General features: G+C 37.1%; 4 protein-coding genes, 1 long non-coding RNA gene, 1 other non-coding gene and 1 pseudogene across 11 annotated transcripts; 6 read left to right on the forward strand and 1 right to left on the reverse strand.

Moving 5' to 3' along the window:
- The first annotated feature begins 904 nt into the window (after positions 1 to 904).
- Positions 905 to 61390, forward strand: FAM81B (family with sequence similarity 81 member B). Its single transcript, XM_002815744.5, is given in 11 exon segments — positions 905 to 944; positions 947 to 1027; positions 2311 to 2414; positions 5293 to 5357; positions 22923 to 23166; positions 29246 to 29364; positions 39529 to 39658; positions 47758 to 47864; positions 57527 to 57662; positions 59206 to 59401; positions 61098 to 61390. Coding segments are annotated over 11 exon segments (1356 nt in total). The 3' UTR covers positions 61232 to 61390.
- On the forward strand, positions 17869 to 20229 carry LOC129059471 (uncharacterized). Its single transcript, XR_008525391.1, has 3 exons — positions 17869 to 17962; positions 18570 to 18661; positions 19718 to 20229. It is a non-coding gene; the product is annotated as an uncharacterized LOC129059471 (long non-coding RNA).
- On the forward strand, positions 49081 to 52213 carry LOC112133399 (RNA transcription, translation and transport factor protein-like; annotated as a pseudogene).
- Positions 61391 to 74832: 13442 nt separating the features above from the next.
- SKIC3 (SKI3 subunit of superkiller complex) lies at positions 74833 to 171101 on the reverse strand. The gene is made up of 43 exons (XM_024247087.3): positions 170999 to 171101; positions 166637 to 166708; positions 164620 to 164775; positions 163123 to 163213; positions 159227 to 159370; positions 157863 to 157954; positions 157354 to 157429; positions 156739 to 156879; positions 153110 to 153208; positions 152884 to 152992; positions 146155 to 146295; positions 145071 to 145172; positions 144086 to 144225; positions 141632 to 141718; positions 141443 to 141546; positions 140488 to 140614; positions 139677 to 139856; positions 139225 to 139349; positions 138077 to 138330; positions 136742 to 136844; positions 133176 to 133352; positions 132942 to 133086; positions 132698 to 132776; positions 132551 to 132612; positions 132380 to 132436; positions 130877 to 130945; positions 129596 to 129670; positions 128502 to 128643; positions 125603 to 125696; positions 122948 to 123025; positions 119857 to 119981; positions 118922 to 119045; positions 114405 to 114626; positions 113416 to 113488; positions 110964 to 111017; positions 110681 to 110792; positions 107257 to 107385; positions 101152 to 101273; positions 98909 to 99067; positions 94741 to 94893; positions 80721 to 80851; positions 78807 to 78930; positions 74833 to 75621 (listed from the first exon to the last, which is right to left on the reverse strand). The coding sequence occupies exons 4-43, from the start codon at positions 163210 to 163212 to the stop codon at positions 75547 to 75549; spliced, it is 4695 nt and encodes a 1564-aa protein (XP_024102855.1). The 5' UTR covers position 163213; positions 164620 to 164775; positions 166637 to 166708; positions 170999 to 171101; the 3' UTR covers positions 74833 to 75546.
- LOC112133572 (U6 spliceosomal RNA) lies at positions 137397 to 137503 on the forward strand. Its single transcript, XR_002915212.2, has one exon. It is a non-coding gene; the product is annotated as a U6 spliceosomal RNA (small nuclear RNA).
- Positions 171102 to 171144: 43 nt separating the features above from the next.
- On the forward strand, positions 171145 to 222757 carry ARSK (arylsulfatase family member K). Of its 6 annotated transcripts, none has more exons than XM_054555748.2 (9): positions 171338 to 171467; positions 172403 to 172713; positions 182008 to 182137; positions 183908 to 184067; positions 200112 to 200394; positions 203776 to 203947; positions 209104 to 209328; positions 218551 to 218775; positions 220934 to 222757. In XM_054555748.2, the coding sequence occupies exons 3-9, from the start codon at positions 182068 to 182070 to the stop codon at positions 221221 to 221223; spliced, it is 1425 nt and encodes a 474-aa protein (XP_054411723.1). In that variant the 5' UTR covers positions 171338 to 171467; positions 172403 to 172713; positions 182008 to 182067; the 3' UTR covers positions 221224 to 222757. The 6 variants fall into 6 exon arrangements, with proteins under 6 accessions (XP_002815791.3, XP_024103495.2, XP_009239184.3 ...); XM_054555747.2 differs by lacking the exon at positions 171338 to 171467 and adding an exon at positions 178023 to 178251 and having other exon boundaries at positions 172269 to 172713; XM_002815745.5 differs by lacking the exon at positions 172403 to 172713 and having other exon boundaries at positions 171145 to 171467.
- A 14944-nt stretch (positions 222758 to 237701) lies between these two features.
- On the forward strand, positions 237702 to 239795 carry GPR150 (G protein-coupled receptor 150). Its single transcript, XM_002815746.5, has one exon. The coding sequence runs from the start codon at positions 237928 to 237930 to the stop codon at positions 239230 to 239232; it is 1305 nt and encodes a 434-aa protein (XP_002815792.1). The 5' UTR covers positions 237702 to 237927; the 3' UTR covers positions 239233 to 239795.
- Positions 239796 to 261331: the final 21536 nt, after the last annotated feature.

Here is a 261331-nt window from a genome sequence, read left to right on the forward strand (position 1 = left end):
TCCAATCCACTCTCTCGGAATCTGGAGCCACATGCTTTTAGTCACTGCTGTGTGTCAGTCTCCCTTGGCACTAGATAAAATGATGATTAGGGTAGCAAAATGAGCCTTTTGGACTGCTTGCAAACCATGAACTACTGCATCTTTGAGTTTTAAGAGCTTAGCTTAGGACTAGGGGATATGCATGGAAGCCCAAATCATAGATGTCCTTTATCTGTGGGGTCAAAGTTTGTCACTCAGCATCCTGAACATTGTGTGCCTTTAAACAAGGCAAATCTGATACCATAATTTGGACAACAACTTAGCCAAAGCATCATTTCTGTATATGGAGGCCAAGTAGTACTAACAAACATGCAAATTCTAATTTTAAAACTCGGACAAACATTTTGCAGCGAAAACAATCCACCCCTTTTTGGCTAAATAACTGAACAAAATTTCCCCTACAAAGGCAAAGTTCAATATTTTCATTTCTCTAAAACTCTGACCCACGTCACTTTTCATCAGTGCTGCACTATCTGTGAAGTCCCCTTGTAACCTACAAGAGTTAGCTTCCTCCCTAACATACTTGGAGAAAGATTTGGGAATACCGCAGCATTTCATTTCCTCTTTGTCTAGCTTGATGATAACTCGTCTCTTTTCAAACTGTGAAGATGAAATCAGGAGAAGAGTGTGAAATATCAGTATAACAATGGCCACTTCCCACCCCATGAGACAAAGAAGTAAAGGGCTTAGTGATTTGTATGACAATGAGCACTACAGAAAACATTCAAAGCTTCTAAATCCCAGGGACTTCCTGACTTCAGTTGTGAGGGCCAGCCACACTGACATCATAGATCCTTCCTGCAGTCACAATGCTACTAAGTCACCCTTGGGAAGAGGCCCCAGAAATAGGAAGACCTTAGTTAGGATGCAATTACAATTGCTTGGTACGCTGGCTTCCTCAGAAAAAAGAAAAAATCACAGAGATTTTTTTTCAAAAATAACAAATCTACAAAAAATAAAGCTGGAAAATCAAGCATCATGAGTTCAGGTACCTATGGACTATTCGAGGTCTCTAAATTTCTCCTACTTCAGTATCTTTCTTATATTTCTTATTACATATAAACAAAATAATGAATCCCAATGAAGATCCTCAGAAGGCTTGGGCACAACAGAGTAATAAACAAATGTACAAGAAAAAAAAACAAACTACCCCATCAAAAAGTGGGCAAAGGATGTGAACAGACACTTCTCAAAAGAAGACATTTATGCAGCCAAAACATACGAAAAAAAGCTCATCATCACTTGTCATTACAGAAATGCAAATCAAAACTACAATGAGATACCATCTCATGCCAGTTAGAATAGTAACCATTAAAAAGTCAGGAAACAACAGATGCTGGGGAGGATGTGGAGAAATAGGAACGCTTTTACACTTTTGGTGGGAGTGTAAATTAGTTCAACCATGTGGAAGACAGGGAGGTGATTATCCCTCAAGGATCTAGAACTAGAAATACCATTTGACCCAGCAATCCCATTACTCGGTATATACCCAAAGGATTATAAATCATTCTACTATAAAGACACATGCACATGTATGTTTATTGCAGCACTGTTCACAATAGCAAAGACTTGGAACCAACCCAAATGCCCATCAATGATAGACCGGATAAAGAAAATGTGGCACATATACACCATGGAATACTATGCAGCCATAAAAAAAGGACGAGTTCATGTCTCTTTGCAGGGACGTGGATGAAGCTGGAAACCATCATTCTCAGCAAACTAACACAGGAACGGAAAACCAAACACCACATGTTCTCACTCACAAGTGGGAGTTGAACAATGAGCACACATGGACACTGGGAGGGGAACATCACACACTGTGGGGGTTGGGGGGCTAGGGGAGGGATAGTATTAGGAGAAATACCTAATGTAGATGACGGGCTGATGGGTGCAGCAAACCACCATGGCATGTGTATACCTACGTAACAAACCTGCACGTTCTGCACGTGTATCCCAGGACTTAAAGTATAATTAAAAAAAAAAATACACTCCTGATTATTTTAGAGCTGTCTGATCCTAACAAAGTTTCTAAAGGTCTTATAAAAGTATCTGTAAAGAAATGCCTTTCTAGCTAACTATAGATGTTATGGGGGGATGGGGGAGAATTGGGATAAGTGAGGAGAGGGGAAATGTAAAACAAATTGAAAGCCTCCCTTTAAGCTAAGCTATATGTACAGAAACTGCCCTCAATTAAAAAAAAAAATTAGCAGCACTGCAAAAATTCACTTGTCATAGTTCCTGACCTGATTCAGCATTCTGGTTACCTAGATACAAATGTAAACAAAAGTGCCTCTCCAACTGCGACTGCAGAGGAACAGCCAGTAGAACCTGATGGCACCCTTCCTGGCTCAGACAATAACCAAGAAAAGAAAGCAAGTACTTTTCAATATTCACATTAAAATTAGAATACTTTGCTCAGCTTCTTTAAGGCTTAGAGTGCTTAGAGAGTTTAAGAAGTCCTGGAAGAATAGTTCTCCCACATTTCCTGTTTGTTCTGTCTTGGCAAAATGGCTGCTGACAACACAAGCTGAAAAGAAAAATGACCTCAATTTATAATTTCATTAGACTGATTTTGAATATACGGGGCTAAAATTCTTTTAAGTTGATCATGATGTATGTTTTATGATGATTCAAAAGGAACCATGATAAACTCAAGGTGCAGACTTTATCTCTTAACATGAAAACCGGTATAGCTAAATAGAATGTTTCCTTTATTAGAACTTGTCATATCTTCTCTGTTAAAAAGAACATTTTTTAAAGCAGTGATTTCAGACTTTTTTTGTACTTAACACCTTGTAATTTACATAACAAGAGGCAGATGCAGTCACTTGTTATGTAAAGCATAGCACAATATCAAACACTGATTTTTGGTATGTATTATATAATAGGCTGTACCACATACTAGCTGTGGGACTTTGGCATGATTACTTAACCTCTCTGTTTCTTCTTCTGTAAAATGGGTGAATTAGGCTTATCATACAAAGTTATTACGGGTTTGAATGAGTCACTTAAGTAAGTGCTTAGCAAGTAGGAAGGGCTATAGTATGATTATCATCATCATCTACATGATCTTGGGCAAGTCCCGTACTTCTCTGATCCTGAAGCTCCTCACCTATAAAAAATAATCATCTCAATTTCTTTCCATAAGAAGGGTTTCAGCTACTTAAGGTAACTAATGTCATCCTTACACTAACGTGAAGGTAATGACATCCACTTTATAGGGCATCATGTCAAATAAAATTATGTCATATACAAGAACGTATTTCATAGCGCATAAAACCAAAAAGCTATAACATTTAAAGTATCATTATGAAATGGATAAAACTGATATATGTCAAAAAATTCCCACAGTGGCCATCAAGTTGTTTGTGAGATAATTTTTATATATAATAACATCCTAGCTTATAGGAATGAGGATAAAACAGAACTGACTCTTATGTTCAATTAGCAAAGATATAAAAATTTAATACTGTCTTAGATACCTAAAAATTACATTTAAAAAATTGCACCAAAAGCCAACATCAATGGCTTTTGTTCTAGGTAGCAAAATTACAAGCGAGAATTTTTATTCTGTATCTTTAACTTTTCTATACTTTTCCAAATATTCCTCCATTGTTGTGCTTAACATTTGTCACTTAAAAAGTGTGTGTTATAGGTGTGTTTTTAAGAAGATGCTACTTATGGTCTTTCAAATCAGACTTAAAAATTAATAAAATAAAAATAAAACATAGATCTAATTGTTATACTCCAGAAGGAGGAGGACAAGTTAGTGCCCTTGGACACTGTATTCATCGTACACTTTAATTCCACAAATATTTGGAGACCCCATTCAGCAATGGGGGGAGGGTACAAGCGCTCTCCTGGGGGTTCACAGGCTCCCTCGTGAGCAGCCTCGAGCCTGTTCTGCCTGCCCACCACCAACAGGGCTGGGTCAGGAGAGACTTTGTCAGGTGTTCTTTATTAGCATCCCTGATAATGGACTTCACATTTTTTTAAGTTTTTTTGAAGGGGGGAGTTATCTAATTAAGTTTCTTAAAACTTAAGAAGTAGTAATTCCTTGGGCATTTGAAAAAGGAATGCTTTCTGTATGTGAGTCTTAACATATTCTGCCCACCATTATAGTACACAGTAACATAAAGCAAGAAAAAATATCCTAGGAATATATTTTGTTAAAGTTTTTAACTGAGGTGGATTACCACTCATATTCTCCATATTGAATCCAGTTCAGCAATAGGCTATTAAAATTAGGATAAATCTGTCTTGTTTTTTTAAACTTAAAAGAACATTAGAATTTAAGGCATTTTCAGCTGGGCGCGGTGGCTCACACCTGTAATCCCAGCACTTTGGGAGGCCAAGGCAGGCGGATCACAAGGTCAGGAGATCGAGATCATCCTGGCTAACATGGTGAAACCCCATCTCTACTAAAAATACAAAAAAAATTTAGCCGGGCGTGATGGCAGGCGCCTGTCTTCCCAGCAATACATGAGGCTGAGGCAGGAGAATGGCGTGAACCCGGGAGGCGGAGCTTGCAGTGAGCGGAGATTGCACCACTGCACTCTAGCCTGGGCAACAGAGAGAGATTCCGTCTCAAAAAAAAAAAAAATTTAAGGCATTTTTGAGATATGAAAAACAGTGAGTACATTGGGTATCTTCTTCCCTGTCATAAAAATGCTGCAAATTATCAACTTTCATGAAAATAGAACTTTCTAGTAGTACCATTTTATTGAATTAGAAGTTGCCAGTTAAGTGTACATATGGCGAGCTATACTTAATGTTAGTAAATCATGTATATGACTGCTCTGGCTATAATAATCTGACATCCAGGTACTTGGATAGGCTAGTTTCCTAGTTCGGGGCTTTGTGTTTGAAAATTAGCTGTTTCTCCTTAGAAATCAGCATGTCAGGAATCATTCACTCTGTGAAGACTTCTTTAGTAACTCAGTCAATAATCATTAGATATTTCATTTTTAAATTATCTAAGAATAATCTATGGCTTTCACTTTTCCAAAAAGGTTTTCTTGACTGTGATACCAAATCTATGAAATACAGCCTCTCTAGTATCTCCACAGAACTTAATTTTGTTTTTAGTCATTAGCAATACAAAGGGGGCATGTGTAAGATGAACTGAGCTGATTATCTGGTCTATGGTATACATTTTGTTTAAAATTAAAACTTTTTAAAGATAAACTGCATAGAAGTAATCTGTAAAGAAGCAGATGATATATTCTGAATCTGTAACCTTTGTTTTAGGTAAGATTATCTCCAGCCAAAATGTCAACCAAGAATTATACAGATCTAGTTGAATATGTTGACAAGTAAGTGTGTAAATTACAACTAGTTTTAACTGTTAACTGCATTTATTGTGGCAAATCTCACACGCAAAAAAGAAAAAATCCTGTGTTTAATTATTCAGTCAGAGATGAATGTACCTGAATGAAACCTTTAAGTTCTCTGTGTTCAGAAGAGACTAAATCATGTCAGAAAGACAAACCTGATCCTGTTCCTTTCTGATTGACAGAACAAGCAGATTTAACTACCTTTTCTTTAAATGACCTCCATAGGTTCCTGTAGATTTATGTGAAAAGCAATACAACATATTGCATATTGGGACAATATCAGATAGAGCTAACTATTGACTTCAAAATAAACCAAGTAAACCTGTTAACATTTCATGATAAAAACTCAGGAAATTTTGAAATATATTTCACTAATCACTAGAAAATGTTGTTTCTGCTATTTACAGTGCCATACCTGGAGCCCCCCAGGAAAGGTGTACCACAGAGGGACAACTCCAGGCACTTGGAAATAGAGTAACACACTGTTAACACATGCACATTGTCCAAAATACCCAAGGATGCCAGTGATGAAGGTGGCATTGCAAAGGCAATGCATATTAATTTGAGTTGTTTTCTATTCCATATGTCAAAGCAGGATTTGGTCTAATGCTGTCATTCATGTTTTCAGGGCACTGGGGATTTAGTCTCAGTCCTTCTACTACTTTGCTGTGTAACACCAGTCAGTTCCATAATGTCTCTGGGCTTTAGATTTTTCATTTGAAAAACAAAGAGGTTGGACTAGAAACTACTGCAGCTTTAAAACAATTCTGATTTTAATCATCATGACCACAGAAGAAAAAAATGGCCAAATGAATGAAATGAGTTCATGTGAAGAGAAAAATCTAAATACACCTTGAACTTTGATTTTTTTAAAAATTATCTTTAACAATTAAGATGATAAGATTTCTTCACTAATTTTTACTGCTTTTTTTTCACAAGAATTCCCCTGTTCCTTGGCCAGTTAAATTTAATACATTCCAAATAGTTCAATCACAGTATTTTAGCCCCTTTTTTCATGTTCCCCATAACTTGTATTTGTTTATATGACTATGAGTCTATGATTTAGAAAAAAATAAAACCAAGCATGGGAAAAATATTTTTAAATGTTTAAAAAATGCAATATTTGGACAGATGACTTTTTTCTGAGTTAAGGACAATGAATATAGTATGCACAAAAATAATTATTATAAATAAACGTATTAGCTAACCTTATCTTCCAAGGAGAAAAGGGAAACTTGTCCCTACCTGACTCTCTACATGACAAATGGAAAATAAAAATCATTCTTCTGATCCGTCAAATTCTATTACAAACCTGTGTGGATTTCTTTAGCTCAAGCTGGTGATGTACATCCCAGGAGATGAGAAAATGAATTCCTGGAAAATGGTAACAAACTTAAGCAGCAGAAGATAAACTTTTTGGATTTGACTTTCAGATAAATTAAAATGAAGACAAAGAGGAAGAAATAGTCTATAATGCAAAGCAAAAGCATGATAAAGATTACTTGACTCCAACATTTATTTCTACCTTAATCTCTCCCTTACCCCTTCTCTTACTATCTAAACCATATTATCTGGAACTTTCTATTTATGATTTCACATTGTTAATTGTCTTTTGGTCTCTCTCTTCTCATCTCTCAGAACAGGCTGCAAACTCCCTAAAGGCAGGCACTCTATGGCCTTATGATTTTTGATACCCCTCCAGTAGCCTATCATGATGTACTGAATATACTTGATGAACTGTAGTTGACAGATTTAATGGAAAGTAATGGTAGAACAATTGAATTGTTAGAGCTCTGCTTAAATCAGCTGATTAACTGGAAAAGCAAAATAGCATTTGGGCATTTCAGTAATAAGTGCAGACATTTTGAATTGAGATATTCAATCCAATAAAATAAAAACAAAGAACAATGGTTTTTAAAATAACTTCACTGGCCAGGCACAGTGGCTTACACATCTATAATCCCAGCACTTTGGGAGGCAGAGGTGGGCAAATCACCTGACGTCAGGAGTTCAAGACCAGCCTAGCCAACACGGTGAAACCCCATCTCTACTAAATATACAAAAATTAGCCGGGCATGGTGGCATGCACCTGTAATCCCAGCTACTCGGGAGGCTGAGGCAGGAGAATCACTTGAACCCGGGAGGTGGAGGTTGCAGTGAATGGAGATTGTACCACTGCACTCCTGCCTGGGTCACAGAGTGAGACTCCATCTCTAGATAATAAACAAACAAATAAATAAATAAATAAACTTCAGCCTTTAACTCATAGTTTTCATTGGGTGACAACAAATGGATTGACATGCAAACAGAGTACTTAAGTAAAAGTCATTATCAACTCATTAAATGGCCTGAATTTATATTACAGGTTTTCAGAGGTTTGGCCTTAAAACTTATATGGGTATATTTACAGGTAATACTATGAGCAAAGAATAACAACTCAAAAAGTAAAAATCCAGTCCCTCAGGGAGCTATCTAATAATGCGTTTGGAGCCATTCTAGCAGGAAGGAGAGAAATGAATGATTAGATAGCTGGCCGGGGTAGGCCTCCTTAAGAATCTGACATTTGAGAAAAGACCAGGAAGTGCGGAATTTGGCCATGTGGACATCTAGGGGAAGAGCAAAGTTTCTAAGGCAGGAATATTCTTATGGTGTAGCAGGAACAGAAAGGGGGCAAGGATGGCTGGGGTGAAAAGGAGGGAAATACAAATTGGAACTATGATAGCATCTGGGATTCTATTTGAAAGTCTCTGGAAAGAATGAATCCTGAGTTTCTGCTGCCCGTGAGGCAAATTCCAACTTTCCTGAACAAAAAGGAGGCCAAGGAAATGAGGTTTTATACTGAGGAGTTTTCCAGGCTGGGCTATAGCCAATATATAACTCAGGAATTCTCTCAAGAGTACAGTTTGTGAAGATGAGGGTCTGGCTGACAGCCAAAGAATGATATTTAAAATCTGGATACATAAAACTTTCAGCAAGTCAAATGGGCAAAATAATAAATGATTAATGACTTCCCCTCATGAGTAGAATATGGAATTCAGGTTCTGAAAGTATTCATTTTCAAGGTTTTTCTTAGCACCATGGCAGACACTTTATTATTCCGTGATGCATTGCTTTTGTTACTACATGATGAAGACAGATATTTCACATTACAATGCATGAGAAAGGAAGACAGAACTCTGTTGGTTGAACTTTCTATGGATAGATCTTGTTAGGTTGGATGGTGCTGCTATCAGCCACAGGGCGGTCTTTCGGTCTTTCTCTTTCTTCTTTACATGCCTACCCACCCACCTGTGATGGGCAAGGCTCTGCTGAGAGTGGGTACAGTCACAGGGATTGGGCATTACCCATAGGGACCCCCAATTAGTAAGGAAAGGGGCTGCCCAAATGATGCTCAGTCCCTCCCGGGAGGCTGTCTGGATTCTTGTCACATTTAAGACCTTCTGCTCAAGTGTGAGAACTCCACTGAGGTCAGGCTGATGCTGATCTCAGATCTCTAGAGCACAGGGGGAGCCCCCTCCAACCTCTGGGCCTCTGAGAAGATCCTTGGGACTCCGAGGAGAGATGTGAGCCAGGCAGGAAAGGTGACTTGGTGAAAAATTACATGATGTTGGCAGCAAGTTACATATTAAGAAGCAGAGGGAAAGACATACCTTTCTCCTTTGAGAAAAGTGCAAATGTAACAGGAAGAGCCACTAACTGGCCTAAGCAAAGCTGCTGTGATGTAGGAGAAAGAGGAGAGGCTAACTAAAATGTTTCGCTGCTGAGTGACTCATAGCCTCCAAGCCTCAGTTTCCTCCTAAGTAGAGACAAATTTTACTCGTGCCACAGGGTAGTGGTGGGAATGCAATGAAAATGATACACTGACTATAAGCACTAAACAGAAATAAGATAGTGTTATAATAAATTCCTTACATTTCTCCTGGGCTAGGAGCTCCCTACCACAAACTGAGTGGCTTTAAACAATAGAAATGTATTACCTCACAATTCTGGAGGTTGGAGTCTGAAATCAAAGTGCCAGCAGGACTGGTTCCTTTTGAGGGCTCCAAGGGGAACCTGTTCCTTGTCTCCTGCCTAGCTTTTGGTGACTTTTGGGAGTCCCTGGCACTCCTTGGCTTGTAGATGTGTCACTCCAATCTCTGCCTCCATCTTTACATGGTGTCTCCCTGTGTTTCTGTCTTCATACAGCCACCTTCACATACATACATACATACAGCCATCTTCACATCTACACCAGCCATGCTGGATTAGGGGCCCACTCTACTCCAGTAGGACCTCACCTTAGCTAATTATATCTGCAAGACCCAATTTCCAAATAAGATCACATACTGAGGTATTAAGCTTTAAGACTTCACTATTTCTTTTGGGGGGACACAATTCAACCCATAACACCATTTAATAATTATAAATAATTGTAAGAACACATATATACAACATTGTACAAGACCTATTTACAAGACATTGCAAAATATTTCAGGTACACATCCTTTAACTTGATCTCGTCAGGCGGGTGGGAGGGTCAGGAGTCTCTCTCTCCACAGAACAGAGAGGGAGCCCTCTTCTGGGCAACCTCAGAGAGGTTGAAGATAGCTTGTGACAGAGATAGAACTTGAACCCAGGTCTTCTGACTCCAAGTACAGCGTTCTTCCCCCTGGAGACTCACATTAAACACTCCCCACCCCCACCCCCAAAGACCAAGGTAATATGGGAAGGTATCTCAAGAGGGCCACAAATGCTACAGGAACTCCCAACATCATCAAAACAATTTGCTACTGCAGTTTGCATATGCTTCACCTGTAAGTATGACCCAGACATCGACCCTGCCCTCACTGACACAGGGACTCTGTTTGGAACCTTTGTCAACCTTGATGCCTCCACATGAAGGAAAACCAATCGTACCAGGCACATCACTCATTTTGCAATCTTATTAAAAATTCTGCTGAACATGAGGTGTCTGCCTTACAGAGCGCATCACTTTTCACTGGAAAAGAATCACAACCAGTTCTTTCTCCAGACTCTTCTGGACCATGCCACTATATGGAGTTCTTTTTGGGCCCTTCCTGGTGCTCTGTGCTGGCCCAGCCCTGTTGGCCTGGTATACTTCCTCCTGCACTGGGCCCACCAGAACCCAAATTGCCTGCCTCACGTGACCCCAAGAGCATTCAGCCCTACCTAAACTCAGCAGTGGAAGTCTCTCCAGCTACAAACATCCACTTGCCAGGGTGGTTATAAACAAGCAACATAGAAACTACAGAAAATGTTTTATTCTATTTCATCACTCCCCACACACACTCATAGATTATTTTTGTGAGGCATCAAAATATTCTCTGAGATTTCACTTTAGGTTTTTTTTTTTTGTAGGACTCTCTGCACTCAGACTGTAACTAGTCATATATTAGATCTCATACAAATGTAGAAATCTTTCTTCGGTATGCCTTTTTGTGTTCTAGAAAAAGGTTTAAACTTTCAAGTTTGGTTCTCTGAGTATTACAGGTTGCCAAAATGGTTATCAGAATCTCCTCAGTAAATTTAGGGCTCTATTCACAAGAACAGAACAGGCAGGGAAGTGAGAGGCTCCATGTACCGGCCGATCTGCCAGCTACAGCACAGCTGGTGTAAGTCACACCGAATTACAGAAAAATAGAACTCAGAGTTTGTGGAAAATCTGTTCGGATTCAGTTGTCAGCTACATAATCAATGATCTATGTGAAGCCCAAATATCTCTCTGAAAAGGCCCCCTAGGAATTTTTCCTCCTGTGGTTGGTGACTCCATCTGCACTAGTCTGGAATATTCAGTTATTTCTTTCCTTTCATAGTTAAATTTAGATCTAGGTCCCACTGACATACATAACATACTAAGAAAGCAGTGAGGTTCTTAAATTTACATCTTACTACTAGGGAAAGCCCTCAGTTTTTATCCCTTAAGAATACCTAATGATTTGAATAATGGCCTCATCAGGAATCTCTCTTAGAAAATTGAGACATGCTCATGTGTTTGTTCTTCCATGGTTGATTTAGAAAGGTCAATTGGAAAACAATATTCTCTGTCCTGGTGGCAATGCAAATCGGGAAAAAATATAAGCTGTCTGTTGATCTTCAGGAACCATGTAAATAAAACCAAACAGAGCCATCATTTGGTGCTTCATTAAATCTTAAGAATTAGCAATAATAATAAGACTACAGTTAATAGTAAATCCCAGGCCTGAAAAGGAATTTCAAAAAGGAAAGCTCTCCACTTAAACATAAAATAAATTTTAAAAATAAACTTTAAAAATTTAGGAAAAGAAATAACTACAGTCCAGCATTTGCATCCCACTTAATGTCTCCACGGTTGCAGGCAAATAGCTTTGCATAGCAGTAGGTGATATCCTCCTAAAAGGCTTCCTTCGATGGGCCAAATAGCCACGGCATTGAAATCAGCCCTGACAGACAGGACCACAGACCTGCTGGCTTGGGTCTGCCCCCTCATTGCTCTTTCTGGATATAATCTTGACATTAGCCAACAGCACCTCACCCCCAAGACTGAGGCACTGGGACCCTCCTAACCCCAGACATGCAGGTGTATGGCATTGGTTTCACCACCCTCTCTACTGCATGCATCTCACTTATTATCTCAGAACTTACAACCACACAGCAAAATAGGCCTTGTTGGCCCTGTTTACAGATGAAGTAATTAGAACACTTGGTTGGTAAGTGGTGGAGCCTGTGTTCTACCCTCAGTCTACCTTGCTTTCCAACCTGCCAAGCTGCTTCTGGATGTCTACAGAACTTGAGAGCTCATATTCCATAGTCCACTACTTTAGCACTTCATTATATATCCTGCCTTATATTATTCACTGATTCACATGACCAGTCTTAAACAAATCAGTGGTGTTTAGTCTTTAGGATACATTAGAATCACCTATGCACTTGCTTAAAATGCATATTCTTACTCTCCCCGCCTACCCTAAAATTTTGACTCAGTAGGTTTGTGTTGGAGTGGAGTAATCTGTATTTTAACAACTTCCCTCCCTCACCCTCCCCTGTGATACCAATTCAAGTATAAGAAATACTGAATTAACCTAAGTTCCTTGAGGAACAGAGCCATTATATGTAAATATGTAGTATTACAGGTATGGACTAGAGTAAATGTGTGTATGGACTAGAGAAAATATTGTGTGTGAACTAGGGTAAATATTTAGTAAGTACTTAATGTATCTTTATTTGAAATGACATTTTTATTGGTAAGTGACTAGATACAGACACAATGCTTTCAGCTGCACATAATAGGAGCACTAACCAAGAATGGTTTAAATGTAGAAATACTGATTAGCTCCTATAACAAAAAAAAAAAACAGAGTTTGGTAAATTTAGTAGCTTCAGAACATCATTAAGCAGCCAGGTGGTTTTTTTTTATTCTTTCTCTCTGCCATTTCCTTTTTCCTCATGATCACAAGATGGCTTTGGTAGTTCCAAGCATCATGCACAGACAGGAAAACATTCAGCGAAGAAGAGGGAAGTTTCTTCTGTGTATCCCTTCTTGAAGGCAAAGACACTTTACCTAGAAGCCCCATAGCAGGTTTCTCTTTGCATCTCATGGGCCAGAATTGCTTCACATGCTCTTACCATAACTAATTGCATCTCAACCCAGAAGAATGGAACCCTTATGATTAGTTTGCCCCTCAGAAGGACATGGGGGACAGGAAGGATGAATCAAGTCAGGCAGAAGTTGGATGCAGCTGTTGGGAGGGTAACCAATGGTATCTGCCATACTTAGAACATCTAGGAGAAAACAATTTCTAAATTTGGGGGGAAGTGAAGCATAATTTATAAGTGTCTATACAAGACTGAAAACCGGGAGATCAAATACCTTTGCTGGCAAATCTGGAATATAGATTGTCTAGAGGCCACAAAGCAGCACTGGCTCAAAGAAAATAAAGAGCAAATCTGCAGTACACCACCAGGCTATGTGTCACCTTCAGCAGAGCCTGGCATCTTCTTCCCTTCTGCCTCTGACTCATACGTCCAATCCAGGGTAGCACTGACGACATGGTGGGGGTTTTAGGGGAATGGATTATATATATGGTAGGTACCATTTGGTGATTTTCCAAAGAACATTTTTGAACCAAATGAGTGGTAAATGCAATCTGACTCACAAAACCCCTTGGCAAAGTTTTCTTTGCACCTCAGATTTACAGGTGATAGAAAAGAATCTCTGAGTGTGACAGTGTGTGTGCACATGTTACAAAAACTACCATGTTAATGAAATATTCAATTTGAAAAAAAAAAAAAGAAAAGAAGAATCTCACCCAGGCTGAGACTATTTTCTATTGCTCAAGAGAGTAAACTATGTCTTGAGGCTCCAACAAGCTGTGACTTTATGGAGCCACTTTTTTTTTTGTCCAGTTTTCCAACAACTGAGACTTAAGGGAACAGTCCAGGTAGAGAAATTAGTCTGTCAATCAACAAATATTTATTGACTGCCTACTATGTGCCACACATTCTTCTCAATGTTGGGGGACTGTGCAGAACATGTTAGAAAAGTGCCTCACATAGGGAGCTCTCATTCTAGTGATGGAGGATAGACAATAAACAGAAATAAGTAAGTAAGATAATTTTAGGTAATGACAAATGCTTTCGAGAAGATAAAATGGGGTATTATGAGAGAAGGCCTATGTGGTTGAATGAGATAAATGGAGGGAAGAATGGGAGGAGATGAGGTTAGAAAGGGAGATAAGATTTTATTCTGAGAGAATGGATAAGCCATAGGAAGGTTTTAAGTAGTCAAGGGCTACCATTTACACTTTAGAAAGACCACTCTAGCTGCTGTATGGAGGATGTGCTATTTGTTAGGAGGAAAAGTGGAAAAGATAATGGTGGCCAGGATCAAGAAAGGAAGAAAGAACTTAAAAAACTGTGGGTTTGGAGCCTAAGAACACTTCTGGGTGTTATTTCTGCAGCTACTCTATTAGGTCACATGACTAGGATTAATGTCCCCTGCTTATTGTTGGAATGGTGAGAAAATGTGGGAGTTTATGTTAACATTTGATTTTGGAATCTGTGAGTTTCAAATCATGACCCTGAATCTCCAAGTTGTGTGGCCATTCCTTGTTCTGTCTGGTAAATTTCCTCAGTCTGGTCTTCCAAATCACTAATTCATTCTTTAGCTATTTTTCTGTTATATTTATCCTACCTTTTATTTTTTATTTCAATTATATTTTCCATACCTAATGGTTCTACTTACTTTTTACATTTTCTAGTTTTTTCTTATTTTACTAATATCTTCTGTTGTTTTCTCTCTTAATATGTTTATTAGCCTTTTAAAAATTTATTGTGTGCATTTTAATATTTCTCTTCTGTGGGAATCTGTAATCTAGTAGGTTTTTTATTTATAGGTTAATTACTTTTAAAAAGGCTGTGCTCCTCAAAAGTCCTCTTAATTTGGCCTTTGAACTCATTTCCCCTGGGCATTTCAGCCAGATCCTAGTCTCCAATGGAGCCTTGTCAGCTCCAGTGAGTCCAGGGGTGGGGTGTGGATGAGCCCCAGGTAACAGAAAACCACTGCCTATTCCACAGAATAACTTCTCCTGTCAGGTCTTCACCTTTTGCTCCCCAGGAAGAAGCAGGTTTAGGAGGACAGTTGCTTTCCCACGCTGTGGACATTTAGAAGTGAAACAAGGTGGCAGCAACTCCCCAAAGTCAATCGTCCCCCAAGTTTCTTGTTATTGTTACTGCTCCAACTCCTTACCAACACAGTCCCTCTGCCCTGCCTAATCTTTCTTTAGAGGACACCTAGAACAGTTTGACATTTCACAGGAGTCAGAACAACTGGTCCCAAGGAAATAGAGAAGAAGAGCAGAGTTACGTTGTTCCCTTTTCCTATTTTATCTTCCCACAGCCCTCCCAAGCTGTCTCTTGTCCCAGGCCAACGCAGCCATCTGATTCAGGTTGGGTTGCCCAGGGAACAGACTCTGAGATGGAGATTGGTGAATAGAAGGCTTATTACAGAGCACACTGGGATCAACACCTGTGGAAGGGAAGGGAAAGGAATGGAACTGAACAGAAGGAATAGTTGAACTATATGAAGTGAGTTGAGCCAACTAACTTCAATTAGTTATGTATGGATTTTATATATATTAGGTACCATGGCTGCAATAGTTGAGCCAAAGAAGACTTCAACCAACTTCGCAGGAAGCTCTGGAGCTAGGACAGCCCTTCAAAGTTGTCCGGAGTTAGACCAAGCATGCCAGGCCTTTATACCCACACACTGTCCAATCACTGAATGAAGCTGCCCTAGAAAGTGGGCATGACCTTTGCAAGGCAGTTCTCAGAGAAAGCTAACAGCTGAGGTCTGCCCGCTGGCAGCACTGCCAACAGTTGGAGGGTATAAGTGCTTCCTTCCTGAACGGGGAGCTGGGTGGCACATCATGGCATCCACAGCACCACCCACACATGCACCAGTTTAAAATAGCCCCCACCACCCCAGGGGTTTTTCACTTTCTTTAAGTCCTTCAGGATTTTGTAAGGGAGAGAGGATGGGAAGCCACATTAATTCAACATTTTTGTCAAAACCATAGTCAGCCCGAGATTTTTTTTAACCTCTGGATAACTGTCTAACTCATTTCCTTTCTTTCTGCACGTTGTCTCACATGAGCTGTCATATCCCTCTGGGGCTGATTTACTTTAGCTCCCATGTTCTCACTAACTCTCAATTCTGTATTGCTTGCTGAAAGCTTTATTTTCCCAGGAGGTGAAGCTGAATTAGTCCTCTGAAGACCCAGCCAGAGCTGAGCAGAGGTGTGCTGGCTCCGCAGAGACAACAGGACCCCTGGGCATGGGGGATGGCAATATTTCCCATGGGACCAAAGTCTGCTCTGTGAGTCCCACAGAATCCCCCATCATTTCTCAGGTCCTAGGCCCCCACCCCACCAGACAGTTGTAGTATGTGGGTTGGGGTAGGAGCCAAGGTGAGTAGTGGTGGTGCAACTCTTCCTTTTGAAAGCTACCTAAGTGATTCCAAAAATGCCTGTTCTCTTTTGCACATACACACACACACACACACACACACACATATACACACCTGCCAGCTCAGGCCTTCTCATTGTCTTCACCCAAGTCTTCAACCACCATTTACTTCTCTGATAACATCCAAATCTCTATTTTCAGACACATTTCAGACTGTTCAAGGGGCATCTCCTGATAGATGCCATATACAAAATCTCAAATTTGTTTTCTTCTCCCAAAACCTAACTGTTTTTTGTTTGAATTTTCAGTCTTGATGAAAAGTGGCATCATACATTAAGCTCAAATCCAAAACATCAGAATCTCTCCCTCCTTCAGGCTCATTTCCAATCTATCTCAAAGTTCTACAACTTCTAGGTTTATAATATCTGTAACATCTATCCTCTTTCTTTATGTCCAAGATCACCATCTGAGTCTCAGACCTTCCTCATTTTTTCATGTAGATTACTGTCCATGTTAGTTATCCATTGCTGTGTAGCAAAGTATCCCAAAACTCAGCGGCATAAAACAGCAAATATTTATCTCACAGTTTCTCAGGATCAGGAATGCTAGGATGGTTCACTTATATAGCTCTTGGTCGACACCCCAGACCCTTGCTGGCTGTTGTCAGGAGTTTTCAGTTCCTCACCATGTGGACCTCTCCATAGGGCTATTCAATATGGCAGTTGGCTTCCCCCCAAAATGAGAGAGAGAGAGAGAGGAGGGAAGCAGGGAGGAAGAGAGAGAAAGAGAAGAATCTGATTATCATAGGGTGAGGAGCAAACCACACATATTGAAAGGCACAACAAAACCAGCTTGCTTCTTCAAGATGCTGATCAGTGAAGGGAAGGAGTAATATATTAATGCCAAGAGAGGGTATCAGGATTTTTAAGTTTCTTTGCCTGTACATGAAATAGCCCTGGCCTTTGTCTTTTCCCATTTCTAATTTACTTTGTTTACTTTTCGTTGAACTTCTGACTCTTTTGCTCGTCTTTGCCTTTAATCTCTGATTTCTTTCATCTATTAGTAGGCAGCCGTCTCCTCAACATAGAATTATCAGGTATTACATTTATATGGATCCGGAAATCATCCAACTTGGTTTGTTAGCATAGTGGGTAAATTGAGGAGGAAGCACATTCCAGGGGTGATTTGGAGGCAGAGTTTGGAGGGGACCTCTTCTCTGCATGTAATGTAGTATGAACTTCAGTCTGCTTAGGCTTGAATACTGGTCCACCGTTGTTAGCTGGGTAAACTCGGACAAAAGTTATTCAATCTTTCTAAGCCTCAGTTTCATTATCGTTAAAAACAGGGTAATATTAATAGACCCTTCGTGGTGTTATCATGAAGATTCAATAGATGACTCATTTAAAGTGCTAGCCACAAGGTCTGGCTTGTATTAAATGCTCAAAAATACTAGCTATAACTATTTATAAAGTGCAGGAGTAGTGTATGGACATGGTGGTAATGCTTTTGACTGCTCAGTGACGTTTTCTTCCCTCTTTCTGATTCTCAGGTTCTAGAATTATGTTATCCCAAACAGTAGCCACTGGCCACATGTGCCTGTTGAGCACTTGAAATGTGGCTAGTCCAAATTGAGGAGTTGTGCTGTAAGTGTATAATACACACTGGACTTCAAAGACTTATTTTTAAAAAGAATGTAAAATATTCCACTAAAAAGTTCACATTGATTACATGTTACAATGACATTTTAGATATAATTGTTTAAATAAGTTACATTGTTAAAATTAATGTTATCAGTTTTTGTTTTGTTTTATTTTGTTTTTTGAGATGGAGTCTCGCTCTGTCGCCCAGGCTGGAGTGCAGTACTTCAATCTCGGCTCACTGCAACCTCCACCTTGCGGGTTCAAGTGATTCTTGTGCCTCTGCCTCCCGAGTGGCTGGGACTACAAGCGTGTGCCACCACATCTGGCTAACTTTTCTATTTTTAGTAGAGATGGGGTTTCACCATGTTGGCCAGGCTCAAGTGATCTGCCCACCTCAGCCTCCCAAAGTGCTGGGATTACAGGTGTGAGCCACCACATCTGGCCTGTCATCAGTTTTTTAAAAATTTTTCTTAATGTGGCTATTAGAAAGTTTAAAATTGTCTATAAGGTTTACATTATATTTCTTTTGAGCAGTTTTATAAAAATGAAATTACAGAGCTACTAAATTAAAAAGAAGTAATATATTTCTATATTTTATTTATCTGCATAGCATGAGCTCTTCTTCTTCCTTTATGAGCCAACCAGTTTCTGTTGACCTTCACTGGGCAGTTGAAGCCTTGCCGTCTGCACACACTGATCCTTGTAAGCAACCATCCATCACTAGGGTAATAAAATTATATCTGTGGCCAAACCTTAGCCAGCTTCTGGCATTGCCCAAAAAAAACTTAGCTACAGATTAATCCTCAGACAGCAAACAACCAACAGGGAAGAAACAAACTTCTTATTTTTTAAATTCCTTTGGCAGAGATACTTGATATCAAATTGGAGGTAAAAAGGAGGAAAACTGCATGAGGCAAATACCACCAGTAGTCAATCCAGTAGACACTTTCTCCTTCCTCTTTGCTAATAAAAGTCCCAATTTTGTTTAAGGCTACAATGTACCCAGTTCAAAAAACAAAACAAAATAAGGTATAAGAGGTGGCTATATGACATAGCTTCAGCCAATGAAATATAGACAAAAGTGTCATGGTGAGTCTTTTAGAAAGGCTGTTTCCATTTTAAAAAGCACGGGCAGGGACAAACTCAACAGATGCACACATTTTATTTTATTTTTTGCCTTCTGTCTTTTCTATCGGGAATGGGGACACAATACTTCAAGGTGGAACAACAACCTTGAGACCTGAGGGTAGAGGTCACACACTATGAGTGGGCCAGGAAGCCGGAAGGAGCTGGGCACCTGATGACTTCCTCAGTCAGCTGCTCTACCTCTCCACTTCCTGTTACTTGAGCCAAATAAACCCTGCTTGCTTAAGTCACTCTCTTTGGATTTCTGATAAACACAGCTAAACACAACCCCAGCTGAAACCTGCAGTCCAGAAAATGCTAATGTTCACAATCTGGCTCTAAAATCTGCTGTCCCGAGGACATTTTCACTTCCAAGAAAATTTGTCAGTATTGGCCTAAAGCAAATAGTTATTTTGGCTTATGCAATGGGAATAAGCATGAATTATTTGGCCTTGGCTTTTTATGATCCAGCATATATAATAGTCATTTTTAAAAGATATATACTATATATCTATACATCTACATAAGTATATAGATACAAATATATATTTCCATGAGGGCAGGGGCTTTATCTGTCTTATTCATCATTTTATTTCCAGGCCCTAACAAAGGCCAAATCTCCTTTTCCTTAAGGCTGACTTCTCTTTCCAGTGATATTCACAACATAATTTGCTACCGTTCAGAGGCGGCAACATGGAAAACATCCTAGGCTAAGTTACAGGTGACCTAGAGCTAATCCTGGCTCTACCAAATAAATAGTTCTGGGACTCTGAAACATTTCTTCAAATAAAAACTCATGCAGAAATTCAATGTACTAAGCAGGTAAGATTAAAGAGAGAAAACCCACAGCCCCTTCTACTGGGTCATAGGATAATAAGAAATCCCCAAGAAATTTAATAGCGTTAAAGACAAATTTAAAGTAAACCTCTCACTCAGTTATATAGATTTGAAGGAATGTTGTCATGTTCATGTATAAAAAATGTGACTTGGTATAGGGTCAGAAATCAGTACACATAAGGGCTTTGGAAATAACCTGTATTTGGGGACTATATAACCAAGTGTTTTAGCACATGGGCTTTGGATGACCTAGGACCAGTTAACTATTCCATTAATGGGTTTGATAATCCCAAAAAAACACAATCCTGAATGTCATAATACCAAGTGTAGAAATACCAAAAAGATCAAAATCCCCAAAATATAATTCTGGAAAAAATAATTTAAAAGACATTTCTCCACATTTATAAAAGGAGATTTATTTTAGAAGCATATAAAAACATGACAGAGCATTTCACAGGCCACTTTACATAATAAAATAGTCAACAGTAACATTTGTATTTTTACAAGCATAAACATACAGGTATACTAACAACAGTCATATGGATATAATGTTATAAGTGGATGAACCATATTCATAAAGAAATAAGTCAAAATTCAAAATGTATAAATGCATAACACTATGGATGGTAATTTTGTGCAACCAGCTTTATAACTGTAGTCATCTGAAACACCATGATGATAACCTAAGTCTTTTGATAAGATTGATCCAAAACTTCAATGAGTCACTACGGCATATGCAATTGCACAAAGAGCTGAGATCTTGAGAAATGTTATCTTTCACAAATGCAGTTGTACAAAAAAGGACATCTCTTCATTTATTGGGGAAGTTTCAACATTTTTACATAAACAATGCTTACACACAAAGTCAATGTTGTGATAATGCACTTTTGTGGAGTCAAATTGACAAAATATGAATAAAACAAATTAGAACTTTCTGAAAGTCATTATACAATTTATACTCCAGTATTGCAAATGATGTGAAGATGAAATACATAGTATAGCAAATTGTGAAAAGTAATAATAACAATTCTGACAATTTAAGATAGTGGGAAAAAACTAGAAAGAAAATTCAATATTTGAAAAAGTGTATTACAGGGCTACATTATGGGCAATTGCATGGAGGTAGTCCATTAGAGCTGGCCAAATTTCACAGTCATATTTTGAAGTCTTGCATGGCAATGAATTGCTGCTTTTTTTTTCTTTTAAGACATGGCTCTCATCAGAGAATATGTTCACATTTCATTCATTTTCCACATAGCACTGCTCTTTTTGAAATTCTTCTATGATTCGACATACACCAACATGAGCATTCCCTATTAAATATTTCCATCTTTGCGTAATTTTTCTATGCTGTTTTGGGTAGACAGAAATTCATTTCACATGCACTCATATGCAGAAGCAATACTGATAATCAAATAGTCACACTATTGTGTGTCTTCTTATCTTACTGTGTGCATAATTATATTTGAACCAGTTGGTAACTTTGCTGGCTTCTTCAGGCAAATGTGGCTTTAATTCATTAAAATTTCCTAAAATGTCATTAGCTGGGAGGAATGCCACTGCAAACAAATGAAATATTTTTAAACCATATGGGGTGGCCAATTCACTTGTCTGAATTTTTCACCATATGCATTGGGCTGAATGACAAAAACAAATTTTATTGATGACACCTTGAGATTCACTTTTAGAAGCCTTGACGGGACTTAATTCCAAATCTGTCATGGTTTGGGGATTCTACTAAAATCCATTTTCTTCTGCAAAGTCCATCAAATCTTCAAATAAATGTTTATAAAGTGCTTCACTTTTTCCAGTCATTAATATATAAAGAAGCAGGTAAGTTCAAGAATGTTTGGATCCAAGTGGGGCATGATGGCATACAGTTGATAAGAAAGATGGGGACAATTTTGAAAGTGTCATTCCTCAGCCAAAGTGAAGCATGCACTAGTTTGTCTATGTTAGATTTAGTGGCAAATATAGGAAGTCTATCTTCTTTGACAGTCGAATCCCTAACTAAGAATATTTCATCACTCAATGAGTTTCAGAACACTGGAGGAACCTCTATATCAGCAAGCATCTTTGGTTCAGAATGTTGCTCAGCTTGTGGAATTCTTTTTATTCTCTGATGAAGAGTGTTTTTTGAAGGCAAGCATGGCACTATGTGTGAAGGGGCAGAAGTCATACATGATTGAATCATTTGGCAGGGGACATTTGTTGTATTTTTCACCTGTGTTTTTACTTTTTCTATGATTTTCCAAACACTCAAAACATTGAGAATAGATCTTTCTCACGTTGTACACTCAGACTCACACACTAATCTCCTCTGGAAACACCCTCACAGATACACTGCTTCTCCAGTTTCTAGGTATCCCTTCATCCAGTCAAGGGATTTTAAACTTTAGGAATTTCAATGTTTGAGATTATGTCTTTTGGGATTATGATTGGTACCATTCATGAACTAATTTCCCTAACTATGAAATTAGAATAATTCTGTTAGACAATATGAAAATGTGCAATGTGAATCTCTAAGGGACAGACATCATATGCAAGGTTTTCTAAGTGTATTTGATCATAGAATTCTTTTGTAGTGGCCTATTCTCCTGACTCCTATTCCAGGACTCACACCTTGGAAAATTCTCTAACACAGTCACTTTTGCATCTTTATAGTTATAAAAACTTAATTTTTTCTACGTTAAAGTAGAATTTTCATAAGGAGTATATAAAGGCGTCAGTCTTGGAAGAAGTCTTCTAATATCTTCTTTCATGAATCCCTCTACCCACTCCTAACTACCACCAATTGGCTTGAAGCATGAAAAGTGCATCTGCTTCTTAGATGAGACCTTCACCAAATTCTAACCATGGCAGGTGCTTAAAATCCTATCAAACTTCTCAGAGGGCAAAAATAAAGGATCAGAAGTGAGGATTCTAATTCTGGTTCCTGGCTCCTCCAGCTCATTCTTGTAATGCCCTGGTGTTACCTTTTCCTTTTCCTTTTCCTGATCAGGAGTCATCCTTTCCTCCCCATCATTCCAAACACCCAAGGAGGTCAGCTGGAAGACAGACTGAACAACCAGGAGCGTACCATAGCTTTCCTTCTTGAACAAGCCTTCCGCATCAAGGAGGACATCTCTGCTTGCCTGCAGGGAACGCATGGCTTTCGAAAAGAGGAATCGCTAGCCAGGAAGTTACTGGAAAGCCACATCCAGACCATCACCAGCATCGTCAAAAAACTCAGCCAAAACATTGAGGTAGCTCTCTTTTTTGTTTTGTTTTTGTTTTGTATTTTGGCAGCATTGCTTGATAAAGATTATCAACCATCAGTGTCATTTTTCAAGTGCAGAAATATATCACTATTGCTTAAGTTTAGATAATTACATTTTAGTGGTCTAAGAGGGAAACAGTTCAATTTTTCAGCTGTTCATTTATGCCAAAAAAGTAGAAGGAACTTCTACTCAAAAAATATTTACTGTATATTTATTTTGTGACAACAAAGACATTATGTCAGACATTGTGCTAAGATGCTTATGTTAGCCTAAATCTCCAAGATTCTATTAATGTAATAATTTCAAATAGAGGTTTTCATAACGCACATCAGTAATGCTCCATTGTATAGCCATCGCAATCTGATGCCAGTAATTTCTCTGGCCCCATCTTCTACCCTTCTTTCCTTCACTCTGGCCACATTGGCCTCCCAGCGGTTCCTAGGACATTCCAAACACATTCTGGCCTTGGGGTCTTTGCACTCATAATTCACTCTGGCTGGATCATCTTCCCCTAGATATTCCTATGCAATGTTCTTCATTCCTTCAGGTCTCTGTTCAAATATAGCCTCATAACAGAGGATTTGCATGACATTTTATAAAATAGCACCTCTACCCACATGGTTTCAATCTCCCTTAAAGCCTACTTTATTTTTTTTTTTTTGTCACATAGCACTCATCGCAAACTACCATGGTCTATATTTGATTCCTGTTTGTTTTCTAAGATATAATCTCTATAAAGGCAGAGTTTGTTTTCTTCATGCTAAATCCCATATCCCATACCAGACAACAGTGGTGTTGTAGTCAGCACCCTAAATATTCCTTAAATTGATGAGTGAATAAATAAATTAATTTTAAGGCATTAGAGTAAAAATAGAGTTTCTCATCAAAAAAAGAAAATTCTTTGTCTAAATCAAGAGAAACATGCTTGTACAAGAGGTCTTTGAGAGTTGTTAGGGTGCAAATGTATGTGATGAATTTGGGTTAACAATTTTCATGCAAGGGCTGCAGATAGTGTACTTTATAGGAAACTGGCCCAAAACTTGTGGAGTTATCATGAGAATTGACAACAATGCAGTCTCACAATACTTGTCCTTTTCTACTATCAGAGAGAATACTGGATTTTATTAAAATTATGGGATTGAACCAGCAATTACTTCTTTATGAATTTGTACTTAAGGGCAAGGATATTGATTAATTTATTTTCCATCTGCAGGATTTAGCAGACCCCATAATGTATCTGAGGCAGTGTGAAAAGTTAAAACTCTCAGTAAACTTTTAAAAGGCACTTTATTGGTATTTAGCACATTTTGAATTGACCTCAGTGCCTCAAAGGTCAATGCCACTCTCAAAGTGATTGAAGGTATTTACATGCATAATGAAGTATCATGAAAGTGACAAGAGGCAAGCAGCCCCGTGCCTTTTGAAATGACTAGAAAATCAAGTAAGTACAGCATAGTGCTAAAATAAGATGCCAATTTAGGAGTCAAAACTTCTTGGTAATTGAAAAAGCCAACAACATTCTTAGAAACATTGAACTGTTTCTAAGAATATTCTATATTTTGATCTGGATTGTTATATGGTTGATTACATTACATTGAGTCAAAATCCACCCAGATGTACACTTTGACTTGTGCGTTCAATACATATTATACCCCAGTAAAATACTATTAGCAATAAGGAGAAAGTCTTTCTTTCAAATCTCTAGAAATCTTGTAAACAGTTTATTTTTGTATAATAATTGACTATCTTAGATTAGCTCTCTGAAAAAAGACAAATCCAAAACACTTTCCAAAAGACAAAGACAAAAACCTCAAAATGCCTACAATCCTATTAAGGGTTTGGCATATATAGGAAAATGAAAAGGACTGGATTGAGTTTGTGGAAAATTGAACTAGAAAATATTTTAAAGGCTGTAGATAACATAGTTAAAACATTATGAAGAAGAAAATATTCAGCTACCTTTGGTAAATAACTATAAGCACTTTATAGAGAAATGGATGCTATTCAAGTATTTTAAAAGAACCTAACCTCATTAACCAGGTCAGCCCATTTGCAAGTTGGCTAACAAGATCAATTCAAGTGTGAGCTAAAGCTTGACACAGGTCCTCAAATGAAATCAAAAAAAAATTATTTTAATCTACCACAATTGCATCAAAGTGCTTGTTTCTTTCTAAAAATCAAATGATTCCTTTTTTTAAGGAGGCAGTTGATTACAAGTTTTAGAATTAATTTATTTTTAACTCAAAGAAAATTTTATATATAGCATTGTTTTACTGTGGGTTTTCCCCTCAACTTACAAAAGCAATACTTGTTCATCATAATTATTTTGAAAGTTTAGGAAAAAAATGTTTAAACTTGGGGAAAAAATATCTCACAATTCTGCCACCAAATGGTGATCTCTACAAATACCCAGATGAATCTCCCTCTAGTCCTTCCAAGTATTCCATTTAGGAGGCTGAGACTATGTGTGTAAGCACGATTTTTATTCTAACATTCATCCTAAACTCTATCATGTCTCATTAAAATCTCTTTGCATGGTGCATACACCATGATTTGCTTAATTATTATCCTAATGTCAAAATATCACTTTGGGGGGCTGAGGCAGTAGGACCAATTGAGCCCAGGAGTTTGAGAACAGCCTGGGTAACATAGTGACACCCTGTCTCTACAAGGAAAAATAAATAATTAGCTGGGTAGGGTAGTGCACGCCTATAGACACAGCTCCTTGGGAGGCTGAGGTGGGAGGATTACCTGAGCCCAAGAGGTGAAGGCTGCAGTGAGCCATGATCATGCCACTGCACTCCAGCCTGGGCGACGGAGACCCTGTCTCAAAATAAAAATAATTTAAGATAGACATATCTTTGTGCATAAATATGTATCTGCATTTGGATTATTTCCATAGTATCTACTCTTAGAAGTGGAATTACTAAGGTATGAATACTGTGAAAGCTCTTGATACATGTTGCCAAATTGTTTTCCAGAAAGTTTATACTAATTTACACTTCCATTAGCATTGAGTGCTTTTTTTCCACTTTACCTATGCCAGAATTGAAATTTATCACTTTAATTTTTGCTAACTTCATAGAACAGAAATAAGATTTTTTTCCTTAGTGAAAGTGTTGAATCCACTTTTTTAAAGTGACTATTTAAAGTAACAATTTTGGTTGAGTGCCTGTGACTCACAACTGTGATCCCAGTGGTTTGGGGGGCTGACTTGGGAGGATTGCTTGAGGCCAAGAGTTTGAGACAGTGAGACTCTGTCTCTACAACAACAACAAAATTAATAATAATAAAGTGACAGCTTCATTTCTTCTGCTAAGGATTTATGTCTTTTGTTAATTTATCTTTTGAGTTTTAGTACATTTAAATTTTTGTTAATTTGACGAGCTCTTTTATTTTACATATTAGAAATAATAACTGGTAATACGGTAGTAAGTGTTTAACAATCAGCAATCAGTTCTTTTCTAGGGGAAAAGAAAGCCTGGTTTGTAGTATTTGCCTGTTTCTATGGTGTAAATACTCCTATGATTTCAAACAACCAGCAAGATGACACTACACAAAGATGAGAAGAGATGTATACAATCCACTTTCACATACAGCTCCAGGCTGCTTGCAGTACATCACTGAAACCCTTGGCAATAGTATATGTTACAAATGTTTTTTCAGTTTGCTTTTTCATTCTTAATTGTATTTACAATGTCTTTACAAGTTTTACACAAAGGTAAATATTCAAATATTTTGCTTTGTAATTTCTCTCATTATTGTAGTCTTCCCACCTTCATCTGTAGTTTCACTTTCTGTGATTTCAAAAGTTTCCAGAAATATTAAATGGAAGATCCCAGAACCAAGTAATTCATAAGTTTTCAATCGTGTGCTGTTCTGAGTAGCAGGATGAAACTTTGCACATCCTGTTTCATCCCACCCATGGTGTGAATCATCCCTTTGTCCAGCACATTCACACTGTCAATACTCTCTGCCCATTAGTCACTCAGTAGCCTGTTGGTTACCAGATCAACTGTTCAGATGAGGTATCACAGTGCTCGTGTTCAGGTAACCCTTATTTTACTTAATAATGCCCCAAAGCACAAAAGTAGTGATGCCGACAATTCCACTATGGCAAGGAGAAGCCGTAAAGAGCTTTCTTTAGGGAAAAGGTTGAAGTTCTCGACTTAATAAGGAAAAAAAAATTGTATGCTGAGTTTGCTAAAATCTATGGTAAGAACAAATCTTCTAGCCATGAAATTGTGACAAAGGAAAAATAAATTCATGCTAGTTTTGCTGTCACACTTCAAGCTACAAGAGTTACAGCCACAGTGTGTATGATATTATAGTACATTGTTATAATCGTTCTATTTTTAGATATTGTTAATCTCTTACTGATAAATAACGTTATCATAGGTATGTATGTATCGGGAGAAACAATATATATAGGGTTCAGTACTATATGAGGTTTTGGGCATCCACTGGGGGTCTTAGAACGTATCTCCCTTGGATAAGAGGAGACTACTGTACTTCTAAGACTAGAAAGTTCCTCATTCAAAGACGAAATAATCTCCTCTATTATCTGTGACTTTTATGGCTTAATTTTAAAAATATTTTAGATCTATTTTTTTCTGAAATCTATAATGATATATGGCATGAGGTAAGGATCTAAATTAATTATTTTCTGAGTAATTAGAGACCCCAACCCACTTGTGAAATTACTCCCCCGTTGATTTATGAGTTGCATATAGAGTATATTCCTTTCCTACACTCACCAAGGTCTTCATGACATTACAGGTAGCTATATACCTTTACTACACTGATTTACTTATCCTTATTTTAGAAAATATTTTAGTATATAGTAGAGTAAATTTCCTTTCATCACTATCTTTACCAAAACAGAAAACAAAATACCTGCATACATGCAAAAAGACAAAACCAAACTCTAGTTAGTGTTTTTGACACTTTTACATCTTCAATTAACATTTCATTTGCCCTTGGGTTGTCTCAATCCCAGTTAAAAAATGAGCAACAGTCTGTCTGTGGTCTTTGAAATTCCTGTAATTTATTTGCTATAAAAATTCTTCCTTTCCTAGTAAAACTCATAACCATAGTTTAAACATAATTTAGGACTTTGTCCAATATAATACTTAAACTGGAATGTCTCCCCAAGTAACAGATTTGTGTTTTTCAAAGGCCTACACAGAACTCTCACTTTTTTTCTTAGTAAATACCAATTTCTTTTATGTCTTCACTTTACATTGGAATTTATTTGAATGTCAAGTATAATACAATTTTTTTCTATGGACAAGCAGAATTTTTTTTATTTTTTAAATCAATACTTATAAATGGGTACAAAGTGTTAAAAACCATGGTTCTTGGGACCACTAGCCTGGTGGTACAAGAAAGTCAGTTCTATTTCCAGAACACCAAAACACAATAAAGACGTGACTAACAATGCTCATGGACAAAATCTGGACATAAATGAGCCAGAAATCTCTCGTATTCTCTAAAAAATCTAGATAAACTCTTTTTCATTGTGTATGAAACAGGTTGATTCAGATTTGCTTGCACTGTGTTAACTTCATTGTGGTTCTGGTTCAATCCATAAAAAATCTTGCCTGATGCCATATTGAAAAAAATCCTTTTCCAAACTTATGGCACCAATTGTGAAATACAATTTTGTGAAAAGCTTTTATGTCAGTGATGGCCAACGGCAACCCATGACCATATCAACACAATGTATGTTCTGTTTGGTCCATACATGGTTTATAAAAGATCTTGAATAATACGTCAATATTGTTAATTTGAGCAATTTCATATAAAATCTGGATTTCTAGCTTTCTTTCAAACACTATTGAGACATCTTTCCCACCTGGCAATAATCAGCTAGAATCAAACCACTGCTGCTTCCCTCAGATAAATTAGCAGAGATCACTTCTCTCTGAGATAGGACCCTCTCACTCATGTACACCATCAGCCTAGTTACAAAATGCATTCATTTAGGTAATCCCTGCTTTAAATGATGTTTCCTTATCATGTGTGATGGGAAATTAATGGGAAATTTGACTCAAAATTACAGATTTTAGAAGACCAAATAAGAGCTCGAGATCAGGCGGCCACAGGAACTAACTTTGCAGTACACGAGATAAACATCAAACACCTACAAGGAGTTGGAGATCTTCGAGGAAGAGTAGCCAGGTGAGAAGAAGCATATTGACTAATATTTAACAGTCAGTTCTTGGCCAGTGAACTCTCATTCCCAAACAAGCTCCATGCTGAGGAAAAAAGATATTGTCTACACATTAAGCTAAACTAATGAGATGGCAGTTGAGAAAGTGTGCCATAGAACTTTGAACTTTGAACGCCTCATCCTACCTGTGAGATTCAAAGTTTCTGTAAAGACCCCTTACACAGTTTGATTCCAATGGAAGTGACCAGAGTTCTGTCTTTACAGCCTCAACCGTCCAAATGCCAACATCCATACATAGACGCACCTTCATAACCATGTACGAAATCCCCATGTGTCAAATGCTAATGAGTAAAACATTTAAAATATACAAGAATTATAATAGTTTAATGGGATTTACTGCCAAATGGATAAAGTTTTGAATAACATCTTTTGTACAAGATTTCTAAATCAAAAGAATTGATGGTATGCAATTCAGCAAATATGTGTAGGTATCGAGAATGGCAGGACCACTCTGGTGGACACATCAAAGATGACTTGTGAATGGCTGACTGTGGACACCTTTCCATCTCTATATCTTCTGCCAGTACCTCATTCCTCTCTCCTGAAATACTCCCGTCTCCATCTGGTTAATCCTCTCGGAATTAGATAATTACTACCTAAGAATTAGATAATTACTACCTAAGACAAAGCTCTCTTAGGGTATTTACCCATTTAATTCAACAAAAATGTATTAAGCACTCATCTTATGCCAGGCCGTGTAATGTTAGAATTCAGCAACATGGTCTCCTTTCTATAGCTGTTTACAGTCTACCAGGAAAAACAAGCTGTATCAATAACCAATGCCGTGAATGCTGTACTAAAAGTCTGGGATGCTATGGAAGTGTCCAATTCAGACCCACACAGAAGAGAGGCTTCCCAGGGGAGGTGACACTTGAGCTGAGTTTTGAAGGATTTATAACAGTTAACTAGACAAGGAAAAGTGAGAAAGACAATTTACCTGGAAGAATAATATGTGCAAAAGAACTGAGGGATGGATCACTGTGACATATTCATGGGCCTACCTGGGAGAATGGCATTTTGGTTATGGTATTTTGGAGTAGGCATTTTGAGAAAGTTGGGACAGGAAGCCGGAGAAGCAGTCCAGACCTGGAGGATGAGGGGTCTTGTAGGCTAAGGTAAAGAGTTCGAACTTTATGTAGAAGGTTATAAATGACCATGGGGGGGATTTTAAGTAAGGGGGTAGCATATCATATTTTGTGACGTTCTAGTTGTAGTGAACTGGTAGAATACAAAAAAAGGTTGTGGAGATCAGAGGAAGGCTATTGTACCAATCCAGGTGAGAAGTGGCAGGTCCTAAACCAAGGCACTAGCCATGAAAGCCCAGAGGAGGGGACAGACAACACAGACATTAGAGAAATAGAATCTACAGGATTAGTGCATGAATAAACATGGAGGATGAATTAAGCAGGGGGAGGTCAAGGATAATGACCAAAGTTTCTGGGCTTGGAGACTGGTTGAATACTCATGTTATTCCACGGAGAAGAAAATATGAAACAAGGAGCAATTATAACAAGGAAGTGGAAAGAGAAACGGAGTAATAAAATGTTTGGCTTCTACCATGTTGTGTATGAGATGCCATCAGGATATTAACTGGAATGGGCATGGAGCTCAAAAGGGAGGAAGGGAGGAGGTGTCAGGGGTGCCCAAGTTTCTGGTTGGCCCACAACATAAACGACTTAGTGGCTTTGGGAAAGACTTTATAGTTCTGGAGTGTGGCTTCATTTCTGTTAAAAATAAAAGATGCTGTCTTGGAAATAATACATATGGTTGAAAAACTCTCATCCAAGAAAAAAATAACTGTCAGCCAGTCCAGAGAATAAACAGGTGAATTTATATTGTATATTAATATATAAATAAATAATATATAGAAATATTTATTTCATTAATATTTGATCAATACCAAAGAAGTTTTACAATATTTGGGTAAGTTATGAAACAAGATAACAAAACAAATATCAGCAAACCCGCAACCCTATTTAGATGTGCCAAGATTTTGCAAAGAAGATAAAACCAAACATGGTTTCTTTGTTTCTTTTTTGAGACAGAGTCTCGCTCTGTCACCCAGGCTGGAGTGCAGTGGCGCAATCTTGGCTCACTGCAACCTCTGTCTCCCAGGCTCAAACAATTATCATGCCTCAGCCTCCTGAGTGCCTGGGATTACAGGTGCATGCCACCATGACTGGCTAATTTCAAACATGTTTTAAATGAAATATAATTTGGTTCAATTTGGTAGTATGCTGATGACACTCCTACCAACTATTTCTTTCTGCAAACCACTTACAAACCAATTATTTTATTTTTGTAAACCCTGTTTTATTTACAAGACAAAATAGCAAATGGATCTCAAAGAAACTAAGAGATCAATGAAATTACATCAAGATATGCAATTCTTTTTGCTCTGCTTGCTTTTTGCCTACCTTCCCCTTCAATCAAAAGCAGTGATTTTAGGACAAGGTCTTATTTTTCCTTGAAATGTCTCCCTTTTATGGAAAATTTCTGAAATCTATTTGGCAATCTGAGACAGAATTTGGCTAAGGGCCATGAGACTTAAATTCACCCTCCCTCTCCTGTTTCTTTTCTGTGCCTTTGCCAGGCAAATGACTAATGGACAAGCTAAGGCAGATTGATTACTGTCTTTCCACATAGAGGGACCTCTATTCCAATGAGCATTTTGGCATAAGTAAATTAAGTTGATTGTTTTAACATAATTGCTAGCAAACATTTTACTGCTTCATAAATCAGTCTCAATATTTAATAACTAAAATGAGATTTGAATTTTACACCTTATTTTCCATGGCAATACACTGCAGTTTAAAAGTAAGTCCTCCCAATGAGATGAGGTTCCCAAAGTTGCCAGCCTGCTTTTGACACCCTGTCCTTTATTTAATAGACTAGAGGCTTGGGTAGGTCATCAGAGAGAGAGGTCATGTTGCCTCAGAGATTCAGGTGAAGTACAAAAAAGGAAAAGGCGAGCATGGGAAGTGCACCCCTAGGGATGGATATGACTTACAATCCGTAGCTGCAGTCAGAGGCCAACTCTCTAGCCCCATTTGGCTCTTTAGGATTCCAGAACAAACCTGCATGTGGGTAAAAAAAAAAAAAAAAAAAGATAAATTTTGTTGATTTGTGATTAAAAGCAAAATCACGTTCTTTAAAGAAACATAATAATGTGGATGTTATGACAGGCCTCGTCACAGAGGGCAGAATAAAAACCTTTTATTCCACTCCTCTTACTTGAGACAACTCAATGCCAGTGAAAAATAAAAGAAGGAAAACAAAAAACTCCATCTTTAATATAATATGGAAGTTGCTGTAACCACTAACCACAAACAGAGCACACTTACCAACTATTGTGACATTTGGACTGATACAGTCCTTCTCAGATTTAAACATAATGATTTCCCACTAGTCAACAGTCATAATTTTGAGAGACATTGGCAAAATGGAATCAAGCAGCATTACTTAGAGGCTCGGGTGGGTCATCGGAGAAATACAACATGTCCCCTTAGAGATTCAGGTCAGCAACACTGAACATCCGGGAGGTATAGCCAAAGATGCAACCATGTTCTTTATCATTTCTATCATCTAGGACCTCCCTCCTTGCCCACTTATACCTGAGAGAAACTGGCTGAAGTGCAACAGGCTGAGGAAGGAGAGAGATTTGATACTGCAAGCCTGAATAGAGGATACGATCTACCAGCCACCAAACACACTCACTGATCCTCTGCAGGTAGCAGAAACATTCAAAGACATAATAGTTATTGTTAGAATGCAGTCATGCATATGAATCACTTCCACTATCATCCCCAGATAGACAGAAGACAGATAGATAGATGATAAACAGACAGACAGATAATAGATACATAAAACATAAGCAAAAGGCTAGTGAATACACTTCACGAAGGAACTACCCAGAAAAGTATAGGAAGAGTTCAAGCCAAAAGTTCTCCCGGTTTCAAAGAAATTAAGAACAAAAGACAAAGAATTTAAAAAAAAAAAAAAAAAAGGATTACTTGTGAACAGTCACATGTAATTTGGCCCTTCCAAAAGCCCCACTGAATCTACAGTAAAAAGATTTTCTCTTTAAAATATAAACCCATAAGGACCGGGGATATCAGCATAGAAGTCTTGGAACCTAGAAAGCAGATGGAAACATGAAAACTGCCTTAGCAGAATGAAGGCCAATTTTCAAATTGTAGGATAAGCTGAGAACGACCTAACTTTATGCAACAGAATTCTCAAAAGGCTTCAGGCCCTTGCCACTAGGGAGAGGAACTGAGAGAGGCAGTAAGAGGAAGGATCAGAAATCACTGTAGTTTATTATTAGCTTATTAGTTATTATCAACTCTCAAATTACAGGCATCTTTTACTTTGATAAATAATAATTTTAAAAGTAAGGTATAAAAACGTTTCCCTCCAAAAGAGACTATCAGATAACAAAAGGAGATAGACAAACTGGAATTGCTCAGGGATAGATAGATGAAAGAAAAAGTCAAGATATTATGAAGATTAATCTACTTTAGAAGCTCCTAAAATAGAACAAATGCAACCGAAAATAATGAGTTATAAAAAGTAAAAACATGAGTAAACCACACCAAATGAAAAGAGATAGTTACTTTTCAATATAAAAATGATTGTAGAAAAATTGTCATATGACTGGCAAGGAAAACTCATCCAACATAGAACTAATAGAAGGCCCTAAAGAAGAAACAGAACGAATTCTTCAAAAAAAAATCATGCATATAAGAGAAGAAAGCATCCTTGAAATACAGATTTGAATCTATAGATTAAAAGGAAAAACTGTGACCATGGAAAAAATGATATAAGAACAATGAAACCAAGATATCCTGGTTGAAGTTGCTGAACAATAAGGATATAGACTGCAGCAAGCATCCAGGTAGACAAAGCAAGTCTCATAAAAAAGGAAAGAAATGTCATCACCTCAGACTTCTCCACCTCAACCAATGCTAGAAAATAATGGATTGATGTTTATCATGTTCTGAAAGAAAGAAAAAAAATGTTATCCCAACTAAGTTACCTTTCAATCACAAGAGAAGTCAGGCATTCTCAAGCACTCAAGAACTTGAGAATTCTAGTACTCCTGAGCCCTGCTTTTAAAATCTGGACGACAAAATCTGGCCAACCATGGAATAAATCAAAGTAAGGATCTTAGAAAAGAAATCATGGTTTGAAAGGATTATCAGTGAACATCTAATCTACATATAAAGTGAACATTAAATAACCATAGACATTCTAGTGACAGAACACAGTGCAAATGTCATAAAATTTAACATTTTAAAATTAACAAATTATTTTTTTAAATGTTGAAGGCAAAAGTATATAAACTTATTTATTTTCTCATTTTTTGGCATATGGTCAACAGATAATATCTAAAATTGGTATTGAGATGGTAGCTGTGACAAGTATAACAATCCCAATCTATGATAGCTTTCTATAGCTTCCTTTTTTAGAAGAGAAATCTCTCTCATAGTGAAGAAATACATATCTGAAACTTAACAATTTCTTCATTTTTCACAACATTTACCTTTTCTTAGGTTAAAGTAAAATTAAATGTATTATTTTAAAGTTGATGCATATAATATAATCCCAGTATTCTAAATTATGTTTCTTTCTTCCTATCTCTGTGTGTATATATATATGTACACATATATTTTAAGTATATATGTATAATGATGAACAGAATGATAATCAAATATTAATAATGTTACTTTTTAAAAGGGATTTGGAAAGATTTTAACTTTCCTCTTTGTTCTTTTAGGCATGATATGAAATTTTTTGTAATGGTCATGTACTATTTTAACAGAAACAATAAAATCATTCTAAAGGAGGAGGCGGCAGAGGAACTCCTTTTGGAATATAGAGTACAGCTTTGAAAAGCCATGAATCAATGCTGGACTTCAACATGTGGGATTAGGCTAGTGGGTGGTGGTTAGGGGAGGTGAAAATGAATAGGCGGCAACTCTCGAGATGAGTAAATAAATCATAGCTGCTAATCTTATGTGGGTACTCCCCCTGTGTCAGGCACTGGCTAAATGCTTTGCGTGCATCACCTCCTTCCATCCCTAAATAACCTACAAAGTAACACTATTCAGGACAGCCACTTACAGTTTTGAAGTTTGAGCACTCCAGGTGACATTATTCACATTGTCAACCATGTGTCTCTGGCACTCCTGGAGTCGTGTGGTAGACAAGTTGTGCAACTGTATGCAGTGACCATGGCATCATTTCCCCTTTTTTTCAGATAAGGAAAACTAAAATCTGTAGGCATTAAGAAGCTTGTCCCAGGCCAGGTGCGGTGGCTCACGCCTGTAATCTCAGCACTTTGGGAGGCTGAGGCGGGCGGATCAGGAGGTCAGGAGCTTGAGACCATCCTGGCTAACACGGTGAAACCCCGTCTCTACTAAAAATACAAAAAAATTAGCTAGGCGTGGTGGCGCATGCCTGTAGTCCTAGCTACTCGGGAGGCTGTGGCAGGAGAATGGCGTGAATCTGGGAGGCAGAGCTTGCGGTGAGCCGAGATTGTGCCACTGCACTCCAGCCTAGGCGATAGAGCAAGACTCCGTCTCAAAAAAAAAAAAAAAAAAAAAAAAGAAGAAGCTTGTCCCAGATCATAAACCTAGGAAGTAGCAGAAGCATGGTCTATCTGACACCAGAAACCACATTTTTAACCAGTAGCCTGCACTGCACAGACCCTGCTGTCCCTGAGGGTGGGAAACAAAAGGAGGATAGACCTGGACATTCTGTTTTGTGTTGGGACAAATTTTCAGTGTTTTTCATTCTCCCTTTTCTGCCTGTTCCTAAAAACTTTCAAAATAACCATTTCAATGTAATTTGTCTTGAAGAAGTTTACCCAATATCTTTGTCATTGCAATAATGTAGTATGGTGATGGTCAATTTAATTATTGCTTATAAAATGAACTTGATTGCAGTAACCATGGTATTGATGAGATTAATGCAGTGAAGCTTTATTATTTATATATAGCCTTATCAAAGCATAGCTAAGAAGCTTGCTTTAATAATTAAGAATTTAAAAATATTTGTTTAGATGGGATTCAGTTGTTTAAAGAGGTGAGATAAATTCAAAGGTAAATAGGCATTCTCTGTCAAATTTAAATCTCTAAAGAATTAGAGATTAGTTTTTTATTTGTGTATAACTTAAAAAAGACCTAATAGATTACTGTCTTTTTAATGCATTTGTTATTCTTTGGTATTTTTTAAGCATCGGACTGGAGTTAGTACCATCATCTCTTGATTCTTTCATAACTACACATTTTTATATTTCCTTTTGTGTTTTCTACTTTGCTCTCCTTGAAGGAACAAGCATTTTGTGGCCTTTACCTTGTGTAATTTTAGGGAGTAGCAGTATAAAATGTCCAAGACCACGTTTACTTGAAATTCTTCCTCTTTTCTGATTTGTCTTACCAGATATTTCCCTTCTTGCTTCATCCTCTAGGATTTGAAGAAAACCTTTGCCACTTATTTTATTAGCCTTATTAATGTCACCTTTCCTTCAACTCAAATATTTGAGAAATTTTATGTTACATATATGAATGAAGTTGAAAGCTACTGTTTGGAAACTAAGACTTGTATACAGTAGTTTTGTATATGAATGGTTGTTCTAGCTCAGATTTCAGGTTTCTCACAACAGTATTCTTTCTAAGAGGATATATACAAATTTATCATAATTTATGTAAGGAAATATTATGAAAATGAGACTTTTTTAGTTTGATGTATGTTTCCCAAACTAGAGATAAAACTAGTAAGATTTAGCATCGTTTATAACATTTGAATTTTTGCTACATGAGTACAACTAATTTTTATAATATTGGGTTTATATGAAAAATGGGGTGTCGGTCTTTTCACACGCCCAGCAGGTTAACAATGTGGGAAGCTGGCAGGGTCATTGATAGCAAGTAAGTACTTCCTGAAGGCTTTCCAATTCAAAATATTACAAGCCATTCTGCCTGCCAAATAAATTATATTCTGAAGATGCCTGTTTTGTAACCCTTGATGTGAATTTTTTGGTGTCTGAAATTTACAAAAGAATGAAATTGAAATTGTAAAACACTAAATGCTTTGGGTTTATTTTGAAGTAATCTGTTACTTTAAAATTAAAATGTCAGCATTAGGAAGTCATAAAACAAGATATTATGAAACCCAGTATTATAAATGTTATCTACATCTAAAGTATTCTAAAATAACTTATTGGCAGCTTTATTCTTTTTTTCCTTACAAGATTTAGAATCTTTTTGGTTATATGTCTATTTTTCAATTTTGTTATATTTTTAATTTAAGTGGCCAATGTGGTTATGAACAAGATTTGTATGATCAGCCTCTGTTCTTTCCTAAAACTTCAGATAAATAACATTTTAGCTATAATCTAAAAAAGTGTTTAAATAAAATGACAGATGTTAATTTAAAAGCAGCATATGCTAATTTACTTTTTCATATGATGATGGTGTAATGGAAGTTACATACGCTTTCTTTTGTCCTAACTCTGAAAAGTATATGTCAGAGTTCTGGAATATGTCTTTAGCCAAGAATTTTATTCACTTAAATTTGTTTACAACTTGTATAAAGCTAAAAAGAATGTGTGTAACTATAGTGAACAGCATAGTTTCGCTTATATTATGTGATGTTTGCCAAAAAAAAGAATAAAAGATGAATGAATTAAATCAAAAGAGGATAGAAGGGAGATGGCAGGAAGTGGTGGTAGCAGCAGCCACTCCTGAGTAGCCTTTGGGGGTCTTAATATGGACTCACATCAGGACATTCTAAGTAACCAACAATAGAGGTGCCATTCTAACAATGACAGTTTGTATATGCAAAGGTGTAAAACATCTTTTAATCAGGAATTTTGTGCGTACCATCCTACTGCCATTCTTGATCAGACTAATTCCTAATTTTTTCTCCCAGCAGCTTCTTCACCCCCACTACAGCCATCTTTAAGGGTGATACTAAAGGGATGCCTTTAGTATCTTTTTAAAGAAATGCTCAGGCAAAATTGCCATCTTAACTCACCTTTGCCTCAAATCTTTTGCACCAAAAACTTTAAGGAAAAAAGATTCATTCTGGGATCCTAAAAATGTTGACATCATAAAGCAAACAATATTTATATCACTTAGCATAATAATATGAAAATGTATTTCCTAATTAATATTATTTGATGACAGTCAAAACAGTTATTTTATAAAAGTGACAAATATCAAAATAATCCTTGATAACTCAGATATACAAAAGATAAAGTCCTTCAGTGCTCTTCAACTTATCCTTCATGCATATGTGAAAGTATACAGAAACTGACCATTAATACACTGCAACCTGCTCTCCCCCAAGAGAGTCACGGGTAATGGTTGTGGGGATGTGGTTCTGTGTGTTATCTTTCCTAACATACTGGGAAGATAATCTTCAGCTCACCTCACTAGCTCCTTCTCACCAGAATTCCTTCCCTAAATTATCACATGCAGCTTTATGGACCAAAGCTTCATTCATATGTTAGTGTGAATTGGTTTTGTCCTAATATGACAATGCCTGACTGAGACCATTCAAGGAACAGGAGTTTTGTTTGAGGCTAAAAGGGTGAGAAATTGGAGAAGATGGATTGGAAGATTTTGATTTGCTGAGACACCTTTTCTTGCCCACGAAGAATTGATAGGCTGGGGGCCAAGAAAAGAGGATAAAGAGAGGAAAGTGGATTTAGAACATGATATATAAGAGGAACAAATTTTAATTTTGCCTAACCATAGGCAGCAGCCTGTATTTCCAAAACATCAAAATTTGCTATAACTCCTAAGACTAAGTTAATATCAAGCTGAAAATGTAAAAATTCCCTCAATTTACCACAATATCCCCATCTAAACTATTTCAAGTTGGTGCTCTGGTTTGAGCCAATGCATTCAACCTGGTTTCTCTCTCATCAGAAAGAGAAGGGAAAAATGAAGAGAGATTCCTGAATACACTCCTATATCTACCAACACATTCTTCAAATGACTTTAGAACTTTGGCCATCAAATGAATGCACAGGTGTCTACTATAGTGTTAAAAATGTTATAAACGTATTGATCTCACACCAATTTCCATCTTGCCATTAGATGTGATTCAAGCATTGTGAAGCTTTCTGGAGACATTCACTTATTCAGGCAAGAGTACCGGCAAATTGAGAAAGCCATTCAAGAATTCGTGCCCGCCCTGGAAACTCTTTCCAAGAACTTGGACATGAAGGTAACTGAAAATAGATGGGACTCATATTACGTGTTACTGCCAGAAGTAAGATCATTATAGCTTATCAAAATGCCCAATCAGGTGGTAATTTTTTAAGAGTACTCTTTTCTTCCAAAGGGTGTAATTCTGACAGCTCACTCATATACGCCATGGAAACAGTCAATTCAATCAACAAATGTTTAATGAATGTCTGCTGTGTTCCAACACAGCCATCTACTCTAAGCATATACTGCTTGAGTCCACCATTGCTGTTATTTTTTTACTCTCTGGAAGTAGTAAAATTATTTTTACTCAAAGACTATGGAACCAAGGAATATAAACAAAAGAACTTCCCATGGAAGCTATTATTATTAAAAGTCCAACATAAATGTGAATTGTTCATGTTACATCCCACTTAAAGCCCTGCAATGGGTTGTATCTCTTACAAAATAACATGTAAATCCTTTGGTTGGTCTGGATTTTAAAGGCCATCTGTGCTTCTTGACTCACCCTTTACGCCCAGTAATACTGAGCTCCCTGTAGGTAGGTCCCCACTCACACCAAGATATTACACATCTTCCCCTAGTTTGTGCTCTTTTCTGCCTGAAGTGTCTCTTTTCCACCTTCCCAGTCAATGGTTTCACTAAAGTGGAGCCCAATGCAAAGTTTTCTGTGCTCCACTTTGTCACATATCTTATGCAAAAGAAGCACTTCTCTTCTCCTCTGAAGTCATTTGGGCAGAACAAAGTAGACATCCTCTGGAAATTGGGAATATGAAAGTTTGGCGTTTGATTATTTGTTGGTAGGCGCCAGTTAGTCCAGAGCGGATGTTACTGAGCACATAGTTTACTCCAGTCCCACCTGGCTCTCCTTATCTACTTCCTACTCACCCATCTTATTAGGCCCAATAATTTTTAAACTCTCTTTGTTTTTCAAGGTACTCAATCATATCAATAACATGGCAATTTTATCTCTGGTTTTCTGATTTAAGACTTCACTGCTTTTCTTAAAGTCTTGAGCAGAAATTCCAGAATACTGTTAAATAAAAGTATTCATAGAAGGCAACTTATCTGGTTCCTGATTATCCTGGAAAAGTCTTTGCTGTTTGCTGCTGGCTATTGGTTAGAAATATTTTTTAATCATGTTAAGGAAGTATCCAGTGATTCCTACTTAGTTTTTATCAGGATGGAATATCTACTTTAATCAAATGCCTTTTAGATATCAACAAATATCTAGAATCACCATATTGGTTGTTTTTTGGTTTGGGGATTTCTGTGTTGTTTGTTGGCTTCTTTGGCCTTCTAATGTGTTAATACATTTCCCAATACTGAAACAATCTTGCATTTCTATAATGAAAGCTATACAGTTATTGTATAATAATTCAATATTTAATTTGGCATCAGGATTCAAAAGTGACATTGGACTATAATTCCTCTCTCTCTGTTTAGTATATTTTTAAAGATAATGCATACACATAGCTCAAAAACAAAACTACGTAAGAAAATATAGCCAGAGAATTTTCATTCCCACCCCTTAACCATTCATCACATTTTTTTCATGATCCTCACAGGTAAGCATTTTTATTAGTCAATTGTGGATGCATTCAGTATGCCCTTATGCAGATATAAGCAAATGAAAATACATATTTTTATTCCCTTTATTGCACAAAAAATAGTGTGTATCTATATATATATAGTATATATAAATTGTGTATGTATAGACAGAGCTATGCCTCTTTTTAAAAAAAAAAAAACTAAACAAATACATCCTGAAGATCTTTCCATATTGATATACAGAGACCTTCCTTATCCTTTTTTACAACTGCATACCCTTCCTTTGTATGTAATAGTTCAGTTAACTGCTCTTGCATAGATGGACATTTGGGTTCTATTAAATATTTTGCTCTTTCAAACAATGCTGCAATGAATAACCTTGCACATATGTCATTTTGTATGCATATAGATATATCTGTGGAATAAATATCCAGAAGTGGGATTTCTGGATCAAAATAAAATAGAATGAATAAAAGCAGAGAGAATTAAGCAGAGAGAATACATGTGTGTTGTTTTGAAAGATCTTGCCAAATTGCTTTCTATATGGCTTTCACCTCGTTGCATACCCACCAACAATATGTAAAATGTCCTATGTCTCTATTGCCTCACCAATGCAGTGTTGTTCAACTTCTGAATTTTGCCATTCTTATAGGAAAAAGGCAGTATCTTTTTGTTTTAATTAGCCTTTTTTATTATGGATGGAGTTGAGCATCTTTTCACATATTTAAGGGGCATTTGTATTTCTTTTTTGGTGAATTATCTGTTTATGTCTTTTGCCTATTTCTCTATTGGGCTATTTTTCCTCTCTATCTCTAGGAGCTCTTTATATGGTAAGGAGATGAGCTGTTTTCTCTATGACACGAATTGCAAATGCATTTCCCCAGTTTGTCATAGGTCTTTGATTTTTGACATGCAGAAATAGTCCTCTGGTTGTAGTTGAATTTATCAGTTCTTTTGTGGCTGCTGGAATTTCAAATCAGTTAGAAAGAGCTTCCCTACACAAAGTCTTGAAAGAATTCCTCATATCTCTTCAGGCACTTTCATGGCTTTGTTGTTTACACTTAAATCCTTCGTCCATTTGTAGTTTTCCTAGTATGTGTCTTAACTACGGTTTTAATTATTGAATCTTTATAGTATTTTTATATCTGGTAGGGCTAGTTTCTTCCATTACTTTCTTTTTTCAGTTTCCTGGTATAATTAGTTGTTTTTGCTTATAATTTTAAAATCAGCCTGTCTTGTTTCAATAAATAAATCAAAAATAAACTCTTTTAATCTTTATTAAAATCATGTTAAATTTGTAAATAAATTTTAGAATTTACATAGTCATAATGTTAAGTGTTCTATCCAAGAATGTAGTGTGCTTCCCATTTGTCTGAGTTTGCTTTTAAGTTCTTGAGTATTTTCAAATTTTTCTCATGTAGATTTGGCATAATTTCTTCTTAAATGTATTTTGAGATTTTGAAATCTTTTTCTTTTTAGTTTATTGTAACAGGGGATTCGATATGCCTTCTAATTCATTGTTAGTTGTATATTTTGAAGACAATATTAATTTTATATTCCACAGTGTAGTCTCTTCTTGATTATAGTTTTAATTTCCCTTCCTCCCCAGGAACACAATCATATGCTCTGTAAATGGTAATAGTTTTAGCTCATGTTTTTTCATTTTCATAAACAAAATTTCTCTCTCTTTTCTAATTGCTTTGACTAATAACCCCAAACAATGTTAGATAGTATGTGGTAATAGTGGACATCCTGGTCTTCTTCCTAACTTTAACTGTCCTGTGTTTCCCTTATGATGGGGAAAGTAAGTTTCCCCATTAAGCATGTTTAGTAGCCAACTATTCCTATATTATTGAATTTTTTAGAAATCAAAAACGATTATTGAATTTTATCAAATACCTTTTCAGCATTTATGAAATGATGTGTTCTCTCCTGTTATACTAGTGTAATTATTTCCTATTATTAAACCATCCTTTCATATTCTAAAATAAATTACACTCATTATGATGTATTTTGTTGTGCTGCAGGATAATGTTTGCTGACATTTTACTTAAGAATTCTGCATTAGTGCTTTTAAGTGAGATTAACCTATTTTCTGTGCCATCGTTTTCAGATTTTGGAATCACCATTGAACTGACTTCATAAAAATAATTTGAAAGTTTTCTTATTTTTCTATGTTCTGAAACAGTTTAAAGAGTATTATAAGTATTCTTTAAGGATTGGATAGCTTTGCTTCTGACATATTATCTGAGCCTGATGATTTGATGGGGAAGGAAGCCCTTTGATAGCTTTCACTTTTTATATTTTATTTATTTTTTTGAGACAAGGTCTCTTTCTGTTGATTAGTCTGCTTAAACTTTCTATCTCTTCAGAGGTTAGCTTTTATAAATTACTTTTTCTTGGAAAAAATATCTATTTCCTTCAGATTTTGAATTTGCATAAAGTTATGCAAAATGCTTTTAGGGTGGTTTTAATTCTCTCTGCTTTTATTTATTCTATTTTATTATTTTGTATATTTGTGCCTTTCTTTTTTTTTCCCCCTTGATTAGGTTAGGTGTGCCTTAACAATTGTTTTACAATTAAAAAATCCTTTTATATATTTTTTATTTTCTGCGTCTATTGTCTTTTCCAACTCTCCAATTTCACATTTTATCTTTTTTTTTTCCTTGCCTGCAGGGTATTTTGTTGTTCATTTTGCAACTTTTTTAAACCACATGTATTTGTATTCTTTTTTGCTGACATAAGCATTTATGGCTGTGAACTTTTCCTGAGCGTTCATTCTTTTTCCTTATATCCCCCAGAGTTTAACATGTAGTATTCTCATTATTATTTCCTAGAAATTCTGCAATTGCATGTGGTATTTTCCCTTAAATAGTTAAAAGAGTGTATTAGTCTCTTTTCACACTGCTAATAGAGACATACCCAAGACCGGGTAATTTATTTTTTTAAAGAAAGAGGTTTAATGGACTCATAGTTCCACATGGCTGGGGAGGCCTCACAGTCATGGTGAAAGGTGAAGGAGTAGCAAAAGCATGTTTTACATGGTGGCAGGCAAGAGAAGTGCCAAGCAAAACGGGGAAAAGTCCCATATAAAACCATCAGATCTCATGAGAACTCACTCACTATCATGAGAATAGCAGCATGCAGGTAATTGCCTCCATGACTCAATTACCTCCCATGGGGTCCTTCCCATGACATGTAGGGATTATGGGAATTACAATTCAAGATGAGATTTGGATGGGGACACAACCAAACCATATCAAGGAAGTTTTTTCCCCACCCTCTGAGTTAAGGACTTTTTGTTTTGTTATGCTGGTATTCATTTTTAGTTTCATCTCATTGTAGGTAAAATTTTTAATATATGTTTTAGTTTTTGGAATATTTTGAGGGTTGTTTTTGGTGGCTGGATAGTCCATTTTCATACATGTTCTAAAAAAAAGTGTATTCTGTATTTTTAGGGCACAAAGTTCAATCAGTACTTATAGGGAATAACTTACTGGTTAAATCTTCTGATCCTTACTTATTTTTTAGTCTACTGCTGTCTTGGATTGAGAGGTGAATTAAAGTCTCCTCTGGTTATCAGACTTCCATTTCACCTATAATTTCAGTTTTGAGAATGTTTCTGCTATGTTATTTGGCTTACAGATATTTATAACTACTCTTTTTTCTTTCTTAATTTTAATACTTAAGTTTCCTCACTTCATGTGTAGAGTAGAACAAACTTTGCCTATTACCTTTTCAAAAAACCAGCCCTTGGATTACACATCAATCCCCATACCTTTTGTTTTTATTCATTTACTTTTAAAATCTTTGTTTTCAATTGCTGCCTTAACAAATTACCATAAACATAATACTTTAAAACAACACAAATGCATTATCTCATGCTTTCTGTAGGTCAAAATTTGGGAGGGGCTAGACTGGACCCTCAGGATTTCATAAGGCAGAAATTGAGGTGTCTGCAGAGTTGTGTTTCTTTGGGGAGGCTTTGGGAATGAATTCTGTTCAGGTTCATTCAAACTTTTGAATCCAGTTCCTTGCAGTTGTAGGCCTGAGGTCCTTGCAGGCTGTTAGCTGGGGGTTGCTCCTTGCTCCAGAGGCTGCCTACCTTCCTTCTTGTGTTTTCCATGTGGCCTTTCTCCAGCAACAGCAGGTCAAGTCCACCTCATGCTTGAAGTCATTCTGACTTCACCTTCTGCTGCATCTCTCTCACACCAGCTGGAAAAACTTCTCTGCTTTTAGGAGCCCCTGTGATTAAGTTAGGCCCAATTGGATAATTCAGAATAATCTCCCTCTTTTACTTTAATTACAGCTGCAATCCCTTTTGCTCTACAGCATAGCACCTTCACAGGTTTCAGACCGAGGGCATGGACATCTTTGCGAGCCCATTCTGCCTCCCACAATTTGTCAATTTCTTCATCCTGCTTTCCTTTGATTAGGAATTTTTTATTCCTTTTAAACTTTGTGAAATCAATGATTCACTTACATTGCCTTATTCTTTCTTGTATAATTATGAAAATATTTAATGCCACAAATTTACCTCTGATTATATATTTGGCTGTGTCCTTTTGATATGTAATGTTTCCATTATCTTCTCCTAAGTAAATTTGTAATTGCAGTGTTGATTTACTCTTCAGCACTTGTGTTAGTCCAGATCCTTTGAGAAGCAAATGCCATAAAGGAATTAGATGTGCAAGAAATTTATTGAGAGGAAAATTGATGAAAAATTGGGAGGGAGACTATGACACAGGTCTGGTTTCTGTGAAAAAGATGGAGAAAGAAGGCTTTAGGATTGCAGTGCCATTCTAAGATTATTTCAGTAAGTTCCTTTGTTCCTTCAACAAAAGTCACCCATCAAAGGACTTTTGGCTCAGACTTTTGGCTCAGACATTGGCTAGGAGCGGCTTGTAGAAAGCATGGTCTGGACACTCGTGACGGATTTTGAGCACAGTAGTCACAGCCCTTGGCCAATTATGCTTCTTGCAGTAGGACATCTGAGAGGCACATTTTCAAGTGAAACACTAAAATCAAGAGTGGGTTTTTTGTTGCTTTTTTTTTTTTTTTTCTCAAGTGACTGGGTTTTTGTTCCTTTATACTTCCTTATTAATTTCTAGTTTTAGCACAGTGTAGAGTTATGGCCTGTGCTTTTCCTGCTTTTTGGAATAATTTGAGATTTTCTTAATGTTGCATATGTGCTTAGTTGTTGCAGATGCTTAGTGGGCACTGGGAAAAAAATGAATGCTGTTTCCAAGTTACATGGTTTGGTATATAAATCTATGAAATACATTTATAGTTTTTACATTTTCCTATATCATTATTTGTATTTTACTTACTTGACCAGTAAAGAGTCAAGAAAAGTCATTTAAAATCATTAATATATTGTTTCTGTTTATCTTGAAAAGCTGTTGCTTTTTTGCTCAATATATAAATATTCACAGCTCTCTATTTTCACAATGAGTTTTACTCTTCATCTATAAAGATGACCATCTTTGTCCCATTTTTAAACGTGTTTTGCTTTAAGTGATATTTTACCTAACATTAATATTGCTCTGCTGCTTTATTTTCCTTTGCCTTTACCTATAATTGCTTATTATTATAATAAATTGCCTATTATTTTATTTCAAATATTTCCATCTTTAGCCTGTTTTAAGTGTATCTCTCTCCTGTAAATAGCCACTCAAGTGCTGTTGGTTGCCCACCCAACACTTACCTATTCAAATCCTTCCATTACTCCCCTCTTTCTTTCATAAGAACTCATTTTATTAAATGTCCACTCTCCTCCATATGACCGTCTTTATTAGGAGCTGAATTCTGTTTGACCAAAGCCAATCATGTAGTTTCATTCTGCTTAGAAGTGACTAGTTTAGGCATGATTATGGGTTGCAATTCTGCATCTATTTTTTAATCCAGTTCTTTTACATAAAGGAACTTTCTCAATGTTTCTGGCAATTTGAAAAGTGCTCTAATCTTAAATTCTAAAACTGGAATTTGTTTTTTTCCTATCCTTTAATGCCCTAAGTCATTTCACTTGGGATTCACTTGTGCTCATGTCAGAATACTGTCTGGAAATCTTGGGCCAGTCATGTGTGTTTTCCTCAGAGCCTGATTGTGCATTTAAACATTTATTCAATAAGTATTTGTTGAGCATTTACCATTGATCATCTAATGTGCACTGAGGATATGGTGGTAATAGCATACCATATCTTGTATTGTAACTGGAGACAATAGAGAAGTAGAAATATAATCAAATTAACAGACTAATAAACAAACTAATGGAAATAGCATGTTTTTGTTACATCATTAGATGGCCTATGATCAAAAAGAATGTTCTAGACAACAGAATGGAACACTTCCTATTATTTTTTCCTTGAAGATAGTTTAACTATAATACTCATTTGAACACAAGGCATTTTCAAGTGCAATCATGCTTTAGGTTCAAGTCTGTTTCCCAGCTCCTTAAACGAATAAAGTATATTAATCTGTTTCCCGGCTCCTTAAAGGAATAAAGTATATTAATGTGAATGCTGGTGGTTTTGTTCATATGCACAAACCCTCTTGTACTTTGACTAGGTGATGCAGCTCTTAGGAAAGATAGAAACTGCCAGTTCTGAGCAAACCTCTAATTTAAAGATGGTCCAGGGGGATTATCGCCGTGAAATGAACCTTTTGGAATTCAAGTAAGTGAATAGAAGATTTTTAATTCTGTTAAGTGCATTCCAAAGAGTTTTGCCTAATGAAAGCATTGGCATGAAATAAAAACCTATCCCAGGAATTTGAACCTGGCCAAGAAATAAAGCAGTGAACTAACACAGAGAGTATTCTACACTAAATAACTTATACAATATTTATAATAAAAGAAGAATTATGAAGATTAATCTTATCATTCACTTTGACTGCACAATATCTCAACTGAATTGACACAATCATTTTTACCCTTCCTGTAATTTTTACTTATTATCAATTGTATATTAAAATGTCTCAATGTAAAGCACTATGGAAAATAATTTCATTCCTCAAGATTATCAAATATTTTTAAAAACGATTTTGATACACAAGATTTTCCTTTAAGATTCTTCCTAACATCCTCTATTTACTCCTTTACATTATTATTATTATTATTTTATTATTATTATTTATTTTGAGACAGAGTCTCTCTCTGTCGCCCAGGCTAGAGTGCAGTGGTGCGATCTCTGCTCACTGCAAGCTCCGCCTCCTGGGTTCACGCCATTCTCCTGCCTCAGCCACCTGAGTAGCTGGGATTACAGGCATGTACCACGATGCCCAGCTAATTTTGTATTTTTAGTAGAGACGGGGTTTCTCCACGTTGAGGCTGGTCTCGAACTCCTGACCTCAGGTAATCCGTCCACCTCAGCCTCCCAAAGTGCTGGGATTACAGGCGTGAGCCACTGCCCCTGGCCTACATTATTTCTTTTTAAGACTGGTCTCTACCCCATCTTAAACTGAATTTTTTCCTCCATTCAATGGAGAAAGCAGTAAAAGAGACAGCTCCACAAATGTTCAAATTACTGGCTTCCTTATTATCAAATCTCCCTTTTTATTTTTAAATGATCATCATTTCCCAGGGTCATGGTGCAGGCAGAGGGAAATTCTAGTTACTTGGATACTATCATGCTGTCCCTTATGCTCTTATTCTTTTTCCTCTATGTCTCACACCATTTGGGTTTAATGCCTTGATCAAATCCAGTATCCTGATAATACTCTACTTTCTCCATTTTTTCCCGTCTCTACTGTATTTTATTAAATCTAAGTACCATTGAATATAACATGCACCGTTATAATTTTGTACCTATAAGACATGAAGCTAACAATTAAACCATAGCATATCATCATTTTAAGATATTTCTTGATTTTGAAGATGCTAAAATGCGAAATATGTGTGTCTTACAAGTTGATGTAAAACAACTGTCCTCACTAAAACTTGGAGAAGTAGTTGTCGAGTAAACAGAAAATACTCATGTTCTTCATACTCTAAGAAAGCATTTCTACTTTCTTAAATTCTAGCACAATGAGGGTGTTCAGTGAATAGCTGTGTGATACTAGATCTAATACCTTTAGCTTGGAATTAAGACAAAGAAAACTGTCCAAAGGAAAAGTAGAAAAATAATCTGTTTCTAGATATACAGATTAAGAATTGATTGTATAGGGAAGGGATGGGATTTATAAACTGAAATGGAAGGCTGACTTAAAGGGATGATGTATATTAACAAGTGGAAAAGAGAGGAAAAGGGAATGTTTGAGATCCAGGGCTAACTGCTGCATTACTGATGATGCTTATTTTTTCTGTCTTTGGTATTGTGGGAATTGGGCTTATAGAAAGTCATCTGAGTAGTTAAATCTGAATCTGGACACTTTTATAACAGTGTAAACTTGACTCTTTCTCACTTTAAATAATGAAGTCTTAACATTTCAGTAATATTACAGTAGGTGGCAGTGAATCTATAAACCATTCTTTTCCCCAGGCAAATAATTCTAATAATTCATTTAGTTACACAACTGACTTTTATATTTAAATTTTCTCCAATATTAAAAATTAAAAATATGCATTAATTGTAAAAAAAAAAAAAAAAAACCAACAACAGTGAAAAAAGAGGTCATCATCTCAGCCTTCTGTTGTAATCAGTATTAACACCAGGAACGTAGTCATCCTCAATTTCCTCCTTGTTAATATAAGTATATAACAGAGAAAGGATATGTATATGTTATACATATAGAGGAAGCATGGGTTTTAAAAATAATTACTATACATATTACTCAATTATTTGATTTTTCTAGTACATCCTGGATATCTCTCCAGATCAGTAAATATTCTAAATATTTTATAGCTGTACAATCTTTTAACTTATATATGTGCCATAATTAACTCAACCATTTATCTTATTGCTGAATGGATTATTTCTAGTTTAGGACTACCACAAAAAACAAAAAAAGTATTATGTGTATATCCTTAGATATCCTTAAATACTGGCTCTTTTATTTCTATAGGCAAGCTTGCTAGGTTAAAGAGTATATATATATATATATTTTTTTTAATTTTATAAATTTCTTTTTTAAAATGTTGTAGAGTTTTACACTTCCACCAGCAATGTATGAGAAGACCTTTCTCTACATTTTAACCAATGATGAATGTGTTCTCTTTTTAATACTGGCCAAAGGATGAAAAAAGCATCTGTTTTAATTTGCATTCCCTTTTACCATTTGAATTTTCTGTGAATTGCCCGTTATTATTTATCAAATTTTGTATTGGGATTTTTGTCATTTTCTTATCAATTTGTAGGATTCTTTCACATTAGAGATATTAACCATTTGACTGAGATATGTACTGAAAATGTATTTTGCTCAAAGAGAAAGTAAGACAGGGTTATTTTTTTTTTTTCAATCAGAGGACTTCTGTTTCAATCTAGTATATTGGATTTAGTTTTTAACAAGATTAACTTTGAACAAAAATAAGTAGTTCCACTACTTTAAAAAAAAGTAAATTGCTGCTAATATTAGGATTTTGAGGTACATATAAATTTAAAAATAAAGTAGATAAGGTATAGAATTTGCTTTTTTTTTAAAGAAAGAACTTTCTCTGAATAAAGAGATTAACTTTAAATAAAAGTGTTTTAATAACATTAAAGGTTAAGTTTAGTCAGGCACCGTGGCACACACCTGTAGTCCTAGCTACCCAGGAGGCTGAGGCAAGCAGTATCGCTTGAACCCAGGAGTTCGGGTTACAATGAGCTATCATTGCACCACTGCATGCCAGCCTGGATGACAGAGCACGACCTGGTCTCTAAAAAAGTCTTTTAACAAAGGTTAAGGTTAACCTTTGTTTGGCTTGAAGACCAGAAAATTAGACACTACAAGATTGAAGACAGCTAATTTAAGAAACATCCACAGCAGTGACTGGCACAAGTTCTTTGAAAAGTGTCTCAGAGATGTTGACTGTCCTTTCAAGATTCAAGATCAACAAGAAACTATTGACTGGCTTCTTGGTTTAGCTGTTAGGCTTGAATATGGAGATAATGCTGAAAAATACAAGGACTTAGTACCTGATTATGCAAAAACTGCTGACAATGCAACTAAAAATGCAGAACCATTGATCAATTTGGACATAAATAATCCTGATGTTAAGGCTGGTGTGAAGGCTAACCTGCTTCAGATTCAATGTCTTCACGACTACCTGGTAATGCCTAAGGCAATTCGAATTTTGGTTCAGGAGCACCTGACAGGGTGCAGTTGCTAAGGCAAATCAAACAGAGGGTTTGCCTGTTGCTTTAGACAAAATATTATTGGTTTTGATGCAGGAGATGCCGTTCTTAATGAAGCTGCTCAAATTCTGCAATTGCTGCATATAGAAGAGCTCAGAGAACTACAGACAAAAATTAATGAAGCCATAGTAGCTGTTCAGACAATTATTACTGATCCAAGGACAGACCACAGACTGGGAAAAGTTGGAAGATGAACACTTTAGGATTTCAGCTTCTCACCTATTTAGTACAACTGGGAACCATGTACACTTCTGGCATGTTTGGAAATCAAACATCACATTTTGTGGGGAGGAATCCCAGAAAAGTGACTATGTTCTAGTGCTTTTTTCTTTAATAAAGTTTAGGAAAGTAGGGAAAAAAAAGAGCAGAGCTGCTGCAGGCCAGGGCCACCTTCACTCAGGATACCTCTGTGGTTACCAGATGTCAATCATGGAAAATGTGGGAGAGAAGAGAAGAGCAATACTGAAAAAGTTTCCCCATGCCACACCTACTCGCAGGTGTCTTGGCAGGGAATCCAGGAGCAAATGCCTTCAAAACGCCAAGGTAATTCCATCTCCACCACCATCCTCATTAGTAAATTGAAACCCGAGACGATGGCTTTCATGTCACCTCACTTGCCAAGATACAGTTAAAACCTGTCAAGACAGGTTGTCAAAATGATACCAGTGGCTAAAACATACAAAGAGCCTCGGCTTCCATAGCCACCATTCCTGACGGCTGAGCACCAGAAACAGCTGCCGAGGAACCTCAAACTTTACACGCACATTTTTCAAAATTACAACTATGCATCTGGCCGGGCGCGATGGCTCACCCCTGTAATTCCAGCACTTTGGGAGGCCAAGGCAGGCAGATCACGAGGTCAAGAGATGGAGACCATCCTGGCCAACATAGTGAAACCCCGCCTCTACTAACAATACAAAAATTAGCCAGGCATGGTGGCAGGCACCTGTAGTCCCAGCTACTCGGGAGGCTGAGGCAGGAGAATCGCTTGAACCCAGGAGGTGGAGGTTGCAGTGAGCAGAGATTGTGCCACTGCCCTCCAGCCTGGCAACAGAGTGAGACTCTGTATCTAAATAAATAAATAAATAAATAAAAAACTGTCTACAAATTAAAAAAAAAAAGGTTAAATAGGCAATCTTCCCATTTAGAAACATTTACAAATTCAAGTTTAATGGTCAACTAAACTTATATTGAACTTAAAAGCTACAATGTTTTCTGACAGTTTTCTAGTGAATTGCTGGGATTTGGGCACTGATCACTAGATCCGTCAAAGACATGCATTGAACCCCTCCACTGTGCTGCCTCCTCAGAAGGATCATCCTCTGAGCTTCTGCTAAATAACGTCCTAAGCCTACTACTTAGTTCTTACACAGCAAGAGTCTTGGCCATCAGGAAATAAAGCTGTCTTTTAACAAGGGTTTGGCAGGGGCAGCACTTACCAGTCACTCCCTAGATAGCTCTTACTGCTGACACTTATTTAGTAGACAGTGATTTTATAAGAAAATAAAAAGTGTTTGGTCAATGAAGCAAATGCATAGACTCAAATAATATCATCCAACTTTGAAAACACTACCACAGTAGAAAGCTAATAATTACCCAGTACAGAGATATGTCACATTCAACTTTGTATCTTTAGCACCCAACACATTGAAACAGAAGTAGAAGCCAATGAATGAATGAATGATTTTTGAGCACCTATATTATGTAAACTGTGTTTTAGAATATCCAAACATAATCCCTGCCACTTAGTTGGGAAGAAAAAACATAAGTGAAAAGCTAAACACAGGAAAAGTAAAAGTTAAGACAATGTTAAATGAGATATATCAATAGGCAGAAATAATAAATATAGTAATTGTCATTTATGAATGCCTACCAACCACTAGCGCTGAAGATACTCAATGCACCCAGCTCTGCAGGGTGGATCTTATTTATCCCTATCTTAAAGATTAGGACATATAAAATCATGGAGATTAATTTGCCCAAAATCACACAGCTAGAAAGTGTCTGACTCTAAAGCTCAAATTGTTTTGATCAATTCATGATGTTTCCATCTCACAATTCTGTCTATTGAAAACTAATTCTACCACAGAAATTTTTAAAAGGGAAAGACCACATTGACTTGGGTGGCTGGGAAACAGGCTGTGAATGTATTGGGATTTGAACAATTTGGAATATCCAAGAAACAAAAGTCTTTCTATCAGAGTGGAGGCAGAATTGATTTTTAGTGTCACTAATTAGAAATCACATAACATTAAGAAGAAATTAGTTTGAGAGTTCTACCTGTAGGTGTAAAGTTAGTAGAAAAACAGTATTTCTTGGAACTAATTTTTGGTTTCTAATGTGAAACTTAGAGTCTTAGACTCAGTCTCCAAAGAAATAATAACATATGGTCTGTCTTAAGCTCTTTTTCAAATATGATTACAAAAATGAAAATATCTTCTGTTTATCAGCAAATGAAAGGCCACTAATTCTTTTTACATTCACACTTGGTCAAAGCCCTATCTAAGTTCTTGAGAGCCTGCTAGAAGTAATAGTTTCTAAGAATTCAAAATCTTGGAAAAGTTCATTCAATAGATTTTTTTTTAACACAAGACATTGGTTTTGGGACATAAGTGCACTGGCAAAACTGGCCTAGGATAGAGCTACATCCTCATTTCTGTATGTCATCCATGACCAAGGAAGGCAGACCCTAGCTGCCTTCACCACTAATCCCTCACTGCAGCTCTCTGCCTTGTGCTCTGCCTTGTCTGTAGATCTTCACTCAGCTTTCCTTCACTCTTTTGTAACTTTCTCCCTTATAATTGCTCTCGGTGTATACTTTAATTTGATTAAATCAGCATAAACACTTAAAAACATAAAAACAACCAATAGCCCTCATCATCCTAGTGAGGTCTCTAGCTATAATTTAAATGTCTGACTTTTGTGTTTTGAGGAAAAGGAAAGAAAAAGTTCTATCTCATCACCTATTTATATACATCTAATAGAAATGCTCTTACACCTATTGAAATAGAAGATTTGGGATCTAAAATGTGAATGTCATCTAAGATAGATTCATACTGCTGAAATTTTAACTATAAGTTCTGTAATATTATGGCAAATCACGTCCATTATGTCCGGGAAAAGCTTATGCAAAGAAAAAGAGTATACAAACCTTTATTTTACTTATTCTTTTCATCTCTCAAGGAGATTGCTGTTTCAAAAATGCTTTCAAATTTTAATAAACTACCAACAGAGTCCAACTTCTGAGTGTTACTAGGAAAATTAATCCCCAACTGCAAGCAAATCTTGTAATAAAAGGATAAGTAGTAATTCATTCTTTATGGCTTTAATTTCAGAATTTCAATTACTGATATGCCCTTCCAGAGATATTACATGGGCATACTTAATGTTTCCTTGGTTTTCAGAGGGATGTTAATATTGTATCAGTGATAAAAGAGTAAATGCTCTCATTTATTTGTTATACAGTAAATGTGAGCACTGAAGGCTGGATTCTCAATTGTAAAGCTATCTCTTGATTATCTGGGGATTTACTGGCCCCCTTAACTATGACTATTAATTAATACTTCCACCAGAGACAGGGAAAGGAAGATGAAAACCAAAGCAGATTAGATTTCTAAACAGCTTAACAAATCTATGAATTTTTATTTGTCAGCAATGCTAATAAAAGATAATGAGAAAGAATGACCCATTTGTTCATTTAGCCAACTATTTATTGAGCACTTACTATATTCCAGGCATTGTTCTCAGCCATGAACAATGCAAAATTCTTGCTTTCATGGAGCTTAAGTTTTAGTGGAGGAGAAGGAACATAAATTAGTGTATGTCAGATGGTGATGAGAATTTTGGAGAAAAATTAAGTAGGGTAAGAGAATAGGAAGTTTCAAATAAGGAGAAAGAGTTCTATTTTTTAAGGTGGTGTATGAATGTAAATCTGAATGAAATTAGGGCAGGAGCCAATGGATATTCTGAGGAAGAGTATTCCAGATAGAGAAAACAATTGGCTAAAATGAGGGAGTCTGCGTATCCAGTGGGTGGGCTTATTTGTCTGAGATCCAACAGCTGTTAACCAATAGCACAGGTGATTGGGAATCATGATTCCATTAAGAACACGAATAGAAACCAACTCCATCTTCTTCAGTGTTGAGGTACTCAACAGTCAATCAAGATATGCCTCATATCTACGTGAAAAATATCACTGTGTGTCAAAAATAATGAGAGAATTCAGAGGACAAAGATCAGAATTTAGCTATTAGACTGTAACTAATATAACTATTGGAAAATTAACTTACATTTCCCATTCCTTGGTTTCATCATCTAAGTCAGGTTTTCTCAATGTTGGCACTATTGGTATTTCAGCTGGATCATTCTTTGTTGTGAGTCTCTCCTATGCATTGTAAGATGTTTAGCAGCATCTCTAGTGTCTACCCACTAGATGCCAGTAACATCTCTCAGTTGTGACAACCAAAATTGTCTCCAGATGTTATCAAATGTCCCCCAGGGGCAAGCAGGTGGGGGGGGGGGGGTAACTGCCCCCAGTTGAAAGCTATTAGCCTAAAAATAATGATTTCACAGAAGTTGTATTTTCTAATAATTAGCCCAAACACTTTTTCCAAAGAGCAAGAGAGGCATGTACATGCAGTGTATGTCCAGCATGACTTAATCAATTAATTTCCAGTGATAAACATCACAAACTAAATTATATGCATATAATTTTGTCTGAAAACATCAGAGCAATTATTACTTTAACTGTCTGTACCACACATTGTAAGACAATCTGAATATTTTCAATAACAAACATTGTTCTTGCCAATCTAACAGTTTTACCTATTCTAAAGGGGAATTTGAAGCCAACATCTTATCATGAGCAAGTCACATGCAGAAAACACACACAGAAACCACTCACAAGTCCCCATCCCTCATCCTACCTCTTCCCAGTCCCATACCTCATTTAATTCTGATTGGATTCCCCTCTCTCCTCAAACCTTTGGCCACTCTACAGTGACTTCTCAACTGATGATATATGATTCCAACCCTTCTATCCACTTCCATTTTTAAAAATCTTTCATTCTCTGTTATTTAATACTTCTGTGGTGCATCATCTTGATAGGTCCCATAGATACTTTCCTGTACCTCTATTACTTCTGCTTTTGCCCCACATGAGTAATTCAGGGCCTCTTTAAACACCCCCTAAAAAAAAAATCCACTCACAGACTCATTGATAGCAATGGGGACTTTATGGAAGATTTTGCCTGAGACAAAGGCAACCTAAAGTCCCCCTTGGTGCATTCCCCAGGTTCTCTGGGGGCTTTTGCCCTCCACTCTCCTGCCTCTGACCTTTCTCTCCTCTGCTAGACAATGCAGGTCCTCTCTGCCCCTGCTCCTCTCTCAGCCACATACTGGCACTGAGCAGGAGTCAGCAAACTATCACCCTTAGCCACATTTACCCACAGCTAAGAATGGTTTCTATGCATTCTAATAATTAAAGAGTTCTATTTCATGACATGTGAATATTACGTAAAGTTTGATTAGGCTATAACCATACCCATTTCTTTACATATTATCTGTGGCTGCTTTCCCACTGCAATGGAGCATTGAGTGGTAGCAACAGAGACTATATGGCCCACAATGCCTAAAATATTTGCTATCTGGCCTTTGACAGACAACTCCTAGCATGAGTAATAATCCCCACCCCAAGGGAACTTATCAAAGTATTTCCTCCACACACAACCAACCAGTAAGCCCCAGGCCATGAGAGGAATTCTGCATGGATAACACTACATTTCAGTGTGGCTGTGGTTAGCTCCTAGCTGGCAGTGCTCCTCTCACTGTGTGTTTGTATTTTAGGGTATGTAGAGGGGGTGTTAACAGTAGCTGGGCTGAACTCAAGCTTAGGACAGGAACCCAGAGTGTACTTACCTTGCCTCTGGCACCTCCCACATCATCCCACAAATACTTGGCTAGGCACATTGAGTCTCATCACCTCAAAAAACTGCAGACTTTTTCAATACTAATTTTTTATGTTTAAATTCACTTATTAAAACGAAACAAAACATTTTTTCCCTTAGATTTCATTCACTTTCAAGTAATCTGTATGAAGAAGTTGAGAATAATAAAAAATGGACAGAAAACCAATTTCTCAAATATAGAAAAGATCACCTGGGCCATATAAATGAATGTCTGAAGGTCCTACAGGAGAAACTGGTGAGGAGTTCTGTTATTTTGTGAAGTAAACACCTGCATGGTCCTTGTTAGCAGTGAGTAAAGGTCTGGGAATTTGTACTTCAACATTTACGGTAATCTTCACTGATTCAGTAACTTTTTTTTTAAGCACCACAATAGGAGTCCAGAGGCCTGTCTTCTGGTCCTGTTTGCTACTCCCCAACTCTGCAAACCTGTGTTTCTCAGAGTGTGCTCTACCTGTACCAAAAGAATCTGAAGAGGTTTTTTTAAAAAAAAAATAGATTGCCACCCCAGACCCAGGGAGTCTGACTCTCTGGGGGCCTCCCCTGGGAATCAGTGGTTAAAGGCACACTCCCTGGGTGATGTGCAGACAAGTCATTTGACTTTTCTGGAGATCTGTTAGTAGATTAAAGGTTTTCAAAGTTCTTTTTTCAGATCAGACCATGTAAAGACAGCCCCAAGCTTTGGGGTGAGGCTACCAAGGTTTATGAGAAATATACTTATTTCAGGGGTCCCCTCTCCCACTGCAACCAGCACATCTTACCCAATGGGAAGGGCAGCACAGCGCCATCACTGTGGTCAATGGCTGCCAGTCCTGCAGGTGACTAAAGTAAGATGTTTTGAGAACTTAGGTAGAGAGACTTTAGGCAGAAGCAGCTCAGGAAATAATGTCCCCAGCTCCAACCTGAGTTTGTAAACAGCTGATGGAGTTACAAAGGAGTCCAAGAGTTGGAGACAAACATAAAGCTTTATCACTGGTAAGGCTATCGAAGTATGTGTGGTAAGATTGCAGCTGCCAAGTGGGGCTGCTAGCTCTTCACTCCTGAATTAGGCAGATTCCTTTACCAGTTATAGCAGCACTAGGTAACCGTGGGGTCATTGTGCAGGCAGAAACCTCCCACCATAAGGAACACAGAGACTGGAATCCACCAACTGTCATTCCTGAGGCAGATGGGGCCAAAGAGAGAACCAAAGGGGTCATACCTGCCATGCCCAGTTCCTGCTCCCAGATTCCCTGTGGAGAAGTGAGGAGAAAAGCGGCTGCCTCTGCAGTCCCTACCTTCGTTGCACATTAGAATCACCTGGAGAGTGCTTAAATCCTATCAGTTCTTGCGCTCCATCACAGATCAATTAAATCAGAATTCCTGGGGCTGGGGTATGGTCCAGGTGATGTTAATAAACGACTGGAATGGCGAGTCACTATTCTAGCTGAAGTCTGTCCACATGGAGGTATGAAATTTGAGGGAGTATGTCCAAGAAACTCAGGAAAAGCAGTATCCAAAATGTCTTTGAATATTAGACTTAAATGCCAAATTCTCAAGGCATTTGGGTCACGCTACAGCCCTTTTCTTTTATTCCATAACGTGTTGAATTCCAGAAACTACAAATGAACAGGGCCAAAGGGATTAACTCTTATACTTATGAACACAGTTTTAGATACAAAGGAACTTGGTTTGAATTTTCATCCTTAACATAGAAAAATGAATGTTAAAAATATTTTCTCTAAGCTGAAAGATAAATCCATGTACGTTTCTCAAGTTTTATCCCATAATCTCTTTTACAGGAAAAGTCTGAAAATAAAATGGAAGAAAAACTGCTGCAGCTTTCAAGCAAAGTGGAGAATTTCATTAACACACAGAAACAGGAAACACAACTAAGTAAAGTAAAGCATACGGAAAATAAATTGTCCAAAAGGATGGAACAAATGGAAAAGCAGATCTGGGGTGAATTAGAGACAATGCAGAATGAATATCAATCGGGTGAGCAGATACCTTTTATTAAGTAAAGAATATCTGTCCTTTCCTGTTCAATCCCTCAGTCTTCCACTTTGAGCTAATGGCCTGGGATCAGTCTTGTCATTAGTGACATCATTATGTATTTAATCCACTTTTCTAAATATCCTATAGAATATGAATATTATACTGGAAGGCATATAAATAAATTAACTTTCTTCACTTATACTTGGCAATGTCACAGGCCTGCCATTGGTGTGAGTTTTTTTTTTTTTTTTTTACTAAGATCAGGGAATTTTTACTAATTCATGGAATTGTCAGACTTGGAAAATCCTTGGACATACCCAAGACGTGATTTGTGGGTATGCTATGAATTTAAGAGCCTAAATCAAATGCCCTTCTCATTGAACTGCAAGTAATGAGCTTGGACAGATGTCAGACTGGAGATCTGGCCTTTAGAAGTGAGAAAGAGGAATGAATTAGCAGATTCCAGTATAATGACTGCTTTTCTTTTAAAGAGGCTAATGGCAGCAGTGTCAAGCTGAGCTAACATCAAAGAGGATTAATTTGAAAGGCTCATCTAATTTCTCAAAGGGAAGGACTTGGGATAGGTGCTGTGGAGCAGCCATCTGCCTTGAGTCATAATTCTGAGGGAATTACCAGGACTCAGAAGAGTTTCTTTACTAGAGAAAGTCCCAAGTAATTTTTTTTCTTTTGTCTTCTAGATCTCAGAAAAATTCATGTGTAAATTCTACCAAATTTGGTCCTGTATAGAGATACCTTGGAGGTGCCTTGGGAGGACATGAGGGTCTCAATCTGCCAGATGTTCCTGGCATATAAGTAGAATTTGCTGCCTGGAAATTCAACCCTCACAATATATCCCTCCCACTGTCATATCAAAATAATGAATTATCTGGCCAGGAATTATGTCCCAAACTTAACTGGCCCTTCCTTTAAAGGCCCTGCTTTCTGTTTAACTATCAGAGGTTTAATTTTACTTATTCCATTAGTAAAACTTCACGGTGAACTGAAAAGGAATTTACCATCTGCAAGTTCTTTCATTTTACTAATGAGGAGGAGTTCTAAAAAGGGGGAAATTCAAATTAATGGTTTGCTGCTTTATGCCTTTAATAAAAATGTGTTGAGAAACGACTCTGTGAAAGGCCCCAGTGAATAACAAATGGGTTGTGCCCTAAGGCCTTGAGGTTTGATAGGTCTGTGGTCAGGAGTGACTAGACATGCATAAGAGAGATACAAAGTGCCAGGACGGAGGAGGGCAGCAGGGGGCCACTGTTAGGTCCCTCAAATAGGCTACTTTCAGAGAAGTTTTAAAATCTCATCTGTGATCTTTACCTTCAATTTGGTAACAAGAGTGAAAAAAAATCACACAAGTCTCTTGTCAAAGCATTCAGAAAGAATAAAATACTTTGAATTTCTCTCTTGCAATATAGAATTATGCAATATATTTGGGGAGAGGAGGAGAAAAATAATTAAATTCCACAACGAAACCAGATAACCAGATATAAGTTGAAACACTATTGTGAATGGATCTTCATGACATACAAGAAATATATTATGTACAATTTTAGGCTGGTCTTAATAGAATTTAATGCGCTTGGAATTAAATGATAATCAATTATGGCAGGACTGCCGATTAGCAACTTTTTTTAAAAAAAGCTCTAATGCATTGTTTAAGTGTACCTATTCTTTTACCCTCTTACAGGATTTAAATCAATTCATGACTCTCTCAGCTCCCTCCAACAAATACAGAAAACAAAGATGGATTTAGAGAAATATAAAGTACAGAAAGATCTAAAGAAATTACAGCGCAAGATAGTGGAACTCCAGGAAGTATAAACCTTTTCAGTCATCTTCTTTTTCACCAGCCAATGGAGTGATTTGTTGGAAAAAGTTCTGAAGAAGAAAGTTACTATCTCTGGGATGTTTACTGCTTCTAATGTCTCCTTTTAAGGAGATGAATGTACCAGAAAAATAATAAAGCAAAGAAGCTTTGGATGTCTTGAATTTATTAATGAAAAAACTAAGAAATTGCTTTATATATCTGCCTTTATGTATATATATACCTACAAATAATGAAAGAGAAATCTACATAAGGTACATGAGTGAAGCAGGCCAGCTGTAATACATTAAAGAATGACAGGAGCTCTGGCAAATTGGAGAGCACTTACTCTGTCTAAAAACAATAGCTACTATGTAGTGACAGTCCATGACTAACATATATATATATATAAAATCCATTATTATCCAAAATTCCACTTTTCAAGAGAAATTCCTCTATTTTTAAGCTTTAGCAACTAGTTCAAAATAGTTCTCAAACTATGTGAGGTATGTCTGTGGAGCAGATATGGCCTAGTGGTCAGTTTGCAACTTCTAATCTCAATGTTTGTAGCAAGTCTAACTTATGCATATTTAAAATATATTTTCCTTGTACTCAATATGTACCAGAATTATAAGCAATTAAGAGCCAAACCATGCAAAATAAGAGAATACAACAGTTTCCATGAAAACATATCCAACATAATTTGACCTAGGTGCTAAATTCAGAAGTACTTCAAAAACGCTAGTTTTCTATACAATTAAAAATTGTCAGCCAGGTGCGGTGGCTCACACCTATAATCCTAGCACTTTGGGAGGCTGAGGTGGGTGGATCATCTGAGGTCAGAAGTTTGAGACCAGCCTGGCCAACATGGTGAAACCCCGTCTCTCCTAATAACACAAAAATTAGCCAGGTGTGGTGGCGTGTGCCTGTAATACCAGCTACTCAGGAGGCTGAGGCAGGAGAATCACTTGAACCCTGGAGGCAGAGGTTGCAGTGAGCCGAGATCACGCCATTTCACTCCAGCCTGGGCGACAAGAGCAAAACTCTGTCTCAAAAAAAAAAAAATTGTCTAACTTTTCTAGATATAAATATTAAATATACAGCCTAATATTGAGCAGTAAATTCATGAAAAATAAAAGTGAACTATTCAGGATATGCACTCTGCTGTAACAAGGACTAATTTCTAATCACAGAACTTTTGTAAGCTTGGCAATGGAAACTTCGCTTCCGACTTAGGCTCCTTCCTTGGCTTAGGGAAGAAAAGTGACACCTTCCTCCCCTAATACAGAACAAGTTTACCTTCTGAGTAAATTTTTGACTAATGCTCACTTCTGTAATTTTTTAACTGTATGAAATATCTCCTTTTATTGCTATTAATAACCCACATGCAGCATCATTGAGTCTATAATTGAAGGGATTTTCATAGCAGAATTTAAGAGTTTAAAATGCAGTATGTTCAGTGATTATATGGTATCCAATGAAAAAGTAAGAAATATTAAAATAATGCAATAGTAAGTGTCCTTCGTAACCAAGTATCATGCTAAGACAGAGGGCTAATATCCCAAGTAATCCCAAATAACTCTTACAAGTAAGTAAGAAAGTAATCAATTTTTTTTTCAAAATGGGCAAAGGATATGAACAGGCAAGCCACAGAAGAATATAATAATATGAAGGTATGAGAAGATGTCCAACTTTACTGTTAAATAAATAAAAATTAAAGAAACCCTCAGCTACTATTTTCAAGATTGGCAAAGATTAAAGTGATTGATAATACTGGGCTGGCAAGGGTGGAGAAAAAGTGCACTCTCGTACATTATTGGCGAGTCTATAAATTGGTACAATGATTTAGATGGCAATTTGAAAACATCTGTTAACGTTTTTAAATGTAAATATCTTTTGATCCTGCAATCCGTGGCTAGAAATTTATATTACAGGGAGAAAAAAACTCCCAAAGTGTGCAAAGATATATGAACAAGAATGCTCATTATAGCATCATTTCTTATAGTTAAAAAAAGAAAGGAAAAGAAACACCAAAACCAGAAAACATCCAAATATAAGGAATTGATTGACTAAATGGTATTAACCAGACCACTCCCCCTACCACCCAATGCTGGACAGCCCTTTAAAAAGAATACAGAAAGATGTCCAAGGTATACTGTTAGGTGAAAAAGACAAGTTTAAAAGCAATATGGATATGATCCACTTTTGTCATAAAATGTTTTAACTAAGTTAAACATAATATGCATATACTGCATGCCAAAAAAGGTAAGAATTTACGACAAACTTAGTGGATTCTATTTTTTAAAAAACTTCTGTTTTCTACATTAAGGATTTATGAAAGCTTTTATATTTTTATATAATATTTTTGTTTCTACTAAAAATATTTTATAAAAAACAATAACAAATATAATAGGCTGAAAGAGTAACTCTTTGTAATGAACTAAATAAATGATTGTAGGGAGGGTTAAATTAGGAATTAATACAGACTAAGAGTCAAGCCATCTCACTCCCTTTTTGCTATACAGACATAGCTACAAAAGCAGAGGATACACAGCAACTGAAAAAAATATATATTTTCTCCTTGTTCTAAATGTTCTAAACTAATGTTCTAAAATGTTCTAAATTAGATTGTAGTTCAAATAATAGTGTAAAATCAGGCCAAAATTTTCCCACAATAGATCTTTCATTGCTCTTGGCCAGGACAGTAACATGTGGGGCAGTAGATCAAAGGAACAAAGAATCCTCTATCACCACTCTTCTACTTGGGATGCCAAATTGAGGTGTTCACAGGTTTGCACAGACTCTAGACAGTCAAAGAACTATGCTCATTGAGCAGGTGGATCCAGGTTTCTCAGAGTCTAAAGCTTATGATGTTTCAGTTTGTTATTGATGTACTGTCCTGATGCCAGATGAGTTAGCACAGAAGTCTATAAGAATATTCCTGGAAGCCACTGCTAATCAGGACAGCTAGCAGTAACTCAACACAGAAGTGGCTGTGAACAACATGAATATATCCGTGTAATCCAAATGTATCCCCAACTCAACTTCTCTTTGTCCACAGCCACTCCAGCACCACCCGACATCAAGGGAAGTGGGAGTGAAAAGAGGCAGTGGTCTTAATCAGTGGCATTCATCAATTATGTTTAAAATGTCTTACTTCTGTAAATTTGACAATGATCTTGTAAATACATGGCTAGAGCTCATGCAAGCAGGAGCCCCTGAAGCTTAAGAGCCATTGTTTCACAGTGAATTCACCTCTGTTCAAGGAACCAGTGGAGCACTGGGCCTCCCTCCCCTTGCATTTATTTTGACAGAAATCCAAAAAGATAAATAAAACTATCCTTCTAAAGCAGCTCAATATACATGGCACTTTATTCCGTACCAAACAATATTACTTAAACCTTTGGGAAATGTCAGACTTCTCTTCCCACAAATATAGGATGATTGAGCACTGGAGAATCTGCAATCCAGATCCACACTACAGACTTGAGGCATATGTTAAAATATTCTCAGGTAGTTTTTACTTTAAGTATAAACACCATTTAAACAGTCTTGGATAGTTAAGGGTCCTGCTGCCCTTAAATTTCCTGTTGTTTCCTTCCTATTATCAACACCTACTCTTAGAAAACATAGGAGAAAAGCCCCTTGACATTAGTTTTGACAATGACTTTTTGGATATAACACCAAAAGCACAGGAAACAAAAGTAAACAAGTGACATTACATCAAATTAAAAAGTTTCTGCACAGCAAAGGAAACAATCAGCAAAATGAAAGAACCTAAGAAATGGGAGAAAATGTTTGCAAACCATATATCTGACGGGGAACTAGTATCCAAAAATATATAAGGAACTCAACAACTCAATAGCCAAAAACACAAATAACCTGATCAAAAAATGGGCAAAGGACCTGAATAGATGTTTTTCCAAGAAGATATACAAATAGCCAACAGATATATAAAAACTCAAATGATAACAGGTGTTGGTGAGGATGTAGAGAAAAGGGAACCCTCGTGCACTGTATGTGGGACTGTAAATTGGTACAGCCATTAGGGAAAACAATATGGAGGCTGTTCAAAAAAACTAAAAATAAAACTATCACATGATCCTGCAATCCCACTTCTGGAAAATAAAGTGAAGACAGCATGTCAAAGAGATATTTGCCCCCTATGTTCACTGCAGCATTATTCACAATAGCCAAGATGTGGAAACCACCTGACAGATGAGTGGATAAACTGTCATCTATGTATATACATATATATATATATACATATATATATATATATAAAATTCAAGTTTACAAAAGAAAGAAATCTTGCCATTTGTGACAACATGAGTGAACTTAGAGGGCATTATGCTAAGTGAAATAAGCTAGGTACAAAAAGCTAAATACTGTACAAACTCACTTACATGTGGAATCTGTTTAGAAATAAATGAAGAATAGAACAGTAGTTGCCAGAACTCATAGAAATAAACAGAGAATAGAACAGTAGTTGCCAGGGGCTGGGAGCCAAGGCAAATGGGAGATTTCAGTCAAAGGATACAAACTTTAAAGTTAAAATGAATAAATTCTGGAGATCTAATGTACAGCATGTGGATCATACTTAATAATGTACTGTCTATTGGAAATTTGCTGAGAGATCTTCAGTGTTCTTACACACACACAAAAATGGTAACTATGTGAGGTGATACGTTAATTAGCTTGATTGAGGTATCACAATGTATATTAAAACCCACATTGTACATCTCACATATGTAGAATAAAAAATTTTAAACTTGCTCTTTGGGGAAAAATCATATGAAATTATTCATACTGAGGACTTAATGGTCATGTTCAAAGTGTTTTACTTCTGCACTAAAAATTAAGGACAAATCCCTCCCCTTCTGCCACACAGGTAACTGCTTTCTCAGCCCCATTGTGAGGTATATATGCTCGCCATCTGGTAGTCAGGAGAGCAGCAAGGCCCAAGACCTTGGTCAAAGAAACAGCATTCCCAGAGTACTCTAGACACCAGCAGCCCTCCCGTCTTCTAATTTTCCAAACATAGACTCCCTTCCATTGGCTTCACCCATAGTAGCAGCAAGTAGCATCCCAAAACACCAAGAAGGAAAAATTTTATCTATAGTACACACACACTCACACACACACACACACAGTGCACATTGTTGCCTCACAAACACACATGCACAGTGTACATTGTTGCCTTACAAAAGGGATCTCCAAACTTTTTGTGAAGTATTACTATTTCTATCTTTCCAGCTTCCATACATCCATGGGCTAGCCACTGTGAATACAATATTGAACAACCTAAACACAAACCCTGCCCTCAGGGAATTTATAGTCTAGTGGAAAAGACCAACAATTAAAATTGCAAATACATGGGAAAGTAGAGTGTAATGGGAGAGCCAGAGAGAGGAAACACATTCCCTGTGTTTACCAGAAACACAGGGAATCAGGCAGAGGGGTCTTCCAGAAGAAGGAGTATCTAAATTGAGACCTCCAATGTATAAGCAGACATGAGTCAAGGGAAAGAGGCTTGATTGGTAGAGGTGAGGGCTCAGGCAGATTGATCAGCCTGAGCAAAGGCCTGGAGGCGAACAGAGAATGGGGATATATGCCAGAAATTGCAAGAAGCTCAATAAGTGTAGGTCAGAGCCTATGCTGGGGAGGTAAGTAGTGAGAGTGAAGGCTGGAGAAGTTAGGGAAAGTGGGGTGTCTAATCACAAAAGGCTTTGTAACTCATATTGAGAAACTTGGGCTTTATCTTAAGGATCCAGAGTAGCCTTTAAAAGATCTTACATAGGAGAGTGACAGATTTGCATTTTATAGAAAGATCCCTCTGGCTGGAGTGTAGAGAATACATTAGATGCAGTGTGGGAAGCAAATTCGGGTGGGAAAGGAGGGAAATAATACAGCAGAGAGGGGATAATGAGATGTTTTAAACTAATTGATTTTGAGGCATCTGTGGGACATCCAAATGGAGATGTCCAGTGGTTAGTGAGAGAGCTGGGCCTGGAGCATGAGAGAAAGATCTGAACTGGGGATTTAGCTTTGGAAGTCACCAGCAGAGAAATGGTTACTGGAATTACTGGGGAGGAAGGCATTGCCTTGGTTAGGTGGGATAGGGGTTGGAGACATGAAGACTACAGTGAGAATTAGAGACCAAGAACAACCTAACACTGAAGACACCTAACACTGAAGGAACAGCAGAAGAGTCCTGGGCGAGTATGGGGAGACATGCAGCAGTAAAGTAGGAGAGGGAGTGTAATCATTTGAAGGTTTCAGTGTTCCTTGGGAGTTCCTGCTGGCAGACGGTGTCAGTAATCAACTTGGAGTTCTACTAGTATTACTTCAAGACCCACCATTAGTTTTCCATTTATCAAAGAGGACCCCAACCTACAGTGTAAACTTGACAAGGTGTATTATGCAACACAGTGAAGAATAGTTACAAATGCTTTCTTGAGTCTCCTTCCATGCCATAAAATAAACATGCTGCATCTTCTCCAATGCAGAGAGGGTGGGGAGCCCTCCCTGAGAGAGGAAGGATGGTTGCCAGGAAAAACATTAGGCTGTTTTGGCCTCTACCTAATTAGGCATTTCCCTCTTCAGATTAGAGTTACACACACTTGTGTTAAGGGTTTAATATTATGTCAAATCGTTCCCTTGATATACAGTTATAAAAATGTGACTCCACAGACTAAATTTCCATAACTCTCTGTTCTTTTGTAGTTTTGCTACTTCCTTTCAGAAGATATTTACAAATACAAAGGTGATGTTTACAAATCAGAAATCATTGATGAACTCAGCACTACGTCATAAACCAGGTCTTCTTCAACAGTCTCAAAAGATGCACTGAGAAAACAGAAAAATAACCCAAACTTCTATGCTGAGAAGTCTTGAAGGGTCTTGTGGCCTAACAAGTCAGAGTTTAAACCCAGTGCCACCATTCATTAGCAGTGTGACTCTGGATATATTCCTTAATTTCAGAATCTCAATTTCCTTATCTTAAAATGGGGATAACAATACCTATCTTGTAGGCTACTGAGGCATTAGAAGAAACATTTATTGAGCTATCATCAGATATTAGAGACGGCTCAAACTTTCCATAGATTAATGCATTTAATCTACCAGATGCCTATCACTGAGGCACAGAGAGGTTAGATAACTTATGTAAGGTCATACTGCCAGTAAAAGAGCAAGGATTTGAACTCACAACAGCAGAGAACTTGTTCTTAAACATTATGCTACACTGTTTCTCTAAATATATGTAAACCATCTAATACTAGTGTCTGATACATAACAGGTACTGTACTTGATAAATGGTATTAATACAAGTAAACAGAGCTTTTTATCTTTATGGGAAAAGAAAGACAAGTTCCATGGTGCACTGCCATACAACTCTGATTCAGATTAGTATCTAAAAATACTTGAGCTTAAAAAAGGTTCTTTTACTATGTATGAGAAGAAATACCTTGGCTTGCAATAATTCTAGCAATGGACAAAAGCAGAGGGAAGTACAAAATATAGATTTCTCCTGGAACAAATTATAATGCAGAACTATTCCTCTATTTTAAAAGCATTTCTTTCAACTGTCTCTGGAGAAAGAGGCTAACAGCTGAAGCAACATTATGGACATTGACTGGAGGTGCACAAGATGCTGATGCTAATGTCCAGTGAAGGATGTTTCCTCCAAAAGTCCTGGCCATCAAAGCAAACCCAATAGCCATTACAGCCAGGTAAAAGCCATTAGTACACATCCAGTAGATCCTTCTACAAAAAAGTAATGCACTGTGTTCATAAGGCAAACATTCAGGGATAGACTTCAAATGGAGTGGGGCCTACATGGTACTGGACAAACCCCCTCCCCTACAACCCAAAATGACTCTTATACTAAAGAATCTACCTAGTCTCTAGGCCAAAATTCTATCACTTAGCACTTAACAGCTTCGAAGTATTCATAATACCAACATTAAATATTTAAAAAATGCGGGATGGATGGATGGATAGGTAGAGGAAGAAAGAAAAGAATGAATGAATGAACATATACACACCCATGAGCTTTTACCAACTATCTTCTCTGCAGGGATTAGTTGGTAAAGAAAAAAAAAGTAAGGTCCTTTGTACCTTAACATGGGATGGCCAAAAGAAAGTTGAACTCTGGGAAGACAGGTTAGAAAAAGCCAAAGAGAAAACCAAGGGCTGGCATTTGTGATGTTATCAAGGATTAAATGATTAAATGAAACAATAAGCTCACTTCAGCCAGCTTATATCAACTTCAAAATGTAGTAAGAGTGGAGTATTCTATTCTCTATCATTACATAGGCTTAAATCTGCAAAGTTAATCCTTGGGAGGAGGTTCCCTTCTTCCTAAGTTTCCTCCTAGAATTCAGATAGTACCAAAAGGTAAATGGCAGCATCTGAATACAGGTTCGTAGGATAACTGAGTCAGACTCAAAGATACACACCTCAACTTTTTTACATTTGTTTGAGTTGACAGCAATCATTAACAACATTTGACAACAGTATTGGAAACCATCTTTGGGGCCAGATTCTGCTTGCCTAAGAATACAGATAATTTTAGAAGAGATAATCACTGAGACTTCTTTATAAAAGTTTTTTGGTCTGTAAAATAAGGATAATAGCCACTATAAAAAAATAACATGAAAATTAAATGAGGCAATAAAGAGCTTGGCACATGGTGGGCATTCAATCTATCCCCAGTTGCTGAAGCCCTGGTGGGTCATGATTACTACTTCATAAGCACAAAAAGCTCCTCTCCTGAAGCAAAGGGTGGGCTGGTGCAGTATCAAGATCCTTTGCAATACTAGATCTTATTTGGGCTTTCTTAGAAGCTACTTGACACAAAAACTTTATGCTGCCTATATATTTCCCAATATTTACAAATTATTCACCACTGTTTATGTAAATCTGGGCCCAGTGAGTTGATTCTTTATTCTCAATCTATTTCTTAGAAAAACCTTCCAACCATACGCATAACACTTGTTCTGAGGCACTGGAAGGCTGGCCTCAGGCAATTCAGAAATATATTTATCTCCACCTAATAGAAGCTGCTTACAACAATATAAATTTGCCTTCTCAGCAATGCTTTTTCTCTCTGCCTAAACTCCTCCTTCTTTCCACATGAAAAACCTTCTGCTCCATGTGGCTTTTCTCCTGTGCCCAGAGACACTTGTGTCCCCAACACAAGAGAAATTAGCACTGCCAGGAATATGTATAGGCAAGAAAACACATAACTCACTCTGCAAAGACCAAACCTGTAGTTGTCTTTTATTCCATACCACTTAACTTCTTCATAGCACTTAACTTCTTCACAGGCTAATTTCCAAACTTCTGAAGCTAGGGTGTATATAAAGACTATTTGTACAGTATTCTCCCTTTCTTTATCTATTATATCGAACAAATTAAGGTTAGAACTTTTAAACCACTATTATGTAGATGTTTTCCAGAAACATTCTTGATTGCTTAATACTAAAGTATGTAGGATTTCTTCTCTGAAGATTAATGACCATATTTTATATGATCAAGGGGAAGGAAATGGCATTAAAAAGGCAGGGTCTTAGAAACTCAAGTTATTTGTCACCTGGGAGTCAGATAATAAAACAATGCAAATGTTGTATTTAATGTGGGTAGTCTTTCCACAAGCGGTGGCTCACGCTTGTAATCCCAGCACTTTGGGAGGCCGAGGCGGGCGGATCACGAGGTCAGGAGATCGAGACCACAGTGAAACCCCGCTTCTACTAAAAATACAAAAAATTAGCCAGGCGTGGTGGCGGGGCCTGTAGTCCCAGCTACTCGGAGAGGCTGTAGCAGGAGAATGGCGTGAACCCGGGAGGCGGAGCTTGCAGTGAGCAGAGATCACGACACTGCACTCCAGCCTGGGTGACAGTGAGACTCTGTCTCAATAAAAAAAAAAAAAAAAAAGAACCTGTTTGGCATGTAGCAGGCACATGTAATTACTTTCAGCCATTCATAGATGTTGGCTTCCATTAAAATAGTCTCTGAGCATAGAACAACTTTCCTTCTCATAGTCTTAGCACCAAGAACCAAGACTGTTTACGCATCTCTTTCTACAGTATAGGTTTCTTGGCAAAGGGGTCCTACCCTAAGAAGGGCTTCAAGCACAGGGGGTCCCACTGTTCAATGGAAACCAGTGTTGCTGCTTCACAGGTGCTGCACCAAGCAGTTTATTTCAGTATTTTGTTTCAGCTTACTTCTGACTTGGAAAACATTGGTGGTCTTAGAACAACAGAATGTTGCCATTAGAAACCTAGCTCAAGGCCTATTTTACAAATTCAAATAAAAACTAAAGGCCAAGACTTATCTAGTCTCATACCCATTCAATATTGACACTCAGCTTGAAACATACCACTTAAGTTTTGTGAGTATAATTTAATGTGGTTTACTTTAAAGAGAATTAGAGTGAAGTACTTAACAATGGTGTTGGTGTAACATGCTGTAAGTAGCACGTTGGGTGAAAGTAGTTCATACATTAGCTATTACACAAATGAACAACTACATTCCTTTTGCCACATCTTCACAAACTGGGAATTAGGGCATGAATATCTTTGTGGGCCATTATTCTGCTTACTATAAGAAACAGCTGCAAGATAAGCATTTTTTTCATACCCACCTTATCCCCCAAAAAATTAATGTAATTTAAATATGTTTTTATAATAAGCATTACATACAGGGAAAGTATATGGTGAAAAATGAAGCCCAAATAAACCTTTTTATACTGATTCGAACCCTCATGACATCACAATTATTTCAACAGTCCAGTGATATAATATGAAATCCAGCCCTTGTTCTGGTGGATACCCCAACTTCAATCATCATTCTATTGGCGCCATTTCCCTTCCCTAAAACAAACAGGTATTTTCAATTCTAAGTTTATAATTAATAAGAACAAATATTTCAAATGTTTCATATTAGCTCTTGTTAAAGAGATACCTTTATTTTCCTACTTCAAAACATTTTGACGTCTAAAGATAGTTTAGCATTTATAAAAATATTATGGTTGTATAGGGTGTTTATTTAGGCATACCAGGATTTAAAATATTGCTATTCAAAAAGTTTCTAATCCAAAAGAACGAAAAACCCACTATTGTAGCATAGGGACAGCTAGACACCATGAATAGTCTGGAGTTACAATAGATCTTATGTGACTAACTACTTTTTCTAAACCAAAAATGAGGCACATACTCTAAATGAGGGAGTTTTTGGACTTTCATTTCATCTGTATGGAAAAATTATTGTACCTGTATATAATACATAAATGTACCTTTTTAATATACAAAAATACAAACAAAACAAAAAAACCTCTCCTGGAAACTGAGGGTCAATTTATAACCAGCAGGTGAGTGCTATACCTTACAACAAGCAGCATGGCAGCCTGAGACATTTTCTAGCCATTAACAACTAAAGTGAGTGAAAGGAAGACCTGTAGAGAGACAAGGGTCAACCTTGTCAAAACAAAGTTTCTATATTTTTTAATGTGCCAAGACAAAAAGGGATCTGCAAGCAACATTCTCTCATACTCCAAAATAGGCTTCATTTTTGTGTTCCTATAAAGCTTTCCCAAAGCAGGTATCAAACTTTTTATGCAGCAACCAAATATGTATACCTTCATATTCATACGTTACAAACTAGTAAATATTTACCTAATGTTTTATACTGTTTTAAATAACCACATCTTTTAATTCCCTTAATGTATGAGTATTTCTATCTAATCCTATTCTGTAGAGAATTCTAAATTAAAGGAAGTTTAATAGCTCCTTTTCAACGTGAAAAGAGAGCACAGCATTTTAGATTGTTTTTTCCTGACCAGAAATTAAAAGGGACATTTCATGAAAAATGACAAGTGACCCCAAACAAACAGATTGTGTTTCAAAAGTTTACTTGGAAGCTGAAACATGTTTTTCCCATAGGAAATTATCAGATGCCAAACTAGTGTATAAACATCTAATTAATCAATAATAAAAATGGATAAAAATAGCAGAAAATTCACTACAATTCTCAAACAAAATATAACAAAAGAAATACTAATATGAATATTAAATACTGGTACTTCAGGAAATAATTTTAATCTAATTTCTCTAATTAAACTTATGTATAAAGCCAGGCATGGTGGCTCACACCTGTAATCCCAGCACTTTGGGAGGCCAAGGCAGGCGGATCACCTGAGGTCGGGAGTTCGAGACCAGCCTGATCAACATGGAGAAACCCTGTCTCTACTAAAAATACAAAAAAATTAGCTGGGTGTCATGGTGAATGGCTATAATCCTAGCTACTCAGGAGGCTGAGGCAGGAGAATCACTTGAACCCAGGAGGCGGAGATTGCGGTGAGCTGAGATTGCACCATTGCACTCCAGCCTGAGCAACAAGAGTGAAACTCCATCTAAAAAAAAACAAAAACAAAAAACTTTAAACTCCCAAAAGACATTCTGGCCACTGTTTTAGAGTTTCTGGAATCTGATAACACTGATTCATGAATTTCCTTTGCTTTAGGCATGTTGTTTAACACCATTCACCTTTATTAATTAGTATTAGATGACAATGTTAAGAACACAGCCTAGCTCTGGCACAAAGTAAGCTCCATAAAAATTATGTGAGCAGAAATGATCTGAGGCTCACAGTAACTGGGCAGCAATTTGAGAAGAAGGCAACGAAAGTTAAGGGAGAATGTGTGCACATAAATGCAAAAAAGAATGACCTGAGACAGTATCAACTCAGGTGTTGATACTCCAGTCTAGAAAAACCTGGGTTTGAGGTCCCTGGAAAGCAGAATTTGGCAAGAAAGTCAAAAGGTTACCCTTTGATTATGGTCCTGAAGCAAAGGGTAATCTTGTGAAGCAAGTGACACTCCAGAAAACAGATGGAGGGCAAGAAGTGAATACAAAGCATTTAGGTAGATGGAGCCAACCCATTCTGGAAGAAAAAGCTGAAGTGTTTTCCTGAGGAAATGGGGGCATGGAGATGAGGGCTATGCAGGCAGCTTTTTGAAGTGCATCTGTGGCTAAGTCTGTGGATCAGGTTGTTAAAATCACTGAATCAGTTTGACAGTTATGAAGATAAGGAAGAAGAGCAAAGAATGGCACGTGTTGAACCTTGCTGAAGAAAAAAAGGGAAGAATCATCATTGGAGTAACATAGTAGTTTGAAAATCTGAATAAACGTTAGGATTTCTTCGGCATACCTTTAAAATGCAGAGTCCTAGGCCTGTCCCCATCCTTAAAGATTCTGATTGCATAGACATGAATGATTATAATGTTCAGCCAGATTTGGGAAACACCAGATGAAAATTCAGTTCAATTATTAACCTCTGAAGTACAACTTAACTATAGGATATTATCAATTTATATTATCTTAAAACATAACATCCTGATGCTGCTGGTTTAGAAAAGCCACATACATAAATCACATAACCACATATTTTCTGTACAATAAATATGTGTCTGAAAATATTTTTAAAACCACAAATCCAAAGTGACAGTTTCTTCAAATATGTAAAGAGCTTAAAAAAATAGATAACTGTGCTTTCAAGTTTTAAAATTTGAAATTTAGAAATTATGTCTGATATTGACACTCTAAAGAAAACAAGACGCTGTATTTTTGTTTTATTTCAGAAAGTTCAAGTCTTTCCATCATAATTGAAGGAATTGCATGATCAATTAAATATTATCAGCATTATTCTCCATTAATGTTTTTAAATGCATTCACACACCTGAGTGTTTGGAATTATATAAACATATCCATTAGAGTCCAGACTCATCAACATTTATATTATGCTTTTTCAACAGAATCTGAGATGAATCACTAGATAAATAGGTTACAAGATTATTTGGATTTTATGATGAGTTGGTTTGCCGAACTTTAGAATTCATAGGAGGAATTAAATCTTTGAATTTGATTTTTAACAAAAGAAAATTGTGCATTGTGCTAATCTACTTTTGCATATTACATAGAAAATGGCTATTAAGGCTTTATTGTAAGGGATTACAGTAAAAGATATTCTATTGTGCACCATGCAAGATGCAGAAAATACTGGTTTACAAATAATGTTAAGCAACCAAGGCAATAATGGTTTTCCTTTCACTCTGGTTTTCCCAAATTAATTTTTTTTTTTTTCATATTAAAATCAGGTTTGGAGTTAACAGAAAATTGCATTCCTAACTTAAAAACTTCAACTTCTTTAGATTCCTTTAGAAAAGGAATAAATACAGTTTTAAAAAAATGTTGCTTTGGGTAGAAGTCTTGATTCATTGCTTCATTCTTACAGCTTTTTCTTTGCTTCCTTACTATAAAATAATCCAATGTTATTGTGAGGACAATCTCTGATTCAGTTCCAATGCTCTTGTATCTCCATGAGTTTTGGCATTGTTTACCAGCACCTATGGGAAATCACATACAGGAACATTAGTATTTTGTTTATTAACAATATCTGTATTTTGATTCATTGAAGCCAAGTAATCCAAGGGTGGCAGTCTTGAAAAGGCAACATCAAACTACACTAGGAAAAGTGACTCTGTGCAATCTTTCAGTCACTTTTGCAGATATAAATTGTTTAAACGAAGCTAACATCAGAGAGATGCACAATTCATTCAAATTAGTATAGATGCCAACATTCTGATTGCTGTTTTTTGTTTTTTTTTTTTTTGAGACAGAGTCTCGCTCTGTCACCCAGGCTGGAGTGCAGTCGTGCGATCTTGGCGGCTCACTGCAACCTCCACCTCCCGGGTTTGAGAGATTCTCCCACCTCAGCCTTCCAAGTAGCTGGGATTACAGGCGCCCACCACCACACCTGGCTATTTTTTGTATTTTTAGTAGAGATGGGGTTTCACCATGTTGGCCAGAGGCTGGTCTCAAACTTCTGACCTCAAGCGATCTGCTGGCCTTGGTCTCCCAAAGTGCTGAGATTACAGGCATGAGGCACTGTGCCCGGCCTGATTGCTATCATTATCAGCACTACATAAAATTAAAGGTTTTGTTTGTTGGCTTTGTTAATAATACTGTCACCCTAAACCCTTATTCAAAAAAACCACTTTATGCATAGAACTGTTCAAATGAAGTTGCTCCTCTTTGAAACCGCAGCTCAGGATCTAGGCTATAAGTTCTAGGCTTTATCAAGAATTTTTCCATGATTTTACCTATTTCACAAACTAGAAGATTCCATTTCAGCTGATCCTTCATACTAAAACATTTTTTGGTTGTTCATTGTCAAGCACTGTGAAGGGTCTGAGATTCTGTTCTATTCGGAAGCAAACAAGTTAGCCTGACAGAGTTCTATAGATACTGCCAGAAGGTACAGGATTTTTAGGTCACAGAGAAAAGTCTTCATTATTCAAGGTACGGCAAACAGCATGAGCATCAACATATTTGCCTCTGTTCTTCTTGTCCTCTCAGCCTGTGACGTGGATGGACTGATATAGTTTCCCACATATGCAGTCGGTTGCATTACAAGAAGGGACCCCTAAGCCTAGGATGCTTAATCTTTTATAACGGACAGGAATATCTACCCTTTGTTCTGGAGGGAGATACTATCTCTGTCTTCCAAGGATGTTCACTGTACGAATATCTTCGAAAAGATAGACTAGAACAAAGAGTAATCTGGCCTCCTGCTCACAGGATATTTAGAAATGCAAGAGATCCATGGTGAACTGTCTCCCAACATTCATATATGTTCTACCTTTTTGATTTGGAATATGTTGATTATAATGCCTTTCTCCAAGCATTGTTTTCTTTACTATTTCTTTCAGCTTTTATGTTTCACCAAAAGGCAAACAGTATTTCAAAATGCTGTAGGTACTGAAAAAGCTTTTCAGTGATTTTCATTGTGTTTTTAAAATTGTTGGCTAAAGCTATGAAAATTTTAACCCAATATATTTGTATATTCTCTACATTATTCAAAATAATTTTGGATACATATATATTTATATATTTAGATGCCAGAGCCATACCATGAGAAGTAGAGTAGAAACTGTCACATGTATTTTATAGTAAAGGCAAGAATAAGGCAAATAATTTTTTTAAAGATAACACGAACATTCCATTAGGATTCTGTTACCTCTAACTCCATCCTATTTGCCTATTTGCCTCCACTGCAATGGCTGCAAAAATACAACTAACACCTAGCAGACCAAGGATGCTGCCAAATATCCAACATTGCACAGGACAGTACCCACCCTCGACCCACACCCAAGAAAAAATTGTGCATTCCACAATCTCAGTACATTGAGTTGAGATCTCTGAAGATGAGAAACTTTGGGTTAAAAAGACTGTAAGGGGTATATCATATCCTGGTTTCAGGAAAAGAGAAATATAGGCAGGCAAAAACAGTATAATTATTGTGATGTTAATACAAGACCAGTGACAATTCATGCATGGACATTCTCTCCTTTGGTTTACCAGCTGGCCATTTTTACTTAGCCTTGCTTCTTGCTTAAATACAGTTAAAACCTTCAACTTCTTTAGAGTCCTTTCTTTAAAAAAGAAAAGGAATGAATAACTATAGTTTTAAACAAATGTCGCTTTGGGAAAAAGTCTTGATTCATCGCTTCATTCTTACGGATTTTTCTTTGTTTCCTTACTATAAAATAATCCAATGTTTATAAAAAACTGGACAAAATATTTTATCCATCAATTTATAAAGAAATAACAAAGGTAAATAAATAATATGAAAGAAAGTGTAGTTAAGTCGTTCCTTTCTGGCCAAAAAAGGGAAAGAAAACGTTGATTTTTGATACTGCTTTGGGTTGGGTTTAGATGGTCATATATTTGTATTGTTATAAACTTCACTAGGTAAGGACTTTAGATCAGCAGTTCGCAACTTTTTACAAACCTCAGTACATTTAATGGATGACTTTTAAACTTGTGATGTTCTCATTGGTTCAAAGATAAAGTCCTGCAATTAGACAGCTCCTTAAAATTCTACCCTTCTCTTTCACTAAAAAAGCTTATAGGAACGCATCAATAGAGAGATATATCAAAATATCCATGAATCTCTTATATTTTATTACTGAAAATAAAAAAGTAAAACCATTTGTCACCTATGGTTAGTATCTAATTACTTACAATATGCTTCACAACTATCACGACCCCAAGGTTGTTGGTACTCAAAAACTGTCAGATTTTGGAGAATTTCAGACTTTGGATTTTTAGATTAGGGATGCTCAACCTGTATAGTTTCCCCATATAAAGTCATCTTGTACATATACAGGTTAAATCAACATTAAACTTTTTTTAAACACAGGTTTTAACAGTTCTGTTATTTATGCCAAAGAGCCCCAGCTTTTGATGTTCTAATATTGAAAGGAGAATTTCATAACTAACCCATGGTAAGACACAAACTATATATTTAGCCTTCAAACCATGTGCATAAATATTTCTCATTTTCAACAGATGTAACAGTAGACATTGTAGTGTTTTATTAGCCAAAAAATTACACACTCAGTTTTTAAAAATTCAATCATAAAAGTGAAGTAACTTTGAACAATAACTCTAAAACCCTTAGATCAAAGATAAAACATTTCAAATAAAATCAATGCCTTAAACATTTTAAATAAAATCAATGCCTTACATCAATAAGCTCATAGTCATCTTTGGCATATAAGTGTCTCAGTAGGTACCAACGTGCAGTTGATGCAATAGATTTGGGATACCCAGGCTGATATACCACTCTTTCCAAAAGACGCCGTGTCTCTCTGGAAAAAAAAAATTTACATTTAGTCCAAAGCATGCAAATTACCATAAGATATTTCCTGTACTAATCTCACACACACATTATCTTTCTCATATTTTTGCAGATGTGGTGCCTGATTATGATTTTTTAATTCAGATAACAATAAAGGTAATAATGGTTAATATCTATTGAGTGTTTTTCACGCACTAGGTACTATGCTAAATGTTTATACATATGATTGTATTTAACGTTCACAACCTTATTAGGTAGGTAATTATTATTCCAACATGGCAGAGAAGTGAATTATTCCAAATTATTCTCATTCCAAAGAGAATAGGGAGACAGTCCCTATTTTATAATCTACTTTCAGTGCTCTACCTCCAATCTTTTTGAAAAGTAGGCAGAAACTAAATAAGTCACTAAATAATACAAGGGTGATAAAGAGTGGAACAAGAAATATTCAACGTCTACATTACAGGCTATGTATATCATATCAAGCTTTTAGCATGTTTTCAAGGATGTGTATGATAATGTAAACCCATGTAGTAACAGGCTGATTTACAGCTGTGTTCTAATTTTTTCTTTCCTAATTTACTAACATCTATGACTCCAAAACTTCTGTACTGCTAAAAACAACATAAACCATTAATATATTCAGAACTGCTAAACAGAAAGATCTTCTAAGTAGCAATTAGTTTGAAGCAGGAACTAAATAACTTGTCTTGAAGATGCTTTTGCAGAGGGATCACGTAGTAAGCACGTTGTTATTTTTCTTAGACTGCATATTTATTTGGGCTAGGTTTTGAAGGCGATAAAAATTATGGGAGGTGTTAACAAAGATTATTGGGGTAGGCGGTGAAGAGGAGATAGTACTCTCTAAGTTACCAACACTGAGCATGAGCAGAAGTAGTTCATTAGGAAGTTTAAATTATAGCCTAAAACATTTCTTAGTGAAATTAGTCACACATAAAAATGGCCCCAAATAAATAAATGTTAATAAATAGTGCTGGAGTTGCTAATCAGCCATATGGTCTTAATCTTCCACCATCCCTATCTTGTGATGTGTCTTTTGCTACATATTTATATGTACTAACCTCCATTTCTACCATACCTATCCTGTTCCAGTCATGTTTGCTCCTCAATCACTGCTTTACTTACAGATGCTTTGTATTACATGTAGTATATATTAGAACTAGATATTTTCAAAATATTAAAGTATTCTTGCCTGTATTTTTTACCCATGTGATCTTTAAGCAATTTTCTTCAAATTTAAGTACACTTCTTCCAACATAAACATTGCTATAGAATTTTTGTATTTTAATCAGAGCAGCTTTTGGATTTTCTAGATAGGAAAACACATCATTTATAAACAACATGTCTCTGCCTTTTCAATATTTATTACTTTTTTCATAGCTTATTACAATAGCAAGAACTGATAATGTAGCCTTGAATTGGGGTCTTGTGGTTTTGTTTGTTTCTAGAATCCACATCACACTGTTGGCGTCTCCTAACACAGTGAAGAACAAAAACTCCAAGACCTTCTTCACTGGAAATGCTATCATGCCAAACCCCTCATGCCCTATAAATATGTATCAGATTGCCTTTTTAAACAAATATAAGGCTTTGTTTCTCCCTTACTGGATTTCTGGAACCAGTTCTTCCAAAGTAGATACAGATATATAAATACCCTCCAAAGTTTGTTAAATTGGTCTGTTACAAACTTTAAAGTTTATAATCTTTCCTTGATTATTTCCTAGAAAGATTTAAAGTGAAGAAGCGTTTATAAGAAAAAGATGAGAAGATTCTTCATACCTTGCCCCCATTTTGCGTTTGAATTGTAACAAAGCTTGTAAAAGAACAGCCAGTGGACAAAAGCAAAGCTTCAGGGCCTCAGTTGTAGCCTCTTGAACCAAAGATGGCCAGTGGTCATTGGAAATGTTAGCCTATAAAAATATAAGACAAATATTAACTCAAAGATTTGGCATATTTATTTGAAAAGTAGGCAATTCAATTTTTTTTTTTTTTTTTTTTTTTGAGACAGAGTCTCGCTCTGTCACCCAGCCTGGAGTGCAGTGGCGCAATCTCGGCTCACTGCAAGCTCCGCCTCCTGGGTTCCCGCCATTCTCCTGCCTCAGCCTCCAGAGTAGCTGGGACTACAGGTCCCCACCACCACGCCCAGCTAATTTTTTTGTGTTTTTAGTAGAGACGGGGTTTCACCATGTTAGCCAGGATGGTCTCGATCTCCTGACCTCGTGATCCGCCCGCCTTGGCCTCCCAAAGTGCTGGGATTACAGGCATGAGCCACCGTGCCCGGCCAACAATTCAATTCTTATCGAGTACCTATTTGTGCAAGTCACCATATAAATAATACAAGGAGTATAATTACTATAAAAAGATTTAAGATCTGATCCCTGCTCTAAAGGAGCTACAAAATGGGGTAGACTGGGATAAAGGAGGTTTTCAAAGAGGAGATATTTAAAAAACACTAAAATATTTGTTTAAAGAAAATGCACTATTATACTACATAGGTGAATAAAATCTATCAGTCTTGTGTCTACCAAATATACAAAACTCAATTTAACATAATTGATTCTTTAACTGGTAGTGATAAATATAGAGTTCTACATTTCAAAAATTATCTAAGGAGAGAGGAAAGGCAGAAATAAAGTATTTTAATAAACTCCCAATATAAAAAAGTACAAAACAGATCAGAGATAAAGGAATTAAATCAAAGTAATCAGTACTAAAAACTTTTTAAAAATTTTACTTTATGGCTAAGATATTAATGTATCTATATATTACTTGGGTTACAAGCTTTATTCTCATATTAGGTATTGACTCAGAAATAACAAAGGTAAGTATTTCTGAAGAAACAGTAACAAACTAAAGTGATGAACACTTTACTGAATTAGGTAAAGAGAAAAAATGCATTAAAAAGTTTCATTTAAAAAATCTCAAATTTTGACGAAGATTTCATAACCACAAGTATCTAAAATATGTATTTTAATAAAGTCAATATAGTGAGTCAATATATATAGTCTATTTCAAATGCTAAATTATATAACAAAAATTAGAGCAATTATCTCTGAGTGCAGTGTAGGCAATAGCAATTTGTATAATCAAGTAAGAGGAAGCTATAATGAATGTGAAAATAGACAACAGTGGTTATGATGCATCTTCTATAAATAGTGGCTATTTTGGGTACATCTGACAAAGAAAGTAAGGCAAAGCACATTCTAATACAATTATTCTTAACATCTTATTAAAAACCAGTAACATAAAACTCTCACTGGATGCTTTTAATAATACACTCTCTAAATTCTATGAAATCATACAAAACACTCTGTAAAGTTAGCCCAAAGATGACTTTATAAGGAAAAAGTTACTATATATACCTGGCATATTAAACAAAGTGATCAGAATGCACTTCTATTTTCTTTTCCCACTACCTCTTCAACATTTATTTGAGAGATACTTTTTCTGTGTCCCTGGATGTAAATTACATTAGGCCCCATGAGTCTTATTCCATTTTTCTTACATTCATCCACAAATACAGTCTCAATTAGAATGTCCTCTTTTTTTTCAACACTTCAGTCTTTGTTGAAAAGTAATACTTGCACATACTTCACTGCCCCGCCCCAATTCCCCTCAGCTCCCCAGGCTAGAGTATGCTTACAGGCAGTAGCGTGTGGCTGGTTCCTTTTCCCTAGTACTCCCAACTCCTGTGGCTAATTGTAGCTTCAGGACCCTACTGAAATACTAGAAATTTGCATTTAACTGGTGCCATTGTAAGGTGGTGCCAAGCTCTCCAGGGTTGACAGATATCTAAAGCTCTTTTTCTCAACCTGGCTTTAGCAGAGACCCCAACTTCATGGGTAGTCTCTCATCTGCAGGCCCAGCAACATAAGCTGTGGGGCCTAGTGCAAAATAAAGTGTAGGGCCCTTTGTTTAAAAATTACCAGGAGTTTCAAGATAGCAACTACAGAACATTAAATCAAGTATGACGCCCTGGGTAACTGCAGAGGCTGCATGCCCATGAAGCCAGCCCTGCTCATCTGCAGTTCCATTAATCTAGCAAATGTATTCCATTCTTCTCACTCTCTCCACATCCTCTAGCAATGTAGAAACTTCAGATTCCTTTCTGCTGACATCCCATCATCCCTCTAGGTGGCCTTACTGAACAGGATCTAGGATAACTCCTACACCAACCCACTCTCACCACTGGCATTGCTCATTTCTGGATCTAACAAACTCTGAGAGTGTTGCTAATTCTGTCTGCAACAACCCTCCTTCTTTCCTTCATCCCTATAGCACAAGGAGATATTCCTGCCGACCCTTGGGATTAATCTACTGTTGACCATTCTCTCCCAGAAACATGGGATCACTTTCTAAAACGCTAGCAACTCTCCTCTTCTCTGTCCTAACACCTTAGACTGAGTGCCACAGTCTCTGAAACATGTTAGATACCTGTTTATATGCTTCTAGACACATGCTTCCAGGACCCCAGAGGACACAGATTGAAGCCTCCCTCTTTCTGGTAGGACCCCCTTCCTCAACTTTGTGTGTATCTGTCTGTAGAAACATGCCAGGGGGAAAATGGGTGAGGCAACAGCCCTCTCCAAAGAAATGTCTTCACAAATCCTTCTCTAACTCCACTCTTCTGATGCTTTTTTTTTTTTTTTTTTAAGGTTAACTTTAGATACAGAGGATACATGTGCAGGTTTGTTCCATGGGTATATTATACCCAGTTAGGGAGCATAATACCCAACAGGTAGTTTATCAACCCCTGTCCCACTCCTTCACCCCCAGTGGTCCACAGTGTCTGTTGTTCCCATGTTTATGTTCACGTGTGCTCAATGTTTAGCTCCCACTTACAAGTGAGAACATGCAGTATTTGATTTTCTGTCCCTGTGTTAATTCACTTAGAATTATGGCCTTCAGTTCCATCCATGTTGCTACAAGGGACATGATTTTGTTCCTTTTTTTAATGGCTGTATAGTATTTCCATGGTATGTATGTACCACATTTTCTTTATCTAATACACTATATGGCACCAAGGTTGATTCCATGTCTGCACTGTGAATAGTGCAGTGATAAACACATGAATGCTTGTGTCTTTATGGTATGATGATCTATTTTCCTTTGAGTATATACTCAGTAATATGATTGCTGGGTCAAACGGTAGCTTTAAGTTGAGAAATCTACAAACTGCTTTCCACAGTGGCTGAACTAATTTACATCCCCACCAACAGTATATAAGCATTTAATCATTCCCTTTTCTCTGCAGCTTCACCAGCACCTGTTATTTTTGTTGTTATTGTTTGTTTATTTGCTTGTGTGTTTGAGACAGGTCTCACTCTGTGGTCCAGGAGAGAGTGAGAGGGCAAGATCTCAGCTCACTGCAGTCTCAACCTCCCGAGCTCAGGTGATTCTCCCACTTCAGCCTCCCGAGTAGCTGGGACTACAGGTGCTTGCCACTACGCCTGGCTAATTTTTTTTATAGAGATGGGGTTTTGCCAAGTTGTTCAGGCTGGTCTTGAACTCCTGGGCTCAAGTGATCCACCTGTTTTGGCCTCCGAAAGTGCTGGGATTACAGGCATAAGCCACCACATCCAGCCTCTTATTTTCTGACTTTTTAATAATAGCGATTCTAACTGGTGCGAGATGGTGTTTCAGTGTGGTTTTTATTTGCATTTCTCTGATGATTAATAGGGATGAGCATTTTTTCATATGTTTGTTGGCCACTTATATGTCCTTCTTTTGAGAAGTGTTTGTTAATGTCCTTTAACTGTTTGTTAATGGGGTTATGTTTTTTGCTTGCTGATTTAAGTTGCTTATCGATTCTGGATATTAGACTTTTGTCAGATGCATAGTTTGTGAGTATTTTTTCCCCACACTGTAGATTGTCTGTTTACTCTGTACATAGTTTCTTTTGCTGTGCAGAAGCTCTTTAATTAGGTTCCACTTGTCAATTTTTGTTTTTCTTGCAATTGCTTTTGGAGGCTTAGCCAAAAAATTATTTGCCAAGGCTGATGTCAAAAAAGGATTTCCTAGGTTTTCTTTTAGAATTTTAACAGTTTGAAGTCTTGCATTTAAATCTTTAATCCATCTTGAGTTAGTTTGTATATATGCTGAAAGGTAAGGGTCTAATTTCATTCTTCTGCAAATGACTAGTCAGTTGACCCAATGCAATTTATTGAATAGGGGAGTCCTTTCTCCATTGCTTGTTTTTGTCAGCCTAGTCAAAGATCAGATGGTTGTAGGTGTACAGCTTTATTTCTGAGTTTTCTATTCTATTCCATTGGTCGATGTGTCTGTTTTTGTACTACTACCAATGAATTCCCTCAGTATTTGCTTGCCCTTCACTTATTTAGTTTAGTTTGGTGGGATATGAAATTCTTGGTCAGAATTTCTTTTCATTAAGGATGCTTCAAAACAAGAAAATAAAGAAAAGAAAAAAGAAAAAAGGATGCTGAAAATAGGCACCAAACTCTTCTGCTTCTAGCTCGTAACATTTCTGCGGAGAGGTCTGCTGCTAGCCTGATGGGATTCCTCTGTATATAATTTGACCCTTCTCTCTAGCTGCCTTTAAGACTTCTTTTGCATTGACCTTGGTAAATCTCATGCTATGTGCCCTGGGAATGATCATCTCGTACAGTACATGGTTGGGGTTTTCTGTATTTCTTGCATTTCTATGTCAACCTCTTTAGCAAACTTAGGAAAATTTTTGTGGACTAATATACGTTTTCCAAGTTGCTCATCCTCTCTCAGGAATGCCAGTGAGTTGTAGATTTGGTCTCTTTACATAATCCCATATTTCTCAGAGGTTTTGTTCATTTTAAAACATTCATTTTTCATTATTTTTGTCTGACTGAATTGATTAAAAGAACCGAGCTCTGAGATTCTTTCCTCAGCTTGATGTATTCTTCTTTTAACACTTCCAATTGTATTATGAAATTCTTGTAGTGAATTTTTCAGCTCTGGAAGTTTGGTTTGGTTCTTTCTTAAGATGACTATTCCACATTTCAGCTCTTGGATTATTTTACTGGATTCCTTGGATTGGGTTTCAACTTTCCCCCAAATCTTGATAAGCTTCCTTGCCATCCAGATTCTGAATTCTATGTCTGCCATTTCAGTCACTTCAGGTTGGTTAAGAACCATTGCTGGGGAACCAGTAGGCTACATTTGGAGGCACAGGGACACTCTGGCTGCTTGAATTGCCAGAGTTCTTGTGCTGATTCTTTCTCATCTGGGAGGGTTGGTGATATGGCTTGGATCTCTGTCCCAGCCCAAATCTCACGTTGAACTGTAATCCCCAATGTTGGAAGTGGGGCCTGGTGGGAGGTGATTGGATCATGGAGGCAGAGTTCTCATGAATGATTTAGCACTATTCCCCCTTGGTACTATACACTGAGTGAGTTCTCCAGAGATCTGGTTTTCAAAAGTGTGTGGTACTTCCCCCCTCTCTCTCTTGCTCCTGCTCTGACCATGTAAGACGTGCCTGCTTCCCCTTTGCCTTCCACCATGATTGTAAGTTTCCTGAGGTCTCCCAAGAAGCAGAAGCCGCTATGCTTACTGTACAGCCTGTGGAACCATGAGCCAATTAAAACCCTTCTCTTTATAAAGGACCCAATCTCAGGTATTTCTTTATAGCAGTGCAACAGACTAATACAGTTGGTGTTCTTTTAACTGTGGTACAAATTGAGTATAGTCAGTTGGCTTATTTCTGGATGCTTCTAAAGAGCCAGGACTCTGTACAGGATCTTTATGTGAAGGTGAATTCTTGCACTTGGTTTCATAGGTGTATATATTAGCAAGATAATTTTTGGTGTTGTAGTTTGGGCTGCAATCCAGTAGACAGTGCATAAGAGTAACGGTGGGTACCTAGGTTAACACTTAGCCACATGGCTCTTTTGTACTTCTTCACATTCACAGGCATGCTCTTCAGTGGTGATGGCGGGGACTGGATAGAAATGACCCCCTCACCAGCTCTGCTGCAGGGCCTTAGGGGAAGCCCCCTCTGATCATTCACTCCATGCCCACATTACTTTTGTTAGGTGATTTGGGATGCGGGGTCCCCTTGTGTAGGGGCTATGACAGGGAGATATGCCAAAACTTTTCTGGACTGGCCCTGCAAAGGGAGGCATGCCCCACTCTTGTCCTTGCCTAGGAACCCATGCGTCTCACCCCTCTTAGCTCTTGAGGGTAGCGGCTCCTCCCCAACTCAAGTGCCAGCCACAGACCTCAGCTCTGTACTCCTGAGTTGCATGCCGCAGCCCTGGGGGCACTGGAATGTCCCATGGCTCAAGGCTGAGTTCAGGTTATACTGGAGGAGTCTATATACTACAGCAATCTATCTTGATCTGATATCTCACTTTGGAATCTGATATCTAGTATCTTAGCCAACCTGTCAGTTTTATATCCAGATCACATATTATCACACATAATAAAACTTTCAGATAAAGACTTTTATAAATGTCTTATTTTAATATATCCATCCTCCCCATACTGCCAGCTGTTTACCATAGAAATATGATATACCTTTTATTCCTTTATAATTATTGGATGTCAAATGTTTTTTCAAGAACAAATTGGACTGATAGCACTTTAAGGTTTACAAAGGCATGTGTAAACATTCCTTCATTATTCAAACAATGCCACAAGAAGGTAAAATAGGTATTCTGATCTCCACTACTAAGGGCTTTAAACAGTTTAACTGGCTGAAGGTTTCACAGGTACTAAATGGCAGAACCAGAACATGTGCTCTTAGAGAAAATACTTCTGTGGTGTAGTACTGGTAAAGGTGGGGCGAGGGAGTCGGGGGGACAGGTATACATGGGTATTACTGAACTGCAAGCTAATTTCTTCATCTGTCAAATAGGGTTATTCTGGTTATTAAATAAGTTAATAAGAGTAAAGTACTTATAACAGTACCTAGCGCAGACTAAGTGCTATAGTTTGCTATTATTAAAACTATTATTAATTTGCTCTATTCCAGGTCAGATTTAATTTCCCAGCATTAATAAAAATCAATAAATAATATTGAAAAGTAACAAGTGATAAGTTATGCTAAAAGAGTGTCTACTTCTCCAGTTCACAAATTGAAGGGCATGTTATAGGTACTATGTGCGGCTTCTATGGCTCACCAGTTACCAAGGTCATAAAGACCTTTGTTATATATAAATATGGGGCAAATAAAACAAAATAGTGAACTACAATTAGTTGGCCACATTATTACTATTTATCCATTCACTCAAAACCATTTATAGAGAACCCCCTATGCGCAAGGCAGACTGACAGAGCAAGGAAGCAAAAATGAACAGAAATAGCCCCTGACGTAAGAATCTCTTAAATGTGCTCTACAGTAATGGCACCAAAGCCAAAAAAAAAAGTCCTAATTCTACATTTCATTGTCAAATGCCTAGTTAAAGTGAATAACTAATATTCTCATCGGTTACTATGGTAAAAACAAGAGTTACTTTAGGGCTGTCTAGGATAATTTCCTCTAACCATATAAAACCAAAAGAATAACAATTTAACTTTTAATTACAAAACAATAAGGATACGACAAAAAAATCCAAACACTATCAAAAGATATAAAATGAAAAATTCTCCTCTACCATCCTTTAAAACCCCCAGTCGGGCAGGGCACAGACAAACAAAAAGACAGCAGTAACCTCTGCAGACTTAAATGTCCCTGTCTGACAGCTTTGAGGAGAGCAGTGGTTCTCCCAGCACGCAGCTGGAGATCTGAGAACGGGCTGACTGCCTCCTCAAGTGGGTCCCTGACCCCTGACCCCCGAGCAGCCTAACTGGGAGGCACCCCCCAGCAGGGGCAGACTGACACCTCACACGGCCGGCCAGGTACTCCAACAGACCTGCAGCTGAGGGTCCTGTCTGTTAGAAGGAAAACTAGCAGAAAGGACATCCACACCAAAAACCCATCTGTACATCACCATCATCAAAGACCAAAAGTAGATAAAACCACAAAGATGGGGAAAAAACAGAGCAGAAAAACTGGAAACTCTAAAATGCAGAGCACCTCTCCTCCTCCAAAGGAACGCAGTTCCTCACCAGCAACGGAACAAAGCTGGACGGAGAATGACTTTGACGAGCTGAGAGAAGCAGGCTTCAGACGATCAAATTACTCCGAGCTACGGGAGGATATTCAAACCAAAGGCAAAGAAGTTGAAAACTTTGAAAAAAATTTAGAAGAATGTATAACTAGAATAACCAATACAGAGAAGTGCTTAAAGGAGCTGATGGAGCTGAAAACCAAGGCTCGAGAACTACGTGAAGAATGCAGAAGCCTCAGGAGCCGATGCGATCACATGGAAGAAAGGGTATCAGCCCTGGAAGATGAAATGAATGAAATGAAGCGAGAAGGGAAGTTTAAAGAAAAAAGAATAAAAAGAAATGAGCAAAGCCTCCAAGAAATGTGGGACTATGTGAAAAGACCAAATCTACATCTGATTGGTGTACCTGAAAGTGACAGGGAGAATGGAAACAAGTTGGAAAACACTCTGCAGGATATTATCCAGGAGAACTTCCCCAATCTAGCAAGACAGGCCAACATTCAGATTCAGGAAATACAGAGAACGCCACAGAGATACTCCTCGAGAAGAGCAACTCCAAGACACATAATTGTCAGATTCACCAAAGTTGAAATGAAGGAAAAAATGTTAAGGGCAGCCAGAGAGAAAGGTCGGGTTACCATCAAAGGGAAGCCCATCAGACTAACAGCGGATCTCTCGGCAGAAACCCTACAAGCCAGAAGAGAGTGGGGGCCAATATTCAACATTCTTAAAGAAAAGAATTTTCAACCCAGAATTTCATATCCAGCCAAACTAAGCTTCATAAGTGAAGGAGAAATAAAATACTTTACAGACAAGCAAATGCTAAGAGATTTTGTCACCACCAGGCCTGCCCTAAAAGAGCTCCTGAAGGAAGCGCTAAACATGGAAAGGCACAACCGGTACCAGCCACTGCAAAATCATACCGAATTGTAAAGACCATCGAGACTAGGAAGGGACTGCATCAACTAACGAGCAAAATAACCAGCTAACATCATAATGACAGGATCAGATTCACACATAACAATATTAACTTTAAATGTAAATGGACTAAATGCTCCAATTAAAAGACACAGACTGGCAAATTGGATAAAGACTCAAGACCCATCAGTGTGCTGTATTCAGGAAACCCACCTCACGTGCAGAGACACACATAGGCTCAAAATAAAAGGATGGAGGAAGATCTACCAAGCAAATGGAAAACAAAAAAAAAGCAGGGGTTGCAATCCTAGTCTCTGATAAAACAGACTTTAAACCAACAAAGATCAAAAGAGACAAAGAAGGCCATTACATTATGGTAAAGGGATTAATTCAACAAGAAGAGCTAACTATCCTAAATATATATGCACCCAATACAGGAGCACCCAGATTCATAAAGCAAGTCCTGAGTGACCTACAAAGTGACTTAGACTCCCAAACATTAATAATGGGAGACTTTAACACCCCACTGTCAACATTAGACAGATCAACGAGACAGAAAATCAACAAGGATACCCAGGAATTGAACTCAGCTCTGCACCAAGCAGACCTAATAGACATCTACAGAACTCTCCACCCCAAATCAACAGAATATACATTTTTTTCAGCACCACACCACACCTATTCCAAAATTGACCATATACTTGGAAGTAAAGCTCTCCTCAATAAATGTAAAAGAACAGAAATTATAACAAACTATCTCTCAGATCACAGTGCAATCAAGCTAGAACTCAGGATTAAGAATCTCACTCAAAACCGCTCAACTACGTGGAAACTGAACAACCTGCTCCTGAATGACTACTGGGTACATAACGAAATGAAGGCAGAAATAAAGATGTTCTTTGAAACCAACGAGAACCAAGACACAACATACCAGAATCTCTGGGATGCATTCAAAGCAGTGTGTAGAGGGAAATTTATAGCACTAAATGCCCACAAGAGAAAGCAGGAAAGATCCAAAATTGACACCCTAACATCACAATTAAAAGAACTAGAAAAGCAAGAGCAAACACATTCAAAAGCTAGCAGAAGGCAAGAAATAACTAAAATCAGAGCAGAACTGAAGGAAATAGAGACACAAAAAACCCTTCAAAAAATAAATGAATCCACGAGCTGGTTTTTTGAGAGGATCAACAAAATTGATAGACCACTAGCAAGATTAATAAAGAAAAAAAGAGAGAAGAATCAAATAGATGCAATAAAAAATGATAAAGGGGATATCACCACTGATCCCACAGAAATACAAACTACCATCAGAGAATATTACAAACACCTCTACGCAAATAAACTAGAAAATCTAGAAGAAATGGATAAATTCCTCAACACATACACCCTCCCAAGACTAAACCAGGAAGAAGTTGAATCTCTGAATAGACCAATAACAGGATCTGAAATTGTGGCAATAATCAATAGCTTACCAACCAAAAAAAGTCCAGGACCAGATGGGTTCACAGCCGAATTCTACCAGAGGTACAAGGAGGAACTGGTACCATTCCTTCTGAAACTATTCCAATCAATAGAAAAAGAGGGAATCCTCCCTAACTCATTTTATGAGGCCAGCATCATCCTGATACCAAAGCCTGGCAGAGACACAACAAAAAAAGAGAATTTTAGACCAATATCCTTGATGAACATTGATGCAAAAATCCTCAATAAAATACTGGCAAACAGAATCCAGCAGCACATCAAAAAGCTTATCCACCATGATCAAGTGGGCTTCATCCCTGGGATGCAAGGCTGGTTCAATATACGCAAATCAATAAATGTAATCCAGCATATAAACAGAACCAAAGTCAAAAACCACATGATTATCTCAATAGATGCAGAAAAGGCCTTTGACAAAATTCAACAACCCTTCATGCTAAAAACTCTCAATAAATTAGGTATTGATGGGACGTATCTCAAAATTATAAGAGCTATTTATGACAAACCCACAGCCAATATCATACTGAATGGGCAAAAACTGGAAGCATTCCCTTTGAAAACTGGCACAAGACAGGGATGCCCTCTCTCACCACTTCTATTCAACATAGTGTTGGAAGTTCTGGCCAGGGCAATTAGGCAAGAGAAGGAAATCAAGGGTATTCAATTAGGAAAAGAGGAAGTCAAATTGTCCCTGTTTGCAGATGACATGATAGTATATCTAGAAAACCCCATTGTCTCAGCCCAAAATCTCCTTAAGCTGATAAGCAACTTCAGCAAAGTCTCAGGATACAAAATCAATGTACAAAAATCACAAGCATTCTTATACATCAATAACAGACAAACAGAGAGCCAAATCATGAGTGAACTCCCATTCACAATTGCTTCAAAGAGAATAAAATACCTAGGAATCCAACTTACAAGGGATGTGAAGGACCTCTTCAAGGAGAACTACAAACCACTGCTCAAGGAAATAAAAGAGGATACAAACAAATGGAAGAACATTCCATGCTCATGGGTAGGAAGAATCAATATCATGAAAATGGCCATCCTTCCCAAGGTAATTTACAGATTCAATGCCATCCCCATCAAGTTACCAATGACTTTCTTCACAGAATTGGAAAAAACTACTTTAAAGTTCATATGGAACCAAAAAAGAGCCCGCATCGCCAAGTCAATCCTAAGCCAAAAGAACAAAGCTGGAGGCATCACGCTACCTGACTTCAAACTATACTACAAGGCTACAGTAACCAAAACAGCATGGTACTGGTACCAAAACAGAGATATAGATCAATGGAACAGAACAGAGCCCTCAGAAATAACGCCACATATCTACAACTATCTGATCTTTGACAAACCTGACAAAAACAAGAAATGGGGAAAGGATTCCCTATTTAATAAATGGTGCTGGGAAAACTGGCTAGCCATATGTAGAAAGCTGAAACTGGATCCCTTCCTTACACCTTATACAAAAATTAATTCAAGATGGATTAAAGACTTAAATGTTAGACCTAAAACCATAAAAACCCTAGAAGAAAACCTAGGCAATACCATTCAGGACACAGGCATGGGTAAGGACTTCATGTCTAAAACTCCAAAAGCAATGGCAACAAAAGCCAAAATTGACAAATGGGATCTAATTAAACTAAAGAGCTTCTGCACAGCAAAGGAAACTACCATCAGAGTGAACAGGCAACCTACAAAATGGGAGAAAATTTTCGCAACCTACTCATCTGACAAAGGGCTAATATCCAGAATCTACAATGAACTCCAACAAATTTACAAGAAAAAAACAAACAACCCCATCAAAAAGTGGGCAAAGGACATGAACAGACACTTCTCAAAAGAAGACATTTATGCAGCCAAAAAACACATGAACAAATGCTCACCATCACTGGCCATCAGAGAAATGCAAATCAAAACCACAATGAGATACCATCTCACACCAGTTAGAATGGCAATCATTAAAAAGTCAGGAAACAACAGGTGCTGGAGAGGATGTGGAGAAATAGGAACACTTTTACACTGTTGGTGGGACTGTAAACTAGTTCAACCCTTGTGGAAGTCAGTGTGGCGATTCCTCAGGGATCTAGAACTAGAAATTCCATTTGACCCAGCCATCCCATTACTGGGTATATACCCAAAGGACTATAAATCATGCTGCTATAAAGACACATGCACACGTATGTTTATTGCGGCATTATTCACAATAGCAAAGACTTGGAACCAACCCAAATGTCCAACAATGATAGACTGGATTAAGAAAATGTGGCACATATACACCATGGAATACTATGCAGCCATAAAAAATGATGAGTTCACGTCCTTTGTAGGGACATGGATGAAATTGGAAATCATCATTCTCAGTAAACTATCGCAAGAACAAAAAACCAAACACCGCATATTCTCACTCATAGGTGGGAATTGAACAATGAGAACACATGGACACAGGAAGGGGAACATCACACTTCGGGGACTGTTGTGGGGTGGGGGGAGGGGGGAGGGATAGCATTGGGAGATATACCTAATGCTAGATGACGAGTTGGTGGGTGCAGCGCACCAGCATGGCACATGTATACATATGTAACTTACCTGCACGTTGCGCACATGTACCATAGAGCCTAAAGTATAATAATAATAATAATAATAATAATAATAATAATAATAAAAAAAAACCCCAGTCCCCTTCTCCAAATAACTGCCATTATATTTCTTATATATGTTTCCATATAATTATATCTTTGTGCTTTTAAGCATATGTACAAACATACATGGTGTATTTAGAGATACACATCCTTAAAAATTCATACCACATATATGAACACTCCATTAGAATTATATCATACATCCTGTTCTGCAGTTTGCCCTCACTCCCACTTAAACATGTATCTTCACAAATTTTCCCTACCAGCATGTAAAACTTTCAGATTCATATACGTAAATTCATATCAGAAAATAGCTTGTTAGGTCATAAGTTACTAGAAATCCCTCTTAGAGAATGTTGAATTGAAATGAGAATGACCGAAATGTTCACTATGAATATTTTTGTCACAGTTGAGTAGCTAAATTTAATTCTAATACAATTTGTTTCACCAAGAAACAAAAATGTATATCCTAATATAATTCAACTTTTAAAACTGTAATATTTTTTCCCCAAACATCAACAATATTCTGCTGTAGTCTATAGATTTATGTTGCTCTATGTCCATCACAAACCCAAAACACAGTGTATCAAGAAGCCACACTAGAAGACAATGAAACAACAGGAATTCAATCAAATATTACTATGTAAAAAGCCTTCATGTCAAAGAAAGATAAAAAATCAATTTTTCATGACCATAATTATAACATGATCTTACCATACAGACTTTTAATGCAAGTAGTGCTAGTCTCAACAGACTTGAGAGCTTCCCACTCCAACTGCCCTGTTGGGATGCCACTTGTAGACTCTTTCTGTAACACATCTCTGCAGCTCTCATCATTCCTTGAGACTGATACACATGTGCCAGCCACTAAGAAACAAAAAAGGAGAAGGAGGCAAAGGATTTTAGTTTACTATGCAGTCTGTTACCCCCACTTCCAACAAATTCAATAAACTTTGTCATAGTAAAAATGTTTTTAGTTATTGGTAAGTTCTGTGCCCAAAAAACAATTACAGGTCAAAAAGGGGCTGTCATATTGCCAATTATTTTAACAACAGCTATTAGCAAACTGACTCCAGCAATATATAAAAACAATAATATATAATGATCAACTAGGGCTTATTCTAAGAATGCAAAGTTGGCTTAATATATAAAAATCAATGTAATCTACCACATTAACAGAATAAAGAAAAAGATTAATAGATGCCACTAAAAAAGTTTTAATAAAATTCAAGACCCATTATTTTTTAAGAAAAAACTCTCTTAGCATATTCAAAGTAGAATCTTCTTAATCTGATAAGGATATTTATAAAAACCTATAACAAACACCATACTTAGTACTGAAATAGTCAATGCTTTCTACCTGACGTAAGAAGAAGACAAGAATGTTTACTTTTCACCACTTTTAACATTGTATTAAAGGTTCCAGACACTACAATAAAGCAAAACAAACAAATAAACAAAAAACCTTAATATGTAAATATTGGGAAGAAAAAGGTAAAAGGGGCATAACTCTCCATATACAAAATCCAAAACCTTTCAAAGAATAAGTGAATTTAGCAAGGTGCTGGAAAGTCAACATATAAAAATCAACTGAATTTTTAAATGTTTGGAGATAATTTAAACACACACACACAATGGAACAACAACAACAAATACCAAATACCTAGAAATAAATTTAACACAAAAGTATAAAAGACCTCTAGGTTGAAAATTGCAAAACAATGCTGTGAGAAATTTCAAACTAAATTAAATAGAGGAATATACCACACTTGTGGACAGAAAATATTCAGTAGAGTATTACTTTGTCAATTGTCCCCAAATTAAACTGTAGATTCTAAACAATCTCAATTAAGATCCCAGCAGAGCTTTTTTGGGTGAGAATTAACAATTTACAGTAGACCCTCTCCTTAACTATGGTTTCAGTTACCTGTGGTACAACACAATAAAATACTCTGAGAGAAAGAGGGAGACCACATTCATATAACTTTTATTATAATATAGTGTTATAACTGTTTTATTATTAGTTATTGTTGTTAATCTCTTATTGTGCCTAATTTATAAATTAAACTTTATCATAGGTATGTATGTATGTATAGGAAAAAACATTGTGTGTGTGTGTGTGTGTGTGTATAGTTCATTACTATTTGTGGTTTCAGGCATCTACTAAGGGTGTTGGGACATCTCCCCTGCAGATAAGGTAGGACTACTGCATTTGGAAATGCAAAAGACCTAAGACAAACTTTGAAGGAGAACAAAAAGTTGGAGGTTTTAATGTTACCACATATTAAGACTAATTATAAAGCTATACTCAAGAATAAAAAACAAAAGATTAAACAAATAGACCAATGGAAAATAATGAGGCCTGAAGACCCATACATACACAGCTGATTTATGATAAAGGCATCACTGTAATTCAATGGGGACTGAATAGTCTTTTCAAAGATTGGTACTATGTTAATTATGGGTAAAAATAAACTTTAACTCCTGCAATATTCACAAAGATTAATCCAGGATAAATTATAGACCTAAACATGAAAAGTAAAACAATAAAATTTCTAAAACAAAATTTTAAAAAAACTTCATGAACCTAGAGTAAGGAAAAAGTTCTTAAATAAAATATCCCAATAAAGCATTAACCATAATCAGACTTCATTAGAATTAAGAACTATTCATCAAAAAATAACATTAATAAAGGCAGCCATAGGTGTAAGAAAATATTTTCAATATAAATGTCCAAAAATGTGCTCAGATTCAGGAAATATAATAAATTCCAATAATTCAGTAAGTAAAAAATGAAAAGTCCATTAAAAATTATGCAAAGCACTTTACACAGAGGATATCCAAAGGCTCAATAAGCATACGAAAAGTTGTTTGATGTCATTAGATATCAGGCAAACACCAGTTAAAATCACTACAACATATTATTACCTATATATTCACCAAAATCGGGGAAAAACACAAGAATCTAGCAATATCAGCACCTGGAATGCTCATGCACTGCTGGTGCAAGTGTAAACTGGTATAACCATTTTAGATAACTCTTCAGCAGGATCTACTAAAGTAACCATACATATAACCTATGTCCCACCAAAAAGCATGACCAAGAATGATCACAGCAGCATTATTCATGCTAGACAAAACCTGGAAACACCCAAATGCCCATCAACAGTAAAATGAATAAATATTATAGTATGTTCATAAAATGAAATAAAAAAATTATGGCTACATGAAACCACCAAATGAATCTCACAGACATCCTGTTGAGTGAAAGTAACCAGATACAAAAGAGTACTACTCCATTGATATGAAGTTCAAAAACAGGAAAAACTAAATAGAAGTCAGAATAGAGGTTTTCCTTGTTTTGGGGTGGGGGGAGTCAAGCAAGGAGATCAACTGACAGAGGCCTGGGGGAAGCAGTTGGGTTGCTAGAACTGTTCTGTATCTTGATATGGGAGGTGTTAAACAGGTATGTCATATATAGAGTAGTACTCTTAAGATTTTTACAGTTTATTCCTTGTGAATTATATCATAGTATAAAAGAAAACAAACACATACACACACACGTAGTCTCTTAAGACTTTACTTACTGATACGGTTTGGCTGTGTCCCCACCCAAATCTCATCTTGAATTCGCATGTATTATGGGAGGGATCTGGTATAAGGTAACTGAATCATGAGGGGAGGTCTTTCCTGTGCTGTTCTCATGATAGCAAATAAGTCTCATAAGATCTGATCATTTTAAAAAGGGGAGTTTCCCTGCACAAGCTCTTTCTCTTGTCTGCCGCCATGTGAGACATGCCTTTTTCCTTCCATCATGATTGTAAGGCCTCCCCAGCCACAGAGAACTGTAAGTCCATTAAACAACTTTCTTCTGTAAATTGCCCAGTCTCGGGTGTCTTTATCAGCAGTGTGAAAATAGACAAATACACTTATGATATAATTTATCCTTCAATTTTTCCCTTTTAGTTTGACAATGTATTTCTCCCTTTGATAATGAATATGAAATCAACAACATATAGTTGTTGATTAAGTATCTAAGGTCAACTAGACGTTCTGAGGTCAACTAGATGTTGATCTTAAATCCTAAATCTCATGCGGAAAACTTACTCTAAGAAAGGGGAAAAAAGAATTACAGTAAAAGGGAGGCTTAGTTTTCATAATCCAGTAATTTTATGCCAGATAATTTTTTCAAATTATCTAAAGCAGGGATATAAAAAAGCTGATATAATAAAAGATCAGAATAAAAAACAAATTATAGTAAGATAAGCTTCTATAAATCTATATCAAAAAGCCCTTTTGTTACTTTCTCTGGGGCACAGAGGAAATCTAACAAATCGTATAAAATAATTATGTGCTTCCTTGTATTTTAATATCAATAAGAACAAAGCACACTGTGATCATTGTGCATTTGTCACTGTGGATAACCAGAGCCACTTGAAAGAGCAGACATCTGTTGATTCAAGCATCAATCCTGAAAATAATTATTTCTAAAAGCACTAAATACAGGTTATCTGTAAAGCAGCTAGAGAGAAACTATACACCTCTCCTCTAAAAGCAGAGTTAAACACCATTATGATACCCTTATTATAAAATGTCTATAACATATCAACCCATATAAAAGACAGTATTTTCATCACTGTTTTAAAGTGAGAAAATTTAGAATCAATAACTTAAAAAGCTTTAAATCATCATTGTAGCAGATCTGAAACTAGTATTAAACTTCCTTAGTTCCTCTGACCACAATACCTTTTAGATTTTGAAACTGAGAGGTAACATGGTGAGAGTGACAGCGAGCCAAACAAAGATGGAGCATAGCCCTGACATTAACTAATATTATGAAGTGTTTTAATTGAGGACTCAAGTAAGAAAGGAGAAAACTTACCTGCCAAGCTGGAACAGAGGTTGAGTTGGACATGACTGTTTTTTGTAGTTCTTCAAGTACAGCATCTGGGAGTGGCTTTTGTGACTCCAGGAGTGGTTTACACTGAACTTGTCTCAAAAGTAAGATAACGGCTGGCTGATCAGGGTTACTTTTTAAATTCTAGAAATCAAATCCCAAAGAGGAATACATCAAATAGGTTCTTAAGTGTTAAAAGTAAAAGGCATATTCTCCAAGTTGTGAAAATAAAATTCTGAATGTTTATACCTTTTCTTATTAAAGAGAAAACAACTGCAAAAATTAAATAAACAAAACAATGAACAGCTTGTAAATACCAAACTTTACATTTAAATAACCTTTAAAATCAGTAATGCTATTATTGTAGTCTACATGTATTTCCCTTTGACTTAGTTTACTCTTAAGTGATATCCTGAAAAATTTAGGTTCTAAATGTAAGTAAATAGTTGAACTAAGAAAATATAAATATAAAATTAAGTGGGAAGGCTATCACTATTCCATACTGGAATAAACTATACTATGTAAGAAGAAAAGAGGCATACATTTTTTCCTTTCTTAACCTCTTAACAAAGGTATTCACTCTACATGTCTTTCTTCTAGGCACAGCCTTTTTGAGTATTGCGAGTAAGAAAAATGACCTATTTTCCCCATTTCCTTAAGCTACTATTTATATCTTAAAATACTTACCTACATACATACATAAATGTATTGTATATACTTATATTCTCTGTATGTGTATATATTATATATATGAAGAATTTCTGTAAACAAATCCTCCCAGTATTGTTTCAAATATTTCTTTCTTTATTGCTTGTCCCTCAGTAGCATACTTTTCTATTTTTTACTCATGAAATCTTAAATGTATTTCTAAAATTTATTTGATTGCTTTCTTCTAAGTAAGAGATTGCAACAACAAACTGACAAGGAAACGTTCATTAGGCATGACTTATTCTATCAGAGCACATAGCAACTGTCAATTTATGCTTAGTAAACACTTACTGTGTAATACCCTGTCCTGAACTTATCTCAGGTGGAACTCCTTAAATAAAAGCAAAAATGTATCACTCTGCTTTTCATAGAATTTAAGAACCAAAGAAATCTTCAAAAGTCCATTCTTCTTTCTCTGTAAAAGGTATACTGATCTTTCAAAAAAAAAATTACACAACCCCCATGGTAAGCAATTATGAAATATGATGTTTTCAGGAAAAGTCATGTTCAAAACTCTCTTTAACCATTACATTATTTCTAAGTGAGCTTTGGAAAATCATTCATTCATTCAGTAAATATTTGTTGAGCCCCTACTATGTTCTAGGCAAGGTAATACACATTTATTCACAGAGCCTGCAAGCATAGAGCCCTCCAATCCTGGCATGTAAAAACAGACTACTGAGTAGATTCCAGTCACCCACTCGACAATCTCCACAGTCATTCTATGTGATCCAGAACTTTGGAAAACTGAAAGGATACTGGAAAATATAGCATTAAGAAGGAACCAATCAGAAATCAAAGGAAAATACTGCCTCTCTAATGGCACCCAAATCAAAAAATTTTAAAAGACCTATAATAAGAGCTTGAGTCCTAGAATCAGACAAATGTTGAGTTCAAATCACAACCCTATCCATTCCTAACTGTAAGCTCCTGTCCACATTACTTATCCTCTTTAAGCCTTAGTTTTTCTCATCTGTAAAAATGAGGATAATAATAAATACCTATATCATAAGATTGTTGTGAAGTTCAAATACAAAATGCTAAATGCAGTGACTGGTTTGTGGCAAGTACAGTAATCAATAAATTTTAGTTGTTATCATCATAATTGTCATCACCACCACTACCTGCTCTTTAAACATCATGCATTCCTCTTTTTTTTTGAGACAGGATCTCGTTCTGTTGCCCAGGCTGGAGTGTAGTGGTGTGATCATGGCTCACTGCAACCTCAAATTCCTGGGCTCAAGCAATTCTCCTGCCTCAGCCTCTCGAGTAGCAGGAACTACAGGCATGCGTCACCAGGACCGGCTAATTTTTTAATTTTTTGTAGAGATAGCCTCCCGCTATGATGCCCAGGCTCGTCTCAAACTCCTGGCCTCAAGTGATCCTCCCATCTCAGTCTCCCAAAGTGCCAGGAATACAGGAGTGAGCCACCGCATCTAGCCTCACACATTCCATTTTTGAAGTTATTTTCCCAGTAAGATAAGAATCCATGAGTTTCAATGCACATTCCATAATAATACCTTTGTGCAGAGAGTTTCAGCTTCAGATATTCTTCCTGTGTCTATTAGACCAGTGACAGCTTGTGAGAGAGACCACTTTTCAAGAGACTGGTTGTAATTTTCAAAGAATTTTTTGTCTTTAACTGTAAACAAAAAATGTCAATGTTACTTTCATCTGCAATTTATAATGTGTTCTCAGAGAAATAACTGGTTGCTAAAAAATTACCATTAGACTTATCATCCATACACAGTTTTTCAAAGTTACATGTGCCACATGTACCATAGACTATCCTGACAAGAGGCAGGTTTCTGAAAAGTTTCATGGCAGGAGTATTTGTGGTTAAATAACTCAAAGCCTCATATAATTGTGACTTCTAAAGAAACAATAAAATAATTTGCTGAAAACATGTAAAGATTTACTGTGATATAATTGATGTAAAATAAGCTGCACATTTTCAAACTATACAATCTGATATTTGACATGTATATCAGTGAACTATCACCACAATCATGATAATGAACATATTCAGCATTATCAAAATTTTCCTCTTGTCCCTTTGTAACCACTTTTGTCCCCAACCTACTCCATCCTCCCTTAGCCTCCCCAGTCAGCTCCTCATGTGTTTTCTGTCACATAGACCAATTTGCATTTCCACACATTTCATGTAAGTGGAATCATATAGTATAAACTCTTTGGCATCTTTCACAGGTGCTAATACAGCAAATTACATTCATTTTCAAATGGTACATCAACCTTGCATTCCTGGGATAAACCATAATTGATCATAATGTATTATTATCATTTTTATGTATTGTTGGATTTGAATTGCTGAAGTTTTGTTATGAATTTCTCCATCTACCTTCACAAGCAATGTTGTTCTTTGCCTGGTTTGGGTATTAGGGTAATGCTGGCCTCATAGAAGATGTTAGAAGTGTTACTATCTTAGATTTTCTGAAAGAATTTGAGTAGAATGGGTATTATTTTTCCTTAAATATTTGGTAAAATTCACTAGTAAGTGAATTTAAGATAGCTATTCAAGATGGCTGATTAGATGCATTTGGTGCTCGCCTCGTCCATGGAAAGGAACCAAATAGCAAGTAGATAATCACACTTCAGATATATTATCCAAGAAAGCACACTGGACAGCAACAGAAAAGTGACAGGAAACACCAAAAGCAAGGAAGGAGAGGGCAGTGAGGTCGTCTGCTCAGCTGGGATCAGCTGGGAGCCTAGAAAGGCTCCTGAATGCAGGGAAAGGATAGGAAAGAGATCCCTAACAGTTTACATTCCTGCCATGGACTCCGATAATTCTAGCCATAAGATAACCTCGTGACCCTTGCAGGCCCTAAAACTAACATAGAGAGCACATAATAATGGCACTGGTCCAAAGTGGGAGCTCACGCTGAGTCCCACAAACCCCTGAGTCCTAAGCAGCTAGAGTGAGGCACTATTTTGAGAGCCCAGCCCTCTACCAGGCTGTGTCTTGCCATGCAGCCCAACAGCCCCTGTATCTCCACAGTCCTGGAGCCCCACTGATATCCCCTGCCCACAGCCACTGCTGCTGGAGCTGAGGTGAGAGCCACTGTCAACCACCATGAGCTGCCAGTAAGGAGCAGCCATGCATATTCAAGTGCCCTGAGAACAAATTCCACTGCCCTGCAGGTACCATTGCATTGGAATACAGCAGAGCTGAGGCATGACTGAAGCCTGCAACCCTATGGTGCTCACACTGAAAGCAACCCCACCCTACCCAGTAGCAGGGTCACAGTGCAGCAGCTGCTGCTCCCAACAAAGCATTTCCTGGCAGCCTGGCATCACTCTGCCCCTGCCTATCACAGCCAGGGCCCGCATGCACCACCAGGGAGCCTAAGGACAGTCTACCTGGCCTGGCTCCATTCCCCAGAGTACCCAAGCATACCCTCCTGGGGCCTGGGGATTGCCCAGCTCAGACCACCACCATTAGCATTTGAGCACTCCTCTGGGGTCTGAGGTTGGGCCCATCCAATCTGCCGCTAACACCGCAGCTGGCACTCACTTACATGTGCCACATTGTGGGCCTGGGGACTGGTGCGCTCAGTCCATTGCAGCCACCACCAATGCCAGTGTGGACTGCTTGGGTCCCAGAGGGTTGGTCCCACTGCCACTACCATCACCCACACCACGTGTGCTGCCCAGGGACTCAAGAACACACCCACCTACCCAGCCGGATTGTGATGGTTAATACTGAGTGTCAACTTGATTGGATTGAGGGATAGAAAGTATTAATCCTGGGTGTGTCTGTGTGGGTGTTGCCAAAAGAGAATAACATGTGAGTCAGTGGGCTGAGGAAGGCAGATCCACCCTTAATCTGGTGGGCATAATCTAATCAGCTTCCAGCAAATATAAAGCAAGCAGAAAAACATGAAAAAGAGAGACCGGCCTAGCCTCCCACCCTACATCTTTCTCCCATGCTGGATGCTTCCTGCCCTCAAACATCAGACTTCAAGTTCTTCAGTGTGGGGGCTGGGACAGGCTCTCCTTGCTCCTCAGCTTGCAAACAGCCTATTGTGGGACCTTGTGATCGTGTAAGTTAATACTTAATGAACTCCCCATATATTTATCTCCTATTAGTTCTGTCCCTCTAGGAGAACCCTAACATACCAATGCTGCCATTCCTGGAACCTGGGCAATCCATCTAACAGAGGCACAAGAATGGGCCTGCCTAAACCCACTAACACCAGTACATTGCTCTGGCACCCAAGGACAGGCAAGCTTAGCCAACTGCTGCCACCACTAGGACCCAAAGACTAGCCTATCTGGCATCCCAGGCCCCACCATAACTTCACCAAGCCTCCACTAACAAGTACATCCTAACAAACCAAAGAAATCACAAATATCACTGATGCTGTCTACAGCCAAAGAAATCAGAGACTACATTCAGAATCAAAGCCAAAGTGACCTACCCAAACACCACCATGGATACATCTTCAGGAAAAAGTGCTCCCCTACGAAAGAAAATTCCAAAATTGGAAGTGACTGTTAGACTAGATATGCATATATCAATGTAAGGACAAAGGAAACAAGAAAAAGCAAGGAAATATGACACTTCCAAAGGAACATAATAATTCTACAGCAACAGATCTCAATCAAAAAGAAATTTATGATATCCTAGGGGAAAAATTCAAAATACTGATAACAAAGCAGCTCAGTAAGATACAAGAGAATGCTAAAAACCAGTACAATGAAATTAGAAAAAGCAATTTAGCATACTAATGAAAAATTTACCAAAGAGATGGATGTCATAAGAAATAACCAAACAGAAATTCTAGAAATGAAGAATTCATTGAATGAAATACAAAATACATCTGAAAGCTTCAACAACAGACTAGATCAAGCAGAAGAGCCTCAGAACTTGAAGACAGATCTTTTCAAATAACCTAGTGAGACAAAAATGTAAAATAAGCAAAGCCTACATGACATATGGAACACCATAAAACACCCAAATATTTAAATTTTCAGTGTCCTAGAAGGCAAAAAGAAAACATAATTATTTTGTTTAAAAAAAATTTAACAAAATAATAGATGAAAATATCCCAATTCTAGCAAGAGATTTAGACATCTGAAAACATGAGAAGGCTTAGAGATGCACAAATATTTACAATTCCAAAAGATGTTCTCCATGGCACACTATAGTTAACCTATCAAAAGTCAAAGACAAAGAGAGAATACTAAAAACACAAAGAGAAAAGCATACTACTTATAAATGAACACCCATCAGACTAACAGCAGATTTGTCAGCAGAAACCTTATAGGCCAGTAGAGAATAAGATACTATATCCAAACTGCTGAAAAGAAAAAAAAAAACTGTCAGCCAAGGACACTATACCCAGCAAAGTTATTCTTCATAAATGAGGGGAAAATAAAGTTTTCCCAGACAAGTAAAAGTTGAATATCACCACTAGACCAGTCCCACAAGAAATGCTCAATGGAATCTAAACCTGAAAGAGAACAGACAACATTTACCATCATGAAAACACACAAAAGTAAAAACTCACTAGTAAAGCAAACATACAAAAGAGGAAGAGAAAGGACACAAATGGTACCACTACAGAAAACCACCAAAATACAATAACACACAATAAAGAGAGAAAGAAATAAAGAATATACCAAAAAAAAATCAACTAATTAAACAACAGAAATAAGGCATCACACATCAATGATAACCTTGAATGTAAATGAATTAAAGTTTCCATTGAAAATACATGGATTAGCTGAATGGATTAAAAAAAATTACCCAACATATGCTGCATACAAGAAACTAGTCTCACCTATTACAACACATATAGGCTGGATGTGGTGGCTCACACCTGTAATCCCAATACTTTAGGAGGCCAAAACAGGAGGACTGCTTGAGCCTAGGAGTTTGAGACCAGCCTGAGCAACATAGCAAGACCTCGTTTCTAAAATAAAAAAATTAGTTGGGCATAGTGACTTGTACCTATGACTTGGGAGGCTGAGGCAGGAGTATTACTTGAGCCCAGGAGTTTGAGGTCAGTCTGGGCAACACAGCAAGACCTCATCTCTTAAAAAAAAACAACTAACATAATGATAGCAACAATGTATTTGATTATGTGTGCTTACGTGTATGTGGATGTATACAGACTCGTATGCTTATGTGTAAGCAAAAGAGCAATGACATAAAGGACAATAATTAGGATTGTTTTACTATAAGGACTTGCACTATCCATAAAGCAGTATAGTGTTAGTTGAAAATGGAGTTGGATTAATTATAAATGTATATTGCAACCAGTAAAAAAGGGCAACCAGTAAAAAAAAAAAAAAAAAAAAAAGTAGAAAAGGAAATATAACTGACATGCTAACAAAGAAGAGAAAATAGCATCAAATAAAATGCACAATTAAAACTACAAAACACAGAAAAATAGTTGGACAAAAATAGAAACAAAGAACAAAGGCAACAAATAGAAAATGGTAAAATATATGATAGATACTAAACCAATTATATCAACAATCACTTCAAACACCTATAGTCTAAACATAACCAATGAAAGACAAGAGATTGTCAACATGGATAAAAAATAAAAATAGGTAGATTGTTCTTTCTTTTCATCTGAAGAGCATGGCTTCAAAATAACTATGTTATAGGTATTTCTGATTTACCACTTAATAAATTCATTTTATTAAAATATTTCAACCTTATATAATCTAATACCATTAAACAAAAGCCTACTTTTCTTAATTTGCCCTAGTAGTCAAAAGATAGGCAGTAATGATGCTTAACATTTACTAAAAAATGATTAATAACCTAAAATTAATTCAGTGAAAAGCTAATGTCCCAAGACAAAAGTAGGCTAATCTATTTATTAATTTAAATAGGTTAATCTATGTCACTTTTCAGTGAAGAAATTTATAGATTTACAAAACAATGTTAACTAAATCTGATTAGATTAACAGCTTATTCTGACCAAGATTCCCAGGAGGAATCATGGGACAATTTCAATGCTGGTTTCAGTAAAGGACTTTCCAGATCACCTCTATCCTAAAATGCTGGTAAAGTCTCAAAGTAAGTAAATGCTACAAAACAAAGATTTCAGCTAACAGAACCTATTGGGCTTTTAAGCTATCTGGAAGAGAAAATACATATGCTTATCCCACTTCTATAAAAATATTTTACTATGGATTTTTGATGAATATATATACATTATTTAATGTATTTAATGTATATATATATATTCTGAGACGGAGTCTCGCTCTGTTACCCAGGCTGGAGTGCAGTGGCACAATCTCGGCTCACTGCAAGCTCCGCCTCCGGGGTTCACGCCATTCTCCTGCCTCAGCCTCCAGAGTAGCTAGGACTACAGGTGCCCGCCACCACGCTCAGCTAATTTTTTGTATTTTTTAGTAGAGACAGGGTTTCACCATGTTAGCCAGGATGGTCTGGATCTCCTGACCTCGTGATCTACCCATCTCAGCCTCCCAAAGTACTGGGATTACAGGCGTGAGCCACCATGCCCGGCCTAATGAATATATTTTTTATAACAACATATGCTGAAGCTATTTGTATTCTGGATTTAACCATTCAAGAAATCTGAATTAAATCATGTATAAAGATGCTTTTTCAAACTTACTTGAAGCAGAAACAGCAGATAACAGTGCCAAGTATAAATCTATCCTCTTTGGCTGAGTGTTGTTCACTAAGGCCAGTTTATCATCAGCATGACAGGCTGCCATTAGCCCAGCCCAGATAGCAGGATCACCTGAAAACAGGAAATACACAGTGATAAGTCTTGTTAAAATCAACATGTTGCTTAAAAACTATCAAAAATGAGATTAAGAGTTTACAAGTTAAAAAAAAATTGTATCCAAAAATAAATTTCACTTTCTCAAAGGAAAATTAAATTGCACTTGTTTTCAGAGACACATTGCTACATTCATCTTTCCAGTTTTGCCAATTTTTCCAAACATATCAGAGGATGATAAACATCCTATTAAGCTGTTCATCCATGGCTGGTTAGCTCAGCTGCCTACAGTGCTGTATTACTGTGGAAAGGGCAATTAGATTCACTTTCACTGGACACCAAGGACAAGTCTCACTCATCTTCATGACTTAGTAGTTGTTGTTTTAAAGACTCAGTCCTAGGACAAGGAAGATAACACAATTTTTCAGTTCTTAAGAAAAGTTTAAGCCAAAGGAAAGGCTCAAGATTTTAATTATATTCTAATAGGCAAGCATGAAAGTCACTTCATCATTCCAAGTGAAGCATTTATATGACTATATATTCTTCATTCATTTGATCTTTCCTTCTTTCCTTCACCCTCGACAGCAGCTTCAGGGTAGGGAGAAGGAGAAAAGTCCAACAGCAGTGAGTTGGAAGGGAACTTTTTATGCATAGAAAAGATTATGCATAACGACTTCTCTTTTTAAGGAAGCTGTGAAAAAAGAAACGTGAAGGGAATATGGAATTTAGAAGTTTTTTTCTTTTCATTTGTTTGGTCATTTATTTTTAGAAATCTTATTTTGCCGTTTACTTCAACAAGTTAATATTTTAGTCCTGCTACTCTTAAAAAAACAAATGAATGCTTTTAAAATCTCACAAGGGGGTGCTAGTTAACAATATAGTCACTTAATCATACTTACTAGCTTTAGTTTTCTGTTTTTTCTTAGCTGACCACCCACCCAATATATGTTTCTTATCATATATCTGAAATATATATCTACTTCAGTTATAGGTGACCAGTATTACTGCTAAAAGTACAAAAATCAACAAAATTACAAGAATCATTAAAATCTTATGCAGATCAAATACTTTTACAAAAAGTTAAATACATACCTCCATATTATGAAACAATTTCTGCTCCAAATAATGACTACCTTATTTTAAGGAGCACAGACATCATCAAATTCCGGAATAAACAAATGGTGACTATTTCCTAGAATTTATGATGAAATCTGATAACTATCTAAAGAAAAGCACGTGACAGCCTTAGATCTGGGTTTCAGGTCTCGCCATGCCACTAATTAATGTGTGGTAGTTCTTCCTTTAGGATTCATTTTCCTATAAAACAAGACAACTAAACTAGATAATAGCTGAGATGCCATAGGGTCTTAAATTCTATGATTCCAACTGAAGTGGACTCAATCTCTGAATATTAACTTAATCCTAAGATTAAGGGGATAGCCACTTCAGGGATCTTACAGTATTGTATAGTTTGGATTTCTGATTGGAGAATGGACAATAGCTGGCAGCAATTTCTTCTATCACAACACAAAATAATTACTGTTTCCATGAACTCTTCCACAGATAACCAGCAACCCAAATTCCCTATAAAATAAAGTGACTCTAAGATAATATATAAACTACAAACCTAAAAATTTTAAACTATAGCTTGCTAAAGATACCTTTTAGTATCATAGAAGCACTAATCTAGCAGAAATTGGATTTTTTTCCATTCAATTCTAAATTCTTGGAATTATCTTTAAATTCCTGACAAGACTCCCTGGAATAGCATCTATCAAAACTGTGATTTGTTCATCTACAGATCTACAAGGACTAGGTGTACAGCCACCACACATAACTACAGTTATATTCATTTTCATTGGACTCTAAGGACAAGTCTCAAACAGGCACTCATCTTTGTCACTCAGTCACTGTTTTAGCATCTTATGTGATGTCTCTGCTTCCTTGAGTATGTATTTATCCAGATAATCTGGGAACATCAGAGATCATTAGAGAGGACCTAATCTGGGCAATCTCACCTTTCTAAAGTTTATGTCCTTACACAATCAAAGGATAATAGATCTTTTATCATTCTGGATCCACGATAAGAATTATTGAGAGTAAGTCTATCTAATATCTGATTGAGAACTCCAAAAATAAAAAACCTACCAATATATATATAACATAGACAAATCAAAATGTTTAGTCTCTTTGTTTCTATGTCGAAATGAAAGAAAAGATAAACAACAGAATATTGACTTTTTTACTTAGTTTACAAAATAATCCCTGAAATGTTAGATATTTTGCAGCTTAATGAGGGTCTTTACAATTTATTGTGAAGATAACATTGAATTTGTGCTTGGTGTAATTTTTTTCCCAACAGTGCTTAGCCAAAAGCAATAGCATTCTGATCTAACACATCTGAAGAGTTAAAAGGGAATACATTTAATACATTATTTCATATTTAAAATAATATTATATTATGCAAAAATATACCTTATAACCCTATACTGCTGGACATTCCAGTCTTCTATGGCATTTTTCCAGTAGTGGTGATGGAACATGCTTAAGTAACATTCCTCAGTACCTTTGTGATCAACAGCCTACATATGACACAGTTAGCTCAGGTGAGCCCATAACTGTGGCATTTCTAACAGTTACCACACAAGATACATCCCCATCCTTCAAGAAGCTAACTACACATAAAAATATCTAAATATGTATGTTAAATAATGTAGTAACTATAGGTAAAACTCTTTAAACTATATTGATGCAAAACAGAAATAAACTGTTTTCTTGAAAATATGTGTATAGTTCAGATTTTCAGTAACAGGTAATAAAGTATCATTAAGCAGACATTCCTTTAGGCCTCTTTCAATAATCGATGCTCTCTTAATAATCAGTAGCCAAAAGCAGATAATCAAATGATATGCAAAATCTTGAAATATTTTCTTAAAATCCCCTTTTGCCTTATTTCATGGAAATATAAACTTTGCTCCTATAAATCACAAATAAATGCATGATTGATAGAATCTAAATTCAAGAATATAAATGTACTGAATTATCACATGCACCTTGAAACTACGTGAATCTATAATGCATCAATTTAAAAAGTCATTTCTGATAGCATTATATATTGTATTAAACACTTACATAGTGCAAAATACTTTAATCACCCAAACTCCTGTTGTAGAAGATCTAAATTATGTACATTTTTGTCTGGTATAAACAATGCCAATAAAATATATACAGTGTGCAAGATTTTTCCCCCACTTACAAAATATGTATTTAGAAAAAAAAGCATTGGAATTAATGAAATAGATATTATATGCACCTGGAGAAAGGAGAGCTGCCTTCTGAATGGTCTTTAGTGCAATATTTTCTTCATCTTCTGCTGAACTGCTTCCCATAGCCAACTGATTTACTGCAGTGTACAGTAACGCCTTCTAAATAAGAGAAAAGATGTTAGCTAATTTTCCTTATAGCTCCCTCTCTTTCAAACTGACTAAAAGACTCTATTTGATATGACATAATCCCTAAGACTATGAAAACTTATTATTCCTTCATCAATATTATTTAATAAATTCAACATCTCCTTTGTACTAGGACAAACTAACCTTTCCGTGATTTGAGTCCAGAATATGAGCCACATTTCCTGCTACAACGCCTCCCTAGAACAGAAAATATTGATGATTTATACAAATGCAAAAACTTTCATGAAAAAGTAAAAATTAAGATTGATAAGACCTTTCCACTAAATCACTGGAAAGGTTCAGTTTTACCACATTCACAACTCCTAAACTTCTTAAAAGTATCAATTTATTGTTGCTGTTTGAAAAGACTAATAATCTTGTGAAAGGAAATCTTTTCTACTGTGACCAACTCTACTTTCAAAATATTCATTTGAAGGTTCAAAAGTTATATAATTTTACCAACCAAATGTATAAACTTTCTAACAATATAAAATATTATAAAGACTGAGAGAGATCACAAAGATAAACTAACATGACTTACTATATGAAAATACATAGTATTTTTAAAACTTACATACTCTAGTAAAATAAATAAAGTTCAAGGCACCATGAAGCTCATCATTGCTTCAATAATCAACTCAATACTAAAAATAAGAAAAATACACATAGCATCACAGTGTTTTCATTACGTCAATTTGAAATCTATAAATAATTGCAGCTACTTCAAATGGTTGTTGAGATTATAAAAATGCTGACAGCTGACACATAATAAAGCACTTTATTCAGGTAATTTTGGAGTCGAGTAACAATGGTCTTCCAGGTCCTTTGAGCCAACTCACTCACTAAAAATAACTAAAAATATGAAATAAAACCCTGCTGCTCAAACTGTGGCTTGTGCATCTGCAGCATCCACCCTCTCTAAGAGGTTGTTAGATGTGCAGAATATTGGGTCCCATCTCAAGCCTACAGAATTAAAATCTGCATTTTCACAAGATCACCAGGTGACTTCAGTTGCACATTAAAGTTTGAAAAGCACTGAGATAAAAGATTTTAAAAACATATTCTTGAAAGCACTGAAAGATTGACAAGATATTAAGGATTTACCAGGCCAAAATTGAAAGGGAAAACTGGAATTCAGAGAGACAAGTGAGCAGGGAAGCCGCTTCTGCCATTTGCAAACACTAACAATTTCTATTTCTTTTTTTTTTTTTTTTTTTTTTTTTATAGATGGAGTCTTGCTCTGTTGCCCAGGCTGGAGTGCGGTGGCACGATCTTGGCTCACTGCAACCTCCGCCTCCCGGGTTCAAGTGATTCTTCTGTCTCAGCCTCCCGAGTAGCTGGGACTACAGGCGTGCACCACCATACCCAGCTAATTTTTGTATTTTTAGTAGTTTCACCATGTTAGCCAGGCTGGTCATGAACTCCTGACCTCAGGTAATCCACCCTCCTTGGCCTTCCAAAGTGCTGGGATTACAGCCATGAGCCACCGTGCCTGGCCCAAATGCTAACAAATTTTAATTTTAATCCTGAAGGACGTATGGGCTAGTAGGACAAAAATTAAGGCCCAGGTTAACACAAGGAGGGGAGTATAGAGGAGACCTACATCAGAATAAGCTGAGACCCCAACAGGCCACACCCTAAGGTTCAAGGTGAATCAGAATTACTCCAGGTCTCAAGAACTAGCAACCCAAGCACAAAGTAGCCTGCTTTGTCCAAAAACCCCAAGTTCTAAACTTTGTATAACGTAGTCCCAGATTGATGGACCTCCCAAGCACACAGCAGAAGCAAGTACAAATTATTTCTGTAGAAAGGCACCTTAATTCTAGGCCTCAAATTATTCCTACAAATAATTTTCAAGTACATACAATTGGGTAAACAAAGAAACAAAGCCACCAAGAATGAAAATCAGTAGGAATAACGAACAAGACTCACAGACATCAAACAAGTCTGTGGGTCTTGCAGACTTCAGATATTGGAATTGTTAGTCTTGGTAAGTGTTCAAAACATTAGCTATTACCATTATGTTTACCAACTAGTGAAGTGAACTATGAGAGGATATATTAACCACAGCAGTTAATAGAAGAATAGACTCCTGAAAATATCTGGCTGTTACAAACTAAAATATAGTATATAATCCCTTATAGTATGTCAGTGACTTCATATTTATAATTACATTTTTGTATATTAGCAGTGTTCTTGTTCTTACCGCCTTAACTTTAAGATGATTTTAAATAAAATTATCTTTTGGGATTCAAAAATACATAACTAATGATCACTATATGGCAGTGTTACATTACTTTATCACATATCATTAACATAATCTGCATGTGTTCAAAGAGATCTTCCTACTTCTTTGTAGCTCCCACTTCTTTGTACTTCTTTGCAGCTCCCACAACATCTAGAACAGTGCAACCGTACATGGAGAAAACTCAGTCTAGTATTCGTTGAATGACTAATGGAAAATTTAGTTAATAACAGAACTTTCTTCATTGTATAAATTATCTTTCAGAAGAATAATGCCATAGTTTAAAATTATCATATTTACCATATCACAAGTTATTTTATCTTTTTGCTAGAATTTGAAACATTACTTTACCTTTGCATTTCGTTGAGCATACTGTGCAACAACTCGAGACAACAGAGACCAAAGAGCAGGGTCACCAGGGTTGCTAAAGGAATCAAAAGTAGCAGGCTTAGGGACAAGCTACTTTAACCACAAAATGTACAAGCAACCAACAATTTATTAAGTTTAAAACCTTTCAGACATCTAAAACGAGTTCATATTAATTGTGCATGTTTTGTTGAAAGTATTTTTAGAAAACATACTTTATATCACCTATATACACCAACAGTCTTTATGAAAATAAGAAAAAAATCAACAATGGATGATTATAAAGTCATGAGATAATTAAGAAAAGTTAAGGAAATTTAACACATTGTGTTCAAACACAAAGAGATTAAAAATTATAGGATAAGTAATACTGCATGGCAGGAAGATGACTACTAATAAAAATGACATAAGGAATAAGCTTTATATTAAAATAACTAAAAAAAAAAAAAGCAAAGATTGTTAATAAAAATGAACTCTGAAAGGAAAAGAGACTACAGACATGACACTTTACTGCTAAAAATAAAATATAATAATTAACCACTGCTGCTAATGACAGCTTTCTTTTTTTTAAAATTTTGAAGAAATTAATGAATCTTTAAACGGCTGAAAATTACTAAAACCATCAATCTAGACAGTACCAGACAACAGACTAAGAATATTACAAACTTGGGAATTAAGAACTTTAATAGCAAAACAAAGTTTGGGCCTTAACCTGACTAAGGGCCAAATTTATCAATTGAATTAAAAAAAAACAATCCTCATAGGTAAAATAATATGAATTAAAAAAACACAATCCTTATAGGTAAAATAATATATACAGTCAGTTACCTGATCCTGTGTAAAATTTCATAAAACCAGGGTTTGGTTTTCAAATGTATATTCTTACCTTATTTTATAGTATTAATAAAGTCCAAATGTCAAATGCAACCATATCAAGTATAATTAGGTTCCAAGTTCACAAATACAGAATTTACCTGTGAACAGCTTTAGATACTTGTTTTTGCACTGCTACGCTGCGGCCTTGGAGTGCATAAATCGCTGATATAAGAAGGCACCTCTGATAATTACTGTCTTTGTGTTTGATGTGCTTCAGTAACTCATTAAGTGCTGCTTTTGACAGTGTAGCATCCTGCATTGCCAACCCCAGAGCACATAAGGCTTGAAGGCTTTCTGTGGTTGGTTCCTTTAAGATAGAGCTGTAAATATATTTTAAAATTACCCATTAGTTATGACTAGTCTTTTTTTCTTTTTTTTTTTGAGACAGAGTCTCACTCTGTCGCCCAGGCTGGAGTGCAATGGCACCATCTCGGCTCACTGCAAGCTCCGCCTCCCAGGTTCACGCCATCCTCCTGCCTCACCCTCCTGAGTAGCTGGGACTACAGGCGCCCGCCATCATGCCTGGCTAATTTTTTGTATTTTTAGTAGAGACGAGGTTTCACAGTGTTAGCCAGGATGGTCTCGATCTCCTGATCTCGTGATCCGCCCATCTCGGCCTCCCAAAGTGCTGGGATTACAGGCATGAGCCACCGCGGCCGGCCTATGACTAGAGTAGTCTTTATCTGTAACTATTAAAACATTATTTAGTATAAAAAGCAATTTACGTAAAGAGTCACCAAACTAAACTCAACTTTAAGATTAATATAAAAGCAAATTTCTTGGTGGTTAGAGATAGCAATTTCCCTGACTGAAGCAGTTAAAAGCATCAATGACTTTTCACAGAGCAACAAAAGCCAAACTTATTTTCTGGTCATTACATCTAAGTGATATGGTTTGGACCTGTGTCTCCGCCCAAATTCCATGTTGAATTGTAATCCCCAGTGTTGGCGGTGGGTCTAGTGGGAGATGATTGGATCATGAGGCAGAGTTCTCATGAATGGTTTAGCACCACCTCCATTTGGTACTGTATAGTGAATTCTCACGTGATCTGGTTGTTTAAAAGTGTGCAGCACTTTTCTCTTCCTTCTGTTCTGGCCATGTAAAACATACCTGCTTCCCCTTCACTTCCTGTCATGATTGTAAGTTTCCTGAGGCCGCCCCAGAAGCAATGCTGCCATATTTCCTGTACAGCCTGCAGAACCTTGAGCCAATTTAACCTCTTTTCTCTGTAAATTACTCAGTCTCAGGTATTTCTTATAGCAGTGTGAGAACTAATACACTAAGTTTTAGAAACAAATATAAATTAGCTTCTTTGAGTTTCAGTTCCAGGTAAGTAATTAGCACAATTTTGCTAAAATGTTGAGTTCCAATAAAATCTTAGAAGGTATAAATAATAAAAAAATCTTCAATTAAAATATGATTTTTATCTTTCTGATAAAGATTTGTCCTATTTGCTCTATGGTATTGAAACCAGCATTTTACATAATAAGTACAAATTGTCTCTATATCCACTATACTCCAAACGAGTATTTTTATAATTTAAGGATAATTTACATTTTATAGGTAAACATCTAGCACTGTTTTTTCCTCTTTCAACTATAAAATCTGACTTAGCCTTATGGAGGAAAATTCATTAATGTTTAGGAATCCCAGTTAATTTAAATAAAGAAAATCTTAGCTCCCCACTAACAACCAAACTTATAAGAATTATTATGAATTTTATACTGTAATAAAAATAAAGGAATTTTTTAAAAACTTTTTTTTTTTTTTACTTAAGTGGTTTTATTTTATGTGCAAATAATGAACAGATGTTGTACCCATAAATTCTACTTTCCAAAAACAGGAGCTTTTTAAAAGAAAACCACATAATAACTTTTAAAAGGCACTGGGATTCCTCTGCTTCTAGATCATTGCTAGGCTAGAAAAATAAAGTTTGTTGTACCAGGAATCACAAGTTAGAACTGAGTATTTTCTAAAGTGGACATTCTAGAGTGTAGTGTCACTCCAGGCAAAGACTATTCGGTTTTCATCCCTAAATTCCTACCAGAAGGGTTAAACCAGGTCAAAACAGTCCAGCATAATTAGGCTTCATCAAACAATGTCATTATGCTCTTTTAAGATGCAAATAAACCAAAACAGGAAATACTAAAATCAAAATAATATCTGACACTGTCATACAAATCGTTAGTTCCTTGTTGTATCCCCCCTTCTATAACATTAATAAAGGGAATATTTTACTCAAATAACATTTTATTTTATACATCACTAACCATGAATTTTTGCCATTAGTTATCACACAAATGCTGCCTAGTGCCATTATCCAAATGGCATAACCATTTTATGTCCACAATTCACTTCTATAGTTATAAGTAGAATTTTCATGATTTACATAAGTACATCTATCGGTGAAGATTTAACACTGAGATGCAATCTAACATCCGTAATATCTGATGTTTTGTAGATGGCAGTGTAGGAAAGATATATTTTAATCACTTTTCATTTAAATGACCTTATATAAAAAATAAACTAATAATTTAGCAGGTCTAAGTTTTAAACAATGCTCACTGAAATATAACAAATATTTATAACATTATAAAATGTCACATATCTACCATTACGTCTTTGGACTATTTTTGGAAGGGGGAAATTAAAAGTTTTATACTTCATTTTGACAAACAGGTATCAAATCATGAATTTTCTGAGGCAGTGCTGAAGTAAACAGCTTACTTAAAGTATCTATAGTAACTCTTTTTACAATAAGAGTTAATACATATGTGTCCAGATATGGAAGTATGTCAGTCAGTGTCATGTCTAGCAAATAACCACATGGCTAATGGGTACAACTAACAAAGCCAAAAAGCAGATAGTAAAATATACATTTCAATATTGATAACAAAAAAAGAAATTCTACTTTGTGCCTTGCTCAAAGGAAAAAAAACTACCTACTTTAACACTTATTAATAAACAAAATCTAAATTATGACTGAAATGACTACATTCTAATATTAAGCAAACACATGCTGAATGCTCAATATCTGTATGTTGTCTTTTACCATGTTCTAAGGATTTTACACATGGTTACTTATTATCACAAAGTCTATAAAGTTGGTAACCAGATTTTTTTCCCATAATGAACTTAATCGTATTCCCCTTAAATCAGTGTCTAGTACACTGTTCAGTTCACAACATATGAATGCCAAACAACAGCAATATAGACTAAGTAACTGAACTTTTCATAGAAAGAAAATCAAACAAAAGAATGCCAACGGGTAGAGACAGAAGCAGTTGGTAGTGTCAAGTTTGGGTGAAGACAGGCAGAAAATCAAAAACAAAGAAAGAAACATAAAAAACAAAAAACCTAGGCTTGGATCCAACAACATAAAACATCGGGTTAAAGGTTTTCCTTCACATAGGAAAAGGGGAAAAAAAGAAAAAAAGGATTGTATATATATTTATTTTTTCCCACTTTCATTTCCTCTCTTAAGCAATAACCAAAGACTAATCTAATGACTCTAATATGGGGTTACTTTTGCCCTTGATAACTGCAGTAATCATGGTTATCTACGATTCTTGTCACCAAGCCATTTGCAAATTTAAGTTCTTGGAACATGTTATATATAACGATAGATACATGTTAAAATGATATAGCCATGTAAAGTGACAGAATTTTCTTTTAAATGGGTTGGTTTTTCCTAACCAGCAAAGAAGAAGAAAAAAATTGCTTATTTATTAGACAAGGAAATGATTGTAATGGCACAGGATAGGACAAAGGCATTACATCAAATAAACAAATGTAAAGTTTATCCTATAGAACTGGTTCTCAACAAGTACCATCTAACCATCTCCAGCCCCCCACCTTTGGAGATGGGGTAGTTACAGAGGCAATCTTTTTGTTGTCACAATGACTGAGGAGTGCTAATATTAGCACTTAGTGAGTGGGAGGCAAGGATATAAGCTTTTTGCAATGGGAGGATATCTCTGTACCATGAAGATTGGTACCACTCAAAAATGCCAATAGAACACTCACTGAGGCCACTGTTTAATAGCATACATTAATCACTACTGCTTGTGAAGGAATTCAGGTCACTTTTCAAAAAACTAATCTTCAAGAAGTTAAAAAGTATTATATAAGTAACCACAAATAACACAGGTCGTTATTTTATTAACCTACTCCAAAAACACAGAAATAGTTTTAAGTTTTGTTAAACATTTTTAAAAAGATTTACCTTTAAATGAACCTTTTAACAGGTTATCTTGAAAAGGAAAGAAGAAAATCTCTCTTTGGGATTCCAAGAAGCCAAAAGACAAGGCTTCATTACAACTATCTTCATTAAAATTTTAAGATACTAATTATCAGGTGATCAGTTTCTCTTTTAAAAAAACAAATAATATGCAACAGAGTAATGGACAGTTTTGAAGAATCCCATAGATCAAGGGATAAGAATTAAATCACAATCTGTAGCTCCACCTGTGACTATCAATTCAGAACTACATGGGCCCAATCCCTTTTGTTCACCCAAAAGTTCCTAAAACATGAAGAACTTACATTGCTCCAAATCTCAACCCAAATATCTAAGTATCTGGTCATGTTAAGTGTTGATGTCAACTATACATACCACTTAAATAGCAATGTCTTGGCTACATCCATTTTTCCTTGTTTATATTCAGTTATTGCCAGAGCTGTCAAGATGTGGGCTTTGTCTTGCTCCGATTCAACAATAGACAAGGCTCTCTCATAGGCTGTTACATAGAAGTGAAAACAAACAAAACAATATAAAAGCCATCCTTATTGATGAAGCATGGGATATTTCCTTTCCGAATCCTATTTTTCAGAAAGGTCTAAATACAATTATATCTTTGTATTCTCTTGTTCTCAAGCAGATAGAATAAAAATTTATAATAATCTAACTTGTTTTCACTGTTCCAAGGTGATTCTGAGGTATCATTAGGATTATTATGTGACAATCCCTAACTTCTACCTTCAGAATCTATATGGGGATCCAGGTCACTGTCTTTAAGAGCCAACTTGGGCCAGAAGCAGAGGCCTGCAGCCACTGAGATATCAACAAAATTCCCACATGCAGCCCAGCAACTCCATCAAGCAGTAGATACTTCAATGCTCTATACACATGTGGGCTAAGCCCATATACGTGAAAATGCATCATTTAACGTATTTGGAGAAATCAAAATCTATTACTAACAGTGGTTGAGGTCTTCATTTATCAGAAATTAACATCTAAGCAGTGTAGAGTAGTAAACATTTGTTTCAAATGCTAAGTCACATATTTGCCATAAGTGATCTTGGGCCCGTTTCCTCATCTGTATAATGAACACTCAGCTCTATACACTACTATAAAGACCATTCATCATAATAACATTCTAAATGAGGCAACAGATAAAACAGCGCCTACTATCGCTGCTGACTCCTCGTCAGATTTTAATAAACATTGCAACCCCCACCCCATCTCATTATTACATCTTTCTGTATGTATGCTCATCATGATTAAACTCAACTCTAAATGTGTCCTTAGCTTCAGAGCAATATACTTACCTTTGCTGCTCTCTTTATAAAGCCCCTTCATGAATAAAGCCAATGCAAAACCTATGATGTCTTCTAACTCTTCAAGGGGTGTTGACTTAAAAGCCTGGATAGCTTTATCATATTCACCAATGGAACTAAGAAGTAAAACACAACTTACTTTTAATATCAAAAGTAATTCTGGTGTGTATCATGAAAATACTGAGATATAATTACACTAAGTTAGGCCGGGCACGGTGGCTCACATCTGTAATCCCAGCACTCTGGGAGGCCCAGGCATGGGGTGAGGGGTGGGGGGAGGGGGTGGATCACAAGGTCAGGAGTTTGAGACCAGCCTGGCCAACATGGTGAAACCCCGTCTCTACTAAAAATACAAAAATTAGCCTGACGTGGTGGCACATGCCAATAATCCTAGCTGCTCAGGAGGCTAAGGCAGGAGAATTGCTTGAACCCAGGAGGCAGAGGTTGTAGTGAGCTGAGATTGTGCCACTGCACAATCTTGCCCCTGGGCAAGACAGAGCAAGACTGGTCTCAAAAAAAAAAAAATTTACACTAAGTTTCTTTTGATAATTTCATGTGTACTTCCTTTTTTATAGTGGTCTACTAAATTACAAAGTGTCTCTTTTTTTTTTAACAAGCTTTAATTAAAATCCCAAATTATAAAAATGATTTGAAGTTGAATTTAATACGGATCTCTAATTTTTTTAAGCTGAATACTTAATTAAATATCACCCTATGAGTATGGTTCTAGCATCTTTGCCAAGCTTAACAAGTCATAAAATGTCTAGTCAGAATCAAACCTATCTTTTGTGTAAACTGTTTATCTGCATATTTTTTTTTTCTTTTTTGGAGGGCACACAGATACACTAAAATTCCACAAACAAAATATTATTCTTTTTTGTGTTTAAGGGAGAGGAGGCCAGGCACAGTGGCTCATACCTGTAATCCCAGCACTTTGGGAGGCCAAGACAGGGGGATCCCTTGAGGTCAGGAGTTCAAGACCAGCCTGGCCAACATGATGAAACCCCGTCTCTAATAAAAAAATACAAAAATTACCCGGGCGTGGTGGCGGGTGCCTGTAATTCCAGCTACTGGAGAGGCTGAGGCAGGAGAATCACTTGAACCCGGGAGGCGGAGGTTGCAATGAGCCAAGATTGCATCACTGCACTCCAGCCTGGGCGACAACAGAGAAACTCCATCTTAAAAAAAAAAGAGGTGCAATACTTCTTAATAACAGAAAAATAACTTGTTTTTGCCTAAATATAAAACGAACTTGTATAAGCTCAACTGCCATCATCTGAAGAGAAACACTATATCTTTGAGATTCTTCTTTCTGGTATCCATCACTATAACCTGAATCTGTTTTTATTTTTAATGTGTTGTGGAAATCTTTTTATAAAATCTTTTTAATCTTGGAGGATATGAATGGGGGCTAAAAATATAGGCAACCTTCACTTCTAAATAAGTTCTATAAAGGTGAAAGGACTTATAAAATCAATACTCAAATTTTGATAAAGGAAAGAGGACTACCTTAGATTGTTTTTGAATACATACATATATATTAAAAGTATTTCTTTAAATGAACACTATCTTCTAAGATGTCCGTGTTTTTGTGGAGAAAATAATGGAACTACAGAAGGGAATGTGGGTGCTTCAACAAATCTATCTGAAATTTTTTTGGAAAAAGTAACCTGAAGGCCGGGCGCGGTGGCTCACGCCTGTAATTCCAGCACCTTGGGAGGCCAAGACGGGCGAATCACGAGGTCAGGAGTTCGAGACCAGCCTGGCCAACACGGTGAAACTCCGTCTCTACTAAAAATACAAAAAATTAGCTGGGCATGGTGGTGGGCACCTGTAATCCCAGCTACTCGAGAGGCTGAGGCAGGAGAATCTCTTGAGCCCCAGAGATGGAGGTTGCAGTAAGCCAAGATCCCAGCTTGGGCAATAGTGCGAGACTCCGTCTTTAAAAAAAAAAAAAAAAAAAAGAAAAGAAAAAGAAAAAGTAACCTGAAGCAAGCTGACAGAATTTTAAGATATAATTTGATTGGCGACTTTTCATTAAATTATTCCATTACTTACTGCATGTTTGCACATTTCATACATTTCATAATAAAAGTAAATTTAAAAAAACATAATCTGTTTTCAATGGAAGGTATATATTTTCTTCTAAAATACTTACATTAGTACTTAGATTATACAAAACATCAAAACTAAAAAGAACAGATACTTTATTCTATATAATATCTGTCCTCTGCTTCAACAAAATCTTGGATCTGACAGCTCTATCAAATTTTAAATATTTTTTTCAACTTTTAAATTTAACAGTTTAAAATAATTGAAAGGAGAGGCAGTCAGAACAGTGCAATTTTCCAATTTTGGATATAATTCAGGTACACAATTATAAAAGAAAATAACTGGCTACCTAAGGTCTGCCAGGTAGCACCTTAAAAGATGTAGCACTAATCCTAAGACATCAAAGTACAGTTCTAACAGTGTTTTTCAAACTGTACCATTCAACTTTAGGGCAGCTCTAGGATGCTGCCTTAACTTGAATCAAAAACCATCCTCCTACAATACTTCTATTCTCTGGTCCTAGTTCTACCCTCTAAAACAATTGGTTCTTAATCTTTCTTTCTTTTATTCTTTTTTAGAGTTAGAAGTCTCTGAAAAACTGAGGAAAGATATAGAGCTCCTTCCCCATCCCCAAAAGGTACCCATGCAACAATTTTTGTGTACTATTTCAAAGGGGTTACTGGACCCCTAATGTCCCTCCCCAGTTTAATAATATATAGCAAATCAGAATAAATCTAATTCCTCTTCCAATTAACGACGCTTCTACTATTAAAGACAGTCACTACCTCTCTTCCAAATGTTCTCATCTCCAGTCAACAAACCATGAGTTCTAACTCTGCTCCACATAAAGCACACTGGGGTTGGTTACCATTATAGGTACAGGAAACTGTTAATAGACCCTGTTTCTATGGAAATTATGTATCCTACATGTCCCAGTATTCTAGGAACTAGTCAGCATATCACCAGTCCCATAGCTTTCACCAGAAAAATACAATCAATTGACAAAATTAATAGAGAAAAAAATGCTTACCATAACAATCTGCCGTAATTTCTTATTGCAACATTGTAAGTATCTTGGTCTTCTGCAGTCTGTAACAACAAAATTGCCCTTAAAAAAAAAAAAAAGGTATTTTAATTTATCTCTGTGCAATAGCATTCTGTTACATTCCTCTTTAGCTGAATCCACAGATTTTTGTTCATTTAATTCTGCTAATTCTTTGGTGCTAGTTACAATAGCTTATTCATATTTTATTAAGTTGGTACCACAAAAGCATTTATATATACTTAGATTTTAGACTGTCAGGAAAATAACATCTAAATGACCTCTTAGTAAGTGAAATCATTTATGACATTTGAGTTCTAAATATTCCAAAAATCTAAATATGGGAAATGACTGTCACAGTTTAAAGTTTTGACATATTTGGAGTTTATAGAAAACACTCTTGAAACTATTTATATATTAGTAGTTTGAGTTAGGAAGCCAGGAAATTGAATGCTTTCATGTGCCCTTGCTTGTACATACAGGAAAATATTTAAAGAAAAGTAAGTTGAGGGAAAGGGACTAGTCACTAGAAGTCCCTCAAGGATTGGAATAAATAACCTGCTGACAACGTGTATTTCCTTCTCATGCTCAGTTCCCTATGGGCAGGCAGGGAAATGTCTTAACGACTATAAAGAGTTGGCTATTTAACAAGATTTTTGGTTTTTATTTTCTTTCCAATTTAAAGAGGACTGGCAAGGGAGAAATAGCCAAGAAAGATTTTTTATCTCCCTGATGTTGCATGAAAAACAAGAATTTGCTAGAGAAGCCTAAAGACAGTGTTATAGAGATGAAAAACTATACCCCTATTTTGATTTATGCCTAATTTGTGGTTTCAACCATGAAATAGTTGTTTAAAGCAGAAAACAGCAGTGATGATCAGTCAAGAAAGTGGTACATACACCCAAGTGACTGTGGAGATGCCATTTTAAGCCTAAGGTGTAACCAATGTTAGAATCACAATATCTGCAATAATAACGATATGTGCCAAAAAAAAAAAAATAGCAAACTCCCTAGCTGCCTAGTCTTCTCTGTTTAAAAATCTTGCTCACTATTGCAGTCTGTCATATTTATACAGTTTACTGGTAAGTTTGTTGGCTTTGAAAGAAGCAAAATAGTGGTTTTTCATATACACTTATTTTCATATACTTCTTTCCATACACACCTGGAAAAATAACTTCTTGATTACACAGGCTCCAGTACCATCTAGTGATTACTCCTTTGAACTACAGAGAGATCCACAAAAGCATATGGCAAAGCATTCAGGACACCTCAATTATTTTTTACCTGACAAGGCTTCTTGTAAATATTTATTTAGATTTAGGGCAATAATGTGCCTCAGAGATTAGGCAACCAGGTCTTTTTACTTTTCATCTAGTAGTTGGTCATGAGATCAATAGTTATTTTCTTATCACCTATCCATTAATTTACATAGAAATTTATGTAGATTTCATTTCCTACCACTCTCCAGCTGGTCATTCCATTGTAGCACACTGGCTTTCTTATTTTGTAAACATGCCAAATCCACTTCTCCACTTCTCCACTTCTCTTGCTGTTCCTTCTGCCTAGAATGGTCCTGCCTAGATGAACAAGTGGCTTGTGGCCTCAGTTCACTGAAGTCAGGCCTCAACTGCCTCCTTAGTAAACCTATCCATTCTTAAACTCACCTGAAATGTCACTTCCTGCCCTGCATTCTCTGGCCCTTTACCCTACTTTAATTTTCTTTCTTAGCAATTACTATCATCACAGATGTTTATGAGCTTATCATGTCTCTTCAGCCACAGAACACATGCTCCATGAGAACAGGGCCTTTGTCTTTTTTAATTTACTGCAAAATAGCCAGTGCCAAGAACACTGTTTGGCACACAGTAGTCAACAAATATTTATTAAATGAATAAATACATAGTAGATATTAAAGTCATTCAAACAAACACATCACAATGTTCTCATTTCTTGTTTCATTGAAACATGTTCAAATCTAATAAAGCTAGACAAGTTCTTAAAAGACAGACTTTTCTAAAAATCTGAGAAGATTTTTGTTTTGTTTCTTCTTTCTTTTCTATCGATTTCTCTCTCTCAATTTCTCTACCCCACCTCCTTAAGATGAGCAACAAAAACCAAAATATAGCTGAAAATTTGGGAACACATCTTTTCATCTTCTAAGATGTAATAATAGTATACAATGAAACATCAGGAAAGGAGTCAAAACAATTATTTAGTACCTTCTTCCTGAGAATGAAACTAACATTTGAAAAGATAACCGATAAACAATGATAACATTGCAATTGATGTAGAACTTTGTTCCTTAGTTCAGCTAAAACCGGGTCCTTGTCACACAACCAGGAAAAGTTAGGCACACAGACACACTGAAGGGTGAGGGGAATGGATTTATTGGGTGAAAAGGAAAAAAGAAAAAAAACCTCTCAGCAAAGCAAGAGGGGTTCCTGCTAAGAGGCCCCCGTCTCACAGATTGATTCCAGGCCACACACTCAAGAACTGAAGAGGCCAGGCTCCTCCCCACCTGCAAATGGCGTGAACTTCCCCTGGCTTCAACCCATTCTCCCAATGCACAGGCCAGTCAGAGATTCTCCAGGAACCCTTCCTCTCATCTTCCTCCTGCGTCTATCACAATTAAATGTAGTTTACCTTTGGTATGCATTTGCTGCTTCCTTTTTCAGTTGTAGATGTTCGTTTAAGTAACCCAACATTGTGAAAGCTGGAGCATAATTCTGAATTCTTTCTAGAAAATGAGAAATATCTTCATTTTACATATGCATACTGATGGTATTAACAAAATATTAGTTTTATTTTTTCAGTATTTTAAATATCAGATTACCTCTTGAGATCACTCACACTGTTAAGAATAGTGGCCTAATTTTATCTTGAATGTAATATGTCAGTAAAAACTTTATTAACTCTTCTAATTACTGAATAATGTTTAATAGTTACATTTGATTTTTAGTTGTATTTTAGAATTTAAACATTTTTATGCCCAAAGGCATAATAACTTGAAATTATAGTTCTTGTTAAAACCAGTCATGAGATTTATAAAGAAATTCAGTTCTTTGGCTAATTACTTAAGCCTTCCTGTGATTAAATTTAGCAGTAATTTCTCTTGGCGGTTCTGTTCCAACATGTATGTATTTAAAAAAAAAACCAAAGTCAGTATTGTACACTAGAAACAGAAGGAAAGTTTGGTACTTTTGGTGCAGTATTTTGAAATTTTAATGTCAACAAACATAATGTATCTGAAACCACCATTTCAAAATTATAACTGAGACAGTAACAAAAATCCAACCTAACTCCATCTTGCTTCTAACCTCCATGCTGTCCTCGTTCATTCCTGGGCGCAGGCTAAACTAACTTTGGGAGGAACTTGATTTATAGTTTATAGTTTGAAACAAAGATGACAACAGCCCTTTCCCAAAACAAACCCCCTTCTTGCCTAGCGACTAGACATGCCTTTGCAGGACTACCGAATTAGTCAAAAGATTAATTATCGTTTAGGAGTCATACAGCTGGAGGCTACAAGATTCTGACCCTCCCCAAATTGCTCCTGGGGATAACATCACTATTCAGAGCCTGCACTTGATGGATCAGCTGGCATCACCCAGATTGATAAACTGGCTCATCTGATCTTGTGGCCCCCACCCAGGAACTGACTCTGCACAAGAAGACAGCTTCAACTCCCTATGATTTCATCTCCGACCCAACTAATCAGCACTCCCGACTCACTACCTGCCCACCACCATCCACCAAATTATTCTTAAAAATGCTGATCCCCAAATGCTTGCTCGGGGAGACTGATTTCGGTAATAATAAAACTCTAGTCCTCCACACAGCCGGCTCTGTGTGAATTACTCTTTTTCTATTGCAGTTCCCCTGTCTTGATACATTGGCTCTGTCTAGGCAGCGGGCAAAGTGAACCCATTGGGTGATTACCTATCTACGAAGGTAAAATGTAGAAAAAGAAACATATCTGATCTAATGTACTTAAAAGTAGTAGTGGAAAGTAAGCCTTCAAATCCTTTAGATTATTTAACAAAGTACACTAACCATATCTTACGTGATTGTTAGGTTCTAAGATCGATCAACAACTAAGGTTAAAATCAAATAGTCAAAGTTATTCTTGAAAAATCCTTAAAGTCACAAAAGAAAGAGTCAACAAAATTGAGTCATAATAAGCATGAAGGCCAGGCACAGTGGCTCACGCCTATAATCCCAGCACTTTGGGAGGCCGAGGCAGGTGGATCACCAGGTCAGGAGATTGAGACCATCCTGGCTAATACGGTGAAACCTCACCTCTACTAAAAATAACAAAAAATTAGCCGGGCGTGGTGGCATGCACCTGTAATGCCTACCTGCTAATCGGAAGGCTAAGGCAAGAGAATGGCTTGAACCTGGGAGATGAAGTTGCAGTGAGCCAAGATGGCGCCACTGCACTCTAGCCTGGGTGACACAGAGAGACCCCGTCTCAAAAAATAAATAAATAAATACAAAATAAGCATGAGGAGATCCATGCCTTCACATGCCACACCCACCCTAAGGCAAACCCACCCTAAGTACTGACCTTTGTAAATTAATTGCCTAGTCTCTAGTGCCTCAGGCTAAATGCATGCAGAGTGCCACAATCCCCACAATATCTACAGTGAGGCATTTTCTCTCCCGTTTTTCACAATTTATCTGATTCTTTCTATTATTTGACTGCCAATATTTACTGTTTTCAGTATTCTTGCTTAAACTCCTTGCTTCTTTATTAGTACTTTGTCAAAAGTTAATGAAACTAACATTTCTTGAGCATCTAGGATATGCCAGGCACTCTGCATAACATTTTGTACAAATCATCTTGTTTAAACACTAAGCAATAAATACTTTCCTGTTGAGAATTTTGGTAGCATGCCCAAGGTTTCAGTCAAGGCTACTAAGTGGTGGAGCAGAGATTAAAACCCAATGGTAGTTTTATTTAAAAAGATGGAATTATTACAATAGATGGTTAATAAAATTTCACCACTCTGTCAATTTCCTAAACCTAACCGTATTTTTCCAATATCTTCAAGAAAAATTAGGTGTTAAGTGGGGAAGCTAAAGGCACTGGGTTTGGCATTTCATTTATATTATCTCATCTAGTTCTCACAACTCTACAATCCAGGTATTGTTATATCCACTATCCAGGGAGTAAACAGAAGTTAAGGGTGGTAAAAAACACTTGGCCTAAGACTGCAGAGAAAGTTAAAGGCAAAGCAAGAACAGCAGCAACTGTTCTAGTGTACAGTGTATAGTGGAGAGTGTATTAAAGCCTAATACACTCTCCACTATAACAATGAAATTACTTTTTTCTTGCATCATTAGGTAACAATTTTTATCTTTCTTCAAAAGCCTTTATTAAAGTTTACAAAATAAAGACTGCTTCGCTGTTGCAAAAAGAAGGCAAATTCATGTCTTAAAGAACGCCAATATTTAATTTGAAATGAATTAATTTTAAAAATTATTTAAATTATTTCAATAGTTACTCAAATATCTTGCTATTATATAACAGATACCTTACCTACATATTTATTCAAAATAACTTGTGCTGCTGGAATAGCATTCATCTGGAGGATGTTGTACTGGTACAGCTCTGTTTCTCTGTTGCTTTTATCTTGCAATGTTGTGCAGACCCAATACGCATAACCTAATGCTCCTTCGGTCTTTAAAAAAGCCAACGTTAAGCAGACATAGGATAATAAATATGTCAATAAAAATTATAATAAGAAGTAAAACAATGCACTTCAATACAATAAATATCACATCTCAGTGTTCTTTAAGTCAACTGTTAAAAGTACCTTTAAATGAAGGGTCACTATGATAAAACACAGCTAAGAACATATTGAAATTATTTGCTCCAATGCTAACTAGAAGAATCAAATGGGATAAAATGCAGAAAGCAGAGCCTTGCCTGATGGGCTGGCTTTCCCTTCCTCAGCACCATTGCCAAAGGTCAGACCAAAAAAAAAAAAAATGAATTCTAAAACATTTTCATAAATAATCTAGAAATGTCTACCATGCCTACTCCTTATCTCATGTCTATCTTTTTCCTAGAGTCTGTTTCTATTCTATTCATATATGACTGCTACTATATCTATTAAATCTCAACGTCATTTCTTCACCAGCTCTTGAAAGTTGTAGAAAAAAGAAAAATGGTAGTTCTTTAATTCAAGACAACTAATCTGTTTCTAAGAAAGAATAAAGAATAAAAACAACTGATGTCATTAATGTCTAATACCACTATCTATTCATTTTCTTTTTCATTTTCTTAGAGACAGAACCTTGCTCTGTTGCCCAGGCTGGAGTGCAATGGTGTGATCATAGCTCACTGTATCCTGAAACTCCAGGACTCAAACAATCCTCCTGCCTCAGCCTCCTGAGTAGCTAGGACTACAGGTATACACCATCATACCTGGCTAATTTTTAATTTTTTTTTTAAGAGACAGGGTCTTGCTATGTTGTCCAGGCTGGCCTCAAGCAATCCTCCTTGGCATCCCAAATCACTGGGATTACAGGCATAAGCCACTATGCCTAGCCCAATATCTATTCATTCCCTTAACAAGGATAACACTTTTCTCATTAATGAATCCTCGAGAAGAATGTTCAGATTCTTACATGCATATTTAGTTCTGTAGTGTGCCTGAAGAGATCCATGGTGTCATAACTTCCAACTGCCTCAGCAATAAGAGCCTATAAAAGGAAAAAAACAGACTCTTAATGTGTTTAAAAGACAGTAACAATAATAATACAAAATGAAACTGTCTAGAAGAACCAAAGGTTTACTAGCTGAGCTTAACAGCAAAGTTAACCTAAGTTTTTCACTTCTATTGTTATTATTTTAACTAAATCTTCCAGTTACCTGCTAAAATAAATTATTTTTAAAACCAAAAATACTTTTAAAATAAAAATTAAAAAGTGATTCTGATAATCATCTAAGATCTACTGAGCTAGAGCAGTACTACGCGAAGTGAAGTCCCTTGGACCAGCCTCATAATCATCACTTGGGAGCAGTTAGAATGCTCCCTGGGTTCAGTGGGTTCAATGGCTGACACAGAGGCTAGCATAGTAACGCCACTGCTCCCAGATGCTACCACAGTGAATAGGAACAGGAGTTTGCCTTTCTAGCTCTGCTTGCTTCACCAATTAACTAGAATTAGGCCCAAGAGTCTAAAATACAACAAAAGATCTCTAAACCCTGATTAATAATTTTCTGATAAGCAACTGACTGCTTACTAATTCATTATAATTTCTCAACCAGGCAAGAACTTCAAGGCCACTCAGTCTAATCCCCTTCTTTTTCAGGTGAGAAAATTAAATTCCAGAAAAGTGATATGTTAAGGTAAAAAAAAGAAAAAAAAATCAGTAGGTAACAGACTCAGACTAGTAACAAAGTATCCTGATTCCTATTTGGCAATACAAAAATCTGAATTTGGGGGAGGAAAGAATACTCATAAACAAGTGACAAACCAAATATGAAGATTTTACAGAAACATAATATTCAAAATGATCTTTGTAAATGTGCATTTTCTTTGTACATGTGAGTTAAACAATAGAGTTCTGGGTTTATTTTTTAGGCACGGTAATGTCAGACTGCTAAGTGTTCAAAGGCCCCCCAAGTCAGAGTTAAATCCTTACAAGCTACGTGGCCTTAGGAATGACATTAGGAGCTCTGAGTTTCTATTTCCACAACTATAAAGAGAGTATAACATCAAACATATCTCAAAGAATTGATGATTGATAGATTAACTGAAATAGTGTATACAAAGAGCTAAGCACAGTGACTGGCACAAAGTAAGCCCTCAAATGCTATACGTTACCATTATTATCACTGTTATGCATATTAGTCAGTTATTGATATCAACAAGCTTATTAGTAACTATATGTTAAATTTCTTACTTGTCCAATCCAGCACATTAAATAAGATGGATCAAGGGATTGGGCCATTTTGAAAGCTTCATGAGCTTGCTAGGAAAAAAAGGCAAAAAATATTACAGCAAGTCATTTTATAAACTTATTAAACCCCTTATGTTTAAAAAGCATAAAATAAGTCAAACCTCTCATCATAAATATGTATGAACATAAAATTTCACTGTTTAAGCATAATTAGCAATGCTTAAAAGCAGTGTTTTAACTACCCAGTTCTAGAACACTCCTGGGTGCAACAGATTTCTCCCCAGGTTAGGAGTTCTGAACCCTAGCAAAAAAGGGTTCTACCTTGTCGTCTGCAGAACTTTTAACCAACGAATCATCCATCCATTAGCTAGCCATAGGTTTGAAGGCAATGATTAAATAAGGCTATCTATTCCCCTTTCTTTTAGCTTAACTGGGAGGATAAGAACTCACAACCAATGAAGTCCTAACCAATGAAGTCCTAGACATGTATATACCTGCTACTAGAGAAGGAGTGATCAACAACATAATTCTGCATTAAGCAATCAGGAAACTTCAAAAATATCTAATTTGGACACATTAACTCGGATGCTTTTTTTTCTGCTACAAAAAATAACTTTTTGTTACACACTGCTTTATACTATTTTCTCAACAATCTATGTATGGCAGGAAACAGTCTTATTTTTCCTATTTTTAAACAGTAAGCTCATGGGCAATAACTATCCCATGCTACAATAAAACCACATCCATAGCTTATTAAGACATTGTTTTATTTAAATTTTTAAAAGTTCATGTATTTTAAAATCCAAATTAATATTTTCTTCAATCTATTTACAATTTTCTAAATCCAGTCTTTTTTGCAGTGACTTAATGTATCCTTGAGAATATTAAGAAAGCTTTTTGGGATGAGATTCAATATACCGGCTGAAACACAAAACAGTTCAGACGTGGTATTACCTATAGATTTATGGAAACTTTCCAAACCCGACCTATAAACATACTCCCAGTCACTTTAGTTCTAATTGCCTAATGTATAATTGCTCAAGTATGACAAATTACACTTGCTATTTAAAGAGATTAGTATCTACTAAAGCCAAAATGTAAAGCATCCAAGAAAGGTTAAATTTAAGCTGCTAGAGAGTACTAACTGTCTCCCTTGCGCTCATCCACTCCACCTCCAGCACTATCTACATAGGACTTCTCTTACATGTGTACAGATTTTAAAAAATGCCGAATTGATTCAGAATCGAACCGTTTTAATCTCTAAATGAAAAATCAACATAATCACAAAACCAGAAGTTTCTTGAAGGTCATAAAAAGGAAAATAAATCCTACACATTAATTATTCGACATAAATTGAATATCATCAATTAACTAGCATACTGGAGAGCATACTGGCTAGATAACGATGTGCAAAAACATTTCTCCACAAGAAGCTGAGCTATTGAGGAGATAATAATATAGAAAACATTCTTTATTTTAAATATGACAGACAGGCAACATATTTACCTCAATATTTTCATTTGTGAGGTATAACACTCCCAAGTTGGTCCATGCAACAGCATTCTAAAAAACATACATTTTTTTTCTTAAAATAGGCCCCTTGTCTACTTGAAAGTCTCAGAAAATTAGTAATACTAAATTTTGAAGTTCTTTTTCATAGACACATAGAATACTCACAATTTGTTCTGACTGGATTGATTTGATGAAACAGTGCTGAGCAAGGGCATAATTTCCAATACCTGAAAAATACAAAACTTAATGAAACTGAACTTTGTTTGAAATACACAATCTTCTAAAAATATTGAAGTGTTACTCAATTCTCACCACTGTAACATGCAACCACACCAAGAGCATTCCAGTATAAGTGATTATTACTGTCGAGTCTCACTGCTTTTTTCAGACACTGAAAAGAAGTTAAATTAGATTAATTTTTATTTCTTGGAATAGCAGCATGTATATCAAGATATATGTGGTTTTATGTGAAAACACTATTTACTTCATCCAAAACATCTTCAAGAAAAGCATTATATTTTTTAAAAAGTTTATAAAAAATTTATTTATACCATACATGTAAAGATTTCTCCAGCAACTCCTTAAGATCATTCATGTTGCTGCCTGTTTCTGCTAGATGTTGTGCTTGGCGATAATAATTAATTCCAAGGTCACACCATGTATTAGATGTAGACATCAGTTTTAATGCACGACCATAACACCTATGGGAATACAAAAGTGAAGGTTATGTTTTTGTTACAATGCCTTAATTCAATTCAAATGTTATTAACTGGCAATCCTTGCAAATTACCTTCCTCCAAGGTGGAGGAGCTCATTTTTCTTTAATACTTGTTTTCCTTCTTTCTGACCTAGAAGGACTCCTAAAACATGAACATTCACTTTAGATGGTGAGACAGCATACAGACAGGTACAAGCATCCCCAGCTAGCTTCCAGAGGCAGGACACATCAGCTCGATGCTGTAGAGCACTAAAAAAAGAAACAGTGTGATTCTTACAAATTATTTATAAAAAGCATGAAGTTTATCTCCCTGATTATTACTTAAAACAGAAAAACTGTACATTAAGCACTGCAAATGCTTTACTAGCCTCCTCCTAACTGAATTATATCATATCACCTCCCTAATAGGAAGGGAAGAAGAAAAGCAGAAAGGGAAGGAGGAAGGGATTACTTTAAGTGCCAGAAATTTTGTGGACACTTTTTTTTGTTACTCTTCACGATTTTTATTAGAAGTAGCAGCAATCACACAAATAAATAAATAAGTTTTCCAGGACCAATTTCCTTTTAATATTAAAATGTTAAAACTATGCTTTTTGTGTTTAAGCAATGACCAAGGCAGTAAAGTTCGTAACTCTCTTACAACTGACAATTGTAAACTCAGGTTTTTGCTTTTAGATCTTCTCTCATGCTGTGTAGTTTTGACTACATCCCCACAAAGTTCATGAGTTGGGAACTCAATCTCCAGGGCAACAATGTTGAGAAGTAGGACCTTTAAGAGGTGATGATGTCATGAGGGCTCTACCTCCCTAAATGGATTAATACTGTTATTGTAGGAATGGGTTAGTTGTCACAGGAGTCAGCTCCTAATAAAAGGGTAGGTTCAGTCCCATTTTTTTCTCTTGCATTCTGCCCTTCTGCCATAGGATGACCCTCACCAAGATGCCAGCACCATGCTCCTGGACTTATCAGCCTCCAGAACCAAGTCAAATAAACTTCTATTCTTTGTAAATTAACCAGTCCGTGGTATTGTTATGGCAGCAAAAAATCGATGAAGACACCTCAAATAAAATATACCAAATATATTTGGTAAGATCTGAAAGATTTTTGTAAATTTTATTTTTTAATTGGCATAACTATATATATTCATGAGGTACAGAGATTTTTTGATACATATAATGTATTGTGATCAGATCAGGGTAATTAGCATATTAATCATCTCAAACATTTATAATTTCTTTGTGTTAGGAATGTTCACTATCCTCCTTCTAGCTATTTGAAACTATATATTATTGTTAACTACAGTCATCCTACAGTGCTACAGAACACTAGAACTTATTCCTCCTATCTAGCTGTAATTTTGTGTCCTTTAACAAGTATTACCCATATATCCTTTCCCCCTACCCTTCCCAGCTTCTAGTATCCTCTGTTCTACTTTTTACTTCTATGAGATCAATTTTTTTTTAGCTTCCACATATGAGTAAGCACATATGGTGGTTAACTTTCTGTTCCTGGCTTATTTCACTTAACATAATGTCCCCCAGTTCTATCCAAATTGCCTTAAATGATAGCATTTCATTCTTTTTTATGGCTGAATAGTATTCCATTGTATATGAATACCACATTTTCTTTATCCATTCATCTGTTGTTGAATATCTAGGTTGATTCCGTATCTTGACTATTGTGAATGGTGCTGCAATAAACATGAGGGTACAGATGTCTCTTTGATATAATGATTTTCTTTCCTTTGGATAAGTTCCCAGTAGTGGGTCTGCTGGATCATATGGTAGTTCTATTTGCAGTTTTTTGAGAAAACTCCATACTGTTCTCCACAGTGGCTATACTAGTTTGCATTCCCATAAACCATATAAGAGTTTCCTCTTCTCCACATCCTTGCCAGCCTTTATTTTTTGTCTTTTGAATAACAGACATCCTAACTGGGTGACATGATACCTTACTGTGGTTTTGATTTGCATTTTCCTGATGATTGGTGATGCTGAACATTAATACCCTGAGACCAAAAAAACCCAAAAATCTAAACATAAAAATCTGAAGAACTACATTTACCGAAACAAGCGCAGACTGAATGAACAAGCTCAAAAAGCAAAGAGAAATATTAATTATGGTGACAGAGGGCAATTCCTTTTGGAATGAGAAAAACTTCAGCTATACATTTTTCTTCATTTTTCTCTTCTTGAGATCTTATAAATAAAACATGGCAATTTCATTTAAGCCAAGTCTCAATAATCAGCTATCACAAGCTGCTATGTTACTGGCAGATGGAAAAGCAGATGGAACATTTTTCATAGCCTTTTCTACTCATGGAGTCCAGCCAAAAATAATTTTCCAATGTCTTCCTAAGAAATAATATTAATTATTGTGGTCATGACTAAAAGCCCACTGAGAATCCAAAGGAAGGGCAATATGATTTGGAGTTCCTTTGCCTAAATATCTTAGCAAAATTTCTAAAATTGACAGCAAAAAATGAGAAGAGAGAAAAAAAGTGAAACAGGCGATTTTAACAGCCTAAATTCTTATTTTAAGTTCAATAAAAATAAAATATCTATAAATTGAAGTAACTTATATCACCCTTACACAATAATTGTGATAGCATTAACGCCTTGTAAGTCTGGAAGTAAATATAAATTTGGAGATTATAATTGTTTTATATGCCACCTTCTAATGGGTTATGTTACATGTTATCCGGAATAACATTTCCTAGGCTCAGAAAGGCAGTATTTATAGCTAAGGTACTGTCACCCAAAGGTTCACATTTACTCTGAAATAGCAGTTCAAATAAAGTATGCCCTTTACACAGTAACCTTCTCTTTAGAAAGAACTACATTATGTGAGGCTTGAAAAGTAGCAATAAAATTCAGTGAGATAAAAAAGGGTTAGGTTTTCATTTCATATTTGGTTCATATGAAAAGCAATTCTGGAACAACCAATAAATAGAAAACAGGAGAAACCAAGCAGGAAAAGAGGGGAAGTAGAAGATGTTTAAGAGTTACAAAAAATTCAAATGTACATCTAACTTGTGGACTTTCGGAAGTCATCTACCACAGATAACACTTTTTCTGACCTAACCAATGAATTCACAGTTCTATAAAATGACAAATCTACTCAAAATTTTCTGATTCCTTTCTTGTTATTAGACACATCACTTTTTTCCTTCACAGTTTCTCCTCAGGAGCAATCAGATTGTCATTTCCCCTTAACTTCAAGACCTACTAATAATCCTACAATTGGCTCTTACCACTGAATGTATAGCATATTGAGCACCTGAAGCCCTATTTCCCAATCGGTTCCAATTAAAGATACTCATTTCCAGGCCTACTGAAAGAGAACACTAACACATGGTGTCAGAGCTGCTGTTCCACTAGCAGACTGCTCCTTCCTTCCTATTCTTTCCTATGCATCTAGGATGCCAGCCACTACTAAGAGCAGAAGAAATTATATCTGTTTCCCCAAGTGCAAAATTAATACAACATGTATGTTATAGAATTAGCTTGTCTGTTATTCTTTATGTTTGACATTCTGAGTAATTGCTATATCTAGCAGAATACATAAAATGATCTTCTAAATTTGGCTTCATTTTAATGTTACAAAAATAAACAATAAATAATAAGAATAATACGAACCAAGTAAAATATTCCAGTGCTTTTTCTATGTAGTCTATGGCTTTTCCATCAAGATAATCAACTAGAGCTGCTTTTGCCATCATAAGATGGCATTCACCCAAACCTAAAATCAGGTAAGTTTGTCACTGTTATTAAAACATATAAAACAAACACTTAAAATGAACTTCAAATAAAGTTATTGGTGTTATTTTAAAGCACTTTCCAGAAAATAAAACTTAATGGTATGTTATAAAATTATCTTAAAGCATGATCCTACATTCACTCAATAAGAAATTCAAATGGAAGAATTCTGTTGGAGTAAACATGCACTAGAAGTTATAAAAAAGTTATCTACGGAACCCAAGAATTTCCTTGACTTTGGGCAAGTTACTTACCTGCTAAAACTTTGGCTACAAAAAATGCGGATATTATCTATATGTTACTCTCCATCATATTACTATTTATTAACTATTGTGAAACAAGATATGATCTTTTTATATTAAAATCTGTATAGCAAGCTATACTATAAGAATTCAATGAAATAGTGATTACCTAAAGTGCCTAGTAAAGATTTCTTAAATGTGAGTTCTCCTTCTCTTGAGGAAAGAGTTTTACAAAATTTTTTTAAAAAAGTTTCAAGCCCTGAGTTATATGTCATTTACAATATACTATTTATGTGCTCACTTCAGCAGCACATATACCAAAACTGGAATGATAAAAAGAAGATTAGCATGGCTACTGAGCAAGGATGACACAACAATTCATAAAGCGTTCCTTAAAAAAAACAAACAGAAAAAAAAACCAGTTTCTTTAAAAAGGAGAAAGAAGGAAATGGAGGAGAGTAAGCATATATAATGAGCTCCCAGCTTTTTTAATACAATCATTACAAATGTAGGTTATATATGGATGGTGGTATTTTATTTTATATTACCAAAAATGACTTAGATAACTACAAAACAATGCAAGTTGTCTCTGAAGTTTAAAAAAAATTTAATGAGCCTATATAACTTACAAAGTAATTAAAGGTATTAAGATATTCTGGAGACATGATGAATTAATTATCAAAATGTAAGAGTAGGGAAACATGTTTTAGGGATTGCTTTTTAGATCTAATAGTTATCATACTGTTTGTCTAAAAGTTAAATCTCTATCACATTACTGTTAACTTATGAAACAAGATTTGATATTTTTATATTCAAATTTATATAAGCTATACTGTAAGACGTTCATATGGATGCCTGCTGTTGACTAAAGAAGTCCGTTTCAAGTTATTCAATACATTTAGGCAGGAAATCTACTCAAGGATTTTATACTTCAGGATCATAAAAGTCAAAGGAGCTACTAAAAATAAATTACCTTTTAAAGCAGGCACATAATCTTCTGTCTTTTTAATGATCATCTGGTATTGAGCTACAGCCTCCTTATATTTGCCTAGGATTTGCTGTATTGCTGCAACCTTAAACACACTGTATGTGGATTCTGGGTTCAGCTCACTGGCTTTTGTGAAGGACTTCAAGGCTGTTGTGTAGCCTCCTCTGCTTAAGTATGCTTCTCCTAACGATTCCCAACAATTGAAGTCCTTTGGGTCTGCTCTTAATGCTGCCTGTAAACTAAAATTTAAAAAAACCGTAAGAGAACTAAAAGTATGGAACTATCTCCAAATCTGAAAGGAAAATATAAAATAAATAATTCAAGTAATCATATATATCTGTGGCTCCTTCTACTTACAAAAGTGCTATTTAAAAATCTGTTCCTTTTATGATTAATTTTTTAATACTAAGAAATGTTATTTTAATTTCATAACAAATAAGAATAAAATGCTTTTTTTGAAAAAGTGCTGAACAAAATTTCTTTTCCTTGATTATCTCAAAGAACTCGAGTTTTCTATCCTACCAGGACAGGTGTCCATCTCAGTTTGTCACATCAGCCCATAATCCCCCACCAGCAATCCTTTTACCAAACAGAAATCCCACAGTTAAAACATGGAAACAATAGGCATGCTTTAAATATCTGATCAAATTCCATTTCCGTGAAAATGCCTGTATCTAGATACTAACATAAACCAGAAACAATTTTATCTTGATTCAAATACATTTATTTACATTTAAGTACTGTTCAAATCAAATGACTCAAATTGATCATATATGAGCTGCTCCCAATGCCCTTTAAGCTGCCAAATGTCTCCCTTGCCAAAAACAATGTATGTCAGCAGAACAACAAAGATATGTACCTCAGCTTCTCATCACTAACATTTCTATTGAGAACTACTATACATATTTTTTAAGACTTCAATTCACTAATCTGGCTATCTCCTCAACAACAGGACACCATTTAAACCATCTCTGCAATTCCACTGCCCTGCAGACAATAAACACCAATCAATCATAAAGTAATTTTGTTATTTCTTCTCTCAAAATACAACCTGGTAAGAGACAATTAAAATGCTTAATTTAAGGAACCGTTATGCTTGTCTAACATAGTTTAAATACAATAAGGTGCCTTACTCAGCCACTGCTTGAGAATGCTGACCAGCTTTCAAATAGTATAGTCCTCGCCTAAGCCAGGCCCATTTTGCTGTTCCAGCACTTGCCTTTTGAGTTACTGTTGTTAGGATAGCTAAAGCAGTTTCCTAATAATAAGAAAAAACTAATATTAGATATATTGAACATTATAAAAAGAAAGAACGCTCATGTAAAGTACACAAATATATTTTCATTTCCCACTTCTGATTTTTTAAACTTACACTGGTATACATCAAACTACAGTTTCAACAACAAGTGGTTAGTAATTTAGTATTTGCCAATGGAAAAAAACTTCACTTACACAGGCAAAAATATTTATATTGCACCTATAGAAAAAAAACTAATGATAACTTTCAAGTATACATATATAAAAATATTTTCATTTATATACTCAGGATAAAAAAACAAAAAGCAAAAGTGGTTATTAGACATACCATATCTTCAAGCTCCACACTTAGGTCAACCGCTGCAGCTCCAGATTCAGCATCAGTGTCATCTAATTCAAAGGCTTTCCTATAACATCCACGAGCTCTGTTTTTATCTCCCACTACATCTCTATAATAATGACCTAAATAGCAGAAAACTGTGCCCATATATGTATCCAGTCTTGCAGCCTTTGAAATAAATATTGATAATACCAGAACATTAAAAGTTCATTTAATGAGTATCTTTACAAATACAGAAGATAAATACACAGATTAAAGAAAAAAGAAATAATTTCATTAAACATACAAAAATATGCCAAAAAATCCTTTGATGTAAGATTTAAAACAGACAGGAAAGCTGTCCCTCACTGCTTATAGAAAGTAAACGGAAATATAAAAATATTTTCTTTTTTGGTAACGGAAATGTGAAATTAGAGCTGTTACTGAATTAATCTGCTCTTACAAGTCAAGATAAGAATGTAGGACTTATAGATGTTAAACATCTAAAAAAACAGGAATTTAAACATCTAACTTGTATGCTCATAAAACTACAGTGAAAATTACCTAAAAAAGTGTTGTTTACAAGAGATAATTACGTCTCGTTTTCTACAACACATGCTTTTTAAAAAGTAACTTTCACATTTTATGTTTTAATTTTTTCCTTGAAAACCCATATAACACCATCACAAAACCTGACATATGAAAGATAAAGCACAAAAAACAGTTCAGTAAAGAGTAATTGTAACTAATGTATATGATTATTATTTATTATTTTATAATGCCATTTCAACTAGGAATTGAATTGTAGCACTTGCTTTACCTTCAGAAAGTGGGTAAGAGCCTTTGTTTTATCTTTTCTTGTCTCTTCACCCATGAACCAGTATGTTAATCCAAGTTGGTAATGATATTCTGCAACTTCAGTATCTTTCTCAAGAGCTCTCTGAAAACTAAGTCACCAAAGGGTAACAAAAAGAAATAGTAAAACAAATACACACACACCCACATGCAATATAGGAGACTCCTAGTTGGAACAATCAAAGTTTGAGTGATTCAGAGGTGCCAAATTAGAAACCAATCATCACTTTAGGATTTATATTATCATAAGGAAAAAAGTGATTTGTTTTTGAAGAAGAGGATCTTAAAAAAGCACAGTGGCCTTTTAGCACTACCATGTGCTAAGTGTTCAGACTATACTGAACATTACATCTGCTTAGTGAACATTATGATCAGCTAATTAGATTTTTTTTTTTTTATTTTTTGAGTCCGAGTCTTGCTCTGTCATCCAGGCTGGAGTACAGTGGAATGGTCCTGGCTCACTGCAACCTCCACCTCCCAGGTTCAAGCAATTCTCGTGCCTCAGCCTCCTGAGAAGCAGGGTCTACAGGCATGTGCCACCACACCCAGCTACTTTTTGTATTTTTAGTAGAGATGGGGTTTCGTCGTGTTGCCCAGGCTGGTCTTAAATTCCTGCGCTCAAGAGATCACCTGCCTTGGCCTCCCAAAGTGCTGAGATTACAGGTGTGAGCCACCACGCCCGGCCAAGATCAGCTAATTAGATTTGAAACCCATCATATAATTTTTTATAGCTAAATACATTTCTAAATGTATTTCTAAATACAGGCTAAATACATTTCTTTAAAATACTAAAACTTAAAGCCTGCAAAGATCAAATTCATGCAAAATCAAATCTTCATCAAGCCTACTCACTTTGAATTTTTCAGAAATATAAAGAACTAAGATGTAAATGGTTCTATGAGCAATCTATATATCCTTACCATTTTTCTGCTTGTAGATAGTCCTTTTTGGTGAAATGAATCAAAGCCTCAAGGGCATGAACTTCAGCTAGGTCAGGGTAAGAAGAGAGAAGGTCTTCCATAATCTATAAAGTAGACACCTGTCAATTCTATACCCAAATAAAAATGCTTTTAACTCAAAAAATGCTCAGTTTGAATAAAAAAGCCAACCTTTGTAGCTTCATCTAATGAACCTTTGTTCCGATAGGCCAAGCTTTTGAGAACCAAAAGTCCTGGGATATTATCTGCATCAGAAATCTAGAAAAAAATTGTAAAGAACTGCTATAAATCTCCTTCAACACAACCACAGCAATATTTGCTTTAATTAAAGAACGAACACAGAAAAGCAGGGTCCTAATAGAATAAAGAAATAGAGGTCCTGATTTCTATCACTAATAACACATCTTCACTCTTCATAACCTTTTTATTAGGGAAAATATCATATACATAAAAAAATTACAGAAACTAGTATAATAAACCCACATGTACCCATCATCCAGCTACAAAAGCACAAACTCACAAGCAATCATTTTTTTCATCTATACTTCCACTAATTTTACCACACTTCTGCTCAGATTATTTTGACACAAATCCCAGATATTGTAACTTTTTACCTGTAATACTTCAGCATCTATATCTCAAAGTTCATTTCTAAGTTGCATAACCACATTACCATTATCATACCTAAACAAAACCAACAAACATCCTTAACACTATCAAATTTCTCAGTCATCTCATATTTGAACAATTTTAAAAATCAAAATCTAAATAAGATACATACATTTGAACTGACTGATAATGCCTTGTCTCTTTTAATCAATAAGGTCTCCCTCCTTCTTTTTTTTTTTATTTCCTTACAATTTAACTGTTGAAAAATATGGCCTATTTGTCACAGTTTCTCAGAGTCTGGATTTTGCTAAACGTATTCTCAAGGTGTTTAACATGTTCCTTGGTTCCCTGTATTTTCTTTATATTAGTAGTTGGGTTCAGAGGTTTGAAGATTCCCAAGGATACTTCAGGTCTTCAGGTGTATTTGCACTTGGTTGTGTCTGACTGTCTTTTTTTTTTTTTTTTTTTTTTTTTTTTTGAGAGACAAGAGTCTTGCTTCGACGCCCAGGCTAGAGTGCAATGGTCTGATCTTGACTCACTGCAACCTCTGCTTTCTGGCTTCAAGTGATTCTCCTGCCTCAGCCTCCCAAGTAGCTGGGATTACAGGTGCGCACCACCAAGCCAGACTAATTTTTCTATTTTTAGTAGAGACAGGGTTTCACCATATTGGCCAGGCTGGTCTCAAACTCCTGACCTCAAGTGATCCACCTGCCTCGGCCTCCCAAAGTGTTGGGATTAGAGGCATGAGCCACTGTGCCCAGCCTGATTGCCTTTGTGTGATGTTAGTAGCCATTAACCCTTGATGCCTAGATCTATTAATTCATTGGGGATTGCAAAATGGTGATTTTCTGTCATTTTCTCTTATTAGACAGAATACTTCAACAAAGGCAAATTTCTCCTACCTTCATTATTTCATTATCCTGAGGAATGATTCAGATAGAAAAGGCAGGATAAATGCCTTCATTCTTCATAGTTGGGTTCTTAGCATCCCCCCAAACATTTGTTTTCTTGAGGATATTTGCTGAATTTTCTGAATCATCATGAACACATGGATTTAAAATATTTGATGTGTTTCAATATACCACATTAGTAATGCCCTCTTTAGCCAGTAAGAATCTCTTTATGCTAGCTCTTGAGCCCTTTTGTAGTCTGAGCCCGTTTATAGTTTCTTACTTTCTAGCATGACAAGGTGTTCTTGGTTCATCTTGTACATTTTCTATCTCAGACCTGGACTCTGCTAGTTCTCCAAAATAGCAGTCATTCGTTTTTTGTGAAAACATTATTTGAAAAACCTTTATAAAGCATTCACACAAAACACATTATTGGTGGGATGGCAAAAAGAAAACAAGAAAATATTAATTGTTGAAGGATGCTGACAATGGTTCTGATTTTAAAGAAATATTATGAAATACAAAGCCCTTTGAAATATATAAAACTGATTTAAAAACTCGATTTTAATTTTAGACCAGTAATAGTCTTTACCTGACAAAAATCTTTAGGGCATAATGCTATAATTCATAATTTACCAGTTATTGTTTTTTTCACTACAGAATTTCAAATTGCTTTAACTCAAAACACTAAGAAATCAGTTTCATTATGAAATATCAATCTTTCTTTGAATGAAACAAATAAACATTCTCTACCATGAAGCTAACAGTGTCCTTAACTATTCTTGTCAAATCTGCAGAACACTTCCTGAAGCAACAAATTTGGAATCTCAAATTAATAATAATCAAGTAGTAATAACCTAAGAGGGCAAAAGGAAGAAAGGAGAATGAGGTCTAGAACTAAAGAAATAGTCTTATATGATGAGTACTGTAAGTCCTTAATCAAAAAGCAAACAAATAACTTTAGAAGTTCCCAAATGTATGAATGACTCATAAAAGTGCAGATGTGAATTCATACCTCTAACACAAAATCCGTATAAGTAAATTTTGTGGTAGGCAGAGAATGGTTGTTGCCTGGTTGATTGGAAACAACTAACTAGAGTTGAAGAAAAAAACTTGACAAGACTACCTGATCAAGCGTACGAACTGCTTCCTCTGAAGAGTCATAATCTGAGAGTTTAATCAAAGCCTCTGCTTTCAAACGAAGACAAAGATTCCTCTGATAAAGACTGTTACCAGACGCACCAAGATTATCTATGATCTTCAGAGCTGACAAAATTAAGGGTATCCAAATGAAGACAGCCATATCACTTCTGTTTATTTTTTCTTTTTTAAGGATGACATATAATAAATTGCAGATACAATAAGCATAAATTTCCAAAACAATATACATGAAGAATAACTCAAAGCTAAATATAAATTCTTCCCTGACTTCCTTATGGAAAGACCTGAATTTAAAACAGAACATATCTGAATTTAAAACCTCTATCTTCACACAACATATAATAAAACTGAATATCCTAAAAAACGACAATGGCTATCTATATTTGCTAAACAATAAAGGTTAGCCCACAACCAAAGCACCTGTAACAAATATAAGAAATTAAGGATACTGGAAGGGGAAAGCAGCTGAATTAGAATGGACCAAGGTGAACTGTTTCTTAGTTACAGGGGGCAAGCTACCAGGTGGGTCAGAAACAGTGAACCACTTTCATGATTTCCTATCCCCACCCCTCACCCTGTCACATTCAAATAGGCTCCAAGATGCCTAAGGTTTCCCCTCTCTATATCAGAGAAATTAAGAACTCATGTGTCTTGGACACACCAGAAACTTCATTGTTACAAAGACAGGACCTCTACACCCAAGCCTAAACTGACTATGTCAATATTCCAAATGCAGGAAAATTTTGCTAAATATTCATTGTCAGTTTAAAAATAAACACACTAGTACACATGCATGCAGACTTTTATTTAACCTCATTGAAATTAAAATTAGCAATTTAAAATACAAAATATAGCATTTTGGTTTTTAAAATCACTATCTTTGTCCTTTAAGATAAAAACAAATAGGGTTGGTCACCCTTATGTGTCAACCCAAAAGGTATCAAAAATACCTTGACTGCATGAAAGAATAGCTTCTTTAGGTCTATGCATTTTGACCTGGGCTTCTGCCAGATGATACAATCCACTTGTGCAGACAGGGCTTTCCTTTAACCCTAAAAGGATAAAAAAAATCACAAAAAACAAGGTTTCTGTGACTACAAAGATGAACAGCACCAATGCCTACTCTCCAAATCAGACTCCTCCCCTCTTCATTTCTCGTATCTTATCAGTCACAAAGTCACACTGATTCTCTGCCTCAATTCATTCCCCACCATACATTTTTCTCCATCTCCACATCAGTTCAGACCTCCACCATCTTTATCCCAAATCACTACAAGTGCTTGCCATCCACCCCAATGCATTCTTTACACTGTAGCTAGAATATCTCTAAAAAAACAAATCAGATTATAAAATTCCCCCGATAAAAATCTTTTACTGATTCCCCACTGTTGTCAGGATACTGTGCAAACTCCTTACCAAGGTCTTGCTAGGCCCTTCTACAATCTCACTTCTTGTCCCCTCCTGTACATACACTTCATTCTCAAACCCTGGTGAACTACCTGCAGTTCTCTGAACAACAGTTTTCCTCTTAGCTAAGGCTATTTCACAGATTCATCTCTGCCTAAAATGTTCTTCCCATTCCCTTCAACCACCTACCTGGCTTGTATTTACCATTCAGATCTATAATTTGAATGTAGATTCTTCCAGAAACATCATACCTAGTAAGACTAAGTTAAAGCCTAAGTTCCTAATGCATATATATCTACATGTCTGCCTTCCTGCCTTCCTCCTTCCCTCCCTCTCCCTCCCGATTTGCTTTTCGCTTTGCTTTCTTTCTTTTTTCTTTCTTTCTATATAGATATCCCTATTTTACAAATGAAAACACTGACACACAGTAAGTTTAATTCTTCTGAGGTCTTGAAATTAGAGATAAGCAGAATCAGAGTTCAAACCTAAGCAGAGTTCAAGGTATGCAGGTACATTTTTTCCCTTCCATCTTAGATAGACATTCCTTAAAGAAAGGCTCAAAGATAAATGCCTACTGACTGAATAATAATGATACTTCATGTTACATGCCATACACCGTACATTTACCTTCTGTTAGGTTCCTAACAGCATCTTCATACTTTTTGTCTTGTAATGCTTTAATGCCTAAGCCAATGAGGCCTGGACCACTTTTTGAATCCATTTCCACTAATCTACAACAATACTGCTGCCCCTCATCAGTAAGATTTCCTGGAATTAAAAGAAAAGGTTATTAGTACACATATATCGAGTTTCTAAATGCCCAAACCCATATTCTTAAATCTCAAAATCTGCCTTTATATTCTTATGCATCCTTCACCACATGCTGACGCCAGAAATGCAAAACTTAAATAGACCAGCAAATGCAGAAAATATTAACATTTAATTTAAATAATTATGCTTTTTCATCTTCTTAAATACTGTAAGTAGAAACCACTTTAGGATTTCAGACAAGAAACCTGCTACTTGCCAGTAGACTAAGCCACATAGTCTACTGCTTGCCAGCTGTAACAATTTGGTTGTTAAATGAAGGGGCCCTTGTCACAGCAGAGAGTCTTCCTCAAGTTCTCTTCCTGGGCAACCATGCGCTGCTAGAGACATGGCAGTCAGATCCAGCGGACTCTTCCAGCATCCAAGGATCACAAGATAGGCGGGTTACTCATCAAGACACTGCACAAAGACTTAGTCACATTCCTCTGAAGTCTACAAATTTACCAGTACATTTCCACATTTTTCTAAAACTATCTTTTTCTATATAAGTGAATTGTGACACTTATGAAATAGTCATCGATGCCTACATTTACTTTATTTTCAAATTTATTTTGGTAAAATAGTTTAGAAAACATTATATATTTTGTAATATTTCCATTTTCTCCAATCTCAATCCCAGAAAAGCACAAAAACAAACAAAAATTTGTAATTTCTGTTTTAGAATAAATTGTGAATAGCATTCACAAGTTTAATAAATCATTTAATCACACAGGAGAATTCTTAAAAAGATAGACTACAACTTGAAGCAATAAATATGGGAAACAAAAAAAATTCCTGAAAAAAAAAGACCCGATGCTTTAATAACTATATAAAACATATAAGTCCAAACCACATGTAGAACCACTGTTTCAGTCACAGATGTCAAAGGTAAATTATTTGCATAATACCATGTAGCTCATATATTTCCAATTTTTGAAAACCATTTGCAAACCAATGTATAATCCATTAGTAATACATAGTAATATGTTAAATACTGATTTAGAAATCCAAGTTAGCACCAAAAATGAAAAGAATTCATAATGGCTAAAGAGTTAAAACTTCAGTATGTTTGGCAAAATATGAAAACAAATTGGAAGAAATACTACTTCGATTAGTAAGCCAGTGAAAAAGACACAAGCCTGCTACTATTATGCTTCCAGGCATGAACTTCCTTGTCAGTATGTTCTCACCATAGCTTCCATAAATATGAATTCCAAAAATAGATATGCCTAGTTCCATACACCCTATATCCTCCCAAGAAAACTAGCGGCTTTTTCCCTTTTGATCCAGTGGTATTGTCTAAACTAGACATTGTCTGCACTATCAGAATCACTTGGAAGACTTGTTAAAACACAGTCTGCTGAGCCCTATCCCTGAAGTTTATGGTTCAGTAGGTCTGTTTAAGACCTAAGAATTTGCATTTCTAAGAAATTACCAGGTAATGCTGATGCTACTGGTCCAGAGATCATACTTAAAGGCCACAGGTCTACAATATTTGCTAACACCATATACCACCTTTACTATTAGTCTTATAACATGTATATCCTGCCCTTATTGCCTCTGTGGCTAAATGGTAACCTCTGGAGAGTAGAGACCGGCATGGCATCTGATACATGGTAGGTGTTCATTAAATTTTGTGACGATCCTTTAAAAATACCATTATGAACTGATGTTCAAAAAGGCTTAGTCTGTTAACAGGTAACAGCTGAAAATTACTATAAAAAATTAAAAATCTTCACCATCCTAAAAAAAAAAACAGCTATCAAACTCTTATCTTTTATCTCTACCCATTGAGTCTAAACACTCTGCCTCCATAGAAACATAATTTATGACAGACTACCTTGACTACATAAACCGCCTGTATTACAGGAAATATACCTGGGATGAAAACAGGAAAGAAAAATCTGCATCTCTCCAATGAACATCCATATTTAGGGTAGCTTAAACAACACACAGGTAATCAAAGTGAGGGTTGGTACACGAAAATAGTTTCCAAAAGGCTGAGATGAACATAAATGACTTTTAAAACAAGGTAAACCTTCCTAACATATTTCCTTTGCTAAAGCCTGGGAGCATAACAATAAAAACAAAATAAGATTTGGGGAGACTATGTTCATGTTCGGCCCTGGGTAACAATTCTCTGCATATGACCAAGTGGCACTGAGAGGAATTTTCTATAGTGTTCCCAAAACTAGCAACAGTAATAACAACACTAATAATCCTTGCATAAAGAGACAAGGAATATTTCAGCTTCCACTTTCAATCCTTCTCTTCTTCATACTTATTCTTGTTGAGAATACTAGCTAAATAAATACCTTGGTGGAGGACAAAAACAGAGGAAATAGAATTCACTGCTTTTGAATTCTATTCATTGCAAATGAATAGAAAATCATTTACTTACCTGCTCTTTTTAACATTTAAAGGATTCTAAGGTTCCACATTTAACTTTAAAACAGTCAGACAGTATTATTTTTATTTCTCAAAAAAGCAAGCCAGATTTGGGGCTGATGAATGCTAAAATTCCAAGGGTAGAGGGTATTCTGAAGAGGTCCATGTTGGATGCTAAGTAATAACTATGAAATTCTGTTTCTTAAAGTTTACTACAAAAAGTCGGTTTTTAAAAAATCAATTTCTGACATCCCGAAAAAAGCTGATCAATACTATCTAATTTTTCTTTTAAATAAACTTAGCTTGAGAGGGGGAACAAAAAACATGTACAATTTGGTGGCATTCATATTTATTTTCACCTGGATTTTCTAATAGTTTTAAAGCACAAAATCTTAAACCAGCTCTTTTCTGCTTGAATTTGAAGAACCAAGCTTTTTTATCCTCCCCCATTTCAGCAACAAAGCAAAATAAGATAAATAAAAAAGTCATTTAGCATGAAAAAAAATTTCAACAGATGACAACTGTGAAAGCCATTCACTACTTGTTACATGAAGCTTAATAAACTGAGTCATTTTGAAAACGAATTTTCAATTCTCAACAGGCAAAGCAGGACAAAGGAGAATGAAATACATTTGTTCTCAGTGGAGGAGAACCCAGTGATTAACTGCTGTGAAGTAGCAAATTCTGTACATACTGAAGTACTTTGTGGGAGGGCGGCTCAGACTTCAGAGACCTTACAGATTCTCAGTTCTCAATACACTGAAAGTCGGGTTTAGAGGAGCAGTAAAAAGAAAAAAGCATAGATTCCTATTGTCCTACATTAACTATTGAACTTCCACCTCAAGAATACTACTTTAACTTGAAATGTACCTAAACCTAAATTGCTCAATTCCACAAATTCCTCTGCAACACACTTCAGAAGGGAAAGAACTCTTCCCTGGTTTTACCATATCTGTAAATATCCACATATACACTCTTTTTGCTGTGATATAGACCTTCTTTTCTTTCCATTCTACATAATACAAATCTAGAACCTTATTCAAAAATGATTTTTTCATTTAAACCAAGACACTTTCTAATCAATCAGTATAATCCCTTCACTATCTCTTTATCAGAGCACTTTGTCAACCACTGAATTTATATGCAAAACTCTGTAGACTATTTGTTGATCCTATTTTTTTCTATTATTTTGTAGGCTTTTTAGAATATAAGGACAAGTCTATATTATAGGTACATTTATGCTTATGAGAAAGCATTCTATCAGTCCTCAAAAAGAATTTGCAAAGTATTCACTGTGTCATTTGGCATGCGAACAAGGCAAGACTGAGGTAATGGTGCAAACCCTAAACAGATGAATAGGAAATAAAGAGAAAAGAATGAACACCAGCCATTAATTTTTCAATAACAACAGTAACAGCAGAATAGGGAAAAAGAATTGGTACCAGGGGCCATACAATAAAGAAAATCAGCCTACTTATCTTTGGAACACACTGAGTCTTATATTAAAATTGGAAGGATCTGGGTGATTTTGGAACTAAGCTTCCTATCAGGAAAAAAAAAAAAAAAATCACAAGACTTCATAAGTATGCTCCTTGTACTTGGTGTACCTCATCCTCCTCAGCCTCAGTGCAACACTCATAATGTTAACTAACTAACCTACTAACTCTTTCTTCTTACACCACTCCTGCCAGGCAGCTATTGCAGTTCTTCTGCCACCCCTCTAAAAGCTTACTATCCCTTCTGCGGGCTTCACTTTCTCATCCTACTACTCCCTAATGCACTTAGTCAAGTCCACTTTCCTTTGTATACCTGCTTTTTCCCATTCTTTCCCCATCACTGTAATCTAAGCTCTAATTCAATCACTTTCATTTAAAAAGATAGCCTTAATAAAAAGCCTCATAATCATAAACTCAGTTGGCTCAATCTGTCAAGACAGACCATAATAATCTCACTTCTAAAATGCTCTTTCCCTGTCGTCTGTGTTGCTTCTCGTCAGAGTCCACCTTCTTCTCTGACCTCATCCCTTCTCTTCCTCCACTTACTCCCTTTCTCTTTTTCATCTCTTTCCCTCCAAGCCAGCCAGCATTGCCCAAAGTACATTTCTCAGTATTTTTCCCTTTAGTTCTCCTCTGATGGCAACCATTCCACATCATTTTCACCTACATGCAAATGACTTCCAAACCATATGTCTGCCCTTAGTATTGATCTCTCATCGGCAAACCACTGATGGGCATTTCCCATTAACTGCCCCATTAACATCTCCTCTCAATAACCTACATTTCACACAAATCATCATGCCATATTGGGCCAACTTTTCAGGAGAGGTGAAAATTAAAATTGATTTTTGCCTCTCTTTCCCTCTAAGAAATCACTTTCATTTTTTCATTCATCTGTTCCTTTCTATCTTCAGTATCATACTCCTCGTTCATTCAAACCTAGTGTCACCTAGTCTACTGGAGCTGGTCCACCTTCTATACAATCTGTCCTGCACACCATGTTAGTTTAAGACTTTATACTCCACTCACTATACTTTTTATGTTCTCTTTCTTCTTATGGTAATAAAAAGTACTCTCCTAAGTCTATCTTTGACTCAGCTAAAGTAAGGCAAAGGGCATCTGCTTCTACCAAAACCAGAGCTGAAGGTAACAGCATTTTTTTTTTTTTTTTTTTAATTTTTTGAGAAGGAGTCTCGCTCTTTCGCCCAGGCCGGAGTGCAGTGGCGCTATCTCGGCTCACTGCAAGCTCCGCCTCCTGGGTTCACGCCATTCTCCTGCCTCAGCCTCCTGAGTAGCTGGGATTACAGGCGCCTGCCACCGCGCCCGGCTAATTTTTGTATTTTTAGTAGAGACGGGGTTTCACCGTGTTAGCCAAGATGGTCTCGATCTCCTGACCTCGTGATCCGCCCGCCTCGGCCTCCCAAAGTGCTGGGATTACAGGCGTGAGCCACCGCGCCCGGCCGGTAATAGCATTTTTTTATTCAGACACCAGGGGAAAAAAAAAAAAAAGTAAAAGAGGACTTTAAAGGAGAGTTAAAATGAGGAGAACTGAGATAGGTGCAATGGTCATTTTCTACCAAGGAATTTTCCCTTCACAGTTATCTTTAGCAGTAGTTTTCAACCCTTTTTTCACTATGACACATGTGAGGGTCATTCACATACAAAGCATTCTCATGTACATACTCATTTAGCAACAAAGTGAAAAAAACTAAATGGATTAGTAAAGCTCCACAATAATTGACAATCACTACCACACTGGTGTATGTACTAATATTTCTATTTCAGTGACTAACTTCTGTGAATTTGTTCACCTCAAGAGAATAAGGCATGAAATTCAGGTTATTTAAAAAAAAAAAAAAATCTATTCAGCACAGATACTGACCAAAAGGAAAGAGGCTAGTGGAAAAACCAATATAGCCAACCTCTTGTAAACTGGTGGAATACCAGCCCTGGACACAAGACATCCACAGCTACAGGTTAGCCAACTCCCAGCAAGCTAGTTGTCATCACTTCTCTCTTCCTCCCAAACAAAGTACATGAAGATACAAGAGCATGAAGTATACACAGAGACAAATTCTCCCACTTGAATATGCTCTATTTCATTAAAAAAGGAGACTCAGGAATTTAATTACTTTATAATATTATAGTATTCATAAGTGTTCTTATGACACTGTGACATAACATCAACACTGAGGCAGCTAAACTTTCCAAAAATCCTTTCTGTGATATTCATAGCTCTGTGTAATATAGCCTGACCTATTTAGCCAAAATATATCTTAGTTATTTCTTCCACTATAGCAAGCAAACCTATTTTACCATTCCTAAAAAATGCACCCAGCTCCACATCTCTGCTCATGCCAGCTGGAATACATTTCCCCTACTCCTGTTTATCTAGTTAAATTCAAGACCCCCTCCAATTCCCACCGTTAAAAAGATTTCACTGACTAACAATAAATCTGGCAACCCATAATTCTTCTGTATTACTGTACTTTCCTATATTTGTCTTTTCATGTACACAAAGACTACACATTATACTTATTTTTATGTCCAGAAACACAGAAACAACACCTTAAACATGGTAGACACTAAAACATTTTTTGATTAATAACATCACTCACATAATCACACACCTCTAGGACACACACTATAATAAGGAAGAAATTACCTGATTCAATTAAATGCAAACAAAGCACTTCTAATGGATACTGTACAGTAGGATAGATGTTTATCATTCCTTCACAGGCCTTCTTCAATCTAGCAGACTCATGAGGAAACTTGAAAATATAAAAGCAAAATACACAACATTCTAGTAGTAGTAAAATGTATTTATGAACACTTTCCTGATTAGAAATACATACCAGTCACATTAGAGATTTAAAAAATCAACTTACTTTGGATAAACTCTGAATGAAATGCCTATAAAGTACTTGGTGATCTTCACTAGGAATCTTATCTGATAATCCCAGTGCATTCTCAAAAGCAGTTAAAAGCTGAAACAAATAAAAAAGCTATCATCTGTATCATACTTAAATGACAAATGATTAAATGTATAAGACTCTCTTACACAAACTACACCTTCAATTAACTGCAAATGTATTCTACAGTCTGACCCTGACAACTTCAATGAGGAAAAAAATGTATATGTAAGTTTTGGAATGCATTCTAACTCCAACTGGCCAGCAAACTGCACTCAACTGGTAAGTAACAACTATACATTAACAACATTAATTTAACAAAACGCACTTCCAAGTGCCTGCTGTCTCCTACAAAGTAGTCAACCAGAGTGTAGTCTTATATGCTAGTATAGCTGCTACTGCTCACATATCATTTTTAAAACAATTCTGAAATCACTAGCACGTTCTTTGAAATATCTTCAATGATAGCAAATCTTCAACCTTTAAAAAACAGTTATAAAGTTGGGTGATACTTTTGGTAAAAGAAAAGCAGAGATATGACTGAACTGTTATGAAATCACTTCTCTTATGCAGTATTAGCTGACTCTGAAGAACATTCCATCACTTCTCTTATGCAGTATTAACTGGCTTTGAAGGCCAACAGGCCTTCTAAATATGTCTTGAATAAGAACAGCAATACTAGAATCCAAGGCAAGTGGTATAAAGCACTTCATACCACTCAGCTGGCTACACGTTCTGCATTTTAAAATGAATACTCATGACTTAATACCAAAAAGCCATAATGTAATTCAATATCTCAAATTTCTTTGGAAAGTATGGTATAAAGTCTATGTAAATAAGTAAAATTTTGCTGCCCTGATAAAGTTAACAATCTTACAAAGAAGGAACATAGCTCAAAACAGTCTAGCATAAAAGATTTTTAAAAACAGTAATAAAATTATTCCAAATGAAAAATCTGTAATACATTTTTTTTCTAAATACTCAGTATTCAAGGTAGGTAACAATAAATCCCCCCATCCTTTTATCTATTACTACCAGTTAGAAATCAATTCTTAAAATCATAAGTACAATTAATTCTCTGTCATGGAGGAGGGTAGGATAGACCATCCAAAAAGTTATTTTACTTATTTTGAAATGTGTGTGATATTCTGGTAACCTACACTATTTTAAGGAAAATAATAAAGTTATATTATGATATTATACAATTTAAGAGAAACTGCTAAGCTACCTAATTTTGTCACTGCTCAATTTTTTCCACAACTGAATCTATGCACAGATAAATCATGTTATCACACACAAAAAAGAAATCTTATTCTCACATTTTTATCCCCAGCTCTTAGGACCCTGCCTGCCACATAATAGTTAGTCAATAAATATTTTCTGAATAAACAAATTGATGAGTGAATAAATGAACACATATACAAAGAAATGAACTTCCTATCCTATATAGTCTATATTTGTTTATTTAAAAATTCTACTCAATTTAACAAATGTACATTAAGTAGCTATTTACTATAATAAGACATAAAGTTGACTTTTAAAGTTACAAATAAAAAAAGGAGAATGACAGATATATTTTCCAAATGTGGTTCAAAACCAATTATTTTTTAGTCTTCCAAAAATTCTTCTCAATTACTTTAAAATCTGCACCATAAAGACTTTTTTTCTAGGTGAAAAATACTAAATATAAATATACTAAATACTAAATTTACTCTAAATACTAAATATAAATACTCTAAACAGTGGAATTGCTAAACCTCAAAGTAATTCAGTACTCTTAGTTCAGAAGTGTAAAGAAACACACCTTTAAAGGTATAACTTTTTAGACACCATAAGCAGTTTTGTGAAAGCCAATTCAGTTTCTTTTTTACAGTGATTAAGTTACTGATGTATTGCAGATTCTTATGAACACAAGAGAATGAAATTCTGATACCATGAGTACCAATTCCACTCCATCCAGACTCTGTATGAGACTACAGGCCAATAATTCTGACTTTATCTAGAAGAGCCTCTGTGAATTTAAAATTGTACATTTACAAAATACCTTGTCTAACATACAATCCTTTTTTTTTTTGAGCATCCATTGAATCATCATTGAATGTCCTATTTCCAATGTAATTCATGGACTAATATCCAGAATCTATAAGGAACTTAAACAAATTAGCAAGAAAAAAAAAAAAATCCCATCAAAAAGTTGGCTAAGGACATGAATAGAAAATTCTCAAAAGAAGATATACAAATGGCTGACAAACATATGAAAAAATGCTCAACATCACTAATGATCAGGGAAATGCAAATCAAAACCACAATGCAATACCACCTTACTCCTGCAAGAATGACCATAATCAAAAAATAAAAAAAATAGATGTTGGTGTGGATGCGGTAAAAAGGAAACACTTCTACACTGCTGGTGGGAGTGTAAACTAGTACAACCATTATGGAAAACAGTGTGGAGACTCCTTAAAGAACTAAAAGTAGGCTGGGCTCAGTGGCTCACGCGTGTAATCCCAGCACTTTGGGGGGCTGAAATGGGCGGGTCACTTCAGGTCAGGAGTTTGAGATCACCCTGGCCAACATGGTGAAACCCCATCTGTACTAAAAATACAAAAATTAGCCAGGCATCATGGCACATGCCTGTAATCCCAGCTACTTGTGAGGCTGAGGCAGGAGAATTGCTTGAACCTAGGAGGCAGAGGTTGCAGTGAGCCGAGATTGCACCACTGCACTCCAGCCTGGGCAACAGAGTGACACTTTGCCTCAAAAAAAAAAAAAAAAAAAGAACTAAAAGTAGAACTCCCATTTGATCCAGCAATCCCTCTACTAGGTATCTACCCAGAGGAAAAGAAGTCATTATACAAAAAAGATACTTGCACATGTATGTTTATAGCGGCACAAGTCACAACTGCAAAAATACAGAACTAGCCCAAATGCCCATCAATCAATGAGTGGATAAAGAAATTGTGATATATATATAGATAGACACAGACACACACATACACACACAATGGAATACTACTCAGCTATAAAAAGGAATGAATTAATAGCATTCACAGCAACCTGGATGGAACTGGAGACTATTATTCTAAGTGAAGTAACTCAGGAATGATAAACCAAACATCGTATGTTCTCACTCATATGTGAACATATGATAGGAACATTGTATGTTCTCACTCTAAGCTATGAGGACACAAAGGCATAAGAATAATACAATGGACTTTGGGGACTTAGGGGAAGGTGAGGGATAAAAGACTATAAATTGGGTTCAGTGTACACTACTCGGGTGATGGGTGCACCAAAATCTCACAAATCACTACTGAAGAACTTACTCATGACCAAATACCAACTGTTCCTCAAAAACCTATGAAAATTAAAAATTAAAAAAAAAAACCCATAGAAAGAAATAAACCCAATAAAAAATGAGCAAAGATGTGAACACACACTTCACCAAAGAAAATATACAGGTGCAAATAAACACATGAAAAGATGCTCAACATTACTAGGGAAATGGAAATTAAAATGACAATGATCAATTATGTTTCCATTTTCTAAATTCAATTAAATGATCAATTTTCATGAACAAACTTGAGGAATAAATGAGTCAATACCAATTGCTGAGTTTCATTATTCTGGTCCTCTGTACTTTCAGCCAGGAACTGAGTCAATTTTCTCCATAGTTGATGAAGCTCTTGGTTGTCTGCACCTTCTTCCTGCCGTGTTTTTATCAACTTGTGCCATGTTCGAGCCACCTATTAAAGAAGGAGATTTTAAATTATTTTGTCCAAAATGTAAAAATGCCAATAAAAATGTAAAATCTGCAAATAAAAACATTTTTAATCTGTTAATATATGAAAATAGCAAAAGCATAGAACCCCATCTATTTTTATTTTATTTTATTTTTTTGAGATGGAGTTTCGCTCTTGTTGCCCAGGCTGGAGTGCAATGGCACAATCTCAGCTTACCACAACCTCTGCCTCCTGGGTTGAAGCGATTCTCCTGCCTCAGCCTCCTGAGTAGCTGGGATTACAGGATGTGCCACCATGCCCAGCTAATTTTGTATTTTTAGTAGAGACAAGGTTTCTCCATGTTGGTCTGGCTGGTCTCAAACTCCCGACCTCAGGTGATCTGCCCACCTCAGCCTCCCAAAGTGCTGGGATTACAGGTGTGAGTCACCGCGCCCAGCCCATCTATTATTAAAAGAAGTCAGAAAATCATTCACCAACCTCTAGGTGTTTCTTTTCTTGGTAATATAGATCCACAAGTTTCTTGCAGACATCACACCACTTCAGTTTGTCAACACTTAGAACAAAACAAAACACACACACACACAAAAGGATTTTGAATCTGATTAATAAAAATAACCAAGGACTTAAAACACTAAAATTTAAGTATTCCAATAATAATTTCAGGTACTATTTTAAATTAGAACATATCTTCTTTCATATTACAGTAAAATTTTCTAAAATGAGCTCCTCATAAAAAAGAAAAGGTTTAAGAAATATTATCTTCTATTATATTGACTGAAAATAATATCAAAGTTCCAAAATTAGTCAGTCCTCTTACTAGTAGTGTTTTGATTCTATTTCAATCACAAAAGATTCTGTGACAAATGTTTGAAAGAAAAAAGCTTCCCAATTCCCAGTAAATGTTGGAATACTTCTATATGATTTTTAATCAGTTTATTAAAATGCAAGTTTTGAAAGAAACTGGACTTTCCTCATACATTTCCTACCTTTCATAAAGATCCAGGAGCTTTTGGTAAACACCAGGCAAGTCATCCTTAGCATTTATGTGATTATATTTCTCATACAAGTTTGCTAACCCCTAAAAGAAGAAGTACTCATGATTATTCTTTTTCCTAAAACATTTGCTCTTCTCACATTCATTTATTTTGCTAAATAATATGATAATCTATAAAGATTATTTATGAAAAAGATTATAATTTACAAATGGAATGATCTGTCTGGGATTTGCCTCTAAATATAATAGCTGGGGGTCAGAGGGCACAGGTAAAGTGGATATTGTTGAGTATGGGTGACAGGAACAAAGAGGTATACCATTCCCTTTTCTTTTGAAAATTTATTTGAAGTGCTTCACAATAATAAACACTTTTAATGGCTATTCTACAATCTTACCATCTAAGATTACTATATGACACTATTTTTTTTAATTTCAGCATGTGTTTTAAAGTGTTTTATTGCGATATCATTGGCATATAAAAATTGTATGTTTTTAAGGTGTACAACTTGATGTTTTGATACATGTATTCACTGTGAAATGACCACCATAATCAAGCTAACTAGCATAACCATGCTACATAGTTACCATTGGTTCGGCGGGGCGGGGGCGGGAGATGAGAAGATATAATTTTAAGATCTATGTGACACTACTTTTATGATATGATCAAACAAAAAAAAAATCAAGTAGTCTGTGAAAATTGTCATTTTTGCTTTAAAGAAGGATCAGATATCCTAAACCACTCAGTCCACTATAAAAGCAGCAATTTCTCTAAGTGTGTTACCAGATATCCTCAAGTTCTTATTCACATGAACCTGAGACAAACAGGTTCACACTCTCCAGGGCCGACTACATCGTATTAATCAGTTTCAAAGGTGAGATTGACATACTAAACAAAGTTATTAAATGTGAAAAAGTTGGAGAATCTAAGTAAAAACATTAAGGCCACTAAGTAAGAAAAAAGAATTTAACTTGCACTCAAAGATAGAAACATTAACATTTTTATATTATTTTATTTTTAGGAAACATTAAAAAACATTTCTTTTTCCTCAGGTAAGCATAAAGAATAATATTGTGGTCTTTTATATGCACATATAACTAAGGTAGAGATTTATATTTGAGTGCTTACATTAGAAATAATCCATTAGGTAGGATGTTAAATAGTGTTAAACAACATTCTTTGCACCACTTTTTTTCTAAACTAACTTTTAGGTTTAGAAAACCAATAAATTTAAATTTTTTCTTACATGGGGCAAATGTAGGTTTAAATGCTTAGTTTAATGTTGAAACCTGTATTCTGAAAAATGCAAAAAAAATAAATCCATTCCCATAATACAGAAAAAAAAAATTTCTACATACCTGCCAAGCTAGTAATTGGTCTGGCTCTAATTCAGCAGCTTTTTTATAGGCACTCTGGGCCTGATCAGGTTGTTCTAGTTCAGCTGCAGCAACACCAATAAAAACCCAGGCATTATAGTTATTTTTCTCTTGTTTTAACACTGTCTGATTTAAAAAAAATTAAAAGAGCAGGTCAGTAAATTTTGGAAGCAAATGAACTAACAATAACAGAAAGTCTACTATGAGTCAGGAAATCTGAATCTACCACTAACAGGGCAAACTTCAGGATGCCATTTAACCTATCTGTGTTCAGTTTCCTCAGGGGAAGGAGCTGGACTGTATGAGTGACCACAATGGCTTTGAAATAACAGGTGGTTTTTTCAAAGCTGCCCAAGTGATACTGACACCTCCACCAAATGCCTCCCCATGCTCTTTGAGAATACTGGGTATAAAAAGAACAGTAACTACTCAATCATCCTGCCTGTCTCCATACTGCTACTGGTCAAACTCACAAAGCTGTTCTCCATTTCATTTCACTTAATCCAACTCTCATATTTTCCTTCACCATGATAGTTTCCCCATATTAGACACATGGATTTTTCTCGAGATTAAGACTAGGAAAGTAGATTCACCCCAGTGTGATTATACCAAATATATTCAAAATAAATAGTGGCAACGAATGTTTAAACAACACCTGCCAACTGGAATGAAAATTATATGTAGAGATAATTGCTTTCAGAAATAACAGCTACTTGCTAAGGTAAAATAAAATAGCTTGAAGCAGTTAGCAAGTATGTTCTAGGGAAAGAAAAACAAAACCAGTAGCTAAAATGAAATTAGCCTCTTAAGGTTTTACATTATTCTAGAGAAAATAAGAACATTTCCATGAGTTAAGCCAGTCATATTATTAGACTTGAGTGCATCCACATAACACTTCTAATAATCTGTCCCTAATATGCAGTACAAGCTTCATTCTATCTGTGAACACACTGATTACACAAATTGGGTCATTGTCACCTAAGTCAGAGTAAAGGGAGCACCAGGGGGAAAAGGTACTCAGGCCTCATAGCACTTGCTCCAAGATTTAAATTTTCCAAAAACCCAGCTGCTGAGAGGGCCTGCTGTAACCCTAAGACCAGTTTTCCCCAGTAGCTGCCATGACTCTAAGTCTAGTTTTACTTACCATTGTCACTCACCAATCAGAGCCTGCCAGCTCCCAAAAGCTTCTCTAGTACCAGTGAGCTTTCTTTCAAAATAATACATAACACTTTTCTTTCCAATAAAATGGCCAACCTTCTCTGTTCTTCAGACATACAAAAGACCACTTAGCCTGTGTGTGTATGCCCCAAATTGCAATTCTTGCTTCCCAAAATAAAATTCAATTTAAATATTCGTTTCTCTATTTATTTTGACTTCAACATAATAATGCTGCCTCCTAACAAACCACAACAATGATGTAACTACCAAAGTTAAGCTCTAAACACTGGGGCCTTATTAATGCTTATGTTCCCAACACCAGGTACAATGGCTGGCACTTAACTGCTGAACAAAATGTCATACTCAACCAGCAGTTAGTTAAGTACCGACTATCTGCCTGATGACCAGGTTTTCAGAATCTGAAATGGATGTTTAAGAAAATAATTATCAACAATGTGGTGAAAGCAGGTATGAGATTCTGAAAGAACATAGAGAAAAAAGTACCGAACTCTGCACAAACTGGAGAAGGCTTCCCTGAAGGGATACTCATACCATGTGATAAAGCACCACAGGCAGACAAGGTGATGAACAGACAAAACCACAGCAAATGCAACATTCCTTTACTCAAAAATTCATTTAGTCTCAACCAATATTCTGGGTTACTATACATTAGTAATCAGGCATTTATAACTGATTAGCTATCCATTTGCATTTTCTAATTCGGTCTCTCTAGTATAAATTATTAACTATTTGGTGGAATTCATATCTGAATTTTGCAGAAAGTCTACAGAAAGAAGACAGCTACGGTGGTCCTGTATATAATAATTGAAACGTGCATCAATTAGATAAACCTAGTGCTGAAGGAAACGGTCCTTCTTCCCTTCTTGTATTCCATCCATAACCTGTCCCCACTTGGAACATACTGCCCACCTTCTTCTATATCAAGATTAATACTATCGTGGCCTTGCATCCCTGCTGGGCTCCATCAGTCACCACCAGAAACCTAAACCTCACAAGGGTATCCTTTACCTGTTTACTCCTTAGACTCATCCTCATATTGCCATGTATTTCCCCGAGTCTTGCCCAATTCCCTCCCTACCACTCTCCTAAATTCTTCATTGTGCCCTCTGGAACTCCCAATCTGGGTCAGCCAAGTTCCTTCCATATTTTTAACCCTTCTTTTAACCACACCAAATTCTGCCTCAATGAAAACATGGCTAATTCCCCTGTACATCCTACAGATTGCAGTTGACTTCTTTTACAGCTCACATGCCACAGGCCTAGGAGGTGAGAAACGACTTCTCCTTGCTCACACTGTCACCTACAGTCCTCTACTGCTCCTTCCTCCTTCAGCAACCCCACTACCTTTGAAGCTCAGGCCATCCAACTATACTACTAAAAATAGCCTTCTTGTTGCTACAATCTACCAACTTCCTAACTCCCTTTTCCTTCAGTGAAAATTCTGTATCCTTCTTTTCCACCTCAGTGCCTGTATTCATTCTAACATTCATGTTGACATCCCGTTGAACACTCTGGCCTCTCAGTTATGTGACCTCCACACTACTCACCCATCCAAAATCTGAATTTCCAGCACAGTACTATTCTGCTCCTCTCCTACCATCCCACTTCAATTACTGTAGTGTTCCCATGGTAACAAATCTTTAACCTTTGATTTCTCTAATTTTTTCTATCCTAACCCCTTTTTCCATTGCCTATCAGCCCACTTCTCATTTCTCATTCCTCCTTATCCAGCTTACACTCCAGGGCTCACCACTGTCATCACTCCCTTGTCATTGCAACCTCTACTCCTTTGCATGTCTTTCCTCTCATCTTTCTCTCCATCCATGCTTGAACCCCATCATGCTCATCTTCAAACCTAAGAAGCTGAATACAAAGAGAGAAAACTACAGCGGAGTTCACTAATTTCACTTTAATAGCTAGAAACTTCAAATGGGCAATCACTAGGGCCTGCTAATCTTTCCAATCCTTACTAGCAAGTTTGTTTTCCCACCATGAAAAAAAAAAAAAAAGAAAGAAAGAAACCATTTCATACCTTCTGTTATCTCAAACCTCCTAACCAAGTCTTCTCCCAGTCTCATATTATACTTCACCAAGAAAATAGAAGCCATTAGAGAAGAAAGCTTTTCCCACCACCAAATCTACAAGCCCAACCCTGTATGGATGGGCACCTATCTTCTCTCCTGCTAAGATGGAAGAAGGATTAAAGGGCTCCCTCAAGCTCTGGAGCCCAGTGTGTCTCTCACCTACTGATGACTTCACTCCTACCACTACCCTCTGTCTCTCCCCCGAGTCCAATTTCTCCCTCTGAATGGAAACATTCCCATCAGCATAAAAATAAGCTTTATAATCTTGGTCCTCTCATCCACAAACCAAATAGAAATAGAACACTAATATGCCATTAAACAATGAAAACTTTAAGATACAGTAGCATTCCACGATACAACCATCAAAAGACATTTATGGGATATTCAGGTTTTAAGAACTTGGTTTTGGTAAGTTACCAATACAGAGAAAATTAAGTTTGGCAGAGGTAGTTTATCCTGCTAACTGGAGGTTAAAAGTCCAACCATTCTAATGGTTCTACTAAATGGCCTTACCATTTTTGTTGTTTGGACAGTAAATAATTCACATATTACAAATCAACAATGTTTATAAATGGGTAACATACTTTCATTGTGGAAGAAAAAAATACTGGTTACCTTACAGTGTTTCAAAGCTTCTTTGTATTCTTTGTTTCTGATTGCATCTCTAGCACTTTTTAGAGCAGTCTTCACTTCCTTGCTGGACATTCTGTCAAGGCAGAAAGCCTGAGTGAATCTACAGTAATACCTATCCAACCCTAAAGTTTCCAACAAACTTAGCCATCTGAAAAGGGAACCTGGAAAAAGAAAAGACTCCTTCTCTCTGGAACAGTCTTCCCTCTAGAATATACACAGTTTATTCCTTAACCTCTTCAAATCTGTACTCAAATGTTACTTCCTCAATGAAACCTTCCTTTGACATGCTATTTAACATTTTAATCTTGCCATCCCCCTACTCTCTACAACCCAGTATTTCCTGAACCTCTTCCATTGCTTTATTTTTCTTGAAAGCATTTGTCACATTTAATATACTATATATTCTGCTTATTTATCCTATTTATTTTCTGGGTCCCAACCCCACAAGAATGTAAGTTCCATGCAGGCAAGAATTTTTTTTTTCACTGCCGCATCCCCAGGACCTAGTATCTTAAATTATAGATGATCAATTAATAAGGTTGAAATTGAGTTATATTTATTTACATTCATTCTCTATATATTTTGGCTAAAATACAAATGATCTTGTTGATCAGGACTCAAAACACATACTAATCTCAATCCAACTCTCCCACTCTATACAAAGCAAGATCTAGTAGAATAAGCCCAAGTCACAGATAAAACACCAACACAAATAATTTCAGTGACTGTGATAAGAAAGTTTAAGAAAGCATTGTTTTAATGCTAGTTTCTGTGAAACATAAATCAAGATATTAACTTTCTTCACAATAAGGATTACTGTACCATTATTACCCGTACTTTCTCTAAAGAAAAACAATGTTTAAACTTGAATGGAAGCAATGGATAATGCAAAAGGGTTGTACACTAATTTCAGCCATAAAAAGATTTTTTAATTAGTAGAGAAAGTATTTCTTCATTTAATCTTAAGATATATTAATTTTAAATACATTAGCATATTTTAAGATTACACAACTTATTCTGGCTTACCTGTAAACAAGTGTAATTCAATCATAATTCAATGTTGAAAAAAAGAAACATTTGTATTTTCTGTCAGCTCCTCTAATCTCATAGAAAGGTAAAACAAAGCTGGGGTAAATATTAAGTATTTATAGGCTTCAGATGCTCAAGGGAGTAAAAGGTACCAAAAAGATGAATCACTGACATGGTACACTGACAGTCCTTTATATCCAAAGAAGAAGCTAACACAGAAGTATGAGACCAAAGAAGTTTGAGAAGTTAGATATATATTTTTTAATCTTTTTGACTTAAAAAATGTTAGGATTCAAAATAATAGAAAAATTAAGATACCATAAAATCAATTTATCTACAGCTAGAACCAGATTCCCTAAATAGGCAGATAAGTAACTTTTTTGCCTAGTTACAATAATTATATAATTTAAAGCACCATATTTCATATGTTCTTGCTTTAGAAACTACTACCTTATCTGAAATTATCTTGGTATATATTTATAGGTGAAAGCTTCAGAATGATTTTTTTGTAGTTTGCAAATCTTGATTGGAGTAGGTAACAAATTTCAATGCTGATTTCACAATTTTCTCAAGCCAGTTTCCTTTGGTTAAAAAAAACCCTGCAGACTAAAAAGAAGAAAATAACTTCAAGGATGATGACAACTGATCTAGATCAATAAAAAGAGACAAAAAGAGACACTCAAGTAAAAAAATTAAAAGATGTCCAAGTTGAAAAGGAACAAAAACAGTCTCAAATCAAAAACAAACAGAAGATCACAACCATTACATAAAGAGGAAGTTCACCATCTCTTCTATCACCCAACATTCATGAGGGTATGTATACAAACAAGGTAGAACCAACCACTACTAAACTACATGCAGCCCCCAAGCTATTTGCTGTGCATGATATTAAAAAATATATAAAGAATATAATCTAAATCAAGAGAAAGACTTAAGACATATAAGTCATTCAATAATCAAATGCTAAACTAAGGGTAATGAGTGGAAGTGCAATAGGAATTTTGAGAAGGAAAGGTGTGTGGTGTGATGTTATTAATGGCTTCTATTAATAGAAGATGACAAGACTTAACAATGGAGCGAAGAAGGAAAATTGCTCTACTCAGAGGCAAATGCATTAGCAAAGTGAGAGACGTGGGAATGAGTTGTGACAAGTATAGGAAACAGTGAGAAAGCCAGGCTGAATGGATCAGAAGGGACTTAATAGAGAAGAAAATTAGGTTAGGTATGTAAATAGAGCCTCAGATTACAGATCCTGAAAGTCAAACAGACAAGTGTGAAGTTAAATACAGCAGCAAATAGGAAGCCATTAGGAATTTTTAAGTAGGTTGTTTTTAAAGACCACTATATAGAAACAAACACCATTTTTCTCTTGGTAGTCAATTCTAATATTAAATATCCTTCAGTATCTGTATGTCTCCATATGTAATTACAATTATTCATGCTACAATGGAACCCTCTATTCTCTTCCAATTCCTTCTTCATTTGATGCAACATTTAACACAATACACTAGCACTGAGGTCCTCTCTCACTCATGCATACACACATATATGTACGTAAGTTTCAGAAGGTTAATTTTTAAAAAGACAAAATAATCTGCCCCTTTTCAACTCTAAAAACTACTACTTCCTCTTTTTTTTAATTTTAATTTTTATTTTTGAGGGGAAAGGGAAACGTCCATTCACCAATTTTCTAAACAAACCCTTATTGAGATCCAACCATCTACTAGGTACCACTTAAACCCATTTTCCTTCCAAGGGTAAAAACCTACTACCCAAAATGATTCCACGTAACCCCATACTCCTCTATTTTGGATATTTCCCTTGATTGTAAGGATTTCTAACATGTCAAAGAAACATCTAGCTCTCTTGCAAGAGAGGGAGATGTCTTTAATATTCTTCCACAATACAACTCCCTATTAATTCTTTCCGCCTTATACCTCTCCTCCCACTATTCTCCTCAATCTCAACTGACTTTTTTTAAATAAGAGTATTCATTTTGTATGTTTTCACTCAAGTTTTTCTACTACCAACCCAAAATATTTTTATCCAACATAAATCAAGCATAAAAAGTGGCAACAACTGCACTTAAAAAGAGTTAGAAAGTGACAGTCATGCCATAAAGGTAATGATATTCCTCAAAGACAACGTATATAGGTATGATATATATGTCCCCAGTTGAGGCTATGAAACCTTAAATAATATTCCCATATGTTCATACAAAGGTTCCACAAAGCTAAAAGAACAACAACAATAAATAGTAATGATAACGACAATAGAAGCTAATTACAGAAAGGAAAAAAAATGATACCTTTAAATCTAATAACAAAAGGTATTTTGTAATGACCCATAGTCTGACATTTAAAAAAAAAAACTATGCCATTAAATCTTTCTTCTGAAAGGAATGAGTAAAAACAATCATTAAGTAAAAATAGATTCCAATTTATTATTTAGCATTGTAGACACTTACCATTTACCAATTATTACCACCTCTACATTCTTCCCAAATTGAATTTCAGATTGTTCCTTACCCATTTTCCATCTAAATTAAACAAAAACAAGTATGAGACAGTCATATAAAAAGGATGACACCCACAACCCAAAACCTTCTAAACTTTTTAACGCATCAGATTCAATTTTCATAAGTCATAATTTAAAACATGAGAAATAATTATGTATAATTTTTAGTATTTTTATTCTTTCCCAGAGAGACATTATTCTTAATCTCCAAATTTCTGAATTGGTCTAAACTATATTCCTAGGGCCTCAGATGATAAAAGGAAACTTCTACAAGAGATCAGAAGGATTTTGAAAAACCATTTCAGAAACCCAAAATACACTGATGTCAATATAAAAAAATGGAGCCAGAGAAGAATATCTACTATTTCTGTGCCATTTTTGCTTTGAATCAAGGACACCTACAGACAACTAAGGGTACTTATTTACACCCAATTTGCAGCCTAATTATATTAGAATAGAACTTTTCTCTAAGGAACATAAGAAGTATAATATAATACAATTATATTAGTTTGTAATCTAATGAAAACAGAGAAATTTTTTAATGTTAATAATGCATTTAAATAGTCATTAAAAATAGTAACACAACTACACATCTACAGATTCTAAGGATATTTTGATAGCATCCCTGAAGTGGCTTCTGTCAAACAAAAAATAATCTAGAATGGTCCCTGGAGAGAATGGAGGTGGTTTTGAAAAACTGAATAAAGTGAAAAAAAACATGCTACTTCAGAACTAGGAAGTAAACAATGTTTAGGCAAGGCAGGTAGGGATGAACAAGGAATGACCCTAACCAAAACACTCATTAGTGATCTACCTAAATAGAAGTGTCAGTCCAACAGTGGAAAGTCTTACTGGTAAGAAAAGAAAGTATGGTAATCCAAACAATGTTTAGGAAAGTAAGATAATAGTTAAAAAAGAAAAAAAGGTACAAACATGACTATTTCACTGGCTTCTTTAGCCCTGCTAACACTTGGCTGCCCTCCTCACCCAATCTAGTTTTCCCACTCAGTCACTTCAACTCTGTTCTTACAAAGTACCCTAGATCCTGTCAGCCCATTTAATCTGTCATATCCACCCACCAAGGCTTATCCTAGTTGAGAGTGAGCTTAGGAAATCAAATGGATCTAGGATCAAAGCCATTAGGCCTTGGGTACATGACTTCATTACTCAAAGCCCATTTCCTCACTGGTAAAGTAAGAATTACATCACTTACCTGATACATACATAGATGGAGTACTTGGACATAATCTACACTAATAATGTCCTATCTACTGTTATTCTCTCAATCAACTTCGCTACTTGCCATTCCTAAAACAACTAGTGTGATAACTCAGTGTTAAAAATTTTCTCTACACATTCAAATCCCCAACCCTCCTGCAGCCTCCTTCTTCCTTGCTCTCTCAAGAAGTAAACTTCTTACCTATACAAATGGCCCCTGACTTACAAATGGTTGAACTTACAATTTTTTGACTTTACAATGGGCTTATCAGCGTATTAAATGCATTTTGACCTACAATATTTTCAAGTTAAAATGGGTTTATCGTGGTGTAACCCACCATAAGAAGCATCTGTATTCCTCAAGACAGCTATCATCAAACATGAGTATCCTCTTCATATTAGTTACTACACTACATGAATACTAGAGTACAGCCTACAACAGGGATCACTCCCTCCTCCAAACCTCCAAACTGAGCTACTCAACTGCAACTTAACAAATATTATTTTTATTATCCTATATAGATATAACCTGTCTCCCAATTCAATAAATTCTTAGATGTAAGTCTTATATTTTCAGAGCTTCTTATATACCCAACACTTACTGGATAATACATATTCAATAAATAGCTAATGATCTTCCAGCTTCTAAGGCTTACCAGTGTTAACAAAAAAAAAGGGTGACTGAGGGAAGTGTCTCAATCAGTAGAGGTTTATTGAGCCATACTTTGAGCACACGCCTGGGGAAAAACAAGCCACAGAAGCATCTGTGACCCCCACTTTCCAAAGAGGGCTTTGGGAACTCAGTATTCTAGAGGAGAGCATGCAGGAGTGAAAAATGGCGGGAGGGAAGGAGGCAGTGAGGCAAATGGTTACATTCTCTTGAGTACCTTTTCTGATAGCATAGAGTTATTGATTAGCAAAAATGTGGTATGTTCACAAAAGAGTAATCAAAACAATGAGGAAACCTGAAATTATGAGAACTAGCTGAAGAAACTGGGGACTAGGAAAAATAAATAAATGGTGGCAAGGGAGTTGGGGGAAGGACTGTTGAAAGGGAGACATTATCCATGTAAAAGTGAAGAAAAATGCACTAATGAATGGTTAAAAATAGAGGAAGATTAACTTCAACTTAAAATAGGAACTTTTAATGAGACCTATATAAATGTGGAATGAGGTACTCAATGGAAGTGTTTCCCATCACTGGAGATAAAAAAGCACAGGCTGGACAATCCACTCAGCAGGAATGTTTTAGAATAAACTGAATGTCAGATGGGAAGTAGGACTAGAAGCCTCTTAGATTCTTCCAGCGCAATGTCTCTAAGGCTCTAAAATATCTGTCTTGCTCCAAATCACTGCAGCACCTGCTCCTATTGACACTGCCAAGGGGAGAAAGAAGAAAAAGATGTATTCTTGTAAGCCTGTCATCAGAGTACATGTCCTGTGGAAACAAGGCTGTAGAGAGTAAGCACAGTTTATGGAATCAGACACAAAATTAAATATAAATTTTATGAATTTAAATGTCAGTTAATACTGACACTATGGTAGAAAATACGTTCTACATTCCAAATTAACTCAAAACAAATTTGTTTTGATGAGAGAGCCCACTTGTATTAGCTTCCATGCTGTATTATTATTTCATGTATGCTAGGTTTTGCTTCCCTGAAATCTAAACTCGTGTAAACTGAGACTATTGTTTAGGTTTTTTTTTTTTTTGAGACTGAGTTTTGCTCTTGTTGCCCAGGCTGGAGTGCAATGGTGCGATCTCGGCTCACTGCAACCTCCACCTCCTGGGTTCAAGTGATTCTCCTGCCTCAGCCTCCCTAGCAGCTGGGATTACAGACGCCCGCCACCACGTCCAGTATTTTGTGTATTTTTCGTAGAGGCGGGGTTTCACCATGTTGGCCAGGCTGGTCTCGAACTCCTGACCTTAGGTGATCCGCCCGCCTCGGCCTCCCAAAGTGTTGGGATTACAGGCGTGAGCCACCAGGCCCAACACTGTTTACGTTTTTGCATGCTCCCGCAGATCTTTATCATGCTGCTTGAGTAACAATTCTGCTACACTAACAGATAAACTCAGCAGACTGTCATGAAATTTTGTAATTAACTGCAGACAGAGCATTTAGTGAGTTACGGCACAGACTTCAATTTTCAGTCGTGCTCTGACTGGCTCCCTGTGTAAAGTCAGGCCAGTCATTTAACCTCTCTAAGCCTGTTTTCCTATCTGCAATATGGTGAAAGTGAGGATTATGGAAAATATTCCATATAAAAGTACCTAGCATGCAGCAGATGCTCAGTAAATTCTTAGTATAACGCTCAGCACCTAAGTGCCATGTGAGAAATAAATAAATCTGTTCCTTATTACAATTATCTTAGGCAAAAAAAAACCTGCCAGATATTAGTATTCAGTTGACTTAAGTAAGTAGTATAACTCCTCTTTTAACTGTCAGAATATTAAAACTACTAGTGTGATGTGCAAATTATATACCCGAAACTAGATACTGAAATTGGAATTTGGCTTTGGGACAGAAATCTGCTTCTTCCAGAACTCTCCAAAGGAATTAAACAGTCAGAAGAGATCGGTTTTTATTCTGCAGCAAAACAATGATATTCTGAACTTACGTCAACTAACTGAACATGTCGCACAGCCCATTTCCCCCTCCAGTTTCGCTTATCTCCTTTGCTCTCTGAAGGCAAGGAACAGCTATGCTTTCCCCTGCCTACAGCCTGAAACTCCTTACTAGGCCCCGCTCCTCGCCCCATGGGAGCACAGTAAATCCTGACTGCACGGGGTAAGAGAAGCAATAAGATGAGACAGGCTAGAGATTTCCCTGGGAAGGTATTCGGGGGGCTCTAAGGCATTCACGGCGCACCTGAGGCGGTCCAGCCAGAGGCCCCACAAGGAACCGCCCTATTCAACTTAAGTGACAGCCGCGCCGCCACCTCATCGCCGCCCAGTTCACGCTCTCGCCGAACACTCAGCCACGCTTGCGCGGCCCAAAATGAACAGCCCCGGCCCCGATCCTTTCTTTCCCTAAGTACCATTTCAATCGCCTTTAGGATCCCTTGTGCAAAAGCGACAGAGATCCGAACCCACCTGGGACAGATGCTCCTCTTCTACAAACGCCGAGGCTGCAATGAGAGCGCATGCGCCTTTCCCAGGACTCATTCACGTGACTGGAAGTGGCTGGGTTCTGATTTGCTCGGTATTTGATTAAAAGGTCTTAACGTGGGTAAAAGCGGGGATTTCTCTGTTACGCATGTGCGTTCTCTCCGCCTGATGGGAGTTGTAGTTCTGCGGGTGGAGCTCGGCGTTACTATCAAGCAACCAAACTGCAAGCTTTGGGAGTTGTTCGCTGTCCCTGCCCTGCTCTGCTAGGGAGAGAACGCCAGAGGAAGGCGGCTGGCCCGGCGGCAGGCTCTCAGAACCGCTCCCGGCGATGCTACTGTTGTGGGTGTTGGTGGTCGCAGCCTCGGCGCTGGCAGTACTGGCCGCCGGAGCAGGGGAGCAGAGGCGGGGAGCAGCCAAAGCGCTCAATGTGGCGCTGGTCGTGAGCGACTCCTTCGTAAGTACCGCGAGGCAGGGGAGGGGCGCCCCGCTAGGGACCGGCGACCTCCCTGCCGCCGCCTGTGCTGCAGGCTTTGGGGAGCAGAACCTGAGACATTTTCAAACAACTTTTACCCCGATGCAAAGAAAGAAATACATTTTATGTGAGGCCCCGTGTACTCACACGTACACCACATACCTATGCAAACATGTAAAACAATAGTGAAACACTGAAAACATCTTTGCAGATCTTTTTTTTTTAATACTGACCTCGATTCGCTAAATTATTTTACCACTACTAATGAACTTTCAGTCCATACCCCCGTTTGGTTTAATTGTGTGGTAAAATAACATTCTGCATCTCCATAAAAGCGTGTTAGCTTTCCAAAAGTCATTTTCCAGTTCACCTCAAGTTTGCAGGAATTCATGTTTGGGTGAGAAGTGAAGAAAGTTTATTTTTATTACCCAGGTCTGTGATAATCCTGTTAGTGCTGATTCAAATGGAATCGTTGGTATAACTTGATTCACTCCCCCGTATTCCAGAGAAATTGTGTGTATGTGTGTGTGTTGGTAATGTGGCTGAATCCCAAACTTAAACAGTTTTTGAAACTTTCCCAAGCCAAAGGTGCTACTGTCAACCTTACCCGATGCTTTTAGGATGATCCATGTTTTAAAAAGTGCTGCTTAGACAATCGTTTGGTTATTGATTGTATTATTAGTTTATTACTCGGTGTTACTGTGGTCACACAGATGTTGATGTTAAGCATATCTGGCACTAAAGAGTGTTTGTAATCATATGTTGTATTTCCTTTCTCGTAGATTCCTGATGATTAAAATTACATAGTCTGGATGTGCCCATGGGATTTTTTGAAAATATTACTTAAAGTTATCTTTGTGATTTAAACTTAGAGAATGGGCAGTACTGGAAATTGACTAGATGGCATTTTATTACAGAGTGCTCTTGTAATCAAAGGCCAATGAAGGAAGCAGGATTGTGCAGAGGAGAAGCTGAATTTTGTTGCTATCTTATGAATGACAGTTCTCAAACTAGTATGGTGCTTCAGAGCTGCTTTCCAGTTGGAGTGAGGAGAACAGACCTTTCTACCTGCATGTTGAATGGCCACTGGTTGTGGGCTGCTCCTAGAATGGGGCATGATGTTGGGCAAAGCAGCTGTCTTCAGCAGAGGCAATTGTTCATTCCTAAAGGGAATCCGGATGTGGATCACAACATCCCAGAAACTTCCAAAGATGACTGAGATACATAGGTTTGTTATTTTTTTTTAGTATAGTATGAATGCATAGATTTTTCTATATTTGTGCTTAAATTTTTTGCATTCACGGCCGGGCGCGGTGGCTCAGGTCTGTAATCCCAGCACTTTGGGAGGCCGAGGTGGGCGGATCACGAGGTCAACAGATCGAGACCATCCTAGCTAACACGGTGAAACCCCGTCTTTACTAAAAATACAAAAAAATTAGCCGGGCGTGGTTTTGGGCGCCTGTAGTCCCAGCTACTCGGGAGGCTGAAGCAGGAGAATGGCATGAACCTGGGAGACGGAGCTTGCAGTGACCTGAGATTGCACCACTGCACTCCAGCCTGGGCGACAGAGCGAGAGTCCGTCTCAAAAAAAAATAAAAATTAAAATTAAAAAATAATAAAAAGTAAAAAAAAAATTTTGCATTCACATACTTGTTAATATTCAAACTGTCCTATCTTTGGCCAGTGGAAGCCCCTTCAGGTGGTTCTGAGTCCTTTTGACCCATCCCCATTAGTATTTGACAGCTTGCTTTAACAGAGTTCCATGTCCACAATGCATATTTCCTGTCCCATCTTGTATTTAGAGACCACAATCTGAGTGTTAGGGCGTTCATTGCCTCTAGACCTTTCCAGTGGACAAATCTAGAAAGTATATATATTTTAGAACGAGAAAAATAAATTGTGAGATCATACTGATACTTTCTATTCAAATTTAAGATTACAAGTTTATTCTTTGATTTTTATACTTACATCTTTTTTGTTTTATGCCAAATATTTTGGTCTAAATACATTAATACAATTACTTATTTGCTTTATCCAAACATATAATATGTATATATCAATGTGTTTGAAAATAAGACTGTAGTATTACTAGAAATAATGCTAATCCTGAGTGCAGCTAACAGTTTCTTTGAAGTTTTTGTTTTAGGTATATTCAACTGTATAGTAAAAATATTGGTCTTTAAACTTAAAATAATTCCTCTCTCTATGATTATACCAGTTTGGTATGCTGTTAGATTCTTGACACTGTGATTTATCATTTCTAAAACTCTGCAGGCTAAGATAGAGCAGTTGAGCTGGAAAATAATTGAGGAAGAAAATAGCACATTGGTTTTACTTTCAGGATAGCAACATAAGAGCTTTGTAGACCAACTCCCAAGAAAGCAAGCAAACCAAATGAAAACTCTTTTTTAAACTATACATAAAAACCATTAAATATTTGAAACACTTTAAGTGTCTGGAAATTGTCCTAAGGGCATACACCAAATGAAGAAACATTTATTCAAGAAAATCTGTTAAAACTTGGTAAGAATCGCAAAAAGGGTCTGTGGCAGTGAACTATGGCTTTGACAGAGGTGTCACTCGGGTGGGTGTGGCCAAGAAGATAGGACTCCTCCCCCGCAGCTCCCAATCACCAGTTATGGTATCTCACCAGAAGGGACAGGCTGTGAGATTTCTCATCTTCTCCTAATCCAAGTTGGAGAGGTTAAATTCCTAATGAATGCAGCTGAGAAGTTGAGGGTTCCCTTACTTCAGTCAGCCCCCACTTACAGGACAGAGGCTTTATGCCAGGTGTGGAAAGTTGAGAATACTAGGGCCCTAATTGCCCTGGCCCTAGCTCTCTAGTAGGACAGAGGTTCCATACCAGGAGAGACAAGCTGAGAAGACCAAACAAGCTTCTGCAAAGCAAGCAGAATGGAGGAAATAATAAGGATTAGAGCAGAAATTAAAGAAATAGAGGATGGAAAAATAGTAGAGAAAATCAATGAGACCAAAAATTGGTTCTTAGACAAAATCAGCAAAATTGACAAACCTTAGCTATACTGAACAAGAAAAATGACAAAAGAGCTAGATTACTAAAATCATGAAAGATAATGGGTACATTATCTTAAGAAATAAAAGAATTACAAGGGAATACTTACATACAACAACTGTATGTCATCAAATTAGATAACTTAAATGAAATGGACAAATTGCTAGGAAGGCAGAAACTACTGAAACTGACTCAAGAAGAAATAGGCAATCTGAATAGACCTATAAGAAGTAAAGAGAGTAAACTGGTAATTTTAAAACTACCAGCAAAGGAAAGCACAGACCCAAACGGTTTCACTGATAAATTCTACCAAATACTTAAAGAATAATTAATACTAATTCTTCATCTACTCTTCCAAAAATTAGGAGAGAACACTTCCAAACTATAAGACCAGTTTGGCCGGGCGCGGTGGCTCACACCTGTAATCCCAGCAATTTGAGAGACCAAGGTGGGTGGATCACCTGAGATCAGGAGTTCAAGACCAGCCTGGCCAACATGGCGAAACCCCGTCTCTACTAAAAATACAAAAATTAGCCAGATGTGGTGGCAGGCACCTGTAATCCCAGCTACTCAGGAGGCTGAGGCAGGGAGAATTGCTTGAACCCAGAAGGCAGAGGTTGCAGTGAGCCGAGACGTGCCATTGCACTCCAGCGTGGACGAAAGAGCAAGACTCCATCTCAAAAAACAAAAACAAACAAAAAAACAAACAGTTCGTGCCTGATTCCAAAGCCAGGCATACATCACAAGGAAAGAAACCCACAGACTAGTATTTCTTAGGAATATAAGAGCAAAGATCCTCAACAAAATGGATTTGGCCCTCCATATTCACAGGTTCTGAATCCGCAGGTTCCACCAACCTCAGATAAAAATATATGGTATTTATGGGATGTGGAACTCACAGAACTTGACTTCTCCTATCCATGGGTTCCACAAGGCTGACTGTGAGACTTGAGCCTGCAAAGATTTGGTATCCTTGGGAGGTCCTGGAAACAATCCCCTGCAGATACCAAGGGACAAATGTACTAGGAAACCAAATTCATTGGTATGTAAGAAGGATTATTCACCATTACCAAGTGGAATTTATTCCCAAAATGTACAATGAGTTTAATATCTGAAAATCAATTAATGTAATACATCATGTTGACTGAATAAAGGACAAAACTCATGTGATCATCTCAATAGATACAGAAAAAGCATTTGAGAAGATTTAACAATCCTTATGCATTCAGCTGGCTAGAAATAAAAGGGAACTAAAAGGCATCTACAAAAAAGCCAGAACTTTACACTGAATGGTTAAAAGAAAAAAAAAAATCAGTTTTCTGACTAAGATCAGGAAGAAGACAAGGATGTGTGTTCTCACCACTGCTATACAGCATTGTACTGGCGGTTCTAGCCACAGAATTAGAAAAAAGATTAAATAAAAGGCATTCACATTGGAAAGGAAGAAGTAGAAGTATCTATACTTGCAGTAATCTTGCATGTAGGATTCTACGGCTCCACTACAAAACTATTGAACTAATAAATTAGTAAGGCTGTATACCAGATCAGTGTACAAAAATAAATAGTATTTTATATACTTAATTGATTAACACACTTACAGTCAAATTAAGAAAACATTTCCATTTAAAGTAACATCAGAATGGATGAAATACTTAAAATAAATCTAATCAAAGAAATGTAGTTCTTATACTCTGAAAACTACAAAACATTGTTGAAAGAAATAAAAGAACATTTAAATAAAAGAACACACATCCCCTTTTCATGGATCAGAAGATTGAATATTGTTAATATAGCAGTACTCACCAAATTGATCTACAGATTCAATTCAACGCCTGTCAAAATCCCTAGAACCTTTTTTTTTTTTGCAGAGATGGAAAAACCCATCGTAAAATTCATATGGAAATTCAAGGGACCCAGAATAGCCAAAAATAAATCTTGAAATAAAAAGAACAAAGTTGAAAGACTTACACCTCCCAATTTTAAAGCTTACATCTTAACTACACCAATCAATGTAGTATGTTATTGGCTTAAGGATAGGTGACATACAGATCAATGGAATAGAATCTAAAGTCCAGAAGTAAACTCTCATGTTTATAGTAAATTGATTTTTCAACAAGGGTGCCAAGACCATTTAATAGGGAAAGAATGATCTTTTAAACAAATGGTGCTGGAAAAAAAAATATGAATGAATTTGGACCCTGCCTTGCACCATACACACACAAAAAAAAACTTTAAGTAAATTGATTGATTAATCAAATGTAAAACTAAAACACTCTTACAAGAAAACATAGGTGTAAGTCTTTGTGATTTTGGATTAGGCAATTAAAAGATGGGCAAAAGATCTTTTTTTTTTTTTTTTTGAGATGGAGTCTCACTCTGTCACCCAGGCCGGAGTGCAGTGGCGCAATCTCGGCTTACTGCAACTTCCGCCTCCCAGGTTCAAGCCATTCTCCTGCCTCAGTCTCCCGAGTAGCTGGGACTAGAGGTGCCCGCCACCACACCCAGATAATTTTTTTATTTTTATTTTTAGTAGAGATGGGGTTTCACTGTATTAGCCAGGATGGTCTCGATCTCCTGACCTTGGGATATACTTGCCTAGGCCTCCCAAAGTGCTGGGATTACTGGCATGAGCCACCATGCCCGGCCAAAAGATCTTAATAGACGTTTCTTCACAGAAGATCTGCAGATGACCAATAAATACATGAAAAGATGCTCAACATAATTAATCATTCAAGAAATGTAAATCAAAACCACAGTGAGACACCAGTTATACCCACTGGGATGGTTATAATGAAAAAGACAATAACTAGAGTTGGCAACAATGTGGAGGAATTACAACCCATACACTGCTGGTAGGATCATGCAGCCATTGGAAATCAGTTTGGCAGTTTCTCGAATGGTTAACCATAGAGTTGCTGTATAATCCAGCAGTTTTACTCCTAGGTGTATATTCAAGGGAAATGAAAATATAAGTCTACACAAAAACTTGTACATGAATGTTCATAGCATTATAATGTTCATTATACATAATGGCCAAACAGTATAAACAACCCAAATGCCCATCAATTGATGAATGGATAAATAAAATTTGGTAATATTCAACAATAAAAAATATGGTACATGCTACAATGTGCCCGATGAAACTTAAAAAGATTATGCTAAATGAAAGAAGCTAGTCACAAAGGACCACATATTGTATGATTCCATTCATATGAAATGTCCAGGAAAAGCAAATATATGGAGCCGGAAAGTAGGTTAGTGGTTGCCTAGGCTTCAGGCAAATAGAGAGTAATGGCTAAAGAGTGCAGAATGTCTTTTGGGGACGATGAGAACATTCTAAAATCGACTATGGTAATGGTTGCACAGCTTTCTGAATACACTAAAAACCATTGAATTGTACACTTTAAATGGATGAGTTGTTTAGTGTGTTAATTATATCTTAATAAACCCATTTTTAAAAGAATAGAAAACAGGCCAGTCACAGTGGCTCAAACCTGTAATACCAGCACTTTGGGAAGCCACAGCGAGCAGATCACCTGAGGTCAGAAGTTCGAGAGCAACCTGGCCAACATGGTGAAACCCTGTCTCTACTAAGAATACAAAAATTAGCCAGGCATGGTGGTGGGCACCTGCCCAGCTACTCAGGAGGCTGAGTCAGGAGAATCGCTTGAACCTAGAATTCGGAGGTTGCAGTGAACCGAGATTGTGCCACTGGACTCCAGCCTTGGTGACAGGGTGAGTCTTTGTCTCAAAAAAAATAAATAAAAATTTAAAAATTAAATAAATAATAGAAAAGAAGCATCTCTGCCTGGGTCTTAAAGGACAGAGGCATCTTCTGCATCCCCACTCCTACTCCTACCTCTACTCCCTGCCACTGCACCTGTGTCAGTTTTGGTTTTGCTGAGGTTTCAGGAGTGGCGGGGGAGAGTAGGTACAGGAGTGTTTACTAGAGAGTCTAGTGAGAATCTCATTCAGTCTGATGGACAGATCTGGGAAGAACACTATAAGCAGTCTTGCCATGCTAACATGGCAAATTAAAGTTGCTGTTACATTCTTTCATTAGGATGATGAATTCAAATCTAAACTTCTCTGATTCTGCATGGCCCATAATGATAAGGAACCAAGTACAAGCCATGGTTCAGAAGGAGCAATCAAAATCACAAAATCGTATCTACCAAAAGGCTTACCCACCCCAAGGGGGAAAAATGTGTGGACCCATGAGAATTAACAAGAGCAGAATGCAGCAACTAAAGGCAGTTGGTATCATTTCTGTCACTTTTGCAGAAAGCCAATTAATGGGTCATTTTTATTTCTTAAATGGACTTGAGAAAATTGAAATGGGCTATTAGTAAGTTATAGAAGTTATACCAAAAGCCATTTTTCAAGATTTTCTCTCCCAACTAAATTTGACAGAACTGTGTTTTCACTTATAACTGGCTATCCATTGTAAACCACATTAACATACTATGGAAAACTTACTTTCTGTGTTTTTCATCAGCCAGCTGTGTTAAGATGCCTTTCAGTTCAGAATGAAATATTCTATAGACCGTCTCCCATTGATACCATTATCAGCAGTACTAGTAGTAGCCTAGTTTTTAAATGATTTGTTAGTATGTAAAAATTACATGAAGTCAAAAACCAAAACTTCTAGAAAATTTTTAAATATTTTCTCTAATAACATTTTGGTCTTCGTTTAGACTATTATTGATATTTCTGACATTGAGAATATGTATATCATAATTTAAATATTTCCTAGGAACCAAATTTTGCTATTGATATGCTTAATCCAGTTTATTAAGCTTTGCAAAAATACACTGTTGAATTTTGAGCATAAATTTGTCTTCTTTTTAAAATTCAACAAATCTCTGGATTAGAGATTCATTTCATTTCACTCACTAAATATTTGCATACCGCTCACTGCCTTATATATATCTCAGACAGCAATCTTAACATAGATCATCTTTCACTGATGGAATCGTTGGGAACTTTCCCACATGAGGGCAGTCGCCCCCTCCCTTTCTGGTTATCTCTGCCACTATATTTCAGAAAGTCCTGCTTTCTAGCCTGCTTTTGATACAGATAATGTCCCTGTACTAGTCATAGAGATGAGTCAAGAAATCACTAACATCGATTTTAATCTGACACATTAGTTATTGATATGCTGCAGTAGTCGTTTGCAGTGGTAGTTACACCAATTTGAACCTAGCCTGCAGGACTTGGAGTCCAAATCCCAATATTTGAATTATATAGCACCTTTAAGACAGTTCTACCTTGTGACCTTCTGCTCCATCCCCCAACCAGGTAAGCCTGGGTTGTCTAGATTCTAGGCAGTGGCCACAAATTGTTATCTCCCCATGTTCAAAAGATTGTAAGCATAAGACATATATACATTTGGAATTTGTGAGGATAAACTTCTGAGAATTTGAATTGAAGGGCTTAAATTCTCATGAGAGAGGGCTATACACTTTTTTTTTTTTTTTTTTTGAGATGGAGTCTCATTCTGTCACTCATGCTGGAGTGCAGTGGTACCATCTCAGCTCACTGCAACCTCTGCTTCCCGGATTCAAGTGATTCTCTTGCCTCAGCCTCCCGAGTAGCTGGGATCACAGGCACCTGCCACCACGCCTAGCTAATTTTTGTATTTTTAGTAGACACAAGGTTTCACCATGTTGGCCTGACTGGCTTTGAACTCCTGACCTCAGGTGATCTGCCTGCCTCGGCCTCCCAAAGAGCTGGGATTACAGGCATGAGCCACTGTGCCTGGCCACTATGCACTTTTGTCTTCGGCTTTCTAGCTCATCATTGAGGAAATCAGTAGGTATTTGCTTAGCATTCAATGATTACTTTTGCTAGAAGTGGTAATTTATTTTGACATAAGACATGCATAATTTTCCCCATCTTAAAAAAAGAACTGACTTTAATCCCACATTTTCTTCCAGCTAACACACCATTCTCTAACATCCATCCCATTTTTCTGTTTTGCTTTGCAAAATAACTTCTCAAAAGAGCTTTTCTTTTTTCCCCCTGCTGCCTCACTTTCCTGCCTCCCATTCCTTCCCCTTTCCAATTTAGCTGTTCATCTTTACCACCCATTGAAAGTGCTCTTGTCAAGGTCACCAGCTGTCTCCATACTACCAGTTCCAATGTGCATTTTCTGGCCTCATTTCAGGTGCATTCTCAACACAGCAGATGTTACCTCTTTCTTGGCACACTGTCTTCTCTCAGCTGTCATGGCACTCGGTCTCCTCACATCTTCCTCTCTTGGCCATTCTTTCTCAGTTTCCCATGCTGCTTTCCCCTCTTATTTGGGACTCCTTATAGCTTCCTCTAGACCCTTTTCTTTCCCCTCCTTCTTCTCTCTCCCTGAAAGGTTTTATTTAATCTCACAGTTTTCAAAACCATGAATATGTTAAATACTCCCAAGTTTTATTTCGCCAAGATAGACTTCTCTCAACTCCAGATTCCTATCTGTATCCAACAGCCTACTTCATATCTCTATTTGGGAATCTCAGCTATCTCAAAGGTTTAGATATATTCTATATTTTGGGTTGACTCATGTTCTAAACTGGAATTTATTTATAATTATGTTGAAAACATATAATAGGTAGAACTCCAGGACTGGAACATTCTTTTTTCTGTTCTTGCTCTTTACCAAGGTGAGTTCTTCAATTCCCAGTTCATCTCCAAAATGCATATCTCCAGCCCAAACATCTCCTAATCTTCAGACTCATTTATCAAGCTGCCTAATTTTTTTTGTAGAAACAGGGTCTCCCTGTGTTGCCCAGGCTGGTCTTGATCTCCTGAGCTCAAGCTATCCTCCCACCTCAGCCTCCCAAAGTGCTGGGATTATAGGCATGAGCCACCACACCCCACCCCAGCTGCCTAATTGATATCACCACTTCCATCTCACAGATATCTCAAACTTTGTTTGTCCCTTAAATTCTTTGAATAGCTGGATCCTGTTCATTCTTTAGGTCTCATACATCCCAGAGAAGTCTTCCCTGTCCACACCGTCTAACATAGGTCTCTCTTGTCCTTCTGTATCTCAGATTTTTTTCAAAGCACACATCATAATTTGTAATTATTCATGGTTGATTTGCCAGTATACTTTTTGCCTCTCCCACTAGACTGTAAGTTTCATGGGGCCTAGGACTCTGTTTTATTCACCATTGCATTCTCAGATTTTGCACAGTGCCTGGCACATAGTTAAGTATTCAATAAATACTTAGTCAGTTCATCATCCCCCAAAAGAATGTTCCAGGAAGTCCTTTATTTACCATAGTGAAATGAATCCAAGTGTAACACTGCATTGAATTCTAGCTATTTATGTACCAGATACTGGAAACACTCTCTATACTTGTTTTGTTTTTATCTTTGGAGGATTCTTAAAATCATATTGAAGTCTTCTGCTATTGTAAATTTTATGGTTGAAGAAAATAATTTTCTTCTTTGATAATGTAATCAATGCTAATTAAATTTCTTTGTTTCCAGGATGGAAGGTTAACATTTCATCCAGGAAGTCAGGTAGTGAAACTTCCTTTTATCAACTTTATGAAGGCACGTGGGACTTCCTTTCTGAATGCCTACACAAACTCTCCAATCTGTTGCCCATCACGCGCAGGTATGAACATCCTTAATATGAATGGGAGAAAGTGGCTACACACTGAAAATATATTCACAGTTTAAAAGATTATACCTAAAAGTAGAATAGTTAATAGTATTTGGCCTCAATAAAATTGTTTTACTATAAAAGATGTGTGTTTTAAGGTATATGTTGGCTATTGGGGTTGTTCAAATTGTATTTTTCAAGAGTAGGAATTTTTATCATTTAGAATGGTGTCTAGTTCATGTGTTACCATTTTATTTCCTTGTGACTGGGGACTAAGAATCTTTTGACCATCCAAGAAAATGAGGGAATACTCATATTTCCTAGAAAAGTTCTGTTTCCAGGGAAATTTTTCAGTAATGGTATAGGTAATTGGGAGGACTTCTATGAACATTAGAGTATACCATAAAGTATTACAACTTATATTCAGATTTATCTGAATTATTTCTTATTATTTCAGATTACATACTTTACCTCTTTCTTTCAGTCTCAATTCACTTTTATCCCAAGTCAGATTGTTCACTTTTATTATAATAATTTAACAAATAGGCATAGTTTTATTGGCAGAATGTCAGTGACATTAAGCCATGAATAATTAACAAATAGGAAAAAACTGCCATTTTTATAAATTCTATCTATTGTCTGATGGTTGTTTTCCTTTTCCCCTGTCTTCTGGTTTATGTTTGTTGCCTTGGAACCCATAAACGGCACTCAGTGATTTGGTTTGTCTGTAAATGAGATGATTTTCTCTGTGATTTGAGTTATAACTTCTTTCACCTATATTTTCAGCACTAACAACTATATTATCACCAGTGATTAAAATAAACTAAACTATATTGTAAATGATATTTCAATAATGAAGGACCAGGCATATTAGAAAATAGTTTTGTTAACTGTAAAGGAGAATGAGCAGTGGGCTACGGTGAGACAATGACCTGGATGCTAATCCTCATGCAAGTCACTCAGTCTTCTTATCTGCAAATTGCTGTGTGTACTGTGTACCTCACAGGGTTGTTCTGAGCATCACATTAAATAATGAATGAGAAAGTGGCCAATGAACCCTAGATGTCTCAAAATGTTAGATGTTTTTTCTGGAAGAAGTATATTTTGAAGAGTAAGCAAGGTTAAATAATTTGTCAAAGACCACTCTGTAACTGGTGTTATTGGGATTCAAACCCAGGTAATCCCCCATCCCACCTCTCAGAAAACATCTTGCTAGATGAAAACAGAAAGCTTATTCTAACTTTCTATTTATGTACACAGAAATGGGAAAAGGAAAAAAAGTGTTTATTGAATAAACAATCATAGTTGTAGAAAGTGAGAGATAAGGCATAACACACTTACATTTTTTTGTGGAAAGCCAGCAAAAGGACAGGGAATAAGGGAAGATCCTTAAGGATGTTGGGGAAATGAGATCTGTACTTCAATTGTCTGATTTAGAAAATTAACCAATAAATACTTAGGGATTGTTTTTATGATTGAAAGAGGCCTCTAGTCACACATGCTTTGTATTTAATTCCAGCTGTATTTACCTTAAGTAATTTAACCACTAAGCGTTAGTCAACTCATCTGTAAAATGGAAATAGTAACTCCCCACAGAGTATCACCCTGATAAAATGAGGTGACAATCAGAAATGTTTGGTAAAGCACCTAATCTGGGTACGTCTTATTGCAGAGCATGAGCTCTACACTAGTGGACTGCTCTCTCAGAGTAATTGTCCTAATAGTTAAATTGTTAACCTTTACCTTAATCCCAATTCCTTTTTTTTTTTTTTTTTTTCTCAGCAATGTGGAGTGGCCTCTTCACTCACTTAACAGAATCTTGGAATAATTTTAAGGGTCTAGATCCAAATTATCCAACATGGATGGATGTCATGGAGAGGCATGGTTACCGAACACAGAAATTTGGGAAACTGGACTATACTTCAGGACATCACTCCATTAGGTAAAAATAAAACAAAAATAATCTTCATGGACTGCCCTCTGCCATAGCATGTACATGTACTCTTTTTGACTTTAATTTTTTTATTTTTCCACAAAGGTGAAAGTAAATCTTTTAATCCCTTCATTGTGTTAATTAGGCTGAAATTTTAGCTTTCTTTCATCTTCCTAAAACATTAAAATGGCTAATATACTAGTCATTTTGTTTTTCTTAAATATTAAAGGTCTATAAATAATGTTTGTAAACTCGTTTAGCCCATGCTTTATTTTCACTGAATTTCCTTTAATGGCTACTGTATTATTAATTTTAAAATCTGTTTTTAAAACCATAGCCTTCTTGCTGCTTTCGTTGGTCAGTTCTCTCTAACTTGAGTCTATTATAACTTTTTTTTTCTTTCATTTTACCAAGTCCTGAAAAACCAGGCAGCCAAGCAAAGTAGTTAAGAGTAGAGGTCAAGAATCAGATTGCCTACTTTTGGATTATAGTTTCTGTTTACTACTAGCATTGTAGTAGTCTGATCTTGGACACATTGTCTAAATGTTCACACTGTACTTTAATTTCTTTGCTGTGAGGATTAAATGTATCAATAAGTTCAGAAAAGAGCTAACATAGGAGGCCTGAGACTGCTCTGCTTAGAAAGGCCTGCTTGGAAAGTTGGCCCCTGTCTGGCATCTGGGAACTTGGATTTCTGGAGTATTCCCACTATTCCTTAACTGATAAGAGTGGCCTATTGTGTGCCTGGAGCATTTGTGCATTGTGGTTTATGCCGAATACCAGCTTTCCTTCCAGGAGTCTGGAATTTTGGTATGTGCGAAGTAGAGGTTGCTTATATAATCAGCACCCCCGCCTAAAAAACTTGGGTACTGATTCTCTAATGAGCAGAAACAACACTTCACATGTGTTGTCGCAATTTGATGGTGGAAGAATTATGTCCTCTGCGACTCCAACTGGACACTTGTGCCTAGTTTCTTCTGGACTTTGCCCTAAGCACCTTTTCCCTTTGCTGATTTTGCTGTGTATCCTTTTATGTAATAAATTATAGCCATGAGTGCAGCTGTATTCTGGGTCCTGCAATTCCTCCTACTGAACTTCAGTGTGATCTTGGGATCCCCCAACACTTGTGAACCCCAGCACAAATACATATTAGGGATTAGAGTGCCTCTTTCTTACCTAGGCAAGTGCTAATTGAGCGTTATTGGTAATGGTTGTTGTGATGATGATGATGATACTAATGATGATAAGTAATAATAAGAAAAAATTAAGTTAACAAAAATAGTGATGAATGTAGTGAGTTGAATAATGTTCCCCCAAATTTCGTGACCACCTAGAAAGAACTTCAGAATGTGATCTTATTGGAAAATAGACCCTATTTGCAGATGTAATTAGTAAGGATCTCCAGATGAAATCATGACTGCTGTCTTTATTAAAAGAGGAACAAGGACATAGGCACACAGAGAAGAAAACAATGTTAAGACAGAGGCAGAGATAGTAGTGAGGCAGCTACAAGCCAAAGAATGAAAGATTGCCAGGAATCACCATAAGTTAGGAAGACGCAAGGAAAAATTCTGCCAGAGTCTTCAGAGGGAATGTGTCTCTGCTGACACCTTGATTTTAGACTTACAGCTTCCAGAACTGTGGGAGAACAGGTTCCTGTTGTTTTAAGCCACACAGTTTGTAATAATTTATTCTGACAATTCTAGGAGATGAATACAGTGAGTTTTGGGTAACAGATACTAAAATAATCTAAAATAATCTGAACATTAAAATTGCTTTCTTAGTTACTGTTTAATTTCTTCCCTTTTCTGTCCTCCAAAATCTAAAAGATGGCAGTACAGGAAATGCAGAAGTAATCCTGACATTCCTATTCTTTACTCTGTCTTCTAATGCATTGCCAAATGTAGTCAGTTCTACTTCTGAATTATAGTTCTCCAACTTACTCACTTCTCACTCTCTCCACCAAGCTACTGTCATCTCTTGCCTAAACTATTAAAATGGGCTTCTACCTGGACTCTTCTTACTCTATCTGACCCATTTTCTATAGGCAACCAGAATGATCTTTCTTAGATGTATGTCTGATTACATAACACACTTGCTTAAAATCTTTCCATGGTTTTTCTCTTCAGGTTAGTTAAAATCCCAAATCCACAGCATGATTTTTGAGACCCTACATGATCTAGCCCCTGTCTACCTCCAGTCTCATTTCATACCACTCTCTCCATCCCTCAGTATGCACCTGGTCTTTTAAAACTTTCCTGAATATGCTTTTTGCTACTTCTGGACTATTGCATGAGCTAGTTTCTCTGAGCAAAATCCTGTTCCCCTACTCTTCCCTGCTAATATCAGAAAGAAAGGGAGGGAGAGGAAGTACATGTAGGAGGAGGAGCACAGGCTTTGTGTCCATCAGAGCAGTCAGATGCCCAGCTTCCCTGCTCACCATCCTTGTAACCTTGGGCAAGTTACTTGATATTGAGTGTCAGTGTTCTGTAAGAATTCTTGGGCAAGTTACCTGGCATTAAGTGTCAGTGTTCTGTAAGTTATTTGTAAGAATTATGATGCCTACCTCATTGGATGACTGTGTTTTATATGAGTTAAAAGATAATATACAAGGATTAAGCGGAATAATATAAAATATTTAACAGTGCCTGGCACAGAGTAAGCATTTACTCAGTGGAAAGATTATTATTATGAAAATGGCTTAACCAGAATTGCAGTCTAACATTTATATAACCATCTTTTTTTTTTTTTTTTTTTTTGAGACACAGTCTTGCTCTGTCACCCAGGCTGGAGTGCAATAGCATGATCTCGGCTCGCTGCAACCTCCGCCTCCCAGGTTCCAGCGATTCTCCTGTCTCAGCCTCCTGAGTAGCTGGGATAATAGGCATGCGCCACTACGCCCAACTAATTTTTGTATTTTCAGTAGAGATTGGGTTTCACCATGTTGGTCAGGCTGTTCTCGAACTCCTGACCTCATGATCTGGACCGCCTTGGCCTCCCAAAGTGCTGGGATTATAGGCGTGAGCCACTGCACCTGGCCATAACCATCATTTTTCTAAAGTGTTGCATTGCTAGTTACTTTATGGAGTTTCACAAATTTCTCTTTAAAATCTTTCTCCTTTTTAGAATGTAAGCTTAATCTAAAGTAAGATACAACTGTTTATAATAAAAGAAATCTAAGATTGAATGCCATATATTCCTTGTAACTTTTATTCTTCTATGTGACACGGTTAAAATATGACCTGACTTATATTCCGCAGCAGGATAATTATCCATGCAGAGCAAAGACCTTATCTCTTCTTCTCTGCTTTATTCCCATTTGCCAGCATAGTACCAGTACATTGTAGGTTCACAATTAAATTTTTGATGAATGAAAAAGTTATTTTGAAGTACCTACAGTTTATTATTTGATAAACATTGATATTCTGTGTAACGCAGGATCATATCACTTGTTCATTATTAGTATTTTGTATATATCTACAACTAATAGAGGATATCCTGTTTTTAAGTTTTTAAAATTCTTTAAATATTATTTAGGAGTTCTTTCTTTGTCATGTGGAATTCTAAAATTAGTAGAGGAAAAAAACACTTAGATGTTGATGTTTGGGACGTCAAAGATGGTTTTCAGTGCAATACTTGCTTAAAGCATATTTTCATTTACTCACACTCTCATCAGAGCTTAGGAAATTGAAATAAGCCACCAGGAGTGTTTTTATGAGCGCTGTATGTACCCACACAGACATTTGGCTGACAAATAGGTCAAGGTTGCTGTTAATAGCATGTCTGAAGGTTATATGAATTATAGCACATTATTTTTCAGTGTAAACTTAAAAATGGGTCTCAGAACAAAACATGGTCTCTCAATATCAAATTTCATAAATAGGGGCATTCAGTCTTGTTGATAGATTGACTTTCAAAATCAAAATGCAAGTTATTATAATTCTTTATTACTGAAATTGGCCATTTTTGAACCTGCTTTTATTTTCAGCCAGAATTACAGGTTTCTTTATTATTATAATACTTCCATCTGTCTTTTTTAGGCATTCCTTCTTGTACCAGTTTAGGAACACTAATTTAATTAAGTGTCCCTTATTATGTATGACACACCACACCATACTAGGATCTCTATGGGCTGCACGGTTGTTTTATCTGGAGAGTTGTTAAAGAGATACTGGTAGTATTACTCATAAAAATGCCATTTACTGATGATAAGACCTTGAGCAAGTAATTTATCTGCTTAGAATCCCAGTTTAGTCAGATGAGCTTTCACTAGATGACTTTAAAAGTTCTTCTACTCTGAAATTCTATAACTCCAATGGAGTACAGTTAAGTGGTTTATAAATTTCTGATACTCATCTGTCCCTTCACATTATATGTATTGTGTTATAACAGGTTTAAGTTCAAATTTGCTGTCTTCTTATCAATTGAAAGAAAACATTTGGGCTGGGCGCGATGGCTCACGCCTGTAATCCCAGCACTTTGGGAGGCCAAGGCGGGCGGATCACGAGTTCAGGAGATCGAGACAATCTTGGCTAACACGGTGAAACCCCGTCTCTACTAAAAATACAAAAAATTAGCCAGGCGCGGTGGTGGGCGCCTGTAGTCCCAGCTACTCGGGAGGCTGAGGCAGGAGAATGGTGTGAGCCTGGGAGGCGGAGCTTACAGTGAGCCGAGATTGCACCACTGCACTCTGGCCTGGGTGAAACAACGAGACTCCGCCTCAAAAAAAAAAAAAAAAAAAAAAAGGAAACATTTGTATTTGCCTTCAGGTAAAATTTTGTTGCCTATGTATTCCTAAAGTTGTGGTTTTCAACTGAGGGCAGTCACCCCTCCCCCCCATACACCCCACCTTCACCCGTTGGCTGCCAAGAAGACATTTGACAATGTCTGGAGACATTTTTGGTTGGTAACACCGGTGTTATTTTGCTGGCCTCTGGTGGGTAGAGGCCAAGGTTGCTGCTAAACAGTCTATAATGCAGAAAACAGCCCCTTCCCTCACAAAGAATCATCAAGTCCAAAATGTCTTAAGTATAGAGATTGAGAAAACATGTCTAAAACTAGATATTTTATGCTCGTCAGCCTGGTCTTAGGAATGTCACACTTAAAATAATTGCCTACATTTTAAATATTGTTTATTCTTTCATATTCTAAGGGATCAAATCCACTTGACACTAGTACATCAATTTTTTTTTTTAGAATTAACAAAAAATGTATAGAATTGTGTATAGAAAGTGTATAGAATTAGGAGGTAATTGATTTTATACGGAAAATTTTAAAAACTTAATTTCTAACATCAGTATAATAAACAATTTAATATTAAGTAGAATTCCTTAAAGTACTAAGACTAGAAGATGACCCTTATTTAAGTTACAAAAGTAAAATCAGGTATTTGTAGTATCCACTAAGCTAATATTTTTCAGCCAGCTACTATGTGCCAGACATTATTTTTAGATGATGCAAATACAATAGCAATCACAACACAAAATTCTCCAGTGTCATGGAACTTACATTCTAATGCTATCAGAAGAGAAATTAAACAAGCTGCTGTGTTGTTTTTCCTAGCTTCTATCTTGTTGAAAATCTAAAATCAAATTCCCTATCATTTCATCTTACCATTGTAATTATGTATGTTGTCTGCTCATGTAGGTTAATATTTTTCTAAGCCAAGTCAAAATAAGCAATATTTTTAATTGTTGTATGTACATAGTAATACATATATAGACTTAGGGAGTACAGGAGATATTTTGATACAGACATATAATGCGTGATGAAAACATCAAGGTAAGTGGAGTATCCGTCCCCTTGAAGCATTTGTCCTTTGTGTTACAAACAATCCAATTATACTCTTAGTCATTTTAAAATGTACAATTAAATTATTGACTATAGTCACCCTGTTTTATTGTCAAATATTAGATTTTATCCTTTCCATTTTTTTGTACCCATTAATCATTCCCACTGCTCCCACCCCAACTATTCTGCCCAGCCTTTGATAAACCATAATTCTGCTTCGATTGTTTAATTTTCAGCTCCCACAAATAAATGAGAACATGTGAAGTTTGCCTTTCTGTGCCTGGCTTATTTCACTTAACATAATGACCTCCAGTTCCATCCATGTTGTTGCAAATGACTGGATCTCATTCTTTTTTATAGCTGAATAGTACTCCATTGTGTATAAGTACCACATTTTCTTTATCCATTTGTCTGTTGGTGGACACTTTGGTTGCTTCCAAATCTTGGCTTATTGTGACTAGTACCATAAGCAACATGGAAGTGCAGATATCTCTTTGATATAGAGATTTTCTTTCTTTTGGGTGTATACCTAGTGAGATTGCTGGATCATATGGCAACTCTATTTTTAGTATTTTGAGGAACCTCCAAACTGTTCATCATGGTGGTTGTACTAATTACCTTCCCACTAACAGTGGGAATGTAACAGGATATGGAGGATTTGCTCCATATCCTTGCCAGCATTTGTTATTGCCTGACTTTTGGATAAAAGCCATTTTAGCTGAGACGATATCTCATTATAGTTTTGATTTGCATTTCTCTAATGATCAATGTTGCTGAGCCTCTTTTCATATATCTGTTTGCCATTTGTATGTCTTCTTTTAAGAAATGTCTGTTCAGATCTTCTGCGCATTATTTAATCAGATTATTAGATTTTTTTCCTGTTAAGTTGTTTGAGCTCCTTATATATTCTGGTCATAAATATCTTGTCAGATGGATAGTTTTCAAATGTTTTCTCCCATCTGTGGGTTGTCTCTTCACTTTTTTTTTATTTTTTCCCTTGTTGTGCAGAAGCTTTTTAACTTAATGTGATCCCATTTGTCTATTTTTATTTTAGTTGTCTGTGTTTGCAGGGTATTACTCAAGAAATATTTGTCCAGTCCAGTGTCCTAGAGAGTTTCCCCAATGCTTTCTTTTAGCAGTTTCATAGTTTGAGGTCTCAGATTTAAGTCTTTAATCCATTTTGATTTGATTTTTAATGTGGTAAGAGAGATCTAGTTTCATTTTTCTGCATATGGATATTCAGTTTTCCCAGCACCATTTATTGAAGAGACTGTTCTTTCCCCAATGTGTGTTCTTGGCACATTTGTCAAAAATGAGTTCACTGTAGGTGTATGGAGTTGTTTCTGGGTTCTCTGTTATGTTCCATTGGTCTTACGTGTCTGTTTTTATGCCAGTACCATGCTATTTTGGTTACTAAAGCTCTGTAGTATAATTTGAAGGCAGGTAATATGATTCCTCCAATTTTGTTCTTTTTGCTCAGGATAGCTTGGACTATGCTGGGTTGTTGTTGTTTGTTTGTTTGTTTGTTTTTTCTTTTTTGCGGTTCCATATAAATTTTAGGATTTTTTTTCTATTTCTATGAAGAATGTTATTGGTATTTTGATATAGATTGCATTGAATCTGTAAATTGCTTTCAGTAGTATGGACATTTTATCAATATTGATTCTTCCAATCCATGAACATGGAATATCTTTTCAGTTTTTTGTGTCCTCTCAATTGCTTTCATCAGTGTTTTATAGTGTTCATTGTAGAGATCTTTTACTTCTTTAGTTAATTCCTAAGTATTTTTTTGTAGCTGTTACTTTCTTCATTTCTGAAGGATTACTTCATGGGATGGGATTACTTTCTTCATTTCTTTTTAAGATTGTTTGCTGTTGGCATATAGAAATGCTACTGATCTTTGTTGATTTTGTGTCCTGCAACTTTACTGAACTTATCATCTCTAATAGTTTTTTGGTGGAGTCTTTATGTTTTTCCAAATGAAAGTTTACATCATCTGCAAACAAGAATAATTTGACTCCTTCCTTTTCAATTTGGATGCCCTTTATTTCTTTCTCTTATCTTATTAGCTAGGACTTGCAGTACTATGTTGAATAACAGTGGTGACAGTGGGAATTCTTGTTATCTTCCAGATCTTAGAGGAAGGACTTTCAGTTTTTCCTTGTTCAGCATGATACTAGCTGTGGGTCTGTTGTATGTGTCTTTATGTTGAGGTATGTTCCTTCTATACCCAGTATTTTTTGTGGTGGGGGGGTGGGTAACCATAAAGGGATGTTGAATTTTATTAAAAGCTTTTTCAGCATCAGTTGAAATGATCATATGGTTTTTGTCCTTCATTCTGTTGATATGATGTCTCACATAAGTGTATATATTTTTTTTTTTTTTGAGATGGAGTCTTGCTCTGTCACTAGGCTGGAGTGCAATGGCAGGATCTCAGCTCACTGCAACCTCCACCTCCCAGGTTCAAACGATTCTCCTACCTTAGCCTCCTGAGTAGCTGGAACTACAGGTGCACGCCACTACACCTGGCTAATTTTTTGTATTTTAGTAGAGATGGGGTTTCACAATGTTGGCCAGGATGGTCTCGATCTGCTGACCTCATGATCTGCCCGCCTCGGCCTCCCAAATTGCTGGGATTACAGGCGTGAGCCATTGCGCCCAGCCAAGTCTATACTTTTCATGTCTTCTATTCTGAGACTTAAAAATTGAGATTTGCACTTAGTACTCTCAATATAGTGATCATTTTCATTAAGTTTTTTGGATTGGGACCGGGCGCGGTATCTCATGCCTGTAACCCCAGCACTTTGGGAGGCCAAGGTGGGCAGATCACTTGAGCTCAGGAGCTCGAGACCAGCCTGGCCAACATGGTGAAACCCTGTCTCTACTAGAAATACAAAAAACTACCCAGACTCTGGGTCTTCTCAGCTATATCACTTCTAATCCCAACTTTGACCTGCCAGACCCTTTTTGGCTCAAGTTCCATCTCCCTTGTGACTCTTTCTCTACCTCGTAGCTGCATCTTAAAAACCACCAGTTACTGGATTATTTTCTTTCTAAATTTAAATTCTGTAAATAGGGATGGTAGGCCTAACTTATATTTCATGCAAGACTCCATCATAAGTTAAGTGCTGGCCACGTTAAGTGCTAGTGCTTACGTTAGGTGCCCATACCTGGCCAGTCGACAGGCTAGAAAGGGAGTTAAATCCTACATAATGTGGCCAACTAGGTCACTCCTTCAGCAAGAGCTGTGGATATGGTGATGTGTCTGCTGCAATGACTGCTTAGTAAATTCTATTAACAACAGATAATCCGGGAATAACCCACCCGCTTTATTTTTTCAGATTTGATGGCATTTTGTCTGGGTTACATTTTCTGTATAATATTGAAAAACAAAGGTTTACAAAAATTGTAAATGTTATAGTCAAATTGATATGTTAATTACTTTAAAAGCATAAGAAAAATAATCTCCTTTTGGATATAAAATGGTGAATGTGATCTAAACCATTTTTAGATTCATAGCTGAAGTATTTTATTACAGTTTTTTCCATAAAGTAGCCTTTGGCATTTATTTTTAAAAGTACAATAGTAGGAGGGTTTTATGTCTGAGTGATTATGAGGTGGAAATACCAATTTGTTAGCTTAGCAAGTCTCATTAAGCACCTGCCTGGATCAATGTCTTGCATGTAGTACATATTCATTATTTCTTTAATTGAATCAAAAAGGCTGCCTTTGTTTAAGCTCAGACTACAATAAACATGTATACTCTCTCAAGGGCTATAGTCATCTAGGAATTCAAAGTTGTAAATAGTAGTGCTTCCACAATGATGAATTCACAAGCAGACCAGAAAATGGCTAGGTGAGATTTCACAAGATAAAATCCCTGAGTACTCACCTCCACACACACACATGCAAACAAAACTTTTCTTTGAAATATATTTACTATTATTATTATCCTATAACCAATATAATTTGTGATATAATTAATATTACTGTTTAATAGAGAAAAATCTGTGATTTTAATCATATTTACAAAGAAATCCATGAATAAGAAAAGATTAAGGGGCATTAGCTATAATAATTTTACCAAAAACTGAAATGGTTGGAATTAATAAAACTAATAAATGTAAAAGCATGCATATTTTGAGCGTTTAAATAATGTATATTTTAAAATGATGTTCCAACCTGAATTTGCCAGGGTAGATGTTATTCATTCAACTAAAACAGACTATTTTTGGGAGTGATCATATGTAAAGAAGATGGATGACAGCCTTGTAAATCCTCTTAAAAATTGTATGTGTGTTTCTCTCAAATTTGAGAGAAGAATTCTTTTTAAGAGATGAGGTCTCACTTTGTCACCTAGGCTGGAGTAAAGTGGCAGGATCATAGCTCACTGCAGCCTCAAACTCCTGACCATAAGTGATCCTCCCTGGTCAGCCTCCCAAGTAGCTAGGACCACAGGCACATACCACCATGCCCAGCTAAGGATTTTTTTTTTTTTTTTTTTTTTTTTAGTAGAGACAAGGTCTTACTATGTTGCCCTGGCTGGTCTCAAACTCCTGGGCTCAAACAATCCTCCTACCTCAGCCTCCCAAAGCCCTGGGATTACAGGTGTGAGCCCCCACACCAAGTCCAGAAAAGAGCATTTAATGGGAATGAATATAGATTCCTTTTTTTCTTACAGAATTTATTAGGTCGATACAGAAATTTGCAAGGGCGTTTTTCAGAATCATCGTTTTTCCAATTTTTTGACTGTGAGACTTACCAGAAACACATTAGCTGCTACAATCCCATCAATAACAATGAGAAAAATAGAGAGATCACAGACTTCTAAGTCTGAGATAGTTAATCATCTTCAGTAGACTCTTAGGAAGCTGAAAGTTTATGTTTAGGCTCCTACTTCATGTGGAAAGAAAACTGTCATATTCTCATCATCAATTTTAAGGTATATTTTTTCAGATATAATTGTTACTATGTAAACTAATCCTGTGCTACTTGTAAACTGATTGTATCCAATATTTTAGCAGTAGAATTTGGCACACTGCGACAGAAAACCCACAAAGTAATGGCAAATATACAAATTTATGTAATAATTAGTTGGTGATGTGTTAAGTAGTTTTGTTTTTCATTTGTATTAGTGAGGAGTTTTTTGTTGTTAAAAATAACGAATTTAACTGCTGATTGTTGGTTAGTATATTTGGCTATCATCTGTTTTCTGGAATTGAACCAAGGTAGAAAATTCTCCTACTTATAGGCTACTGTTGAAGCTCCATTTTGATTATCCTCCATTTTGATTGAATTTTGATTAAAATTTGAGGATTTTTGCAGGAAAAAAATTCTTAAACTGTGCGTCTCAAACTTTAATATACATACAAATGACTTGGGCATCTTCTTAGATGCCCTTTGTGATTCGATGAGTCTAGGATGGTGTATTAGTCTGTTCTCATGCTACAATTAAAGACATAATTTATAAAGATGTAATTTATAAAGAAAAAGAGGTTTAATGGACTCACAGTTCCACGTGACTTGGGAGGCCTCACAGTCATGGTGGAAGGTGAAAGGCACGTCTTACATGGCAGCAGGCAAAAGAGAATGAAAAATCAAGTGAAAGGGGAAACCTTTTAAAAACCATCAGATCTCGGGAGACTTATTCACTACCACAAGAATAGTATGGGGGAAACCGCCCCCATGTTTCAATTATGATGAGTCCCACCAGGTCCCTCCCACAACATGTGGGAATTATGGGATCTCCCAGGAGCTGCTGATGTTGCTGGTCCATGGACCACACTTGGAGTAGCAAGGATATAAAGAACTGGACCTCTGGTGGAAGTAGGAGAAGATTCACAAATTGTGAATATCTTTATCAGAAATGCGTGATGATTATTTGTATCCCTTTGAGAAGAAAAGCCCCTCTTATATTTCTATAAAGAGTTGAAGTAGACATTGGGCCACTTAAAAGGGGCATGATATAATGAAACACTGAAGCCTCTCTAAGTTTATAGAGGACAATCTTCTTCAAGATAGGTATGATCCATATCTGAGCTCCTACCTGAGGATAGATTAGAGTGGTCTCTTCCAATGCACACTGTGTGTAATGAGAGAATGAGAATGAAAAAGGTAAATAATATCTTACTGTTATTATGACAATAGTTTTGACCTCATGGGCTCACTGAGAGTGTCTTGGGAATCCTTAGGGATCCCTGTACTACACTTTGAGAGATGCTGGCGTAGAGGAAACTATACATTGTATAGCTGTGCCTATTGCAAGCAGCAGGGTAAATTTATATTGAGAACAGCCACTGAATCATAAAATATCTGAGCCACAGGTAGTTTTGGATCCTCCTCATTGATGCAAGCCCTTTTCAATTGTCCTGACTGAAACCATACTCTTGGTATTCTGGACAAAATACATAGAAATGGAATGGTAAAAAATTGGTTCAAAATACTCCCAGTGGTTAAGTAATTAGAAAGCTTATATTTGGAAGAAGTTATAGCAATTACTGGTGAGGGGGAAGAACACTTAGAAGGATGAGACAAAGAAGTAGCTCTGAGCATATGAGCAAAGGATATGATTTCCAGGTGCAATAGCTTAGCCTGATTAAGAGACCATCACTCTTGTAAGAAGGGGCTGGATACATTGATTAGTAGAGAGAATTATAATGTCAAAAGAGTTATCTTGTTATTGTAATTGTAATAGATTATGAAGTTGCATATTCATATTCTCATTCTATATTTTACTCGTTGGACTGGCTGACTGGAAGTTACCTTGGGCTGGAAAGAGGGACTTTCTGGACTAAGAATTGCAGCTCCTGTAGCAGCCTACTGTTTAGGCTGCATCTACTGCTCTTACTGTGCTTCACGATGGCCCAGGAAGGTTGGGCTGGCCCAGGAAGTAGTGAAAGTAGAATGGAGAGTCATTGATTATAATTATTAATCTTTTTTGAATACATTAAAAAGTGCTAAATGATTTTAAAGTACTGTAGTATATTCATCTACTGAATACATCACTTTATACTCATGTTCTTCCTCACTAAGTTGCAAAGAAATAAATTGTTATTTTACACTTTAAGCACAGTGAACATGGGTCAACTAATCAAAGAAGTGAAAAAGTTTGAGAAAGGTAAAAATACCTTTTACCTTTAACCATAATCTTGTCTCTGCTGCCTTAGCAGTGGTTGAAATCATTTGTTACAACTCTACTTCAGTACCAGCAGTTATGGGAAGCATGCTAAAGCCATACTTATGAAAAGACAAGAGAGGATACCACTAAGATAATAGAGAAATCACATATTATTTAGTTAGAGGACAATCGCATATAATTTAGTTAAAAGCCAAGTCTGAAATCTGGCCATAATGATTAGAGTAGGCCAAAATTAACTTTATTTGAGCCATTTTACACTTAAGGGGACCTCAGTTAAAAGAATCTCAGGAACACAGTTAAAAAAAAAATAGGGAGAAGGCATAAATTTATTACCAGAAAGGTTAAATGATGTCACACTTAATCACTGTTGTAGCAAAAGATGCAGCAAGCTGGGTTCAATATAGCCATCTTTCAAGGCTTGAAAATCTTTCCTTGAGATGGTCTAGACTCGCTCATGGTCTAGACTACATCGTGAAGTCCAGTGGTTAGGTCAGTTAGCACAATCAGGGCAATAGTCTAACCTGAGTTAATCCAAAGAGTGGCAACTAATTAGGTTGTATTAAAAGCCTGCTTGTTGTAATAGTTTCTCAGCCAAATTTTCTCATGTAATACTCTCAGATTTCATGTCTAAAACACCAAAAGCAATGGCAACAAAAGCCAAAATTGACAAATGGGATCTAATTAAACTCAAGAGCTTCTGCACAGCAAAAGAAACCACCATCAGAGTGAACAGGCAACCTACAAAATGGGAGAAAATTTTCGCAACCTACTCATCTGACAAAGGGCTAATATCCAGAATCTACAATGAACTCCAACAAATTTACAAGAAAAAAACAAACAACCCCATCAAAAAGTGGGCGAAGGACATGAACAGACACTTCTCAAAAGAAGACATTTATGCAGCCAAAAAACACATGAACAAATGCTCACCATCACTGGCCATCAGAGAAATGCAAATCAAAACCACAATGAGATACCATCTCACACCAGTTAGAATGGCAATCATTAAAAAGTCAGGAAACAACAGGTGCTGGAGAGGATGTGGAGAAATAGGAACACTTTTACACTGTTGGTGGGACTGTAAACTAGTTCAACCCTTGTGGAAGTCAGTGTGGCGATTCCTCAGGGATCTAGAACTAGAAATTCCATTCGACCCAGCCATCCCATTACTGGGTATATACCCAAAGGACTATAAATCATGCTGCTATAAAGACACATGCACACGTATGTTTATTGCGGCATTATTCACAATAGCAAAGACTTGGAACCAACCCAAATGTCCAACAATGATAGACTGGATTAAGAAAATGTGGCACATATACACCATGGAATACTATGCAGCCATAAAAGATGATGAGTTCACGTCCTTTGTAGGGACATGGATGAAATTGGAAATCATCATTCTCAGTAAACTATCGCAAGAACAAAAAACCAAACACCGCATATTCTCACTCATAGGTGGGAATTGAACAATGAGAACACATGGACACAGGAAGGGGAACATCACACTCTGGGGACTGTTGTGGGGTGGGGGGAGGGGGGAGGGATAGCATTGGGAGATATACCTAATGCTAGATGACGAGTTGGTGGGTGCAGCGCACCAGCATGGCACATGTATACATATGTAACTTACCTGCACATTGCGCACATGTACCATAAAACCTAAAGTATAATAATAATAATAATAATAATAATAAAAGAAAAAAAAAAAAAAAAAAAAAGAAGAACTAGTACTCAGATAAAAAAAAAAAAAAAAAAAGAAAAGAAAGTACTTTGGTTCCTAAACATACTATATAAATCTGTGTCCTATTCCTTCTCTCAAAATCTGAGTTCTACCACACATACTGCTGGTGTTATAAACCCCTAAAATTCCACCTCTGCAACAATACTAATAGTCACATATAGTAAGAGTTTAGCTATGATTTAAGCAAAAGATGAGACGCCAATGTCAGATTGTTTTGATGGTGTGATGAATACAAAACTTCCTATTTTAGGGTTTCCCATCTGTTAGAATTAATTAGAATCTGTTGGATAGATGTAATTCTGCTGAAATTATGGTTTTTATTATTTTTATCAAAATATATTGAATATCTACAAAGAAAAATGAATTTTTATTATAGCTATTTAAATTTATTTACCTGCATTCAGAAGGCAGGGCATAAAATTTTTCTATTTTAGCTTATGTATGGGTGGTTAGTCATTTTGTATGGATTGCAATTTCTCTTAAGTGGAGTATTATGTTTTAGTATAAAATATTTTTTATTTGTGAGTTGGTATCTGGATTTTTAAAACACTTTTCTCAATTGATAGATCACTTCAGAAATACCTATTTCAACAGAAACTTAAAAAGCAAGCCTCCTAGAAATGCCCAGGACTGCTTTCTAACCAATTATGTCAGCTACATATACTTAGAGCTTGATTGAGAAAAATCAAGCAGTCAGATAAAATAAAGATTTAGAGAAAGTGAATTAATCGTTTGAGAAAGTGAATTAATTCAATTATTTAATTTGTAAATCAGTAATAAAGAAAATATCTCTGGTTTATAATGGATATGAAATTTGTATCACTATTAGCTTAGATTGCTCAGATTAAACAACTGTTCTTTTATTAAAAGAACAGTTAAAATTGTTCTTTTAATAAAAAATGATAGAGCTGGAAACAATTTAAAACCTGAAACTTCAGCAACACATGAAGTATACATGGTAGGTAGATTTTTAAAACTATAAATATTTAGTGATAAAAGGAAATTATAGTAGCTTTGGTTAGGAGTAATATCTTCTAAGTGAAAAAAAGAAGAATGTTAGAAAATTCAGTAAATAAGGAGAAATACTAGAAATCTAAAACATTTTGTTTAAATATCTTGCTGTAAGAAAAGTTAACCATTCTACATAATCTTTCATAGTTTTAAAGAACGCGTAAGTGAATATTCAATTCTTGGCTTTTTTCTATTTTTTTAATTTGTAATGCTCAATAACTTTCTTTTTGAGATCTAATATAGTTATTCTGAACATTTACAAGACTGAGTCTAAAAATTGTTTTCCATGTTGTTTTCTTAGTGTATGCTTAGTATGTTTGTAAAACTTTTTAATATACCTGACAATATACGTGTCTTTTTGCTCCCTCAGTAATCGTGTGGAAGCGTGGACAAGAGATGTTGCTTTTTTACTCAGACAAGAAGGCAGGCCCATGGTTAATCTTATCCATAACAGGACTAAAGTCAGAGTGATGGAAAGGGATTGGCAGAATACACACAAAGCAGTAAATTGGTTAAGAAAGGAAGCAATTAATTACACTGAACCATTTGTTCTTTACTTGGGATTAAATTTACCACACCCTTACCCTTCACCATCTTCTGGAGAAAATTTTGGATCTTCAACATTTCACACATCTCTTTATTGGCTTGAAAAAGTAAGTAACTACATTGTGTGTGCTCAAAAGTAGATTTATATATGTGGCTTATTGGTATTTGCTCATTGTTTCTTTTATTATCGCTTTTAAAGAAAAATTTGAAAATTATATATTCAAACTTGACCAATAACTAGTATGATAAATACTTAACGGACAATTTTACAGAAATAAGTGTTAAAAGTCAGAAGCCTGCTTCTGGATTGAATTCATTTGCTAAGGATATGTCTATAAAAAGAGAAACTGAAAGGCATTCTCTTAGAAATATAGGCAGTTCTCACTTTGCACCATTCCAGATTGTAAAAATGACCATGCAAGCTGAAACCATATAAAACAACCTTAATAAATGGGAAAAATGACCATTTTCTGGCACCTTTAAAAACATTTATCAAAATATTTTGAATTATGTTACTTTTGGTTAAAAATTGAAAAAGAAAAAATAAACTAATATTTATGTAGTACACTATAATGAAAACACTAGAAACATTGAGAATTAAAGAGGGAATTTTTTTGGTTAAAAAAACTTACCAGTAGATTGAAGAGTGCTTGCTGTCTCATCATAAAACCTATGATACAGAGAAAGCATCTTTTCTAAGACTTGGCAAATTGTCATTATTTCTTTCTAAATTTGGATTACCTTCCAACACTTTAACTTTTGCACTTTCAATGTAATGATATATCTCCAAGTTCCTTTAATGTGAAAAATTTTGCCAATATCGCTTTCTATGGGACACCTTTGTCCTTTTCTTCACAACAGCCTTCCTCATTTATGCTGGTAAATGTGCCTTCACTAAGTTCCTCTGGCTACATTTCTAGTGTCTCTTGAATGACAGCAGTGTCAACATTCCCAGCTCAGCTATTTCTTCTATAACTTCATTTACATTTGATTTGAATTTCACTTCCAGCCTTGTCACTTTTCCTTTTTTTACCCATGTTCATCTTTGTTGACTTCCCTTCATTATCTCTTTTTATAAAGTGTCACATTAATTTATTACTAGGATACAAGTACATGCTTTGTTGTCTGTGCATGTACCAGATAACTAATCACTGACACATTTTAAAAGAAATAATGATTAGTCACTGAATGGCATACATATCTGTTGTATACTCAGTGATTTATACTAAAGAGCTAGCAGCATATCAGTGTGAAAGTTTGTACTTCTTGCAGTTATTCACAGTTAACATACCCTGGTAACTGAAATCTACCGGGGTAATTTTGTTAGGGGACTGGTATTATTTAACAACACTGTGATAACTGAAATTCATGCATATCAAACCCCATGATGCATGGTCTACCTGTATTTTGAAATGTGTAATATTAAATCAATTTTAAGTTACTTTAAAAACTAATCAGTTAATTCAACTAAAAAGCGTCTGCACAGCAAAAGAAATAATCAGCATAATGAACAACCCACAGAATGTGAGAAAATCTTCGCAATCTGTACATCTGACAAAAGACTAATATCCAGAACCTACAAGAAACTCAAACAGAGTAGCAAGAAAAAAAAAAAAAATCCCATCAAAAAGTGGGCTAAGGACATGAATAGGGCTCACGCCTGTAATCCCAGCACTTTGGAAAGCTGAGGCGGGTGGATCACCTGAGGTCAGGAGTTCGAGACCAGCCAGACCAACATGGTGAAACCCCGTCTCTACCAAAAATATGAAAATTAGCAGGTGTGGTGGTGTGTACCTGTAATCCCAGCTACTCAGGAGGTTAAGGCTGGAGAATCGCTTGAACCTGGAAGGTGGAGGTTACAGTGAGCCGAGATTGCGCCATTGCACCCCAGCCTGGGCGACAAGAGCAAAACTCTCCATCTCAAAGAAAAAAGAGGACATGAATAGACAGTTCTCAAAAGAAGATATACAAATGGCCAACAAATATATGAGAAAATGCTCAACATCACCAATGATCAGGGAAATGCAAATTAGAACCATAATGTGATACCACCTTACTCCTGCAAGAATGGCCATAATCAAAAAAAAATAAAAAAATAATAGATGTTGGCGGGGATGTGGTGAAAAGGGAACAATTTTACACTGCTGCTGGGAATGTAAACTAGTACAACCACAATGGAAAACAGTGTGGAGATTCCTTAGCTAAAAGTAGAACTACCTTCTGATCCAGCAATCCCACTACATGGTATCTACTCAGAGGAAAAGAAGTCATTATACGAAAAAGATACTTGCTCTCCCGTGTTTATAGCAGCACAATTCACAATTGCAAAAATATAAAACCGGCCCAAATGCCCATCACTTAACCAGTGGATAACGAAACTGTGGTATATATACCATGAAATACTACTCAGCCGTAAGAAAGGAATGAATCATTTGCAGCAACCTGGATGAAATTGGAGACCATTATTCTAAATGAAGTGACTCAGGAATAGAAAACCAAATATCATATGTTCTCTCTAATAAGTGGGAGCTAAGCTATGAGGACGCAGAGGCATAAAAATAATACAGTGGACTTTGGGGACTAGTTGGGGGAAGGTGGATAGGGGTGAGGGATAAAAGACTACAAATTGGGTACAGTATATACTGCTTGGGTGATGAGTGCACCAAAATCTCAGAAATCACCCTAAAGAACTTATTCATGCAACCACGCCTGTTCCCCAAAAACCTGTGGAAATTAAAAGTTAGTTTAAAAAAACTAATCAGAAACACTATTTAGTGCATCCTATTTTAAAGAAAATAATGTCAGTGTTTTAGATACTTTATATCTTCTTTAAAAGTTCTAAGTGGTTTCATCTTCAAAAATTTGTCTGGAGTTAGTACTAGCCAAATGACATGAGTTAAATGACTTTCAACCAAATACTAAGTAAATGTTTGAACTTTTTGAAAGTTACATGACTAAAATATATATGAATTAAAGATCTAGTTCTAATTGTTTTTTTTACCAACACTGTACGTAAGCATTTATATGTGTTAAAAAGTCATATTTGTTTTTGACAAGTGCTTGGCTATCTCACTAGATATTGTCATTTTTACTAGTGAATTATTGGAGAAAAGAAGTCCGTATTCTTAGGTTGTTGATTCTGAAGTTTTGGTCACACAACTATATATTAAAGTGCTTGGATACTTTTCTGGACTAGCATGTACTGTCTAGTATAGCTCATATTTTTCATTGGCCTGTATAATTTTAAAAAATTTACCACTATCTCATGATATATATACAGGTACTGATATATACCTTTTGTTGTTATGACAGTATTAACAATTTGTTCCTAATTTATGTATTGATTTGCTATTTTATTTACATATTTACACTGTTCTTTTCTACTATTCTAAGTAATTAAACATTGTTGATTTCACCATACATACTTATTGGAGGAAAGAAATAGCACTATTTTGCTAGCATAACTAAGTTTTTTCTCCCCTTTTTAGGTGTCTCATGATGCCATCAAAATCCCAAAGTGGTCACCTTTGTCAGAAATGCACCCTGTAGATTATTACTCTTCTTATACAAAAAACTGCACTGGAAGATTTACAAAAAAAGAAATGAAGAATATTAGAGCATTTTATTATGCTATGTGTGCTGAGACAGATGCCATGCTTGGTAGGTGGTATAATTAATAAGCAATTACATGAAGAAAAAGTATAATATTTTTCCAACAGTCTGTAATCATGCTGCTTGGTGACTTGCATGAACAGCCTCAGATATTTCTTACAACAGTTGCTTATAACTATAGGAATCTTGACACTTATTAAAACTTGATAACTTGCGTTATTGATAGAATGAAAAGCTCTTTATATCTTAATGATTCAGAAATTCTCAGATTCATAAATGCTCAGATTTATTCATACATAAAGAAAGGGTCACGGAAGGCTATCATCTACTTGAAACATTTTACTGTCCTTAAACAGGAATCAATATTCAGCCAAACACAGGTACACATGTGATGGGTAATTGTAAGGCAGCTTAGGTTTCTAGAGATGAGAAAATTTACTTGTAGAATCTTGTGACTCCCCCAAACTTATAATAACCATGAAACAAATTCATTCTCCGCAGGCCCTTTAGAGCATGGCTTAACTAAAGTTTCTCCATGTATATTCTGGTCCAGAATCATACTGAATTTTCTTCCCTCATTCAAGCTCAGGACCAGCTCAAAACTAAACCTGCCTTCATCACATGACTGTCAAGACGTTTTGCCTGCTCACTTATAGAGCTATGGAAGTTTCCAGTTCATGTGTGGAAAAACCCTGGTTTAAAAATCTGTTTTATAACAAAAGTTATTTTCATAAAGTAATGTCATTTATTTTGCTGCACTTAGGAATGAAGCATAATTGTACTAGTGAAGCGTAGGTAGCACCTCTTCTGTACAGAGTAAACTTTGGAAGTGACAAGTGAATGTTTTTTGTTAAAAAAAAAATTCATTAGGTAAAAATAGAAAAGTATACAGCAAGAAGCAAAAAGGCCATATGGACAAATTATTTATAATATAGCAAGTATAAAAATGTATTGGCCAGGTACGATGGCTCATGCCTATAATCCCAGCACTTTGGGAGGCCGAGGCAGGCGGATCACCTGAGGTCAGGAGTTCAAGACCAGCCTGGCCAACATGGCTAAACCCTGTCTCTACTAAAATACAAAAATTAGCCGGGTGTGGTGGCGCGCACATGTGATCCCAGCTACTTAGGGGACTGAGAAGAGAATCACTTGCACCTGGGAGGCAGAGGTTGCAGTGAGTGGAGATCATGCCACTGCACTCCAGCCTGGGTGACAGAGCAAGACTACGTCTCAAAAAAAAAAAATGTATTTAAGGACTCATAAGAACTTTCCAAGTACTCAATGCAAATAAGATCTTAAGTAATTTTCTTTAATCATGAGCACATCTGTCAAATTGTATTTCATTGATATTCTCTGATGTTAGAGAATATCCTCCCATTTGCACACTAGAAATTGCATTTGAAAGTTTATAGCCATTCATTCATCCGTATCTATTAAAATGAAAGAATGTTGCCGTAGGGAGTGTGGGAATACTACTCTTGAAGTTTCTTGGGAGAAGAAAAATATGTAGCAACTCGCTTATATCAAGTTACAAAGTTTATGGAATATATTGTATCTTAATTTTTTTTTTTTTGAGATAGAATCTAGCTCTGTCTCCAGGCTGGAGTGCAGTAGCGGGGGTCTCTGCTCACTGCACCCTCTGCCTCCCGGGTTCAAGCGATTCTCCTGCCTCAGCCTCCCGAGTAGCTGGGATTATAGGCATGCACCACCACGCCCAGCTAATTTTTGTATTTTTAGTAGAGAAGGGGTTTCACCATGTTGGTCAGGCTGGTCTCAATCTCCTGACCTCATGATCCACCCACCTCGGCCTCCCAAAGTGCTGGGATTACGGGCATGAGCCACCGTGACTGGCCTGTAAATTTTAAAATCTACACTGGTCTTGTCACCAAATAGTATTTAATACTGTTCATTGTGTTTGTTAACAAACATTAAGTACCTACTAGCTGTCAGGCACTATGTTGGGCACTGGGGGAGTATAGTATGTTGAATACTATTAAGAAATTACTCATTAATTAAAGACATTTGTGGCTCACACCTGTAATCCCAGCACTTTGGGAGGCCGAAGCAAGCGGATCACAAGGTCAAGGGATCAAGACGATCCTGGCCAACATGGTGAAACCCCGTCTCTACTAAAAATACAAAAATTAGCTGGGTGTGGCAGTGTGCGCCTGTAGTCCCGGCTACTCCGGAGGCTGAGGCAGGAGAATCACTTGAACCCAGGAGGCGGAGGTTGCAGTGAACCAAGATCATGCCACCGCACTCCAGCCTGGTGACAGAGCGAGAATCCATCTCAAAAACAAATAAAAAAAATTAAAGACATTCTAAGGTCTTTTCCCACCTCAGCGTCTTATGTTTTCTGTTTCGTCTGCCTGGAACACCCTTCCCTTTGCTTTCTACATGGCTGGGTTATTCTGTCTTTAGCTCTCAGCTCAGTTGTTACCTCCTCAGGAATGTCTTCCCCAACCACTCTAACTCAGTGTACCAGCTCCATCATTCTGCTTACTTTATACCTTGTCATGTTGTTTACATAGTAGTACTAATTCTTTTGTCTGTTTACCATCTGTCTCCCTTGAAGAACACAAGCTTCATAAGGGCTGAGACATTCTTTTATTTTTATTTTTATTTTAAGTTCCAGGGTACATGTGCAGGGTGTGCAGGTTTGTTACATAGGTAAACGTGTGCCATGGTGGTTTGCTGTACCTCTCAACCCATCACCTAGGTATTAAGCCCAGCATGCATTAGCTATTTTTCCTAATGCTCTCCCTTCCCCGACAGGCCCCAGTGTGTGTTGTTCCCTCCCTGTGTTCATGTGTTCTCATTGTTCAGCTCCCACTTATAAGTGAGAATATGCAGTGTTTGGTTTTCTGTTCCTCTGTTAGTTTGCTAAAGATAATGGCTTCTAGCTCCATCCATGTCGCTGCAAAGGACATGATCTCATTCCTTTTTATGGCTGGGTAGTATTGCATGGTGTATATGTACCATATTTTCTTTATCCAGTCTATCATTGATGGGCATTTGTGTTGATTCCATGTCTTTGCTATTGTGAATAGTGCTGCAGTGAACACACGTGTGCATGTATCTTTGTAACAGAATGATGTATATTCCCTTGGGTATATACCCAGTAATGGGATTGCTAGGTCAAACGGTGTTTCTGGTTCTAAATTTTTGAGGAATTGCCACACTGTCTTCCACAATGGCTGAACTAATTTGCATTCCCACCAACAGTATAAAAGTGTTCCTATTTCTCCACAACCTCTCCAACATCTGTAGTTTATTGACTTTTTAATAATTACCATTCTAACTGGCATGAGATGGTATCTCATTGTGGTTCTGGTTTGCATTTATCTAGTGATCAGTGATGTTGAGCTTTTTTTTAATATGTTGGCCACATAAATGTCTTTTGAGAAGTGTCCATTCATATCCTTTGCCCGCTTTTTAATGGGGTTGGTTGTGTTTTTCTTGTACATTTGGTTAAGTTCCTTTTAGATACTGGATATTAAACCTTTGTCAGATGGATAGATTGCAAAAATTTTCTCCCATTTTGTAGGTTGCTTGTTCATTCTGATGATAGTTTCTTTTGCTATGCAGAAGCACTTTCATTTAATTAGACCCCATTTGTCAATTTTTGCTTTTGTTGCAATTGCTTTCAGTGAATTTGTCATGAAATCTTTGCCTGTGCCTATGTCCTGAATGGTATTGCCTAGATTTTCTTCTAGGGTTTTTTATAGTTTTGAGTTTTACATGTAAGTCTTTAATCATTGTTATTCAAGATTGCATCCTAGGTGCTTAGCATCATATCTATAGTGCTTGGCATATAGTAAGCACTCGGTAAACATTTATTGAATTAGCATAAATGCTAAGAATTACAATATGTTGTTGTAACTACAGTAATATGCAAGTTGTAGGCATCCTGAAGAACAAAGTGATTTACTCTACCTAGAAGAGCAGGGAATGATGCTTTGCCAGAGAGATAATGCATGTTTGAGCTGGGTCATAAAGGAAGAACAGGAATTTGTCAAGTAGACTGTGGGAGAAAGGGCATTCACCATAGATGGCAGAGTATATGCAGAGGCAAGAAAGCGTAAACTAATATGGTGTGTGTTTAGGAGGTTCTGAGCAGGTTAGGATTGTTGAAAGGTAAAGGTCTAGCAGGTAGCCGAGGGTGCTGAGTGTGGAGGGTGGACAGGGGCCTTGCTTGTTATGCTAAAGAATTCGACAGTGGGCAGCCATGGAAAAGTTTCAAGCAGGGATGTGACACGATGGAGTGATTAGGTAATTTAGAAAGATAGACACCAGGATAGTACAAGCAGAGGAAAGAGGAGTAGGGGCAATACCGATTAGGAAGTAATTCCAGTTGTCTAGTTGAAAAATCAAGAGAGTCTCAATTCTGCGAATAACTCCATAGAGCAGTGAGTGTCAATCCTGATTACACCTCAGAATCTGTAGGTTTTTAAATTAATATAGACTCTTCTACCCAGATTCAGGAACTGCCAAAATAGGGATGACCCCTCTCTCTGACCTGTGCTTTCTTGTGATTCTCTTAATTACAGTAGGAGGAAGTTTGAGAACACTGAGACAGGAACTGGTCAGAGGAATTTTACTGTCCCATTATTCCCTATCCAAGAAGATGCTAAATCAAACTTGTGCACTATCTGTCCTGCTTCCAGCCATTCTTCAAAGGTGGGATTTCCATAATCCTCAGCCAACTTTATGAGCATGATCTGGTGATTGCTTAGAGATTTGAGAGAAAAAGTAGCAGAGAAGAGGAGTTCTGACTGCTCTTACCACTTTCTGTTGCACAGAAACTGTGGGTCAGAGGTGATACCAATCTTTTTATCATCTGAGACATGTAAAGTGCTCATATCCGACTGATCTTTCTTTTCTCATTCAAGGCACTAGGGGAAGATTTTTTCCCCTATTCCCTGATAGAAACCTAGAAAACAAGCCGGCATGAGCTCCAGATAAGCAGCTTTGAGCAAGAGTTCCCATGGGTATTATATTTTCTTCTTCCTCTAGTCAGCTGAAGAGCAAGCAGTAGACAGACCACTGTCAACTTTAGACTTAACTTGAGAACAGTAGGTAATATTCAGATGTTAAGAAGCATAGTAACAAACTCTTATAGGGTAGAGTGGTTATAAACTTAATATGATAGAATAAAACATGAACTGAAAGTTTTAATTGGTTTGTCGTGATTTCTATTGTAGGTGAAATTATTTTGGCCCTTCATCAATTAGATCTTCTTCAGAAAACTATTGTCATATACTCCTCAGACCATGGAGAGCTGGCCATGGAACATCGACAGTTTTATAAAATGAGCATGTACGAGGCTAGTGCGCATGTTCCACTTTTGATGATGGGACCAGGAATTAAAGCCGGCCTACAAGTGTCAAATGTGGTTTCTCTTGTGGATATTTACCCTACCATGCTTAGTAAGTAATGCAGTTCTGTAAATATTTATTTGTAATAATGCTGGAGAATGCAACTGAAGAGGTCAGTTAGTCAGTCTTTCAGTTAGTAGTCAGAGGTCCTGCTGACTTTTATAACCCTGAGCAACTCATTCAACTCTGAGTCAAATCTATACTCTCAAGAATGAAGAGATTGTTTTTCATGTCCCTGTGGCCTTCACTTACTATAGTCATTTTCCCTCAAAAGATTTGTAATCAGGATATGACTGTAAAGTAAGCCATGTAGGATATTCGGGTTCATAACCTTATAGATATGATTTGTACATCATTTGATTGTCTACCACCACCTCCTTAAAATGTAAGCATTTCCTTTCTGAATTATTCTATCCACTTTGAAACTAATATGAACATATTCCTCCTCAGACTCTTTAGATAGTTCTGTACTATTTGCTTTACTAGCTTCTTAATGTCTACAAGCATAGCCATATGTCTAGAAAAGCAACATATGGATAAGGGTAGTTAGCAGTTTTTGTTGAAGATACTAGAATAACGACATAATCAAATTCAAAGGAAATCACAGAACTAACTTCTAGTTTCTATCTAATTTAGCAAAGTACTTTAAATTCATTAGCATTTAAACACTAGTGTCTCTGTTCTAAGGTACCATCAATTGGAAGAAGTACCCTCAATTCATAAATTTTGGTGAAAGAAAAAAAATAGCACAAGATATGTTCTCTAATTTCAGAAATGTTAAAATGTGAAAGAAAGATGCATCTTAAAATCAAAGAAATCAGAGTTCTTTTTATCTGCTTCCTTCTGCCACAAAGTTCTTCCCTTAATTTAACTAAATTTATTTAGAGTTAATTTAAACCAGCGTCCTTTCCTTTTCTCTTTTATTTCATATCCCTTCTCATATAATTACACATACTTCTTTCCAGTTCCTTGAACTTTTTTTTTTTTTTTTTTTTTTGTGATGGAGTTTTGCTCTTTCACCCAGGCTGGAGTGCAGTGGCGTGATTTCGGCTCACTGCAACCTCTGCCTAACAGTTTCAAGTGATTCTCCTGCCTCAGCCTCCTGAGTAGCTGGGATTACAGGCGCCTGCCACCATGCCCAGCTAATTTTTGTGTTTTTAGTAGAGATGGGGTTTCACCATGTTGGCCAGGCTGGCCTCAAACTCCTGACCTTGTGATCTGCCCACCTCAGCCTCCCAAAGTGCTGGGATTACAGGCATGAGCCACTAAGCCTGGCCAGTTCTTTGAATTTTTAATCTCTTCTGTTTCTTAGTCATCATTTGCTGGTTTCCCTTTATCCCAAAGTAATGATCACACTCAGCCATATCTTGGCCACTTTCTCATTCCATTAGTTTCTAGCCGATCACTATTACTTTTCCTCATTTCTGTGTTTTTTTAAAGAAGTTTTTATAGAATTGTGTATATTTGGGTCTCTGTTATTAGCATATTTAGAGTTTTATGAATATATATGAACTTAGAGTTTTATGAATATATGCCTATATTCTTTACAATTTCCTTCCTTAATTTTTCTTCATGTAGAACTCTCCCTACCCTCCCCATTCCCAAAGAAAATCTTCCTTGGGTCATCTTTGCTTGACTTTTTAGCCTCATTCTGTTTTCTTGAGGTATAGTGACCACAACTGCAAAAAGGTATTGTAAAAGATTATGGAAAGCTGGGGTGATTCTTTCTCCGTTTTTCCCTCAGTATATTTCATAGTGCTAGTTGCCATTTTATCTATTTGACTCTAGCAGCTAAATAGTTAAATATCTTTAGGGAGTTGTCTACAGTGAGCCCTATTCAATTCTTAGACATTCTGTCATCATATATGTTAGTTAATTAAAATGCATGGTTTAAATCATTTTTCTTTAAACATTATTTTATATTTGCCCACAATGCAAATTTTGTACTCTACAATCTTGAGAAGATACCATTATTACTTCTTGCATTTTATACATCATAAAAGTTAAAGGTCATCTGCAGACTAGCAGATTTCATAATGTATTTAACAGGTCATATAAGAAAATACTAAATAAAATTTGTTAGAATGGGGAAATTCTCATGCATCTACCTATCACTGCCTAATTTATGTTACTTGCTAATAAGAATTTCTCTAGCTAAGAAAATACTGTCTCAGAAACCCCTCTAAATTCCGTCCCAACTCTTTTGTAAATGATGTAAATTCCCTGCAACTGTAGGTTTTTTCCTGCAATTTGTCAATTATTATAATTTTCTAAAACTATAGTTTTATATAGATTTTTATTTTTCATAAGATTCTTGGTAATAGACTCCTTCTAAGTCACATTTCCCTGCAGAATATGTTTTATTAACAGCATTTAGATCATGTGTTGATTAGACCTCCTCAATAAGAGTAAAGGAAATAAAGTCAAAAATAAATCTCTCCAATTCTAAACTGAAAAATTAACATCTTCATGGCTTAGCACAGTTTATAATGTGTTTCACATTAAATATTATTTTTATTATTAGAAGAGGGAAAGCTACATTTAAACGATTTTTTTAGTTGGGGAAGAGTGAGTGGAGGAGAATACCTATGGATGGTTCTTTATATAAACACTGAAACATTCTATTAACCAGATGTTAACCAGTGATAATGGTAGAAAGAGAACGATGCAACAAGAGCCTTATGCTGGAGCCAGGAGACAACATTGTAACACAATTATTTACTTAAATCAATCTTTTTATAAATGATAAAGGTTTAGTATTCATAGAGCTCTTATAAATCTGTAAGAAAAAGAGGAATACCTTATTAACAGATGGATCAAAAGAAATAAGCAATTCACAACAGAAAATATACACAAATGGCCAATATATTTTTAAAGAATCAAAGTCAGTGGTCATAAAAATATTAAAACAGAAAAATATTTTTCTTTCACATATAAAGTTTACAAAGGTTAAGAAGAATTAGAAAATCTTATATTAGAAATAGTCCTTGCTGGGCGCAGTGGCTCACGCCTGTAATCCCAACACTTTGGGAGGTGGAGGCGGGCGGATCACGAGGTCAGGAGATCGAGACCATCCTGGCTAACATGGTGAAACCCCGTCTCTACTAAAAATGCAAAAAATTAGCCGGCGTGGTAGCGGGCGCCTGTAGTCCCAGCTACTCGGGAGGCTGAGGCAAGAGAATGGCGTGAACCCAGGGGGCAGAGCTTGCAGTGAGCCAAGGTCGTGCCACTGCACTCCAGCCTGGGCAACAGAGCGAGGCTCCTTCTCAAAAAAAAAAAAAGAAATAGTCCTTCTCATATACTGCTACTGGGAATGTAAACCGATACAAATGTTTTGTAGGCAAATGTGGCATTACATTTAAAATTTCTTAGAAATGTGCATATGTTTTGACCTAGAAATCCTAATTTTAGGAAATAACCCTTAGATATACATGAATATTTATCTCCCTGGATATTTATTACCATATTAAGAATTAGAAACAATATGAATATCTAGTAGTAATGGATTGGATTAAAAATAGTCAATTCTAATGCAAATCAAAACCACAATGAGATATCATCTCACAACAGTCAAAATGGCAATTATTAAAAAGTCAAAAAGCAACAGATGTTGGTGAGGCTGCAGAGAAAGCGGAACACTTATACAGTGTTGGTGGGAGTGTAAATTAGTTCAGCCACTGTGGGAAGCAGTTTGGAGATTTCTCAAAGAACTTAAAACAGAGCTACCATTAGACCCAGCAATCCCATTACTGGGTATATACCAAAAAATACATAAATCATTCTACCAAAAAGACATGTACTTGCAGCACTATTCACAATACTAAAGGCATGGAATCAACCTAGGTGCCCATCAGTGGTGAACTGAATAAAGAAAATGTGGCACATATATACCATGGAATACTACAAAGCCATCAAAAATGAAATAATGGCCTTTGCAGCAACATGAATGGAGCTGGAGGCCATTATCCTAAGCAAATTAACACAATAACAGAAAACCAAATACCGGATGTTCTCACTTATAAGTGATAACTAAACATTGGTTACTCATGGACATAAAAATGCCAACAAGAAACACTGGGGACTACTAGAAGGGAGACAGAGGGAGGGAGGGAGGGAGGGAGGGGGCCAGAGGGCCAGAGGTTGAAAAACTGTTGGGCACTATGCCCAGTACCTGGGTGATGCAATCATTCCTATCCCAAACCTCAACATCAAGTAATACACCCAGGGAACAAACCTGCAGACGTACCCACTGAATCTAAAACGTTGAAATAAAAAAGTCAATTAATTTTAAAAAGTGAAATGTGTGAAAATTGCCCCCATGTATTAAAAAGAAAATGAAGGCTTTAAAACTGTACAAATTGATGTTTTTGTTTTGTTTTGTTTCCTTTTTAGATACTGTGTCCATCTAATTTACCGTCCAAATTAGCAAGTTTTTAGAGTACTATTAACAATTACACCAGCATTAACAGGCAGAAACTGAGGCTGTTCTTTATTTAACAGCCTTAGGAGCCAACAAAACAAAGATCATTCTGATGGTCTACGTTTAATCTGATGGATCATTCAACCTTTTAAGATAAGATTCCTCAGTGCTGGAACAGTTTAAAGCTACTTTATTAGTGATTAATTCTAAAATTAGACCTGTGAGACAGTATGTTCTACTTCACCTCTGCTTAATAAACAAACTTATACATATTTTGATAAAGCATCTACAAAGGACTTCTTATTTTGTTCTAACCAATTAGGAGCTTAAAATAGATATAAGCCAGTATGTATTTCTAGAGCTCTCAAAGTCCTTTCTTTATCAGCTTAGCTGTACCTGTATTATTTTGTATGAATCCTGTTTAGAGCTTATAAAGAAAAATGATACAAAGAGAAAAATTTGTTTTGAAATTGATTTTTCAAGGATAAACTTTGCTTATAGTGTATTTGAATTTTAAAGTATTTGAGTCTTCTGGAAACTAAAAATGAAATTAAAATCCTGAAGTGTCTGTTAAACAGAAATAAACATTTCCGGTATCAAAAAATATATATATATCTCTCAAGCCAAAACCTCAAGCGATATTTTCTCCTCACTTCCATTCTATGGATCTTAGAAATGTATAAAAGATGATTATTCTACCTTCAATAGAAAGATATTGAATAGGAAAAACCAATTGGAATTCCTGTTTTAATAAACCTATCTTACTATCAAGAGGCTATTGAAATTTAAGATGCAACAATACTTTATTTAAAAGTTTGAATTTACAAGTCATTTTTTAAAAGGTATTTTAAAAGAGTGGTTTTTTTTAAATAAAATATTTTATGATAAAGTAGGAAGAATATGCTTAGCTTATTTGTGCTTTTGGATCAAATAAACTAATTCTATCATTAGTTTACTATTGATAGGATACTATTACATTATCATTTCCTAATACCAGCAGGAAAATGACATTTATGAATAGGAATTCTTTATAATATTAATATTAAAGTTGTTATTATTTCTGAGATTATTTAAAAATTACTTCCCGAAATATTTTCTTCTCTAATACCTAGTATCAGTATCCTTTAGCTCAGTAAGAACTAAAGGTGTCTCGTTTTGTAGTTAAAATTGTTTTGATTTTTATTTTTAAGCTTATTTTCATGTGAATTGTTTTCTGTAATAGTCTTTCTGTAAAACACCTGCCTTTCTCCACTTAAAAGATAAGTCTAGATTTTTTTAATTTTGAGAATGTAATTATATAAAAATGCAGTTGTAGTTAAAAGAATATTTCATTGCTAGTGATTTAAATTTCAAAACCCTTCTTGTTACAGGACCTTAGTGGAAGCCTGGGGGTTGGCAGGTGTTTTGCATAGATTCTTGTGTTTTTATTGGCTGAGGAATATTATGAAGTTGGCTAACCACAGTAAGGCAAGACTTATGGTGTAATATTAAAAGTACAGAGATTGTAAGGTCAGACTGCCTAAGTTCAAACCCCTCTTTACTCGTTACCAACTGCGTAACCTTGGGCAGGTTACTCAACATGTCTGGTCTTCAATTTTCTCATCAATGAAAATGGGGATAGGCCAGGCATGGTGGCTCACGCCTGTAATCGCAGCACTTTGGGAGACCAGGGCGGGCAGATCACTTGAGGTCAAGAGTTCAAGACCAGCCTGGCCAACATGGTGAAACCCTGTTTCTACTAAAAATACGAAAATCAGCTGGGCGTGGTGACGTGCACCTGTAATCCCAGATACTCAGGAGGCTGAGGCAGGAGAATCACTTGAACCTGGGAGGCAGAGGTTGCAGTGAGCCAAGATTGCGCCACTATACTCCAGCCTGGGTGACAGAGTGATACTCTGCCTCAAAAAAAAAAAAAAAAAAAATGGGGGTAATAGTGGCTATTTCATAGCTCAGAACAATGCCTGGAACATGGTAAACAATTAAATGTTAGTTATGGTTATCATTAATATGTTTCATTCTTCTTAGATATGCTCTAAAAAATGTGTATATTCGTTTGCATCGTTGCCATACCACTCAAATCCATTATGTACTGATATGGCCAGGAAGAAATATAATATCATCTCTCTTCAGGAGATCATCAGACAGATCCAGGCCTGCATTTTTACCATTTGTTTACTGTTTTACATTTAAGTCACTCTTGCTTAAGAACCCTGCGGTTACTTCTAGTCTGTGCTTATACTCCCATGAAAGATGAAGCTTATTTAAAATGGAGTTAGAATGACAGGTTTGCCAGGAGAAATAAATATGAAAAATGATTTTAAATAAAAATAAAACAGCTTTTTGAAAAGCAGTCTAAGCTAAAGTGCTTTTAAGGAAATTATTGATAAATATATGAAAAATGAAAACCCAATTTTCTGAGGCACAGAAAAACCAATAAATACTTGAAGTATTTATTAAATATTATGGATATTTCGCATGGGTTTTATCAATTTACAAAGGTATTTTATTCTATCAATAATAGACTGGAATCCTAAGTTCCCCTTATCTCTTGCCTGGATTCCTGCAATAGCTTCCTAACTCTCTCTGTCCTTCTCCCCTTACCCACTTTTAGTCAATTCACCATTCCGTTGTTAGTGTCAGACTGTCACACCTCTGTTCAAAACCCTCTACTGATTTACCATTTCACCTAGAGTAAAAATTCAGTGTCTTTAATTAGGCTTTGAGAGTCCAACATGATCTCTTCTCTTCCCCAACTCATCTCTTATAATTTTATCCCTCACTTACTCTACTCCAGCCAAACAGGTCTGCTTGGTGTTTGGGGAATAAACCAAGTAGGTGCCTGCCTTGGGGACTGTACACTTGCTATTCCCCTGGGGGAATGCCCTTTCCCCAGATAACTGTAGGGCTCACTCTAGCTCCTCCTCGGGACACTGTCTAAATGTGACCTTCTCAGAGGGGCCTTCCCTGACCACCGTGTATAAAACAGCACATACCCACATGCCTGCCATCACTCTCTATCTCCCTTACCCTGCTTTCTTCTTCATTGCACTTACCACCATCTGACACAGCTGTTTCTGTCTGCCCACATTAGAATGTTAGCTCTGGGAGAGCTTTTCTGCCTTGTCCAATGTTGTTTCCCTACAGCTAGAACAGCACCTGGTTTGCTGAATGAATTTTAAAAATGAACACTTGGATGGACTCTTTCCCAGTTTACTACTGACTTCTCATAAACACAGGAGAAACATAAGTTTCTTAGTCTTCCAAGCTTCCTTAGGAAAATTAAGAATGGTTCTAAAATAAGGCATTTCTAAGTATTAAAGGTTATTAAAATGCTGAGTACAAGAACTTGCGATAGTCATGAGTATGTGCCAGTTAGTTCCTGCCTCCCAACCTTCCTTAAAGACTTCTTCTCTCTACATGCCTTGCTGGTGGTGCCTCCTGTTGAGTGACACACAGACCACCCTTACCCAGCCTCTTCCCTCACTGCCTTCTTTCCACTGCTTACATTAGGTAGTCTCTGTGTCTTGGAGCACAGTTAGTTTCACCCTGGCAAGCCTTCTCTCCCGGGCGCATCCTCTTTAACCTCTTTTCTCCTCTTTTTGTTTTTAACCAGTCACCTCTGAAATACTCCTCTCTTCTTTCTTTCCTTATCTCTGAACAAAAAAGCCACTAATTTTGATTGGTTGGCAGAAAACTAATACTTGTGATAGTCTTCCTCCAAGGAAAATGGAAGATACAAACTTGTTTTTATCAAGTTACATATGAAACAACTACCTTCAGAAGATTTATAGCGGTCTTCATCTACTTCCCTATTATCCTTTAATTAACCTGTTTTTGTCAAAGATAGTCAAGTTAAATTAATTTTCTTATTCAACTTGGTTTAATTTCTAACATTACAAATATAATTCTATTTTTCATTGGAAATATTTATACATAAAATATGAACATTGAAACCAGAAAAGGGCTGGGGAAGACAACTGCAGACTCATTTTGGAACAACCCTAATTACCCAGACATAATTAATGGTAATTTTTCTATAGGAACAGGGAAGTTTAAGGTCTCATTACCTTGAAAGCAATTTTTAAAAGTATAAGCTATTTTTCAGTTGAACATTTCTCATGCTGTTGTTCTATATGTCTATATTTGGTAAGTTAAAAATTATTTTTCCCTTTATAAATATAATCGGCAATTCCTGAAAGCATGTTTTTCAAGATGCTAGTCCCTCAAGATGCTACTTGAGAATTTAAAAAGCTCTGTTATCACATAATTTTGGGGCACATAGTATACTGTATACCACTCCTGAAGGTTTATCGTATACATCGGCAATAAATTTACATCTACAACAAATTTATGTATTTAATTTTGTTTAACCATTGTTTTGCAAACATATAAGACTACTAAACCCCTTTCTTGTATAAGACTTGTTAATATCCCATGAAAGAAACTTTGAGAAACAACTATGATTATTTAATCATTTAGAGAAAAAAGGACTAGTGATATTAACTATTTGTTGAAGGCTCCTATCTGCCAGGCATTGTCCTCAGAGTTCTTAGAATTTTACATAAAGTATCTTATTTAAACCTAAAATGAACCTAATAAATACAAGTACTGTGGTCATCCCCTTCTTACAGATGAGAAAACTGAGGTTGAGATAAGTAAATGACTTGCTGAAGTCCACATGGCAAGTGGGGTAAGCATGTGAATTTTGGCAGCCTGTTTACAAAATCCATATACAATCTCCAGTCTCCATGGCATTTAATGGTATGAAAAAAATGTGAATGATGCTATTTGTGAATGTTCAGCTAATAAAAGAATGAGCTATTTTAAGATATTTGGTTATTTTTGTTACATAGATATTGCTGGAATTCCTCTGCCTCAGAACCTGAGTGGATACTCTTTATTGCCGTTATCATCAGAAACATTTAAGAATGAACATAAAGTCAAAAACCTGCATCCACCCTGGATTCTGAGTGAATTCCATGGATGTAATGTGAATGCCTCCACCTACATGCTTCGAACTAACCACTGGAAATATATAGCCTACTCGGATGGCGCTTCAATATTGCCTCAACTCTTTGGTAAATTTGTTAATATATTTTTAAGTGTAATATTATGTGTAATGAACTGCCCTATGTAGCATCGCTCAAGATATCCAATAATCCTTGTTAAATAAATGAATATCTGCTGCTTCTCATGCTAGGACGATCTACAAAATGTTGCCCATGTGAGGAACAGCCTCTTTGCAGATCAGCAGCTGAATTTCAGAGAAAGTGTCCTAAGGCTTTTGATCTGGATCTCATGATTGAAACCAGTTTTCTCTGATCAGGGCATCTTTCAGTGCTCATGGTTATCTTTCCCAATTTGAAGTCAACACCTCATTGTACCTCATTGTTCTGAAGGATTAACACCTATCTTATGAAGCCTGACATTTTACATGTATTATTTAATGTTCACCACAACCCCACAAGATAGTACCATTATCCTCATTTTACAGAGGAGTCTATGAGAGAAATTTGGATACCTGTGTGAGGTCTCACAGCTAAGAAGTAGCAGAACTGAGATTTCAACGAAGCTGTGACTGTAAAATCGATGCTTCTTACAGCTTCTAAAAAATGTCTGCCAGCTTCACTACTCTATGAATTAATTTTTAAGCAGCATTTTTAGATTCAGGGTTTTACTTACCCTTTGTCCCCATTTAGTACATAAAATATGTGCTAAAGCCATTAGTAATATTTATTTCTCCCTAAGGCTCCTTCCCAGTTACAAATAGCAAAATTATTATCAAAATAATACTTTGGGGGCCAAACTGGCTAACCCCCTTCACTTTAAGAGTGGAGGATTCTTGGCTGAAAAAGGAAGTCTTTACATTTTCATCCTGATGAGTAATGGGCATCTCTTGCTTGTTCATTAGCCATTGTCAAATGAAATTCATGGGAGGCCATTGTTTTGAACTGAGTTCCTACGCCAGGCTCAACAGACCAAATCAAACCAGAATGGGGTCACTGGCAGTAGGTGCCCCATAATCAAACTGAACTTTAGAAAAAAAAAGGATCACAATAACCAATCCGAAGGGGCTCATTTTACCTGAACCAGCATAAGGAAGTCTCCTCTGTTTTTACTGGACAAAGAAAGTAACACTATAATGACGAATCTGCTTTTTGTTCCATGTTTCTGGGACTTTTTCATCAGCCTTTTTCTGCCTATAAAGCCCACCTTCTCTGCTCAACTCATCAGAATGCCTTTTCTAAATCTTTAAAGGGGTTGCTGCCCAATTCAGGAATCATTAAATAAAAGCCAATTTGATCTTTAAATTTGTTGAAATTTTGTTTTTTATACCATGTTCTACCAAAAAACTGACGTGACAGTCAAAATGTCAGAAGTGGGGAATCACCCTTTTCTGCACTTCTTAGGGCTTATTGATTTCCGTTTCCTAAAGATATGCCATCTGAAATTACCTAGCAAAGTCACATATCTCTTCAGGGGCCTCTTGGCTAGTGTACTTAAGTAGGCCTATGGAGGTTTTTCCCTCAACATACAGTGTTCATTTACTATCTGAAGTTAATTGTCATAAGATCTCTGACTTGCTGTTTTTCCAATTAGATTGGTATACTAGTTATATCCCTGTCTTCCCACACTATATCTAAAAAGTATCTTTATGGATCTGAAATATTTATCATTATTTTCTTGCTGGCAGTGATTGAGAAGTTTGTATTTCCATGGCTGTTTGTTCAAATGGACAGTACTGATGAATGTAACTTTCAAAACTCCAAGCATAAGATACTAATATGTAAAGAAAACTAGGACTAAGTAAAGTTGCAGGAACGTGACTTATCTATATACAGAATTTGTAGAAAGTTTGAGGCTGTTGAAATGGTACAGTATAAGCATTACTGTATTCATTTCTGCCTGTCAATGTAGGCAGGACATCAAAAACAGGAAGAACTTGATCTAAACCAGCTTACTAATGATAAAAGTTTGACTTTTTCTGGCATTTAAGAAAAGAAAAAAAAAAGTGGAATAGCTGGACAATGGTAGGAAGGAGGGAATTTGGGCATGCAACATAGGGTGTTTAACTCCTGGTATGTTATTTTACCGTTTATACTGTCCTTCATTTTATTACACTAACAGGAACTGAAAATCTAAAAAAAAATCTAATACATTACCTGTCATAATGACATTCTAAAATAATTTTTAGCAGGTCACTATTTTGACAGATATTTAATTTTTTTCTTTCAGATCTTTCCTCGGATCCAGATGAATTAACAAATGTTGCTGTAAAATTTCCAGAAATTACTTACTCTTTGGATCAGAAGCTTCGTTCCATTATAAACTACCCTAAAGTTTCTGCTTCTGTCCACCAATATAATAAAGAGCAGTTTATCAAGTGGAAACAAAGTATAGGACAGAATTATTCAAACGTTATAGCAAATCTTAGGTGGCATCAAGACTGGCAGAAGGAACCAAAGAAGTATGAAAATGCAATCGATCAGTGGCTTAAAACCCATATGAATCCAAGAGCAGTTTGAACAAAAGGTTTAAAAATAATGTTCTAGAGATACATATAAATATATTACAAGATCATAATTATGTATTTTAAATGAAAGTTCTAATAATTACCAAGTTTTGGTCAGGCGCAGTGGCTCACATCTATAATCTCAGGACTTTGGGAGGCTGAGGAAGGCAGATCACAAGGTCAAGAGATCGAGACCATCCTGGCCAACATGGTGAAACCCCATCTCTACTAAAAATACAAAAATTAGCTGGGCATGGTGGTGCGCACCTGTAGTCTCAGCTACTCACAAGGCTGAGGCAGGAGGATGGCTTGAACCCGGGAGGCAGCAGTTGCAGTGAGCTGAGATCGTGCCACTGTACTCCAGCCTGGTGACAGAGTGAGACTCTGTCTTAAAAAATAATAATAATAATAATAATTACCAACTTTTCATTACTTTGTAAGAATGTAGTGTATTTTAAGATAAAATGCCAATGATTATAAAATCACATATTTTCAAAAATGGTTATTATTTAGACCTTTGTACAATTTCTAACAATTTAGTGGAAGTATCAAAAGGATTGAAGCAAATACTGTAACAGTTATGTTGCTTTAAATAATAGAGAATATAAAATGTTGTAATAATACGTATCATAAAATAGTTGTGTGTGAGCATTTGATGGTGCATGATGAGTTACTTGTATCTGATGGGACTGTTTGGATTGTATTTGATGGGAGTATTTGGAGTATTTAACGGGATGTATATCCTGGATGTACCTGATTTTGTTACTGTTTTCTTTTAATAGGTAATATATATACAGAGCAAAAGCTTCAAATGGTACAAAAGGGTTAACAGTGATCATGAAGTCTCTGTCCTTTCCCTCTTCCCTGCCATCCAGTTCCCCCTCCAAGAAGCAGGTATCGAAACCACCTGCTTATGGGTTTTTAGAGATTGGCCACAAATTTATAAACAAATGTATATATTCCTTTCCCCCTACACAAACGGTAACATACTGCACACATTGTTCTGCATGTTGCTTCTTTTTCCTTTTTTTTTTTTTTCACTTAACAGTAGATATCTAGAGGTGAAATTACTGAGTCAAGACTATATTTAGAAAAATTACACTAGATTCTACAAATTACCTCTAAAGAAGGTATACTAACTGATAATCTCACCATCAATGCATGTCTTCTTATCCTTTGCCAACCTAACAGATAAAAATGTTCTATTTTTATTTTTATTTTTATGAGTAAGGTAGAGCATATTTTCATGTATTTAACAGCCACTGGAATCTGCTTACCATGGCCTTTCCTATTTCTATTCTTTGCCTATTTTTCTGTTGGTTGTTGGTCTTTGTTTTGTATTACAGGTGTGCTTTAGATATTAGCTTTTTGTAAGAGATCCTGCAAATATCTTCTTTCCAGTTTGTCATTGTCATTTGTCTTTTGACTTTGTTCTGGTATTTTTTGATATGTAGAAATTTTTATTTTCATGTAAGCAAATTTATGAATCTTTGTACCCCATAAGTATATACAATTATGATTTGTCAATTAAAAATATTAATACAAAATTTACAGATCTTTGCTTTTGTGGCTTGTGGGATTTTGTATCATGTTTAGAATGGCCTTCTCCACTTGTCATTTTTTTTTTTTTTTTTTTTTTGAGACAGAGTCTCGCTTTGTCACCCAGGCTGGAGTGCAATGGCGCGATCCCCGTTTCAAGTGATTCCCCTGCCTCAGCCGCCCAAGTAGCTGGATTACAGGCACCCGCCACCACACCCGGCTTGTACTTTTAGTAGAGACAGGGTTTCACCGTGTTAGCCAGGATGGTCTTGATCTCCTGACCGGGTGATCCACCCACCTCGGCCTCCCAAAGTGCTGGGATTACAGGCATGAGCCACTGCGCCCAGCCTCCACTTGTCTTCTTTTAGAATTTTATTTTTCACCTTTGGATCTTTGACCCAGCTGGAATGTATTAAACATATTGGAAATCTAACTTTAGTTGTTTTTTTAAATATGCCTACCCATTGATCTTTTATTGAGTAAACTGTCTCTTCTCCCATTCGTAAAAATGTCACTTCATCATATAATACCTTTGGTTGAACACATTATCTTTTCCCCCCTTGATTTGCGATGCCATTTTTATCTATACCAAAGTCCCATTTATACTTATGCCATTTATGAACACTTTATTTTGCACTGGACCATTCTATTTTTTTTGTTTCTGTTTTGTTTTTGTTTTTTTTGAGACAGGGTCTTGCCTTGTCACTCAGGTTGGAGTGCAGTGGCACAATCACTGCTCACTGCAACCTCAATCTCATAGGTTCAGGTGACCCTCCCACCTCAGCCTCCCTAGTAGCTGGGACTGCAGGCACACGCCACAAAACTCAGCTAATTTTTTAAATTTTTATAGAGACAGGGTTTCGCTGTGTTGCCCAGACTGGTCTTAAAGTCCTGCACTCAAGCAACCTGACTGCCTCAGCCTCGCAAAGTGCTGGGATTACAGGTATGAGCCACCACACCCAGCCAGACCAGTCTATTTTATTAGTCTGGTAGACAGTATCCAGTAGGACTAGTCCCTTTGCAATAGTTTTCTTTTTCCAGAATTGTCCTTCCTAGCAGCTCTTGATTTTTCCATACAAATTTAGAATAAGTTTGTGTAGTAACAAAAATGAAAAGTCCTGTTGGCCTTTTAAATGAAATCATTAAATGTATAGCCTACTTTAGAGAGAATTTAATTCTTTATGATAGTTATTCTAAATAATTAGTATGTTTTTCCCTTTATTCAAGTCTTCTTTTATATCCCTCAGTAGTAGTCTTAAGTTTTCTTCATATAGATCAATTTCTCTGGAAAAATTTTTGAAAAGCAGGGACTTTAAAAAATACCCCCCTAGGCCCTAACCTACACCAGTTGATTAGAGCTTCTAAGACAGCCTGGGCCTGCTGTGCTATTATTGTTGTCTTGCTGGTCAATCCCTCCAGCCATGATTCTAATGTGTAGCCAGAGGTGGGTTTATTTCCAGTTGTTTTATCAGTTATTGTGATTTTAAGTGAATCTTCCTTCCATTATATCCTCTAAGAGAAGATCTTCTTGTTTATATGTGCACTCCATTTCCACATATTTATTTTATGCGTAATAGTTTTTCAAGTGATATATTATTTTCCAAGTAAAAATCTTAACCTGCAAATAATTTTACCCAACTTAATACTTCTTCAAACTGTCTTTGAAGTTTTCTTCATGAGTAAGTTCATCTTTATTTATTTGTTTATCGTTCTTCAGTGAATTCATATGAGCTTACCTTTGTAATTATGAATTTCTGAGAAATAATTTTACTTTTGAATATATACACATGCATACACAAACACACACATTCTGAAGTGAAACCCTTAAAAAGAAAGACTGAGTATTAAGGTTAAAATTAAACTGTACAAATCCACCATCCATCTCCTAAATAAGCCTAAAGAACACAAGTAGCTAAAGTATGCGTATATATGCTAATAATAGAGAGAAAAGCAATAATAATAGAAATGTGGTCCTGAAAATAGGCTTGTGAAGATAAATCTACTTCATTCCACCCAAACCCTTTAAGATACACATTCATTGTAAGAATTTACCAAGCATCTGCCATGTTTTAAGCATATTAAGTATAGGATCATAATTAGGTACAGTTGAATATTCAGGACAATATCTAATTCAGAATGGTATCTAACAATCATGAAAACCGAAAATTAAGAAAAACTTACAAAATCAAGACAATTATCTAATGCCAGAATCTGAGAGGAACTGACACTAATTAGAAGCTGGAATGAGAATAACCTTTGGGCTTCCATTTTTACTACCTCTACTACTAACTTCTTGTTCTAATCCACCATGATCTGTGCTTGGAATTTTGCTGTTGACTCTTAAGAGGTCTCCATGAGTCTGTCCTTGGCTTTCTTCAGTCTGTTCTCAACAGCAGCCAGAGTGAGCCTGTCAAAATACAGATCACACCCCTAGATACTCAAAGCTCCCACTGGTTTCCCATCTTTTTCTGTAAAAGCCAGAGTCATTACAATAGCCTATGGGCCCCAAATAATCTGGTAGCATGTTCTCTCTAAGACCGCTTCTCCTCCTATACTCCTACCTGATTTACTGTGCTCCAGCCACATGCATCCCTGTTGCTTTCGAGACAGACACACTAGGCATGCACCACCAAGACCTCTTTGCACTTGTCAATTTTTTCTGCCTAGAGTGCAGTTCTTCCTTCAGATGTTTTCATGGCTCACTGTTATTTCCTTGAGGTCATGGCTCAAATGTCACCATCTCACAAAGACTTTCCTGCTTTATTTTTCTCCATAGAAATTATTACCATTTAATTTAGTGTGTGTTTTACATAATTAATGTGCTTGAGCTGTCTTTTACCCTTCCTGATGCTACTAGAATAAAAGCTCCAAACAGGCATGGCATTTTGTCCCTTTTCTCCGTAAAGTATCTCAAATGCCTAACACATAGTAGAAGGTTAGTAAATACTTGAAATAATTTACTGGGAATTACAGCTTTTCAAATATCACATTAGTTTAGAAAACCAACAAATTTGGGCTGTAGCAGGGTGGGGAGTAAAAGGGAGTAGGCTTTTTTTTTTTTTTTTTTTTGAGATAGAGTCTTGCTATGTCACCCGGGCTGGAGTGCAGTGGCGCCATCTCAGCTCACTGCAACCTCCGACTCCTGGGTTCAAGCGATTCTCCTGCCTCAGCCTCCCAAATAGCTGAGACTATAGGCGTGTGCCACCACATCTGGCTAATTTTTGTATTTTTACTAGAGATGAGGTTTCACCATGTTAGCCAGGCTGGTCTTGAACCCCTGACCTCAGGCAATCTGCCAACCTCGGCCTCCCAAAGTGCTGAGATTACAGGCATGAGCCACCAAGCCCAGCCAAGGGAGTAGTTTTCTTAATAAAGCAAAGCCTTCTAGAAACAGTAAATTGTAGCAAAATCTTACACAAAAGAACTAACAAATAGACACTATCCCCCTTTGTTTTATCTTTTTAAAATCAACACATAATAATTCTACCTATTGGCCAGGTGCGGTGGCTCACGCCTGTAATCCCAGCACTTTGAGAGGCCAAGGCTGGCGGATCACCTGAGGTCAGTAGTTCGAGACCAGCCTGACCAAACCTCTCCATGTCTTAGTAGAGACATGCAGAAACCCTGTCTCTACTAAAAATACAAAATTAGCCAGGCGTGGTGGCGCATGCCTATAGTCCCAGCTACTCAGGCGGCTGAGCCAGGAGAATCATTTGAACCCGGGAGGCGGAGGTTGCCGTGAGCCGAGATTGCGCCATTGCACCCCAGCCTGGGCACAAGAGCAAAACTCCATCTCAAAATAAATAAATAAATAAATAAATAAATAAATAAAATAATTATACCTATTTATGGACTAGAGTATACCTCCATACATGTATACAAGGTATAATGATCAAATCAGGGTAATCAGCATACCAATTACCTCAAACATTGATCATTTCTTTGTGTACACTCAAAATCTGTTCTTCTATTTGAAAATATATAATAAATTATTGTTAATTACAGTCACTCCATAGTACTATAGAACACTAGAATGTATTCCTCCTATCCTACTGTACTTTTGTGTTCGTTAATGAATCTTTAGCTGTTCCTCTCTCCCCTTACCCATCCCCACCTCTAGTAACCACTGCTCTACTCTCTACCTCCATGAGATCAATGCTTTTTTTCGCCTCTACTTGTAAGAATATGCAGTACTTATCTTCCTGTGCCTGACTCATTTCACTTAACATAATGTTCTTCAATTTCATCCATGTCGCCGCAAATGATAGAATTTCATTCTTTTTACAGCTAAATAGTATTCCATTGTGTATATATACCACATTTGCTTTATCCATTCATCTGTTGATGGACACAAGTTGATTCCATACCTTGGCTATTGTGAATACTGCTGCAGTAAACATGGGGTGCATGTATCCCTTTGATGTACTGATTTCCTTTCCTTTGGATATTTACCTAATAGTGGCATTGCTGGATCATGATGCTTCTATTTTTAGTTTTTTAAGGAACCATTTTACTGTTTTCCATAATGGCTGAACTAATTTACGTTCCCATCAACAGTGTAAAGAGTTCCCCTTTCTCCTCATCCTTGCTAGCATTTGTTATTCTTTGTCCTTTTGATAATAACCATTCTAACTGGAGTGAGATTACACCTCATTGTGATCTATCTTTTTCTATTAAAAAAAGGCTAGATACTAAATATTTTAGGCTTTGTGAGCCATACGGTCTCTTTCACAACTACTCATTTCTACCGCTGAAGTGTGAAAGCAGCAAGACAATATGTAAACAAATGAGCGTGGCTATGTTCCAATATAACTTTGTTTACAAAAATGCAGGATTTGCCTTGTGGGCCATAGTTTGCTCAATGCTGGCCTAGAATAGTTCGCAACTTTGCTGCAAATTGGAATCACCTGAGGATGTTTAAAAACTATCATTGCCTGGCTCCTACCCCAGGCTGCAGGAGTTTTAAAGCTTCCCAGCCTGTAATCCCAGAACTTTGGGAGGCTGAGGCAGGCAGATCACCTGAGGTCAGGAGTTCAAGACTAGCCTGGCCAACATGGGGAAACCCCGTCTCTACTAAAAATACAAAAATTAGCCAGGCGTGGTGGCGCGTACCTGTAATCCCAGCTACTCGGGAGACTGAGGCAGGAGAATCCCTTGAACTAGGAGGCAGAAGTTGCAGTGAGCTGAGATCACGCCACTGCACTCCAGCCTGGGTGACAGAAAAAAAAGGCTCAAAAAAAAAAATAAAAAGCTTCCCAGGTGATTCTAATATGCAGCAAAATCTGGGAACCACTAGTCTGGAACCTTGTTATTCAAACTACCATCCTCAGAAAAGAAGCATCCATATCGACTAGGAGCCTTATCTTGTTTTGGTTTTTGTTTTTTAATGGATTTTGTATTCTTTCTACTGTTTGTGGTTTTTCAATTTATTAGACCCAGGATATCCTCGTAAAAACTACTAGAATGAATGGAATTTGTTAAATGGCTGCATATACAAAAATCAACGGCCAGGCACAGTGGTTCATGCCTATAATCCCAGCATTTTGGGAGGCTGAGGCAGGTGGATCACCTGAGGTCAATACTTCAAGACCAGCCTGGCCAACATTGTGAAAGCCCATCTCTACTAAAAATACAAACAATTAGCTGGGTGTGGTGGCGGATGCCTGTAATCCCAGCTACTTGGGAGCCTGAGGCAAGAGAATCATTTGAGACAGAGGTTGCAGTGAGTCGAGATCACACCACTGCACTCCAGCCTGAGCAACAAGAGTGATATGTTGACTCAACATGTATCTGTAATAGGAATCACTAGGTAAAAACAGAAATTAGAGAAAATATTACATTCATGTTATCCTATACATATTTATTTATTTGTTTACTTATTTCTTTCTTTTTGGTACAGGATCTTACTTTGTCACCCAGGTTTGGAGTGCAGTGGTGCAAACACAGCTCGCTCACTGCAGTCTCAACCTCCTGGGCTCAAGTGATCTTCCTGCCCCAGCCCCCTGAGTAGTTGGGACCACAGGTGTGCAACACCATGCCTGGCTAATTTTTAAGTTTTTTTCCAGAGATGAGGGTCTCACCATGTTGGTCAGGCTGGAAAATACTTTAAATTTTAATGAGAGGTATACAAACCTAGATTCTAAAAACTATAAACTTCTATTGAAGTATATAAACAAAATATGAATATGCAATGACAGCATGTTCTTGGATGGGAAGATCTAATCTCAAAATATCACTTCCCCAAAATTAATGTATAAATTTTGTGCAATCCTGATTTTATTCCAGAAAAGATACATTTTTGTTTGATTTTTTTAAATTGAATGAAATGGTCTTATAGTTTTTATGGAAAAAATAATGTTTGAAGTCATAAAATTATGGGAAAATAATATCAAGGTGGGATTAATATTACTGGCTATTAAAACATACTATAAACCACTGAATTAAACTAAGAACTTGGTAATGAGGGGCCATGAAGCAAAAAAGAGACGACTCAACACAAACTAGGTAGAAGGAGCTCATGTGGAAAGCAGACCATCTAGACCTGTGTTAGAACTATTATCCCCCTTCTACACTGGTCATACGCATTTGTGTGCATATACATATATATTGTTTACAATTATGTATGTATTATTTACAATCATGTATATTAAACTTTCATTAGGTAGAATTTTTACCGCCAAAAAAATTTTTTTGGAGACAAGGTCTCACTCTGTCACCCAAGCTAGAGTGCAGTGGTGCAATCATAGCCCACTGCAGCCTTCAATCTCCCAGGCTCAAGCAATCCTTCCACCTTAGCCTCCAAAGTAGCCAGGACTATAGCTGTGCACCACCATGCCTGACTAATTTTTTTATTTTTCAGAGACAGGGTCTCCGTGTGTTGCCCAAGCTTGTCTCAAACTCCAGGACTCAAGCAATCCTCCTGTCTCAGCCTCCCAAAGTGTTCAGGCTACAGGCATGAGGCACAGAGCCTGGCCTCACCCAATTTTTTTTTAAATTTTAACATTAAAAAGCTGAGTCTTAAAAAATTCTTGGGTCAAAAAATTATAATTATATGCTATTTTAAAAGTAATAAAAATGAGAAAATTTAGATCAGTCATTCAGGATGGCATGGCTACAGACAAAAATAAGAACATTTAGAAAAATACAGGATACAACCAAAACTATACTCAGAATAATATTCTTAGCCTTAAATTTTTATTATTAAAGGAAATTTAAAAACTCTTCAATGTTAAAAGTTAGAAAAAATATGCATAAATTTTGCAATATTTACGGTGAAGTTTTGATATCCTTAAATAATGGTTTGAGAATTGTATTTCCACTTAGGATAGACAAAGATGCAAGGGAATACTGCTCCCATGTTAACAACAACAACCAAAAGAAAAAAATAAAGCCAGAAAATCTACAAAATCAAAACTTTTCTTGAGCCTATCAGAGAAAGGAGATTGCCAGTCAACAGGTGAACTGAATTCGAAAAGGTGGCAAGCACCTCCAAGGACAGGTGAGACCTTTGACAGAACACGGGAGGAAAAACTCTCAGCCAAAAAAGTGGGTAAAAAAGCAACTGATATTTTGACATATACTTAAAGGCCAAATGCATGCGAAAATAACAGTAGAAACTCTGGGAACCCCCTACACACGGTGTGCCCACTGACTAACCAGCTTTCTTTCATGGACTTAATATGGTACTTAAAGAGAAAGACTAGGGGCAGAGCAGAAGACCTGACGGAGCCCCCTTAGCGGGATGGGTGTACAGACAGAGAGTGGCTGCCTCTTGAGGACAAGCACAAAACCCAGGACTTTTTGTCACACAAAGCAAAACACATCTGCCACTGGGGCAGGATCAGAAAACACTCTCACCGCCAGTCCTCAGCAAAAGGTCAGCTGTCACTGGGGAGGGGTAGATTACAGCAAAAGCTATCACTGCTGGGCAAGATGGAGAAACCTATTCATGCCCAGAATCTTTGCTACAAAGCAAAGTTTTCTCACAAAAGGGTCGGAACCAAGAAACTTGCTCTTGGAAGTTACAAGACAGAATTCAGCTGCCATAGAGGGAAGGGACACGATTATGGAGAAACTCCCACGCTTGAGGCTCAGGCCCCCAGGGCCTGAATAAGACAAAGGTTGGAACAGGAAGGCCAAGAAAGCCACCCTGCCCCCATCATGGGCAACAAACAGCACAGAACTGGGAGAGGGGCCAAAGCCTGGAGAGAAACATCTCCGTCCCCTCCCCCACTCTGGTGGCCAAGTGTGAAGGGCCAGCTGAAAGTTGGGGATGGAGCAGAAACACTGAGAAAAACCTTCTACCATTCCAGGCCTCATAGGAAACGCAAGATGTCAGTATGGAGGAATATGAAGTCAATAGTATAATAATGATAACTATAGTAACAACAAAATCTAAACCTAGCTCAACTACTGATTAGATTTACCACCCTAGTAGCCTGATGGGTGAAGAGGCATGGCCATTTTCAGAAGTAAACACTATTTACATCAGTCACTCTTATTCTTTTATATGTAATGTCTGGCATTCAGTAAAACTTACAAGGCAAAAGAGTTAAAAAGAAAAAAAAAAGCCAATTTTCAAGAGATAAAACAGTAAACAGAACCAGAGTGAGAGAGATGGCCCAGAGGTTGAAACTGTCAAAGTAACTTTAAAAATGCTATGATTAATATGTTAAAGGATTTAGTGGAAAATGTGGAAAACATGCATGAACATATACAGAATTTCAGCAGAGATGGAAATGATTTAAAAAAGAATAAATTGGATACACTAGACACGAAAAACATGTTATTATGGATGAGGAATTCCTTCAATTGCCTTTATCAGCAGACTAGAGATAGAAGAAAGAATTAGTAAACTTGACTACAGGTTAGAATAGAAAATTTTCAAAATAAAATCCTGAATTTCAAAAGGTGGCAAGCCCCTCTGAGGAGAGCTGGAACAGTGAGGGGAAAAAAGAGAAAAAGAAAAAGTGGAGAAAAATAGAGCATCCAAGAGCTGTGGGACAGTATGAAATGGCATAATATACATGTAGTTCAAGTCACAGAAGGAGAATAGAAAGAGATAAAATGTCGGAAGAAATAATTGAAAAGATAATTGCTGAGAATTTTCCAAAATTAATAAAAGACAACAAATCACCAACCTAAATATTTAGAGAATTCCAAGCAAAATATATACAAAGGGCTAGGCCCGGTGGCTCACGCCTGTAATCCCAACATTTTGAGAGGCCAAGGTGGGTGGATCACCTGAGGTCAAGAGTTTGAGATCAGCCTGGCCAACATGGTGAAACCCCATCTCTAATAAAAATACAAAAATTAGATGGGCATGGTGGTGCATGACTGTAGTCCCAGCTACTTGGGAGGCTGAGGCATGGGAATCACTTGCACCCAGGAGGCAGAGGTTGCAGTGAGCCAAGATAAGAAGAAAATCTTGAATACAACCACAGAAAAAAAGAAACACTCCAAAAAAAGAAACCGGCCAGGCACGGTGGCTCATGCCTATAATCTCAGCACTTTAGGAGGCATACCTGGGCAGATCACCTGAGGCCAGGAGTTTGAGACCATCCTGGCCGCGTGGTGGCACTCACCTGTAATCCCAGCTACTTGGGAGGCTGAGGCATGAGAATCACTTGAACCCGGGAGGCAGAGGTTGCAGTGAGCCAAGAACGCACCACTGCACTCCAGCCTGGGCAACAGAGCAAGACACCGTCTCAAACAAATAAACAAACAAAAAGATAAGAATTACATCATTACAAAGATGAGCAAAATGTATTAAACACTATGCAAACTAGAAGACAATGTTGCAACTTCTTTCAAGTACTGAAAGAAAAACTCATCCTAGAATCCTATATGCCCAGCAAAAGTATCTTTCAAAAATGTAGGTAAAATAAAAACTTTATAAGACAAAAAAAAAAAAAAAAAGAAAACTAAGAGAATGTGTTGCCAGCAGATCTGAACTACAAGAAATGTTAAAGGACATTCTTTAAGCAGAAGGCATATGATCCCAAATGAGAAACTGCATCTACACAAAGGGAGAAACTGGAAAACTCATACAATAATGGTGGGAAGGGCCCAGTCTCTATGGAAAACAGCTTGGCAGTTCCTCAAAAAGTTAAACATGAAATTCACATATGACTCAGCAATTTCACTCCTAGAAATATACTCTAGAGAACTGAAACAGGCATTCACAGAAAAATTTGTACACAAATATTCATAACAGAGTTGTTCACTATAATGAAAATAACCAAAATGGAAACAGCCTAAAACAGAAACAACCCAAATATCCATCAGCTGATGAATGGATAAACAAAATTTGGTATATCCACATAATGAAATATTATTTAGCCATAAATAATGAAATACTGTTACATACTACAATGTGGATGAAACTTAAAAACATTATTCAAAGCAAAAGAAACCAAAAACAAAAGGCTACATTATGTGATTGCATTTCTATGAAATGTCAAGAATAACCAAATCCATGGAGTCAAAGGAGACTAGTGGTTTCTAGGCACTGGAAGAGGAAAATAATGTGTATGGGTTTATTTTGGGAATGATTTAAAAGTTCTGGAATTAGATAGTGGCGGTGGTTGCACAAACTTGTAAATATACTACAAAGCACTGAATTGTATACTTAAAATTCTAGATTTTATGATATATAAAGTATATCTCAATTTTTAAAATGAAGAAATAATGAAGTGTTTTCATCTATGAGAATGACAAACACTGATGATGCTCATACTGTTGGGGCTATGGGGAAAAAGACACATACATTTGCTTGCGTCCCTTATTGAGAATAACTCAGTACTATATGTTAAAATGCATTAAAAATGCTTTAAAAATGCGCGTGCTCGGCCTCAGCAATTCCAATGACAGGATTTTATCATAAGGGAATAATTGAATGCATGTGCTAGGATGTAGGTGAAGAGATGTTCTTCACAGAACTATTTATAAAGTGAAAATGAGAAAAACTTAGTCTAAAAATAGGCGGCTATTTAAATAATTGTAATCCATTCAACATTAAACAGATAATTATATCATATTTTCACTGACATGGGAAGTGATCCAAATACAATCTTAGGTGAAATGAAAGCAGGATATAAAATGTTGTATGCAGTGTAATCTATTTCTGTAATATACAGATCTAGTCATTATAGCCTGAAGTATATATCACTGAGTATTAACAACAGTTTGCTCTGAGCAGTATGTTAAGTGTTTTTTTGTATGTGAATATGCATTGTCTAATTTTTCTGCAATTAATATGTACTGCTTATTTAATTAAAAACTACTAAGTTTTCAAAACATATATGCCAAACTTAATATAATCTATATTGAGACATCTATACTGAGACAAAGTGGCATTATGCACCCCAGAAATTATACACTGATGACAGTATTACCTATGTAATGTTCCTGCCAGAAAAGTCAAATCCAAATTTAATTATGTGGAAACAAATACAATTTTAAGGATATTCCGCTAAACATGTGTCATGGACTCTTCAAATGTCAGCATCCCAAAAAGAAAAAGACAGGCTGGGAGGCTATTTAGGTAAAGGCCACTAAATAAGTATTACAATTAAATATAATTCATTATCTTTGATTATGCCCAGCACATTAGATAAAAATAAACCTATAGAAAAACATTTTTGTAAAATTGGTTAGAAAAAAGAGAATAATAATAAGCTTCTAGAAAGGAAAAAACAATGATCATATCTAAGCAAAACATGAATCAGATGGCTTCAGTCTTCTCAACACAAACACTTAGAAGCCAGAAGGGAATGGAGCAATGCCTTCAAAATTCAGAAGGGAAAGATTTTCAAAAATAGGATTCCAAACCCAGCCAAATAATCAGTTAGGCAATAGGGTAGAATAAAGAAATTTTCAGACATGTAGGATCCCAAATAGTTACCCTCTCTCAAGAAGTCACTGAAAGATGCTTTCTTCCCAAGCAAGAAAATAAACCAGGAAAGAAAAACATCTATTAAATCAGAAAACAAGAGAACCAGCATGAGATAAGTGAAAGGAATCCCTAGGACGATGCTGACGTGAGATGCCAGGATGACCGCTGGCTCACAGGGCAACATGTCCAGACAGAATCTGCATGACTCAAATAATGAGTACAATGAGGTCTCTTACCACTTAGTTCTCAGGCTTTGTACAACCTTGTAAACCTTATGAAATATTAGATGATGTGTTCTACCAAAAAGGAAGAAATCAAGGAGAAAGACCAGAGATCCAAGAAACAGGAACTGCAACCCAAGAGAAAGGCAGAAAGTTTCAATGATGACAACAAATGGAGGTCCGCAGATGGTAGTTATGCAGTAGGCCTTGGGAGAAATTAGCCCAAATAAGAGAAAAATGGAAGTCTCTGGTAAAGAGGTTTCCGTGAAAAAAAATTGTAGCTGCTATATTACGTTTTGAAACTGACCTTGTGGAAATTGTATGGGCGGACTATTTGAGGGTACAGGAAGAATTAGCTATGATAACAATGAAAAGTAAGAAAAGGCAATTATTAACTTTAAAAATAACACAAAATAATATTCACAATATACAACTCAACTGTGAATATTTTTATTTCATAATAATATAAACACCAAATATAAGTCTAACCCAAAATTACAGTATTGTTCTAATGGTATGGGAAATGGAAACAGTAGTGACAGAGGTGCGAGAGGTAAGTCTTTAATAAGAAGTTAACAGATAATATATCAATTTGTTAAATCAATAAATAGCATTACACATATATTACTTACTATTATGAATTAAGTCAATGCCAGAAGAAAGAGCAAATAGAGTCTAAATTGGTTCCCTCTAGAAAGAGGGGATAAAGAAGTGGAGGTGTATGGGACAGGGAACTCTTTATGTTATCAGCCTTCTAGTTCCAGTTGACTTTCAAAACTATGTGCATGTATAATTTTAATAAGAATTAGTTTAGGCCAGGCCCAGTGGCTCATGCCTATAATCCCAACACTTTGGGAGGCCGAGGTGGGCAGATTCTTGAGCCCAGGAGTTTAAAACTAGCCTGGGCAACATGGCGAAACTTAGCCTCTACAAAAAATACAAAATTTAGCTGGGTGTGGTGGTGTCTGCCTACAGTCCCAGCTAGTTGGGAGGCTGAGGTGAGAGAATCACCTAAGCCCAGGAAGTCGAGGCTGCAGTGAGCTATGATCATGCCACTTCACTCCAGCCTGGGCAACAGAGTGAAACCCTGTCTCAAAAAAGGAAAAAAAAAAGAATTTGTTGAAAATCAATGTTTTATCAGATCTTACTAAAGTTCTGTGAAATGTAATTTCACTATACTCATTTTGAATGCTAATATACAAGAGCATTTCAACAAATTTGAGACAAATGATAGACTATCTTGAGAAACACTGAAATGATATTGGCTAGGAAAATCACTGAATGATGAGCATTGCTCAGAGAAGGCTCCCTGGAAGAAGTGCATTATAAACTGGGATGATGTATGTGCACAGAAAAAGGCCTTGGACAAAAAGTTCTAAAGGGAGAGTATGAAAATCAAACCAGGATTTTAGATTTTCCAAGGCTATCACTCTAGTTCTTTCTTAAATGTTCCACCAGGAACACTTATTCCTATGTCTCCACAGAGCTTCCTTGGGCTCCTCTGGACAATACTGACATAGTATAAAAGGAATTTTTTCTTAGGTGATGGATTTATAGTCAAGGCAGGCATTTATGCTCGAAGCTATCTGAAAAGCATCGTATATCCACTAATTCATCAACTCAACACATACCCACTGATAACTACAACCTGTCAGACCAGAGCGAGGCACCACAGAGATGATGATGAAAATAACCAAGGTTTCTGGCCAAAGGACAAGCTTGGGAAATGGGATTCCTACAGCAGCTGGCAGGACTATCATGGAACCCACCAAATCTTCCTAGGCCATGAATCTTAAAGTTCCAAATGTTTCCTCAGACTGGGAATGTGAACCCCAGACTACACTCATACCTCCCTGGCCCCCAGGCCAGGAAGTACACGAAATTCTACTTTCACCATGATTAACGTGGAGGGTGCATAAAAAGACAAATTGATGCTTCCAACAGGGAAACTAAAATGTGTTTGTGAGGAGGCAAGGCTAAAATGAAAGCAGCAACATTTAATCTAAACCATTTCCTGTGACTTGGATTTCTTTTTTAAAAAAATTGGCCGCCTTATCACTTTCTTAGTCACCTTTTCTCTAGGCTTATTGGAGGCGTAGCCCCTCCTAGCAACTTCCCATCTGCTGGAAAACAGAATCAGGAGAATGAGGAGTGTGATGACGCATCCTTCACTGGATGAAAATATTAGGAGAAAGGCAATAAATGCACTACCATTTGCATAAAACCTATTAATGCCCTCTTCAGACTAATGCAATGAATTTTACATCACCAAGAAAGCAGCTGTGACCCACTGCTCCTAGCAATGAGAAGTATTTGGAACGATCTGCAAACCACTGCCACTCCTAAAAGCAATATCATTGACTTTAGTACCCTCTAATTAAAATACTTTCATTCTTGGACAGAGAAGACACATCTTGATCAAAATTCAGCTAATAGGTCTCTTCTTTGCTCAAAACGCTGTTAGATTTCTTGTGTTCCTGTTTTTCTCATGCTCGTGCAGATCCATGGCATTTCAAACCTTTAAAATAAAAGCTAACGTCTTTTCTATTTTTTTCCTACTGGCAATCACATTGGGGTGGTGGGGGCGTGTGGTACAATCTCAGTCAAGAGGTCCTCGCTCGTGTGGGTGCTGGTATAACACTAGCCGTATACAATGGCCAAGCAAAGCGACCTTCTGCCCTGCTGTGCTTTACACGTAAATAGAGAACGGATGAGGTTCTCAGAGCCCAGGGGTCCGCGGCTTCCGCGAGGGTAGCGTCGGGGGCCGCTGCAGAGATTGGAAGAGTATCCGCCGGGAATGGGAGGGAAGACGCGGGGAAGGTGGAGAATAGGAATCATGTGTGTTCCTCGAGTGTACAACCCACATTTGAGTGACAAATCACGAGGACAATCGACAAAAACAACTAAGCGCAAAGCCGCCCGAATCCATCTCCCTCTCCGTGCGTGTGCCTTTTCAACTAACTTTGGGAACTCGTAGACCCAGCGTCGCTGCCTCGTCTCCACTTTGGTTTCCCGCGTCCTGCCCGCCCTCTTCGGCGCCTCCTCTTCCTCGGGGGCAAGGATGGAGGATCTCTTTAGCCCCTCAATTCTGCCGCCGGCGCCCAACCTCTCCGTGCCCATCTTGCTGGGCTGGGGTCTCAACCTGACCTTGGGGCAAGGAGCCCCTGCCTCTGGGCCGCCCAGCCGCCGCGTCCGCCTGGTGTTCCTGGGGGTCATCCTGGTGGTGGCGGTGGCGGGCAACACCACAGTGCTGTGCCGCCTGTGCGGCGGCGGCGGGCCCTGGGCGGGCCCCAAGCGTCGCAAGATGGACTTCCTGCTGGTGCAGCTGGCCCTGGCGGACCTGTACGCGTGCGGGGGCACGGCGCTGTCGCAGCTGGCCTGGGAACTGCTGGGCGAGCCCCGCGCGGCCACGGGGGACCTGGCGTGCCGCTTCCTGCAGCTGCTGCAGGCATCCGGGCGGGGCGCCTCGGCCCACCTCGTGGTGCTCATCGCCCTCGAGCGCCAGCGCGCCGTGCGTCGTCCGCACGGCCGGCCGTTGCCCGCGCGTGCCCTCGCCGCCCTGGGCTGGCTGCTGGCGCTGCTGCTGGCGCTGCCCCCGGCCTTCGTTGTGCGCGGGGACTCCACCTCGCCGCTGCCGCCGCCGCCGCTGCCAACGTCCCGGCAGCCAGGCGCGCCCCCGGCCGCCCGCACCTGGCCGGGGGAGCGTCGCTGCCGCGGGATCTTCGCGCCCCTGCCGCGCTGGCACCTGCAGGTCTACGCGTTCTACGAGGCCGTCGCGGGCTTCGCCGCGCCTGTCACGGTCCTGGGCGTCGCTTGCGGCCACCTACTCTCCGTCTGGTGGCGGCGCCGGCCGCAGGCCCCCGCAGCTGCAGCGCCCTGGTCGGCGAGCCCAGGCCGAGTCCCTGCGCCCAGCGCGCTGCCCCGCGCCAAGGTGCAGAGCCTGAAGATGAGCCTGCTGCTGGCGCTGCTGTTCGTGGGCTGCGAGCTGCCCTACTTTGCCGCCCGGCTGGCGGCCGCGTGGTCGTCCGGGCCCGCGGGAGACTGGGAGGGAGAGGGCCTGTCGGCGGCGCTGCGCGTGGTGGCGATGGCCAACAGCGCTCTCAATCCCTTCGTCTACCTCTTCTTCCAGGCGGGTGACTGCGGGCTCCGGCGACAGCTGCGGAAGCGCCTGGGCTCTCTGTGCTGCGCGCCGCAGGGAGGCGCGGAGGACGAGGAGGGGCCCCGGGGCCACCAGGCGCTCTACCGCCAACGCTGGCCCCACCCTCATTATCACCATGCTCGGCGGGAACCGCTGGACGAGGGCGGTTTCCGCCCACCCCCTCCGCGCCCCAGACCCCTGCCCTGCTCCTGCGAAAGCGCCTTCTAGGTGCTCGGTGGTCAGAGACGGGTCATCTGTCGCTAAGGCGCAACCTCCAGGGAACTCGAGGCCTGCCAGGGTCTGTCCAGATCACAAGGGGCAGGAGAGTCTGTGAGAGAGTGACACTGAAGTTGTCCCCTTCCTCCACTCTCCTATTCCCTTCTCATGTTTACATTTCCCTACGCTCTTCCAGTTTCTCTTCTTCCCTGCAGTTCCTCTCATATCTCCCCATTTGGAGACAGCGAGCCACTGGGAAGTTGTAAAAACAAAAACAGTTATTTTTGCAGTTTTCTTTCGCGCATTTATAGTGCTCTGGATAATACCATTTATTTTTGCTGAATTACTCAACTTTCAGTATTTGCTGTGTTATCATCTGTATTTACTTATTTTGAATCGTGCTTAAATCAAATGTACCTTCAGCACCTGCAAGTTTGCCTTTTCTTTCCAGGAGGAAAATCCCCACGTTGCTCTTCCTGGGGAGTCTGAGAATTATACCAGTGCTGTCAGAAATGTAATCATGCTGTCATTTCAGAGCCACAGAGTACTTGTAAAATAAAAACCTTTCCCACGGAGCAATTGGGACTTTTTTTTTTTTTAACATGGTAATGTATTTTCTCAGAAGAAAATCAGTGTGGCCTTTATTTCCAGTTTAGTTTCCACTTCAACAGAAGCTGAGGTTGTAGGAAGGAAACAAAAGCTTGACTTGGTGTCTTTCAAATATACTTGGTTTCTGTTGGAAATCGTCCCTGTGCCCCCAGCAGCCTCTAAAAGTGTAATGCTGTGCCCAGATGGAGCCTCTCCGTACACAGTCCCCAGCAAACCAGAGAAAGGAAGCTTCAAGGTGGTGCATATGGGTGGGGCTCAGTGTCCCAGATGGAGCCTCAAAGAGATTTGCAGCTAGGAAGGAAGTCGAAACCTCAGAATGCTGCATGTGTATATAAAACTCCCTTGTTAAAAAAATGAATTCAATGCCTATTGGTGTGGATAGCTGAGAACAAGGTCAAGGAGCGGATTTGATCAGTAACCTCTTCCTCTCAACTGTTCTTGATTCTAGACAGAAGTGGCAGCACTTATGAACAATATATCCATGTGTTTATCAGTGATTTTTATATGAGGATCTAAAGCTTTCCATTATAGTGTTTCTTGTTCATGCACAAATGCAGGCCTAAGATGCAGAAAGGGGAAATGACTGTTTAAAGCTCTTTGTAGAGCCGGTGCTGAGGGCTGTTTTGTTCACTAATATATTCCAAATGCTTAAACAATGCTTGGCATGTAGTAGGCTCTCAATATATATTTGTTGAATAATTCATCATATGAGTTAGAGATAGAACAAATAAAAGATACACGAAAGAAAATCTTTACTAAGCTTTGTTTACCTTCCTCCAAAATTTTGACAACAGATGTTACAGAGTTGTAGCTTTTCCTTCCTCTCTTTGCTCCTCCTTACCCTGTTGAGGATGCAATGGTCTGCAAAATACCAGGAATAAATCAGCCAAAGAGAGGATACAGTTGTCTTCATGAACCCGAGTCTAGATTATAGCATTATTTATTCATTAATAAACATTTATTACCTGCTTATTTTGTGCCAGTTAATAAGCTAGGCATTGGAGATGCTGAGATGAATAAGGCACATTTTTCCCTCAAAGGTGTTATAGTCAAATGTAGGAAACAATCTGACAATTACACTGCAGTGTCACCTGTGTTATAACAGGGGCATCCAGTCAGGGTGCCAGAAGAACTGAAGAGGAGAATCTGACAATCTTGGGGGACTACAAGGGGACATTAGGAAAGACTCGCCAAAAGAAGCTCTTGAAGGCTGGTTTGGGGGTGACCCTTCAGGTCAGGAAAGGTGTTCTAGGCAATGGGAATAGCACTGCAAAGCACAGAAGAGACAGAACATAGCATAGTCAAGTAATGACAATAGCTTTAGGGTGCCTTTGGGGCCTGACCTAATGAGATATGTGGTCAGAGAAATTCAGCCTGGCCCCAGTGAAGACAGGTCTGTGTGCCAAGCCAAGAAAGCAAAAAGTAGCCTTTGAAGAATTTAATCAGTTATAATTTGACCAAATTTGAATTTTAGAAAGGTCATCTCAATGATGGCGTGAAGGATCACCAAATGGAAGGGTAGGGGGGAATTCTTAGATGAGAAATCAAGGCAGAATCTCGGAGAGTCTTCAGAATATGATTCCTAATGTTGGACCACTTCGAATGCTCTCAACAGAGATAATAAATTTAAAGCAGCTGAGACAAGTTTTCTATTTTTCTGCAGTTAAGACTACCCTAACAGAAAAACTTACTCAGCTGGCTTCAACTTATTATTTCACATGACAAGAAGTCTGGTGGTAGGGCTGTGCCAGGGTTGGTTAAGTAAGTAGCTCAACTTCATAATCAAGGGCTGTGATGGTTAATTTTATGTATCAACTTGACTGAGTTAAGGGATGCTCAGATAGCTGGTAAAACATCATTTCTGGATGTGCCTGTGAGGGTGTTTCCAGAAGAAATTAACATTCAAATCAGTAGACTGAGTTAAGAAGATCAATCCTCACCAGAGGTGGCAAGCATCATCCCATCTGTTGAGGGCCCACCCAAATAGAACAAAAAGACAGAGGAAAGGTGAATCCTCTCTCTCTCTTCTTGGGCTGCAACACCCATCTTCTCTTGTCCTTGGACAGTTCACTCCTGTTCTTGGGCCTTCAAACTCCAGGATTTATACCAGCAGCACAAACCCCCACAGCCCCCATTCTCAGGCCTTCAGACTCAGACTAAATTTTACCACCAGCTTTCCTTGTTCTCCAGCTTGCAGACAGTATATGGTAGGACTTTTTGGCCTTCATGGTCACATGAGCCAATTCCCATAATACATCTCCTCTTATGTATCTATATAAATGCTATTGGTTCTGTTTTTCTGGAGCAGCCTCACTCATACAAGGGCTCAGATCCTTTTCCTCTTTCCAATCTGCCGTCTTGAGTGGTGGACTTGACACTCAGGCCAGTTCCCCTTGAGGTCACAAAATGGCTGCTGCAATTCCAGGCATCACATTCAAATGTAACAATGTCCAGAAGAAGAAGGATTTCTCTTTTTTGTACCCTTTATAGAAATGAAACAACATGTCTCAGAAGTCCCCAATAGACTCTCCCAAATGGCTCATTTGCCAGAACTATATCACATGTCCATATTTAGACCTATCATTGCAAGAGAAATGGGGCCACCATGATTGGCTTGAACGTGGAACTGAGCATATGAATTGTATTGAGGGAGGGATGAAAAACTGAAGCTCTACAGTAAAGAAAGAAGAGGACATGCTAGTTAAAAAGGCAAGACTAAAACTTTTAAACTATTGCAAAAGTGTTATCTAGATTGGTTTTTACAATACAACAGGGGTATTCAGCTGATTGCTACCTAGAAATTTTGAGAATTCTTCATCTGGGTTGGAAATATAGAATACCAACTCAAGAAGTTAATTTGAAATCCAGTTAAACTGATGTTTTCCTAGATTTTGTAGATTTAGTTAAGCCCAATTTATATGGAAATGGTTCTCTTCTATAAGTAAGGAACTTCCTCTAATTTTAACCATATCTGAAACTTGAATACATAACTAGATGACTTGGTTCCCATCCCTGGGGGCATTTGTAGGTTAGGAAATTTGAGACATTCCCTCAGGATGGCTATCCTATTGGTGTTGACCCTAATCTGCATTTCTATAGGCAACACAGAGATTCAGCTGTGTCCTAGTCAAGGAGTCCCCTGAAGGTTATTCAGATTTAGACTCTTGCTAGAGTAGAACATAATATTCACATCACACAGCAAAGGCGAATACACAGGTTGACCCCAAAATTGCTCTCTTTTCTAGGTTATCACCCAAATAGGAAATGACTAGAAGAGAAACCAGATCTACCTACTTGCAGTTTGGAAGAAATCAAAGTTGCCCTATAAAATAGAGATAAACCATTCCTCTATTCTGTACATTTTTTGGAGTTAGATTTTAACCAAACTACTGCACACAGGACTTCAGGGAGCACTTTTCATATAGATGAAGATGTGAACATCACCAGCAGAATTGAGCAACGTGGTGGTCCTGATTTTATAGAACTTTAAAGACTAAATGCAAAGAATTCTACATCTTAAAAAAAAAAACTCAGTAACATAAGTCCAAAATAAGTAAATGTGACTTATGTTGTAATTTGAAATGGAAAGAATGCAGGAAACACCCAGGAGTAATAAACCACATTAGTGATTAGTTATAAACAATATTCAAAAAATAGAATAGTCTGGCTCATTTGTGGAAGACAGATTTAAAGCATTTTTTTCTAAGGTTATGTCCGAAGAAACACAGAAGATGTTAGAAAATTTGAGGAGTTTGCCTTGTATTCCTAAAAATGTTCTGACTTGATCAAAGGGAAAATATTATAATAAAAATGAATTGTTCTTCTCAAATTAAAATATATTTTGCTGAGTTGGGAGGCAATATAATAGTGTGAAAAGAGTATAATATTCAGAGTCTAAAGACCTGAACTTGACTTTCATCTGTACAGTTAGTAGCTGTGTGACTTCAGGTGGTTTGCTGAATATTTTTGAGTCTTGGTTTTCTCATTAAGAAAATGGGAGTTAATACTATGTCCTTCATAGGATAATGTACGCAAAATATTTGATTGGGTGGAGGTAAGGGGAATCTAGGTTTGTTTCTTCAGATTCCCTCAATACATGATAGCTAATGTTATTTTCTAATACTGGGCTATGAGGGATAAAAATCCAATTGAATAATATTACATGAAGGAAAGCGATAGATCTTGGAGAATTGTCATGGAAAATTAATGCAGCAATGGTAGTACTTAAAAGTAGGGAGTTGGGCCTTACAGAAGGAGTAGTGGGCATTGTTCATTGCCTTCCTAGCATTTATTTCTCCTTTTCTGACAGTTCTCAGATTCTTATTAGAATGTCTATACCTTTTATAAACAGTCAGCACTTCGAGAAAACCTCAGTGCTCTCCAACTCCAAGACTGTGACTTGATTAGTCCATGCCGTTGGAGCAATTTCTCATCCCTCTCACCACCATATCTTGCTCAGGAATGGTCATGGGATGCAATGAAAGTGAGGGAAGTTTTTTTAGGGAATCTAGGAAGGAACCTTTTAACTCTTCTGGGAAAGCCATAGAAGTTAGCATGTTCAATGTCTCTTCACACTAAAGGTAAATGAGGGAGCATGTAACCCTAATGGCTGCTAGCAGCCACTTCTCACCAAGAGGGAAGCCAGCCACAAGAGGAAGTCAACATCATGGATATGGCAAAGTGGAGAGATGAAAAGAACTTAGGTCCTTAATGAACTCACTGTGCTGACAAGACCAAACGCTACTGAGGCCTGGCTATTGGATGTCCTAGGAAATAAGCCAATACAATTTCTTGTTGCTTAAAGCAGTTGAGTTGAATTTTTTGTTATTTGTAGCACCAAGCAATCTCTAACTGAAGTAGAAGTTTGGCAAGAAAAAGAGTCCCATTTTAGCCTATTGCATAATGGCTTATGTTCTTTATCAAAAAATAGGAATATTCCAAGTATACTTTTATTATTCCATCAACCAGTATGTACCGAGGCACTGCATTGGACATCGCATTGGGCACAATGGGGCAAATCAGAGAAAATCAGAGTTACAACTCTCATATTTTAAAAGCTATCTATTCTACAAAGAACCGTAATTTTTATGATAAGCATTTTGTTGAGAAACCTCAACCTACAATTATTATTATTTTTATTTTTAGAGACAGGATCTCACTCTGTCACTCAGGCTGGAGTGTGGTGGGGCAATCACAGCACACTTCAGTCTTGAACTCCTGGGCTCAAGCAATGCTTCAACCTCAGCCTCCTGAGTACCTGGGATTGCAAGCATGAGCCACTGTGCCTGGCTTCAACCTACAATTATTAATGTTACAGAATATTATTTGCAAACTCTTTCTATTGCTAATTTTATTAATTGACTCATTCAATTATTTGATACTTATAAAGATTCATTCTATGCAAAGCACTATATAACCTTTATTATGTACATAGATTATATCACTTATCACAGATACATGTTTCATTTAAAAGTAGCTTTTGAGTGAAAACTTAGGACCAACTATTGCTATTATGTTGCCCTTTTCCATGGCCAGATTGGAAAGTGACAATAATAAAATGTGACGGGGTAATGTATTAGTTCATTCTCATACCACTGTAAAGAAATACCTGAAGCTTGGTAATTTATAAAGAAAAGAGGTTTAATTGGCTCACAGTTCTGCAGGCTATACAGGGAGCACAGTGGGGATACCACAGGAAACTTACAATCTGCTCCTGGGGAGACCTCAGAAAACTTACAATCATGGAAGAAAGCAAAGGAGAAGTAGGCACATCTTGCATGACTGGAGCACGAGCAAGAGAGAGAGTAGGGGAGGTGCTGCACACTTTTAAACAACCGGATCTCATGAGAACTCATTCACTACACAGTACCAATGGGGAATGGTACTAAACCATTCATGAGAACTCTGCCCTCATGGTCCAATAACCTCCCAGCAGGCCCTACCTCCAACATTGGGAAATACAATTCAGCATGAGATTTGGTGGGAACACAGATCCAAACCATATCATTCCACCTCTCGCCCCTCCAAATCTTATGTCCTTCTCACATTGCAAAATATAATCATGCCTTCCCAACAGTCCCCCAAAGTCTTAACTCATTCAAGCATTAACTCAAAAGTCCAAAGTTTCATCTGAGATAAGGCAAGTTCCTTCTACCTATGAGCCTATAAAATCAAAAACAAGTTAATTACTAGCAAGATACAATAGTGGTAAAAGCACTGGGTAAATATTTTCTTTCCAAAAGGGAGAGATCAGCCAAAAGAAAGGGCTACAAGCCCCATGCAAGTCCAAAACCCAGCAGGGCTGTCATTACATCTTAAAGCTCCAAAATAATCTCCTTTCACTGACTCTATGTCCCACATCCAGAGCACATTGATGCCAGGGGTGGGCTCCCAAGGCCTTGAGCAGCTCTGCCCCTGTGGCTTTTCAGGATTCAGCCCCTGTAGCTGTTCTTAAGGGTTGGCATTGAGTGTCTGTGGCTTCTCTGGGCACAGAGTACAAGCAGTCAGTGGCTTTGCCATCCTGGGGTCTGGAGGATGGTGGCCCTCTTCTCAAAGCTCCATTAGCAGTGCCCCATTGGGGACTGCATGGAGGCTCCGACCCCACATTTCCCCTCTGCACTTCCTTAGTAGAGGTTCTCAGTAAGGGCTCTGCCCCTGCAGCAGGCTTCTTCCTGGACATCCAGGCTTCTCCATACACTGTCTGAAATCTAGGTGGAGGTTCCCAAGCCTCAACTCTTGCATTCTGTGCACTCACAGGGTTAATACCATGTGGAGGCCACCAAAGCTTACAGCTTGCACCCTCTGAAGCAGCAGCCTGAGCTGTATCTGGGCCCCTTTTAGCCACGACTAGAGCTGGGGCAGCCGGGATGCGGGGAGTAGTGTCCTTAGGCTGTGCAGAGCAGGGGGTCCCTGAACCTGGCCCAGGAATTCATTCAGTCCTCCTAGGCCTCTGGGCCTGTAATGGGAAGGGCTGCCACAAGATCTGAAATGCCTTTGAGGCCTTTTCCCTATTGTCTTGGCTATCAGCACTTGCCTTCCTTTTAGTTTTGCAAATTTCTGCAGCCTGCTTGAATTCCTCCCCTGAAAATGGGCTTTTCTTTTCTATCACATGTCCAGGCTACAAATTTTCCAAACTTTTACACTCTGCTTCCCTTTTAAATATAAGGTCCAGTTTCAGGTCATTTATTTGCTCATACATATGAGCATAGGTTGTTAAAAGCAGCAAGGTCACATTTCTAAGCTGCTTAGAAATTTCTTCCACTAGATACCCTAAATCATTACTCTCAAGTTAGAAGTTTCACTGCTCCATAGGGAAGGGGCACAATGCCTCCAAGTTTTTTGCTAAAGCATAACAAAAGTAACCTTTGCTCCAGTTCCCAATAGGTTCCTCATTTCCATCTGAGACCTCTTCAGCCTGGACTTCATTGTCCATATTACTATCAGCAATTTGGTCACAATAAGTCTCTAGGAAGTTCCAAATTTTCCTTCATCTTCCTGTCTTCTTCTGAGCCCTCCAAATTGTTTCAACCTCTGTCCATTACCCAGTTCCAAAGCCGTTTCCACATTTTCAGGTATCTTTATAGCAATCCCTGACTCATGATACCAATTTTCTGTACTAGTCCATTCTTGCACTGCTATAAAGAAATACCTGAGGCCGGGCATGGTGGCTCACACCTATAATCCCAGCACTTTGGGAAGCTGAGGCAGGTGGATCATCTGAGGTCAGGAGTTTGAGACCAGCCCGACCAACATAGAGAAACCCCATCTCTACTAAAATACAAAATTAGCCGGGTGTGGTGGCACAAGCCTGTAATCTCAGCTACTTGAGAGGCTGAGGCAGAAGAATCGCTTGAACTCAGAAGGCAGAGGTTGCAGTGAGCAGAGATTGTGCCGTTGCACTCCAGCCTGGGCGACAAGAGCAAAACTCTGTCTCAAAAAAAAAAGAAAAGAAATACCTGAGACTGGGTAATTTATAAAGAAAAGAGGTTTAATTGGCTTATGGTTCTGCAGGCTGTACAGGGAGCACAGTGACTTCTTTTCTGGGGAGGCCTCAGTAAACTTACAATCATGGCAGGAGGTGAAAGAGAAGCAGGCACATTTTACACGGCTGGAGCAGGAGCAAGAGAGAGAGTGGGGAGGTGCTGCACACTTTTAAACAACTAGATCTTGTGAGAAATCACACACTATACAATACCAAGGGGGATGGCTTTAAACCATTCATAAGAACTCCACCTCCATGATCCGATCACTTCCCACAAGGCCCCGCCTTCAATACTGGGGAATATAATTCAACGTGAGATTTGGTGGGGGCACAGATCCAAACCATATTAGGTAGATTATTACAGTAATGGCCCCCAACGAATAACTCCTCCTAATATCCACTCTTGGGTAATCTTTCCTTACATGGAGTCTGAATTTGGTCATGTGACCTTCTTTGGCCAATGGGGCATTGTGTACAGATGTTTCACAAGTAGGAACTCAATAAACATTTATACATGACGGCTTGCCCTTTCAGAAAAGCTGATGTGAGATTTTCATGCTATGAAGACCATGTGGAAACAGAGGCCTAACCACTCAGCCATCCCAGCTGGGCATAGCCTCCAACTGACTCTCCAGCTATTAATAAATGCACCCGCATGAGTGGGCCCAGGGGAGATGAACAGAAGAACTGTTGAGCTAACACACAGAACTGTGAGACATAATAAATCATTTTAAGCCGGTAAGTTTCAGGGTGGTTTGTTTCACAGCAAAAGGTAACTAAATAATGGATAGACTGGAAAAATGGTGGTGAATGCATTAAAAAAGGGAGTCAGAAAACCCAGATTTCAGAAGACCTGGATTCTAGTCTCCAATAACATGTCAAATTGGGATGTTTAACTGCTTATCATATAATTTGATGAGATTTCACACCAATAATGAAATGAGAGAGCTCCAAGAGGAAGGTTAAATTCAAGGGATAGAGTCAGGCCCTAACTAAATCCCCTTTTTTTCTTGTGATGAAGCTCCTGCTATTGACATACTTTGGCAGTTCTAGTATTGTTGTATTAAGCAAGATATTCAATAGGAATAATAATAATTGTTAAAATAATTAAATAGGAAGCCATTAGACTGATGTGGCTCTGATGCCCTGGGTTCCTACTTAAGCAAACCAAAAGCTAACTTAGAATTTAAAAGAAAATGAAACTTGGGCTCAGCCAATTACAGGAGGCCAACTGGGCGTTAGTCACATTGTTTTGAACTTCCCACTGGGATAATCCAAATGAGGCAACTGCTTAAACTTTTACCAATCAAATAATTTCTTTGCTCTGCTTCTGCATTCACCCTATAAATGGCTTCCCCTTGAACCCTTTCAGAAGAGCCCAAGCCACTGCCAGTTTGGAGCTGCCTGACTCATGAATCACTGTCTGCCTAAATAAACTTGAAAATTGTAATGTGCCAAAGTTTATCTTTTAACATAATCCTAATAGCTAAAATGTGTTAAATGATTTCTATGAAGCAGGTATATGCTTGGCACTTTACAACCATTAACTAATTTAATCTTCATAGCAACCTGAAAGGCATGTATCGTAATCATCTCCAGTTTACACATAAGGATACAGATAAACAATTGGGGCTAAAGATAACTTGCTCAGCCTGTGTCATGTGCTTCCCCACCTCCTCTGAAAAGATAATAGCCAAGAAGTCAATCATATCTTAAGATACAGGTCTTGCTTTACAACCCCTATGTATCTGTTAAAGTCTCAGCCAGGACACACAGTGAGAGAGTATTGGATAGAACATGGCTACCTGAAGAGCAAAATGCATTTTAGAAAAACAGTATACAATTATGTCAAGAATTTTCATCATTTCAACCCCCAAATAATCCAAGTAAATGATTCATTTGCTGGAAATGGAGAAGAATGTCAGCTGTCCACCAAACTCCATTCTCCCTTTCTTATGCATTGCTTGGCCAGAGACTACATTTCCCAGACTACTTTTTACTTAGCTATAGCTGCGTGGCTCAGTTCTCAGCAACAGGATATGAGCAAAAGTTACCAGTGTGTCTTCCGGGCTTGGCCTCCTTCATGTTCTCTTTCCCTTTCCTGTTGGCCAGAACACATGATGTGCCAGTCACACACTGTGGCAGTGACTCAGGTTCAACCGTGCAGATGAGGACAGCGTGCTAGTGCTAGAGTACTAGCCAGGCAGACAAGAACAGGGCAGGAGAGGCCCCCTGCCAGGAATGTCAGGTGATCATCAGATCACCAGATGATAGTCAGGAGTTTGTTAAGTTGTCTCTCTAAAATAATAATTGGGCACACCCACCACCAGGGAAAGGCAGTGTCTTAGCAGATAGAAAACACCTGAACTCATGATCAGCCGCTTCCTGAAAAAGATCTCATGAGTTGGGCAAGCAGGCTCAAGCATGTGCACTAAGGCAAAATGGGGGAGTTGAACTGGGATATGACCTTCCTCTAGGAACACCTGACTGGTACGGGAAAAATGCCTCAAATGAGCATGTGCACAACTTCAGTAAACACACTGTACATGCCGACAGCCTGCTCCAAGGAAAAATCAAGGGAGAAGAAACACAAATCTCAGAACCATGACAATGTATAGAAACCCCAAGTCAAGTGTTGAACAGAGCACTTCGATATCTCTCTCTCTCTCTCTCTTTTTTTTTAATTATACTTTAAGTTCTAGGGTACATGTGCACAACGTGCAGGTTTGTTACATATGTAAACATGTGCCATGTTGGTGTGCTGCACCCATTAACTCGTCATTTACATTAGGTATATCTCCTAATCCTGTCCCTCCCCACTCCCCCCACCCCACAAGGGGCCCCAGTGTGTGATGTTCCCCTTCCTCTGTCCAAGTGTTCTCATTGTTCAGTTCCCACCTATGAGTGAGAACATGCGGTGTTTGGTTTTCTGTCCTTGTGATAGTTTGCTCAGAATGATGGTTTCCAGTTTCATCCATGTGCCTACAAAGGATATGAACTCATCATTTTCTATGGCTGCATAGTATTCCATGGTGTATATGTGCCACATTTTCTTAATCCAGTCTATCATTGATGGACATTTGGGTTGGTTCCAAGTCTTTGCTATTGTGAATAGTGCCGCAATAAACATATGTGTGCATGTGTCTTTATAGCAGCATGATTTATAATCCTTTGGGTATATACCCAGTAATGGGATGGCTGGGTCAAATAGTATTTCTAGTTGTAGATCCTTGAGGAATCGCCACACTGTCTTCCACAATGGTTGAACTAGTTTACAGTCCCACCAACGGTGTAAAAGTGTTCCTATTTCTCCACATCCTCTCCAGCATCTGTTGTTTCCTGACTTTTTAATGATCACCATTCTAACTAGTGTGAGATGGTATGTCATTGTGGTTTTGATTTGCATTTCTCTGATGGCCAGTGATGACAAGCATTTTTTCATGTGTCTGTTGGCTGCATAAATGTCTTCTTTTGAGAAGTGTCTGTTCATATCCTTCACCCACTTGTTGATGGGGGCACTTGGATCTCTCAAGTTGCCCACTGGGCCCTTTTCCAAGCGTACTTCACTTCCTTTTGTTCCTGCTCTGCAACTTTTTAATAAACTTTCATTCCTGCTCTAAAATTTGTCTCAGCCTCTCACTCTGCCTTATGCCCCTTGGCAAAATTTTTTCCTTTGAGGAGGCAAGAATTGAGTTGCTGCAGATCCATATAGATTTGCCGCTGCTAACACTGGGAGCGAGCAGAGTAACAACATAAAAGGAGTCTGGATTACTCCAGGATTTTGTGGAGTGGAGATAGCCTAAACAGGCAAGAAGATTACATGAGAAAGAAATGCTTTTATATCTTCTTTAAGCCACTGACTTTTGTGGGTCTGTTTGTTACAACAGATTTCCTTTTTTTTTCTTTTTGAGACAGTGTCACTTAGGGTGGAGTACAGTGGCGCCATCTCAGCTCACTGCAGTCTCAACTTCCCAGGCTCAGGTGATTCTCTCGCCTCAGCCTCCCAAGTAGCTGGAACCACAGTCATGTGCCACTAGGTGCAGCTACTTTTTTGTATTTTTTTGTAGAGAGGGAGTTTTGCCATGTTGTCCAGGCTGGTCTGAAGCCCCCGCGCTCAAGTAATCCTCCCTCCTCGACCTTCCAAAGTGCTAGGATTACAGGCAAGAGCCATCATGCCAGGCCCCAGATTAGCCTTCATCTCAAATAATATTTTAAGTTGTTAAATTCAATGAGGGTATGGGTTTTTTCCTCAGTGTTTTGTCCCAGGGACCCTGTGTGTGTTCCAGGGCAGGTTGGTGTGAATTCAGGCGAACCCATGTCTACAATGTGAAACTTCTCAGAGGTGAGAGGTGGCTGTAGCCAAATCATGCCTGTGGGATATATCTTATATTTGCCCCTAAGAAAGTTATTTAACCTCAGGAGACACCTTTCTTTCTTCTTCTTTTTTTTTTTTTTTCCATCTAAAAGCTGGGAATGTTAAAGAAACCTCACGTCCACAGATATCAGTTCAGGAGCAGGCATCAGAAATGTGGCAGGCTCTGTATTGCCCACATTAGCAGCCATTACTCTCCTGCCCTGCTAATGAACCCTGATTTTATTCAGGACCAATGTGTTCAGTTATCTGTTGTTGTGTAGCATAGTATCTCAAACTTTGCGGTATAAAATAACCACCATTTTATTATGTCCATGGATTCTGTGGAGCAGAAGTTTAGACAGAGTACAGAAGTCTGGCTTGTTTCTGTTCCATGATACATGGGGCCTCAGCAGCGAAGACTGAAATGGCTGGGGCTGGAATCACCTAGGAGCTTCTTCACTCATATGTCTGGTGCCTGGGCTCGGGTATTCAAAAGCTGGGCTTATCAGGAACTATCGACCAGAACACCTCCATGTGGATCTCCATGTGGCTTTGGTTTTCTCACTGCAGGGTGGCCTTGGAGGAGTCAAGCTTCTTATAAGGCAGCTCAAGTTCCCAAAAGCAAGTGTCCTAGTGAACAAGTTAGAAGCCCCCTGGCTTCGTATAACCTTGACTCAGAAGTCACCTGGCATTACCTCCTTTGTGCTCTTGGTTGAAGCAGGCACAAACCAGCTCAGACTCAAAGGCAGGGAACATACACCCCACCTTCTTATAGAAGGAGTGTCAAAGAATTTGCCATTGTAGGTTAACGCTACCACATCAACCCTTAGAATTAAAATGCTTATTTAAAAAGTAATTCCTGACCATCCCTTCTCACCTTGAGACTGTAAGCAGTTTTTACTGCAGGTTTCAAATATGGCAGACAGGCCTGAGGGACTGGCAAGGGGCAATCTTCCAGGGCTTATTTGCGTAAGGGACCTTCAGGTCAAGATTTCATCCTAAGGGAAGAGAAAATAGAGACCAGTAATACGAGGACCGAAGGCTACAGGAGTGAGTGAGTCTAAATCAGTTCAATGTCTGTTGGTCAAATTGTGCACATCCAGATCCACCATGGTATCTTCCTTGAGTGTTTTAGTAAAATATCTACAGAACCCCAAGACGACAGTATTAGAGACACACAACTCAGCCACAGACACACGTGACTCCACCTGGGTTTATCAAGCTATCTTTGGAGGAATTTAAAGGAAAGCTAGTATTCCCTGAGTGGTGAATTTGGGCTGGCATGGCTAAGTAGATGCTTTAATAAAATAATTTTTTTGCAGCTAGACTTACAGGGCTGAGGAAACACGGGTTACAGCTAAAATTTATATTGTATAGTACAAAAAGCAGGATACTCTATCCTATAAACAGCTGCAAAATTCCATGAAGATTACATTGGTAGTTATAATAATAATGAAAGAACACTATTTTTCCCCCACAGTGGTCATATTAATTACAGTTCTTAATTGTATTATTTCATAAAAGTGATGAGGAAAATGCTCTTTTAAATGTTTTTACTATTACCATCACTGTTATTTGGCTATTTGAAGAACCAGTGCTTTTTTTCTTTAAGTCACAAAAAATACTGGCTGATACATTCAAATTTTGTTTTGAAATTGAAAATTTCAAATTGAGTGACTTTTTTTCTAAATAAAGAAATAGAGATGGAGTTTCGCATGTTGCCCAGGCTAGTCTGGGACTCCTGAGCTCAAAGGATCCGCCTGCCTCAGCTTCCCAAAGTGCTGGGATTACAGGCATAAGCCACCGCACCTGGCTTGTCACCGACGCATGCACCATCATGCCTGACTAATTTTCCAATGTTTTATAGAGACAGAGTCTTGCTATGTTGTATAAGCTGGTCTTGAACTACTGAGTTCAAATGATCCTACCACCTCAACTTCCCGAAGTGCTGGGATTACAGGCATGAGCCACCACACCTGGCCCAAATTTAGTGACTCTTTAAGGGGAAAATAGAAGAGAGTTTTCTGTCTTTTCCTAATATAATTCAGGACTTTTTAGTTGTCATGAATGAAAATCCAGTCAACCTGACTTAAACCAAAAGGAAATTTATATGTTCTTGAAATCAAAAGGTCCAAGAACATAAAATTGCTTCAGGCAGAGCTGAATCCAGGTGCAGAAAATATGTTATCAGGAATCCGTCTCTCCCCATCTCTCAGGTCTCCTTTGCTCTGGGTTGGCTTCATTCTTAGACAGCCTACCTCCCTAGTGATGAAGGGGCTTCCAACAACACATACAACCAGATTAATGAAGCCTATAGAAAGGAAGCGCCTTGTTTCTCATAATTAAGCAAAATATCTATAATTGACTGCACTGAATTGGGTGCATGGTCAGATCTGTGTTATGTGTACACTCTTTTTATATGAAAGCATGGGGGCAGGGGTGTGTATGTAGCCCACCTAGACCATGTAGAAGAAGTGTTGCCCAAGAGGAATTCCCTAAAAAAAACTTTCACCAGAAAAAGAGAAAGTAGATGACATCAAAATCAACTATACATCCCCAAATCTCCACTGAAGGAAATCAAATGATACACATTTATAAATGCTATGGATTCAGATTAAAATTATAAATAATAATTTTATTAATCTTATTCTGTGTACTTTGCATCAATTATGCTTGCAAATTTTTCTTTACATCTCTTCCTGAAAGTGTTCTAAGTGATCTATTATTTCATGTAGTTCTTTAAGCACAGAAGTATACAGATGATTAAAACTTTAGGGCTGGGCGTGGTGGCTCACGCCTGTAATCCCAGCACTTTGGGAGGCTGAGGTGGGTGGATCACCTGAGGTCAGGAGTTCGAGACCAGCCTGACCAACATGGAGAAACCCAGTATCTACTAAAAATATAAAAATTAGCTGGGTATGGTAGTGTGCACCTGTACTCCCAGCTACTTGGGAGGCTGAGGCAGGAGAATTGCTTGAACCCAGAGGCGGAGTTTGCAGTGAGCCAAGATCATGCCATTGCACTCCAGCCTGGGTGACAGAGTGAGACTCCATCTCAAAAAAAAAAAAAAAACAAAAGCAAAAACAAACAAACAAAACTTTAGCCTGGATCATCATCCTTGAGGTTATACTAAGAGAAACATTTTGGGTAATGCCTAATAGACATTCAGGAATCATTGTGCAAGCTTTGACCTTCATTTGTCTGGTCAATGAAGTCACACCACTATGTCAAGAGCATTAGACTTGCTCTTTCTGAGTTATTGAGATGGGCTTTTACAGTGCATTTTGAATCTTCAAGAAGATTTTTATTTTTCACTTCGCATTTATCATTATTGTATATTTTTAAATATAGCTGCTAAGAGCTTGCCCTAGCCACAGAGTGTACTCTAAGAAGCAGAAGATGCTTAATGTATTAATGTTATTATAAGGGGAACAAAGAGTTTCATAGTCAAGTGTTTGGAACACTAGGTTAAATACGCTTCTTTTTCTTTAACTTCTTATTATAAAGTTACAGAAAAGCTAAGAGTAACACAAAAGAACACCCACACATTAACCACTAAAGTTCAGCATTTTGCCATCTTCATTTATATATATGTATATAGTTGTTGTTGCTGGTGAATAACTTGAAAATCAGTTGCAGACTCGTGATAACATTACACTTCGCCTCCAAATACTTGAGCATGCATCTCCTAAGACATTCTTACATAACCATAGAAGCATTATAACACTTAAGAAAACTAACAATATTATTTTCCATAATACCATGTAATACCCAGTCCATGTTCAAATTTTCCCTTTTTTTCTCAATACTACTTGTATAGATAACTTTTTCTTTTGAACTAAAATCTAATTAGAGTTCACACATTGCATTTGATTGTTATGACTTTTTAGTGGCTTTTATTTTAAAACAGTCTTCCTGAACTTTTTAAAAAGAGTAATGTGTTTTTTATGAGACCAAGCCAGTTGTCTTGTATTAATAGAATATTCCACATTCTGGATTTTTCTGAATGTCTTCCCATAACATCTTCTCATTTATTCTTCCCTTCTCAACCAGGTTTCTTTACAGCAGAAACTCTCAGAGCCTTTAAAGGTCAATGGGCAAAACTAATCTCCAAATGGACACCTTCTAGCAGCCTCTGCCATCTTCACAATAACCTTCCACACTCAATGAAGCACACACATGCCAGAAACACCAGCCCTAGCAGAGGGTCAGATGGAAATACGCATGCCTTACCCCTTGAGTTTCATGTGAAAGGACTTCGATTTGACTCCCACTCCTGGACGCTCTCCTCTGTTGGGGCTACAGGGGCCCAGTTGAAAATGAAATAACAACAACTAAAAAACAAAAACCAAAACATCATATCTGGGCTCTAAACTAATGTCTAGGGGGAAATTGAGGCTCAGAGATTAAATCCTCTTGCAAGGTAAAGCCCAAAGCTATCAAAATCTGAAGGGTCAAAGTTCGAAAATCAAAATTTTCTGCACTTCCACGAAAAAAATCAGAGCTTTTCCTGTTTCTGATTCTGCACAGCCTCAGCTGGCGGGCTCCTGAAGCCTTAAGCAGCTGCAGCTACAGTCTATCTCTGAAGTTGTATTTGTTCATTTTCCATTTTCTGAGGATCCTCACTCTTTTAAAGTGTTAAAAGTCTCAGCAGAAGCCAGAACATTATTGTAGCACTAGCCTCTCACCTACCCACCAAAGTTAGGAAACAAACCATTCTCTGTCCCTGGAGCAATTGCCGAATAAAGATGTACTTCTAGAACCCAAAAACTCTAGCATAGGCTTAGAATCTGAGAGGAGAGACTCTGTGTCTCAACCTCCTCAGGGCGGCTGTCGGTCAGTCAGTGAAGGCAATCCAAACCTATATTCTGTGCAGGTAAACTATTTGGGAGAAATCTTTTCATAAGAGGTTAATTTGGGCATCGTGCTGAACAAATCTGGGGGACGGAGTGGGCAGAAGGAGAGCCATTCATCGACACAGGCAATAGAGTCATTCTGCCTTCCAACAAGTTTAGAAATTTACAAAGGTGGAGGCCCCAGTCTCCAAGTGTCTTTCACGTCTTACCAATTAAAATTCTCTTCGTCACCATTTCCATTCTGAGCCCTTGTACTTAATTGAGCAAGATCTCTATCTAGTGACATGGAGCTCTCTTGGGAGCGTGTTTTCAATCCTGTGCCTCAGTGGCTGTTTTCAGTGGCAGGCTAAACAAATCTGCCTTGAGCTACACTTTCTCCAGAGCTCTCTTGACTCCATGGATGATGTGGAGTGACTTTGAGCATGTGGAAGTACTACAGGAATCCAAGGTTTGTCCTTCCACAGTTCCCTCTCTGGCCCAGAATGCAGAATGAAATCTGAAGCAGTGCTGCCTCCCAATCCCCACATAGACGATTTCCAGTTAGGCACACGCGGAGCTCAGCCGCCTTACATTTTAAATGCAGCTGGGTATAGATTTAGGTGACGACGTGGGGAAGGGTTCTCTTTAAGAAAAAGATACAAAACAATACATTTAAAAATATATGTAAAAGCGAATATTTAATTAGAAAGAATGAATAATCACAAAAAATACTAATATTTTAAAATGGCCATAATAGCAAACATTAATTGCCAGACATACCTCTATAATACTTTTTGCCTACAATCTTGTCTACTTACTCTCTAGTCATCCCTTCACACAATAATTTTATGATAATATTTTATATAAATGGAACAGATAGATAATTCAGTCTTTCCTACAGTATTAATCTTTTTTTAATTGACAGAAAGCATAAAACAAACTTAGTTTGTAGACCCGGTACAGGTTTGTGTACTTTAGACATAGGAGTTCTGATAAATTCTATTTCATGTGATTCCCATCAAAAAAGACGTGGTGGGTTTATAGTTTACATGATGCCATTATTAAGCACATTTCATGTGTACTGTCAATGAGAACAGAATCCCATACTTACAACATTACCGAACGTCTGATGATAGAATTTTCTACAGCCTAATTTCTGGCTCCATCCATTTCAAATCTGGCTTCTGCTCTAGGACTCACATACTTCCATGTCGGGCACTGTCCCACCTTCACATTTTGGGAGAACCCTCGCCCTCACCCTCATTTGGGCATACAGGGAGAGTCGCCACAGTGGGCAACTGGAGAATTCTTGGAAGCTATAAACCATACAACTATATCCCACTAAACCCAAACTAAATGTATTTCCAACTCAGACGCCCCTTAGCCAGGTCCCCAAAATGTCTGAGTGACAGAAGAAAAACAGACAATGGCCTTGATCCACAGAAGTTAAATTACCTTGCTTTTACACATTTTACAAAAACATTATTATCATTATTGTTCCCTGTCTTCTTTCTCCTTTCTGAACAATTCAGTCCTAAAGCCAGTAGGTAGGACAGAGCGGGGGAGACACACATGCTGGCTAGAGGGATGGGAAGGAGGACTGACCAAGGTGGCTCACAGAGGAGTGTCACAGCCCTAGTGGGATAGATGGCAACATGGTGTGGTGACATAGCACGGCCAGCTCAAGCCCAGTGGGAAGGGAATCAAGGGGCAGCCTACAGAGGCTCAAAGTCCAGTCTCTGTGATGTGCCTTCATTACCCGAATCTAATCAGGAGGAAACATCAGACGAACTCAAATTGAGGGACATTCTACAAAATGAATGGCCTGTAATCTTCAAAAATGCAAATATCATAAATGTTAAAGAAAGACTAAGGAGATATCTCAGACTGAAGAAAGCTGGAGACATGACAACTAAACACACAAACTTGATTCTGAACTGAATTTGAGGATCAGATGGTAGTGTGTCAGTGTTAACTTCCTGATTTGGATGGTTGTATTGTGGTTATGTAGAAGAATGTCCAGATTTGGAGAAAATACATACTAAAGCATTAGGGACTGATGGGGCATCAGATTGGTACTATACTCTCAAATGGGTGTTTGGGAATAGAGTTTCCCTGTACCTTTCCATATTTTTGTGTTTGTTACCAAATTATATATAATTATATATATGAGGGGTAGGGGTGAGAGAGAGAGCGAGAGCATATGACCATGTGAACACATTACTAGTGTCCCTCAGGACCTCAGGATCTTGGAAAGGCCCCATGCAAGTATGGGAACCTGAAGCTTCAGTTTCATCAATATCACTACCTCTAACTGCAGCAAACCTGACTCTACCCACTACTGTCTGAAAGGCCAAAGTCCTTAAAGACATAATTTAGACCTTGTCTTAATTATACCTGCTTTCTTAGGTCTTTGTGGCCTCCCTATCTCTGCTAACACTCAGTGTAGCAGAATGAATATGTTCTGAATGTTGTTCAAGGTCAAGGAGCAGCAGCTTGCACCCGAGGCCCACATCACCTAAAGCCCTCTGGGGTTTGCCTTTGCTGGGCCCACATAGCTCTGTTGTGTGTATTTGCTAAGCCTGGCTTGGTACAAATGGCCGGTGTTTTGCTTCAGGCTCAACGCAGTCTCATCAGACTCTCTTCTCCACACCCCCACTTACGTCAGCTGTGTATCATTTGCTTAATGCTCAGGACTTGGAGTCCCACCAGGAAGATAAAAATCAGGAGTGAACAAGAAGTGTTTCAGCTATTCAAATCTCCAACCTTCACTCACTTCTCCTGGTATGCTCAGCTTAGCTCCTTTCTTCTTTCTACAGATTTGTGTACCTGTAGAGAGGGTACAATCTAGTCTGTCCTCTAGAGAGGACAGTTTTAAGACAGTTTTGATACATAAGTTTAATTCAGGAGGCTGTTAGTCCCTTTGGCTGCATATTTAAGCCACTCTAATTGAGATGTTCATAATTAAATAAAGCTCACACCTTGATCCCTTTCTGTGTCTCTCAACTGGTTTCAAACTCAGGCAGAAAATAAAAGAAAGATGTTATTGGGCCCTCTCAAAGTCCAACACAAATAAAAGATGATGGCACCTTCAGGGTGGTGATAGCAGATAAGGTAAGAAGCGGTGTAATTTCAGATACATTTTAGGAAGAATTGGCAGGACTCAGTGCTGGATTAGATATGGGGGGATATCAAGGGGTCCTTAAGACCCCCTTCACATTTGGAGATTCACTAGATTCTGGGACTCATTACAGTTATGCTATTACAGAAACGTAGTAAGGATACACAGCTGGATTCTAAAGAAAAAGACTCAGGCAGAGCACGGAAGACTTCGTGTGCAGGATTCCTAAGTGTTCTCCCTCTCGCGAGGGGTCACACAGACTGCATTCTTCCTTCAGAAATGAAAATGTAGAAACATGCCTGCAATGTTTTTGCCCGGGAAAGACTGAGACTCAGCAACCAGAGCTTTTATTGGGTATTGGTCACAGGCACCTCTGCCTAGCAGGTACCAAGTTCTAGAATCTCAGAAGGAAAGCAAGTGATCAGCATAGAACGCATTGTTTGTACAAATAGCTTAGGCACAGTGAATCACTTTTATTATTTAGGGAAAGCTATGTATGTGTAGGTGCAGGTGTCGGGTAAACTCACCTGATAGTAACAATTTATGCATACCCTCAGAATGACCCCATATGGCAGATGCACCTGAATGTATGTTCTGAGCTAGGGAATCTGGGAGTAGACCTGAAGAGTCATTCTTTATCTATGAGAAACATCTAATACAGGGGACTGAGGCCCTGAATTTTGGGATACATGAAGGTTGCCAGGTGGAGATTGTTAGGGGGGAGGGTATAAAGTGAAAATACCATATAAACTGCATGATGGTTCGCAGGCGGTTGCAGTTTTCCTGCCCAGCCCACCACCACTGGACTCTGTAAGCACCTAATAAAACACCATGTTTTGTTTGCTGGCTCTAGGTCTCTTCTTTGGCCTCTTGAACCTGGTTCCTTTTCTACTGAGGTTATTAGGGCTTTGGCACAAGAGTAAGGGACTGTTTACCTGCCAAGTTCTCACATGTCAGCGAAGGGCCAACCTTACAAGCAGACCTTTTTAAGGATAGCAATCTCAGGTCAGCTATGCGAACTCCTTTCTGTACGGGCGGGCAGAAAGGGGTGAGGTAAGGAAAAGGGAGGAGTCAAGGAAGACATCCAGATTTCTCCCTTAAGCCTGAAGATGGACAGTGTTGTCACTTATAGAGATGGAGAAGACAAAGAAATGCAGATTTATGGGAGAGAACTAGTATTTCGATTTTGAACACAATGAAATTAGAGATAG

Source organism: Pongo abelii, chromosome 4 (genome assembly GCF_028885655.2).
Source record: "Pongo abelii isolate AG06213 chromosome 4, NHGRI_mPonAbe1-v2.0_pri, whole genome shotgun sequence".
Taxonomy (NCBI): Eukaryota; Metazoa; Chordata; class Mammalia; order Primates; family Hominidae; genus Pongo; species Pongo abelii.

Excerpts from the sequence above, each read along its gene's own strand:
- ARSK (XM_002815745.5), top strand. The coding sequence starts at position 171,342 with ATGCTACTGTTGTGGGTGTTGGTGGTCGCAGCCTCGGCGCTGGCAGTA. Across the intron at positions 200,395-203,775 it reads CTCTTTATTGGCTTGAAAAA|GTGTCTCATGATGCCATCAA; the intron begins GTAAGTAACTAC and ends TCCCCTTTTTAG. Across the intron at positions 203,948-209,103 it reads TGAGACAGATGCCATGCTTG|GTGAAATTATTTTGGCCCTT; the intron begins GTAGGTGGTATA and ends TTTCTATTGTAG.
- SKIC3 (XM_024247087.3), bottom strand. The coding sequence starts at position 163,212 with ATGTCCAGCAAGGAAGTGAAGACTGCTCTAAAAAGTGCTAGAGATGCA. Across the intron at positions 157,955-159,226 it reads ACCAATTACTAGCTTGGCAG|GGGTTAGCAAACTTGTATGA; the intron begins GTATGTAGAAAT and ends TTCTTCTTTTAG. Across the intron at positions 144,226-145,070 it reads TATTCTTTCATGCAGTCAAG|CTCTGAAGATCATAGATAAT; the intron begins GTATTTTTGATA and ends TAATTTTGTCAG.
- GPR150 (XM_002815746.5), top strand. The coding sequence starts at position 237,928 with ATGGAGGATCTCTTTAGCCCCTCAATTCTGCCGCCGGCGCCCAACCTC.